The 288,358-nt window shown below is 37.3% G+C and overlaps 3 protein-coding genes across 9 annotated transcripts in view; 1 reads left to right on the top strand and 2 right to left on the bottom strand.

The window, feature by feature from the left end:
• Nucleotides 1-96,505, bottom strand: part of GSTCD (glutathione S-transferase C-terminal domain containing) — a 140,221-nt gene extending 43,716 nt beyond the window's left edge. Inside the window, exons 1-6 of one of the 4 annotated variants that reach the window (XM_047718138.1) lie at nt 96,360-96,505; nt 86,366-86,803; nt 85,090-85,557; nt 76,843-77,094; nt 72,792-72,885; nt 48,826-48,930 (exon numbers count right to left, since the gene is read on the bottom strand). In XM_047718138.1, coding sequence (XP_047574094.1) covers nt 48,826-48,930; nt 72,792-72,885; nt 76,843-77,094; nt 85,090-85,557; nt 86,366-86,782 — 1,336 coding nt within the window. In that variant the 5' untranslated portion in view covers nt 86,783-86,803; nt 96,360-96,505. Of the gene's footprint in view, nt 1-48,825; nt 48,931-72,791; nt 72,886-76,842; nt 77,095-85,089; nt 85,558-86,365; nt 86,804-96,284 lie in introns of all 4 variants that reach the window. The other 3 variants (XM_047718139.1, XM_047718140.1, XM_047718141.1) reach the window with 3 other exon arrangements.
• Nucleotides 96,506-96,540: 35 nt separating this feature from the next.
• INTS12 (integrator complex subunit 12) lies at nt 96,541-119,719 on the top strand. Of its 2 annotated transcripts, none has more exons than XM_047718146.1 (7): nt 96,541-96,661; nt 102,384-102,548; nt 106,563-106,715; nt 108,456-108,643; nt 110,109-110,268; nt 115,017-115,163; nt 119,036-119,719. In XM_047718146.1, exons 2-7 carry the CDS (start codon nt 102,393-102,395, stop codon nt 119,618-119,620), a joined length of 1,389 nt encoding a protein of 462 aa, XP_047574102.1. In that variant the 5' UTR covers nt 96,541-96,661; nt 102,384-102,392; the 3' UTR covers nt 119,621-119,719. The 2 variants fall into 2 exon arrangements, with proteins under 2 accessions (XP_047574102.1, XP_047574104.1); XM_047718148.1 differs by having other exon boundaries at nt 96,620-96,727.
• Nucleotides 119,720-123,087: 3,368 nt separating this feature from the next.
• On the bottom strand, nt 123,088-264,768 carry ARHGEF38 (Rho guanine nucleotide exchange factor 38). Of its 3 annotated transcripts, XR_007125185.1 has the most exons (15): nt 264,273-264,768; nt 228,540-228,724; nt 196,662-196,785; nt 177,830-177,977; nt 165,068-165,085; nt 156,823-157,022; nt 153,944-154,077; nt 148,747-148,851; nt 146,638-146,760; nt 142,216-142,527; nt 138,788-138,931; nt 137,786-137,984; nt 137,377-137,636; nt 125,703-126,182; nt 123,088-123,856 (listed from the first exon to the last, which is right to left on the bottom strand). XR_007125185.1 is itself a non-coding variant. In XM_047718136.1 (14 exons), exons 1-14 carry the CDS (start codon nt 264,466-264,468, stop codon nt 125,997-125,999), a joined length of 2,334 nt encoding a protein of 777 aa, XP_047574092.1. In that variant the 5' UTR covers nt 264,469-264,768; the 3' UTR covers nt 125,176-125,996. The 3 variants fall into 3 exon arrangements, 2 of the variants coding, with proteins under 2 accessions (XP_047574092.1, XP_047574093.1); XM_047718136.1 differs by lacking the exon at nt 123,088-123,856 and having other exon boundaries at nt 125,176-126,182; XM_047718137.1 differs by lacking the exons at nt 123,088-123,856; nt 148,747-148,851 and having other exon boundaries at nt 125,176-126,182.
• Nucleotides 264,769-288,358: the final 23,590 nt, after the last annotated feature.

Below are 288,358 nucleotides of genomic sequence, written 5' to 3'. Positions count from 1 at the left end.
TCTCTGTCAAATAAATAAAAAAAATCTTAAAGAAACAATAAATAAAAATAAACATTTCTAGATACCCAATTAAATATACAATATAAACATCTAAATATCCTCCCTAGTGAATAGCTCTAAAATCTACCCTCCGATGTTCAAGATACAGACATGGTAGCATAAGGGCATTTATGAGGAACACCTACATATCTGTGTACACACAACACAGCCATGGCAATTTCCTTACTCTTTAACACAGGATGCATATCTTGGTCACTTCCTAGAACTGCTAAAATCAGATTTGAAGTCTTATATATTTTCCCCCATTATTTAAATATCACTTCTAGGATATGCAGAAAACCAAACATACAGAACAAAAAACACCAGAAGATGGTGGTTGGTCCAAACATTTCCATCAATTTCCATTAGTTTACCCTAATCTTATAATGTGTGATTAGTTTTTACTTCTAAATTAATAAAAGAAGCCAGAACTTTTTCCTTCCATAAACTAATAGAAAACAGATAGACTTCCTAGAGAACTATGTAGAATTTAAAATAAACACTGTTGTATACACTGATGGGCTTTAAAATTCATAAATGAATGATCTAGTAAAAGACTTGGTACTCTCACTTATAATAAAAAAACAATCATAGCTAACATATGAAAATTTTAGTTGTCCTTTAAAGAATCATAGCCAAACACTGAGGAAAAACATACTGCAATTAGTAATTACAAATAACAAGACTATAAATAACCCATTAATTCATATAATTCACAAAAGCACAATTTCTTTGCTAAGGTATAGTTTGGAACATTGTATTCAATATTTCAAGAAGGAAAAGGAGCAGTTATAAACTAAACTTTTCACTAAAAGTAGGGGAAAACCCATTATCTTTCTATTAATAATAGAAAAGTAAAAGGAATTCCAACAACCAATTAAGAAACATTTATTAGGTACCTATATGTGCTAAGGATTGCTCTAAGGATTGCCCTAAGCAGTCCCTGCTGCCACCGGAAACACATTCCAGTAGGGGGTAGACAGATGCTACACACAAAGCAAATAAACATATACTACATCAGGGGCTTAAGAAGAAATGTAAACGGAGGTGGGGGGCAAAGAGTAAGGAAGAGACTTATTTTAGATGGAAAAATCTCAAAGGACTTCCCTGATAAGGTGATATTTGGGATCTGAATGAAGCATATGGATTATCTGGGGAAGAGTTTTCCAGACAAGGGGCATAACAAATAAGAGACTGGCAGGGGAGAGCAAAGAAGTAGCCAAGGGCCAGGGTAGGCAAGGCCTTAAAATCTATGTAAGAACTTTGGGTTTATTTTGCATTAGATGGATTTTGTGACATTATTTGACTTTTAAAAAGGACTTCTACAGGCAAGTAAGGGTAGAAGCAGGGAGTCTGACTAGGATACAACTGCAAAAATAGTTAAGGCCAGACACGACAGTTGTTCAGACTAAGGAAAGAGCAATGGATATGGAGAGAAATGATTAGGTTAGGTATATATTTGAATAACAGAGCTGACAGAGTTTGTTAATGAATTGGATATAGAAGGTAAAAGAAGGAGAAGAGTCAAAATGATTCCAGAATTTTGAGCCTGAGCAGCTAGAAGAATCACTACCACATATTGAGTTGTATGAAGAGTTGTATGAGAGGTATGAAGACAAAATCCTGAGGTTCCCCCCCCCATGTCTAGAGGTTTAGAAGCTAAAAAAGAACCAGAAAAGATTGATAAGGAGTCCTTCTATTGGTTCCTCAGAGGCCACCTAAGGAAAGTATTTCTAGGAGAAGGGAATGATTAATTTTGTCCAATGCAGTTGATATTTTATGGAAAATAAGGACTGAGACTTTTCCTTTAGATCTAGTAAATGAAAAGTCCTTGGTGACCTTGACAATAGCAGTTTTGTTGGCGTGGTGGGGCAGAACACTGATCTTTGTGGATTCAAAAGAGGACAGTGTATAAAGCATAATGGAAATTGAAAATCACAATTTTGTGATAATTGATTGGGGTAAGAATCACCAAATTGCTAAAACCACTGGTGAAAAACTATTAGGGAATAAGACAGCTTGAAGAGGCTTCCCAGTATCTTTATAATGGAGAAATCTGACAGAAACCATCTTGACCAAGTAATAGAATTACTAAATAACGTGTCAAACTGATAGGTGCTTGCTGTTGTGGTGCATTTGGAGGGACATAACATCAACTTTGTAGAATGCTTGCCAAAAAATGTTTAGGAGCTATTTTATTGTAGATTTGCCAATGGTTTAGCCTCCATCCGAAAGAGGAAATAGATAAATGCAAATTGGGGATATTCTGCAATATAATTGGCTTAGGTTCTTAAAAAAGAAAAAAGTCAATGTTATAAAAAACAAAAATAATTTTAAAGGCCAGTGTACTAGATTAAAGAAGACTAAAGAGGGGTGCCTGGGTGGCTCAGTCATTAAGCGTCTGCCTTCGGCTCAGGTCATGATCCCAGGGTCTGGGATTTAGCCCTGTCGGGCTCCCTGCTCAGTGGAGAGTCCGCTTCTCCCTCTCTCACTCTCCCTGCTTGTGTTCCCTCTCTGTCTGTCTCTCTCAAATAAATAAATCAAGTCTTTAAAAAATAAAGAAAGAAAGAGGACTAAAGATATATGACAACTGAAAGCAACGTATAAGCCTTGATTAGATATTAAAGAAAGTAAGAGCATTACTGAACAATTGCGAGTATTTGAATATGGTCAGTAAGTTTGCTAATAGTATTATATTAATGTTAAATTTCCTGTGTGTAGGGGTACCTGGGTGGCTCAGTTGTTAAGCATCTGACTTCAGCTCAGTTATGTTCCCAGGGTCCTGGGCTGGAGTGCCACATCAAGCTCCCAGCTCAGTGAGGAGTCTGCTTATCCCTCTCCCTCTGCCTCTCCACCACCACCTCCCCACATCCCCACTCATGCTCTCTCTCTAATAAATAAATAAAATCTTTAAAAAAAATTTCCCATGTGTGATTACTGGATTGAGATTATATAGGAGGGCGCCCTGTTCTTAGGAGCTATATGAGAAAATATTTGGGGGTGAAATGTCACAATGTATACAAGGAATTCTCAAATGATTCAGGAAAAATGAATATATTAAAGAGATAAAGTAAGACAAAATAGCACAAAATAGCCTTCATTTAAAAATATGAAGGCTAGGGGCACCTGGGTGGCTCAGTGGGTTAAGCCGCTGCCTTCGGCTCAGGTCATGATCTCAGGGTCCTGGGATCGAGTCCCACATCGGGCTCTCTGCTCAGCAAGAAGCCTGCTTCCCTCTCTCTCTCTCTGCCTTCCTCTCCGTCTACTTGTGATCTCTCTCTGTCAAATAAATAAATAAAATCTTAAAAAAAAAATATGAAGGCTATATGGGTATTCAGTCCTGGGTATCTTTGTGCAGCTTTTAAAAAAACAGGTTAGCAATTTTTTAACAGAAGACTGGGAAGGGAGCGGAGGAAGAGAGGATGAAACCACAGCCGGTCAGAAGGGTGGTAGCTGTAGGGCTAAGGAGGGTATGAGAGGATGTAAACAGCTGGAAGGTAATTCAGCATTTCTGATATCTGGTGAGCATGATCCAGGAGAATGAATGAACAAACAAACTATTGAGGGTGTAAGACGAGGAGATACAGTGCACAGGGCAAGGCTCAGGCAGAAAGGAGAATCCCGCAGGAGGACCTGCCGTGGATGGCTTCAAAGTTGGTATGTTGGTACAGTCGCTGGGCGCAGCATGTAGAAACTCTTCTGGTGGCTTTTATTTCTAACTTGTGAATTAAGAGGAAAGGCGAAGAAGTACTGCAAGTTTGGAGAGAGAAGATGGTACAAAATAGTGATATATACCAAGTGTAATTGGAAAATCTTATATAAGGATTATATATAAGGACCCAGTTCCTTCAACAAAGACCTGTGTGATTATAAAGACAGAAGAAACCTTAGAACGCATCATCTAATCCAGTCATTTTATAGGCAAGGAAATGGAGACTTGGAGAAAAACATAATGGAGAGATAGCGAACACAGTTAACTGGCCAAAGAAAACAATCGCACTAAGCATATTAAAGCACTTACAGGAGTCCTCTTACATGGCAGTACCATGCTAAGAACCTTCCATCTGTTAACTCCTATATTGAAAACTACTTATATAGAACTGTATAAAAAGGCATATATTTTAACTTCTGTATTCCATGTGAAACAAAGAGGTTCAAAATGTTTAAGGACGACCCCCCAGAGTGACACAGCTATCTTCACGAACAGACGGAATTTCCATTTGTGCTGCAGTTATCACCATCCTGTTTTACGGGATTCTCCAGTTCTTCTCTCTTACCCTACTCTGCACGGACTCTGTACCTCCTTGTACCTAGTAAGTTTTCAAATGGGTTTATTGACTCAAATGCTTCAGTAACCTGAAGCCTGTTAAGAGCCCTAAGAGCGGTCAGGGAATAGTGCTGATCATCAGATACTCAGAGCAAGGGGGGCGGTGAAGAACCCAGCCACATACAGCAGAAACAGAGAAAATGAATAGTATTTGAAATCAATCTAAAGTTTCTTCGTTGATTAAATACACAGATGAAGCAAACCGGACTCAATGCTGACTGGTATTAAGAGAATTTCTAACAAATGCAATGGGAAAATTTCCGAGAAAACAATGTTTCATACATACATGAACAATAAGGGGTTCCATACTGAGGGACAAGGAAGACGAGGCAGAGGAAGGGGGTTTGAATTAACTTAGTAATTTATGAATTCTCACGTAACAAGGGGGAGCTTAAAGAGTAAAACTTCCATTGCAGTGCCAGTCTTTTAATCCCTTCCTGACCTATTTTTATTCAGCACTGAAAAGGGTACATTGTTTGATTTGGGTATTAGCTTTTAAGGAGATTAGTTTCCAGGAAAAGCAAAGCATTTTGCATATAAAGAGGGACCCTCATAACACAAGGCATCATAGTGTGCTCTGTTCCCAAACCAAAACAAAATTAAAAAGAAAAAACAAAACAAAATTCAATATTCATTCCCTCCCAAAATTATACAGGAAATTAAAAATCATTTTGTGTAAAAAAATATTTCTCAATGAAAAATGTTTTTTCAAAATACATGTATGTGCCTTCTAAAATTTTAACCAGAGGGAAGTTGAATCCTTTAATTATAAGCAAGGGGTGAAAATTAATAGGTTTTTCTTCTTAATCATGGATGTCAATCTGCATTAGACTATTAATTATGAATTGTAATACAATGAAAATATAAACACCATGGGGAAATACAAAAAGCTTCCTAAATCTTCATATAATTTAATTTTATCTTGTGTACTTCTGGCTTGATCTTAACCCTTCAGACAAGTCTGTCCATATACTCCAAGTGGGCACAGATTATTTTTTTCTCAGCCCTAATTTTTGATACCCCTTCCTTAACTCATATTTTGTAATATTCCTCTTAACTATGTTGAAATGAAATTCAAAAATAGCTTACATAATGTAAATAAAAATAATCATTTAGTTATAATATTAAGAAGTAAAATACACTGTTTTATAATAGAAAAGTATTGAACCATGTAGACATTCAGTCATGATTACTAGAGGACTAAAATGCCCCCAAGAACTTCTAAAATACCTTCTGGCCTTAACATTAAATATTATGACATGTAAATTCTCTGAATGAGGTGACATTCTCTCTAGAATTTAATTCAGTGTTTTGTTACTGGAATTGTGCTCTGAATTAAGCCAAAGCAACTATAAATATGAGAAGACAGAAGACAACATAGTTTAGGGGATATGACTTTTATTTTAAAAATTCCCTTAAAAACTGCTGTATGTACACTAGTACCCAACATTCCAATATAAAAAAGTTTCTTTAAGTAAATAAACAAATACTGTTTTTTAAATAAGCTCCCTGATATACCATCTGCCTATTCTTGTGGGTTTTTTTTTGTTTTTGTTTTTGTTTGTAACAGTAACAATAATGAATCATCTATCTGATATCTTTGGAAATAGTTCTCATAACTAAAAATTTCCAGATAATTAAAATATAACCTTAGGAATAAAAATTTGTTGTTAATAAACTTTTTGTACATACGAATGTATATTACACATACACAAATTATAAATAATAACACTGATGATAAAATGAATACTGTGATATCTAGTACCCAGCTTAAGAAATAGGACATTACCGGGGTGCCTGGGTGGCTCAGTTGGTTAAGTGTCTGCCTTCACCTCAGGTCATGACCCCAGGGTCCAAGGATTTAGCCTCTCACAGGCTCCCTGCTCAGTGGGGAGCCTGCTTCTCCCTCTCCCTTTCCCTCTGCCTTTTCCCCCACCCAGCTTGTGCTCTTTCTCTCTGTCAAATAAATAAATAAAATCTTAAAAAAAAAAAAAAGAAATAGGACATTACTTACATTTTGAGTCCTATGTATATGTCTCTACCCAACTGTACCTCCCTTTAATTTTCACTGCCCTGAGACAACCACTATCTTGAATTTGTGGTTACCATTAAATTGGTTTTCTTTTTAGTTTTGCCACATAAAAATAAACCCCTAATACTATATTATTTAGTTTTAAATATTTCTAAACTTAGAAATAAATGAAATTAAGGTAAGTGATAATTTCAATGAGTGAAGTTATATACCTTTTTTTTTTTTTAAAGATTTTATTTATTTATTTGACAGAGAGAAATCACAAGTAAGCAGAGAGGCAGGCAGCGAGAGAGGAGGAAGCAGGCTCCCTGCTGAGCAGAAAGCCCGATGTGGGGCTCGAACCCAGGACCTGGGATCATGACCTGAGCCGAAGGCAGCGGCTTAACCCACTGAGCCACCCAGGCGCCCCTATATTATATACCTTTTTTGCACATTGCATTTTCACTATAACATTCATTCATGTAGATACATGAATCTGTATTTTCACTATTCTAAGTATTCCATTGTAGAGCCATAACTTATCTATTTTCCTGTTGATAGTCATTTGGAATGTTTCCTTTTTTTTTTTTTCAATTATAAACAACTAAAAACATTTCTATGATTTTGAAATTTCTTAAGATGCTACATATTTGTTAGTCTATTTCTGTAAACTTGAATACAATTTGATCTTTCCTTAATGAACCCCAGACATATTTATGAATTGCAGTTATATACACTATAGCATTGTAATGTCCTCAGAGGTTATAGATGTATATTCTAGTTTTTACTAGAATTAGTAAATTTAGTTTGCTTTTCATGGTTCTTTCTCACTCTCTAGTTAGTGCCAAGAAACTTCTCACTGCTACAATGTTTATTCTAACATTCTCTATTTTCAATTTCCTCCCTATAGACCTGGAGCCCAGCCAATGAAATTCAAATATAATGCCAACAAAAAGAAAAAACAGATTATGACTGAAAGACCAAATGCGAGCTCTTCTAGGGGAAATGTGCCCTACCATGAGATAAAATGGTATTATGGGAGGAATAAAGGTTTTGGTATTTCAAGTATGGCTTACGCATTTATTAGCTGTCTGACCTTGTCAAGTTATCAAATCTTTCTGAGTGTTTGCTTTCTCATCTGTAAAATGTACCTATCAATCCTATCTAATAGGACTATTATGAGAAATAAATAGCACCATAGCAGAGTCCCAGGGAAGCCCTGGGCCTTCAGTAAATGTAGGCTGCTTCTCCTTCACATCAGAGGGTATGTTGAACTACCTCAAGAGACCAGGGACTGTTTGGCTTACCTCCTGGTTCATAGATGCATTCTCTATGGTTCCAGATAAATGACCATAATGGAGGTATTATGATTGCTTCAAAAATCACAGCAGGTACCTCATTATAAATGTTAAGAAGCAGAATTTCTACTGCAGAAAAACTGGACTACAACAAAAAAAAAAGCTTCTCAAAGGAAAACAAGAAGGGCAAAGAAAAAGAGTTACAGAGATAAGAGAAATGAAATGCGGTGAAGAAATAATAAGAAGTCAGCTTATGGATAACCAATGCTCCTATAGAGGAAATCAGAATAGATGGAATGAAAATTTTATTCAATGAAATATTTTCTTGAGGGAAAGAAACTTCCCTAGACAAAAAATAGACATGAATTATATCTGGAAAAAGACTTACCTGCTACGGCAAGATTAATGAAAAGACATTGCTTTCTCTGAGGAAAAAATAAAACTTAAGTCGACAGAATATAATCAGAAGAAATACCTTTAAGTATTAAAGCATACAGGCAAGGTAACTGGTTATCTACTTATAGAGAAAAGACAGGCTGGCCTCAGATTTCTTGACAATATTACATGCCACATAACGGAACAATATTTAAAGAGTTTTGACAAAAGACAGTTGTGGCTTAAGAAATCTTTACACAGTGGGGCACCTGGGTGGCTCAGTGGGTTAAAGCCTCTGCCTTCGTCTCAGGTCATGATCCCGGTGTCCTGGGATTGAGCCCCACATGGGGCTCTCTTCTCGGCGGGGAGCCTGCTTCCTCCTCTCTCTCTGCCTCTCTGCCTACTTGTGATCTCTGTCTGTCAAGTAAATAAATAAAAAATCTTAAAAAAAAAAAAAAGAAATCTTTACGTAGCTACATTTATCTATGAAAGCAACAGAACCATCTTCTCTAATGTGCAAGTGTTTAAAGAGAATGCTCATCCTCTGGGGGAAATAAAGAAACAAAGCAAACAATATCATTATATGCCAGGTACTAGTTAAATAGTTTTTATAGACTATATGGTTTTTATTTCATCTTCATAATATTACCTTTACTTTACACTGAAGATAATCATATCCCTCATGATTCTTGTTTTACAATTGGGGATATCCTTCCTTATCCCCATTTTTACAGTAGAGGAAATAGTATACTCAGAAAAGATTATTAACTTGCCCCAAGTCACATAATTAATAAGTACAAAAAAGAGGGACCAGAAATCATGTCTGTCAGACTCCATAAATTTGACCTCATAGTATCTTTTTTTTTTTTTTAAGATTTTATTTATTTATTTGGCAGGCAGAGATCACAAGTAGGCAGAGAAGCAGGCAGAGGGGGGGTGGGAAGCAGGCTCCCTGTTGAGCAGAGAGCCCGATGTGGGCTCAATGCCAGGACTCTGGGATCATGACCTGAGCTGAAGGCATAGGCTTTAACCCACTGAGCCACCCAGGTGCTCCTGGCCTCATAGCATCTATGCAATGCCTCTTGAAAGAAAAAAATTTAAAAAGAGGAAGATAGAAAAGTAAACACAAATTATTACAAGAAAGTAACAGGTGGTTTTTTTGTGGTCTTGGTAATAATAGCCTTTCTGGATCAGATATCAGAAGCTTACTTCTAATTTTATTTACTTTAAATTTTTGTTCTTGACATAATTACCCATTGTTCTCTTTGTTAAAAAAATCAGAATATTGCAGGTTCACTATAGCACAAAGATAAATCAAGTAATATATGGATGAACTTCATACAGAAATCCTTTTACCCATAATAGATAACTATTTACATCTTTAATTCAATTTTATATAAAATTAGATCAGAATTTGAAATTGTCATTTTAGGTCATTTTATTACATTAAATAAATTTCCAAGATGAAAAAAACACTTTTTATCCCGTAATCCCCAAATCCTAACAGAATTCATTTAACAAGGTTTACACTCATTCATCTTGACATCCCAAGACTTAGAACAGAATGAAAACATGAAATACAATCAATCGCCATTATTCACAGATTCTTTATTTGTGAATTTGTTTACTCACTGAAATTTATCTGTAACCTCAAAATCAATACTTGAGGTGTTTTTGTAGTCACTTACGGACATGCACAGAGCAGCATTTGCGTGGCCGAAGACACATGTTCTCAGCTGAGATTGAACAAGGCAACACCCTGCCTTCTTGTTTCAGGTCTCATACGGTAAATAAGTGTCCTTTTCATAGTCTAGTTAGTGCCAAATTTTTTCACTGTTGGATTTTGTTTTTTGTTTTGGTTTTTGTTTTGTTTTGTTTTGTTTTTTGGTGATTTTGCTGTTTAAAACAGCCCCCCAAGCATAGTGCTACTAAGTTCAAGAAGATTGTAATGTGCCTTACAGAGAAAACGTGTCATATAAGCTTTGTTCAGTGACACAGTATAGTACTCTTGGCTGGGAATTCAATGTTGGTGAATCAACAATGTATATTAAGTAAGGTGTCTTTAAACAGAAACACATAGAAAGTTATACATGGATTTGTTGATGAAAATGTGGCCAGATTACTTCCTTAGAAGCAATGGTTCAGTATTTTCTACTTCAATGTTCCCAATGATTTCATAGAACATAACTACCATGGAACAATGGAATTGATCATGTTTATTGGGCAACTATTATACATCAATAGCAACTGACATCATTTTTTAATATTCCCTTCCACACTTTGCCTCTATGTAGAATAATTTAAAATATTTTAGCATTTTGTGCCATGTGAATTTATAAAATCATTGATATTTCTCACTTTTTCTTCATGTCCATACTTGGAAAAAATTCAGATTAATGATTCTTAGAGCCTGGAAAAGTCCCCCAAGAAATCACAGTGACATCTGGCAAAACAGCCTAAGTGGTATTTGTAAATTTTTATATAAGTTCAAAAAAATTGATTGTATAACTTTTTATCAAACCAATTTCAATAGTTTATATCTTACTTATAATTTAAATGTATTCCATGAGTTTTCATTTTATTTCTACCATGGGCCAGGTGCTATGCTATATCTTGGAGGTCGTAAAGATGAATATTATACAATCATTATCCTTAGGGATCTCAAAGTGTAGGGAAGGCAGCATATAGGAATAGATAGGTAAACAGATCATTACAAAACACTGTAAAGAGTCCTAAAACATAGCAACACAATGAGTGCTGTGAAGCCTACCTGAGAAGTACCCTCCTCTGTGTGTGTATTGTGGGTGGGGCTACGAGGGATGAGAGAAAAGGCTGGAAATCTTGGACTTAAACCTGATGTGATAGTAGACAGAAAAGTGGTAGAAGGCATAGCAAAAAGATGAAGAATTTGAGAAATATTTAGAAAGCAAAAGGGTTAAATAAGAATGAGGAAGAAGGAAGAACTGAAGAGGACTTCCACATTGCTAACTTGGGAAATTAGGGAGATGTTAACACTGTAATCTCCATTAAGATAAAAGGGAAACACTGGGTGATGGGCATTAAGGAGGACACATGATGCAATGAGCACTTTATATAAGACTGATGAATCACTGACTTCTACCTCTGAAATCAACAATGTTTTATTATGCTAATTAATTGAATTTAAATTTTAAAAAGGATAAAATAAATAAATACTAACATAAAAAGAAGAAAAAGAGAGAAAAGAACAGATGGCACAAATAGAACACAACCAGCAGGACGGTATTTTACATCTATCAATGAGTTCCATTAAATTCAAAAGGTCTAAACATCAAAATCAAAAGACAAGATTTTTTAATTGGATAAAAAAGCAAGACCCAACTGTCTGCTATCTACCAGAAATTCCACTTTAAATATAAAACCATAATCATTTTATATATTTATATTTCTATATATGCTTATGTATTACATATGTATATAAGCATGATATGTATGCATATATATACATATATAAGCATAAGCATATATAATCAAATATACTTTGAACAAACCATTATGCCAAATCAAATAAAAATAAGAAAAATAAAAGATATTATTTTTACCTCCAAAAAGAAAGTATCAAAAGGAAACAGTTTTGAGAGGGACAGAACACAGGAATGGAACTGGCCATATGGGGATAGGGAAGGATGAGTTCAGCTTTGGGCATGTCCCACTTTTGGTATAATGGGACCTCTAGCTAGAGAGACCAAAACACTCTTGAAAATACAGTTCAGGAACTTAGGGGAGACAAGAATTTGGGAGTTACCAGCACATATGTGGTGACTGAAGCCATGTAAGTAAGATGAAGTGACCCAAGGAGAATGTTGGATTTAGAAGAGAAGAGTAGAAGATAGACGTTAGGGAATCTCAATGTATTTTTTAAAGATTTATTTATTTATTTGTGAGAAAGAGAGAAAGAGAGTGTCAGCACATACACATGGTGGGGAGGGATAGAGGGAGAGAGAATCCCAAGGAGACTCCCTGCTGAGCAGAGCCTAACTTGGGGCTAAATCCCATAACCTATGAGCCAAAATCAGGAGTCAGACACTTAACTGACAGCCACCCAGGCGCCCCAGGGAATATCAATATTTAAAGAGCAGGGAGAAGAAGAGAAGTCAGCAAAGGAAACTAAGGTAAAGCCACAAACAGGAGGGAATGCTAATAGAGATGTAAGAGCCAGTGCTGGGACTACTTCCCAGGAGGGGCTGAACAATCTGATAACCTTAGCTTAAGTTTTTAAGGACGGAAACGAGGTCAGTGAATTTGACAGAGGGAAGGTCATCCTAGACAGGTGACTCCAGACAGCTTAGTTTCAGTAAAGTGATGCAGACAGCAGGCACACTGCAGAGGGTTAACAGTAAAGGAGACATGAGGAAATAGAGACCCAGGGTAGACCTCACTGTCAAACAGCTAAGCTTTGAAGTGAAAGGGGAGATTCGGAGAGAAGAGGTTTGTTGGTAAGACACCTAGGAAATGATAGGGATGCATCATGAGCTTACTTGATAGGATTAGCTTGGGACAGAAGACACTGTTTTTGAGCTAGGATGACAAGAAGGTGAGGAAGTTCCCGTTTTCCTTTTTTTTTTTTTCCCTAAGATTGTATTTGAGAGACAGAGAGAGAGAAAGAGAGAGCATGAGTGGGGGGAGGGGCAGACAGAGAGGGAGAAGTGTAGGGAGCCCAGTGTAGGGGGGGGCAGGGGGGACGACTTTGATCCCAGGACTCCCAAAATTAGGACCTGAGCCTAAGGCAGACACTTAACACTTAACCACCTGACTGAGCCACCCAGGCACCCTGGGAGTTCTCGTTTATTCAACACGTTAATCTCATGCTCTGCACTCTTAGCAAACTTTCTTTATAATCTCATTCCTTTCTAAAGTACAGTATGTTAATACAATTATCCTCAGGTGCTATTACCCCAATTATTTATTTATATACTCCAAAGTGGGGGAAAGTTAGGAAAGTAAGAAAAAAAGTCCAAATAGTGGGAAAGCACGTGACAGTTAGTCTTTTTTCTTTCTCTTTTTCTTTATTTCCTTTTTTCTTTTTAAAACATTTTATTTATTTGACAGAGAGAGAGAGAGAACACAAGCAGGGGGAGGAGCAGGCAGAGGGAGAGGGAGAGGCAGGTTCCTCTGCAGAACAAGGAGCCCAATGTGCGGCTGGATCCCAGGGTTCTATGATCATGACCTGAGCTGAAGGCAGTTCCTCAGCCAACTGAGCCACCCAGGCAGCCCTCTTTTTTCTTTTTTTAAAGATTTTATTTATTTATTTGAGAGAGAGAGAGAGTGAGAGTGCCTGAAAGGGAGAAGTAGGCTCCCCACTGAGCAGAGCCTGATTCAGGACTCCATCCCAGAACCCTGGGATCATGACCTGAACTTAAGGCAGACGCTTAACCAATGGAGCCACCCAGGCACCGAGGAATTACATTCTCTAACAAACTTGGAATGAGTACCAAACTCCTGACAGATGTGTTGTTGTTGCCTGTCAACCTCTACTGACAAACTAGGCCTCCTTTGCTCAATTTCAAATACACATACACACACACACACACACACACAATCTTACCACCCCCTTCTCTTCCTCCTAACCCCAATCGATCTTTTTGAAGAGCTGTACACTTTCTTGCCTAGAAAGGAATGGAGTCAGCCCAGTGGGCTGTAGGAACTTCTTGGAAGCCAAGCCTCCACCAGGATGGCTGGCAAGAGCTCAACTTACACAGAAGGGAACATAAGCCATATAAATATAGCCCCCAAATCCAAACTAAATGTATATTCAACCCAACCTTCTCTCAGCCAGTTCCAAAAAATATCCATACACAAATAATTTTTTAAAAGTTGGCAAATATTTTTTAAAAAATGTTTAAGCAGTGTGTAGGCCAAGCAATACAAGTGTGCTGTTGTGTGTCCTAAGGGCCACCAGTTTGTGGCCTTTACACAAGCAAAATGTGATCAAACTATCAAAATTAGAAAAAGGGAAGACCAAACAAAATAAGAAACCATGAGGAACAAAAGAAAAAGATAGAAAGCCTAAGTAAGATCAAACATGGTAAATGTTTTATTTGGCTACTATAAGATATGAATGCTCCAAATCAATAATCATAAAAGAGACAACTCAACTAAAATAAATTGATAGGGGAAAAAATAGGAATGAAGCGGTAAGTAACAATATCCCAGGTAAAAAGCTAGCAAGAAGTTGCAACACTAATGTCTAATAAAAGAACTCAGCACCGAAACAATCAACCAGCACACTCATGAAGGGCAGATTCCACCAGGATGCAGTAGTTGTGAGTTTTTAATGCATGGAATAACGAAGTATCAAAATGTATCAAATAATTTATAAAGAAAGAAGACTATGACAAGCTATTATCAAAGTGGAAACTATAATACACATTTGACAATTCAATCAACAAAATGTAAGGGGACTGAGTGTTTAAACAATGAACAAGGGGAACTACTTATAGATTGTTATTATGTTCGTGTACCTATACAGTCAATTAGCTAGAGCCCAGGCGCTAACAGCTCCCTCACTAATGTCTGCGGGCAGGTTTTCTGCCCAGCCACAATCAGGGTGTCAGGCCTAATGATTCCAGATGTTTCAAAAGAATCTTAAGATATTTTATTTATATAACATATACATGCACACAAACTCTGTGTCTAACATAGAGTGAATACACATTTTTAAATGAATATTTTACAAAAGTGGTCATGCACTGGATTAGAAATTCTGATCAAAATGCAATAAAAACTGTCATAAAGCCAACAAAACAAACAAATAAGCACTAAGCACCTAGAAATTTAAAATAATCCATAAGTAACTCTAGAATAAAAATATTACTCAAAACTGAACCACATCCAATTAAGAAGTGAATAACGTTGGGGCGCCTGGGTGGCTCAGTGTCCTGGGATCAGGCCCAGGGTCCTGGGATGGAGCTCTGCATTGGCTCTCTGCTCAGCGGGGACCCTGCTTCCCTCTCTCTCTCTCTCTCTCTCTCTGCCTGCCTCTCTGCCTACTTGTGATCTCTGTCTGTCAAATAAATAAATAAAATCTTAAAAAAAAAAAAAAGAATAACGGTGAGAACACTATATATCAAAACTTACGAATACAGCCAAAGCAGGTCTCAGAAAGAAGTCTAGAGCCTTTATTTGAACTAAATTTCGTGAAAAATAAGAAGCATGGAAAAATAAATGACTTGGGCGTTTGATCTAAGAAATCAAGTAAAAAACAACCACAATATATAAGGAAGAAATTAATAAGACAAAAGGAGAAAAAAGTTTAAAAAAGGGGGGGAAAAGAAGTAACCATTGTGAAATAAAAAGAAAAATCCAATTCAAATTTTCTGAAAATGTGAAATATTCCCATAAAACATTTCCACAGATGAATATACTTTGCTGATGAGGCCATATTTAACAATAGAGTATATTCTATAGATCACAGAGTTGTTAAACATTTGGACAATTAGGGAAAAAAACATACTAAAGATAGTAAAATGAGTATTTTTTTATAGGCTCTGTTTTTTAGAGTAGTTTTAGGTTCACAGCAAAACTGAGCAGAAACTACACAGTTCCCATATACCCTCTGCCCCTCTGCACACGTGACCTCCTCAACTATCAACATCCCACCAGAGGGCACATTTGTTGCAACTAATGAGCCAACATCGACACATCATTATCATCCAAAGTCCCTAGTTTACATTAGGGTTAATCTCAGTGCTGTACAATCTATGGGTTTTGGCAAATGTATAATGACATGGATCCACCCTTGTAGGGACACAAACACTAATTTTATACCCTCTAAAAGTCCTCTGTGTTCCACCTATTCATTCCCTCCCCCCGTTCCCACCTCTTAGCAAACACAGATCTCTTTATTAACTCTACAGTTTTGCCTTTTCAAGAGTGACACAATTTTTAATGTCTTATTTCGAGAACATGAAGAAGAAAACACTGTTTTATAGATTAATAAGGATTAAAATACCTTCTGAGATGCTAATTTTCTGTATATTTCTCAACTCCCCTGAGTCCAAACAAACATATCTTTTTTTTTGGACATAGAGGGGAAAGCAGCTCATCTCTTTTCATACCAAATTAACCCACACACACAGTTTTACAGGAACGTAACATATGTTCTTGAATTTTTTCATAGTAGAGCTAATCCTATTAAAACCCAAAATATTGCCAGTACGTGTTTCCAGGATTCAAGCTTTACAACATTATAATTTAACGGGCACACCCTGCTTAGTGAGCCCTTAATCTAACTTCAAAAAGAGCACAGCATAGTTCTGTCAGGGTGGGCTTCATGCTACTCACATAATTTATACAGATAAGAAATATCCAGAAACCCATTAATCCCTTTTACTGGCTTGTGGAAAAGAGGCAGATTCTGGCTGGGCTATTGGGATGGGGAGGCTGAGATTGATAGAGTGCTGAGATTGAAGATAGAAGATGTGCATTGCAAAGTGTCACCTCTAGGCATGTAAAAATAGAGATATAGTATCAGGAAGAGTAAATGTGAAATAGAAGTTGAATTTAAAGTCAAGGCAAAATTTATTGGCAACTCAATTCAAATCAATAACATCAAAATAGTGCACATGTTAGAATGACTGTTATTTTTTCCCTTCCGTCCTCCTCTCCCTCCTTTACTTTTCCCCTCTAGTATTTATTAAGCTCCTAACCAATAAGACAGACACGGTCCCAGATCAAAGTGCTTACAATCTTGGAGAGGGTAAAGCACTGACAAGTAAACATATAATTCAAATGTATAGTACTTAGAACTATGGTAACAAAATTACCGAGAAAAAAGGGAGCTTCTAGGACAATCAAACCCTAGCATAGGGTGAAGGGGAAGAATGTTTCAGGCACTGGGAGCTGAAAACAGCTTATTATAAAGAAGCGAGAGTGTTGGGGAATGGTGAGAGAGTTAGACAGGGAAGATACACAGAAGCCAGGAAGGAAATAGGTCTTTATCTAAAGGCAATGGAAAGGTATTGAAGAATCTTAAAGTGGAAGAAAGATCTATATTTGTGTTTTTAAGAAGCATTCTAGATGCAAAGTAGAGAAGGGTCTACAGGCAGAGAAACCTGTTTTCAGCCTGTTGCAATAATCCATATGAAACACAATGGTGGCCTTTAACAAGGTAGTGACAGGGGACCTGGGGTGTGAAAGGATATGAAAGGTAGAATTCAAAAACCAACAAAACCATAGATTTAGTGATGAATTGGCTAGGAACAAAATGAAATGAGGGGAAGGGGAAAATCAAGGCTAACATTCTCTAGTATTCATCATATGCTAAGGGTTGTGTTCTATGTACATTATCTCAAGTAAACCTCACAGCAATCTGAGGTAGCTGGGATTGTCTCATTTTTCATAGGTTCATATCTTGTCCAGGATCAAACATCTTAAGAGCTGAGACAAAACTGAACCTGGGTTTGACAGGTTCCCAAGCTTGTGCCCTGATCACTAGGATTCTGGTATGGCTCAGGATGAAGAATGATTTATAGAGTCGGGGGTCACAGATGAGCGGTTTCAGCAGAGGATCAGTGAGAAATTCCATGTGGCAACTGGATATATTAGTTCAGAGTTCAAAGATCTAGTTGAAAATGTAGATTTGAGAGATTCATGAATTGAAGCTATGAAGTGAAAAGAGAGAGAGAGGGTGCCTGGGTGGCTCAGTGGGTTAAGCCGCTGCCTTCGGCTCAGGTCATGATCTCAGGGTCCTGGGATCGAGTCCCACATCGGGTTCTCTGCTCCGCAGAGATCCTGCTTCCCTCTCTCTCTCTCTCTGCCTGCCTCTCCATCTACTTGTGATCTCTCTCTGTCAAATAAATAAATAAAATCTTTAAAAAAAAAAAAAGAGAGAGAGAGAGAGAGAGAAAGAGAGAAAGCAGGATTAGAAGCAAAGGGGGCTGAGGACAGCACCCTGTAGGGAAGGGGCCAGTAAGAGACATCTAGAAGGAACTACCAAGAAGCAATAGAACCATCAGGAAAATGTGGCCCCACCAGAGCAAAAGGATACCACCATTTTAATGAGTCATTATGTTTTTGAAACGTCAGGTATAATAATTACTTCTTTTGGTTTTGGTGAGAACAATTTTGGTGCAAATTCTAATTTTCAGGTGAAAAGTCTATTACAGAGAAAGGAAAGAAAAAACGTGTATACAGTATCCTTAGATATAAGTAGTTATATTTTGGCTTATTTATGTATAACCCAATTCTCATGGGACTTGTTTTAATGTTACAGGTTATTTCAGAGTGGGGCTGATATATAAACTTGAGGTGTGGCCAACTATGCAGTATACAGAATTCTTTTCTGAAGGTTTAGCAATAGTTTATTTAGTTTAGTTTAGAATAGTTTATTTAGTTTATTTAGAAATTGTAATCAAGAGAAAACAATCTATGTCTTTAAAACTGTAAGTGGGGTGGGGAAGGGAGCTGTAGCCATCATGTGTCTGAGCCAACTGAGAATCAAAAAGACAAATAATTTTGTCTTTAATTTTTCCTACTACAATTCCTACTTCTTTTGAAACTTCTTTGGCAGTGATCACGACTTAAATATTTTTAGTGGCTCAGCAGGGTTCTTCTTAAAACTACAAATAAGTAATGCTCTAAAGATGAGATGGGTAGCTGTCTTCAACATAAAAAGGAGAGTAGCTGCCTTTGTGGATAATTTACCTCCTTACCCAGAGCTTACCAAGGAAAATCTCAAATGTGGATCACTGAATTGTGAATCACACCACTGGTTTCAGTGAGACCTCTGGGTAAGCAAGCCATTTGAATCATGTCATATATTCAAGAGGGGTTTCTGTCATGTGAGAATATGGGAATGAAAACTTTCTAACTGTAGATTAGACTAAGAAGTGAACACATCTAAGCACAAGACTTGGTGCATAAAATGGAGACCAATTCCACTGATTCTGCTGCCTTCCTCTTCTTCCTCTTCCTCTTCTTCTTCTTTTTGTTTTTTTTTATTTTTGTTCTTCCCGCTGTGTTGCTTTTGCTAATGAACATACCCACTTTATTTTTTTTTTTTAAGATTTTATTTATTTATTTGACAGAGAGAGAGAGATCACAAGTAGGCAGAGAGGCAGGCGGGGGGGGGGGGGGGGGAAGCAGGCTCCCTGCTGAGCAGAGAGCCCAATGTGGGGCTAGATCCCAGGACCCTGAGATCATGACCTGAGCTGAAGGTAGAGGCTTTAACTCACTGGGCCACCCAGGCACCCCTGAACATACCCACTTTAAGCAAATATATTTTTTATGAATTGGGTGTCAGAGTTAGTCCGGATAAAATATATTTAAGGGCTCTAAGAAACCAATGGACAATTATCCCTTAAGGCCCAAAGCATAATCAGGACTTCTGAGAATGTCTGTTACTATATTCATGAACAAAAGATACTTTTCAAAGTCTGAGAGATTGCAAAGGATTTAAGAATTAAATACAGAAGATGCCAATTAATAAACTTTACGTGCAAAAAATCTGGCCATGTATTTCATCTGTATGACTGCATCATATGCAAATAAAAAGACTGAAAAGAGTGAAACACAAATGATACCAGTCATTGGCTTTGTATACTATGTCTCTTTTCAAAAGCTTTCTGGTATATTATTATGTCACTTTCATAATTTTAAAATAAAACCTGAAATACACTTTATTTTATTTTATTTTATTTTTTAGAAAAGGATATATTTCCTTTAGAAAGAATGCAAAATATCAGCTAGGCTTAATTTTTGAGTTGACCAAAGAAGACCTTGGGTAATATCTTCCATAGTATTTTTTTACCATGTGTTTACAGTTTTCCTGCATATGAAATTAGCCCCTTCATGAGAATTTTCTCCCTTGAAAATAGTTATATTTGGTTCTGGTCAGTGATACCTTGTACAATTTAATTCCCTTTCACCATGCATTCCCATCTCTTCTTGCTTTTCTCTCTGCACGTTAACTGTAATTTTGTCTATTCTTTATTTTATTCTATTTTATCGATATTAAACTTGAAGATTAAAAGATTACACATAGAGATAGTTTTTGAAAATTTACTTAATAGATAGGAGGATATTTGCATACAGAGTTGATAGGATTTTGATTCTGCTCCCTACCAAGAATTACAGGGCTGATAAAGGAAAACTAGACATTTTCCACAACAGAATGCTGTAGAAAATCTGAGGCAAGATTCTTTAACTCTGAAACCATCCAGTGGCATAATTAACTTTGCAACTGATAATCACCAACAACCATGATCAATATTTTGCTGGGAGAAAATGGCTAACGTTGTTTCTCTCTTGATTTTTTAAAAAATTTAATATGGGAATTTAAAAAAAATATGCAAAAGTAGAGAGAATAGTATAATGAAATTCTATGTTACTTATCATCCAGATTCAATAAATAGCATTATTTTGCAAATCTTGTTCCATCTATCCCATATCTGAATATTTCCCCTGAAGTAATCTTAAAGAAAACCCCAAACAGTCCTATTATTTCACCTCTAAATATTTCAGTATGTATTTCTAACAGATAAAGGCTTTCTTTTTTCTAACATAATCATGATATCACACCCAACAAAATTAGTAATAATTTCTTAATATCACCTAATACTCAGTTTGTGTACAAATTCCTCAGCTATCTCAAAAACATCCTTTTGTAATAGATTTACTTGAGTCAAGACTGAAACGAGTTCTTTATACTGATTGTCAATATATCTCTTATATCTTTTGTTCTTTAACAGTTACCCCTTCTCTTAATCCACTTTTTTCTCACACGAGTGGCTAACTTTTACTACTCATTTTCCTTACAGATATTTTTGACATATTTTAAGTCAAGGTGAATTATTTACTTTTCCAGTAACTCAGTGGTTACTCTTCCAAGCAGTTCAGTAATCACTTGGCATCCAACTGATTTATCATTTGAGAAGAAATCAAGGCAACATTTCAAACCAAGTATTATTATATTCTCTAACCTTTTATTTGTTTTCTAGAGGATGACAATGGAGGTACCATTCAGAAATTTTCTTAAAAGACAGTGGGATTAAGAAGAAGGGCTCTGAATTCCCAAGTATAAAAAGATACATAAAGGGGAACTGCCACATTTCAACCTCTCTCCATCTTTTATTGCCCTATTTCGCCAAGCTACCAGGTGGCTAAAAAAATAATGCTCAAGGACCCAGGCGAAAAAAGCATTCAGAATCTATTTGCTCATTGAACACATTTTGATCAGAGATAGCACTCAGTCAAGAAGCTTAGAGAATGTAAGCAGCCCTTACTAAAGTCATGCTAAAATTACAGCAGCCTGGTGTCAGTGCATACTAAATATACTAGTGAGAACCCGATTATTATAGTTGTTGCAGATTAGGGATTTTCCCCCCAGTTAATGGGTAGTGACTGATTAGGGGAGGCTTGACAGATGATTCTAAAGCCTCACATACGGTGAGAATTTAATACATATCAGTCAGCAATGCTCTTCAGCTGTTACGAAAAAATATTCATCAGAAGCTTGGCTATTTTAACAAATTCTAATTTAGATTTCTACATATCAAGATTACAGATTTTATGACACCATTGATCTCAATACTAAAAAGCTTTATGCCATGAAAACTGTAGGCTTTTCTTATTCACAAAAACAAGCTTTTTTAGTTTCAGAATGAGTGTTTTGCCTTTGCACATTAAACTGGCTGCTGGACCGAGCATCATTAAAGATAGAATAATGTAGAGGACATTTAAGGAGATGATTTCTAAGTTTCCTTCCAACGGTAAAAGTTCATAAGTCTAAAAATAGAGCTATTTTATGTAGATCATTTTACAAGAGATTTACAAGGGATCTCATATGTCATCTGACCCATTTTCAACTCGAGGAAATCCTGCTTGACATGGTAATAATACCTTTTAATTAAGACTATAGTTTTGATACTAAAATCAACTCATGCTAGGCTGCTCTTGTACAGTTTACAAGGTATTATTCCCAACTATTATTACCTATAGTCCTATGAGAATAGCATTAGCCAGTCCATTTTATAGATATGAAACTGAGGCTCTGTGAGATAATGTGGCTAGCTTGAATTACAAAGTAAGTGGAAAAGAATGTTATTTCTCAAATGCTTCTAAAAGCATATTTTATGTCATTTATACAACACAGTGGAAACTTTAAAAAAATATTAAGATAATCCCGTGAAGGTAGGAAAACTGCCCTCAATTTTTACAAATGAGAAAAATTATGCAAGTTTACAGTCATGCCCAAGGTTATGCCACTAACAAGCAGCAGAGCTGAGCTGGGACATGGGTTTTCTGTCTTCTACAACACTTCTTCTACCACACCAGTGTGCATCTGTCTGAGAATTGTAATTTTGGAAGTTCTTTTTTCCCTAGAAAAATATATTTATAATTTGACTCTGGAAAGGAGTTAAAATTATTTCACTTGTCCTGACTCAATGCAGTTGAATCTTTCAAATACTACATATTTATGAGTCATATTTTATCCTTAGGAAGTTAAGGTATACATTAACTTTAAGTTAATATGGATAATTTAATATAATTATTAAGATATATAATAATGTAATTAATTAATATTAATATAATTATTAAAATAGATACTAATATAACCCATAAAGATACTTCAACAATTAAACTGTTAGAAGGGAAAGAAATGAAACTATAAATAACTTAAAGTGCTTTAAGTACAAAGCTAAATATTGGACATTTTATTAAAACCTGAAAATTGAATAGAGGCAAAAAATGTCTTGAATAGCTCTTGGTGTTACAGAGTGCTAAGAATTATAAGCTATCTAATTCTTATGATTTGTAAGCAGTTTCAATCTATCTTAATCCTCACCCCCAAAGCAAGGTCCTGTGTAGAACCAAGAGGTGCTGAACAATCTAGGATGAAATATCCATAAAGAGTTAGAGAAGAGAAGACCCAAGAGAAGATGAAGTATGAGACACTCCTCAGCCACTGGGGGGGGGGGGGGGAGCTCAGAGTGTCTTTGTTGCACTTACTGACTCTACTCTAGTATTTTAAAATATGTCCTGATTCCAACTTCTCAAGTATTTACTTTGATTGATTCCTCCAGGTGGATGCTTCTGACCCTGATCTGCTAACAATTCTGATGCTGAACTGCTTCCTATACCGCATGACTTCATCAAAGAGATTGAGCCTCTTCCCTGAACATCTGGGCTTTCAATTTATGGCATTAAAAACATATAATAAACCATTTAAGATTACAGTTCCCCAGGAAGCTATAGCAAACTCACAGGGGTGCTGTATCATATTTTAAATTTCGGAAGAAAACACAGCTGTATGAATATCTATGGATACCACACAGACTACTAGATAAGATAGTTCATAGGTTTCAACAGTAAATCCTGCCACATTCATTTCATTGGTCTAGGGGTCCTATAAAAAAAAATGTATAGACACACTAAGGTTAAAAGTTTTCAAGGCTCTGACATCTACAGCCTCTGCTGTACGTGTTTGGGATAGTTACTTATTCATTCGACAAATAAATATTAACTACTATGTTTCAGGAACTTGAAAGTTCTAGAAGTCCAGTAGTATGCGAGAAAGAAAAAGTACCTCTTCTCATGGTGTGTATATTCTCGTGCGGAGAGAGGAAAGATAGTACACAATTTAAAAAATAGTTTGGTCAAGAAAAATTACCCAGGATACCTGACAATGACAGTTGTAGGGGCAGGAGCCATGTTAGACAGGGTGGTCTGGGAATGGCCTTCGGAAAAAGTAAGTTAACTTTTGCACAGAGACATTTCAATGACAAGGAGCCATTCAACAGCATTTTTTTTTTCCAAATAGTTCTACATCTTAACATTACTTGTTCCTTTTTTTCTTAGCACACTTCATAGTCTGTATCAGAGAAATGGCTCTCTTCTAGTTTTGTCATGGACTGTTTTTTTAGGCCATGAGAAAGACCACCTCACTTTACCCAAATGAGAAAATGGAACCTGAGTAGAGACATAACAAATCATTCTTGGCTGGGTGCATACTAGGGAGCCACGCTTTTGTTTTATAGTGATAAAACAATAAGAATGACTGGATATTGATTCTTAGAATTTCTTTTAAAACTAACCAGTGCTGGGGGTGCCTGGGTGGCTCAGTGGATTAAAGCCTCTGCCTTCGGCTGGGGTCATGATCCCAGGGTCCTGGGATCGAGCCCCGCATCGGGCTCTCTGCTCGGCAGGGAACCTGCTTCCTCCTCTCTCTCTCTCTGCCTGCCTCTGTCTACTTGTGATCTCGTCTGTCAAATAAATAAATAAAATCTTAAAAAAAAACAAAAACAAAAACAAAAAAAACTAACCAGTGCTAACCACTGCTCTAAGTACATAAAATTAAGAAGGCAGTGATAATTCGTGTTGCTTATTTCCTTGTACATTCTTTTTCCAAACCACCATTTGGGTGTGTCTTCTCTTGTTCTCCAGCCCCTACCACTCTAGAACATTTATTCCCCAGTATGTGATGGCAACAGCACTAGTGGGTCCAAGTACAGTGTTACTGATGTCTTTCACATTTTAAAATCATATTAACACCTCTACTTTGCATCGACATATTTTATTTGTACCATAATGTAATTTATGGAAGGACTTTTGCAGCACACTAATGTTCATATCTATCATTTTCTTTTGAAATGTAAGTGTATTACAGACACACCCAACTAAGAAATCCAAGTATGGTGTTTTGAAGGTTTAGTTGGGAGAGCTCTAAGTTCTCCCTTACAAATCTGCTTCTATATTTGGCACAGATTTCTACTAAGTAGGAAAGCAAAATCACTAATGATAGTATGCTATGCCTTCCCTCTCTTCATCTTTCCTTTATTATACATAATCTCATGGGTTAGAGGGAATTAAAAGCAGTTTCTCCTCTCAAAGAGAAAGGGTTATCATGTCATCAATTCCTTTTTCATGTCTAAAACACAAAAGCACAGTGTGCTGAGAAATGAGGTATCAGAGAGCTGACCCTGCTTTGCCACTAATAAATGTATGTATGACTTTGGGTCCTTCATCTCTCTGTCTCTGGGCTGGGCAGCTTCCAAGATGGTGCTCAATGATCCCTCCTTCCTGGTAGTCACACCTTTGTGTAATCTCCTCTCATGGACTGTGGGCTGAAACTAAGGACTCACTTTCAGTGCAATGAATGCATCGAATGCAATGCAGTGAAGGTGATGGGATATTATTTCAAAGTTTAAGTTATGAAGAGACTGATTTCCTTCTTTATCTTGCTTTCTTTCTGGCTCAGTCTGAGGGAAACCAGCTGCCATGCTGTGAGTTGCTCAATGAAGAGGCCTATGGGAACTAATGCTTCCAGCCCAGAGCCAGTGAGGGCTGAAGACCCTCATTCTAACAGTTCTTGAGAAATGAATCTTGCCAAAAGACATGCAAATGGGCTTGGAAGAGAAACCTCTCCAAACGGAGCTTGAGGTGAGACCACAGCCTAGCTGACACAGTAACTGCAGGCCTGTGAGAGGCTCTGAGCCAGAGGACCCAACTAAGCTTTGCCAGGATTCCTGAACCACAGAAACTGAGATAATATATGTTAGTTGTTTTAAGCCAGTTAAGTTTGGGGGGGTACAGCAATAAATAACTAGTGGTACAATCTATTTTCTTCTCTGTTAAAAAAAGTTTAGATTAAATGATGTTTTGAGTTCCTTTCTAGAACCTCTAAGTTTCAAAGAGAATATTAATGTTGGTAGTAAATGCATAAAAAGAAAAATCACACAGACATACAAACTCCAATTTCATGTTCTTATGGTAAAATTCACGGTCCAAGAATTCATAGTAGTTTTGAAGTAAGATTCAATATTTGTTCATTTGCCCCTTGGTATGCTATGGCCCCAAGTCTGCTTTATTAGCAATACTGCAATTAAGAAGAAAAACTGGAAAAACATTTTCCTTATAAAGTATGTATTGTTAGCGGGGAAGGCTAATTAAATATTCCAAAATTCACATTTGTCCACTTCAGAAATCTGACATATTTGGGAATACAACAGGTTTGGTAGCCTTTGCATTAAAAAAAAAAAAAAATCAGTCATTACATAAGCAATGTATTTATTTTATTATAAATGTCAACAAGTACAAAATGCTAAGTCAACAAGATACATTTTATTCAAATTATGTATAGTCTGTTATGTGCCTGGATTTATTTTACTCAAAAGCACTTTCTAAAAATAGTATTTGCAGGTAGACTGTGGTAAACTAAAGATGTATATGATGTGTATTTTAAACCTTGGGGGAAATTATTAACATTTTTTTTAAAGATTTCATTTATTTAGTTTGAGAGCGAGCACAGAGAGAGGGAGAGAGCACACATGAGTGAGGGGGGCAAGGGACAGAGGGAGAAGGAGAAGCAGACTCCTAGCTGATTAGGGAGCCCTGACATGGGGCTTGATCCTGATCCCAGGGGCTCAATCCCAGGATGGCAGGATCATGACCTGAGCCGAGGTAGATGCTTAACTGACTAAGCCACTCAGGAGCCCCACTATTAACATTTTTTAAAAGGTACGATATAGGGGCGCCTGGGTGGCTCAGTGGGTTAAGCCTCTGCCTTCGGCTCAGGTCATGATCTCAGGGTCCTGGGATCGAGTCCCGCATCGGGCTCTCTGCTCGGCAGGGAGCCTGCTTCCCTCTCCCTCTCTCTCTGCCTGCCTCTCTGTCTACTTGTGATCTCTCTCTGTCAAATAAATAAATAAATAAAATCTTAGAAAAAAAAAGGTACGATATAACCATCAAGTCAATAGTGGAGATAAAAATGGAATCATAAAAAAAAAATACTCAGAATATCGAAAAACAGGTAGAGAAAAAAAGGGGGGGGAGATCAGATTGGACAGATAGAAAATAACTAGCAAAGTGATAGATTTAAATCTAACTCTGTTTCTAGTCAACTTTAAGGTACTAATGAAAATAGTACAATACTTCTTTAATTAGCAGAATAGAAGTGAAAAGGGGTTTTAGCCCTTTCTTTACCACTTGTTAACGTTGTGACTTTGGGAAAGTCAGTTTAATCATCTCTAAAATGGGGAAGTTGAAATCAACTTTGGCAACTTCCACTTATGGTATTCTATGGAATCTGATGAAAATGTAGGAACTGTTACTCCTAAATACCTAAAAATATGAAATAAATGGTGGCACAACTGTAATCCAATAGGTTATGCTTATAAAAATTCATAAAGCCACAGGGAATTAATTTATGACAAATAAATAATTCAGGAGGAAAAAGAAATAAAAGTGCATATACAGTTTCATCAGTAATACTGAGTAAAGAAACCTAGAAATTAGTAACAATACAACTCTGCCTTAAAAAACAAAAATAAATAAACACTGTCAAGAAATTCAGAAGTTTTACAATTATAGTGAGACCAGAGATTTTTTTTTTTTTTTTTTTTTTTTTTGCTGTGGTGACCTTTTTATTTTTTTTTTTTTCAGAGATGAATATTTATCCTCCTTGATTTTGCCAATGTTTTAGCCAATAGATGCATGTGAAAATTATGATGTCCTAATGAAAAAGAGACTGTTCTAAATGTTAGTTTTTAATATGTAATAATAGTACCAAAAAAGGATACTTTCCATAGTATCAATAGTCCTGAAAATGTGCTTGCAAGCAAAACTGAAGTCTCAGTCCAGCTCCCAAATATTTCTATTTTTTAGATGCTTCTTACTCATTCATGTTTCTTTCAATGTCTTTTAAGAGAAAATCTATTTTTTTTTTAAGATTTTATTTATTTATTTGACAGAGAACACAAGTAGGCAGAGAGGCAGGCAGAGAGAGAGAGGAGGAAGCAGGCTCCCCGCTGAGCAGAGAGCCCGATGCGGGGCTCCATCCCAGGACCCTGAAATCATGACCTGAGCCGAAGGCAGTGGCTTTAACCCACTGAGCCACCCAGGTGCCCCTTTTAAGAGAAAATCTTAAGAGAATTCCCAGATTGGGAGGGTATCTGAAGAAAAGTTTCCCAGTTCCCCCAAGAGACAATGCTCTTCCTCCCTGCCTGACACACACATCCCTTCAATCTACTTTGTGAGCCCAGAGCGTGTTCTCACAAAGTGATGATCCTCAGGCCTGCTCCGTCAGAATCACCTGAGGTCACTGTCAGGTAACATGTACAGCCAATCTCTGGCCTACTGATTCTTAATGTCGAGGGATGGGTCCTGAAAACAAGTACTTCAACAAGCTTCCTCGGTAAGCTTCACCATAACAGAAGACCACAAAGAAGTGCTCAGAGCAGGCCCCTGCACCAGCGGCACTGGTCCTTGGAAATTGGTCAGATGACACTTTCAGGTCCCATCCTAGGCCTACTGAACTAGAAACTCCGACGTTGGGGTCCAGAAATTGGTGCCTTAACAAACATCCTTGTTGAATCTGGTGCACGCAAAATTATAAGAACCACTGCTCTAGGGGCGCCTGGGTGGCTCAGTGGGTTAAGCCGCTGCCTTCGGCTCAGGTCATGATCCCAGAGTCCTGGGATCGAGTCCCGCATTGGGCTCTCTGCTCAGCAGAGAGCCTGCTTCCTCCTCTCTCTCTCTGCCTGCCTCTCTGCCTACTTGTAATCTCTGCCTGTCAAATAAATAAATAAAATCTTAAAAAAAAAAAAAGAACCACTGCTCTAAGGTCATACTCTCCAAACCTTCCTGAACACTTAATCCCTTACCAGTAAAAAAATATTTTGAGCAAGTTTCCAGTTGTCTATATATATGAGTAACATATTATTGTAATCCATATATCACATATCACACACACATGAACATTCACTGTATAAGTTTTCATATGGATACATGTTTTCTTTTTTTTTTTTTAAGATTTTATTTATTTATTTGACAGAGAGAGATCACAAGTAGGCAGAGAGGCAGGCAGAGAGAGAGGAAGGGAAGCAGGCTTCCTGCTGAGCAGCGAGCCTGATGCGGGACTCGATCCCAGGACTCTGGGATCATGACCTGAGCCGAAGGCTGCGGCTTAACCCACTGAGCCACCCAGGCACCCTGGATACATGTTTTCATTTCCCTTGGGCATATATGTAAGAGTGGAATTGCTAGGTCATAGGATCGTGTTTACCCTTTCAAGGAACCATCAAATTGCTTACCAGAGTAGCTGCACCATTTACATTCCCAATAGCAGTGTAGGAGGACACCAGTTTCTCTACGAACAGTTGACCCTTGAACAACATGAGTTTGAACTGCACGGACGCACTTATATGTAGATTTCTTTTTAATAAATGTAGCAGTATGGGGGCACCTGGGTGGCTCAGTGGGTTCAAGCCTCTGCCTTCGGCTCAGGTCATGGTCTCAGGGTCCTGGGATCGAGCCCCGCATCGGGTTCTCTCTGCTCAGAAGGGAGCCTGCTTCCCCCTCTCTCTCTGCCTGCCTCTCTACTTGTGATCTCTCTCTGTCAAATAAATAAATAAAATCTTAAAAAAAAATGTAGCAGTATGATAAATATATTATTCTTCAAAGTAACTTGCCTGTACTCTTCAAAAATGTCTCTTCAAAAAAATATCACGGTCATAAATGACAAAGAAAATCCCAGTAATCATTCCAGATTAAAGAAAACTAAAGAGACATGAAAACTAAATACCATATGATCCTGAACTTCATTCCTGAATCAGATAAAAAAAAAAATATAAAAGACATTATTGGAAAAACTGATGAAATTTTAATACAGGTTATGGAGATAGTAGTATAGTATCAATGTAAAAATTCCTGATTTTGATCACTATATTGTAGTTATATAAAAGAATATAACGGCTAAAGAAACAAAACATCTACAATGAGTCTTTAACTTGTTCAAGAAAAACAGCATATATATATATATATATATATATATATATATATATATATATACATACATACACACACACATATAGATACAGAGAGGGAGAGAAAGAGAGAGGGAAAGTAAACCTGAATAAGAAAGCAAATGAGGCAAAATGTAAACCTTGGTGAATTTGAGTTTCTGTGCTAGTTTTGCAATTTTCCATTAAGTCTGACTTATACTAAAGTAAGAAAGGTTTTAAAGCATACATATACACAACAAAACCCACTGAATTTTATCAAGAACATACCAGGAAATTTAGTCTCGAAAATGTATACATCATCTTGCTAAAGCAATAGGAAACTATTTTTTCAGTAAAACCAGAAGATTCTTTGCAACAAAGTTAAAAAAAAAAAGAAACAAAAAAACTAACACTGTCCCTAACATATTCATTTCTGAAAGTTGTTTGTTCTAAAGGGTAAAAAGAAAAGTTCAATTTCCTGAAGATGTAATCTAGTATTATCCACACCAGGTGCAATATCCAATCTTATCCAAATAAATCAGTCCAAACTTATGTCTCTACCAGCCAGAAAGGTCAAAATTCGAACAAACTGTCCATCTCAAACAGAAGGAAAGAATGCGAAAAGTGCTCTGTACAAATAAGGTGAATTTATGTTCTGGCATGGTTGCTATTAATGACAAGATGACTTTGACATTAAAAAAAAACAAAAACTACTTGAGGTATACCAAATTGGTAGGACCCTTTTTTTATAGGTAAGATACACACAAACACACAGTAATTCTTTCCATATAATTTGAAATGAGAAATCTGAAATAAATTCTTTGTATATTTATTAAAACAAAAGATCAGAGGTGATTATTAAGAATTCTGAAGCAACCATAATTCCCATGTATTAAGAAGCCACAAGTGCCTTTTTTGTCTGTTTCCTTTTTCTTTCTTTCCCTTTCCCTGCTCCTTATATTCTCCTCTTCCTTTCTTTTTCTTTCAACTACTCTGCTTGTGTGTCGCTGGGGGCAAGCGGAGTTAGAGAGCTTGCTGACCTTGTACAAGGCCCCTACAAGAAGTGGCGCATGTATTCTGACAGGGCATTTAAATGAAGCAAAAACATCTTTCAAAGCACCTCACTGGAAAACAATTCCTGCTGGGAAGCATATCCTGGCTTCAGAATGTGAACTGCCCACCCACCACCCCACTGAGATGCTGTACACCTTTCTCTAAGGCAATCCCTGGCAGCTGTATGAAAGGCTTCTTTTTGACTTAGAGCTGCTTCTCCTACAGCTGTATTATCTTTGTCAAAGCAAAACATAAATAGTTTCAGAAGCTAAGAGTCAGGGTTACAAATGACCAACAAAATTGGAAAATTTAATTTCATTTTTCAATATGTTACCAAATATGTTCATGTTTTAATTTTTCCTTCCCTCACCTATAGAAATAATCTTCACCTTTCCCTGCTTGCCTGTTCAACTTCTCTTCTGCTGCAGAATATTCCCTAAGAATGCAAATCAATCCACAGAGCCATTTTTGTTTCAAGAGAAAGAAAAATTAAATTTCAGAAGTTCAAAGAAAAACAAAATCTCATGATAAAATAAAATACCAGGTACTGCTAACATTTCTTTTCTATTCTCAGTGTCTCAACAGAAATATCACAGTACTGGGTGAGAGAAGAAAGTAAAGCCACGCACTGGGCAAGATAGTCTACCTATTACTTTTCTTAATGATGGGAGGTAAATAAATATAATTCTCTCAGCTGAGAAATCTAAGGCTTGGAGAGATTTGCATGGGATTGTACAGCTAAAAGATGGTTTTATATTCAGGCCTGCTTAAAACCTAAGTTTGTATTTGCATGCCTCTGTCCTGCCTCCCTCGAATTTTTCTACTAATACTACAGGAACATAAGAATATCTTGACTTTTCAAACAAACCATAAGGAAAATAATTCTAGAAATAAAAATTTCTGAAATAAATTTTAACAATATAATATATACCATACTTTCAGACTCTGTGCCAAATTTATCTATGTATAATTTGACTAATTGACCAATTCCATGTCAGTAAAAATTACAAATTAATCCTTCGCAAACTGTTCAGACTTGTGTTAACTGAATCACTAACAAACTAATTTGTAAAAGCTTTGAAAAGAGGGTTGGAGGTAGTAACAGTACATTATCTCCTTTGATCTTTGTTGGTCTCTCATAATGCTATGCTTTCTCATAATGACCTACTCAAATATTTCATCCATTTGTCTCCGTCCAATCAGCTTTTATAAGGCTCAGACTTCCTGTTACCAGCTGGGGAACAGAACCTAGTAAAATTTCCTAGAAGCTTGATCCTAGCAATCTGGTTGCCAGCCAGATACAGTAGCACATATGTTAACTTAGCCAGGAAAAATTTTCCAGAGCATCATGAAGTGAGGCCTTAGGGAAACCAGTGAGCCAATGAACACAGCAACTGAATATTGTAAGACAGCCTGGAAAGCTCAGATCAAATTCCCATTGGGGCTCATCAATTTCACACTTCATCATCTAAAGCAGGTTGCTGTTAATAAGCCATGGGCCACCAGTGTGGTGAGGACACCATCTTTGAAGCACCCCTGAGTCTATCCATCATGGGAAATGGCAGAAACACATTTTGTGCTGCTCTTGTTAAGCGAGGTTGATTATTCATTATTATTAACATGTATTTGTTGGCAAGGAACAATATGAAACATGTAATTAGATGCAACATCTGTGCAGCAGGTTTTGTATTCAGGCAGTACTTTTTTTCCTCTGCAGAAGAGAAAATAAGTGAAAAAGAAAGATCAGGTTTAAAGTCAGAGTATTATGTATTTATCTATACAATGAGTACCACTGATTTAAAATTAATTCGGGCCCAACAGAAAACAACTTCCATTCAATGTCTGAAAAGCTAACCAATACTAAATTCATATTAATAGAAAACGCCTCAATTCTTTTTCTTTTTCAGTGGTCCCAGACTTTGGTGGCAAAATTTGGCAAAAGTAAACCTCTCAAACCAATTACCTACTTCAAGCTCTTTGTTTATACCCACCAAATACAAAGAAAAAAAGTGCTATAATACCCTGTTTCATATCAAACCCATGTCATCATTTACTGGCACAAATACTAAATTTCTTACTAAAGAGTCTCTTTCTGTATTTATCTTCATTTAACAATAAATATACTGGTAAACTGCAATGATTTGACAGAGAACACTGCAGAGAAAATGCTTTCTTCACTATTTTACCGATAGGTTGAAAAGTGAAAAACATAAGATAAAAATAAAATATTTTAGAAATAGAAATTGGCAAATATTCTAAAGAATTATAATAGTGTCTCTTTTCCAAACTAATACTCATCTGTTAAGATTTTAGTCTTATGTCCTTAGAGACTTTATGTCCTCTTGACATAATGCCCTGAGAATAATATCACTTCTGTAATATTCCTGCTCAAAGTACATTGCCTGAATCTAATCATTAAAAAACATCAGACAAATCCAAATTGAGGGACATTCTTCAAAGTAACTGGCCTATGTTCTTAAAAATTGTCAAGGTCAAGAAAGACAAAGACTGAGGAGAAATAGAGAGATATAACAACTAAATGCAGTCCATAATATGGGATTTTTCTCTTGCTACCAAGGTCATTATTGGGACAAATGGCAAAATCTGACTAAGGCCTCTAGTATTGTATCAATGTTAACTTCATAATTTTGAAAATTATTTTTCTGTTATTTAAGAAAATGTGTTTTTTCTTGTTTTTAGGAAACACATGCTTAACATATTTAGGGGTAATGGACATCATGTCTGCAACAATCTCAAACAGTCTAGAGAAAATGAGAGAGGGAAGAGGAAGCGGGTGGGCAGGAGGAAATAAAGTAAATATGGTAACATGTTAACATTGGGTTAAAGGGTATGCGGAATTTCTTAGCACTATTTTTACAAGTTTTCTAAGTCTGGAAAGTATACCAAAATAAAAAGGTTAAAGAGAATATCACACACACACAAATCTTAGTTATGTTGCTATAGAAAATACTATTATTCAAGACTTGTATTTAATTTAAAAAAGTGACTATGGACTTCATATAATACATATCCTTTGATTGTTTTACATATCAAGCAATTGCAGCTGTTGTAAGATGTCACTTGAATAGTTTTCTCTCGAATTTAGCTAAACCAATGAGAAACAATGGCATGATAATCCCTAACAGCTGATAATTTGAAAACCATTTGCAAAGTACTGTCTCACTAATTCAAACAAACAGGAAGAATAATACGTAGCTGAAATAAACAGTATTTTTAAATAAATGCTATCTTGTTACTTTCTACCAGGTATTGCAAACATTAAAAAAATGTTGCCATACAGAGGTCCTTTCAAGCTGACACAGAAGAATTTATCTCACAGGCGGGTGCACGTGCATGCGTGCACACATGAGTTTTTCTCATTATTTAACGAGTAGTATGTATATGAGATGTTACAACTAATGTTTATAGTATTCTTACTATGTCAGTACTTTAAATAAAAGAAAAATGAAAACAAAAACTCCTGTGAAGTAGGTTCTATTATTAATGTTTAGCTAAGACCTTCTTTCTCTCTGAAATTGCAGGCTATTTTCTTGGTTTCAAATGCCCCTCCCTGCTCATTTCTACCTTTCAAAATCATACCTCAGATGTGAAAATTCAAATGCCAACTAGAACCAAGTCTTCCTCAATCCCATGATCAGAATTAATCATGCCCTCTTTTGAGTTTCTATAATCCTTTATTCAACATCTATTATATTTTTTCTAAAAATATGTATTAACTTACCTCATGAGTAGTAAGTTATTTGCAAAAAGTTACATGTTAGAAGGAGAGATTATTAATAAAATTTTAATTATATAATAAAACAATGTTATTAAGAATGCATGAATTTACTGGACACTAATTAATGTGCCAAGCAAGGTACTAAATAATTCATAAACATTACCTCATTTAAGTCTTAAGGTCACCCTCTAAAGAAGTCATCATTAAAATCCTCCTTTTGCAGATAAGGAAACTAAACTGTAGCAAAAACAGGTAACTTTGTCTAAGTAGTCATAACTGGTAAATGGTAGTGTGTGGTCCACCTGACTCTAAAGCCTAGGCTTTTAAACTACTTCCTACCTTCAAGAGTGACAGTCTAATGGAGGAGAATATATGCACTTAAATTATAGTACAAGGTGGAAAAGTAATTTGCCATACAAAGTGAAGGAGAGAGTTGAGTAAAAATTTTTAGGTAACAGCTGAGTACTGAAAGATAAACAGATATGTGAGAAGGGAAGGAAAGCCACTGCAAACTGGCAGTGATAGAGAAGTGTTGGGAATTCTGGGAATGAACATGAGAAATAAAAACTAGTTCTGCTTGGAAGACCCACATTCTGCACATTCTGCAGGGAAATTAACATTAGAAGACACATGGACCTGTATTAGCTAAGAAGGTGAAATACAAAATTATAGGATTTGAATTTTCCCACCAGTGTGAGATGCATAAATCTGGAATCAATTCAGCATCCCTAGTTCTAAGAATGTACCAAACCTTCTTTGCTTAACAAGTATTTAGTAGGCTTTTAATAAGTGATCATCCACAATAACCCCAATGCATGAAGAAAGCTACCAATATTTAGTATTTCCCATTCTAGAAGAAGTTAGATTCGATCACTTATGCATCATGAAGATTAATCTGGGAACAATTTTAGAGTGGGCTGGAGGAAAGTAGAGAATGGAAATCAGAAAGCAGTTATAAAAGCAATATCCTAAATCATACTATAGTATATCAGAGATAGATGGCCCCACAAAGATCCAACAAAATTTCTTTATCCTAGAGATGAAGAAACTGAAACAAGATAAATAAAATTAGAATCTTTAAAATTAGCAGTGGCAGATGGTTAATTATTTTTTTAAGATTTTATTTATTTATTTGACAGAGAGAGATCACAAGTAGGCAGAGAGGCAGGCAGAGAGAGAGGGGGAAGCAGACTCCCTGCTGAGCAGAGAGCCCGATGTGGGGCTCGATCCCAGGACCCTGGGATCATGACTTGAGCCGAAAGCAGGGGCTTTAACCCACTGAGCCACCCAGGCGCCCCCAGATGTTTTTTTTTTTTAAATTTTTTATTTTTTCAGCGTAACAGTATTCATTATTTTTGCACCACACCCAGTGCTCCATGCAATCCATGCCCTCTCCAATACCCACCACCTGGATCCCCCAACCTCCCACCTCCCCGCCCCTTCAAAACCCTCAGATTGTTTTTCAGAGTCCATAGTCTCTCATGGTTCACCTCCCCTTCCAATTTCCCTCAACTCCCTTCTCCTCTCCATCTCCCTTTGTCCTCCGTGCTATTTGTTATGCTCCACAAATAAGTGAAACCATATGATAATTGACTTTCTCTGCTTGACTTATTTCACTCAGCATAATCTCTTCCAGATGGTTAATTTTTGTCAAGCAAAATTAACCTCAAGGTACTAGGTACAGAAATGCTAAAATAGGATATATTCAGCATAAAGTCTGTGTACAAGAAAAATATAAGAAATAGCACAGAGAAATAACATATATATGCACCAAACATTTTTTTTTTAATTTTATTTATTTGACAGAGAGAGATCACAAGTAGGCAGAGAGGCGGGGGGGGGGGGGGCGGGCAGGGGGGAAGAAGGCTCCCTGCTGAGCAGAGAGCCCAATGCAGGGCCTCGATCCCAGGACCCTGGGGTCATGACCTGAGCTGAAGGCAGAGGCTTTAACCCACTGAGCCACCCAGGCGCCCTCATGCACCAAATTTTTAAGACCTGCCTGAGCTTCATATTCTACTCAATTTGCTACTCTGAGGTTAAGTTAAAAGCACTTCTTATAAGTTTTTCCCTTCTGGAGATCTCTACTCTGCACTGTGAAGATACAGATGATGGCTATAAACAAACAAAATCTGTTTTCTGATTGTAAAAGTTACATATACAGATCAATGAAAGAAAATCTGAAAACCAACCCATCAAACAGACAAACAAACAAACAATGAAGGAATCAACTATAAAATTCACCAAAGATGGCGATTATTAAAAATGTGGCATGAAGAACTGATAACAATTCTGGGGGTTCTAGGAAGATAAAGCATCAGCCACAAAGGCACAGTGACAAAAAATCATATGGGACCTTCAAGGATCTGAAATTTAAAATACAATCTGGAGAAGACAAGGAGATGGTGGAAGACAAGGCTGCAACAGATCACAAACTGCACCTTCCAGTTGTGGATTTGTAAAATGTGGTCAGGAAGGGCTTGTTAAGTTCACTCATACATTCCCGGCTGTTTCCTTCAATCATCAAAGGACCATTAGTTCACAGAGTCTACCCTCTCTGTGGACCTGGACCTATGATAGCTCTCTGTCCTCATGGCAGGGAGTGACAATTGGCTATGTATAGTGGTATTTTAAAAAATAATTCCTTATTTCTTAAACTAAATAGGAAAGATTGATACTGAACTGTGTTTAATATTTAAACAAACTGGTTTTTAATTAGTTGGTGTAAGTCATCTCCAAATGTACTTAGTATATGTAAAATAACTTCCTCATTTTAAACTAAAACATTTTAGAAAATATGTGTATACTTATCCTTTGTGCTTTTTGCTCTATACTTGTTTTATGGAATAGATTATACGAGGACAATATAAATCCTTAATTTTCTCAACAGGAGGATAAGTCATAAATAGTGCTTTCTGACAGCCAATAGTAGGAAATAAATCTTAACCATGTTAACATTTAGATAAAAATCAGCACATCCTTAGCCAGCCACATTATATATCTTATAAGGTCTAATTAAATAATTATTGTGAATTTAAAGTATTTAAAGTGTGGTGTCTAATGCTTTCAAAGGGAAGAAATTAAAACATGTACAAAGAGATCAATTAAGCCTCTTATTGTTGTAAGCTCTGAGTATAAGAAAAATGTTTGTTTTTTTTTTTTTTAAATCTCTGAAGGTATTTTCCCATGTTAACGAATGTATGAAGAATAAAAGTAGGGGTGATAATCTCTAAGATCCTTTCTAAATCTAAAAGAAAACTTGAATACCTACAGAATGTGAAGAACTAACTTTCAAAACCACAATAAATCAAGAGCCAATACTACGTATAAAAATATATATAGATTTAAGCATATAAAAACTATCATGCTATTTCCTGTCAAAACACTTGTTTTCATTTTTTAATAAATGTTTTAAAATTAAGAGAAAAAGGTAAAGAATTATAAAGTGCTCTCATGAAAAAGAAAAGGAAAACTTTGATCATTTTCTCTGAGTTCAGTAATGTGTTCAAGTGTTTATAGAACAGAAGACCACACTTTAAACAATTAACTGCTTGGTATTTGAAAGAGGGACCACTCCCCAATCCCCAGTCCTAAGGATAAAGACAAGACACAAAGGATGCTCTAACTGTGAACTGCAGTGGGAACGAGTCAGGCTGGATGCTTTAGGAAAGAGTCTTTAAAGGACCTTCCAGAATGTTTTATTCGAGTCCACCACCTAGACTACGCAACACAGGGATGGAAACAAGGCTTGTGGCTTTTGTTTTGTTTTGTTTTCTTCATGTTAAATTGTTTTCTGGCTTCTTCACTCCTAGTCTAAGAATGCTTGTTGGAAGAATATGCAAGAATAAGCTCATCTAGTTAATAAACATGTGAAAAGTATATTCAACATCCTAATGATCGAAGAGCCAACAACTGAAACCCAGTGCCACTAATCACCAACTAAATTGGGCAACAAGATTTTTTAATGACACTATTCCAGTGTAGACAAGTCACTAAAATCGGTTCTCTTGTATATTGATGCTAATCCATTGGAACAATGCTGTAGAAAAGCAAACTGGTAATAAATAAGAAGACCCATAAATCTGTTCATGCTTTTGGCACACAAATCTGTCTTCTGCGTATATAACTTTTAAAATAATAGTTAAAACAATATGGAAGGAAGGGCACATGCATGAGCATAGTCACTGCAGAGTAATTTACAGTAGCAAAATATCAAATGTTCAACAAGAAAAAACAGTTAAATAAATCATGGCACATTTATTCAATGAGAACATGAGAAAGGTAGGTGGTATTCTGAACACCTAAAATTCAATCTATGAATCTGTAGGCATGAATGTGATTTACAACAGTGAATTGTTACATGGGCATCAGGAATAAAATGAAATCAATCAAATACAACTAAACAGATGAGTCTTAGTATCTGTGCCAATCATTTGCTTATTTTGCCTGAGATCAATTCCCACTCTCTTGGCTCTGATCTGTATGGCAGGGAACTAAATTTTGTTACTTCCTCTCTGGCTTCAAGCAATTTTAACCTATGAATGGCATTTGCCGAAGACTGGATGGTATGAAGAAGAGAGAAGCTAAATATTTCTCTTCTCCCTTCTCTTCTTTTTGGTAGTATCTCTAGCAACAGCTGAGTCTCTGGGGCTTTAACTCACCCAGACAATCCTTCTCTCCATGGTTCCAGTTTTTGCCAGGTGACCCCAGCTCCTGGATTCCAGTAACACAGCCTCTTCCCAGCAACTTCCTGCTGTTGCTGTTTTCTGGGACAAGTCACCACCCCATTGTTTGGCTTCTAGAGCTTTTACCACTGTGCAACTAACACCTTGAGTTAAATTACTCCTGTATAAAATACTTGGAATGGTTTCTATTTTCTGAAAAGACCTTGAATAAAACAGTATCTCCAATTAATGGAAAAGGGATACAGATTGTAGATGACATGAGTATATCAAGATTATTTGTTAAATGGCTTGTGTCACTGTGCATTTATATCTGATCCTTAACAGACTCTGGCTTACAAGGGGGCCAACATAACCAATGTAGCAAGCTTCTGGATCTCTTATTTGATGTGTTTCAAGTTTTGGAAGAAACTGGGTTACCCTCTAAATGAAAGGTTGTACTTTCTAATGAATTCTTGTAGCTACCCAGGACTTGGGAGTGATCAACAACTGCACAGCCAAACTCTCTTTTAAAAACATACTATGTAGTTACATGCTAAGTAAGTTATCAGGAATGCACATGCAACAACATGCCACTATTTGAGAGAATACCAGTCACACAAGAGTTTTTACTTCTTAAATAGTTTTTCAAATTGTTCACAGCAACCCATTAAGTCAATTTAGTGGGCCTGAACAATTGAGTGGGTCATGACCACTATTTTAAAAAAATATAAATGAGAGAACAGAATATAAAGATGGAAAAGAATAGAAAGTAGCAGGGTGCACTGGTTATAAGAGGGTGAGATTTGTAATAAACTCTTGTTTTTGGTCATACAGTACACGTATATATGTAATTGCATGTGAATTGGTTTGTGCTCGGCAATCTTTTTTTTTTTTTTTTTAAGATTTTATTTATTTATTTGAGAGAGAGCAAGTGAGAGGGAGTGGTAGAGAGAGTCTGAAGCAGATTCCCCACTGAGCACAGAGCCCAAGGTGGGGCTCAGGGTCACAACCGTGAGATCATGATCTGAGCTGAAACCAAGTGTTGGACATTTAACCAACTGAGCCACCCCGGTGCCCTCCAGGCAATCTATTTCTATATGTGGGTTAAGTTTAAAAATTTTTGAAAGTTACCACAATAGTATACCCCCCCTTCCCTAAATCTAAAAGATATGAAGTGATTACAAAACACCTCACAATTTCAATGAGCTAAGTTAAAGAAGAATATGTTAAAATTAAGAAGTATGACTAGAAGAACCTAGCAGTTCACCCATCCTACTGATGCTACATGTTTTGAATTGTGTCCTCTCATAATTCATATGCTGAAGGCTTAACCCCCATGTGACTGTACTTGGAGATAGAGCCTTTAAGTAGTAATTAAGTTTCAATACAATCATGAAGTGGGGCTCTAATCTGATGGGACCGGTGTCCATATCAGAAGAGGAAGAGACACAAAACACAAAACAGAGGAAGGGCTATGTGACAATACAGTGAGGAGGCTTCCGGAAGGGAAGCCTCACCAGTAACCAACCCTTCTGGCACCTTGATCTTGGACTTCTAGCCTCCAGAAATGTGAGAATATAAATGTTATTAAAGCCACCCAGTCTGTGGTATTTTGTTCTGGCAGCTTAAGGATACTTATAACACTAATTATAAACACGTCTTTCTCTTAACCTGTTATAACTACTCATAAATGAACTTATTATTACACAGTTTAAAATAAGAATTATCAACTGGAGAGATGTTTTACAGTATAAATTAGCAGTTGCACAAGATTACATTTAGCACATCTGAGCTGGATACACAACAGCAGCATAAGTCTTTTAAATATATGAAAAATTTGGGGCACTTGGGTGGCACAAGGGGTTGGGATCAAGCCCCGCATCTAGCTCTCTGCTCACAGGGAGCTTGCTGCCCCCTCTCTATCTCTGCTTGCCTCTCTGCCTGCTTGTGATCTCTCTCTGTCAGATAAATAAATAAAATCTTAAAAAAAAAGATATGAAATTTTTTTTCCTTTCTGAAACATCAATAGCATGTTTTTCTATAAAACTTGAGGTACTTTTTCATTGCTACTAAACACATATATAAGTAAGTACTTTATAAATATAGTAAATACATTGACTGATTGAGATTATATGTATAATTTAAAGTCACATTATTATATTCTTGTTGGGAGTTCCTGTCCTAGTTTTGTTTTCATTATAACCCACCCCTTTTAATTGTTATCACTTCTAAAGAAAAAGTTTTTTAAGTGATGGGATACTAAGGAGTACAAGTAAAAAAGAAAGTAGCCAAACATAAATAAAAGCTGTAAATAAGTGAAGGCTTCGTTTTTTGGCCAATAATGATTCTAAAAAGTCTTTATCAGTGACCCCTGGAAGTGAGAGGGTCACACCTAGCTCTGAGGAAAAATCAGATTATTACTAAACAAATATTTTTGATTCAATACAAAAACCTTTGAATGGTTGAAAATGGGTGAAACGTGGTTAGAAAACTCAGAAAAGGGAGCCTGGGTGGCTCAGTGGGTTGAGCTGCTGCCTTCGGCTCAGGTCATGATCTCAGGGTCCTGGGATCGAGTCCCGCATCGGGCTCTCTGCTCAGCAGGGAGCTGCTTCCCTCTCTCTCTCTCTCTCTCTGCTCTCTGTCTACTTGTGATCTCTCTCTGTCAAATAAATAAATAAATAAATAAAATCTTTAAAAAAAAAAAGAAAACTCAGAAAAGTGCAACTTCTGTTCTAAACTTTAATGCTATGTGTAATTCTCTGGTACATCTCAGATGTGTCCTTCCTGTTTCTAATAATACCAAAATAACTGTGTTATGTTTATAATAGTGCCTTTGGTAAAGCATGAGAAAATGCATGTTACAGGAGAACACTGAAAAATGGTATGCAGTCTCTTACTCACAAGCACAGAGCAGCAGCAGAAAGTACCTGATTAAGACAGTCTCACTCCAAATGCCATGCTTCAAATCACAATCTGGCTTCAAATCCTAGCTCTGCATTTTACTAGCTGCGATGCCTTTGCAAATAGTCTAATTTCTTCTGTATATTGGGCATAAGAATACATCATTGAGTTGTTATGTGGTTTATATGAGATAATATTAAGGTAGTGTCTTGCACACAGAGTATTTTATAAGTGTTTTTAAAAAGACATATATAGGGGCGCCTGGGTGGCTCAGTGGGTTAAAGCCTCTGCCTTCGGCTCAGGTCATGATCTCAGGGTCCTGGGATCGAGCCCCGCATCGGGCTCTCTGCTCAGCGGGGAGCGTGCTTCCCCCTCTCTCTGCATGCCTCTCTGCCTACTTGTGATCTCTGTCAAATAAATAAATAAAATCTTTAAAAAAATAAAAAAGACATATATAAATGCTGAGAAGAAAAATGTTCAACTCAAATTCTTAAATATAATTACATCCTTTTCCTTGTTTTACTTCATCTTTATAGGGATGTCTTTTATGGTGACTAACAATGAAGGGCTTCATATAAAACAGATTTTTAGGAGGAATCTTAGTATCCTCTGTCCTCTTAAATTCTGATCTGTTTATGTGAAGTTTGCAAGTTCTTCTACAATAAAAGAAGAAATTGTAACAGGCTTGAAAAGGTACCCACATATTGAACTTGGTCCCTATGTTTATCTTGTTCATTATGCAACACAGGAATTGACACAATACTCAGCAAATAGTTATTCTTAAACTCGCCTAACTTTATTTTTTTTTAATGAAAGAGATTGTATTTCTCTGGGATGAATTAAGTCTCTTCTTAACTAAAAACAGATCAACTGACTAATGGATCTTACAAAATGTAAAATTTCTTTTTACTTAGAAAAATGCAGGAAAGAGTGAAATGAAAGTATTCCTCAATAGATATTACCCTCAAAAATAAAGATATCCAGGTAAATTCAAATAATCTCATCTAAAATAAAGGTGTGAACCAATTTAAAACCGAGAATCAATTTTTAAAAGCTTATGTGGGTCTGTAAGTAAAAAAAAGCAGAAAGTTCATCAATAGAAACCGGTCACTGTAAATGGCAACCTGGAGCTCCGAAATGTCAGTTTCACACTGCACTAAGCATATCCTACCAAACATGACCACACCGATGTCTGGGAAAATATCAACACCTGCTACTACATTTCTTGAAGTAATAGGTCAGACATATTAGCCAGGTCAGGTCCAAAACTGCATCCACTTGGACCTACCCAGTCAGGAATCATTTTCCATCCGCTTCAGTGTTGATCACTTTATATCAGATGTGTTAAGTGCCCTAGAAAAAGCAGCTAACTCCAAATAAACTATAGTTTGGCACAGTGTAAGTCAATGCTAAGAATATCCTTAAAATGCAGGTGGGGAGAACCTAATTGAATTAGAACACATTTATCAGGGATCTCAGCTTGATGGCCGAAATACAGAACCTATTGCTACGAGCTGCCACTCATATGCCCCTTTCAGTCAGCTGCCCACCCTAGTGCTGACAGTATCAATCTGAATCATTTATTAGGTGATAAAAATTATTCAGGGGAGGACTATTTTCCATATGAGAAGTTCCTTTGGGAAAACACCTGAAATCTGGCCTCAGGGACTGAAGGCAAAGACATTTCCAATCTGACAACAAAGCAAAAGAAAGTGTTGCTGTCTTACTCAGAAACTCTGGGGAATTTTCTCCCTCAGGGAGAGTGGGGCTAGGGGTACCCAGCACTACCCAGTCCCTCCCTGACATGAGTAAATGAAGTCTGTCAGTAATGTGCAAATAAAGAGCAATTCCAGAAATAGAATTTTCAAATTCCACCAGGTATAACTGAGGTTGATAAAGCACACAGACATAAAAGGTGACTTAGATTTAGGTCACACAAAGGGCTAATGAACCCTCGACAAGAGTAGCAGGTGGAATTTTCTCCATGTGCTTTTCGTCATTTTTTTCCATGGTCTATGCCCACATTGCTATATTCCAGAAGCGAATGGCAAAATAAACCAGCTAGCAGTAAACTGTACCAAAATGCCAGGTTTTTGTTATATTCTGAACAAAACGATGGCCAAGAAAAAGTCCATAAAAAAGGCTGCAGCCCTTTGGTGAAAAATAACAAGCAGAGTCAAATAAAAGTCTGCAGAATCAGAAGTCAGACAAACACTGATTTATATTCAATAAACACAGCACACTTACTATAGTCTTCTCTCAAGGAAAGGTGATCTATTCTGCTATTTTAATAGAGAAACACTTGCTGGTTTCTGTTACTCATATTCTAGAGGGGCTCTTAGGGTCAGAAAATTAATAGATTGTATCAGTACCAATGTCTTTATTCTCTCCAGAAAGTTCATTTTTTTAGGAAAGAACATATAAATGTATAAAGGTATATATAAAATTGTTAGTTGTCATCTGTCCTTATGAAGAGTTCTGAAACAATGGAAAATGTTTTTGAAATCAAAAGAAAACCATATTCTAACACCTCCACCCCCTGCCACACTCACAAAAACCCTTACAAAACTCGGTCTTTGTTAATAGAAAAACAAAAAAGCACAGATTATGACATTAAAGGTTCTCAATGCATTGATCCCACCTTACCAATTAATCCATAGCTGGCATTACTTCATACAACTAGTTATCTGACATTCACTTGAAATCCCTTTTCCACACTTAGCCTCCTAGTCTTGTTAATACTGTTCGCTCTGACTAAAATCCTTTACATTCTTCTTTCTTTTAATCTAAAGTTTACTGTTTCAAGGCCAAATTCAAGATCTGCTTGACCTGCTTGAAATCTATTCCAACCAAAAAATCAATATTCTTCCTTTCTAGTCTTTTACAATACCTACTGCTTCAGTCTTTCCAATTCAGTAATCCTTTAACCACCACAGAAATTATGTTTCTAAAATGTAATATAGTTGGCAAAACCTAGCTGGTAAGATCAAAGTCTCATAGAAAATAAGGGATTAAGAAAAAAAATGCTTTTAAATGTGATTTCCTTAAAAAGAAAGTTTCTAGAAGGCTTTTTTTATAGAACAATATAGATTTATTTATTGGCGTTATCTTCTCTTATGGGCTTCCAAATAGGAAACCCTGCTGCTGAAGCAGATTCTCCATTTGATGATAGGAGGCTATTATCTTTTGAGGCAGCCCTCACTGACTTAGAATTCACTGTAATTTTGTACCTGAATTCTCCTTTGTTTCTTTTTTCTTCTTTTATTTATTTTCATTTTTATTTTTTTCAAATGTAACAAAATGCTTGTGCTATCTTAACTGACTAAGTTACTAGGTTGCATAACACAGTCTGCTGAACCAGTCTCCTTCATACTGTGAAGGCAGAGAACACATAGGTTTCCTGTCTCAGCACTGGTCCCCAGGCCGAGTGAGATGGCCTACTGAGGAGGATGTACAAAAACTATCATGCTCTGTCAGCTGGGGACACAACTGTAAGACTGAGTTATCGTAAAACACTGGTTTTGATGAATTAATTTCATTTCACTAACCATTCCATTAAAAAAAATGATAAATAGTGAAAAAAAAAACCATTCCATTTCTGTAGAGTCCAGATAAATGTTTGCAGACATCGTTGTCAGTTTCAGTAACGTTTTAAAAAATCAGATCTTAGAATTTTTATTTATCATTTTCTTCCTCTGAGGACACTCAGATTCAGTACTATATTTTCAACTCCAACAGGCTCTCATACTATTTCCTCCCCCACAATTCATTATTTCACTCAAGTATTCCTTACATCTCTGTCTTCTTTGCGCTGCTTAGTCAGCTAGGCATTAAGAGTTACAAACAGGAATACCTGCCCTGTGACCTCAAGGAGCTCAGTCTAGTTGAGGGAGACAGCAGCTGGCAACGGACTCTCCTCCTTTACTCAAACTAAAAACAACTGCTATAGATTAACCCTCCTGGAGGAAGAGACAACCGGCCCCTCCAACTTCACCTTTCAAGTGGGGTTCACTTGAATTACCACCACCACCTTCAGGTTGTCTTCCAGGGGTGTAATTCTCTCTCAATAAACAAACATACAAAACTAAAACTTACTTGGGTTACCATTAGCACAAGGGAGACAGGTTGGCATTAAAAAAAAACTCTTTTGCTAGAGACACCTGGGTGGCTCAGTCAGTTACGCCTCTGCCTTCAGCTCAGGTCATGATCCTAGGGTCCTGGGATCCAGTTCCACATCCGGCTCCTGGCTCTGCAGGAAGCCTGCTTCTCTCTCTGCCGCTGTCTGCCACTCTGCCTTCTTGTGCTCTTTCTCTCTCTCTCTCTGACAAATAAATAAATAAATAAATAAAATCTTTTAAAAAAGAAAAAAGAGGGGCACCTCGGTGGCTCAGTGGGTTAAGCCTCTGATTTCTTTTTTTTTTTTTAAAGATTTTATTTATTTATTTGACAGAGAGAAATCACAAGTAAGCAGAGAGGCAGGCAGAGAGAGAGGAGGAAGCAGGCTCCCTGCTGAGCAGAAAGCCCGATGTGGGGCTCGAACCCAGGACCTGGGATCATGACCTGAGCCGAAGGCAGCGGCTTAACCCACTGAGCCACCCAGGCGCCCCAAGCCTCTGATTTCAATTCAGATCATGATCTCGGGGTCCTGGGATCGAGCCCCACGTCAGGCTCACGGCTCAGCAGAGAGCCCTGCTTTCCCCCTCCCCCTCTTGCCTCTCCGCCTACTTGTGATCTCTGTCAGTAAATAAATAAATAAAATCTTAGAAAAAAAAAAAGACTGCTATATAAAGTAGAACAAATTAAGAAATTAATAAAATAACTTGCAATGTAAAAAAATGTTAGATTTCTGGTCTCACATTGCTAGGTGACTTCTAGAGCTCACAGGTTCTAAGCTATTGTCTAGCCTGAGACTGTCCCACTCATAAGAACCTACAGGAACTGCCCACTTCTACTGCAGCATTCTGTATACAAAATGGAACTAAAACACAAAACCTGTGGCATTTCTCAGCTTTAAGAAAAACACCTTGCTAATTAAAATTAAAAAGGCAAACAATACCTTTAGAGAAATATCTTTTGTAAGTCAAGATAGGATTAATATACTTATTTTATTTATTGAAGAACTCATTCAGGTTGACAAGAAAATTGACAACAGGTATTAAGCAAAATAAATGCATATATGCAACTTCATTATGCTAAAATAACACAAAATGAAACAAGTTATCCCTATCAGCCTGTAAAAATTATGAAAAAGAAATTGATGAACTAATGCCAGTGAAGGTGGGAATGAGCCAGGGACTCCCGAACATTGCTTATGGTTAACATAAACTAGTTAAAACCCTTTTGAAATCTATTAACAAGACATACCATAAGCAACAAAAATGTTCAAAACCTTTGATTCTATCAGCTCACTTCTGGTAAATGATTCAAATAACAGGAAAAGCAAAGTGTAGGATGTTTTCGTTGTAGTGCTATCTGTAGTGGGATAGTTGATAGCAACTTAATATTCAACTGCAGATAATCAAGCAAAATATATTCAGTGTACTTAGTGAACTATTATGGAATCATTAAAAATTAGCAGTTATCTTAGTGGATGGTTGTATCATGCTTCAAATTTTTAAAATTCATTTTCTAACAGCAAACACAAAATAGCTGAATTCTTTAACATATTTTGACGATAAGTGAAAAGTTTTATCACACTGCCTGATAAAAGGAAACTATGAACAGAAACGTTGAAAGAGGGTACCTGGGTGGCTTAGGTGGTTAAGGGCCTACCTTGGGCTCAGGAGATTATCCCAGGGTCCTTGGATCAAGATTCCTGTTGGGCTGCTTGCTCACCAGCAGGTCTGCTTCTTCTGCCTCTGCCTCTGCATCTGACCATCCCACCCTGCTCATTCTCTCTCTCTTAAATAAATAACATCTTTTTAAAAAAAAATTAAAAATAATAAATAGAAAGAAATGTTGAAAGATTCAGTAAAAGTATTATAAAGCTAGAATATTCTTTCACTAATTTTTAAAAAATATTTTATTTATTTATTTGACAAAGAGATAGAAAGAACAAGTAGGCAGAGCAGCAGGCAGAGGGAGAGGGAGAAGCAGGCTTCCAGCCGAGCAGGGAAGGACGATGCAGGGCTCAATCCCAGGAGTCTGGGATTGTGACCTGAGCCAAAGGCAGGTTCTCTACCAACTGAGCCACCCAGGTACTCCATAGAATATTCTTTCACTAATTACAGTTTGTTTCCTAATAAGAGAAAATGTTGCATTTATATTTAAATAGTCTTTTTTTTTTTTTTTATTAGAACCTTTTTTTTCTATAGGCACTGAAACCTAACAAGGCCCTCTCACTAGCACAAAATCAAGGAAATGTATTTCTTTGTGAAGTAGGTTGGGTACATGCAGTATTTATAATTAAATATTATAATCACAGATGCATGCAGCAGAAAAGCTCAGTTGATATTAACCATTTATATCATTATAACCAAGGAGTATAACCATTTATACTCCTTGATACAGATATAAAAGACCTACATTTATGTAAGGTACGTAAATGTAACTTTTTGGTTTAAGAGTTTACTCATAATTGCTAAGCACTCAAGCTCTGTGAGGAAGGAGAAAGAGACCCGGAATGCAAGCAGACCATTTGCCTGAGACATGTACAAAACTTACTGTTCATGAGCAAGATCTTTAATTTCAGAATGAGCACTGCAATCAAGCATTCCCAGAATGTGAGCAGAGCTTGAAGACATGCTCCATAATCTCTAACCCTTACACCTGGTGTGACACAAGTGCATTCGACAAGTGGGAAATAACTTGGTATAATAGGACCAGATGGTGTTAAAAGACTAGTGAAAAGAATAAGGTAAGAAAACAGCTAAAAAGGGCACTGGGGTGGCTCAGTGGGTTAAGCCTCTGCTTTCAGCTGAGGTCATGATCTCAGGGTCCTAGGATCAAGTCCCACATCGGGCTCTCTGCTCCGCAGGGAGCCTGTTTCCTCCTCTCTCTCTCTCTGCTTGCCTCTCTGTCCACTTGTGATCTCTCTCTGTCAAATAAATAAAATCTTTAAAAAAAAAAAAAAGGAAAACAGCTAAAATTGTTAAAAGTAACCATATTCCAACAATGAAGAGTAAATTCATCTTGGGAATGAAAATTCTTAATATTTTAAGAGATTTATTCCTTCTAATTTTAATCAAATGAGTTCCAATTTTAAGCCTCTTAAGCAAAGACTCCAATATCAGAGAGTTATTATAATTCCTCTTTTTACCCTACCCTCACAACTGTAGGATTTAAGACAAATCACATTAAACAACAATTTTCTATAAAATGTTTGGCCCTTGAAAGTAATTTTCAGAAAAAAAAGTAATTTTCAGGAAATTACAATATGGACTAAAATAAGTTTTGTGGGAAGAAATAGAACGCTTCTTCTAGGGGGGAGGAGTCAAGATGGCGGAGAAGTAGCAGGCTGAGACTACTTCAGGTAGCAGGAGATCAGCTAGATAGTTATCTAAAGATTGCAAACACCTACAAATCAAACGGGAGATCGAAGAGAACAACAACAATTCTAGAAACAGAAAACCAACCACTTTCTGAAAGGTAGGACTGGCGGAGAAGTGAATCCAAAGCGACGGGAAGATAGACCTCGGCGGGGGGGGGGGGGGGGGGGGGGGCGCTCCCGGCAAGCGACCGAGCATCGGAGCACAAAATCAGGACTTTTAAAAGTCTGTTCCGCTGAGGGACATCGCTCCAGAGGCTTAACCGGGGTGAAGCCTACGAGGGGTCAGCGTGGCCTCAGGTCCCGCAGGGTCACAGAAGGATCAGGGGTGTCTGAGCGTCGCAGAGCTTGCAGGTATTAGAACAGGGAAGCCGGCTACAGAGACAGAACTGAGGAGTGAGCTCGCAGCTCGGGTTTACCTTGAAACGGTCGCAGGCTCAGTCACCTTGGAACGTGGCCGGAGGCCAGGGTGACGGGAGTAATTGGGCGCTGTTCTCTGAGGGCGCACTGAGGAGTGGGGCCCCGGGCTCTCGGCTCCTCTGGGTCGGAGACCAGGAGGCCGCCATTTTCATTCCTGTCCTCCAGAACTCTAGGAAAGCGCTAAGGGAACAAAAGCTCCCAAAAGTAAACGCGAGCGGAATACTCAGCCCGGCCCCTGGTAAGGGCGGTGCAATTCCGCCTGGGGCTAAGACACTTGAGAATCACTACAACAGGCCCCTCCCCCAGAAGATCAACAAGAAATCCAGCCAGGACCAAGTTCACCTACCAAGGAGTGCAGTTTCAATACCAAGGAGAGCAGCAGAATTCCAGAGGAGGAGAAAGCAAAGCACGGAGCTCATGGCTTTCTCCCCATGATTCTTTAGCCTTGCAGTTAATTTAATTTTTTTTTTCTTTTTCAATTTTTTTTCTTCTTCTGCTAAGTTTTTTAAACTTTTACCCTTCTCTTTTTTAACGTTTTTTAACTAGTTTATCTAATATATATATATTTTTTCCTTTGTATATTTTTTCTTTATTCGTTTTCTTCTTTTAATTGTTTCTTCTTCTTTTTTTTTTATCTTTCTGAACCTCTTTTTATCCCCTTTCTCCCCCCTCATGATGTGGAATCTCTTATTTGGTTAAAGCATATTTTCCTGGGGTTGTTGCCACCCTTTTAGTATTTTACTTGCTCCTCCATATACTCTTATCTGGACAAAATGACAAGGCGGAAAAATTCACCACAAAAAAAAGAACAAGAGGCAGTACTGAAGGCTAGGGACCTAATCAATACAGACATTGGTAATATGTCAGATCTAGAGTTCAGAATGACGATTCTCAAGGTTCTAGCCGGGCTCGAAAAAGGCGTGGAAGATATTAGAGAAACTCTCTCGGGAGATATAAAAGTCCTTTCTGGAGAAATAAAAGAACTAAAGTCTAACCAAGTTGAAATCAAAAAAGCTATTAATGAGGTGCAATCAAAAATGGAGGCTCTCACTGCTAGGATAAATGAGGCAGAAGAAAGAATTAGCGATACAGAAGACCAAATGACAGAGAATAAAGAAGCTGAGCAAAAGAGGGACAAACAACTACTGGACCACGACGGGAAAATCTGAGAGATAAGTGACACCATAAGATGAAACAACATTAGAATAATTGGGATTCCAGAAGAAGAAGAAAGAGAGAGGGGAGCAGAAGGTATATTGGAGAGAATTATTGGAAAGAATTTCCCCAATATGGCAAAGGGAACAAGCATCAAAATCCAGGAGGTGCAGAGAACCCCCCTCAAAATCAATAAGAATAGGTCCACACCCCGTCACCTAATAGTAAAATTTACAAGTCTTAGCGACAAAGAGAAAATCCTAAAAGCAGCCTGGGAAAAGAAGTCTGTAACATACAATGGTAAAAATATTAGATCAGCAGCAGATTTATCCACAGAGACCTGGCAGGCCAGAAAGAGCTGGCATGATATATTCGGAGCACTAAACGAGAAAAACATGCAGCCAAGAATACTATATCCAGCTAGGCTATCATTGAAAATAGAAGGAGAGATTAAAAGCTTCCAGGACAAACAAAAACTGAAAGAATTTGCAAACACCAAACCAGCTCTACAGGAAATATTGAAAGGGGTCCTCAAAGCAAAGAGAGACCCAAAAGTAGTAGATCAGAAAGGAACAGAGACAATATACAGTAACAGTAACCCTACAGGCAATACAATGGCACTAAATTCATATCTCTCAATAGTTACCCTGAATGTTTATGGGCTAAATGCCCCAATCAAAAGACACAGGGTATCAGAGTGGATAAAAAAACAAAACCCATCTATATGTTGCCTACAAGAAACTCATTTTAGACCCGAAGACACCTCCAGATTTAAAGTGACGGGGTGGAAAAGAATTTACCATGCTAATGGACATCAGAAGAAAGCAGGAGTGGCAATCCTTATATCAGATCAATTAGATTTTAAGCCAAAGACTACAATAAGAGATGGGGAAGGACACTATATCATACTCAAAGGATTTGTCCAACAAGAAGATCTAACAATTTTAAATATCTATGCCCCTAATGTGGGAGCAGCCAACTATATAAACCAATTAATAACAAAATGAAAGAAACACATCAACAATAATACTATAATAGTAGGGGACTTTAACACTCCCCTCACTGAAATGGACAGATCATCCAAGCAAAAGATCAACAAGGAAATAAAGGCCTTAAATGACACACTGGACCAGATGGACATCACAGATATATTCAGAACATTTCATCCCAAAGAAACAGAATACACATTCTTCTCTACTGCACATGGAACATTCTCCAGAATAGATCACATCCTCGGTCCTAAATCAGGTCTCAACTGGTATCAAATGACTGGGATTATTCCTTGCACATTTTCAGACCACAATGCTCTGAAGCTAGAACTCAATCACAATAGGAAATTGGGAAAGAACCCAAATACATGGAGACTAAACAGCATCCTTCTAAAGAATGAATGGGTCAACCAGGAAATTAAAGAAGAATTGAAAAAATTTATGGAAACAAATGATAATGAAAACACAACGGTTCAAAATCTGTTGGACACAACAAAGGCAGTCCTGAGAGGCAAATATATAGCAGTACAAGCCTTTCTTAAGAAACAAGAAAGGTCTCAGGTACACAACCTAACCCTACACCTAAAGGAGCTGGAGAAAGAACAAGAAAGAAACCCTAAACCCAGCAGGAGAAGAGAAATCATAAAGATCAGAGCAGAAATCAATGAAATAGAAACCAAAAAAACAATAGAACAAATCAACGAAACTAGGAGCTGGTTCTTTGAAAGAATTAATAAGATCGATAAACCCCTGGCCAGACTTATCAAAAAGAAAAGAGAAAGGACCCAAATAAATAAAATCATGAATGAAAGAGGAGAAATCACAACGAACATCAAAGAAATACAGACAATTATAAGAACATACTATGAGCAACTCTATGCCAACAAATTTGACAATCTGGAAGAAATGGATGCATTCCTAGAGACATATAAACTACCACAACTGAACCAGGAAGAAATAGAAAACCTGAACAGACCCATAACCAGTAATGAGATTGAAACAGTCATCAAAAATCTCCAAACAAACAAAAGCCCAGGGCCAGACGGCTTCCCGGGGGAATTCTACCAAACATTTAAAGGAGAACTAATTCCTATTCTCCTGAAACTGTTCCAAAAAATAGAAATGGAAGGAAAACTTCCAAACTCATTTTATGAGGCCAGCATCACCTTGATCCCAAAACCAGACAAGGATCCCATCAAAAAAGAGAACTACAGACCAATATCCTTGATGAACACAGATGCAAAAATTCTCGCCAAAATACTAGCGAATAGAATCCAACAGTACATTAAAAGGATTATTCACCACGACCAAGTGGGATTTATTCCAGGGCTGCAAGTTTGGTTCAACATCCGCAAATTAATCAATGTGATACAACACATTAATAAAAGAAAGAACAAGAACCATATGATACTCTCAATAGATGCTGAAAAAGCATTTGACAAAGTACAGCATCCCTTCCTGATCAAAACTCTTCAAAGTGTAGGGATAGACGGCACATACCTCAATATTATCAAAGCCATCTATGAAAAACCCACCGCAAATATCATTCTCAATGGAGAAAAACTGAAAGCTTTTCCGCTAAGGTCAGGAACACGGCAGGGATGTCCGTTATCACCACTGCTATTCGACATAGTACTAGAAGTCCTAGCCTCAGCAATCAGACAACAAAAGGAAATTAAAGGCATCCAAATTGGCAAAGAAGAAGTCAAACTATCACTCTTCGCAGATGATATGATACTATATGTGGAAAACCCAAAAGACTCCACTCCAAAACTGCTTGAACTTGTACAGGAATTCAGTAAAGTGTCAGGATATAAAATCAATGCACAGAAATCAGTTGAATTTCTCTACACCAACAACAAGACAGAAGAAAGAGAAATTAAGGAGTCAATCCCATTTACAATTGCACCCAATACTATAAGATACCTAGGAATAAACTTAACCAAAGAGGCTAAGAATCTATACTCAGAAAACTATAAAGTACTCATGAAAGAAATTGAGGAAGACACAAAGAAATGGAAAAATGTTCCATGCTCCAGGATTGGAAGAATAAATATTGTGAAAATGTCTATGCTACCTAAACCAATCTACACATTTAATGCAATTCCTATCAAAGTACCATCCATTTTTTTCAAAGAAATGGAACAAATAATCCTAAAATTTATATGGAACCAGAAAAGACCTCGAATAGCCAAAGGAATATTGAAAAAGAAAGCCAAAGTCGGTGGCATCACAATTCCGGACTTCAAGCTCTATTACAAAGCTGTCGTCATCAAGACAGCATGGTACTGGCACAAAAACAGACACATAGATCAATGGAACAGAATAGAGAGCCCAGAAATGGACCCTCAACTCTATGGTCAACTCATCTTCGATAAAGCAGGAAAGAATGTCCAATGGAAAAAAAGACAGCCTCTTCAATAAATGGTGTTGGGAAAATTGGACAGCCACATGCAGAAAAATGAAATTGGACCATTTCCTTACACCACACACGAAAATAGACTCAAAATGGATGAAGGACCTCAATGTGAGAAAGGATTCCATCAAAATCCTTGAGGAGAACACAGGCAGCAACCTCTTCAACCTAAGCTGCAGCAACTTCCTCCTAGGAACATCGGCAAAGGCTAGGGAAGCAAGGGCAAAAATGAACTATTGGGATTTCATCAAGATCAAAAGATTTTGCACAGCAAAGGAAACAGTGAACAAAACCAAAAGACAACTGACAGAATGGGAGAAGATATTTGCAAATGACATATCAGATAAAGGGCTAGTGTCCAAAATCTATAAAGAACCTAACTCACTCAACACCCAAAGAACAAATAATCCAATCAAGAAATGGGCAGAAGACATGAACAGACATTTTTGCAAAGAAGACATCCAGATGGCCAACAGACACATGAAAAAGTGCTCCATATCACTCGGCATCAGGGAAATACAAATCAAAACCACAATGAGGTATCACCTCACACCAGTCAGAATGGCTAAAATTAACAAATCAGGAAATGACAATGCTGGCGAGGATGCGGAGAAAGGGGAACCCTCCTACACTAGTTGGTGGGAATGCAAGCTGGTGCAACCACTCTGGAAAACAGCATGGAGGTTCCTCAAAATGTTGAAAATAGAACTACCCTATGACCCAGCAATTGCACTGCTGGGTATTTACCCTAAAGATACAAACATAGTGATCCGAAGGGGCACATGCACCCGAATGTTTATAGCAGCAATGTCTACAATAGCCAAACTATGGAAAGAACCTAGATGTCCATCAACAGATGAATGGATAAAGAAGAAGTGGTATATATACACAATGGAATACTATGCAGCCATCAAAAGAAATGAAATCTTGCCATTTGCGACGACGTGGATGGAACTAGAGGGTATCATGCTTAGCGAAATAAGTCAATTGGAGAAAGACAACTATCATATGATCTCCCTGATATGAGGGAGAGGAGATGCAACATAGGGGGTTAAGGGGGTAGGAGAAGAATAAATGAAACGAGATGGGATTGGGAGGGAGACAAACCATAAGTGACTCTTTTTTTTTTTTTTTTAAAGATTTTATTTATTTATTTATTTGACAGATAGATCACAAGTTGGCAGAGAGGCAGGCAGAGAGAGAGAGAGGAGGAAGCAGGCTCCCTGCTGGGCAGAGAGCCTGATGCGGGGCTCGATCTCAGGACCCTGAGAGCATGACCTGAGCCGAAGGCAATGGCTCAATCCACTGAGCCACCGAGGCACCCCCCATAAGTGACTCTTAATCTCACAAAAGAAAGTGAGGGTTGATGGGGGGAGGGGGTTGGGGGGTGGAGTTATGGACCTTGGGGAGGGTATGTGCTATGGTGAGTGCTGTGAAGTGTGTTAACCTGGCGATTCACAGACCTGTACCCCTGGGGATAAAAATATATGTTTATAAAAAATAAAAAATAAATAAAGTAAAAATAAATGATAACAACTAAAAAAAAAAAAGAACGCTTCTTCTAGTATGGGCATACCCCCCCCAATGTTAATAAATTTCAAATCTTAGTAATTTTGCTATGATACAATACAAACTAGTACAACTTCACACATTCTCTAAGAGGTGAATGCAGCATAATCACAAAGCAATGTGGATGTAGGGCTGGAGTTGTGTTCTTAGCTGACTGACAATGTGTCATGATTGTGATTGTGTGTCACACAATATATGTTGCTTAATCCCTCCCTGAAGCTGAAATGTTTTCATTCTAGATGATCTCTAGTGTCTCTCAAGTGAATCTTGTAATCACTCTGCCAGATACCTTAGGTTTGCCCTTCCCAATTCAACCAGATCTTTGCCCTGGAGGTTGACCTGAGTGGGCTACATCAACAGACTCCCTTGACCTCTTGACATCTGGATGGGTTTGGTCAGTAGAAGCCATCCAGATCAGATGGATGGTAATGATAAAGGAGAAAAAGAGCAGGCTATTTCCCTCGGGCTCTCACCACTACAGTTATCTGAGGCTGCTTCGGTCTCTTGCCTGAAGGTTATTGCCCCTCTCTAAGCAGCTTGCTGTATGGGAACTCTTCTCCTCTGCTTCCTCTCCAGGCCTAGAGGTGGAAAGAGCTCTGTGGCTTCTAACCCAGGGTTTCTGCACTTTCTCTTTATGGTCTAGGATACCCTACATATAACACGGTAATTCATCTCTCTACATATAAATTCTCCCTAAATGATCCCAATTTGAATGTGCCATCTTTGCCTATTGGGAATCTGACTCATACAACAGCTTTTTAAAAAGTATGATCAAGGTGGGCACCTGGGTGGCTCACTTGGTTTAGCATCTGACTCTTGATTTCGGTCGCCTCAGATCACCACCTCAGGGTCATGAGATCAAGCTCATGTCAGGCTCCAAGCCCAGCCTTACAATTCTGTCTCCTTCTGCTCCTCCCCCACTCATTCTCTCTTAAAAAAAGAAAAAAGAAAACAGCCAAAAAAAAAAAAAAAAGGCATGATCAAGGGTGTTAACCAGAATCTAATAACTAATGAAAAGTAGCTGTGTAAATTTGAACATTACTTTTAATGAGTTTTGAGGTCACTTTAAACTAATCAAGAGCACTTATTTTATAAACAAAGAAAATAATTTAAAACATCTTTCTGTTTAGATCATAGTCCGATTAATCCAACAATTACCCAATTTTACAGTAAACCATCTAGATTAGATGAAAGCAATTTCTAGAAAACAATTTTCTAAGTCATTTTCTTTAATACAGCCTTTGGCAGCTTGGTTTTCTTTTCTTTCCCTGTTTTGCTGAAAGAAATTAAGTGTGAATATGTCCCCAAGGGGATGGAAGTATTTAGTCAATAACATTGTTTAAAAAAAGAAGACAACAACTTGGCTCTATCTAATCTTTCCCCCTCAAAAAACCCCACAAATAGTTTCTCATGTCTAGTTTGCTAAATGCGCATATTGCCACAGAAATAGTTTTCTCACTGCAGTAGACAAGTCAGAGTAAAACCATCATATAAAATAATTTGTTTTTAAGATAAGGAGTGGTGCCTGCATGGCACCGTCAGTTAAGCATCTGATTCTTGGTTTCAGAGCAGGTCGTGATCTCAAGGTCCTGAGACCCAGCCCTGTCAGTCTCTGCGCTCAGTGAGGAGTCTGCTTGAGTTTCTCTTTCCCTCTGCTCTCTCTGTCTCAAATAAATAAACAAATCTTAAAAAAAAAAAGAGAGAGAGAAGTTGTCCTGGGAAGTGACTTTACCCTAGTTTTATAAAATAGTGATATGTAATCATATATAAAAATTCCTACATAGTTTTTTTTTTTTTAAAGATTTTATTTATTCATTTGACAGACAGATATCACAAGCAGGCAGAGAGGCAGGCAGAGAGAGAGGAAGGGAAGCAGGCTCCCTGCTGAGCAGAGATCAGATGTGGGGCTCGATCCCAGGACCCTGAGATCATGACCTGAGCCGAAGGCAAAGGCTTTAACCCACTGAGCCACCCAGGTGCCCTCCTACATAGTTTTTGCTTTAGGAAGCATAAAAGTTTGCACTTACATGTATAGAATACAGCCAAATTGCTAACATAGTCAGTCACTGGTTTCCCATATAAAATCTAATAATTTGCCACAAATAAGTATATAAAATTCACATCTAGGAACATTACACTATTGATTACTAATACTACATACTGATGCCATTTAAATAATGGTAGTTTTCTATTTACAACCACACTTTTGTCCTTTAGTTAAGGATAATTTTTTAAAATTCTTCTGATGATTCAATCTTGAATAATTAAATTATTGCAAAGCCTGTGAGCTATTGTGATCGCATAGTTATTAGGGAAATCGCCTTGCTTCAGGTATCTCTCCAATGTGTTAGGCCTAATTAAATAAAAATAATGAATGAGTTTGAATGCTGAGAGGAGTTGGTTCAAAGTGCAGAAAAAAATAGTTCATTATGTTGTCGAGCTGATTTTAATCATAAATGTCTGGGGCTAGCACAGAGAATGCCAATTAAAGCTGAAAGGAAGAATACTAATTATTTCCATCAGCAGAAAAATAAGGACCCACATCATTAGTTTTCCCTCTCTCATATGAGATTGTAAACACTTTTTAAAACATAATTTTTTTAAAATTTTTATTTATTTATTTCACAGAGAAAGAGAGAGATCACAAGTAGTCAGAGAGGCAGGCAGAGAGAGAGGGGGAAGCAGGCTCCCTGCTGTACAGAGAGCCCGATATGGGGCTCGATCCCAGGACCCTGAGATCATGACCTGAGCTGAAGGCAGAGGCTTAACCCACTGAGCCACCCAGGCGCCCCTAAAACATAATTCTTGAAAGAAGCAATATTAAGAATTTTTAAGCTTAAAAACTAACTTATTTAGTGTGAAATATTCAAATGAAAACTGGAAAGGCAATCGAGGAGCGAAGTTTTATGTGGAAATACCTTTCTGCAAATGTACATAGTAGTATTAATACAGAGCTAATTTTGCATTAATTATAAACAGAAGTTGTCAGTGCTTTCAGAGTAGTAATATATAGTTTACATATGACTGCAAATAACTCTTCAAGTATTTTGTGTTACTTATTCATTTGTTTTCTTTAGAAATGATGTAAAACACTGAAACAAAATATTTGTCGTATTTGTTTTACGGCAAAGATTCTTCCCTATTCCTCATTGCTTTTGGATGATACCAACAATATAGTTTTGCCCCACTTAAGATGAGTACTTATTGAAAATCCACCCATTAATAACTAATGCAAAATTTCTGCAAAACTGCATCCAAATCTGCCTTGTTCTAAAATACCAAAGCCTGTCATTATAGTATCCATTATCAGTGATCATTGGAAAAACTCTAAAAAGCTGAAGGAAATTCTTAGGAAAAGTCTTCTCTTGAAGTGGGTACATATCTCCAGCCTAAGAGAAGTCAGTTGCTGTTGTAAACACAGCAGGGCTAGGACAGTGTTCCAGATCTATTAACCAGAAAGCTCTTCCTGAATTATGGGGGTTCTTCTCTAACTACATTTCAACCATAAACTGAAGAGATTAGAACCCTTGCTGGGTACTGGTTTCCAGAAATAAGTATTTCATTTTTCACATAAATCCTATTTCAACCTTTTAAAGTAATTCAATCTCTGAAATATACTAATTCATAACTATTCACTCAAATAGATAATTTGAGGTTTCTGATTAGTGAATTTATAATATTCCTAAAACAAGCCACAATAACTTTCGAACTTTTCTAGTGCTATTATAAATGACTTAGTGGAGTCAGGAATGGACACAAATCTTGATTGTTCAATAAATTCTCAATTTGTTCATTTGTATACAGACAAAAAAGTTTTGAAGTGATTTTTATATTCTATATACGACCTAATCAAGTTAAATTCAGATAAATTTATTTCATCACACAGATACTTCATGTCAAATACTTTTATTTTATTTTATTTTATTTTAAAAAGCAACACTCTTAAAAGATTCTATGTAGTCGACCCTGGATAAACTGGCCATTAAAACCTTTCTTGGTAATCAGTCATCATGGGGTCTGCTTGCAAAGCACTTAAAAACATGATCTATAAATAGGGTTCTTGGAGCCTAACTCTAGAGAATAGAACAAAGCATAACATAATACTGGGAAGAATTACAGCAAATTTAATTCCAAGCAAAAAAAAAAAAAAAACTTTTTAACTTTTTTTTCTTTAATCACATGTCACAGTTAAGTATACGGTGGGGGAAAAAGGGCATTATATTTTCCTAAGAAGACAATCTGGTTTCATGGCTTAAAAACATAAAAAGAAAAAAAGAGATTAAAACAAAAACAAATACAAAAAAACAAAACCAAAAACACCCAACCCAGTGAGTTGGATACTTTGTGGATTGAAGTTACCAAGGCTATGAACATATTTTTATCACTGTTACCCTAGCTAAAGGATCGCTACCTCTATAGTAGGTACTGGCCCTGTACTTATTTTTGTTGAGGATGTAAAAGTCATAAAACTTGAATTTAATCCTGCTACTCTTTTTCAGACCTTGTTTATACAAAGTGGTTCCAGACGATTTAGTTGGTAGTACAATGTTATACAACTGCGTTGTTTCCACACGTGACTGAACTGATCTAAAGTCAAAATAAACTTACTCACTCAACCATTTTGACAGTCAAAACAAACTACTCAGTCCCATTTTTCAGTACTTTGAAATGAAAATGTATAATTGAGAGTGGACACTACTAAACTTTCAGTAAAAGAACTTTCTCTACTTCTCATGAAGGTGACATTCATATCACTATAACATGTGTGACAAGAAGACATCCTCAAGGAACCGTGAAGTTTCTGCTGGCAGGGCAGGAGTCCTAGTGCAAACTCAGCCAGGATTAATATGTGAGCTATTCCTAGACCGTACTCATCACTGTTTTGAAGCAATATTGATATAAAGAAATTCATATTATGCTATGTCATTTTGGCTTTCTCCGTTTTCCTGGGAGCGTGAGAATAACAACCTGCGAAATGGACTGTCCAAGTAAAAGTCAATGTTTAGCTGTGTATATTAGCATCGCATTGCTATTCATTATAAAGGAAATACATCCCGATGTCTTTGTAGTTTGAGCCTTTTATCAAACTAAAATTTGATTTATAAATGATCTCCAGAGGTTGTCTGATATTTTTGAAAAAAGATGAGCTGAGAAATATTTCACTATTCTTTACTTCTTGACCTTTTCCAGTATTTTTACTTAAGTTGTATTTTTAACTTTTTATTTTAAAATTATAGACTCACAGGAAGTTGCAAAATAGTGCAGAGCTCTGTGACCATTTCACTCAGCTTCCCCAAAGGTGAGATCTTACAAAACCGTAGTATATCAAAAGTAGAAAATTATTGCTATTACAATACTGTTAACTACAGACCTCGCTCAGTTTTCACTTGCATTCGTGTGTGTACAGTCTGATGAAATTTGATTCAATGTATACATTGATATAACCACCTTATCATAAGGGAACTCCTTTTAGAGGTAGCAGCACTGTGCCATGCCAATCCCTGTTCCCTACCAACCACTGATCTGTTCATCTCCCCAAGTTTATCATGTTGAGAACATTAAATAAGAGCCTTGGAGACCAGCTTTTTCATTAGTCATAATGTCCTTGAGATTCATCCAGGTTGTTACAGGTACTGATAGTCCCTTCCCTTCTATTGCTGAGTAATATTCTATTGCACAGACTCATTGGAATTTGTTTAAAAATCATCCACACACTGAAGAACACTTGGGCTGTTTCCAGTTTGGGGCTATTAAGAATAAAGTTGCTATGAATATTCATAGGTAGGTTTTGTATGAATACAAATTTTCATTTCTTTGGGATAGATGCCCAACAGTGTAATTGCGGAGTTTTGCGGTAAATGTATGTGCAGTTTTGTAAGAAAGTGCCAAACTATTTTCCAGAGGAGTTGTACCATTTTACATTCTTCCCAGCAATGCTTGGGCGATTGTTTCTCTACTCCCTCCTCAACATATGGTGCTGTTATTTTTATTTTAGCCATTCTGATAGGTGTATAATGATAGCTCAAGTGCGTTATGTGCCAACTACACATTCTCTTAATAAAATGTCTATTCATCTCTTTTGCCTATTTTCTAATTTTCTAAAAAAAGAACTTTTTGTTTTTTATTGTCAAGTTTTGAGAGTTCTTTATGTATTCCAGATCCAAGTTCTATGTCAGATTTGTTTTTTGTTTTTTTAAAGATTTTATTTATTTATTTGACAGATAGAGAGAGAGTACAAGCAGGGGGAGCAGCGGGGAGAGGGAGAAGCAGGCTCCCACAGAGCGGAGAGCCCAATGCAGGGCCCGATCCCAGGACCCTGGGATCATGACCCAAGCTGAAGGTAGACACAGAACCAACTGAGCCACCCAGGCGCCACTCATATTTGTTTATATTTGTAATTTGAAAATATTTTCTTCTAGTCTTTGGCTTGTTTTATTATGCTTTTAACAGTCTGGCAGAGCAAATATTTTTAATTTTAATGAAGTCCGATTTATCAGAAAATTTTTTAATGGATCATGCTGTTGGTGTCATGTGTAAGAGCTCTTTTTCTATCCCCAGTCCCAAAGCTCTAAAAAAAAGTCTCTAACATTTTCCTTGAAAGTTTTATAGTTTAAAATTTTAAATTTGAATCCATGATCCATTTTGAGTTGACTTTGTACCAGTTGTGCAATTTAGATATTCTTTTTCTTTGCCTATGGATGTCCAACTGATCTAGCAACATTTATTGAAAACTATCCTCCCTCCATTGAGTTGCTTTTATGTCTTTTTGTAAGTTCTCCATTTTTTTTCTATTAATCTACATGCATATATCTCTAATTACTATAGCCATACAGAAAGTCTTAACATCAAGTAGAGTGGTATTCTCTACTATTTTTCAAATTCTCTTTTCCATATAAAATTTAGAATAAGTTTGTCTACATCTACAAAGGAATCTTGTTGGGATTTCAATAAAAATTATGTTAAATCTGTAGATAAATTTGAGGAGAATTTGATTAAGTTATTTTAAGTGCTACTTCATGTGAAATTTTAAAAGGTTTAATTTTTTAAAGGTTTGAATAAAAAAGGCTTAAATAAATAAAACTCAATGTATTATTACTATATAATTAAAATAAAATTGTGTATTATATGTGGTTTTTTAACTTTTAACATTTCCATGAAGAAACTTTAAGCCATTTTAAATCTCACATGAAGAAAGTAACATTGAAAAATAAAGATAACTTTCTACTAATTTTCTATTGCTTTTTTTTTTTTAAAGTAGGCTCCATGGCCAGCATGGAGCCCACTGTGGAGCTTGAATCATGACCCTGAGATCAAGACCTGAACTGAGATCAAGAGTTGGATGCTTAACCAACTGAGCCACTCAGGTGCCCCTAGTTCTCTATTTCATGTTGTCTTCCTCTCCATAATGACATAGTACAGTTCCTTTTTTTCATTTAAAAAATTCATGTTTACTCATTAAGACCTATACAAAAATATTTCTACCATCAGTACTACCTCTCATGATTACCAAGTATATTTACTATTCCATAAGAGATTAACATTTTTATATAAGAAATGTTTAATGCTATTAATAATTTGAAGAATTTGCCTCCTATCTTATCCACCTCTCCCACTCTAATTACTTCTGCTCCTACTCTAGCTAACTTCTATAATGGGGGCAACTGTATGGCTCAGTTGGTTAAGCATCAAACTTGGTTTCCGCTGAGGTCATGATCTCAGGGTTGTGAGATCAAGCACTGCATGGAGCTCTATTCTCAGTGAGGAGTCTGGCTCAGTCTCTCCCTCTGCCTCTCCCCCCCCATAATAAATAAATATAAAAAAAAAAAAAAGAAAAGGAGATGAATTCAACACATGGTTTGCTCTATACCATTCATATTCATACAATGTAACTTATAATACATATGTGATTTATATCTCTATCTCAATCTCTACACCAGTATATTAGTGTTTGGTACTCATTCAAAAAAGTTCTACTAAGCAAATTACAAACTTGTTCTTTGCAATCTTGTTATATTTTGAACTACTTAATATAAATTCTGTTTATATTTATATATACTATCTTTTAGAGGTTTTTAGTTTCAGATTAAATTGCAGTTTAAATAAAAGCCATTATTACTTTTGGTAAAGTACCAAAATGCGTTTTGAGAACCTTACCCTTGAAAGAAGAGAAAATAGTTATAAATTTGTATGGTTCTGAATCAAATATGGTCAGGTTTTGGATTTCACAGCTAAATATAACTTAGGAAAATGAAAAACATTTATGTTGGGAAACTTTTTTTCCCAGAAGAAGAAAAAAACTCAAACCTTTGATCTCATTCTCTTGGTGCGCTTTTAGTATTTTAAATGCCAAAAAGTTCAAAATGTGATAGACTTATAATCTAAAACTGTTCAATATAAACAAAAAATGTTCAGAGAAATATATTCTTATATTGTCTTCCTGGAGAGTAATTTTTTTTTTTGTCAGAAAAAAATATTCCAATTATGTCTTATCTAGTATGGTGAAGTGGAAAACAGGAAAATCTAAGATTAATATTTCAGAAAAAAATTTCTTAAGACAGTTATTTCTGTGTACCTTTTAAGATACTTCTACTTTCACTTAGATTTGCTACTATGATTTAGTACACTTGACTTAAAGTAGAAGGTTCCATAGTTACCAAATTGTTCAGAGGTCTGACAAGCTCTTGTATTTGAACATAATACATGCAAAAAGCAGTATCATAATTTTTTAATTTGTGAAGAAAAATTTTAGAAAGCTTAACCTTGTCATTCATCTTATTTTGGTGGCAAACACTGAAATCAAAGCAGCCAATGCATGTACTGAATCAGTTCCCTATGGTAATTACTTCACAGAGTGAGCCCCAAGGCAACAGAAGCAGCAATAGTAGGATGCGTCTTAGAAAGGCAAATTCTAAAGCCCCATCTGAGATCTGAATGAGAAACTGTGGGTTAGGGCCCAGGAACCTGTTTTAATAAGCTTTCCAAATGATGTTGATGGATGTCCTAGTTTGAAAAGCAATGGCTTAAGGACAATGAAGTTTCTTTATATACCTTGCCCAGAGGCCCCAAAACAAGCTTTTACGTTTAAATTCCCCGAAGGAGGGCATTACTTATGCCGTGTGTGAGACAATGCTTCGTTATGATAAACTTTGTGCTTCCCTGGCCATCTGGCAAAAACAGCAATAAATAATGCTATTTACCATGTCCCCTGGGGTTCTTAAGAATGTAGTTAAGAATCATTGATGGGGCAAAGGTTGTTTAGTCCTTCCTTTCTCTACCTTGGCTCCAACCCTCTCCAAAGACCCTGACTTTCCTAGCTTACCCAAATCACTTCCACTGGAAGAATAAAGGAAAGGTGATCCTGTTGGCCTATAGAAGCATACAACAAAAGGCAGGTGATGATAGCACAGACTGCATTGAGGCCAATTTTTACTAGTTATATCACATATCACTATCTCATTTTATATTTTTTTCTTAATGTCAAGGATCAATTCATTCATTTTCAACCCCAAATATTTTACAAAAATTAAGTGGGGGGAAAACTGGATATTTATATAAAATTGGATAGCATCATAAAATTTAAAATCATAGTCCTCTATATTTATATATATATACACTTATATTTACATTATATAATTATAAAATATTATCATCGGGTTTATTATATATTATTAAATTATGTTGTGTATTATTATGCATATATTACATATATAAGTATATAAATATATATTAAACATATAAATATATTACCATATAATACTATATATACTATGCACTATATATGCTATATAATATAATACATGTATGCTATATATACTATGTCTATATGCTATATATAAATATAATTACATAATAAATATGTATATAATATAAAATATATAAATATATAAAATATTTAAATATACTCATAATATATATTATATATATGAATGTTAATAGAACTATCTTGGTAATAAGACAGATCCACTAGGATTGAAAAATTATATATTCTCTTAGAACCATAAATTAATCAATGATTTATATAAAAGGAGCTGGAATATACCAGTTTATAATTCATAAATGTCTATCCCAAGCAAATAAAATCTACAGGGTTTAAAGCCCTCTAGAAAGATGAGATCTTACGATATCCTTCTAGTAACACTTTGCCATTAGTTTTTTTCTTTTATCTCAAACTAAGTATATAATCTAAACTGAGTGGTGGGGGATAGGAAGGTGAATGAGTGGTAATGTTGAGGGTTTTTATGCACTACCTCCACATTAGTCTCCCTTGGGGATGATGCTCTCATGCAGCTCAACAGCAAAACCAAGGTCTTGGGTATATCTAATTGGTCCATATTTCTAAGACAGTGTAATTTTGAATATAAGAATGAAACAGACTATAACAGAAACAACTATCTTCTTGTTGCCTTATCTTTATAAGGTCATACTTCTGAGGCTCCTCCCCTCTTATGATTGATATGGTTACTCTAGGCTACAAGCAATTCCTAATATAGGAACCTCACCTAAAAACTACCAGAGAATAAAGATGGCTACAGGGAAATATTACATGGAGTGACTTACGGCAGCCCTATTCTAAATCTTGTATCATTCTCTCTTTCATGCTCAGAGGGCAAAAAGTCAGAAGGCAAGAACAGAAGTGTCCCTGGACTTAACAAAAGGACTCGTCAGACTCACAAGTATCTATCCTAGTTCATTAAAGTAGAAAATCACACAGTTATTTGAGGTCAAAAGTAATAATTAATAGTATAATATATATAAATATAATATATAAAATAGTATATTTTATATATATATAATACAGTAGGAGACTGTTGTTTGAAGATTTCTATCAGGGGACATGATTAATACTAACCTAAACCTTTCTTTCCTTTCTTTTGTTAATATGTGTGTGTGTGTCTATGTGTGTATCATGTATATTATATAATATATATAATGTGGTAGGAGACTAGACTGTTGGTTGAAGATTTTCTATCAGGGCATATGATTAATACTAACTTAAACCTTTCATTCTTTACTTTTGTATAATTCATCTTCTACAGAACCATTTAATCACAACTATCTGTATAAGAACTTTGACTATATACATTCAAAAATGAAAATAAACAATCTGGAATTCAACTTAGTAAGTATATTCTTCACAGAGATATGGATATAACAATTCTCCAATAACTGTTTAGTTATGGTTGGACAGACCAAATTAGCAAATAAATAGATATTGGGAGCTATCATTTTTACTGTTGAGAAAGGTTGATATAGACATTGAATTTGGAAAAACTAAGAAGAATTTTACAGATTTGGATTGGAATTAGAGATATCAGTATAATCTCAATAATTTTTTTAAAGAACATTGGTTTGTATTTATTTATTTTTTAAAGATTGTATTTATTTATTTGAGAGAGAGAGCATAGAGGGGGAGGGAGAAGCAGACCCTCCTGAGCAGACAGTCCACTGCAGGGCTTGATCCCAGGGCCCTGGGATCATGATCTGAGATGAAGAGAAATGCTTATCTGACTGAACACCCAGGCACACATCTCACCATTTTTTAATACAGATAGATAACACAGATATACAAACAGAACAGTAGGCAGCGGTGTGTGTGTGTATGCACATCTATTTCCTCATAGATCTATATATACGTGCATCTTACTGCTGAGAGGACCTAGAAGCAATAACACTCCATTAGCAATTAGCAAACCTCATGCCCAAATTTTAGTTTCTAAATGCTGTTCTCTACTAAAGGGAACCAGAACTCCTTGGAGACACAGCTGACTCTAGGACTGAGGCAGGGAAATGACAAAATTAACCTGTGATATTTTGTTTCTCTAAAATTTAAGGAAATGGTCATAGAAAGATAAGGCTAGTTCCAAAGGATCAGGAGCCAGCTTGAAGAGACTCACAACCTGGGACAACCTGAGTACTGAAATAAATAACAACAGTGATGGATTATAACTTACTTAATAAAATAATTCCTGAATCAATACTGATACATAGATGATAGATGGGAAAAACGTTCCTACAGTAGCGTGGCAACTAATACATATAGAAGAATGATAGAGCTGAAAAATCCCCATTCTATAACTAACACAGGCAAGAAGTATCAAATGAATGTAAACTAGTTAGTGACATTTTAAAAACAAGACATTATGTAGTCTCAAATATCTCCCCACAAAATACTTATTAATTCAGTAGAGCAAAACACTAACATTACAGTAGAAACACTTGGCAGATACCACCTTAACCAAATGATTAAAGTTAACATCACTGGGCCCAAACTGGTGGAAGGTGCCATCTCTTATGACTCACTGAGAAGGCAACAACTTCATCTCGGTGGTGTTTCTGCCAAAATGCATAACTTGAATCTAAGCATGAGGAAACTAGACAAATAGAAACTGAGAAATGTTCTTGTCAGGGCCTATTTAGCCAGAGCGATTCCATCTCGATTAAACAGTGATTTTGTTGTTTATGCAGTAAAACTTAAACTGACCCTGCCCCTCCACCCCCAGAGGAACTTACTTAGAAGCAAGTCTGGGAAACCAGTAAAATATGGTCGGCCAGTCCCTGATAACAGAGCCCAAATACAAGGACGGGTCAGGTCAGGGGGAGATAACAGAGCCCAAATGCAAGGATGAGTCAGGCCAGGTGAAGACATCCAATTTCAATCTCCCTATCTCCCTAAAGAATGTGGGCCCCGCCTTTTGGGCGCCAATTCTGACCAAGGTGATAGGCTAGTTCAAATAGCTACTATAGGGTGAATTATAATTCGATTGGCCACCTGTGTGTGACCTAGCATGACTATGCAACTTTCTCTGTGTGTTACAATCTCATTGGCCACCTGTGTGTGGCCAGGCTCAACCACATGGCCTTTGCTCTATAAAAGTTAGTCTGTGAGGCTGGGAGGGGTCACTCTCTCTGTAAGAGGCAGCCCCGACCAGTCAGCTTGATCCTTGAGGCTTGGGGCGAAATAAAGTTTTGCTTGACCTTCGCTTTGTATCAGTCTTGCTCCTTTGATCACAGACCCTAACAGTTCTACAAAAATCTGGCCTGAAATCTTCCAAACAGTCCATCTTGAAAGACAAAGGCTAAGAAATCAATTCACATGAAAGGAGACTAAAGTGACATGACAATTAAATGAACTACAATCAACTGGACTGTGGATTAGATAATAGTACATACTGAATTACATAGCCTGTTTTGATAATTGTACTATGGCTGTGAGAAAAGGACTAAGGAAATGTCTTTGTCCATAAAGCAGACAGTTTAGTTCTTGGAGGTAAAGTAGCGTAAAGAGGCATAATGTTTGCAACTTATTCCCAAACAGTCCATAAACTAGAATAACAGTAGTAGTAGTAGTAGTAGTAATGACAATAGTAATAATGATTATGTTAGTTAAATCTATATGAGACAAAAGAATTCAAAGGTGCCTGGTTTAACTAGAAATTTGAGAAGTTAACTAAAAGGATCTATAGTCTCATTTTGAATGAATTCTTTTTAAAGGTTTTATTTATTTATTTGAGAGAGAGAGAATGAGAGAAAAAAAAGAGAGAGCATGAGAGGGAAGAGGGGCAGAGGGAGAACCAGACTCCCTGCTGAGCAGGGAGTCCAATGCAGGACTCGATCCTGGGACTCTAGGATCATGACCTGAGCCAAAGGCAGTTGCCCCTCAATTCAAATTCAATTCAAATTGAGCTGATCCTTAGAAGATGAGTATAAATTCAACAGGATGGGAAGTAGAACGAATAACATTTAAGGCTGGAGGAAAATAAAAGTGAGGAATAGAAATAATAGATATAGGTCACATGAAGGAACCTGAAAAGTTCAGGGAATAGTATGTAGGATGTGGGGAGAGAAATGGGTAATAACAGAGGTTGGGAGATTAGACAAGCTTAAGAAATAAGCGTCCATCATGAGGATCAATATAGCCTTTGTTAGTAAAGAGAATGATTTGTATTATATGTACCATAATCTTGATGTAACTCAATGGATTCCACATAAGGAGTCAGCCTTTGTGACATCCAAATGAACCTAGTACTAATAAAATCGTATTACAATCCTCTCTCTTCTAAAATTACCAGAACACAAATCATGAAAACACTTTCACAGTGACCTCCACACCTGTATGTATAATAATTGCATTTCATAGCTATCCTTTTACCGTGCAATATTGAAATTGCCAGAACTGAAAACAACATCTACAAGCAAAAATTCTGCCTTAGTTTAACACAGACTATATATAAACCTTTTTTTAAGAACAGAGAATGAAACGTAAATAAATCATGTAGCTCTGCTGTTATAGCTCCTTGTTTGTCATAATATTTATGAAAACTAGGTGATCCAATTAAAGGGATATAATGAATAATATATTCCATGAACTCTGTTAGATATGCAGTTCTAACCAGTAAAACGACCAGTCATGAATGCTTAATGTTAGATCTCTGAGTTGGTAGCAGATGTAATTGATTACTCAATTAATAACTGAAAATATTATTTTGGCTTCATAGTAAATTAATAATGAGTAAAGCAAAACATGTGGCTCTTACAAATCTCTGTATTCATTTCTAGTAAATATAAATATTAATGAAAATCTGATTTTCATTTACTATAGTTTTAACCTGTCTAAAATCTACCATAACCAGAGTCTTGCAAGGACAATAAAAACAAACATTTAAAATTTTCAAAATGTCAGAAAATATTTAAAATTAAAACATTAACAAATTCATTAGTGACTATGTTTCATATATTTAACAAAGACCAAAAAATGAATTTAATTGTTATAAAACATCTTTGAGGCAGAGTTCTTAATTGTCTGATAAAAATCTTACTCCATTCTGGAAAAATCCTAAATTATTTGCTTGATTGACAGACTTAATTGATGAGTGAGACAGAGATAATACTTAGGAAGCATCACAGAGGAGAAGAACACCAAAAAGGCAGGCAAACAATTTCAAAGAGCATTTGGAAATCAAAAGTTTAATTTGGCATGGTATAAAACCAAAGAATAAGCAAACAATTAAAGAAGTGGAACATTGAGTAATAAAAATGCTCTCCACCTAAAAACACTTAAAATGCTATATAAAACTCAACAGTCATCTTTTGCCTACCTAAATGGATTTCCAAGAGTAAGGAAAATCCATATGGCCTTAATAAGGGGGAAAAGAACTAAAAAGTCGTGTAATAATCTTGAACTGACACCAGCTGCCAGGAGGGTATTTTGCTAATAGGGATCTGAGCTTTAATGGCAAGACAAAGAAGAGAGGCTAGTCCTGGATCCCTATCATTGTGGAGTGCTGGAACTATTATCACTACATGAAAGTAGAAACCTTGAAAAGCTATATTCCCCATGAAAAGATGCATTAAAAAAAAAAAAGTCATACTCAATAGCAAAGGGAGATGATATAACTTTTCTGTTTAAACCTCAGCTCCAGATGAAAAGGTTAAAGGAATCTCAAGTTGAAAATATAATGCTAACAGGTCTTAAATTCTAGTACCTTGAGATGCCTAGCATAAGCAAATATAAATCCTTACTAAAGAAATTTATTCCTAACTCATGTCCCACAAGATTCCCACAGATTTAATTAGCCCTTAAATGAATTCAAAATATATAATTACTAAATAAGACACCAAGAATGAAGTCAACAGAAAAAACAAAGAGCAAAATTATATCTCTGTGGACATCAGCTATTATATAACAGATACAGAATATAAAAAAACTATGCTTAAAAAATTACGAAAAGAGGAAATTATAACATGAGCAAGGAAAAAGTCATTATTAAAACAAACAACCCAAATAAAATTTCTAGCAATAAAAAACATAATTATTTAACTAAAAACCTAATTATAAAAATACCTTTTTCAATCAATACTTTAAACAGGGGAAAACGATTATGTACTGCTTATTAAAGGATCAAGGAATTTTTGTTAATTTTTATTAGGTGTGATAATGACATGGCAATTATTTAGAATGGCCGTATTTCTTAGATGTACGTACTAGAGTATGGCATGTTGTCTGGAATTTCCTTCAAAATACTTTGAAAGAAATAAAAAGGAATAGATTACACAATTATAGGAAAATGTGAGAAATGTTGAATCTGAGCAATGTGTATATGTGAACTTTTTATAATAAAAATGTAAGGAAAACTTCACAGGAAATTAAAGAAACAAACATGCAAAAGGGAAAAATAAGAGAAAGAGAGAGAGACAAATCAAGAAAAACATTCTTAAGTATAGAGAACTGATGGTTACCAGAGGGAAGGAGAGTTGGGGGATGGGTTAAATAGGTGATGGGGATTAAGGAGTACACTTGTAGTGATGAGCACAGGGTGATGTATGGAATTGTTGAATCACTAAAATGTACACCTGAAACTAACATAGTACTATATGTTAACCAGCTGGAATTAAAACAAAAACTTAAAAAAAGAGAGAGAGAAATAATTAGGGGGGGAAAGAAAACTCAGTGGATAGTACAATCAGAATATTAGATAAAGCCAAAGAGAGAATTACAGAATTGGAAGATGGATCTGAAGAGGGTATTGGGACTAAGATTAAAACTTGAAGGAAGGAAAAACAAAAACAAAAAACCACACAACAACAAAAAACTCACCTTCCTTAGGGCTCACTGCTGCAGGAAGACTATTCCAATCAAGGGTCCAAGTAGGGCAAGGGTGGGGGGAAAACATCACTTCAATGCCTTTTTCCTAGAAATAGGAAATAGGAAATAGACTCTTTAAAATTAATGAATTAGTAAAATCCTATTATGTTTTAAGGCCAAATTTCTCTTTTATATAGTGGCAAGAAGGAAATAAATATTAACAATCATTAGATGTTCCTCAAAATATTAAGTTACATAAGAAATACAATGTGTTTTTAGATAGAACAATTACTTTCCTGTTTTTTTTATACCAAGGTAACAAAAAATGCTATTTTTAAATTATTGCCTAAAACTACATGTAAATAAATATACCTACTCTTCAAAATAAATTGGGTGTCAAAAAGAAAAGTCAACCTGAAGATAAAAATTTTATCAAAAAATTCCACACAGGGATAATAAGAAACTGATTCCATATATCCATCAAGATCTGTCTTTACATATATGAAATACTTACAGTCTAGGAGTTACATTTATAGGATGAAAAGCCCCATTTCAACATAACACCCCAAAACATCATTCATACTAGAGAGGCTTGTAATGCCTCTAAAAATGGATTCCTCTGTTCTAACCAAATGGTTCCCAACATTTTAAGAAATGAGGACCACTTTTCAATATATAAAAAAAATCTCAAGCTCCTTCCCTATGTCAAAAGTTGTATATTTATTTAACTGCAGACATACTGCATTTATGTAACTGTAGACAGTGTGTGGCATACATACAGATTCCCAGACCCCTTGTAATCACATTCTGGGTACATAGCCCACAGATAGGTATCCATAGTTCAGGTTTTTTATCTTTAGAAATATCCTATCTGAAAGAAAAATCTCTAAGAATCAATCACTAATTTGAATCAATAAGTTCATGAGATTACTTTAAAAATTATGAAAAGGAAGTAGTATAAAGTTTTTTGTTGAGGTAGAGATATCTTTATGTCTAGAGGTCTAGAGCACTTACTTGCTTCCAGAAAAATACACATCTCTCTGACATCATCTACTGCTATTCTATTCTATTCCCCCTTATTCTAGCCTAGCCATACTAAACTTGCTCTCCCTCATTTCACCAAATTTAATCATACCTTAGGGTCTTTTCAAAAATACTATATATCACTCACACACCATTACATTTAAAGCATACAATTCAAAAGTTTTTATATTCACAGCTGTGCCACAATGAACGCTAATTTGAAAATATTTTCATCATCTCAAAAAGAAGTCCCATATCCATTAGTAAATATACTCTCTATTTCCCCCCCTCAGCTCCTTGCCCTAGGTAACTACTAATCTACCCTCTGTCTCTATAGATTTGCTCAGGTTTTATTCACTCACTGGACCCTCTGCCTAGAACACTTCCTCCAAATCTTCAGTTTATTTAGGTCATTTGCTCAATGTCTTCACCTAGTCAGATAAGCCTCCCTCCCACCCACATAACCTCCACCCCTTTCCCCATATTACTTTTTGTTGCACTTATCATTACCTAATGTGTTAACACATTCATGTTTTTTATTTACCTCCCCCACCAGAATATAAGGCCCATGAAGGTAGTCCAATTTGTTCTTCAGATATCCCACATTCAAAATAATGACTAAACATACATTTTTTGGACTAAATAAATAAATCTAAAACCTTTGGAGAATAAGGGAAATTTTAGGGGCAAGTGTATGCCAAAGTAAACAAAAGGGAGAAAAAAAGTGAGATGTGAATGCTCCTAATACTTCACTATTTGATACTTCCACTTGGCACCAATTTCATTTGTCCTTATGTAATTGGCACAAAATACTGTGACTGCACAAAAATTAATAGTTACTGTTACCTTCACATAATTTATTATTTTGATATAATACTTACTAATTTTCCAAACAAATGTCAACAATTCACTAATAAGTAGCAAAAATAATGTCCTACTAAAAAGAAACATTTATTGTATCTAATATGTACTTTCAAGTTAGAATTAAATGAAATTAGAAATTTTAACTTATTTTCAGATTTGAGCCTTTTAAAAAAATTGTTAATGTAATATCCCATTTTTTATATAATCATGAGATTTGAAATCAGAAAAGGATCGTACAAAATATCTACTATACTCTCCTAATTTATAAATTGAGAAATGAAGACCCTTTGGTTAAACAACATACTGAAGGTCACAATGTTTGCTTAGCTACAAAGCTGGGAATAGAATCCAAGTCTCCTGGACCCTAGTAGTGTTCGTATGGGCTGCTCCCAAGCAAATGCCCGAGAGTGGCTGAGATACCATGGCAGGCCTATTCCTGAGAAACACGGAACTCTCTGACAGATGACTTAGCCTCAAGGATTCCCCACTGGCTTGCCAAAACTTTCTTAGACCTGCAATGATGTCTAAAGCTTTTCTAACCCTATCATCCTTCCTTCCCTGTCTCATGCACAGAGGTCAAACCTGCATCATAGACTGAAGGCTCTCGCAGCTGCCTCTGTCTCCCTCCCGACTTTACCTCACAGATTTCCCTCAGTAGACCTCTTGCATATCCAACCCCATCTTGGGTCTGTTTGAGGGACCTGAACTAACACATCCCCTGTAATTAAAAATTCAGGACATTTTATTTTTTATGTTATTACAAGACAGGTTATTTTTATAATTGTTAACTTTTCCTGAATTCAAATGTTATTGATTTCTCATTGTATATAAATATTTTATTTATTTTTTTAAATATTTTATTTATTTATTTGACAGACAGAGATCATAAGTAGGCACAGAGGCAGGCAGAGAGAGAGAGGAAGGGAAGCAGGCTCCCTGCTGAGCAGAGAGTCCGACATGGGGCTCGATCCCAGGACCCTGGGATCATGACCTGAGCCGAAGGCAGAGGCTTTAACCCACTGAGCCACCCAGGCACCCCAGTATTTTTAATATGTATAAAATACAAATGTTTTTCCTAATTTCATTTTATTGCTAGAAAAACATAGGTAGAAAATTTTGAATCACTAATTTTCTTTCAAGACTGTGTAAGTATGAATTAAAAGCAGATTTTTAGTTGAAATTTTGAAAATTAGTATTTTAATGCAAAGCAAATTATTCTATTGATTATTATTTATTTAGAAAAATTCAAGAGGTGAAACTGAGATCCCTACACAGTATAGTCATCTGATCAAGATTTGGACATGCCTTGGTACCTTCTTCTAAAATCAACTATAAAATCCTATTTCATTGTTTCATCACTAGACTAACAAAGCTTAAATGATGAGATAAGGGGATGATATCACTACAAAAATCTTGTGCTTTTCTAATTCACCAAACTTCCTGTTAACCACAGAACTCAAATGCTTCCTAACTCAAGTAGGGAAATATAATGAATATTTTTCCAGTATGACTCAGATGAATAGCTCAAATTACTTCCTGATTTTTCCTCCATTTAAATAAATCTTTAAGTATTTGAAGTTAAAGGCAAAACATTTTTGTGAATTGTTTAGAATCGTAGAGAAAATAAAGCCTATTGGGAAAATTTCTATAATTAGTATTATCAGAAACAAATCTTGCTGCAAAGAGAGAAAAAAAATCCTATGTGTTACATAAAAAGGCATTAAAATAAGAAAGTAAAAACAAAATTCAAAGAACTAAAAATCTTAAATTTAGACAAAACCTTGGAAAGTAAATTGAGATATTCATTTTCATAATCTTTAACTTCAAATCATCATCTCAAAACTTAAAAACTGAGACCAAAACCTTGCAACAAAAAAATCAGGTTAGAACAATTTGACCAAATGTGATATGACCTTAGCCAATGTCTTGAATATTAAGAAAAAAAAAAGTTTTGACTCCAAAGACATATACTAATAAAAATCTTCAATTTACTATACCTCATTTATATACAAAAGACATAGAAATATTAATTAGGTAAGAGTGATATAAAAGAGTTACAAATAAAATTTAAAACAAAAATAATGTGCATAAATGATTACAAGTTGCAGTAGAATGCTCTACAACATTATCACATGAAATTTTTCAAAGAAAATTTTCAGAAAAACATTTTAAGTACCATTAACTTGGTCATAGTGGGCCTTGGTCCTCCTATAAATGAAGCATCATTTTGCTCCTCTGCACCTGCGACCTCACTTAAGTTTGAATCTTGTTCGTTTGAGGTGGTCAGCAACTCTGGTAAACGGAGAAATTGGATTCCACACTGAGAAGCTGCTGTTTTTACTCTTGGCACTTCCTGAATCCTCTGGTACCAAGCAGCCAACAGTGGAAATTCTATCAGTTTTTCAGAAACTTTCTTGCAGATAATTACCTAGGCAGGCAAAGAACAAAACATACTATTACATACTGTCTTTTATAATAGCCATCGAGGTACCTTTACATACCATAAAATTCACACATTTTTATTGTACGGTTCAAACAGTGAGTTTTAGCAGATTCATACGGTTATGTAACTACCACCACAATCCAGTATTAGAACACTTATATCACACCAAAAGCTTCCATTGTGACCAGCTGCAGTCAATCTCTGCTTCCCCAGTTAGTTGCAAGCAACCACTGATTTGGTTTCCATGTGATTTGCCTTCTCTAGTATTTCATATAAATGGAATCATCAAATTTGTCTTTTTTCACTCAGCATTAAGTTTCTGAGGTTCATCATGTAGTTGCATTTATCAGTAGTTTGTTTCCTTTTTTTTTTTTTAAGATTTTATTTATTTGACAGAAATCACCAGTAGGCAGAGAGGCAGGCAGAGAGAGAAGTGGGGGGAAGCAGGCTCCCCGCGGAGCAGAGAGCCGGATGTGGGGCTTGATCCTGGGACCCTGAGATCATGACCTGAGCCGAAGGCAGAGGCTTAACGCTCTGAGCCACCCGGGCGCCCCAGTAGTTTGTTTCTTTTCATTATAAGTAGTAGTTATTGCATGGAATAATATATTTTGCTTATCCATTTAGTAGTTGATGGACATTTGCATTGTTTTCAGTTTTTGATCATTATAAATGATATTGCTGTATGAACTCATGCATCAGTGTTTGTGCGTGAATGTTTTTCATTTCTTAGGAGTAGATACTAGGAGCCAAGTTGCTAGGCTGCATGGAAATGGTGTGTTTCGGTTTTAAAGAAACTGCCTAACTCCTCTCTCTGATGGTTGTACCATTTTATATCCCCACTAGAAAATGTCCCAGTTTCTCCAAATCTTGCCAATGACTGATATTGTCAGTCTTTTTTATTCGAACTATTCTACTGGATGTGTGGTAGTATCTCACTATGATTTTGATTTGTATTTCCCTGTGACTAATGATGTTTAGCATCATGTACTGATTTGCCATTCAAATATCTTCTTTAGTGAAATGTTTCCTATACTTTTAGTATTCATTTCACAATATATAAATTGGGCAACTCAACAAGAAAACAAACAGCCAATTAAAAAGATGGGCAAAAGATCTGAAAAGACACCTCAGAATTATGTAGTTGGCAGTTATATATATGACAACAAAGATACATAGTTGGCAAATAAATGTATGAGAAAACGTTCGTCACCTTATATCATTAAAGAATTGCAAGTTACAACAAGGAGACACCATTATACACCTAACAGAAGGGTGAAAATGCAAAACCCTGACAACAGCAAAAGCTGGCAAGGATGTGGAGCAACGGGAACTCTCATTCACTGCTCGTCCCACTAAACGCATAGCCCAAAGAGTCAACCCTAATATAAACTATGGTTTGGGTTATAGTAATGTGTTAATGGAAGTTTATGAGTTGTAATAAATGTACCAGTCTGGTGCAGGGTGTTGATGGTAGAGGAAACTGTATAGGTGGGGACAGGAGGTATCTGGGAACTCTCTGTACTTTCTGTTCAACTTTACTATAAATCTAGAATTATTGTAAACAAGTCTATCTTTTAAAGAAATTTTTAAAATCAAAATATACCATTTAAATAAGACTGACAAGGGACTAATGTCTTAGCAATAATCAAGGCCCAAAAGGTATTTGTGAATTATTTGAAGAATAATAAATATTACATATGCACAAACTAAGAATGTACTCACATACTGACTATACTACAAGCCCCCCAATATATATAAGTATATAAAATATTTTATATTATATATAATTTTATTTTTTACTTATATATTATTTATTATTATCTTATTATATATTTTATATATATTTATATATTTACATATATATCTAAAATGGAAAAGAATAATATTTAGAGGAAAAAGGGCAAAAATATGAATAGATTATTCTAAGATAATAGAAATAACATGACTATATATCCTATAATTGAAAATCATTTTTGAAAATTTTATACCTTGCATTCCAGTTTCTATCATCTTTCATTGTTAGTATATTTTTATGCCCCTCTAAAAATTCTTCCTTAGTCAACTTCGTTCAAATCTAGAAACCCCTTCATCAATAACTCATGGGCAGAGCACCTGGGTGGTTCAGTGGGTTAAGCCTCTGCCTTCAGCTCAGGTCATGATCTCAGGGTCCTGGGTGAGAACCCCACATTGGGCTCTCTGCTTGGTGGGGAGCCTGCTTCCCCCTCTCTCTCTGCCTGCCTCTCTGCCTACTTGTAATCTCTGTCTGTCAAATAAATAAATAAAATCTTAAAAAAAAAACTCATGGGCAAGAACACATTCCACTGTCCCTGACCCTCATTATATTTCAAAGTTCTCAACGCACTGAATATAGAGAGTAAATGGGTCAATGGAGAGTAAATGGACACTGCTTAGTCAAAAACCTCAAATACTTAATATGTACTTATTTATGAACATGAGTTTAAGTGGTGAATGTGGAAAGAATTAAATTAGTTGAAGGGTTGATTTCCTCAAAGTATGTTATGTGGTATTTTTAAATGATTATAATTTGATATCTATATAGAGTCTACAGTCACTGGTATATTTTGAGGAATCTCAGTGGAAGTTATATACTCACTAGGGAAATGTGGGAATAAGAGAAATGGAGAGGCTGTACTCTTATTTTAATAGTGATCTGAAATTCTTTTTTTTTTTTCCCTTTTGTGAAGCCTTCTTCCCTGAATGTATGAAATCTAACACAGAATCAAATCAGTATTACCTAAAAGTAATGTAAGAAACACTCTCAGAACCATATTTTTAAAATAGGCTTGAGTAAGGAGGAGATTTCACTGAAGTAAAATAGTAAAAAGATAAAAGATACAAGTATAGTATTTAGAAGTGAAAAGATAACTAGAGTCAGTTAGAGGGAATTTTTTATAACACAGCACTTAAAGGAAGGCTTTTTATTCAAATTAGAAAATGTGAAGCCATTACTTCTGATTTAAATTATCTTTTTGTTTTCTCTTGGCCAGATACTTTCTCCCTACCATCACCACCAAACTTAAATTTCTTTAAAAATTAGAATGTTCTTGCCTCTTTTTGAGGCACTGAATGTTGTTTCCATAGAGACAGTAATAATGTCGCCAACAAATTATGACTGGTGATTATGAACAAATAGATAAATAAAAAGGTCAAATCAAGAAAATCTTGACAAATATATCTAATAATAATCAGTACCAAAGCAGAAGCCAGAAAAGACAGAAAATTAATGAAAAATAAACATGCACATATATTTTAGTCTATTTTAACTGGCCTTTAAATAAGCACAAGTACTTGTAAGAGCAAGGTTTATGTCTAACTGTTTTTGCATAAAGCAAGCACTTAAAACACCACCTTACAAATAATATTCTGTCAAGTGAACAAACGATCAAGGAACTATTTATTGGTCTTCAAAGAATAATCTCAATTAGTGTTTTTCAAACAACGGTTTATGAACTGTGAGAAAGTTGTGAAATTAACATAGTTTCAAAAATGGCATAAAATGGAAAAATATCAGAGTATGCAGCATGTAGTAAGGTGGGTTGCTTTATAATACGTTTAATGTATACAAGATATTTGTGTAAGTATGCTCAATCACCTGTAAGATGCATTATTTACTGTGAGTTAAAGTAAAAGAGTTTGAAATATACTGTCTATATGGTACTCTGGGAATCAGTTTATAATTCTCACCAAAATTCATTAGTTCATCCTCCCCCCCTCCCCTCCTTCCTTCTTTACTGAGACAGAGAGAGAATCTTAAGCAGTCTCCGTGCCCAGCATGAACCCAAGGCAGGGCTTGATCTTATGACCCTGACATTGTGACCTGAGCTGAAATCACAAGTCTGATGCTTAAAGGACTGGGCCACCCAGGCATCCCCTTGCCAAAATTCTTAATTGCCTGGAAATAGCTTATGTGATAAGGGAACTGAGCTTAAGTCATGATAAATTAATCAAATAAGAAATATTCTAATTTCTTCACCTTTCTTGTCCTCCTCTTGGTAGTGCTTTAGTCTTATTTGTTAAATGCATATGGCATCTTTCCTTCTACTGGAAAACAAGTTCTGATTGAGTAACAATAATTCATGTTTAAGAGAAATCAGGGAGTTTACACCGCATGACAGGTCATCCCATTTAATCAACATGCCAGGCTGCTCCGCTAATATCTAGACAGCTCAGGAGGTACTGAACCACATTCATTAAACTCAAGAAGATAAATTTAAGGAAGTGGCTAATGAAAAATGGGTGAGATGCAAATTATATTTGCTCCTAAGAAATGATTTTTTAAAAAGTTACCTGCCTGATAAGATCAAAATCATTATAAATATCACAGTTACTTATAGACAAGAATATAAGATTATTTATTCTTAAACAATGATAAAAAACTGCTGCTACCAAGAGCATAAAATGAAACCCTAATGGTTTTGTAGTTAATGGAATAAGGGTCAGCAAAACTTGCCTGGAGAGAAGCAAGATGTTACATTTATCCAAAATATCTCCTCCTCTGCATCACCTTCTAATCATTTATTATATAAAATGTTTTGTATTTACTTTATGTCACTTCCTTAGTCATGTTTACTCTTTTGAAAATAGGTCATAAGTAACAGATGTTAAGGTGAGCAGTGTAAGCAGTCAACTGGATGGAAATATAATCCCAATTTTTCATTTTTTACTTATAGATTAGAACTGGCTGGTTAAAACTGAAAACTCTTGAGGACCTAATGCATAGGAGAGGATATGGAATATACAAATTAATGACTAAGTAAGTGGCATCCATAGTTTGTGCCAGGCAATAGTGAGATTCCCATTTTATTCCTAATTTTACGACAACAGGGAAAGTGAAAGAGACATTTAACATAGGTACTTTTGCTTAAAAATCAATTTCTACAATAACTTTACTTAAGCAATAAATGTGTCATACTTTTTAAAAACGCAATTCGAAGCATTAGAAGTTAACATGTAAAAAGTTAAATCCTGAGTTCAAATTACAAAAATATTTTATAAAATGGCAAATTTTGTCTTAAGGGAGTAGAATAATTTTTTAAATAGTCTTATCAAAGTATACTTGCTTACTAGTAGCAACTTAAAAATAACTATACAATTTTCTGGTATCAGGGAACGTCAGGATTGTGCCTGAGTACAGCTATTCATTGCTGTTTCTCCCATATGCTTGCTATAGTAACTACTAGAAGATGCTTGCAAATGACTTAAAAAATGGAAATCATAAAGAGTTGTGCGTTTTAATCTATTCTTTTTAAAGTCTGTTCCTGAAACTTCCCAGAGTGGGTTTTATCAGACGCCTTCCATGGGTGCTATTGGGTTAACCACTAAAAAGGAAGAAAAGCATGAAGCAAGTTTAGACACAGTAACTTGGCTATTCTATCTACTATTGCTTTTATATCTTTGGCTTTCTTCTGTTTAGCACAACTGTATATTTTCTCTAACTCTTCTAATTTTGACTTCTGGTATTCCAAACCTTGACTTTGCAAAATTGACTGTCCTTTTATATTGTTGGCCTTATTCCTGTAGCCAAATATCCTTGCTCTAGGTTTGGCTCTATGTTTCTGATCCCAACCTAGTAGGAACCTGAATTTCCTTCCTGATCATGAACTTGATCCTAAGTGTGACCATTTGGATCACCACTCCATCACCTCAATATGTGTTAATTAATGCAAGCATAAATGCTCTGCATCATAGCCACTACCTGAACTCAAACAATGGCTTCATAACCAAGATGACTTAAAGGAGCAAAATAAACATAACAGAAACAATATCAACAATATCTTACTTTGGCAAAGAAAGATTAATTCCTGAAAGAAAATATGCAGATCCAAGAAAAATACAAACAAAGGAAAATACTGTGAGAATTAGTTTACCATAAATGTCAAAGAGGAAAAAATAATCATAGAATACATGTAATGATAAAGGCTGAGTATACAAGTTTTCCCCTATTTTAAACTAAGAACAAGGTTTTTCAGTGAGTATTAGGTAAATTTATGTAGTAGCAGTTAGTAGATGCCCCACCTGATTGAAGAGAAAAAAAAAATCCCTCCCAATTAAAAATACTTCAGCCTCAAGTGATCCTAATTAGGTGAATACTATTTAAATTAAGCTAAAATCAAATGCAAACTACCTGGAAATGGATGTTTGGATAATCATCTAAAATCAACTACATAGATTCATGTGAAGTTAAACAAATAGCCCAGCACTTTGTTTTGGAAGGTGCCTGACAAAACCCATTGAATTTACATTGGTAAATCCAATTTTATATTTGTTTTGTTGCTTTTGCAAGGAGATACTCATCTTCTCTAACAGTTTTACTTTCTTTGCACCACTTGCTATTATGTAAATATATATTATTTACTTGTTCATTTCTATCCCCCCCCCACTAGAATATTAACTCCATGAGGGTTGGGACCTTATTTGTTTTGTTAATCACTCTATTTCCAGTGCCTACAAGAGTACCTGCTATATACAGTAGACTTTCAACAACTTTCTCAAATGAATCAATTAGTGGATGTGCCACTTTGATTCAATTATTACAAAATTAAAAACAAACACAGTTATCCAAGAAGACCAGAAGCCATGAACTCAACAGAATTTCATAATACGTATCAAATAACTGCTGTAATGACTGAAGTTGGTAATAAAGGGGAAAGTCAGGAGTAAGAGAATTTAGAATCACTGGACTAGGAAAAAAAAAAAAAAGTTGATGTCTTCTCCCCATCCAGCTCTGTGGGTTCTCTACATACAACATTTAAAATACTAATCAAGGGCACCTGGGTGGCTCAGTGGATTAAGCCACTGCCTTCGGCTCAGGTCATGATCTCAGGGTCCTGGGATCGAGTCCCGCATCGGGCTCTCTGCTCAGCAGGGTTCCTGCTTCCCTCTCTCTCTCTCTGCCTGCCTCTCCGTCTACTTGTGATCTCTCTCTGTCAAATAAATAAATAAAATCTTTAAAAAAAATAATAAAATAAAATACTAATCAACATCTAAACAATTCCCAAATCTTTTTCACATCCTTTAATTCTGAAGTTATTTTAGTTCCTAATCTTATTTTGTCTCTATTTTGGAAAAAAAAAAAGAAATCCTCTTTAAGAAAATGCCAATTGATTAATACCACCTAACTTATTAGTGAGCCACCAGCTTCCAAGTAGATTTTCATTAGAAATCATTTTTCATTTTGTCAGTAGAGATACCTGAAGTGTTAGTGATACATGAGAATGAAATCTGATATCTGATGCCTTTTTAGGAGAAAGGGTGAAACGCTTCAAAGCAAGAAAAATGGAGCTCTTGAAAACCAACTGGAAAGCTGCAGAGAGCTATAGCTTCCCACATTCACTCTAGTATTATTTTTATCTTGTTCTTTTTTCCTCCACAGAGAGGAAAAATACACACACATACAAACACACACTCACAGGAAGAAAGAAAACGTTCCATTTATATTCTCCCACAACACTGACTAGCATAGCCAGCTACAGAATGTAATCTTATAAGGAACAGAGATGCACAGACATGATGATAAAATATTTCTGATTTAATAATACCTAACATAATGTAATTAGTATTTTAAGTGTCTACTTAATTATAAAATACAGCTGGCAAGAATTTTTTAGTGTTTTAATACTAGAGCCTCTAATACTTGAAGGTAATTGCAAGAGTAATTTGAAATTAATAATCATAACTGCCAAAATTTTAGCATTTCAAAATTAAAAGTTATAATAATGACTAAGATTAAGAACTTACTGCCAAACACTGTTCATACTTCACACAAAATGTCATTTCTTCATCACAGTGATCCAATGGGATAGATACTATGATCTCTTTTTTACAGATAGGAAAATCAAGATAGGAAATCATTACTTGCCCAGGAGCATAATGATAGTAAGAAGTGGAATAGGGATGCAAACGTAGGCAATTTCACAGACTGAAACTTCTAGTAACGTATCTGTTCCTGATAAACCTTACCAAAAAATGATGGATACAAGGCAAGAGTACGATATCTGCCAAAGTGAAGTAGAGGCCCTCCGCAAACACATGCTCCAGAGGTGGGAGGTCAGAGGCTTTTGCTTTTCTGATGTGAGGAGGCTCCCTGTTGGTGGCAGCTGGTTCTTCCTGTACTGTGAGCTTTGAGAATGCAACTTTCAGTTCCAGGTTCTCAGATGTAGAGTCCAAATCTTGAGATGTTTCTTGTCTATGCACCTTGCCCAATCCTTTTTCCTTAGCAAGGGAAGGCCCGACCCCAGCAGCCTTCTGTTGCTTCAGCTTCTGCCTACGGAGTTTGTCATCATTATGCACTCTAACAGGCTCGCTAAGCTTCTTCTCTAACTGTAGTATTTCTGCAGGGATAGATGGGTGCTGGTCAGAAGATTCTCTAAGAAAATTCTCAATAGCTAAAGGGATGGTGAGTTCGCATAGCCTGGTCCACTGACTAACCTGAAAAACAAAATAACAGAAGAAATTGAGTCTTTACTTTCAACATAGCTTGAAGAAAACTTTCTACCGGGAAATAAGACTGGTTTTGACGACTGAAGCCACGCCATGCCGGGGCTAGGTTTTTATGCTCTATCAAGGGACATATTACAGTGCTTTAAACATAACACTAAACAACGGTTTAGCAATCCTATACCTGGAATACATGCTATCCTCTTGTATCCTCTTACTGAATAAATCCTTCCTTCCCAAAGCCTTTGAAGTACAGGCACCCCTAAAAATATACGGTTTCAAAGCACTGCTACTTGAGCTCCTATTCATGTGTAAAATCTCCTTTTAAAGTCCTCACTTAAGGGATGCCTGGGTGGCTCAGTGGGTTAATGGTCTGCCTTCACCTCAGGTCATGATCTCAGGGTCCTGGGATCAAGCCCCACATTTAGGCTCCTTGCTCAGCGGGGAGCCTGCTTCTCCCTCTCCCTGCAGCTCCCCCTGCTTGTTCTCTCTCCCTCTCTTACAAATAATTAAAATCTTTTAAAAAAAGTTCTCAATTAAAACAAAAGATAAAAAAAAGAAGAAGTCATTCTCTAAAAATAGTGTCTCCAAACCTCACAAAATAAATCTTGAATTCTTATTTTTCGACGCTATACCTGAAGTACTGGCATACATGAGGGACTACTTTATTTCATTGCTTACTAGAGATTTTTTAAGTAAGCAGGATTTAATTCCTCTCCCACAGAAGGTTAAAATAGATGTTCAAATAAATGTGTTATCCCTTTATGGCTTTAAGTAAGAGAAGAGCCATCATACTTACTTCAGCACAGGCTTTCAAGCAAGTCTTCTTAAAACCCAAAAGTTCCAAAATTTCCTTCTTGGAGGGGTCAGCTTCGTATGATCTCTGGATTATGTGTCTCAGTACAACAGCAAGTCCTGCTCTACAGAAATTTTCTGGTTTTTCTACTATTGCAGGTAAACAGCAATTCTGGACTATTGGAGGAAGCTCTTGCCTTGAAATAATTTGTACTTCAACATCCTGGAGCACTACATTTTTTAATGAAATATCTGTACTTTCTCCAGTGGAGACTAAGCAAACTTTAAAGATTTTGCAGTCACAGTATGATAATAGAAACAAAGTTACAGATGTATGAAGAGGACAAATGCATCCTTCTATTTGGTGAGAAAAGTCCAAGTATAGGTATTCTTCTGTAAGACTTTTCTTAATGCCTTTCATTTTCTTCTTTCATTGGGTTACCTGCAGCATAAATTGAAGTGGTTATAGACTTAGAATATAGTAACTTAGAAGCTGAAATGAAAGATGAATATTCAAAAACTTTTTCTAGAAATCAGTGAAGATTTGTGATAGATATGATTCTGCAAGAATTTGTTCCTGGACTGAATAAATAGCTTCCAAAAGAAAGATTTCCACCTGGTGCAATTAACTAGTCTTGGGGTGATTTTTACCCAGCTCCTTTAAAATAAGCATACTTCGGGGCACCTGGGTGACTCAGTGGTTAAAGCCTCTGCCTTCAGCTCGGGTCATGATCTCAGGGTCCTGGGATTGAGCCCCGCATTGGTCTCCCTGGTTGGCAAGGAGCCTGCTTCCCCACCACCCCCGCTCTCTGCCTGCCTCTCTGCCTACTTTTGATCTTTGTCTGTCAAATAAATAAATAAAATCTTTAAAAAAAATAAATAAAATAAGCATACTTTAGATGCTTAGCAATAGAACCCTCTCAGTCAAGTACTTTGAGGTCTTGCTACAGGTAAGAACAAGAGATGAATAAAATGGGAAATAAATAACCAAAAATACTAGGAGTTGTCTGGAGAAGCTTTGGCCATGCTGGTCCTCCCACACTGCTTCTCTTTTATGACTCTATAACACAATAACCGTGGGGAGAGGATATATTCATTCCCTCGTGAGAAATGAATTCTCCTAAGGTGAGTGGGTTTTGATATGATGAGCTATTGCATGCTAAATCACAACAGAAAAATATCTGAAGTTCCCCATAACTTAACCGAGATCTCTCCAAGTTAACATATCCAGAATCACTCACCCCCACACTCCAAACCTGCCTCCTCATGTATCCTCCCCACCTCAGTGAACGGAGCCTCGTCTTCTAGCTGCTCAGGCCAAAAATCTCAAGTTATTCTTAGTTACTCTTTCCTTTCACATCTCCATAACCAATCCATTAAAAACTTATTTTGTCTCTTCAATATATATCCAAAATGCTTATTTCACACCATCTTCATTGCTCCCACTGTGATCTAAGCTGCCATTGCCTATCTCTGAATTACAGCAATTATCTTCTGCTTGCTGTCCTATCTCCCACTCTGGTCTATTCTCAACATAGTATTCAAAGTGATCCTGTTAAAAACGGAGTAAGATCATGTCACTACTCAAATATCTTCCCCTTCTATTCAGAGAAAAGACAAAACTCCTACAGTGGCCTAAAGATCTCCTTGGTCTCATCACTCACAGCTCCAGCCAAAGAGGCTTGCTATTCCTCTAAAATACTAGGTACAGGGGCACCTGGGTGGCTCAGTTGTTAAGCGTCGGTCTTCAGCTCAGGTCATGATCTCAGCGTCCTGGGATCCAGTCCCACAACGGGCTCCCTGTTCAGCGGGAAGCCTGCCTCTCCCTATCCCACTCCCCCTGCTTGTGTTCCCTCTCTCAATGTGTCTCTCTCTGTCAAATAAATAAAATCCTTAAAAAAAATTAAAATAAAATACTTGGTACATTCCAACCACAGAGCTTTTGCAGTTGTTTCCAGTGCCTGGAACACACCCTCACCTCTTTCAGGTATTTATTTAAATAACAACTTCTTGCTGAGATGATCCTGGGCTACTGTATTTAAATTGAAAACCCCACCTCTACCCACCCTGAAAACACTATTCTAGGCTTTTCTTCGCACTTACCATTGTGGTAACACACAAATAGAATGTTCTATGAGAATAGTTTACTACAATGCCTAAAACATAGCCCGATATATATATATATATTATATATATATATATATAATATATATATAACATGTATATAAACATGGCCTGAGACATATATATATATAATTAAGAATTATTTGTTGAATGAATGCATGAATACGCACAAGTTATTTTAAAGATGCAAACATATACAATCTTGAGGTGAAACTGATGGGTGTTTTCAACTCCTATTCCTTAAGAATTTTGTTAACTATTATAGCTGTTTGATTTCTACATATCCTGGGTCTAAAATTCCCCATATTCTAATCCATGAATCGCAATTCCAAAGTTAACACTAGATGGCACTCTTTAAAAGCATTCACCATGGAAACCTGTGCTAGGAAGATTAAAAAAGTATACCTGCAACTTTCTTTTAAGTGTATTTGAAATATTAGTGTACTCTGAAATTTAGGAAACCATCAACATATTAAATTTCCTTTATATTCTAAATTCCTCAGTTTTTTTTTTTTTAATCAAAAGCAAAAGTCAGTTAAGAATGACTTGGTCCTCAGCTTTTTTGTTAAAAAGCTAGTAATTCATCATAAAAGGATATAGTTAGTAAAATATGAACTTCTTGATAATGCAAGTAATCACTACTGTTTTATATTTCTTTTATTAAAACATAACAGAGCTGCATGGTTTATTACTTCTTTAAAAGGTTATCTAGAGAAAAATTATTTCATGTGATTTAAAAGCAACAACTTTTTAACCCATGAAAACCATTTTCTTCCTAGTTTATCTTCTTTTTAATTTTTATTTTTTTTGCCCCTATAGTTTACTTTAAAACAAAATATTAAATGGTGCTTATTAAAGCTCACAGGCAAAAAAAAAAATTTTTTTCCAGGAAATTAATAATTTCTTTGAGGAGTTTGCTCCTGTAAATCTATTGCTGATAATTTACTGATCTTCTTAACTCCTTCTGCTGATAGTGGGATATGATACAGAAGATCCCTAAATCCTTCAAGAAGCAGATTTGAAAGAAAAACATGACTGATTTCCTCATTTGCCCAGCAGTCTAGGAAATAGTGATTATGAGACTAATCCTGCTAATTCTTTAAAAAAACAAAACAAAAACAAAAACAAAAATGAAAATAATGCCATTCTATTTTACAGCTTATGATTTAGGATGCACAGACATATTATAAAAATTAGAGTATATGTGTATTTGCCACTTTTCAAGGCATATAAGAACCTTGAGAATAGACTTTTACGTATTCTATAAACTTTTGTCACTATGCGTACTTAATAAATGCTAAATGTCAACAAAATAGAATAGCAATAACCTGCCCATGGAGATACCTAAAAATTAATGAGATGCCGGAGAGAAAATGCAAAGTACTGTTGATTCTTAACATAATTTATTTTTCCAATATAGATGTTGGTATTTGTTGTTGTTGTTGTTGTTGTTGTTGTTGTTTTTTCCCCTGGGAGATTAAAAATGTTACTTAATGATCTTGGAGTTAAAAAAAATGACTCTCCCTGGGCCATTTCTTCCCATTAAATACTAATGTAATTTCTAAAATAAATATTGAATATTAGCAAACCTGTACAAATCTGAAATATGTTTTTGACTTGTACTATGTAATTTTTCAAGAGAGTAGAACATAGTTTTTGCTTTAAGTTTGCAAACATCATAGGCAAAAGAAACCCCTCTTCTTTTTTTATCCTCCATTTCTACCTAGAGTCCTTACATCATTATTCTTCTGTCATGAACTTTACAAAGGTAGGTACTGATATCATATCCTGGGTCTCCAGGGTTTCTGGGGCACCTCCTGTTACTGCATATTACATTCCTGCCACACACAGAAGTAGGGTCATCTGCTCAGCTTTGACAGGTGCCACACTGCAACTACTCCTGAAATAGAGCGAGAAAGCAGCATATAAACTACAAATGTAGGAGCTGAACAGAGCTGATGGAATATACATCTCTTCCCTGGACACACCAGTTTGTTTGGAAATGTTGCAGAGGGAGTATAGAGATAAGAAAGAAAATATTCAAAACTGGTTTCATTACTTGTGAATCTTCAAAGACATATATATGTATTTTATGTAGGCTCCACACTGGGCTAGAACTCATGACCCTGAGATCAAGATCTGAGCTAAAAAATTGGACACTTAACCAAATGAGTCATGCAGGTGCCCTTTCTAAGGTATTTTTAAATATAACTGAAGCAGTCATGGGCTTAACATTTTAGGCATTTACACCTTTTATTTTTGTATTCTTATCCTAATTAATATTTCCTGGTATTGATAAATTGAAATATTTCACAGATAAAAGAGTGAGTTTCATAGGGTTTTTAAAATCGAAACCCATTTTACTACTTCACTTCATGCATATGTATATAGAAAGAGAGACAAAGAAAAAACATAATAAAGATACTGAAAATAAGCATCCTTGGGGGCGACTGGGTGGCACAGTCGCCTAAGCAACCAACACTTGGTTTCAGCTCAGGTCAAGATCTCAGGGTTGTGAAATCTAGCTTTGTGTCTGTTCCACACTCAGTGAGGAATCTGCTTCAGTTTCTCTCCATCTCCCTCTGCCCTTTTCCCATTCATATGCATGCATTCACTCGCTCTCCCTTAAATAAATGAATCTTTAAAAAAAAAAAAAGGAAAGAAAGAAAGAAAGAAAAAGAAAAAGAAGCATATTTGTTTAGAAGCTGAAAAAACTTTTGACAATTTTGTGCTCAAAATTCAAGTCTGGATCTAGGGCAACTAAATATTACATAATAGGCAAATAGCTAAGTTATATATTAACTAGTAAACACCAAAAAGTGCACCACCGCAACAAAATATTTTTTATCAAATAAGAAATTATCACTGTGCCTGGGATTTAACAGGAGCTTAGTAAATGTTAAATGAACAAAGACTACAATTCTAATAATATCACATTCACTTTATTATCCACCAACTATGTGCAAAGCACACACAACTTTTATACATTACTTCTAATCCTCACAATCCTTACAAGTACATTTTAATTCCGTTACACGGATAAAGACTGTCCATCAACACAAAAGCATTAATAGAAACTGTAAAGGGATCTTATCTGGAAGCATTTAGGAATAGCTATTTTTCTAATATAAATACCACTACTTTATAAACTTAAAATTCCAGAAAGTGAAGCATATTGCAATTTTATTACAGCAACAATTTCACAAAAGTGAAACATCAGAAATTACATTATTCTAAGCAATTGTGCTGGTCTCAGTAATCCTTGATAAAAACCTCTGTTCTGAAAGCAATTATCTGACAATGAAAGTTTTTGGTAGATCCTTCCTGATTCCCTTTATTGGATCCTCCACAGACCTCTCAGCAATCTGTGGCTCAGTGCTTTGCCTTGTTCTCAACCACACTCACTCCTTTGATTACTGGTATTCAATTTTTTCATCATGCCACACAGTAAGACTTTTATAATGCAATTCATTATACTGAATAAAAAGGATCACAAATAAAACAGAAACAAAAGAATCACAAAGAAATATCCTACTACATGGTATATAGCTGGTAATTTTTATTCTGTGCTTTTCTTCCTTCCCTTCCTCCTCCCTTTCTCCTTTTTTTAATGCTGGTTAGGGGGCGCCTGGGTGGCTCAGTTGGTTTAAGGGTCTGATTCTTGAATCTGGCTTAGGTCAAGATCTCATGAGTCATGAGATCCATGAGATCGAGCCCCGCCTTGGGATCCCACTCAGTGGGGAGTCTCCTTGAGATTCCCTCTCTCCCTCTCCCTCCTCCCCCTGTGGGGCTGGCCTTCCCACCATAGGCATGCTCTAAAGCACTTTATCTATCTAAAATAAATAAATAAATGCTGGTTAGTACTTACTAAATTGATTTCATGACCCATTAATGGGCCACAACTAACAAAATAACAGTACTATGCTAGGTGATCTCCAATTCTACAAGTTTAACTATCATCTAGGACTCCTATTTTTATCTCAATCACATCCTTTCCCTTGAACTTCATATTCCTATAATGCTACTTGACATCTTCCCTCGGACATTTTTCTAAACCTGTTCCCCCTCCCTTAGTAGTCCCCTTATTGATAAAATGACAACATCATTCACCCACATGAATGGGGTCAGGCCCTTAATTCTGAAGTCTCACTCATTTTTTTTCTCTCATAAGCTACTCTTTCTACCTTTGAAATATATGTTAAATACAACTTCTTAGCACATCTACCACTATCAACCCAAGTCATATAAACTCTGTTTATAGAGACTACTACAAACATCTATTAACAATTTTCCTCCACTCTCCAATAATCAGGGTGATCCTTTTAACATATTTGTCAGTTCACACCCCCTGCTCACAACCATCCAATGGCTCCCCAAAACAGTTTTAAAAAAATCCAAATTTCCTATTATGGCCTATGGCTGCCATGACCCTACCTATCCTTTTCTGACCTGATAGCCTACTTCTGCTCCCTTATGCTCATTCCTCTCCAGCTAGTTCTCCCTGTTCTTGGAAGAAGCCAATAATGTTCCCAGTTGAGAATTTTTTCTACTTGCTGTTCCTTATACCTAGCTTGCTCCTTCATTTCATTGAGGTCTCTGAATAACTCAAAGCAGCCTTCCCTGACAACCTGAACGGAAAAAGCACTTCCATCACCTCCTAGTCTTTTATCTGTTTTTTTTTTTTTTTCTTTATAGGTCTTACTACCCAACCTTTTATCTCCAGTGCTTATGAGGACTCAAATTTTAGTTCAAGTGAATGAATGTACATAAATGAATATCAGTAATCGTAATGACAATACTATGGAGAACTTAATTCTTGGTACATCAGCCTCATTCTTCTTGACACTATTCTTCAATCTATTTTAAGAACCAACTACTTATAAATTGAAACGAAGAGGATCACCGTTGTGAGTGGAATTGGAAAAAATATAACTTGAATCTATCTAACTTGTAAAGGAAGTATAGTTTTTGTACATACAGAAACTGAGCCAAGAGAAGTAGGAATCTAACTAGATTTTATACTTACCTAGCAAGTAGAATATTTATACACCAAGAAAAATAAAGTAATGGATAAGAGCCTAGACTCTGGAGCTGACTAGGTTTAAATCCTGGTTCTGATATTTAATAGCAGTATAGAACTTTCCTGTACCTTAGCTTCATTTATAAAATGGGGACAATCAAATTTACCATAGTGTGCTGTGAGAACCTAACAATGCTTATCACATTAGTAAGCCTGTAAATATTATTATTCATTTGTAATTTATCTCAAAATTCCTTATCTATTAACACTATTAAACAAACTTCGACTGGGAAGTCACAAATTATGCTTTATATTTCCGAACTTTTTAGGAAAGATAAGGGATCCATGTCAAATTGAAAAGCTCCTCGCCCCCACCAAGTACTAAAAAAAACTGGTTTGTTACTGTGACAGGAAGTCACAAAATGATAGAATATGTGATATCCTAAGTCTACTTGCATATTAACTGCTTATTTTGTACAAAATAAATAGTTCAACAGTTTACAGGTTATGAATCACATTTTTTTCTGAAAGATTAAAATTTAAACTCATTTAAATTCCTTACCATATCCAATGTTCAACATTATGAATATTGGAACTTGGATTGTTTTATACATTTCACTAAATAACACAATTGGTTGCAAATCTCACCCTATTTTCTTACTATCTATATTTTATACATGTAAAAGCTTGCCTTACAGTTAGATAGCAGCTAATTACCTTAGATATTAAAGGTTAAAAAGGAAAGAAAAAAAGTTGAGCTGCTTCAGTGCCCATCATATTATGTAATGTGGGGATGCATATAGTTAAGTCCTAGAGAACAAAGTTCAATAATTAAAATTAGCTGTTTTCTTATCTGGGCAAAAAATGGGTTTAAAAGCGAAAAAGCTTACTGTAACTTTAGCCATTAGGGAAGTGTGTCATCTCTCTGGTAAATGAGGAAATTATCTGCTACCACAGAATCATAATGCTTGCAGCTAAGCCTGACCTCATAATTAAGAGGGATCACAGCATAAAATGCTAACATGTTAGAAATGTTAGCAAGTGTGAAATAAAATTACTGAATTCCCATAGCAAACAATACCTAGGCTTGTTATGATCTAAATCGTTTAAATCCTTGTATTCTAATTACTAATCCTCACAGAAATCAGTGGGCTACTTTTAATACTTTAAGATTAAAAACAACTTCTATTAAGGAACTGTATATATTACAGGTGTTTTAGTTGACTGGCCTACAGAATGTTGTTTCAAGGCCTGCTTGATTGTTGCTATTAGAAAGGCTAATTGGATACTCAGTATTCTTATTTCAAATCACAGGTGATACCAAAGCTATAAAATAAACACAGGTTGGTGGTGGTGTTTTTAAACTTGATGGACCCAGTATTAAGTAAGTTTAAGTTTGAGCTCTGCTTAAAGCAGGCAAACATATAAAGGTAAAAAAATAGTAATAATGAAATAGAAAAGCTGATATAAACAATTCTCAAATCTCACTATCTCATTACAGACTCGTTTTTAAAATTAGACCTCGGGGCACCTAGGTGGCTCAGTGGCTTAAGCCTCTGCCTTCCACTGAGGTCATGATCTCAGAGTCCTGGAGTGGAGCCCCAAATAGGGCTCTCTGCTCAGCGGGGAGCCTGGTCCTCCTCTCTCTCTGCCTGCCTCTCTGCCTACTTGTGATCTCTGTCTGTCAAATAAATAAATAAAAATTTGAAAAAAATAAAATAAAATTAGACCTCTTAAAATAATGTCTTCAAGTGTAACTCAACCATAATTTCACATAGCAAGTATGCATGCCCTAAGGCAATCCGCTTAGGTGTATACTCCCCACCAGGCAGTTAAAAAAAAAAAAAAAAAACTCACATAGCTTAAAGTTTGATTTATTAAATATGACAACAAATCATTCAGTTGTATTTATAACAAAAATTTATTTTCACAATATTTAAATGACCATGTTTACAATTGCCACACCACTAATCCTTGCCAGCTTTTTCATTTTCTCCAATACTTTTGCTGTAAACTTGGGAAAAGCAGTACTCTATTAAATCAATAATTTAACACAAGATATATTATCAAATGCTGGCATTTCCGTGATAGTCAAGAATTTAGGACAAGAAATGGGATCTCGGGCTTAAGGATAAAGGGGGGAAAAAAAACAAGCCACCTAATCCCAAAGCAGGTAGAGCTGGGACGGGAAGTACGGGTGTCAGTAAATGTTTCTGAAGCCAAAGCAATTTTCACGCAAGTTAAACTCAAACTTTTCTACACAGAAGTTTAAAACCGACCTGAAACACTGCTTCGATAGTGTAACAGAAACGAGTGGCCCCAAACAAAGCAATTCCTTTGGAGCAACTGTTAATGTGAATACAAGTGCTTTCTCCAACCAGGAAAGCATGGAATGAAAAACTAAGTGCCAAAGAAAAAAAGTTAAAGCGTGCCAAAAGGTCTTAAAACTACACTTAGCAGCGAACGGTAAACGACCCCACAGACTCCTGCAAAGAGAAGCTGCTCCACTCCCCCATAAGCAGAGGAAGCCACGGGGACTGGCCGGGGGAAACCTGAGAAAGGGCCCGGAGCCCTCCACCAGTTCTCTCAGAAGCTGTGACTGTCTGAAGAGACTGAGGGGCCCCCAAACCGGAGAACGGTCGGGCCACTAATTCCAGGCCCTTGCCCTTCCCGCCCCGCTCCTCCCCATCCCGCAGCGTCAGCCAGTCTCCTCCGGACGCAAAGAGTACTCAGGGGGGTCGGGGGACTGCGGAGCCGGCAGCCTGAGCGCCCTCTTTACCTGGTCGCAGAGGCGCGGCCAGGCAGGGAGGGTGCATGAGCGTGTCAGCGATACAAGCCGCCTGCGCCTACCCACCCCGCTCGAGCCAGGTTTCCGAGGCAGCTTCTGCGAGTCTTCGCCCACCGACCTCTGGCTGCCAGAAAGGCCGGGAAAGAAACAACAGGCACGGTATCTTGGAAACAGCGGCGTCGGCCGTCATTCATAATCCGGCGGACCGGAAACTGGAGGTTACGTCACTTCCTACCGTGGCACAGCCAAAAAAGTTCCCCTCTTCACGCTGCTGCAGGAACCTTTGTTTCCCCTTCCTCGGAGAGGGCTAGTTCCGGGAGTGGTTCGGAAGGGGCCTCCGGGAACGGACGGAGCTGCGGGGCGGAGCGGTGAGTTGTGACGAGCTAGCCGGCTCCCAGCCGCCTCTGGGAGGCTCGAGACCTCCGCGAGGCGAGGTGGGAGAGTAGTTGCGTGGGGTCTTAGTTTCCTCGCTCCTCCTGGGAAAACCCCGTAATTTGCGGGGGGTCGCGCGCCCCAGGCTGACCGCTCTCTCCCTTCAGCGAGGGTTGTGCTTCCTCCTACGGTGTTTCGGGCTAGGGCTCGTCCGCTGAGGCACGGCCCCAGGGACTAGGCTCCTGGAAGTCTGTCTCAGACCCTTCTCGGAAGGTTTTGGCGACTTCTCTATGCAGCTCCCTCTTTCCGCCTCTTACCTTCTCTCGGGGTCCCTCCTTAAAGACCTTACCCCGTGCTAGGCCTTCGGTGTCATGTTTTGATCAAAGGATTGGAATTCCTTTTCTGAGCGTCTGCTAGCTTCTCTGTCACTTGGTTGATTGGAATCATAGTCTTCGGCTTGCCCTGCGTTTCCAGACGAGTCCCTAAGATTTCAGTGTAACCCAGGGCCAAGAATTCAGGAGAGGATGGAAATGCGCAGCATCTTTGAAAGGATTTTTGTTAGAAGGGGTCGCAAGAGCTTCCAAAGACATAGAGGGCAAAGCTTTCTAGAGCCGTTATGAGATGGCAACCCTAACAGCGCATTCAGTGTGAATAGGTTCAGTTTCCTTGGTCTTGTGTGTGCACATGCAGATGATCAACTTTGGACTTTTTCTAAGATTGGCATGTAGGGTGAGAAATGGGATCTAGGGCAAAGCATTATGAATATCCAGTTTCGGTTGGAGACATCCCAGATGCCCCAGAAAGTGATGCTTAAAAAAAAAAAAAACACAAAAAAAACTAGTTCATTCATTCAGTATTTTTGAGAGCCTAAATTTTAAACAGTAGATTTATAACTAAATAAAACAAGTTCTTGCCCTCATGGAGTTACAGTCGAGTGGGGTTAATTTAAGCCAAGTAAAGGATTGGGAAGAGAGTATTGCAGATAGGAACATTGTACAGGTCTCTAGTATTGGAAGACGCGGTTTTTGTTTATATTGCTTTTCCTGTTGCTTTTTCCATGTTTGAGGTGGGGGGGCAGGAGATGTAGGGAAGTTGGGTTTGACTTTTGTTCTTATTGCTCTTTGCAAAGGGACTTTGTAAGTGGTTAGAATTATGTAGAAGGAGGAAAAAAATCATTATACTTTACTTTGAACCCTAATAATTCTGTAGCCATTATTTTATGGTACTTTGCATGGTAGCAGAGTAATAGTCAAAAAGATAAATACAGACTCCCTCTCCTCCTCAAAGTACTCAGAGTTTTATAGGGAATGTGACACTTTTAGGGGGGGAAAAAGTATGGTTCAAGGTAGAAAGTCCTAGTACCACAAGAAAGCACTATATGAGATATCCTAGGAGGGAGAGATTATTAGTAGTATTTGGGGTGGAGAAGGACACACCATTGGTGAATAGAATCTTCATGAGAAATAATATTTGAACATAGAATTTGGACTTCTAAAAATGGGTAAAAAGCCTCCCAGAGAGGGGCGCCTGAGTGGCTCAGTGGATTAAGCCTCTGCCTTCGGCTCAGGTCATGATCTCAGTGTCCTGGGATCAAGCCCCGCATCAGGCTCTTTGGTCAGCGGGGGGCCTGCTTCTCTCTCTCTCTGCCAACTTGTGATCTCTCTCTCTGTCAGGTGAATAGGTAAAATCTTTAAAAAAAAAAAAAAAAAAAAAAAAAAAGCCTCCCAGAGAGAAAAATAAGTAGAAGTGTCAAAGCTAGCTAATGGCTCTGCTGTAAGGAAAATCTGTATATGAAGAATTAAAATTTTTGTGCCAGTTAAGGAGTCTTTTTAAATGGCAGGTGAAGAAATTTGGCTTTATTTCGAAGACAGTAGAAAGTTTTTTTGAGCAAGAAAATGAAAAAAAGAAAGAAATGTGTTTTGGGAATATTAATATGACAACAGTGTTGAAGTCAAGGAGAATAACTAGATTATTGTTATAATACAAAATTATAAAGACATGAATTTGAGTAGTAGCAGTGGAAGTGAAAAATGGAACAAATGTGACAAATGTTACAGAGTCAGAATCCATAGGGAAAGCCTGCTGATTGTTTGGTAATAAGGAATAAGAGCCGCTTCCCTGACGGGAAGATGTAGGCCCCAGACTGGATCAGTGGAGAGTGTCATTCATTGAAAAGGGACCCCGATCTCTCTTTATCTATACACATAAACACACCTAGAACTTTGTTTTTTGGAATCCTCCATTTGATCATGGATTTGAGAATACACAGGGAAGGATTGTATAAAAGTAACATAATTTGGTGTAATTCCAGGAAAATATTTTTGGAAGTAATAGAGGAGGCAAATTGATAAATTAGTTGCTGACCTCTTTAAGGACATAAATAGATGAAAAATAAATTTTATTATGTTTGCATTTGCCAGTAAGAAAGGAGAATAGAAACCAGACAAGACAATAGAAAAGTGGTAAAGAAAAGTAAGATAGAAAACTAAAATAAAAGGATAAAATAATAACTATGAGTGTTTTATGTTAGGCATCTACTGTCTTCTCTTCAATGAGGGAAAAAAGTTGGAGCAAGGAGGTGCCAATATGGAGAAAGCAGAGGGACCAAGGAATTGGAGGCTTCTATAAATTCAAAGTGCAGGTGGAATTGAAGGAAAGAAATGGGGCAAAAACTAAACAGAAAACCCAAAAGGAAGGTTGACCTGGTACCCTGAAGACATTTCTGGGTCAAAACAGTGGAATAGGTAGAATAATGGGATATTATAATCAAAAAGTAGAATAGTTATGGCTAGTTTCAATCTTCAGTGGCTGAAGATGAAGCTCTTTAGGTTGAAGATTTAAGTAAAAGTGCAGGAAGCTGGAGATCATCGATATAGATGCAATTTTAGCATCGCCGAAGATGAAGGTGCGGAGGAGGAGAAAGATGAATGTGGTTCCTTACTTTAGCAACCTTGAAGGTGCAGGTGTGGATTTCAAGAGAAGATGCTGATGAGTGGTGGTCATAGAATTTTTTCCCAAAAGCAGCAATATGGAATTAGATCTCCATAGACCTCTTTGCTCTATGAATAGGAAGTGAAAGGAACACCACTAGGAAATGGTGGTAAAAAGGTGTTGTCATGGGGGAAATAGAAAAGGTAAAGCTATACAAGGAGTGCTTAAGAAAACAAGTAGAAAACATAGGGGAATATATTGGTAATGAGTGGGGGCTAGAAGACAATGGGCAACTAGCAATGAAGTTAGTGTGGAAAGAGAAGGGCTGAGCTGAAAGAAAGTACTGGAAGGTTTTTCAAGGGAAAGGTAATTTGTACTTTAAAGTAGCCTTGATGTATGCATAATAAAGAAAGGTAAACTAGAAGTTGCTAGATAGCATAAAGCAGTGGCCTCCAAATTTGTCTCATTATTCATGAGTGTAAAATTGAGCATACTTCCATATACATTATCAATTATATGCATACACTGCTATCATTCTGTATATTAATAGCTATTTTTTAAAGATTTTTTTAAATTTATTATTTATTCAGTTGACAGACAGAGATCATAGTAAGCAGAGAGGCAGGCAGAGACAGAGAGAGGGAAGCAGACTCTCCGCTGAGCAGAGAGCCCGATGCGGGGCTCGATCCCAGGACCCTGAGATCATGACCTGAGCTGAAGGCAGAGGCTTTAACCCACTGAGCCACCCAGGCACCCTAATAGCTATTTTTTAATAAAAAAAGAAATTCTTACATTTTTCCCCCTATATTCTGCTATGAAGACCACCGGGCTAGAGGGACATGTTAGTAATTTAGGGTGTGGGTACAAAGCCTGTTCAGTTTTATAATTACAGGATAGTATAAGAACTGACTCCCAAGGTTCCAGTTGGAATGTTGGTATTGATAACATGACTTCCCTGGTCTTATAATCTAGGTGTTGACTCTTGTCACCTAATCTGTAATGCAGACTTTTTATTGGTGATTATGGAATTACATAACAGTAAATAATTTGCTTCTGATTTTCAGCGTAGAAATTTCAAGTAATGGTTTTTCTAGTATATTAAAAGGATTCTTTTCAGTATTAACCCTTTGGTCAGTCTCATAAGAACAGATGGTTTTGGATAAGTAAACACTCTGCTGTTTAGCTGTAGAAAGTTATATCAATAAAACAATATGCCGTATTCCCCTTGAGCAGTCAGGACAATTCAATATTGTGGACATTTCAGTGAGGAACTGTTTTCTCCTGAGAACATGTATAGTGACCAGCCTATACCATAAGTAAATTTGACCTTTCTGTACCTTATCATCTATATAAATGATGTATGGAATAATACCATCTTAAAAAGTGACAGAGGTTGCTTCTCAATTTTCATTAAATTACTAATACAGCTGTTGAGGTAGGTTATTTTCCTATTAGTACTGGCTTTTGGATTCATGAGTGATTCAGATATTTTAGTAGAGTGCAGAATTTGACAATAATTCTGAGGCTGTCAGATAAGTATCTAATATTTTCTTGAAAACTTAAAAAAAATGACCTAAGGGTGTGTGTGTGTGTGTGTGTGTGTATTTCCTGTCAAAGTTGGAGAAGGATTGGGGAGAAGTAGATGGGTAAGGAACAAACAAAATTCATTTCAGTCTGAACTTTCATATGCCAAGATTCAACCTACAGCAAGTTTTAATGATTTTATAAACCCCTGAAAATGAGAGATTACTGTGGAATTGCTGACAGATCCTTAACTCTAACAGTGCAAGTGTGTTGCATTATTACAATATTAACCTCAAGGGTAGAAGACTTCAACTTCAAGCCCTACAATATTGATCAAAGGATTGAACACAAAGTATACACTTTTATTTTAATAATACCTTGCCTGGAGAAGAATTTGAAAAAGTGACACAAGAAGTAGAACCACATGATAGGATTGGTATTAGCTGAAAACAAAACTTTTTAATGTTTGGAATTTCATAAGCCTTTGATGTACATCTTCACTATATTTTAAGCTCCTAATGACACAGAGCATTCTCATAGGCCCTTTGGGAGATTTTAATATAGATAGATCTATCTATCTATATATATATATATATATATTTTGTAGTAACTATGGCACCATTCCTTAGAGACCTTGCTTTTTAAAAATAAGTTAATGCATGAGATACCACAATCTGTGATTCAGTAAGATTATCATTAGTATGTTTTCTGAGGCATTCAAGATTGGAGCTGAGGACTAAGGAGATAAAAAGAAAATATAATTGAGGTAAAAGCTGCAGCATCAAAAGCTGCAACACCTTTATAGCTCATCACTTAATGCTTCCTCTAAACATCGCCCTCCTGTGACATATACCCCCCAAATCTTTTTTTTTTTTTTGGCACTGGAAATAAGGCTGGAGAGAAGAATTTTGACATATAGTAAACCTGAGCTAAACACATCAAATTCTTGTACACTGAACTCTTAGTGTACATTTTAAAACAGAGTTAGGAAGGGGCTCTGTGGCAGGGAGGAGCTTATCTGGATTTAAAATTTAGCTGTGGATATAGATACATACAAAACTGATATGTTCTTGCTTCAGGTGAAAAGAATTTGGTAAGTATAACAAAGAAATTTACTTTTTTTGTAATAACCTTTTAGACATTTCAGATTTTGTATCATGGGCACAATATTACCTATTATAAACAAAAGAATTAAATAAATAAACTTTAACATAGATAACTGTTCATTGTCTCTAAGTTAACACCCCCTTCTTTTTTCTTCAGGTGTTTGCAATGGCAGCTACTGTGAACTTGGAACTTGATCCCATTTTTTTGAAAGCACTAGGCTTCTTACATTCAAAGAGTAAGGATTCTGCAGAAAAGCTAAAGGCACTACTTGATGAATCTTTGGCTCGGGGCATTGATTCAAGTTACCGTCCATCTCAGAAGGTACCTGTGTGAATTAAAAGCTTGGGGGATGGAGTTTTGTAAGGCCGGTAGTAGAACAGTGTTAATATTTAGACCATCTCAAAATAGTCTCCCTGCCATAATAATCTTTCCTTGAGGCTTGAAGAAATTATATTTTTTAGTGTTCTTTTCTTCCATCATGCTTTCAAAGAACTGTTATATTACATAGAAAAGTTAGCTGGATGGGAGGGATATTCTACTTTATTTGTAGAGAAACCCACTTATATATGATTTAATTTCTAATTATTTATGAGCAAAATATTTTTTAAGCTTCTGTGTGAAACCATAACTCGTAATTATTCTCTAATTTTTATGGGCCAAAAACCATGAAGTAAAAGGACAGATTTTGCAGTGAAGTGGATTGAATATGGGTAGAATAATTTAAGGGAAAAGGTGTGAATGAACTATGAGAACTGTGTGGCTCCAACTTTGATAATAATAAAGCAGCCAAGCGACTTTATGTGAAAAGAATATATATTTTGGAACCAAACCTACTTTAAATCCCAGCTTGCCTCTTATTAATTGTGTGGTAATAGATATTATATCCTGAACATTTATTGTGTTTAAGGTACTTTTCTACATGATATATGTGTATAATTAATTTTAATTGTGATAATGGTCCTTTGAAAGAGGTATTATTTATTTTCACTTAAAAATAAGGAAACTGCTGGGCCCTAGGTGGCTCAGTTGATTAAGCGTCTGACTTTGGCTCAGGTCATGATCTGAGAGTTCTGGGATCAAGCCCAGCACAGGGTTCCCCAGGCTCAGCTGGGAGTCTGCTTGTCCCTCTGCCCCTCCCCCTGCTCATTCTCTCTCTCTCAATAAATAAATAAAATCTTAAAAAAAAAAAAAATAAGGAAACTGAGGTGCATAGTAACTTCATTTCAGTCGGCCTCTATTTCTTTATTAGTAAAAGTAAAATTAGTATAATAAAAATTACCTTGCAAAACTGTGATAATTAACCAAAAATAAAGTATGTAAGTTACTTGGCATAGTATCTACCTGGTACATAGTAGGCTTTTCATGAGTGGCAACTCTTACTATATTCTGTAATGGCTGATAACATTCTTTCAAACCTTTCTAAATCTCTAGAGCCCTGAAACTCCAAGTCACCCAGGTCTTTGAACCTAGACACCAAACTAAAGGAAGATAGAACTATATCACTCACTCAGTGTAATCCACACTCTCAAATTCAAGTCAGGCCCAAATGCCAGACTCAGCAGCCAAGTCCCAGATCCAGTGCTTAAGTAAACAGTGGTATTTTGCCCCTCATCTTCTTTCAATACAAACTCTCATATTCTCAAGCCTTTTTACTGTGTTTTGAATAGTAGGGGCAGTGTGTCCTTGTTTCTTCTACCATCCTCATTCTGGTAGGTTCAGTGAGTTCAACCTGACCAAATTATGCAACTCTACAGAATGCACTATTAAGTTTATTCTGCTCTGACTATTGATATTATCCCAATAGGAAAAACCTGTTATTACTGAAGAAGCAGTACTGTATTTTGAGATTTTAAAACAGAGGGAAGTTCATCTATTAAGTACATGAAAAATTTATTTCAATTAAAAAGCCTCCTGCCCTTAGATTTCTAACTGGAGTTACTTCTATTGATCAACCTAGAGAATATACTCTGTTAGGTGTATAAAAAGTATGGATTCACTTAATTATAGCCTTTAGCTGTTCATTTCCATCTCTAGAATAAATCACCTGGAGGCAGTGGTATACTTATAAACATTAACAACTGGCTCTCTAAATGTAGTATCAACATAAAAATTGGTTGATATTTCATTTACCTCATTAAAGAAGTCAAATGTGAAATAATGAACTTAGGGGCGCATGGGTGACTCAGTTAAGCGTTGATCGAGATCAGCTCTTGATCTCAGCTCAGGTCTTGATCTCAGGGTCATGAGTTCAAGCCTTGTATTGGGCTTCATGCTGGGCATGTAGTCTGCTTATTTAAAAAAATAAAAAAGGGAAGAGAAGAAAAAGAAATAATGAACTTAGAACTTAACTCATTCTTCAATGACTTGTAACTCTAGTTGACTTAGATAATAGTTTTCAAATGCTGCAAGATTATGTCTTTTAGTTTTTTATGTTAGAGAAGTAGTACACTTCTAAGTTTAATCTCCATTACCAACATTTTTTCCATCACTTTCCCAAGGCTATACCAGTGGTCACCAGACTTTCTGTAAAGTATCAAATAGTTAATGTTTTAGGTTTTTGGGGCCACATTGTCTGTCACAATGATCTAATTCTGCCATGATAGCATGAAAGCGCTGCAGGTTATACATAAATGAGAGAGTATTGCTGTGTTCTAATGTAACTTTATAAAAAAACAGGCAATAGGCCAGATTTGGCCTCTAGAACTAGACGGTGGCACAATAAATCAAGTGTAGCTACCAATAAGTCTAAAGCCCTTTTCTTTATCCCTTCCCCATTTCTTCCTCCTCAGAGGTTACCACTGTTCTGAAGCTAATGTATATCATTCTTGCTTGTATTTTTATACATTTATGTATTATCACAAAAAAGTAGACTGCACTCAGATGTTCTAGTTTATTTAGAATGGAAGGAAATGCTCTTCTTTTTTGCAGGGTGATTCCAAGGAGGTATCATATACATAAATTTTTTATACTGTTAGCAATAGATAGCAAGTGTAAATATCAGCAAAGTGGTAATATAAGACAAGGAGGAAAAGATGAGCCAGAGACTAAAATATTTGCAAATCAAGTATCTGATAAGGGACTTGTATCCAGAATCTGTGAAGAACTTTCTAGACTCAGTAATAAAATGAACAACTCCATTTTTTAAAAAGGGCAAAAAATTTTAAGGAACACTTTACCAAAGAAGATATATATATGGCAGATAAGCATTTGAAAAACTGTTCAACAGTGTTAGACATTAGGAAAATGGAAATTGAATCAACAGTGATATAACACTATATACCTATTACAATGTCTAAAATTTAAAAGATTAACCATACCAATGTCTATGAGGATGTGAAGGAGCTGGGACTCTCATACACTCCTTGTGGAAATGTAAAATGGTATACTACTTTGGAAAATGTTTTGGTAGTTTCTTAAAAAGTTGAACATACACATGCCATATGTGATCCAGCCATTTTATTCCTAGACATTAGTTCTAGAGAAATGAAAGTAAATGTCCACACAAAGAGTTGTGCAGGAAGTGTCATAACAGCTTTATTTGGAATAGCCTCAAACTCTAAATAAATATCTATTAATAGATAAATGAATAAACAATGGTATATCCATTCAATAGAATATTATTCAGCAGTATAAGGAATGAACTGTTGATATACTCAGCCTGAGTCAATTTCAAAATAAATAGACTGAGTGAAAGAAGGTAGAAAAAGAGTACCTACCATATGATTTTGTTCATATAAATTTCTAGGAAATGTAAACTAACTAATAGTTATAGAAAGCAGGTCAGTTGTTGCCTGATGATGGTGGGGGACATAGTTTCTCTAGGATGTATACCTCTAAGATAATTATAGTGGGCCACAGGGAAACTATGGGGGATGATGGATATGTTCTTCATATTGATTATAGTGATGGTTTCATGTGAAAATTACCAGTTTTACACTTTAATAGATACAGTTTTGTTTTTGTTTTTGTTTTTGTTTTTTTAAAGATTTTATTTATTTATTTGACAGACAGAGATCACAAGTAGGCAGAGAGGAAGGCAGAGAGAGAGGAGGAAGCAGGCTCTCCGCTGAGCAGAGAGCCCGATGTGGGACTCGATCCCAGGACCCTGGGATCATGACCTGAGCTGAAGGCAGAGGCTTTAACCCGCTGAGCCACCCAGGCGCCCTATAGATACAGTTTTTATATCAATTGTTTCTCAATAAATCTTTTTAAAGAAATGGATTTTACATTGGTCAAATATACCTTAATTTTTAACTAAAATTTGTTTATACTTATGATCTACTTTTTACAGTTTGTTAGAACATTTAATTAGTATCTTTTTATTTTATCTTTTAGGATGTGGAGCCACCCAAAATTTCAAGCACAAAAACTATTTCTGTTAAGCAAGAGCCCAAAACATCTTCCAGTCTTCCTTCTGGCAATAGTAATGGCAAGGCCCTCACAACTGAAAAAGTAAAGAAGGAAGCTGAAAAGAGACCAGCTGATAAAGTAAGAATTAATTTAATCGACCTTTAAAAAGAATAAATCAGTTGCGCTTATAGGCAGGAACAATGTTTCTTTCTGTGCTCACTTTTACATAATAGTAGGTAAAGTACATAATTTCTCAGTAAACATATTTTGATAATTATAGATGCTGATGTTGGTTTTTTTAAAAGTGGGTAGAATTTACATTTTTTAACCATTTACTGAAGTCATTATCAATACATATTTGAACCCTAGGGGATGTACTAATTTCAAGTATAAACTTTAATCCATAACTTAAATATTCTAGATGGAACAGTTGTTGAGAAGAAAAAACAGGAGAGAATAAAGATGTAAGTGACTAAACATGAAATTTGTTTTAGGTTGGTATGTACCTTAACAGACCTACAGATAATTCTTGGATTGCCTATTTTGAATGATTTTTGCACATAGTTAATTATTTAGATTTTAGCACTTAGTAAAAAATACAATTAAAAAGCCTTTAGTAATTCCTGCCCTCAAGGTGGAGTATTTTAGTCTCATATGTTTTCATACTTTCTCTAAATATTGGCTATTCTTAAAATATATAGTATTTTCTGTACTTTTAAGTTTCTATAAATGGTATCACACTGTACATGTATATCTTTTGGCAACATACTTTTTCATCTCTCAAGAAATGTGCTTTTGAAATTCACCTGTGTTGATAACAAAGAGGGAACATTGCTTTCAACACCATATAATAGTTACTCAGTAAATAAGTCAGTTTATCCATTCCCCTACTGGTGAGCAATTAGCTTATTTCTTCTTTTTTCTATTACAATGGAGCTTTAGCAAGCAGCTTCAAAGGTAAATTTGTGCACATGATGATAGTTTCTATAGGAGGATAGTTTCTATAGATGTAATAGGATAGGTACATCTTCAATCTTACTATACATTGGCAAATTACTATCCAAAGTGCATATACTGAATTTGTACTCTCGCCAATAAAGTATAAGAATTGAAAATCCTCCATGTCTTATCAGACTTTTTAATTGTTGCCAATTTGACAGGTATGTCTATAACACATATCTTAAAGAGAGGAGCCAGAATTTGCTTTGAAGCAAATATGGCAGTGTCTGGATGACTGGGAAATGGTTTGTTACTTACTTATTTTCAATATATTTCAAATATCAGTAGTATAAGATTTTATTTATTAAAGAGAAAGAGAAAAAAAACCCAAGTGCATGGGAGGGGCTGAGGCGTGAGGGAGAGGCAGAATCCCCACTGAGCAGGGGATGAGCATGTCGACTTGATCCCAGAAGCCGGGATCATGACCTGAGCCAAAGGTAGATGCTAAACCAACTAAGCCACCCAGGCACCCTAAATAACAGTGGTTTATAATTTAAAATATTTAAGATAAAAAGTAGCCTTAAAAATTGCCTTTTTATTGCTGTGGCTTCTCATTTCACAGCATCTGATTGGGAAACAAAAGGCCATATAAGTAAGTGCATTGAATCAGAATTCTTTAATGGATAAAAGAATACAAGGACAGATACAGATACATGCAAAAATGTTCTGATTTTTTTTATTTCTACCTTGCTGTTTTCTTGTAATGTATTGATTATGAATTTATTATAAATCTACCGATCTTTAGTGTTTATAACTGTCCCTAAAATGACAAAATATCTGTCAGGTGGACTTGGTCTTTGCAAGTGTCCATCGTATCCATCTCTCCATGATTTAAGGTTTATTCTGACATGTTACTTTCTGATTGTCTGCTTTTTATAGATGAAATCAGACATCGCAGAAGGAGTTGATATTCCAAAGAAACCTAGATTGGAGAAACCAGAGACACGGTCCTCTCCCATTACCGTCCAAACTAGCAAGGATTTAGCCATGACTGACCTTTCCAGTTTTGAGGAGACTAGTGCTGATGATTTTGCCATGGAGATGGGATTGGCCTGTGTTGTTTGTAGGTAAGTTGTACCTTTCTGTGGAAAGATTCTTTTGTCCTTGTAAAGAGAGCAAACAAAAGGAAAAAAAAAAAACAACAGACCAATTTTGGGGTGTTTATATTTTGTTTTCATAATTTGGAAGTGGGTAGGAGATAAGTAGACTATTCTCTATGAGATACCCATATAACAATTTAACATTTTGAAAATTGTCAAGTATTTTATCTTCCTCACTGTGGCATCTTTAATCTGTTATGCCATAGTAACGTTTTCTGGGTTCTAGAGGAAAACTATTATTGCGTTATTCTTCAGTGAAGAAGAACCTGTTCAGATTAATTTGTTTCTTTTTAAGAAGTCTGTGTTGCTTTTTTTTCCCTTTGAAATGTTGATAGTACTTATAAAGTAGAATGTTACACATAATTTTCTAAACACCCTTACATCTTTTCCTACAAATAATGGAGAAGAAATCAAAGGATTGTGTAGGTTATTCTGAGTGTTATTTTGAAATGTGGATACATAATTATAAAACATGGATGATTTTGCCTATTAGAAGATGCATTATAAAAATAAAAGAAAACTGAATTTTATACTGCTTGATGCAAGGGGCTAAATTTTTAATTGTTTATAACTTGTACTGCCTAGTGCAAAAGAAAAGATTACCATCTTTGTTGCTGTTTTCTTAATGGAAATGTTAGATTCTGGTGCGTTAGGACTGATAAAGTAACTATAAGCTTTTGTGAACTTAACAGAGAATGAATTAATGTACTTCTGAATAGGATCATTTGTTACAGCTTCACTGTTTTCACATATATTTATTTTAGCCTTTAGCTACCATGAAGTTTATAATTTTTAAATAAGAAATAATGGTAAAGTAATAATGGAGAGAGAACTAGTAGGATAGTCTAAGGAGACGTAGGATAGTCTAAGGCTGTGGTGATTGCTTTTTGAATTTATATTTTCTTGATATACAATTTGCTACATTCTATTCAGTTGATAACACATGTATTTATTGAACACCCTTATCTGGACAGTAATATGCTAAACATTGTAGATAATTAGGTCCTGTTTCCACCTTCATGCATAAGTCAATTTAAATGTACAGGCAACTTATTTTAATGAACTTCTATATTAATGAAGAAGACAATAACATGTAGGTAATGCATATAAAGGAATTTAATAGAAGTATAGAGAAAATTTTATGAGACTCTTGGAACTAAGGGAGCCAGAGTCTCCCTTCTTGGGAGAAAGAAAAAAATTATGAGAAATGGCTAGGAGAATATAGCCAAATTCAGTTACTAGGGTACCTTACATTCATTTGTGTTTGAGCGTGGAATGCTCGTGCAGGCTGCATGCTTGAGTTTGTTATTTTGCTGTTTGGTTGTTTGAGGTTTTTCCCTCTTTTATATATCACACTTACCAAAACAACCCTAAAGTGGCTTTAAATTGTTGCATTCAAATAAGTGCAGTGTTTAATGGTATTTTTCCTTAGGCAAATGACGGTGGCATCCGGTAATCAATTAGTAGAATGTCAGGAGTGCCATAATCTCTACCACCAAGATTGCCATAAGCCCCAGGTGACAGACAAGGAAGTGAATGACCCTCGTCTGGTGTGGTATTGTGCTCGATGTACCAGGCAAATGAAAAGAATGGTAGGAATCTTTTTTTTTCTCTATTTTTAAACAGTCTCTATCATTTTTTTTGTTGTTGTTGATAGGTGCTTTTCAAAATAAAATTTGAATATTTAAGTTATTGAAAAAATACATATACTGATTATTTAATATTTGTATTTATAATGTACATGTATGATTTATGTATCTATGCCTAAAAAAAGGACCATATTATATCCATTTTTCTCTGTTGAGCTTTTAGCTTATTCTAATATAGATAAACAGGATTAGAGACCCACAAAACATGAACATTCCTGAAATACAGTATGTCTGTATTTACAAACATTTAGAAATACTATAAAATACTGTGGGAAATGGTGAGATACAAAGCCCTAGTCTTTGGTGAGTCTGGTAAGGACATACTGAAAATGTCCATTCTTGGGTGGGCGTAAACCATTAAACTCACAAACTATGTACAGAAGCATTATTTGCATATGCATGTCTGTCTTTCCATCTGTGTTTCTCAGTTCATCAGTCTGTCCTTCTCATTGTCTTCAAGTGACCATTAATCTCATTTTCCTAATGTACTTTCTTTATATACTTGGCTTGCTAATATAACTGCCTTTAACATCATACTGAAATGTGTTTTCACTTGTTATATTGGATAGTTTTGTAATTTCTATTTATTTAAAAGGCAGATAAATAAACTTTATCATTTTCCTTTGAAGAAATCAAGAAATTGTGATTTACTTTAGTGACTTACCTGCTTCTCCTGTCCTTCCTCCCCTGCCTTAGATAAAAGAATTTTCACATCTGTTAACCAAATAAATTTCTACATAGACTTTTCTGGCCAAATAATATCTTTTTAAAGGCAGAGGTACATAGTTAAAAGTAAAAATTCAAGGTACCTATTTTACTTCTCAATCAGTTAAATCAGAAATAGGAAATGTTTTTATTACTTTGAAAATTAGTGAAATTTCAGTAGTATGTATATTTTCAGTTTGTAACAGGAAATTTCTGTGATAAGATATAATTTTTTCTGCTTAGTTTGATTTTTATTTAGTTTATTACTTAAACTAGTCTTCCAGGACTTCAATCAAATGATTATGGGTGAGCAGTATAGTACATTCCAGGGCATTAATAGAAGTAGTCACTAAGAATTGATAATAATAAAAATAAGTAATTTGTGACCACAGTCTTTCTTTAGTATATCTTCAAAGATTTTTTTATTGTTATTTTATTGTAAGTCTCAATAAAGTAAGCACTGTTCTCTTCAAAATGTTTTCTCCTCCCTTTTTTGTGACAGTGTATACCAAATCTGTTTGTAGGTCTAGTCCTCTTTCAGGAATGAACTTTGGCAGCTGGCCAGATATCTTAAAGTAACTTTAAGTTCAATATCTTTAAAATTAAAATTTTCTTCTCCACTCAGTTTTTTGCCCAGTTGTCTGAACTAGAAAACATTATCTTTGATGCCTCTCTTAATTCTATATTACTTTGTTGACCAAATTTGCTAGTTGTGCCTCTTCTTCATTTCTTAAATCTGTTCATTTTGCCCTTACTACCCTGTCCCACTAATTGTCTATTGCTTTAGCCCCTTAAGAATTCTCCTTGTTTCTGGGGTGCCTGGGTGGTTCAGTTGTTTAAACATCCAACTCTTGACTTTAGCTCAAGTCTTGATTTCAGGATTGTGAATTTAAGCCCCATGTTGGGCTCCAAAACTATTACCAAAAAAAAAAAGTTGTCTCCTTGCTTCCTTTCAGTATGCCTTACTCACTTCAATAAAAACAATTAGAATTGTTCTTTTCAATTTTTTCTCTAATGTTATCTGCCTAAATATGCCCAGTGGCTCTCCATTACTTATATAATGAGGTTATACTCATTACGGTGAATATATGGACCTTCTCTATATACACCCATACACTCTGGCCATGTTAGGCTAGGTGTATCATTTCCTGAATATGTGATGAACTTTTCTGTTCCCCTATGTCCTGCTTCTCAGCTTTCCTTCATCTGCGGTATCTTTTCTTCATCTGCTTTACAAATTAAATGTATAATTCATTTATCAGTAAGACCATGTCTCATTGATTGGCATAGCACTAGAGCAGAGCTCAGAACTGGACATGTCCTACTTTCTGTTGTTTTCTGTAATGTAATGTGGAGGAAATGTGGATTAGTACCAAAAATAGTCAATAAGTTCAGTTTATATGTCTAAGAATCAAAGTACTGAATGGAGAGCCATGATTAATGTTAAAACATGAGTAGAATTCGCCCAGACTAGATTCAGAGAAATACCAAAAGGCAAGATCTGAAGTGAGCCTAAAGATCAGGATCCAATAAACACAAAGTTTAATGGAATTTGGAAATAGTATGGGTACTACTACAGTTGCTTTCAGTGTATATGCATTGGTTATTGCTCCAAGGTATCTCAGAGATATTATAAATAGCATCTTATATCCCCATTCTCCCCACACTAATTTGTCCAAGTAGGGCAGATTCTACAGTACACATATTATATATTATTATAGGAAGACCTAGTTAAGAATGTGGTGATAGGGTGTGGCAGGCTCCAGGATCATTCTTCAGTTCTATAATGTTCTCTTTACCAGGTAATGGGTTTTGCCCCAGCCCTAAGTCAGAGATTCCTATAACTTATTGCAGTGGTTTTCAATCTAAGGTAATAACATACCTACTCAGCAGCATTTAGAAATATGTGGTATTTTTTGATCGCTGTCATACTGGCAATTACTGCCCTGAGTGGGAGATTTCATACATTCTTCAATGTGTGAAGCACTCACCCAGTGAAAAATTATATACCTTTGTTGGGCAGCACCAAGTCAGGGTTAATATCCTAGTTCCCAAAACTAGTATTACCAGCAAAAGACCAAGGGCCCTTGGTATTTCTCACTCAACTCGTAAGATGGCTAGGTGATATAGAAGCAGCAAAACATCCAAATGTGATCTTCTAGGCAAAGGCCCTTTCTTGGCTTTGTTGTAAGGAATCTACTAATGCCATGTAAGTTAAACCAGTCTTCAGAGTCTAATCTCTGAAATAGATGTGGGTTGAAGGAAGTGTAAGATTGAAAGCCATGGTTATGGAACCATATATTTCTGATTTACTATGAGGGCTGCATTCTCATAACCTGGTTTTGCAATAGAGAATAAGATGGTCCTCCTTCCCTGCTGGTAAGAGATATTTTACCAAGGGTAGTCTTCTAGCAGCCTTAATCATATTCTTGATCTGAATGTCTCTTTATAACTAATGTTTGGAAGTAGGTATACTTTCATACAGAAAACATGTAATATAAAAAATGTGTTGAATTGAAACGTAAGGACCAACCTTATATAGTACAGCAAACCATAGCACAAGAAGTGTATACAAGAAAGTCCAGACAAAAAGACTGCATTGAAATTTCCAGAAATGGGAACAGATTATTAATAAATTTCCTGATAAAGTCCTGCATGGTCTTACTAAGACTGTCAGACAGTGGACTGTCTGGGAGCATCTTTCCCCACCCAGTATGCATGGATTCTTCCAGATTCAGTTTTCTTATCCTATATAAATGAGGATGAATAAATAAAAACTATTACTGTCCATACTCACATGTGCCAGACACCGTGTTAGACATTTAGGTAGTCATAATTCATCCTCATAACCCACCTTAGAAACAGGTCGTCTTATCCTCATTTTGCAGGTGAAGAAAATGATGATTTTAGAGATTTCCATATTTTATCTGTGGTAACATAGCTAAGGAAGAAGCTGAGCTGGGTTTTAATCCTATTTCTGTTTGACTCTAAAAACTGTGCTTTCAAACACAGCACTGTACTGTTTATATAATTATGATTATTTACCTGGAAAACACTAATAATCTGAAAAATGAATAGAGTTCAGAAGAGAATGCAAAGTTATAAAATAAAAAACTCAATTATTGGTCAAAATAAAACTGAAAATGCTTATAAAGGAATAGTGGATACAAATTCCTCTTTAATAACATAGAAAATTGTATTTGTGGACTTTCTCAAAGAGTTTAGCATGCCTGCTTCTTCAGTGTGAAAAAAACCTCAAGAAGATACATAATTTTCATCAACAGTTTTTTAGCCACATTCGGTATTTGAGATCATATAATTGATCTGAACTACCTTTAAACTCACCCTCAGTTACTTAGAGATTTGTACTTGAACATCAAGGAAAAAACTCTTAAGTCTTTAACTAGCCATAATAAATAAACGGACTCATTACAAGTGAAGCTAACTGGTTACAAGTAATTTGTGATTTTCCTTTTTTTTTTTTTTAAGATTTTTATTTATTTATTTGACAGAGAGAGAGAGATCACAAGTAGGCAGAGAGGCAGGCAGAGAGAGAGAGGAGGAAGCAGGCTCCCCACCGAGCAGAGAGCCCGATGCGGGGCTCGATCCCAGGACCCTGAGATCATGACCTGAGCCGAAGGCAGAGGCTTTAACCCACTGAGCCACCCAGGCGCCCCTGATTTTCCTTTTTTTAAAGAAATAGTTTGGTTTGTCTTATTAAAATGGTATTATCAAACTAATCTGCATGATTTCTAAAGCTTAATATCTTTACTGTTTAGAAATGAATAAAATCTGTAAAACCATTCATAGAATGATGATAAAAATAATTTGTTCAAGAATCTATATTTTTAGTGTTACACAATATTTTTTAAATGTTTAACTGTATTTCAATTCAATGAAGAGTCCTGTGACAGATTTTTTTATTGTCTTTTTTTATGCATTCCTTTAAGATTTTGTGTCTAATTTAATTCTCTGATTTTTTACAGGCTCAAAAAACTCAGAAACCACCACAGAAACCAGCCCCCACAGTTGTTTCTGTAGCTCCAGCTATCAAAGATCCACTGGTTAAGAAACCAGAAACTAAACTCAAACAAGAGACAACTTTTCTAGCATTTAAGAGAACAGAGGTCAAGGTACAGTACATTCCATTTTTATCTAAGCTTGGATTTTAATTTAGTTGACTCAAAAATACTTCCTTGAAAAAAATATTGATGAGTAACATTATATACTAAGTGGCAATATGTTGAAAAAGACTGCATTACTATTACTATTAGGTAGAAAGGGAACATTTATATAATTATTTAATATCTAACTCTGTTTCTCTTTTTATCACCATTAGGAAAGATCTATAAGCATTCCAAAGTGGTATTCTTTACCATTTCTATGTAGTCAGGCATTTATCTCCAATCAGGAATTTTGTTTAAATTCTAAATACTTCTGCCCGCAGTTACAGCAGTTTTGCTCCTCACATTACTTGTGCAGAGTGACCTTGTAGCATTTTTTTTTCTCCCTGCTTATTGGCTATTGAAGAAGTTTTCTTCTTTTGTCTTATTTTTTTCCATCATTATCATGAACTTTCAAGGTACCTACTCCTTATACAAAGGGACCAGATTATCTAGTGAAAGTGTCACCTTTCTCATTCTTAGGTTTGCATCCTTGAAATCACACTACATTATTATTAATATTTGGCATTTTGATATTGTGGAATAAAATATTTTTCTAACCTTATTTTATAACAAAAACAATATTTTTACTGAGTTATACATTCCAGTTTTAAGCAGAGTACTAAACATGGTAGAAAAATATTAGACCCAAATTCTCAAAGGTTGATCCCAGAAAATTCCAGATATTACACTGTCCTAGTGACTCTAAGTAGCTAAGTTCAAGAACCTTGGTGTGATGATTAAGAATATGAATGTAAAGGAGTGCCTGGGTGGCCCAGTTAGTTAAGGATCTTACTTTTGGTTTTGATTCAGGTCCTGATCTCAGGGCCATGGGAATGAGTTCTGCATCAGGCTCCATGCTCAGTGGGGGTGTGGATCTGTATTCCTGCTCTCCCCCTCCTTCTGCACCTCCCCTGTGCTCTCTCTCTCAAATAAATAAGTCTTTTTTTTTAAAAAGTTAATGAATGTAAAGTACTCTGAGAAAGATCCTAATAATTTTATTCACAGATCATTTTTTAAACTTAATTTGCCAGGGAAGAGTTAATATCCAAAGGATATCCATATTTGCCATGTCAAAACTTAGTGAGTTGGAATAGAGTGAAGAATAATTTATTGAAAGTAATTAGAGTTGCTGTATTTTATACTTAAATCACTTTTAAGTAGATTTTTATACCAACTTGTTACTACTAAAGGTTAATTTTAAGAAATCCAACATGTAACCATTGTATGGAAAATAAGTTAAGGCTTTGGCTGTCATGTTTATTCTGATTAAGAGGCTTTGATGTTTTTATGATGAAAGTTGAATACATTTCTACTATGAAAAATATTTGTTTCCTTTTACATATTAAAAAGCAGATGGCTTTCTAGCTAGGATAATGGGCAAGAAAATATTAATAGTTAAAAATTTAAGAAGTAGGGTGCCTGGGAGGTCAGTTGGTTAAGCATCTGCCTTCAGCTCAGGTCATGATCTCAGGGTCCTGGGATTGAGCCCCGCATATGGCTCTCTGCTTAGCAGGGAGCCTGCTCCCCTACTCTCTCTGCCTGTCTTTCTGCCTACTTGTGATCTCTCTCTCTCTCTCTCTCTCTGTCAAATAAATAAATAAAATTTTTTTAAAAATTTGAGAACTAGCTGAGAAACTTATTATCTATACTAAAATACTGAGAGATTACTTGGTCTCCATTGTTTGTGTTATTTTACTTTTTCGTGTCCTAATAGTATTATAAGCCATATGTCATTTTGTTGAAAAGCAATACCAGTAATAGGAAGCCATTAAACTAAAATGCTATACACACAGAACTGTTTGTACTTCTTAAGTCTTGGTCTTTTTAATTACTTCAGATGGGTTTTTGTTTATGAAGTTTGTTGAAAGATCATTTAGCCATAAGGCAGACAGTTTTATGTTTAATAGAAAAGGGAAAAAATTACATCTTTCATAACTAAAACAAGTTGACTGCACTTCTGTCCTTTTGCTTCCTTTAACTTTTTCTCATTACCTATGTGCATTCCTCCAGGAATGTATAATTTATCTGTGGTTTATCTTCTCTGGATATCCTTAGATATCCAGATACAGTAAGTAACCTTAGAGAGTTACTAAATGATGTTACTATTAAAAAAATTCTGTTTTTCAGAGTATGTGAACAAAAATTTGGACCTTTCCTCTTATGAAATAAGTATCTCAGCACTCTATTCTGATTACTTTTCACACTGGTTAAAAATGTTTACACACAGGGGCACCTGGGTGGCTCAGTTGGTAAAGTTGTAGACTCTTGATTTCAGCTCCGGTCAATCTGATATCAGGGTCCTGAGATCAAGCCCTGCCTTGGGCTCCACACTTAGCAGGGAGTCTGCTTGAAGTTTCTCCCTCTTTCTCTGCCCCTCCCCCTTTCTCTCTCTCTCTCAAATAAATAAATAGGGGCACCTGGGTGGTTAGTTGGTTGAGCGTCTGCCTTCAGCTCAGGTCATGATCTCGGTCCTGGCACAAGCCAAGCCCCACATCGGGCTCTCTGCTGAGTGGCGAGTCTGCTTCTTCCTCTTCATTTCCTTTTGTGATCACTCTCACTCTCGCTCTCTCAAATAAATAAATGCAATATTTTAAAAATAAATAAAATAAATAAATTTTTAAAATGTTTACATGTAGACAGTATTGAAGGCTACTTTGTAAGAACTAACAACTCTCCCAGAGTTCAGGTCTGAAGTATAACTGTATGTGTTTTAGGCATGGTAATTACCATATTTTTAAGTAAACTACTATTTGTAAGACTTAATCTTTTACCTATAGGTAAATTTAACACTTTCATGAATCTTAAGAATATAAAGGTAGAAAGAGTGCTGGTAGGAAGTTCAGTTTATAATTAATTGTAACAAAACACAATTTTACCTAATGTGAAGGTAAAAAAAAAATTGTTCTCATGTGAATAAGGGCAATATTTATTTGTACAATGACGTTGGTGTCACTGTTAGCTTTTGACTGGCCAAAGAAGTTAGAGAAACTAAGGTGTTACATCTTTAAGAAATTCATCTGGGAGTGAGTCAGGCCTACTTAAAATGTCACTGTGCAACTTTTGAGGCAACTGATAAAATCTTTTATACAAAGCAGGGATCTCTTGGGTGATAGCTTCATGGAAACCGTGAATAAATTATGAAAAAAAAAGTTATGAAACCTTTTTAATATATCACCAGAGCTGTACAATTCCAAATAGTTAACATTGCACATTTGTATATATTTTGCAGTTCAGGAGCTATTCGCTCAAAATTAGGGTTAGAACATGTTTTTTTAAAAAAATGGACTCAGGATCTGACACATTGATTCACTCAATAAATAATAATCAAATGAATCTGTTTATCTCAGACATCTTCTAAATGTCCTGGGTTTAAGCATTTTTGTCCAATAAGAGTGGATTCTATTTTGAAATGACCCACAAGCCATTTGGAGCAAGGTATAAACAATTAGGTACTTCACTGAACTAGATAATACCTTTTTTGGGTGAAAAACAAGTTAAAGTATTAAATCTGATTTTCTAAGAGTGCTTGTAACTGAATCTAAAAGCAATTCCCAAAATCAAATTTCATACATTTCTTTTTTGGAATCATTAGAACAAGAATATGACATCTCAGAATTTCTGCTTTGGAAATAGTAGCATCAGTTAGCTATGGATAAGTGTTATTGTTTGTGTTTTTTCAGATTAGTTTCATAAGAACTTAATTTTGGTGGTATGATTTAAATTTCCCAAGTCATTACTTTTGTATAAAAAAATCCAACAATTCAACTTGTTATATATTTAAGATATTATATTGTTAATTACATTTAGCTCTAAAACAATGCTTATCTTATTTTTTTTAGACATCCACGGCTATTTCAGGAAATTCTTCTAATACCAGCGTTTCCTCTTCGGTAACTAGTGGACTAACTGGATGGGCAGCTTTTGGAGCTAAAACTTCCTCTGCTGGTCCATCAACAGCAAAACTGAATTCAACAACCCAAAATAATAGTGGGAAACCTGCTACCTCATCAACTAACCAGAAGCCTGTGGGTTTAACTGGTCTGGCGACATCATCTAAAGGTGGAATAGGTTCCAAAATAGGTTCCAATAACAGCACTGCACCCACTGTACCACTGAAACCACCTCCACCTCTAACTTTGGGCAAAACTGGCCTTAGTCGTTCCATTAGTTGTGACAATGTTAGCAAAGTGGGTCTTCCTAGTCCAAGTAGTTTAGTTCCAGGAAGCACCAGCCAACTCAGTGGGAATGGAAATAGTGGGACATCAGGGCCTAGTGGAAGTACCACTAGCAAAACCACTTCAGAATCAAGCAGCTCTCCCTCAGCATCCCTTAAAGGTCCAACTTCACAAGAATCACAGCTCAATGCCATGAAGCGATTACAGATGGTCAAGAAGAAAGCTGCCCAGAAGAAACTCAAGAAGTAATGTGGCCAAGTAGGTTTTTATATCACATTACCCAAAAATCTTATTATTAGGACATAAACTGTAATATACTATAATTTAATAAAAATCTTCACAATGAAATTTCTATTATTTCTTACCTTCAAATACTAAATGTTTTTAAGCAAAATTTGGAAATCTATTTTAAGTCTGTTTAACATTATTTTAACAGTTTCCTTAGCATGTGAAAACAATGATTAAAATGATTAATTCTTGATGAGAACTTCTGGAATCCCAAGAGACTGGTAGCATACATGAATTTTTTAAAAAAGAAATAGTTCATCTTCTAGCAAAGCCCCAAGAATTAATCCTGCTGAATAAGGTGCCTTACAAGGTGGCAGGAATGACCCAATATAAACTTTCCTACTTTCCCCCCAATATTCCAGATATTCCATGTTAGTCCCCGGCCTCATTTCAATTGATTCTCCCTCTCCCCCACAAATATTTTATCTCCCCATTTTCAAAATGAATTTTATATAATTGACTTCTCATATTTCTGTATTATATCTTTACTTTTATTTTTATCACTTCGTATCAGTTATTTAGGGATCTCTCTTCCAATAGATTATGAACTCCCATAACGCAGTACTTTTCTCCCATTGCCTGCTTTTTCTTATATTGCCAGTCTAATATATGCACATTATATGTACCAATAAATGTTGAATTTTGATTTATCCTGGTTATCTATATTCCTGAGAATTCTTGAACAAACTACCCCTTCCAAGAATTTTTGTGGGTGGATAATTTCTGAGTTGTTTACATACTGATACCTTCTGCTATATCATGGAAAGAAAAAAGGGGCTGCTTTATTTTTACTGCCCAAAAGTGTTACAGTTTTAATTTTAGTTAACTTTGTATAAAAGAAGCTCCAGTATCATGATTAAATCTTGAAATTGTTCTGAGTATGTGTGTGTGCATTGTTAAATTACAAAATGTGAGGGGTCTGAGTCATAGCCTTATTTGTAAATTAACAAATTAGCCTACCGTTTTTACATACAGTTTCTGACAGAAGATATGTAGCTTTTTGGACCAGAGAAACAATTTAGTACTCACAAGCAAAATGCAACAGCCATTTTGTACTTCATGAATACCTCACTTCATCCAGAAACTAGAAGTCCAAAAAATTCTTATATTCATTGGATTATGGGCAGCAGCCTTATTCCTTCAACTTTGATGTGTGCTACTGAATCTTTATAAATCTCTAATCTCAAACCCTTTCCCTTATCCCTAAATTTTTCTAACGTCTTCTAAAATACATTGGTAAAAGATTTCTGTGAAGATAAAGCTTTTTAAATAAACTTGCTCTTTTTCTAAGGAAAGAGTATTGTAAACTACCCTTAAACAATGATACTAAATTATTCATAGTAAAATAGAATGCAGGATCGAGATAATCCCATTACTTGCATGTGGGGGTAAACATCTATTTACATGTTTAAAATCTGCCTACAGATGTTTCTGTTTTGAGAAACAAAGATTTCTGTTGATTAAACATCATTTGGCATGAACATCAAATCCTCTTTAGGGTCAAAAGACCAAAACAACCCATAAAATCATCATTATTTGTTTATAGTTCAGGACCAGTTTGGACTAAACTGGACAAAATTATCTGATACAAACTCAGCTCAAGAACTAACAATTCGTGTGACCTCAGAACCTATGAGAAATTAAAGCAGTAATGCAATGCATGTCGGCCCTTGAGGTGGAAAATTTCATCCTATCACAGAACATATGTGCTGGATAGAGTTGGGAAGAGAAGTAACTTTTAATTTCTACAGTACTTCAGAGAGGATGTTAGAAGACTTTTTAGGAAGTTATCTTTCATTGAGTATGGCTGTTTGTGGAGATTATATGTGTGCATAAGTATATATTTGGAATCCATACATGTGAAAGTATGCATCTAGTAATGTATATAATTCAGTTTGGTATTTTATACAGGTACTTCTGTATTAGACTTTATCTTCAGGTACATCTTAAACCTCGATTTTTCCATAATTATAATAAGCGAACTACAAAGCTTTTTTAACTGAACATGTGATGAAAGTAGTATTAATAGTATTTATCACTTAATTTATTTTGTTATGCATAGTTTTTTTTCCTCACTAGAATTTAAGTTGTATGAGGGCAGGGATTTTGTTTGATTTGCACACCACTGAATTACCACTGTAGCTCTCAATAAATGTTTTATTATGCCAGTGAAAGAATAGATAATTAGGTGAGCCAAGATAGGCTTTTAGGATTGTAAGCTCATATCCTACATTAGTAGAAATTTGGTCAATATCATCTTTTGTATATTGTGCTTTCTGTTGGATTTTAGTGACTTAAAAAAAACACTAAAGGAACATTGGCTTAAAGTCAGAAGACCTGCTTTTGAATTCCAGTCTCTCCATGTATGAGCTGTGTGATCTTTGGTTTCCTCCTCTATAAAACATAGACGATAATTAATGAGATAAAATGGAAGGCATCTGATACTCCAGGATTAAGTTTCTGATTCTGATGCTTAACAAGGATGTGGTAGTATTGTTTATTATTAGCTGAGGTAAATTATATGTGATGATCATAGGTTAAATGGAAAATGCATCATTTTATAAAAATTTGTATTAATGCAATAATTACAAAATTATATAAGCAATTAGAAAAAGGCATAAATACATTTATATACCATAGTATTGTTTTCTTTTAAAGAAAAGCTTTGCTAAGAATACACCCCTTAGATTTTTGAACAGGAACATCTCATTCCAGTATATGCTAAAGTGTGACTTGTTTTTCTAAAAACCTGAAGCAAATCTTGCCTATATTGAGAGCGTAATATCGGGCAAGCAGTAGCTGGCCTACAGAGACTCAATTGGAATTGGAGTAGTCCTGGAATGAAGATGCATTATGTTGAATAATTTTGTAAATTGCAGATAATTTAATGGCTGGTTTTTATATATATATATTATGTAGTGTGGGTAGGAAGAGGGTGCTAACAGAAAGAGTTAGACTTTAAAAATAGTAACATTCTACAAATTGAAGTATTTCTCCAGAGAATGTAAAGTCTAGTGTCCTTCCAATCAATGAAATTTAATTACTTCTTCACCAACTGTAATTAAATTTATATGTCTAATTTGGCTTGAATGTTGTGAGGGCTAGATGTATTCAGTATTGAATACATTGAGTACCTTAAGAAGCCAGTTATGACAATTAGGATCTCAATAAAGTAGTTTTCTTGCTATCTTCAAATATAAATATTTCATCTCTATTCACATGGCTCTGAGAAGCTTTTGCAATAGACCAAAAAAATCAAAGAAGCTTATGGGGAAAGTGAAGAGTTTTCAATTTCATGTTTCAGTAATAAAAACACTAATTTTTGTGAATCATTTGAACTGTTCATCACAAATAGTGACAGGCACTTAATAACCATCTCTAAAAGTCCAAATTTTATTTTAGGTAAAATATGGACTATATCAGCACTTAGAGTATTTCATGCAATGCTGCATTTATATGATTAACAATGCACATTATATCTCTTCTGCACAGCTCAGTCTTCATAGAATTATTTTATACTAATGAATACTAAATGAAAATATTGTTCTCAAATACAAAGAATGTTCATATAGTAGCTTTGTGACTTTTTCACATGATTTAAGAACCCATGGTAATTTTGCATTACTGAATTTTTTATAATTTCCAAACAATACTATGTATAATATTAGATTAGAGCATCTGTATTTAAAAATAAATACTAAATGAAATGTGTACATACACTTGTTTATTTGTTTTACCAAAAAAAAAGCCACAAAAATTTCTCCTTCTTGGCAAAAATACCCATTTCAGAGAATTCTATGCTGTACAATAACATTTAAATTTTAAAATATAAAGAAAGAACTTTTTCTTAATGCCTTAATTATAATGATGTCACCAATAAGTTTTATCTTTGTAAACTTCTTAAGGAGTTACATACATCATAATTATCTTTGAATTATATTTCCCCTGGGAAATACAACGAAATAACCCCAACCTCAAAATTACAATTACTTGATTTTAAACAATATACTAAGAAAATGAAGGTATTGCAAAATGTTAAAAAAATAAAAGTCTAAGTGGCATATGAAAAATGTAGGTGTATTTTTAAAATAGCAACAACATAGTTTAATAGTAATATAAGAGTGAGGGTACAGTAGGTGGTTCATTACAACACTTGCTCAGCAGCCAACTGTACCTGTGACTTCAGTGGTGTGGCTTCTACAAAGGTCAGACAAGAAGCATCAATCCTAGGACCACACAAGTAGACAAAGCTTCTCATATACATCATCACGTATTTCAACCAGAAAAGTAGATATGTACTACCTCAACAATTTTTCATTTTGAGGGGAGCATTAAGGTCATGGCTAATTTAAATATATATATTTGATATATACTATTATAGATATATATAAAACTATTTTATACATATATACAGTAATATATACCAAATATATATTAAATACATATTTAATATACATTAAGTATGTGTATAATTTCCCCACTAGCTTGTTTGTTGGGCATATTCATAGTTACCACAAGTAGCAAGTTTGGATTTTCTTTTGCTTTACCCTAGACAAACTGGAATTTACTTACATTTCATCATTGGGTACAAAGCACTATTTAAAAGACATAAGAAGTCCCCATATATCCAAAAAAGAGAATCCTCTTTTGGTTTCCAAACTCAAAACAAGAAAATGTTAGGTAAAAGAAACTTAGTATTAGAACCTCATAAAATCATCTTTAGATTAAGTATTTCTGGAACAATATTATAAAATCAAATTTTTTGTCATGTAGATGTCTTATAAATTTCTGGGGTTGTATATGTCATATACATACATTAAACAGCCATCTGAAAAGCAGCACTCTTCAGTTTGTTATTTGTATTCCTCAGTAATAACATGTAATTATACATCACAGAGATGAGATCTCTCAAAGTAACAAATCTTACAATCTCTGTCATCTTAGCATATTCTGTGTGAGCAATGTAAGTCCACCTTATCTTGGTATAAAGGAAACCATTAAGTCAAATTTAATCTTTTTACTGTTCTAACAAAGCATCTACAGGTCAATAAAATGTCTTGACAAAATATGCCTGTCATCTTAGGGGGCAGTTTTGAGGTATTCCCAAATTGAAGTCAGTGTCCCAGGACATTGTGTTTCAGCAAATGTTATCCTTAATGCCTGCCATATCTAAGTACAAATCAACAACTAAAAATATTCACATCTTGGCTCAGAACATGGAACACACATTCCCCATTCATTATCCAAATGATTGAGTGATCCAAAAATATTTCCATTCAAGTAACATGTAACAATCATGCAGGATCATTTTAAAGCAATTATACTTTAAAAAAATGTTTAAAAAAATAAAAATAATAAACCTAGATACTTCATTTTCTCTAGATTAACATCATGGAAGTTCTTGTAGCCCTTGATTTTGAAAAACTTCTCAGTACTTAAATATGGACCTGAGACAAATATAATGGTCCTTATCAATGTCCATTATTTGTATCATTAGGTTCTTTGCTGATAGCAAATTGTTTAAGAGTATGCACCCCAGAACTAGACCTAGGTTTGAGTCTAGCCCCACCACTTACTAGCAGTGTGACTTGGGCTAAATTACTTCACCTCTCTGGGCCACAGTTTCATCATAATGTTGTGAGTATCTAATAAGTTACCACATATAAAGCGTTTAGAAAAATTTCTGGCATGTAGCATACATTCAGTAAATGTTAGAGATTATGTGACTTGGTTTTGTTTTCATTCAAAACTTGTATTAAAGAGATGTTCCACATCAAAGACTTCTAGTTGGCTGTTAATTCCTATACTTATGTGTATTTAGTATACTTCCTGGTTTATGTGTATATGTGTGTAATCTATATGATATACATATTATGTATAAACCATATAGTGAATATGATTATAGGTGTATGAGTATATATGTGCACACATATACAAAAGAGAGAATAAGAATAAAAAAATTTTTGAGGCAAAATACACAATACAATAAATTGAAAGAAATCTTATCCTTAGGTCCAACCTTTCATGTTGATAAAACATTTACCTTTTCAAAGATCTCCACTTTTAAGTAGTTGCTACTTGGAGCTTGAGAGGTCTGTTTCTTGAGCTTGAGCTATTTGTTCTGCTGTTTGTGTTTGTTAAGTGTTTCCCTCAATATGTATTCTTCAACATACATTTTGAAATAATCTTGTTAGGAAGCACAGTCTTCCTTAAAACTTGATACAGGATCAGTTCATGTAGTTTGGTGGTTTCTTAACTTCTAGACCAACATTCGTAATGTAAGTTTTATGAGGTAGTCCATAACTTCCCAGAAAACAAAAGTCAGAGGCTTCTTTTCTTAAGCATAAGTCATCTTCCCAAGGTAGTTAGCTGGCACATATCCTTTCCGCCCCTGAGCTTCAGCTAACCACCACTCTTTATTGCCACTTAAGTCACAAAATCTAAGGATGTGTACTCTTTGATATTCCTGAAGGCTAAGTTCATGGTCACTTCGTGCTTGAAAGGCATGAACTGCATAGAAAATCTAGACAAAAAAACAAATGACATTATTGGAAGCAGGACCTAAATATTTAGACAAACATAATAAAGATATCTAAGCTTTTAGAAAGAATGCTAAGTTTTTATTTTTTCAAAGTCACCTTCCCCAGTTCCTTCTGTTAGATTTATTTTGTTTGCTAAAACATGACCCAGATGAGAATACAGTTCAATAGGCATTCTTTTTTTTTTTTTAAGATTTTATTTATTTATTTGACAGAGAGAGATCACAAGTAGACGGAGAGGCAGGCAGAGAGAGAGAGAGAGGGAAGCAGGCTCCCTGCTGAGCAGAGAGCCCGATGCGGGCCTCGATCCCAGGACCCTGAGATCATGACCTGAGCAGAAGGCAGCGGCTGAAGGCAGCGGCTTAACCCACTGAGCCACCCAGGTGCCCCTTCAATAGGCATTCTTATTGTTCTGTGGGGAGGAGTCTAAACTGCCTAAACTGTCTAAACTGCCCATGCTTGAAGGCAATCTGACAGTTTCTATTAAAAGATTGATTGGGGGCATCTGGGTGGCTCAGTGGGCTAAAGCCTCTGCCTTTGGCTCGGGTCATGATCCTAGGGTCCTATGATCGAGCCCCACATCGGGCTCTCTGCTCATTAGGGAGCCTGCTTCCTCCTCTCTCTCTCTGCCTGCCTCTCTGCCTCCTTGTGATCTCTGTCAAATAGATACAATCTTGAAAAAAAAATAAAAGATTGATTGACTGATTGATTGATTGATTTTTATGTAGGCTCTATACCCACCGTGGTACTTGAACTCATGACCCTGAGAGCAAAAGTTGCATGCTCTACTGACTGACCTAGTCAGATGCCCCTAAAAGACTTTAAAATGTCAGTTTGTTTGTTTGTTTGTTTGTTTTTTCAGTAATAGCTCTTGAAGAATCTCTCCTACAGGGGCTCAGTGGGTGGCTCAGTCAGTTAGGTGTCTGCCTTCGGCTTAGGTCATGATCCCAGGACCCTGGGATGGAGCCCCAAGTCAGGCTCCCTGCTCAGTGGGGAACCTACTTCTCCCTTTCCCCCTTGCTTGTGCTCTCTCTCACTCTCTCCCTGTCATATAAATAAAATCCTTTAAAAAAAAATCTCTCTTACAGAAATAGAAACATTGGCAGAGATTTTCATATAATAATATTATTGCAATATCCATTCACAAGGTGAAAAGTGAGAGGGAAATAGTAACACTAAGTGTTCAGTAAGAGAATAGTTAAATCTATTCTAGACCTTTACACTAAGGAAATTCTTAGTCATTAAAAATGCTATTTTCTGAAACTAATAGTATGGGCAAATGTTTATGATGAAATGGTAAGCCAAAAAAAAAAAAAAAAAAGGTTATCAAATCAGATATACAGTGTAAGTCTGATAGTGTTAATTTCTTTGGTAGAATTAGAGATGATTTTCATTTTTACTTATTTTTTAACCTATTTTATAATGACAATGCATTAAATTTATTATCTTTAAATTATTTAAGAGGCCTGGAAGAAATTAATAAAACATGCTTCAGTCAAAAGAATTTTTCTTTAATCTCAAAAGAATACTTCAGATACTTATTAGATGCATAAGAAACCCCTAAGTGTTTATAGTCCCTCTTCCACTAAAATTGTAAGATTGATAACAGAACTGTTTAGTTATATCATAAAATTAAGCAACTAACAATATTTTATTCATTATTCATTTAATCAAAATTTATTAAGTACCTGTCAAGTGCCAGATATTATCAAAGAACTTACAGCCCAGCCAGGGAGAAAATGTGCTCCCAAAAATGTACACACACACACACACACACAACAAAAAACACACCACTCACATAAGTGATATATGTGAGCTGGTTTTTGAAAGAGGTAACCTTGTATAAGTGACAAAATTGATAAACAAGGTGGATATGTCATATTCTAAGATACATAGAATGAAATAATATATGAGAAGGGCAAGCAGATTAATTTTCTCAGAATTGAGGGTCAATGTTAAAAGGAAATGGTAACAAATAGGATGACTTCATTGAGCAGGAAGAGACTGGTGGGGGGGCACCATATACTTAGCTTAAGTTGTTCTGTAGATGTTGAACTGTTATTTAACTTTAGGTAAAATTTTGATATCATTGATTTTATATCACCTCAACAACTCTAGCATGAGCTCCACCTCAAAGACAGGAGCATTTATGGGGTGCCTGGTTGACTTAGTCAGTAGAGCACGTGACTCTTGATCTTAAGGTCATGAGTTCAAGCCCCAGGTCAGGTGTCAAGCTTACCTTAAAAAAAAGGAACATTTAAATTTTTCTCCACTGACCACATGATGGTACACAGTAGAAATTCAGATATATGTTAATTCAACTTAAAAGTTAGGCCAAAAGTCTTGGCTATTATACAAGAACATAAAAGAGATAATGTTGCATCATACAAGATACACACAAGACAGATTGTTGGGCATGGATTATTTTGTAATATAAAAATTAAAAAAGAGAGACTCCTGGGTGGCTCAGTTGGTTATGCATCTGCCTTCGGCTCAGGTCATGATCTCAGGGACCTGGGATCAAGTCCTGCATTGGGCTCCCTGCTCAGCAGGGAGTCTGCTTAAGGATTTTCTCTCTCTCCCTCTGCCCCTTTCCCCTACTCATGTTCACTCTCTCTCTCAAATAAATAAATAAAATCTTTAAAAAAATTTTTTTTAAATAAAAAGCAAGAAAACAGGAAGATGTTATAAATTCTTAAGTGGGGGTAGCGGCAACAATAACCATCTTTTCTATGCTCGTGACAGTTTACATGTCCAATGTGTTTTATCCTCAACAACCCTGTGAGTTGTGACTTAGAAAAGTAATATGCATTAGTAATATACTTTGTGCTGCTATGACTGTATCTTCTAACTCCAAATTCTGTGCTTGGTTCATTTCTCATACTACTTTAGGAAGCAAACTCTTATTCTAAAAAGGATGTGCAGAGTATATTCTTGTGGAAAGGGACTGAGGTCTCTGATATGTTGCTGCTGATCTTTTTGTTGTTGATTAGAAAATGAAGACATTGCTTAGATTCACAAGAGCAGAATGGAGCATCTGGTGGGCAAAAGCTTTCAAGAATACAATGCGCCATAATACAGTTTCTGATTATTTGTAAGAGCCCATGTTAGCAATTGCTAGCCAACTTTTACAATTATAATACACAACATATATGCATTGCCAATGCAGCTATATATTGTTTAGCAGGTTGAATTACCTACTAATATAAGATTTTTAAATATTTGTGGTGGTCTTTCACTTTGGCAATGTTCTCTCAAAGGGAATATAAAATCTTCCACTTAAATCTATTTCGTATGAGGAGTGCCTGGGTGGCTCAGTTAGTTAAGCATCTGACTCTTGATTGAGGCACAGGTCATGATCTCAGCATCATGGGCTTGAGCTCCGTGGCTGGCTCCATGAGGTTCTCTCTCTCCCACTGCCCCTCCCCCGACTCATGCTTTCTCTCTCATTCTGCACCCCCCCATCAAATAAATAAATACGTCTTTTAAAAAAATCTATTTTGGGGTGCCTGGGTGGCTCAGCTGGTTGAGCGACTGCCTTCGACTCAGGTCATGAACCCGGACTTCCAGGATTGAGTCCTGCATTGGGCTCCCAGCTCCTTGGGGAGTCTGCTTCTCCCTCTGACCTTCTCCTCTCTCATGCTCTCTCTCACTCATTCTCTCTCAAATGAATAAAATCTTAAAAATAAATAAATAAAAAATCTATTCTGTATGAAATTACAGTGGAGCATATATTTTAAATACTCATGAAATTGTAAATTTGAAGTACACAACCATATACTTTAAATACTGTAAGTGATCATGGCCCAAAATAAATTCAGGATGAGCATATTTCAGTTTTATATGTTTATGCCTCCTATTTAACACAAGATAGATAGAATGGAACCAAGTCTACTTTGAAAGGACAGCAGTTGATAACGTTGGACCATAAGTTAGAAGTTTTCAGCCTATTATACATAGAAGCTGAAGAATTTCTCCTTTTTTGGAATACTTTAATTGTTCTAGGCTGTATCTTTCTAACCTTTAATATTAATGTTTTGCTCCAGATACATTAATTGTTATTAACTTAAGCCATAAACATCTGATCCTTCTCCCTTTTCCCTCAGCAATTACTCAAATAGATTTTATTGGTTGCTTCTTTGCACTTTGGCTCATTTTATGTACAAGAGCTATGAATACAACCCAGTTCTCTATGACATTACCTTTTTTAAAATAACACTCTATTGTATTATTGACTCCTACTAAATTTATTACCCACTGTTTGTTCTTTTTTTTTTTTTTAAGATTTTATTTATTTATTTGTCAGAGAGAGAGAGGAAGAGAGAGCGAGCACAGGCAGACAGAATGGCAGGCAGAGGCAGAGGGAGAAGCAGGCTCCCTGCCGAGCAAGGAGCCCGATGTGGGACTCGATCCCAGGACGCTGGGATCATGACCTGAGCCGAAGGCAGCTGCTTAACCAACTGAGCCACCCAGGCGTCCCTGTTTGCTCTTTTTTTTAAAGATTTTTATTTATTTATTTGACAGAGATCACAAGTAGGCAGAGAGGCAGGCTGAGAGAGAGAGAGGGAAGCAGGCTCTCTGCTGAGCAGACAGCCCGAGGCGGGGCTCAATCCCAGGACCCTGAGATCATGACCCGAGCCGAAGGCAGAGGCTTTAACCCACTGAGCCACCCAGGTGCCCCTTACCTACTGTTTATGACCACCAGATCCCTGCCTGCAGCAGCATTGCCAGTTCAGTAACCCCTTGATCTATATTTGTGCACTTAGTTATTCCTCCCTTGGGAGCCATTTTAGCTGTCTTTACTGAATCTCATTTTACCAATTTCATCTCAGTTTTTCAACTAACAAGAAAAATAATACTATATTTTAATCTTCCAAAACTAAAAATTTAGCTATAAAACCATATTACATCATATGGAGTTCAGAAAGCCAAGATAGTTATATTGCATGAAAAATGTTCTTTCTTCTCTTCATCCCTCCAGGAGCAAGCTTTCACATTCTTCAGTGATCAGTTATGTATTGTTATTATGCACATAATTTTTTTTGTCCATTTTTTATTTTTTTATTTTTATTTTTTTATTTTATTTTTATTTTAATTTTACTTTTTATAAATATATAATATATTTTTATCCCCAGGGGTACAGGTCTGTTATGCACATAATTTTTAATAAAGAAATGATTTTAAATAAAGGTAATAAGAAATCACCCAACTGTATTAATACCTATATTTCTTCCCTTCTTTCCCTTGTCCTTCTCTTCTTCCTTTTTTTTCTTCTAACTACCTACCTAAAGTGACAATAAACACGAAATTATAGTATACATAATTTTTGCAACCTGCTTTTTACTTTAAAATATATTTGACAACCTTTTCAAGTCAATAAACAGCTCTCTAAAGCATCATTTTAATGACTACTTAAATATATTATATTACATCCTGCTGGTTTTTGAAGCACTTTCTAAACAATGACATATTAGACATGTAGCATTATCATCAAATGTAGCTGAAACATGTAAAGGTGAAGGACCAGACAGTGAATTAGTGCCAAAACAACCTTTCAGAAGTTCAAAATTCAAAAATTATGGGGCATCTCCGTGGCTCAGCGGGTTAAAGCCTCTGGCTTCGGCTCAGGTCAAGATCCCAGGATCCTGGGATGGAGCCCCATATTGGGCTCTCTGCTCAGCAGGGAGCCTACTTCCCCACCCCCCACCCCCGCCTGCCTCTCTGCCTTCTTGTGATCTCTGTCAAATAAATAAATAAAATCTTAAAAAAAATAAATGAATAAAATTCAAAAATTATGTCCTCAGTACTATTTATGTGGGGAGTGGATGGGAAGGAAACAGCACTGATTCTCAGACATTGAACTTCCCTCTAACATTGGGTTGACCCATTGTTAAACCTGAGAAGTACGGAAGACCTCATCCCATTAGTCCTATACCTTGCTTACCAGGCAAGACATCTTAGATACTGTGATAGGCATAGCCCTAAGATGGGCATTGCCTGTTGATCATGTCCTACATAGTAAGGTCCCTAATACACTGACCTTGAATCAGACAAAGATGGTGCTAAATGTGCCTGACTTAAGCAGGTGAGCCCTTTGAGAGAGGGTTCAGGCCATTTCTGAAGGGAGAAATTTAAAACCAGAGAGATGCTCATGTGTTGGCCTTGAAGAAACAGATAGCCATGTTGTGACCTGCCTACAGACCTAGACACATGGCAGGGGTCAGAGTGCAGCCTGCCATTAGTGAAAGTGGTCCCTGGCTCATTGCCAGGAAGAAAACAGAGGCCTCAGTCCTACCAGAACAAGGAACTGTGTTTTACCAACAATCACAGGCTTGGAAGAGAACTCAAGAGTTTCAGGGAGGAACACAGGCCAGTAAGCATCTGGACTGTAGCAATGTGACACGCCAAGCCAAGCACCCAGCTAAGCTGTGCCTGGACTTCTGACCCCAGAAATGGTGAGATAGTACATTTATGTTGTTTTCAGCCACTTAGTTTGAGAGGATTTGTTATGCGGCAGTGAAAACTAATACAAATCAGGTCATTATTCTTTGGTGGACAAAAGGGGAGAATACATTAGAAAGGAAGGCATATTGGTTTGTTTTTGTTATATTTTTTGATAGATCACAAAGTCATGAGTAAAGAAATTAAAGATTAAGTCCTTTAGTATAAATCAGTACCGCCAGGTTGCAAATATCCATTACCTCCTCCCCATTATTCTCCAAGGGCTCTGGATCATCATTTAGGGAGATTCTAAAACATCCAGAGAAAGTCCATGCTTTCTGCATGAAATGTGAATGGAGGAATCTGAATGGATTGGTTCTTAGGCACCAAATAGTAGAACGACCATACTTCCCAATTATACATGTCACAGTTATCCAGTAAACACTCCCTTTCATTAACAAAAGTGCCCCGTTATAGATAATACGTTACATTTTCACCTGACCCATAAGATGTCTGATCCACTAGAACCATTATAGAAAATGCGGGAGGCTCTTAATCCAACAATTTTTTTCCTTGAGTGGGTGGGAGAATGGATAAGCAAGTTAAGTCTCTAGAGCAGTGGTTTTTAACCTATTTAAATAGAATTTCCCTTTGAAAATCTTTGGAAAGCTATGTACTTCTTTTACCATAGTTATGCACATAATCACATAATGCACAAAATGTCCGACATATTTGAAGGGATTTATAAATCCTTCCAAAGTCCATTCATAGATCCCTTTATTCTTGGAGTCCACATTAAAAATTCAGCTTGAGTATAAAAATCACAGAGCCGCTAGTCTGAAGTCAGTCTGAACTTGCCTATTTATGTCTGATTTTTAGGACCCCAGCGGTGCCTCCTGAATATCAGGTATAGGCCAAAGCTAGCCATCTACCTCTCCTTGTCAGGGTCCACTAAAACCATCAGTAAAAGTAGATTACAGCCTACAACACCAATGGCAATATGTTACTTCAGTTCTGGAAGAAAGAAGAAAAAATATTACTGCCACAGTAAGAAAGGATAGGGAAGAAATGGTGACACAAAGTGTTATCCACTTAAACCAATACAGGTCTGAGTTGATGTTCCTGATGATAAAAATAAAATCAAGAACAAAAGTCTAAACAGCCACACAGAAAATTGCTTTGTAGTGTGCCTCAAATATGCATATTACAATATACACTGTATTCTCACTGTTCACAAAAAAGATATAATTTATTCCCACTTTTCAATCACCTTATAGGGACTTCTATAATGTGTTCATTGCTCAGTTAGATTGTCACACCATGAGTATGGGGGTTAACCATTTTCTTCTCCACACCTTGTAGGAGTCAACAGAATGAAACATCAGCCTTCTGGTAAGGATTAGGAAGATCACACAAGGTTTTCCTCCTATTTCCAAGGGTTGAACAGTAGTTGCATAATTGGAAAAGCCTGAAAACCACTAGCCCAGGTACCTCTGTTGACTGGAATTAAAACATTAAGGGAAATATTCCTATGTGGTCTTCTCACTCCTACTGGGGTTTCTAACAGATGCATTGTCTTCAACTCAATAAATTTACTGGGACAGACTTTGTTCATACACAAGAGAAGCCTGCAATATGGACTCAATTATTTTAACACAGAGGAAAGTATTCAGGGATCCCATGTGGCCACTGATCCAAGCTGCATTTTCTAATCCAGTTTTGTTAGGAATAGCGCTTATATGTCCATCCCTGACACTAACGTCTATTTTGAATTGGTTCCAAACTCAAAGGAAAAGAACAGATAGTGCTCTATGAAGAGACACTCTCAATATACTTTGTTTTGAGCAAAGGAAAATTATCTCATTTTTTTCCCTTTCTTGGTAAAGGAAACTTCTAATGGACCTAATTTGCATGAAACATATTGATAGGATTACTCAAAGAGAATTACTACACAGTAGTAGCTATTAGGAAATAGACTACAAATCCCATGCCAAAAGAGCCTTAGTGAGACACTTACTCCAAAAGTCTCTGTATAGTAGTAACTAGAGCTCCACATCAAGCCAGCTTCAGGGTGCCTTGACAAACTTGGTCCTCCAATTTCTGTCCTTCTAGGTTATAGGGATAAGTCAAAGTCTACTCGGATATTTAATCCCAGCTACAGATTTTACTGATAACATTTCAGTAATCTATTGGTATTATAATATTATTTTGTTTTCTAGAAACTTGGAATAAACTAAGAAAGTGAACCAGTAGTAGAAAAAACAGTGCTTTGAAACTTCAAGACAGAAGAGTGATAGAAACATACAGTAATGTCCAGATGAGTTTAGAATCAGTCACGACTGGAAGAAATTATTTACACATTATATCTGATAGAGACCTTGCATACAAAGTATACAAAGAACTCTTCACAACTGGGTAATAAGAAGGAGAGCAACCCAATTTGTAAAATGGTCAAATATTTGAATACACATTTCCCCAGAGAAAATGCAGGAATGGCTGATAAGTACATGAAAGATACTCAACAGCATTAGTCAAATGCAAATTAAAACCACAATGAGCTACCAGGCCCACCCGTTAGAGTGACTATCATAATAACAAAAAAGGCAAGAAGGTGAGGATGTGAAGAAACTACCGCTCACAACCCCACACTTGGCTGGTGGGTATACAAAACGTGCAGCCCCTTTGAAAAACAGTGTGGCAGTTTCTTTAAAAAGTTAAATATAAATTCACCGTTTCAACAAGCAATTCTACTTTTAGGTAGCTACTCAAAAGAAATGAAATCCTCACAAAGACTTGTTGATACCCAAAATGTCTGTCAACTGGTGAATGGATAAACGAAATATGCTATACCCATAGAATGCAATACTATTGGGTGATTGGGTGATAAGAAGCAACAAAGTACATACATATACCACAACATGGACGACTCTCAGAAACATTCTGCTAAATGAGAGAAGCCGGCTGCAAGACTCCATGTAGTATCCGAATCCATTAATACAAAATACACCAAAAGTCAAATATATGGAGAAAGAAAGTAAATTCGTAATTTCCTGGGGCTGGGGCAGGCAGGTGAAGGGAGTGCTCTAAAATTGGACTGGGGCGATAGTTGCACAGCTCTGTAAATATACTAAGAGCCATTGAATTATACACTTAAAATGGATGAATTTTATGGCATGTAAATAAGTCCTTCATAAAGATTTTTTAAAAATTCATAATGAATTGGACAATAATCAATGTGTCATTATAAAAGAGAATAAATGGGTGAACTATTTCTGAGGGGAGTATGGCAGTATCTGTCAAGACTTTAGATATATATACCCTTTGACCCTCCAATATTATTAGGCATTTGTCCTATGTATATACTCATATAAGTGCACAAAAATAGATGAACAAGGATCTTGCCTGAAATAATTTGAAATCTTAACCCCCCCCCCCCACAAATATTCTGAATGTCTTTTATTAGGGTAATAGTGACATGAACTAAGATCTATCCACAAAATAAATTGTTATTCAGAATTTTTTAAGGACTAAGGTAGATATTTAGGCGCTATTGTGTCTAAGATACATTGTTAAGTAGGGGAAAAAAAGCAAACAAATTATGTAACATATACATATTTCCACTGGAATAAATATATGTGTTTGTACCTGCACAGAGACTGTCTGAAAAGATAAACCCTAATATGTCCGTGAAGGGTAGGGTTAGGTGAGAAGGGAATAAAGAACTTCACTTTTAATTTATGTGTGTCTTTTTTTTTTTTAAAGATTTTATTTATTTATTTGACAGAGAGAGACCACAAGTAGGCAGAGAGAGGGAAGCAGGCTCCCCGCTGAGCAGAAAGCCCGACTCAGGACTCCATCCCAGGACCCTGAGATTATGACTCAAGGGGAAAGCAGCGGCCTAACCCACTGAGCCACCCAGGCGCCCTAACTTATGTATATCTTTACACCATTTTAACTTCTCACAAATAACATGTATTACTCTTAGAAAAAACAAATTTAAATTAATAAAGAAAAAGCCACTAACAGAAAAAGCAAGTTAAAAAAGAGAAGCAGTTAGTTGGTCACCACTTGAAAGATTAACAGTTAAGCACACTAAAGCTTTCTGAGGTAATAAAAAGGAAGCCTACATTATAGTTAACTTTTTTTGTGAAAGAGTGATCCTCTTAGTCTCTGCTTTGGTGAACACGGGAAAGGTAGCTCTTAATGATTTTAGTATATAGTATATGGAATTATACGAGAGATCAAAAATGGCTGATTATATAGATAGCTTAATGAAGATACCACTCTTAGAGGAATCATGGACAATTTTCCACCTGCTCCTTATGGTGGCAGTCTGCTCAGTATTGAACTGTTTTTCTCTGATGTAGGAGTATAAAAAGACCGTCTTTGCTCCACTCTGAGTACATGACAGCAGGGTAGTAATGGTAACAATTACTACTTACTGAGTGTCTACTGTGAGTTGGCTACTTTACATGTACACATTTTCCCTATTCCTTGCATCAAGCCTGCAACATAGCAATTATGGTCCTCTTTCCCTCATTTGGTGAGACAGGCTCAGAGAATGCAATTCCTTGCAAGAAGGGGCACAGAGAATAAGTGTTCAGAGAGCGAGGTCTCCTTGCTGTCAAAGCTGACATTCTTCCATCAAGCCTTACAGTAACATAGAACGCTGTTAGAGAGAACACCTTTCATGATTTGAAGAGCCAAGCAGGGTCACTTCAAGGTACACATTCTTACCTGATCATCTACCTCTTGAGAATTGTCAATGTCCGTGCTGTTTGTTTCAAACTTTCCACATGTACCGCTAAGAGATGAGCTGCTATCACATATGCTACTTTCCGGGGTGCCAGTGACACTGTCACTAGCTGGCCGCGAGGACACAAAGAGGCTGATGTTATCAAAATCATCATCACCAAACCTGTTCTCAGTGTCCACCTTCTGTACTTTCGCTGGATTGTAGGGTTTTAAGAAGGAGGAATATACATATCCTTTTATAACTGGATAAGAATTAAAAGAAAGAAGAAACAAGGTCATTTGTATGGACCCTCACCAAACATTGGGGTTTAGACAAGCCCAGAGAGGCTCCTGGGAAAATCTCAATTTGAAAAAAGATGGTAGTTCTGCACGTTTTAGGCCAAAAACTTACTTCCTGTATCAACAAGCCACCTGCTTGTACTTCCCAGCGGATCCTTCTGTTCCACCACAGCCACCAACTCCCCTTCCAGAAGATTGATGTCATATTCTTGGGTAGCGTTACACTTGCGTTTCGCTTGGTAGAGTTCTTCTTTACCATATGTGGATAGTAGTTTGGAGCGGTGAATGTCAGTTTGACGGGGCACTTCTGGCTGGGAGAAGGAAGGAGAAATTTGGAAATAGATAGATGTTAGAATTCTCACTGAGCTGCAAAGCTTCCTTCTTTGGAGATTTTTTTAAATGTGGAAGCCATACATTGATTTGGGATGATTTCATTGTTGAAGCGTTGATGGAGTTATTATTGTGAAGCAACTGTTCCAGTTATGCAGTGAAAAATTCTCCAGTTAGCACATGAGGGCAGTGTTGCAGAGAAAAAAGAAAATTCAACTGATTGTAAGAAGGCAGAGGTTCTAATCCCTCTTGGATGGAATAATTTTTAATTTTGGCCATCCTGTAGACAATCCCTTGTATATTAAGCACTTGATAAATAATATTTAATTAAGTTGCACATTTGCATGTCTTTTTCTGGGAAAAAATATCGGTAAATTAGTCAGAAGGCAAGAGGTCTAGACCCCTCCCAGGTCTGCCTCCAGTGATTTTGAAAAAGCCACTTCATCTCTGGAGCTGAGGATTCCTTATCTAGAAAAAGGAAAGAGTGGAACTACTGCAATTTTGCTCTATAAAATTCTCTTCATTCATTCAACAGATATTTATATCTGTTGTCAGGCACCATTTTAACAGCTTGGAATATATCACGTACAGAACAGATAAAAAAATCTATGACCTTACAGAACTCATAATACAGAAAGTAGAAATAAACAAGAAATCCTACGTATAATAGGTTGGTAAATTACAGGTTATTAAAATGAGATAAGTGATTTGGAAAATAATATAACATGATTTGAACAAGGAAAAGAGGTGAGAGAGTCCTTGTCACGAATACTATCTAACTCACCAGAATTTGCACAGACTTCTTCTTTTCAAAACTAAGTTTCCTCTCAATAAAAGTAGCACCATTGTCCTTCACAAAATTAAGATTTTGAACCTCTTCTAGTACTCGATTCTGAATTTCAGAGATTCTTGAGTCCAACAGTGGTACCTATAGGGAGAAATGGTAGGGCATTGCTCTCAAACTATTCAACCATATTAGGTATTAAATTTAGTAGAGTTGTGACAAACAGAGAAAGTGTAAGATAGCACCACCAAAAAAGAAATAATAATAATAAGGCAATGTTAGAACTTTTGGATAAAAATGGTCTGATTTCCTGTCTCCAGAAACCTCACTAAAATGATAGGGATAATTGTTTTTAAAGACTCAAGCCTAGGGGTGCTTGGGTGGCTCCATCAGTTAAGTGTCTACCTTCGGCTCAGGTCATGGTCTCTGGATCGTGGGATTGAGCTCCACATCAGACTCCCTGCTCACTGGGGGAGTCTGCTTCACCCTCTCCCTCTGCCTGACTCCCATCCCCCACCCCCAGCTTGTGCTCTCTCTCTCTTTCAAAAAAATAAATCTTTAAATAAAATAATAAAAGTACAGACCTAAATAAAAGAATAGAAGAGAAATAAAAAGCAAAGGAATTCTGGAAGAAGGGCTTAGGAATCAATGGCAGTAGGGTCCTCCAAAGTGGTAGGAATGGATAGGGGGAAGGAGAAAGAAACTAAAACAGAAAGCATTGGTGAAGAGGCTGTGGTGGTTTTTAAAAAAATCAGCAAATTCTTTGACATGTCTCTCATCAAGAGGGGGAGTCCATGTCCTCTCTCCTCAAAAGTGATTGGGTTTTTAGAATTGTCTCCTTGAATAGACTATGGAAATGAACAGAAGTGATGCTATCTGACTTTAAAGATTAGGCTAAAAGAGACTACTCGGTTTCTGCTGGTTTCTCTTGGGACACTCACTCTGACAGACTTTAGTGGTCATGGAGGAAGTCCAGTTGCACTGGGGGCCCCATATCAAAAAACCATGTTGAAAGGTCAGGTTGGGGGAGGTCTATGGAGCCCCAGCTGTCCTGGTCCCCAACTATTTGAGTCTTCTATCATCATCACATCTCCCACCCCAAACATGGGCTTGTGGAAGTCTTTGAGATGACTCTAGCCCCAGCTATTATGAGACTGCAACGTCACAGAGACACTGAGAATGACTGCCCCGAGCCCAGGGAACCTTCAGAACCACAGCAGTAATAAATGACCATTGGTTGCTACATGTTACCATGTTTGATATAATTTGTTATGCAGTTGTAGACAATTGGAATCATCCAAATGGCCATCACTAGGAATAGAATAGATTGATACGTAAAACCCTAAGTACTGTATGATTCCATTTTGGGGAGATACAAACCAGGCATAACAGTCTGTGGTAACACAGATCAGAAAACTTGTTACCTTTGAGGGGCGGGAGGCAAAAAATGGTCATGAGTGGCTGTTATGGAGCACTGAAAAGGGCTAATATCTAGATCTGGATGGTGGTTACACAGATGTATTTATTTGCAAATACACACTGAGATGTACACTTTAGACTGATGCACTTTACTGTATGTAAGCTATACTTCAGTTTAAAAAGTTTAAGGTAGGAGGATGATCAAAGAACTGCAAACCAAAACCATAATGAGATATCACTTCACACCCACTGGGATGGCTATAAAACAGAAGACAGAGAGATGTAAGGAAATGGAAACTCAGTCAACACTGTTGAGAATGTAGAATAGTACAGTCGCTTGGGAAAAGTCGGGCAGTTCTTGAAAGGTACACAGTTAGCATATGATCCAGCAATTCTACTCCTAGAATTGTACCCAAGAGAAATGAAAACAAACCTCCACCAAGACCTTGAATGTTTCTAGCTGCAGTATTCATAGTAGCCAAAAAGTAGAAATTTAACCCAGATGTCCATCCACTGATGACAGATAAATAAAATGTGGCATATCTATACAATGAAATATTATTTGGAAATAAAAAGAATGAAGTTCTGAAACACACTACAACATGGACAAACCTTGAAAACATTACGCTAAGTGAAAGAAGCACATCACAAAGAGCCACATATTATATAACTCTATTTATATGAAATGTCCAGAATAGGCAAATCTGCAAAGATAGAAAGTAGATTGGGGTTTCTTAGGGCTGGGGGTTTGGGGAAAATGTGGATTCACTGCTAATGGTACTGGGTTTCTTTTGAGGGTGATAAAATGTTCTAAAATTGATTGTGGTGATGGTTACACAACTCTTGTAAAAATACTAAAAACCACAGAATTGTGTACTTTAAATGGGTGGAATATATGGTATGTGAATTATATCTCAAAAGTTGTTATCCCAAAAACAAGGGGCTGGTTATACCCTATTGTAGAGCAACACAGTAGACTAGCATAAAGCTATCAAAGGGATGAGAAAGCTGTCTGTGCTGACACGGTGCACCCTGAGGAGATTAAAAGGCAAATTGCAGGATGGTGCCATAATATCCTGGTTTTCTCCAGGAAAAATAGATACATATTTTCATTTACTTCTAACGGCATGAAGAAACCCTAAACGGCTAAACTAGTAACAATGGCGGTGATGGTAGGAGATGGGTGGTTAGGGAACAGGAGTCTGTGTGAGACTGCTTATATGTTTTTATGTAGTTTTGCCTTTTGAACCAGGTAAATGTAGCACCTGCTTTTTCAACTTAATTTAATTCAAAGGATAAGTTAAAAGTTAATTAAATGCACAGTAAAAAATAAAGTCAGGACAATTAATTTTCCTCCAAATGTTGTCCATTAAATATCTAACCAGCTGAAAAAGAACTAATTGAAACAAAGGGCAAAGAAACCACACTGATTCTTTTAAGTTGATAGTAGCTTGTAAATATCATTCTTCTTCTTCAGGAAAATAGTCATAAAATCATATCTTAACGGAAAGCTAAATTACACGCAAACGCACACACACCCCCTAGACTTTTTTCCATAGAGGAAAACAAAAGAAAACAAAAAAAAAAAGACTGGCTTGACAGTTTTCCTGCTTCTGTCTTTACACTGAGATGACCTTCTTTTTGGATCCATGTCTTAAGTAGTCATGGTTAGCATTAAAGAACCGTTGAATAGGAAGAGAATACAAAATACAAATTGATAAGCTTCAGCAAAGCATCATGCAGTTTGGAGCTAAAAGGTGTTTGGCTTTTGAAAAGAAACCTCCAAGAAGAACTAAGGTGTGGAAATCACAATAAACATGAACTAGGAAAGTTTCCTGAGGAGAAAAGAGAAAGAAATTGAAAGACTGTGTGACTAGCTTCAGTTCAGTGCCCGCCACGTGTGCACATGCACCGCACATGTGCACACTGTGATCAAGGCCGTTTCACAGGGCTATGGTTTCTCGCAGATCCTGCTGGCCTCGCTAGGCAGGTGCTGGTGCGGAGCTTACCGGCGCCACTGTGGAGTAAACCTGCTGAGCCTCGAGGGTCAGGTCTCTGAGGAGAGCCATGAAACTGCACAGACAGTTCCACAGAATCTTTCGAGCAGCCTGGTTGAACACCTGGAGCTCCTCGACGAGCTGGGCATTGAGGGCCTCGTACTCCTTTTTGGCCAAGTCTGTCTCATCTCCAGCTACCCGTGGTAGGGAGCTGTTGCAGTCCAGCAGTTTGTCATAGCGTTTCTGGATGAGCTTCTGCGGCCCCGTGAATAAGGACAGCAGGGCCGACAGTGGCATCAGGACGAGCCTCTGTAAATGGGCTGCCTGCCGAGAGAAAAGCAATCCTGTGACAGAGTAAGGAGCAACCAGTACAGGTCCTGTGCTATCGCCAGTAGGCTTACTTCCTCCCTGCAGGAGCTCAGAGGACCATGGGAAATTCTGTAGCCAAATGAAGAGACCTTGTGATCTGACATGCATGGGTGGCTCAGATGGTTAAGCATATGCCTTCTGTTCAGGTCATGATCTCTCTGGGTCCTGGGATCAAGCCCCATACTAGGCTCCCTGCTTAGCAGGAAGTCTGTTTCTCCCTCACCCTCTCCCCTCTGCTCCTGTTCTCACTCTCAAATGAATAAATAAAATCTTAAAAACAAGAGAGAATGTGATTTTTTTTTTGTCTAGCTAAATCTGCTCAAAAGACTTAAAACAATGACTCTAGAGTCTAACACTGAATGTAAAAGCAAGAAGAGGAATACAAAAGCTAAAGCCTACACACCCAAAATGCATTCCATCTTTCTCTCTACAGGCATTGGGTTTTGTCATTGGGGTCATCTTCAGCACTTTGCTCTTCCCCTTCTTTCTAATCCCAGAGTCAAGTGGAGTTATTTTAGTCCATGTGTTGGAAGGCAAACTCTGGTCTCTGACCACTAAGACTGTGCAAATGACTCACCATATTATTCCCTTCCTTTGCTGACAATGAAGGTAGTCTCAGAAAAGACTGTATCCTAGTCCTCCCACATCTGCCCAAATACCCGGCTACCCTGATGGCTCATTTTGGGTAGTGGAACTTCATATCCTATACAGATAAGTACCTCCTTAATTAGGTGTTTTGCTCCTGTGATAGAAATGACAACAGAAGGCACCTGGGTGGCTCAGGCAGTTAAGCATCTGCCTTCAGTTCAGGTTGTGATCCTGGGGTCCTGGGATCTAGCTCCACATCAGGCTCTCTGCTCAGTCGGGAGTCTGTTTCTCTCTCTGCTTCTGCCCCATCCCCTGGTCGTGTGCTCCCTCTCCTCTGCGCTCTTTCTTTCTCAAATAAATAGTCTTTTTTTTTTTTTAAGATTTTTATTTATTTGACAGAGAGAGTCACAGCAAGAGAAGGAGAAGGAGCACAAGCAGGGTGAGTGGGAGAGGGAGAAGCAGGCTTCCCGCTGAGCAGGAGACCAATGTGGGGCTTGATCCCAGGACCCTGGAATCATGACCTGAGCCCAAGGCAGACGCTTAATGCCTGAGCCACCCAGGCACCCCAAATAAATAGTCTTAAAAAAAAAAAAAGAGGAATGACAACAGAGTTACTGCTTTCTCTTTAAACACATTGAAGGACTAAGCTGATGCTGGTTCTGTTTCTTAAATTGTTCCATTTTTAGGTTTGAAATATTGAAAATAAACTTCATATTAACCTCCAACCCCATGCCAGCACCTGAACATCCTAGATTTACTTTCTTCCATTTCTCTTTCCTCCCCCTCTATTCCGAAGCACCCTGGTATCTTACGTTTGCTGACTGCCGACTTTATGCTTTGTCATATATGCGTGGGTTACATGATTATATTACAGCAATTTAGAAGCAAGTTTTTCTTTTGTACCCTGAAAGATGTCCTAAGGAATCAGCATCTGAACAGCAGCTTTTATTAATTAAACAACCTGTGATAACTTTGTCTGAACTGACAGGAAATCCACAAGAGAGAGGAAGCCAATCTCTGACTGGTGCTAGCAATAGACTACACAGATTAAATTTGATGTCTAGCTTATAAAATAATCAAAATATAGTTTCAGACTGTTTAATGACTCCTTTGACTAAGCAAAGAATCTGTTTACTGTTCTGATAAATTATTATATTATAACTTGGCTGGATTCTACAGGTAATTATAATATTACAACATAATTACTATATACATAATTACTATATATATACATATAATACATATGTGTGTGTATATATATATGTATGTACATACATATATATATATATATATATCCTGTGACCATAGACTTAAACCAATTCCAATTCACCTGGGTATAGGAATTATGATTGGAACAAATAAGAATCAGATTTTCTTTTAATATTTTTTCCTGTTCAAAACATGTAAGCAAGTATTTTTCAAGGTAGATAAATATTTTTCAAGGTTAGATAAAAACACTGCTCTGCCTTTAGATAGATTTTTGAATTCTTATTAACATTTGATTTTTTAAAAGATTTTATTTATTTATTTGTCAGAGATCACAAGTAGGCAGAGAGGCAGGCAGAGAGGGAGAGGGGGAAGCAGGCTTCCCACTGAGCAGAGAGCCCGAAGTGGGGCTCGATCCCAGGACTTTGGGATCATGACCTGAGCTGAAGGCAGAGGCCTTAACCCACCAAGCCAGTCAGATGCCCCAACATTTGATTTTTAAAAAGGAGTTTCATATACTTTATTCGTAAGTAAAAAAAAAAAAAAAATCACTCTTATATTGATCATTCTGATAATTATTTTAATTTAGCTTAATTTATCATCTTGTGGTTTCATGCAAGAAGGGGAAGAACACCACTCTTCTCCCACCAAATTCTGGACATGCTTGCTGAGGGGAAGCTGTATACCATGCTGTTATATGGTGCTCAATAAATACTTACCGACTTAATATATTGGGATTAAGCTAAAGAGCAAACTCTTAAGGACTTTTCTAAAATGGGCAGTCTGTAATTAAGCCCAGAAAATGTATAAAGAACTAGCCACATTGTTTCCATTTAACATACTTTGTAAAAAGTCTCTCTCTCTCTTGCTCTCTCACTCTCATTTATCTAATTGATCATCTTAGTTCAGATGTAATCCTGACTTGCCATTCCCTGGTACCACAAAATAAGATGCTTCTGAATGTTTTCTACTAGGGGGTGGGGTTGGATGACTTCCTAGGATTTGGGGAAATATGTGGGGCTATTTACTGGATGTCACAACTTGAGACTGGGGAGACATTACTGAGATTTAGATCCTGGTATGCCAGGAATGCTAAACACCCTCTAACACAGGGGCCTCTCAAGGAAGAACTGTCTGACCCAAAATGCCAATAATGTCAACACAAAACTGCCACTTTCAAGGATCTTCAAGATGATGAAGGATTCTATTATAGCTTCTATATAACATAGTACTATGATATCATAATTCCTATGGAACAAAAGATACTAAATTAAAATTAGTACTACTCAAACTAATTTACCAGCCAAGTATTTCTAGGTTCAAGAATATTTTAAGGATTCCCAAGCTATGTTTTATAATTCTGTATATTTTATACAACTCCTAGAAAACGAATATTTTACCACAGAACAGAAGACTTATGACTCATAGGTAAAGACCGGTTCTCGATAAAGAAGGCTTTACTGTCCAGTATATACTGTGTTAATAAAAGTCATGTCTTCAGAGAATATCTTCACTCTTCCTGTAAGGACTCTGGACTTTTCCAGAGACTCTTTTAGGAAAATCACAGCTTGCCAACTTAATAAATCTATCATCTATCACATGCAAACTTAAACTAAATGTTGATTTTATTTTTTATTTTTTTTTAAAGATTTTATTTATTTATTTGAGAGAGAGACAGAACAAGAGAGAGAAAGAGAGGGCACGAGGGAGGCGAGGGTCAGAGGGAGAAGCAGGTTTCCCACTGATCAAGAAGCCCAATGTGGGGCTCGATCCCAGGTCTCTGGGACCAAGACCTAGGCTGAAGGCAGATGCTCAACTGACTGAGCCACCCAGGCACCCCCAAAATGTTGTTTCTAATAGCTACTCAGGGGTGCCTGGTCATGATCTGCCTTCAGCTCAGGTCATGATCCTGGGGTTGTGGGACCAAGTCCCTTTTTGGGGTCCCTGCTTCTCCCTCTGCCTGCCACTCCCCCTGCTTGGGCTCTCCCTCTCTGTCAAATAAATAAATAAAACCATAAAAAATAAATAAAATAAGTCTAGAATCAGTCTAGAATCCTCTTAAATTTTGATTGTAGTGAAAAAATCTTCACTAATTCACTTTAAAATAGTTAATAATGAAAAAAAAAAAAACTGCTCCTGTTCAAATCTGCTGATTTTGACATTCGTATTTGCTTTAGTATATGTTTTATTTCTAACTCCAGAAAAACAAATAAAAAGCAGCTTTCCTTTTAACCCTGCTTTCTAACTTATCTATGAATATAAATAACTTACAAAGTCACTGCAGGGATTTGGGACATTACTGGGGGTCTCCGAATGGCTCCTGTCCTCCTTATCTTTGTTGCATGAGATCTCCTGGAGCGCCATCACACTCTGCAGGGCTAAGGGCATGGCATCCTAAAACCCAAGAACAAAGTCACAAAATGGGCAAAGTTCTGAAGTTCCATACCATTAAATGTATCCCACGTGTGTAATTCATCACCATAACCTTCCATTACCATGGAGAGATTAATACCAAAAAGAAAAAAAGAAAGGAAAAACACATCATGAGTACTCTATACAATGAGTTTACTTGTGACAATCTATTTTCTTACTTTCCCCCTGTCACTTTCTCCTACTACTCTGTATGACACCTTTTTTATCAAGTGGACTCCACCTTAAGATCCCTCATTGACCATTCTTCAGTATTCAATTCTTACTGAATCCCTAATTTTATGGTTCAGTCATTTAGCATCTGCCTTTGGCTCAGGTCATGGTCCCAGGGTCCTGGGATCAAGCCCCATGTCACACTGCTCAGCAGCACTCAGCACTCAGCAGGAAGCCTGCTTCTCCCCTGTCACTCCCCCTGCTTGTGTTCCCTCTCTCTTTCTCTCTCTCTCTGTCAAATAAAATAAATAATTTTTTTAAAAAAAGAAATCACTCCTTTTTGATTTATGTCTTCAGTTTTCCTTAGTGAATTTATTGCTCTTTTTAAAAGAAGATGCTCATGTTTTTGTTGAATGGGTTAGTGGAAATAGAAGACTTTCCTGTCGATGTTCCCATATGCATTCACTTCATGAAATGTATATGAAGGACAGGGTTCTCACTGCTGTCTGGCTGTTATAACTAAGTTTTGGTTTTCTTTTCACAGAAAGCAGAGCTTTAGGAAGTGGTTAGCAAACGTAATTATAAAATCTTTGCATCAGTTAATAAATGAGAAAGGAATGTAACTTGGTTATATAACATGGAACTTTTTCTCAAAATCATCATGCCTGTTAACCTAATCCTCTGTTGGTATGATAATTTACCTAAGCATGTAAACATCTGCTTCCAAAAATAGATATCCAAGATAAAAACTGGAAAATGAGAAGGGGGGCATTTGTTAACGGAGTTACATGGAATTCTACTCATTGTCTATGTCTCCCAGTCATGCCCATTATCAAGATGTTGCTGAGGACACTATGTCTTCTTTAAGAGATCCATTCTCTCTCTACTGAATATAGTTATACTGCACTTCTATCAGTTTGGTTATGTCTAGTGAGTCTCAACAAGGGCAGGAAAACTTGCTGGGGGATTGGAAATCCAGTGGGGGTGCTTTTTTCTTCTACTGTGGTTGTGCGGGAATATTTGCATATTGTAGTTCTTATTATTTTTTTGGAATTTATTTTCCTTTACATTGATTTTCTTTTATGTAGACCTACCTACCTAAGGTTGAACTACCTGTGAATTTCATTCAGAACTCTAAAAGGGTCATTACGAAACATCGGTTACAAAATAAATAGAGGTGATCCGTTCATCTAGGGTGTGTAATCGTATGTCCTTCTATAAGTTGGCTTCTCAGAGACTTAGAGCTAAATTTGAGGTCCACACGTGGGTTTCTGCAGTTTTTATACAGCCTTTATGTTATGCTCTTTTGGCTCTTTAGTTCTCCTCCAATTTCATCTTGTGTCCCCCTTTGATTTTCTCTTTCCTTTCAGTCCCACTTTTAAATTTGCAAATATGTGTTTTAGGTACTAGAAAGGGATATACAAGTATAATCCAACAAAGAAAGAAAATTTCTGCCAAATCAGTTTTGCACTAATGAACTCACCCCAGTTAAAAGGAATGTGTGCTGATGGTCCAGCACCACGGGTCAATCATGTGAGCTAAGGCCCCACAACATGGCCACTTCAACTGTGAGCAGGACAGGGCAGATAAGCGAACGAAGAACGGAACCTGCATCTCTATCTTGGCTTCCCTCACTGGCAGTTTGCAGCCTCCCAAATCTGTTACGGTATCAGTGAATTTTATCGTATAAATTCGATCACAAAAAGGCATAAACATGTACATTTACTCTTCGGAACAACCGTGGACACCAATACCTTCTCATAGAAACACTGGAAACGGTTGTTGTGTCTTACCTACCTGGATGTGTTGATGACAGAGTGCAATGTTCTTCACACAGTGCCTCACTGTCTTTTCTAAAGACCTGAACAGCTTTTCTTCTCTATTGAAGGTATTGTCTTTCACCTATAATGCAGATGAAATTATTTATTTTTATAAATCAAACAAATCTGGTGTTTTTTTTAAAGATTTTATTTATTTATTTGACAGAGAGAGAGAGAGATCACAAGTAGGCAGAGAAGCAGGCAGAGAGAGAGGGGAAAGCAGGCTCCCCACTGAGCAGAGAGCCCAATGCAGGGCTCCATCCCAGGACTTCTGGGATTATGACCTGAGCTGAAGGCAGAGGCTTTAACCCACTGAGCCACCCAGGCGCCCCACAAATCTGGTGTTTTAAAGAAATGTCACAGGCTGTATGAGCCCAGCACATGACAAAGAGACTCCTTGTTGAGATGAAAACCTTCCGTGTAGTGCTGACTGCCTTGGCACAGTACGTGCTGTGCACAAGCGCGCCGTACAACTTCAGTTAGTGTAGCGAAGCCCCCCGCTGCCAGTTAATCATGGAGCTTCGTCTGCGTGATGGTAGCTGGGGGAGGGAAGACTTTTCTCTGCAGTTTATAATGGCATATATGACATATGTACTCTGAAATTATGCCCCTTTTGAGGGTTCCTAAAATAATTAATATAATAAAAAAACAAAATTAAAATAAGATAAATATTTCATCTCTTGAATGGAACTGTTTTGTTGTTATGACTCATCCCAATTAATTTAGAAAGGATATTTAGCTTCTTGGCTAAAGAAATGCGGTAATTCTTTACCAACTCAAATTTGAAAAGTTGAATGTGATCTTGGCCAAAAGAGCCCCTCTGTGGGGAAAACTCAGCAGAGTTAACATAATAGTCACATGTGTTCAGTTATTTTTAGATATTTTATCTTATTTTATTGATAAGACCATAAGTATTATTATTATTAATGGTAAGAAGTATTTCTTGGCTATCACAATATTGACAAAGAACAGAACCAGCTTCATGCTGGCAAAATCTGTGTGAACATGCAAATGATTTGTGGTACATGGTGGGTACTCTTCAATTTGGTACTGGGTAGTAACCATAGCTGTTCTCTGTTCATAGGTTCGATAATTTAAGATCGTGGACCTTGGTGGGGTCCGGGGGAGATGGTTGACCTTAGAGCCGAGTGCACAGAGAATGGTGCTATTTTATCTTATTTTTAAGCCCCTTAATATTTTCTATCTAAAAAGCTTTTGGTTAAATAGGTAGCATAGTCCCTTGTAATTCACACAATATTCAAGACTGTCTTAGGACCTCTATCCTCTAATCTAGTTTGATGTATGGAATAATATGCTGGGGCAGATTATTTTAAATGCGGGTTTCAAGGACCCATCACCAGCTATTTTATTTTGTGTATCTTGGCAGGGATCCAGATGATTCTAAAATAAGACATTCAAGGATCACAGTATGAGAAATATTGTCCAGTTCTACGTTCATACAGCCAAGCCCTTCTCATGCTGCTTTATTTTGCTGGAATACTCTGCTGTCCCTTTCTCTACCTTGCAAAATTCTGTTTCATTTTTTTAAGGACTCAACTGTCACCCCTTCTGTAAAACCTCCCTTGAATCCCTATTCTTTTCACTATAGAAAATTAATTGCTCCCCCATGTGCTCTTCACAACACCAGTTAATTATTTAAGTGATTCTCTCCACTGATAAATGGCAAGCATTGGAGATTAAGCACTTTTTGTCTTAATATTAATAATAGCTAACATATATTAAACACTATGTTCCAGGCACTGTGCTAAAACCTGCTTTCCATCTTCTCATTTTGATTCTTACAAAGCTCTATGGCATAGGTGCCGCAATGAATCCCATTTCAGAGATAAAGAAACAGAAGCTTGGGAGCTGTAGCAAAAATAGTGGATGTTCCCCTGACATCCTTTTACTGGCAGGATTTGCACCTCTAGTTTAAGTTGGACATGTGGCTGTCCTGCTAGAGACTACCCTTTCCAGCCTCCCCTGCAGCTGGTTCTGCCCTCATAACTGGTTTGGGTAAATAGATGTTAGCTAAAGGGTATATTTCACTTCTGAATTTTGGCCTTACAACCTTGCCTTTGGGACAAGACTGAAGACACAGCAGTGACCCAACTTCAGTCAAGCAGATGGAGACAGCATGTTTGGGGGACAGCGCAGCACAAAATTGGAGACAGCTGGGATCCTAAAGAATTTTGTGCAGCAGAGCCCATCTGGACTCACATCTTAGGACTATTACAAGAAAGAGATATAAATGACTTCCCAGCTTACACTACTTTGTTTTGGAATCTCCTTGTGAAAGGAGCTTGGCCTTTAACCTAAATAATACAGGACATTAAAGAAATTTATCCATGTTAATAGGTAGAACCAGGATTCAAACCCAAGGAGTCTGAATTCAGAATTTCTTTGTATACCAGATCTCTAACACAGTGTCTGGTATAGTGAGTCCAATACATGTGTGATGAATTGAATAGCATCTTCCTCTTGGGTAATAGTTTTATACCTTAACTCCACCAAATATTTCACTTGAGGTGCTGACAAGTGCAAAATTGACTGATTTGAGATTTATCTCTTCTGCAGTTCAGCCTATGCAGCTGATTTTCTGATTAACAGTGAAATGCTTCATTGCTGACAGGACATCTTCTCAAAAGATTAAGGGGAAAATCTAATTAATATCCCTTCAGGCCACTTTACCTACAACTCACTTTTAGTTCACAATTGGAAAGTATCAGAAGCTGATGATAAATATGTTAAAGAATGTAACAGCTTCTACAAAACCTGCTCAGAATTCAGACCTGCCTATTGTTCCTCAATAGAACTGTCTTAAGTCAGAAGTAACAACCTAAAGAGTAGGGGAGAATTGTGTGCATGACATTTACACATACCTATGAAGGCTACAGTCTCTTCTACAATTGAATTCCCAACCCAATTTTAGTACTGTTGCTTTTAGCTCAAATGACTTGATTTTCCTCTCTCTGATCTATGACCATAAACCCTAATGTCCCAAACTTCTCACATTATGGTTTAGCACTGGGAGAGGGGCCTAGAGTTATTTCTTGCATGCAATGGACCCAATGAGCCCCTAGAAGAACATAAAGGATGATACATACCACAGAATCCAAGAACGTCCATATTGGATATGGAGTAGTAAAGTAGGTACAGCCACAGGAGAAAACAGAAACAAGGCTTGGAAGGAGTTGATTATAGTGGACAAGTCCTAAAGAGGAGGACACTGCATGCTATAGGGCCACAGGGCAATCACCAGGTTTTGGTCAGGTGGCAGAAAGGAGCAGGGGGAAAGTCAAGGCCAGAGCCTCTATTGTGTTTTTTTGTTGGCAACCCTATAGAAATACCTGGATCAGGATAAACAGTTCAGGATTGGCCAGTTTGAGTAATTCCCATGGGCTTTGGGCTTTCGTGGTGGTCTCCACTTGCCTGGTAGCTGGCCCTAGGATGACTTAAGGCAGAGGAACCCCCTTTCGTGTGTGAGAGATAGATGAGAAAGTGTTTGGGGCTACAGACTCAGGATTGCTTGGTTCGCCTATGAAAGAAGTGATCCCAGCTGAGCTCTTTGGATTCTCTAAGAATGGATTAGCCCTGGGAGGAGCATCTCTCAGTGCCAGCCGCTTTTTCAAGATGTCAAAACAGCATAAAATACAGAAAGTAAAAGACCTGACTAATATACCATGCATAAAGGAGTTTATATCTAAGTGAGAAGTAAGAAGTCTGGATGTTAAAAGCTAGTAAACAGTAATACACTGTTCAGTGATATGAAATGCTGCTGCTGATGGTGATGGTGATGGTGATGAAGGTGATGATGATAGCCAATAGGTACTGAGTGCTTACCCATGGTGTTAGGCACTTTCTACATATGCATCACCTCATTTTACCAGCCCTCCGTGTGGAAGGTCTAGTATAACCTTGATGACTCCCTTGGATTTAAGCTATGTACCCAAAGGCAAATATTAATTAAGTGGCAGAAGTGAATTCTAATCCAGATCTGGATGACTTCAAAGATTCTGTCCTTACTTTCTGCCTTGCGCTGACTCTGGCAAATGTCCACAGGGCCAAGAATGAGAAACACTCCTTGTCAAGCATTCAGAAAAGGAAGAGGCCACCACTATCTTAGGGTTAGAAAGCTGCAAAGGCTCAATGGAGAAAAGGAAAAAGACCATGGTAGATAAAGAGTGAAATAGATAGGACAACCAGTGCTGAACTACCTACCATACAGTTGCCTCTAGTTCAAATTGAAACCTTAGAGATGTTAACATAGTAAGGGATAAAATCAGGAAAATGAAAAGAAAAAAAAGTACTATATGGTATCTTAAGAACTATCCTGCTTGATTTCAATTAGAAGCCCACTGAAATCCATCTTCAGGCCATGAACTTTCTATCTTGTGATTCTCAAAGTGTGTTCCTTTGGTCACTTACTTCAAGGTCATTTAGCTTCAAAACACCTGGAGTTTTGTAAAAATACAGACCGCTAGGTTGCACCCTTGAACCAGGAGAAGCCCTGGGAATCTTTTGGCAAGCTCCTCAGGTAGTTGTTCCACACATTAAAGTTTAAGAGCCTTCGTTAATCCATCCATTATTTATTGGGGGTTGAGATGAAAGGGGTTCAAACCAGGCTAAACAGGTGATGCAGAACAATTATCCAGTAACATAATGTACATAGGCAGTGGGAGAGAGGAAGAGAATAATGGTAGGAAAAAAATCACACCAAGGTAAGCACCTAATCCCCCCCCCCTTTTTTATAGATGAAATAAAGTTAAGATGAACATTAAGGGAACCTGAAAGGAAAGAGAGGTTTTTTTTTAAATTAAAAAAAAAAAAAAAAAACAGAGGTAAGATAGGGATGAAAGGAGGACATTGCCTTGGATGAGATTATGTGCTGGTTGATTGTGAGAGTCAGGACTTCTGGGGTGTCCCATGTTGACCCCTGTCCTCATGTCCTTTTCTCTCCTTTGCTTCCTCAGTGGAAGCACCACAGCTAAAAAAGTGTCAAAACCACCCGCATTGGATTTCCCCCCCAAAAGGGAGAAAGGATCAACATCAGACAATGACCTTGATTCTCACTGTTCTAGAAACAGCTCTGATAACAACCAACAGAACCCTCACAAAAATATCAGCACTCATATGCTCTAGGAAGATGTAAATGGCTAAAGAAGAAAAATTACCTGTGGCTCTCCTCTAGTCAGAATCTTTAGGTGATTTGTCACTCTTTTTGATTTCTTGCTAATTGAATGAATGTTTAGTTTAGACAATTTATCTTTAAGTGATTCATCCTCATCATTCCTCTTGTATTTTAGAACTGCAATGGAAGAATGCAATCACATATTTGAACACATACAACATAGAAAGTTGCATCCAAAGAATTCAAGATCCATATTTAAGACAGAAATCTATGTGATTTTTGACCCTCTGATGCAGATACAATATGCTCTGGTCCCACTGCCCAGGCATAAGTTCAGCTGCCCAACCCACTGACCAGAAACTCAGATGTCTAAGGGCTTGAGCACCTCAAAGCTCAAGGTCCATTTACCTTCCACATTAAAGAAATCTCTGACACAGGAGAAAAACTTTCTCCCTTCTCAGATAATACATTTGTTATCTTTAGTCTCTAGAATGAAGCATCAAGACCTAGCTAAAGAAACTGTACCCAGCATAAGGAGACCTCAGACTCTAGAGGGACTCCACTAGCTGAGACATTTGGGGTAAGTTGCGTCACCTCTCAGAGCTTTACTTTTTTATCTTCAAGATTGTTTTTATGTTAGAAATATTATGTTATGTTATATAATATTATAATATTATGTTAGAAATATTTCTAACATTCAGTTTTGGTAAGGGTACTGGGAGATGGGCACTCTTACACACTGTTGGTGAGGATTCAACCAACACAGTTTTTGTGGAGAACAATTGGTCAGAATCTTCTAAATGTATCTTCTGTGACCAGGAAGTCTGTGCAGAGAATATGCTTTCCATAATTAAGCACACAAAGTTTTGGTTGCTACAGTATTTTTTTTTCCAATAGCACAATACTGGGAACAATCAGAAAGTTTATCCATAGAGGAAGAGTTAACTGAAGTAGAACGCACTCAGAAATAGAATAGCAGGGAACCATTAAAAAGAAGGCCAATATTAACTGGAAGAATGTTCATGACATGTCATTGAGTTTAAAAAACAGGCCCAGCACACCACAGTGCCATATATGTTCAAGAAAGATGGAAAGAAGGAGAAGAGAAAGAAGAAAGAAAATAGAAAAAAAAAAAAAGATATAAAAAGTCTGAAGAAAACTTTGACATGTCAGCTGTGCAAACTGCAATCATGGGAATGGAATATCTTTCCACTTTAAAACACTCTGAACGAGTTTAAGCAGACAGAAAAGTAAAAAGAACAATATAACAATTTTCTTTCAGCCTTGTCATATCCTAACATTTCACCTTGCTTATCTTCATAAAAATGATCAGCTGAAGTTTCTCTGATCTTCATCTTTGATCCCTTAAAGGGAATTATGATCCTAAAGAATGGGGTTGACTGTACCTGTATCTATTTTTATACATGGGTTTGTATAGTACATAGTATTATTTTGAACATTTTTGATGTTTATAAAAATGGCACCATATTGAATATATATATTCTTCTGTCACTTGTCATTTACTTTTTAGAAAACTCAACATTGTGTTTTTCAGATTTATTCAACTGATGCATGCATTTTAATTTTTATGTTCTCATGGTATCATAGTGTCCAATATATGGTTTGCCCATTAACTGGATAAATATGTAAGCTATTTTCCTCTTGCTTTTATGAACAATACTAGTTACTAGTATACCTATCTATGAGCATAGGGGAAAGGGTTTCTCAAATATCCGGATATTGATTTTCTGAATCTCGGGTGTGGACATCTTTAACTTTACTAGATATTGTCAAGTTATTCTCTATAATGGTGATTCCCACTACATTGTTGCCTGCAGCACTTAACATTATCCCTTAAAAATCTTTTTGCCAATCTGATAGGATGGGAATGGTATATCATTGTGATTTTAATTTGCATTTCTCTCATTACAAAAGAAGCTTAACCTTTTTTGCATTAGAATGGTCTTATTATTGATTTAGTATAAGTAATTATATATTCTAGATAGTAATCCTTTGCCTGTGGACTATCTTGTAATTTATTATGGTGTCTCTTCCTCTACAACTTTTTTATTCTAGGCCCTTCTTTATAATTTTAATTTATTAACACAAATACAGATTATTTTTTCAATAAAAATTTAGAAAACAAAAACAACAAAAATAAATGAAATTGTTGGAGCAGTTAGCTGCAATGTCCTACCATTGTTTTAATGTTAGAAGATTTAATGTTAGAAGTACAAAGCCAAGAACTTATGGACACAAATCACACTGACAGAGGACCCACACACACAGTCTATCCCAATGCGTTACTACATTGCAGATGATAGAAACCGTGCAATTGTGCCTCCTGTTTTGAAATCTACATTCCACTCCAGACATGAATTTTACATCTCAGCTAACAAATACCTCACAATAATTCCATAATTCGAGAAAGAAATACACTTGCTCCCTTCAATGGAACAATTATGGCTACAAAATCTCTATTCTTTATGTGTTAGAACCAGATGAGCTTGATGTATTAGCTGGGCCTGTTTCACCACTGATGTGGCTGGAGCTTCTCACTACTCCAGCTTTCTGGCCATGCCATGTCTCCTTCTTCCCACACGTATCACCAGTGACAGGAAGACTACATGCTATGATATCATCAGCCCACAGTATGTCACCAGGCAAGCAATGGTCAATGGAGGTTGAGTAAAGGGCGGCTTGATTTTTTAAAATATTGTCTTTTTTTTTTTTTTGGTGCCTCATGACCTCGAGTCCAGCTGGCCAGGCAAAACTCCACTCTGCTCCTTAGCCTCTAAGTCTAGATATAGAATGATCATGATCACAGCAACTGCTATAACTACTTAGATATTCTGATTCTCAGAAGTATAGGCAGAACACTCCAATCACAGAAAACACTCAATTCATTATGTTTCTACTTACCTAAATCTTTCCGTCTTTTAAGTTCATTGATGTTCACATTAATGTCTTTCACTGCAGTGAAGGCATCTCCCAGAGCCCTGAAGTCTGGGTGGGAGGGAGGGGTGGAGCTTCGGAGTTCACACAGCAAGAGGGGGTATTTCATTACACGCTGGATTGGTTTGATCATCAAAGAGCCCATGTCCAGTAAGTTTGGTTTGCCTCTACAATAGAGATAAATAATATCAGTTTCCCAGACATTTGTCTTATCATTTTTGTGATTTTTATGAGTAATCCTGAAACTGTTTTTCTCCTTTATTTTTCCTCTATTTGGCTGTATACAAATTCTAAAAATAGAGCAAGAGAAATGGGTGACAGAGAGAAGCCAGGCTAAAAGACCCTACTACTAAGCAGAAACCTACAAGAAAGCACATGAGCGTTATCTGCCTGCCAAGAAGGACTCAAAGCAGGATTTCCATCCATGTTCCGTTTATACTTTTTTAAATAACAAGATTGATAATAATAGTGGGAAATAATTTCAGAATGCATTTTTCCATGACAACCAAGAAAAATGCATTGTCTTGATGGTATTTTTGTGATTATTAGTGAAGAAAAGAAATTCATTATTTACAAAGATGACTTGCCAAGTATAGTCAAAAGAAAGCATTGTTGGGGCGCCTGGGTGGCTCAGTGGGTTAAAGCCTCTGCCTTCGGCTCAGGTCATGGTCCCGGAGTCCTGGGATCGAGCCCTGCGTCGGGTTCTCTGCTCCACGGGGAGCCTGCTTCCTCCCCTCTCTCTCTCTGCCTGCCTCTCTGCCTACTCGTGATCTCTCTCTCTCTCTCAACTAAATAAAATCTTAAAAAAAAAAAAAAAAAGAAAACATTGTTTCCTTTCTTCTACCAAATTGAATAGTTGAATTCATGATGTTTCAGAGGTTCTACCACAGTCTCCAAAAGAGATTTATAATAACTGCAACAATGTAAATTCTGTAAATCAATTATTAATACCACCACTATCACTAATCATTGCTATCACACGACTTTCCACGATTTTCCATGTGGAATTCTTCTTAGCCAATAGATCTTCAAATGGCCACATAAAAGTGAGCACTTATGCCTGACTCTTCCTTTAGGAGCTTCTGAGATGAGAATAGAACTATCCCAACTAGCCAAGCAGTTCACAGGAAGTGAAAAACCTAGAAGTCATTGTCCAACCCACTGTTCAATCATTTTTTAATGAGAAGTCAGTGGTTTCTAAAAGCCTTTTTATGCAAAGAGGCAAATAAGGAGACACAATAAATGAACATGGGTAGAACTTGTGCTTTGAATACCTTCTGGTGGACAGATACAGTCAGTTGTTTTCCTTTAGGTCTTTTGTTTGTTTGGCTTTGGCTTTGGTTTTGGGGTTTTGTTTTTGTTTTTGTTTCTGTTTTAGTAGATAAGAATGTAGATGGTTTTCAAATCATAGTAGGTGAATTTTTTATTCTTCAATTATTATTTCTAAATATTAATATAGAAGGACAACTTACCACATCATTGGAATGGTGAAATGGATCTAAAAATCTTTGGACAAGATCAAAGATAAAAGTTTATCATCAGAAAAGGTCTGAAAACACCTCAGAGACCATCTAATTGAACTCTTCATATGATAAATGAGAAACTAACAAACTTTGATGATCATGTATATGTGCACACATACATGTACACACACACACATGCACACAAGCCAACCACCCTTTATTATATCTCCCCATTTTTATTTTTATGGTAGCACTTTCAACTCTCTGGAATCATTTTGTTTCCCTATTTACCAATTTATGCTCAATTTGTCTGTCATCACTATGTGTCTGGCATGACATATAGTATTTTCTCAATGAATATTTGGAGATTGAAATGATAGACTTTGGATTTTCTGTAATGCGCTTTTATTTTACATTGAATTTTTTTCCAAAAACATTGCACAATGATCCTGAATAATAGAGGAGTTTTATCACATGCTGAGAAAATAATGACACTATAATAAAAAAAGATGGAAACAAACAAAAGTCAACATTTTTTTAAGGAAAATCAAAGTAAATATTAAAGATCTGCAAGGGAATAAAGAGCTGTTTTAATATGATTTATCTTGTACTTTCTATCCATTTACACAAATCTCTTAAGGAAGGGAGGAAGGGATATAAGGAGACAGGATGGCAAGGAGGGAATGAAGAAGATAGGGAGAGAGAGATGTTTTGGTTTCCAGGAGTACTGAGTGAAGCGGATGGGAAAAAATGTAAATCTATTATGAATGCTAAAAAAAGTAACACAATATATTTTTTAACTGATGGTGTATCAAAAGCAGAACACTTGAATATGAAATATAGCATTTTCTTACATAACTCAAGCAGAGAGTCTTCAGCAATACAACAGTTTAGACAGTTAAGTAGAAATAATTCCCCTAAATAAAAACAAGTCTGGAATATAGAAGGTATTAACTTGACCAGAAAAAATCATATTATCTGTATGAATATAATCAGAATTTCTTCTACATGCTTCCTTTGACTATCATCAAATATTAGTTTATTTAATCTAAAAATTACTGAAAATGCCATCAATTATAAATATAATCAAACAGCTCAAAGAAAACTCAATTTTAATGATAGTTTATTAGCATGGTCTATTGTTATATGCATATTTCAAATTTTTAATTACAAAAAATATCCCCAGATGTATTAAAGGACATGCTTGTGTCTCTGAACTGCCTCTTTTCTTCCTTATCAAGATCTTTCAAAAAACCAGCCTCAACCCTTTAGTTGTGTCCACATCTTATCATTAATTCTTTTTCCATTACTCTTTTACATCAAACTTCTAGTCTCTCCCTTTTCTCTTTCAAATGATAATAATAACAATTATAAATGAAACTGTTTAAAAGTGTCAGAAATGCAAATATTTCAAAAGGCTTTCTCAAAAATGAGAAATCTCCCAGATACTTTTGTCTTCAGACATGTACTTTGGACAGCCCAAGTGATATTCTGATATCTGCATCACACAGACAAGCAATATGGTAGAAAAGATAGAGGATGTCTTTTAAGATAATGACACTCCAGGCATTCACCCCATCTAATCCCTTCCAGTAAGATTAAGTTCTGATAACTTCGAGAGGCAAATGAGTCCTATGGGTGTTATAACCCAGCTTAGCCAAGGACCCATTATCATATGTATCCCCAAAAGAAAGTAACAATTTCCCATATACACTAGGCTAAAAACTAAGGTAGTCATTAATTTGTAATTCTGTTTCATCTTCTTCTGTCTTATCACAAATACTTTGACAAGTATTTAGTACCATAAGTAGCTGCACTAATCTCATTGTGAATTACTAGGACTTTACAAAGTCAAGTAAACACAGCTGGCTTTGTTTTAACAGCAGCCAGTTTTGCTATAGAGAGCTTCCCATCCAATACAAGAGAACAGTCTCACAATGAAAATAAAAATGACATTTAAACAATGTAAAAACTGTGGTGGAGGACAAAGAATCAGATATACAACATGGAGGTCCACCAATATATCTTAATTAGAGGGAGAAAACAGAGGAAGGAAAAATAACCATTTAAGTATTGATCAGATTACTTTGAATTTCCTCTGTTTTATGACAATAAGTATCCTAAATTTAATATTAATTTTAGAGTAGCCACAAACCATGTATACTGTTATTGAGTTTATTTTCAATTCACTCTCCTTTAAAAACACCTTGAGTCAATTTTAGAAAAAACAGTATATTCTTATACACACAAATAAACAAATAGGATTTGACACAAATAAAAAATTGTGAAAATAAATACAGAGCCATTAACAAACTTTAGGAGATGTAAAGAACATGAATGAATGGTAATTGATTTATTACTGGAGAGATTCGAACCAGAGAGAACCAGTAATATGGAGAGGCAATAATTTAATCATTCCCTAAAGATTCATTAATTAGACCCTAAGAACCTGTGGAAGTAGAGAGAGAGGGAGTGGGGATTAGAATAAGAAGAACTGGTTGGAAACCTGTTTAAGAAATGGCCTAATTTCTAGGATGCTCTACATATAAGAAGATCATTTGGAGAACTAAGAAAGAGCTCTTGGAAATTGAAAGAATAATAGGAGAAATATGGGGCGCCTGGGTGGCTAAGTGGGTCAAAGCCTCTGCTTTCGGCTCAGGTCATGATCCCAGGGTCCTGGGATGGAGCCCCACAGTGGGTTCTCTGCTCAGTGGGGAAACTGCTTCCCCCTCTCTCTCTCTGCCTGCCTCTCTGCCTACTTGTGATCTCTGTCAAATAAATAAATAAAATCTTAAAAAAAAAAGAGAATAATAGGAAAAATAAAATCTCACAAGTGTTGGAGAAAATGTTCAGGAACTTTCCAGAAAGAAGACCAAAAATACAAAGGGATATAAGATGGAAGGAAAATGTGAAAAAATTAGATTGGTCTGAAAGATCCAATATTGAAATAAGTGGAGTCCCAGAAAGTGGGAACAGACCACATATGGGGAGGAAATCATCAGAAAAATAACTCAGGAGCAGGACATGAGTTAGCATGTTGAAAAAACTCACTGAGTAGTTAGCACAATGGACGAATTGGATTCACACCTGGGAATTTAGGGAACGTCCGACTACAGGAGACAAAGAGAAGACCCTATAATCCTTTAGAGAAACACGTGAACAAATGGGCACAACACATGGTGAAGAATGAGAACAAGCTTCAGCTTTCTTATAGCAACACTGAAAGCTAGACATAAGGAAAAATTGCCTTTAAATTCTGAAGATGAGAGATTTTTAATTTAGAATTCTATACATGATCAAACTATAAATCACCCTGAAGGTAAACTAAAGAATTTTTGGATATAAAATTTCTTAAAACTTTACTTCCTGTCCATTCCCAGTGAATACAGGAAAGTACTGAAGTACTAGAAACAGGAAAGAGGTAAAGAGATGCTCCAGGATGACAAAATCTCCTTAAAAACAGCTGTGCCCAGTTATCCAGTCCAAACTCAACAGGTCAGAAAGGCTCTGGGAAAGACATTTTTAGGGAGAAGAAATTGAAAGCATCCATAATGCATCTAGCTGTCTCAGGAGATGACTGGTCCTGAGTGTGGCGTTAATGAGGAGAACAAAGAAAACTGGGAAAATGAAAATAAATTAAACAAACAATAAATAAATAGATAAAATAGTTCACTCCCATAAAAACAATTAATCAGTTTATTCCAAGGTTTAGTTCTAAAAAGAAATTTACTCAGATATACTAAATGTAAGAAATCAAACACTGACTCCAATCCAAATGTCACCATGTGGCAGTAAGTATCAAAAGGCCTTTGATCTAGCAATTCCACTTTTAGAAACTCATTCTAAGAAAGTCAAATTATTGTACAAAGATCATTTATAAGAATAAACACATAACATCAATCTTTATAGGACAGAAAGACATCATTCAAATATCTATAAGGGTTTGGTAAACCAAATTATGGTATATACATCAGATAAAATATGCAGTCATAAAGCAATGTGGATTCGTTTACTGACATAGAAATGTGTCCATGATATACTGATGAATGAGGTAGTAACTTGACATACAGGAAATATATAGCAGTCCTGTGTTAGCCAATACGCACGCGTGTGCGCGCGTGTGTGTGTGTGTGTGTGTGTGTGTGTGTGTGTAGAAAAAAATTGCAGTGAAGTGAGGGATTCATGAAATGTTACAATAGTTAACTCTGGAATGTGACTACCGATTGTCTTCACGGTCTTCATTTTGGTTTTCTATATTTCACAGTGTTTCTTTAATAATTTAAAAATTATAAAGCTTAAGAAGGCAGAAATAACATTTTGGGATCAATAAAATTTCTGACTCCAAAGGTAGGAGTATCTGGTCAAGACAGAGAATACATATAAAAAAGTATAAAAGCATCAAGATGAAACACAGCATCTCTGGAGAGAGTTAAATTTAGAATAGTTGAGTTTTTCTTGCTTTAGAACATGGGACTTGTATCAAATGCTTTTCGGGGGACTTTTTGGTGCAGGATTCTATGATTCTTGTCCCTTTGGTACTGTCTTTGATGTTTACATAAGATTATAATTCAAAATAAACATTTTAGAAGTTAGAAACATCTTTGTCTTTTTCTGTATTTTTTAAAAATGTAGATTGTAAAAATAAAATAATAATAATAATAAAAAGGAACCCACACCCAATTTTTCCGTTCCCATAAGTAAGGAATTTTTTTTCAAGGCATTTAAAACGCCACATTTCCTAAATGCACTTCCGGCTGCACTATTCCTGGCCTTAGCTGCTAAGGAGCCAAACAATTACAAATCACTTGACACTGCGTTTTATCCTTTCATGTAGCAGCATGTGCGCCTCGTGACCAGAGCGAGAGAAGCTGGAAGGAAAATAACGCACGGCGAGTGTGGCTTTGATGTGCATCCAGCCCCACGCTGTGATCGTTCGTCCTCTTTTCCAGTTCTTGATGTGTAGAATAGATTAGAGGGGGCATCCAAAGCCTGCTAACTTCCACGCAGCGGGATTGTCCTAAAGCTAGTGCCATTTTTTAAGCAAGTATCTCGATACAATGTACTGTTTGTTGTAGGAGCTGTGTATGCTAACTGTATTAAAAGAATCTCTCACTCTGCTCTGAATCTCTCTCTCTCTCTGGTCTTTTGGTTATAAAGACTTAAGCTTTAGGAAAAGAAGCCCGAGGAGAATTTGTAGCATAAGAAGTTCTTTGGTAATTCACATAGTTCTTCTGTGTGAATCTCGCGTCCTCGGCACAATGCCATGGGCACAGGCTTTTTAATGAGACAGCCGTCTCCCCACCCCATCCAACCCTACCAGCTATCACAGAAGAGAAACCAGGAAGACCCCAGCGTGTGAAAGGACAAAGGCCCTCTTCCATTATGCAGGTTTTCAGATTCCGTGGTCTCAGAATCGGGAACTCATTAAACAAAACAATTTACATCTGTACGCACTATAGGAGATTATATATATATATATATATATATATATATATATATATATACACACACACACACATACTTTTTTTTTTTTTTTCTTTTGAGAGAAAAGACTATAAAGTGAAAGAACTGGGTGCCTGTTTGGTGCCTGTGCCTCGCTGGTATGTCAAAAACTAACTTCTCTAGCCCCTGTCTGATGGATGCCTGGTTCTGCACCTCGCTTCTGGAATTCTGTCCTTCCTCATGGTTGCTATGCAACAAAGCATGAATGACAGGTATTTACAGCTTAAGTTAATATACTTTTTATTTTGTGGGTTTTTTATTTCCTCATGTACAGTTTTGGGAGTTTAGAATACAGAAGCACACACACACATAAAGACATGTAAACAAGCAAACACACAGGCTGGGAACTCAGGTTGATTATTGTTTAGATTACTGCTGACCTTGCTAAACCAAATATGAGCATTTTTTCAAGTCTGGTAAATTTGAGTTTATATTTAAGCCAATACCATCTTTTCAGTATTAGACTAGACATGCTTTCCCTTCTATAAAAATGGATGTCTTCCAAAGTGTATGTCTATGTGTGCTATTTTTATAATTTCTATATTGTCTTAGCAACAAGTTATTTTGTTTTATATTTTATATATTTTAAACATATTATATATGACTGTTTGATTTTTTCTCTTTAAATCATGAGTCCAAATTAGAAAAAACTCAATATTTGTCATAATGCATGAAGAATCTTTTCTTTTGTACATTAATCTACAGAAATTTCAAAAACATTGTGGTATTAATCTGAGATTTTTTTTTTTCTGTCTAATGTCATTCTTAAGAAGGTGTGTTTTTGGACACATTACGATTGCAAAGCATATGTATGTTGAGCAGTTCCTAAAGCATTCCTGGCATCAGCAAACTTGTGATTTAAATAACTTGTAACCCAGGAGTCTTGTAAAACATTTTGTAAAATACATGAGATAATTTAATATGTACAGTCACCTCAGATAAATTGGAAATAATGTATTAAAAGCAATAAACATAATTGTAAAAAACAAAAAATTCTCAATTTTGAAAATGCTGAACAGGTTTTTCCCCCATGACCTTTTTAAAATTTTTTTTATTTAAATTCAATTTAACTAATATATGGTGTATTACTAATTTCAGAGGTAGAGCTCAGTGATTCGTCAGTTTCATTTAACACCCAATGTTCATTAATTCAAGTGACTTCCTTAATGCCCTTCACCCAGTTACCCATCCCCCACCCTCTCATTATTGTTACATTTGATTTCTATTATTAAAACAAAAATACTTACTCTTGCATGTATATTTTCCTGAAAGAAAGGAGGAGAGAAGCAAATTAATGTAAATCTGCATATTTGAAGTAAAATGCAAACATAAAACCTTCAAGTTTTTACTACATAAAATAAAATGATAAGTTATTTTCCATGAATGTTTTATAGAATTGGTCTCATTATTTTATAATCATATCTCTAAAACTTTATCTGTAGCATGTTTACACCATCTTTGTTTCACACTCAATATAGGGTTAAAAACTATGGATTCAGATTACAGAACTGTTGATTTTGATTATGTGAAAATGGACTTAAACACCAGTTTTTGTTTACTTCATGAAAAAGAGAGTCTGTTAAACATAGTACAAGACTGGGGGAGGAGCAAGATGGCGGAAGAGTAGGAGACCTAAATATCATAGGGTCCCAGGAGTTCAGCTAGATAGTTATCAAACCATTCTGAATAAACTCAATAGGAGATTGAAGAAAAGAAGAGCAGCAATTCTAGGAAAAGAAAAGTGACCACTTTCTGGAAGGTAGGACGTGTAGAGAAGTGTATCCCAGGTGACATACAGGAAAATAGACCATGGCGGGAGGGACTGGCTCCTGGCAAGTAGTTGAGCAGCCGAGCACAAAACTGGAACTTTTAGAAGTCTTCTCCACTGAGGGACATCACTCCAGAGGCTAGGTAGGGGTGGGGGGTGAAGCCCTCATGGGGACAGTGTGGTCTCAGGACCCACAGGGTCACAGAATGACCAGGGGTGCCTGAGTGTGGCAGAGCTCCCAGGTACTGGAGCGGGGAAGCCAGCTGCAAAGAGGGAGCTGAGGAGGGGCTCTGAGCTCAGGATTACCTTAAACCATGATCTGAGGCACAGCAGGGCCACTGCTCTTCAAGCAGTGTCCCCATAAATGGCAGATATGGGGAGACCCCCTCCTTCCTCCTCCAGGAGGAATGGTGGTGTAGGAGCACATTGCAGGAATCTGTTGGGTTTGGAGACTGCAAATGGGTTCGTGTGCCAGAGATAGAAATGCTCGGTCACAAGCCAGGTGAGCACAGAGTATGGCTGGAGACCAGGGAAATGGGAGGGATTGACTGCTTTTCTCTGATGACACACTGAGGAGTGGGGACCTGATTTCTCATCTCCTCCAGGGCCAGAGATTGGGAAGCCGCAGTTTTCATTCCCATCCTCCACACCTGTAGGGAAAGCATTCAGGGAACAAAAGCTCCCGAAAGCAAACCCGGAGCAGATTACTTAGCCTGGCCCCTAGCAAGGGCAGTGCAATTCCACCTCAGGCAAAGACATCTGTGAATCACTGCCATGGGCCCCTCCCCCAGAAGATCAACAAGAACATTCAGCCAAGACCAAGTTCACCAATGAGAACTGCAAAACTTCAGAACTACAGGAATATAGCACATAGAATTCATGATGTTTTTCCCAGGACTCTTTAGTCTTTCAAAGTTAAGTTGTTTAAATTTTATTTTTTCTTATTTTATTTTTAAATTTCTCTTCTTTCCTATTTTAATGTTTTAAACTATTTTATCTCATCAATAACTTTTAAAAGTCTTTTAAAAGTTTCATTGTTATATTCATATTCTATCCCTTCATTGTATTTAACCTTATTTTTTGTATACACATAGGTTTTTTTTTCTTTAAAATTTGGGATACAGTTTCTTCTAACAGATCAAAATATACTCTAAATCTAGCACTGGCTTTGTTCTAGTCTCCAGCCTGATCACATTCCTTCCTCTTTCTTTTTTTCAACCAACTTATTAATTCCTTTTTAGAATCATTTAATTTTCATCTTTACAGTCATATTCTATCCTTCCACTGTGTTTACTCTTATTTTTGTATATACATGAGTTTTTCTTTCTTTAAAATTTTGGGAGACAGTTTCTTCTAACAGACCAAAATATACCCCAAATCAAGTGTGTAAATAAATTTTAGGCCCAAAGACACCTCCAGAGTTAAAGTGAGGGGGTAGAAAACAATTTACCATGCTAATGGACATCAAAAGAAAGCTGGGGTGGCAATCCTTATATTAGATAAATTCGATTTGAAGCCAAAGACTATAATAAGAGATGAGGAAGGACACTATATCATACTTAAAGGGTCTGTCCAACAAGAAGTTCTAACTATTTTAAATATCTATGCCCCTAACATGGGTGCAGCCAACAATAATACAATAATAGTAGGGAACTTTAACACCCCCCTCACTGAAATGGACAGATCATCCAAGCAAAAGATCAACAGGAAATAAAGGCCTTAAATGACACACTGGATCAGATGGACATCACAGATATATTCAGAACATTCCATGACAAAGCAACAGAATACACATTCTTCTCTAGTGCACATGGAACATTCTCCAGAATAGATCACATCCTGGGTCACATCAGGTCTCGGACTGTATCAAAAGATTGGGATCATTCCCTGTATATTTTCAGACCACAATGTTTTGAAACTATAAATCAACCTCAGGAGGAAAGTTGGAAAGAACTTAAAAACATGGAGGCTAAGGAGCATCCTAATAAAGAAAGAATGGGTCAACCAAGAAATTAAAGAAGAATTGAAAAAATTCCTGGAAACAAATGAAAATGTAAACACAACTGTTCAAAATCTGTGGGACACAGCAAAGACAGTCCTGAGAGGAAAGTATATAACCATACAAGCCTTTCTCAAGAAACAAGAAAGGTCTCAAGTACACAACCTAACCCTACACCCAAAGGAGGTAGAGAAAGAACAGCAAAGAAAGCCTAAACCCAGCAAGAGAAAAATAATAAAGATCAGAGCAGAAATCAATGAAACAGAAACCAAAAGAAAAGTAGAACAGATCAACAAAACTAGGAGCTGGTTCCTTGAAAGAATTAATAAGAATGATAAATCCCTGACCAGACTTATCAAAAAGAAAAGAGAAAGGGCCCAAATTAATTAAATCATGAATGAAAGAGGAGAGATCATAACCAACACCAAAGAAACATAAATAATTATAAGAACATATTATGAGCAACTATACTCCAGCAAATTTGACAATCTGGAAGAAATGGATGCATTCCTAGACACATATAAACTACCAAAACTGAACCAGAAAGAAATAGAAAAACTGAACAGATCCATAACCAGTAAGGAGATTGAAGCAGTCATCAAAAATCTCCCAACAAACAAGAGCCCAGGGTCAGTTGGCTTCCCAGGGGAATTCTACCAAACATTTAAAGAAGAATTAATACCTATTCTCCTGAAACAATTCCAAAAAATAGAAATGGAAGGAAAACTTCCAAACTCATTTTATGAAGCCAGCATTACCTTGATCTGAAAACAGACAAAGACCCCATCAAAAAGGAGAATTACAGACCAATATCTTTGATGAACATGGTTGCAAAAATTCTCACCAAAATACTAGCCAATAGGATCCAACAGTACATTAGAAGGATTATTCACCACAACCAAGTGGGATTTATTCCTGCGCTACAAGGTGGATTCAACATCTGCAAATCAATCAATGTGATACAATACATTAATAAAAGAAAGAACAAGAACCATACAATACTCTCAATAGATGCTAAAAAAGCATTTGACAAAGTACAGCATTCTTTCTTGATCAAAACTCTTCACAGTGTAGGGATAGAGGGTACATTCCTCAATATCATCAAAGCCATCTATGAAAAACCCACAGCGAATATCATTCTCAATGGGGAAAAACTGAGAGCTTTCCCCTTAAGGTCAGGAACATGGCAAGGATGTCCACTATCACCACTATTATTCCACATAGTACTAGATCCTAGCCTTGGCAATCAGACAACAAAAAAAATTTAAGGCATCTGAATCACTGAAGAAGAAGTCAAACTCTCACTCTTTGCAGATGATATGATACTTTATGTGGAAAACCCAAAAGATTCCACTCTAAAATTGCTAAAACTTGTATGGGAATTCAGTAAAGTGTCAGGATATAAAATCAATGCACATAAATCAGTTGTATTTCTATACACCAAGAGCAAGACAGAAGAAAGAGAAATTCAGGAGTTGATTCCATTTACAATGCACCCAATCCATAAGATATCTAGGAATAAACCTAACCAAAGATGCAAAGAATCTACTCAGAAAACTATAGGGTACTCATGAATGAAATGGAGGAAGACACAAAGAAATGGAAAAGCATTCCATGCTCATGGCTTGGAAGAACAAATATTGTGAAAATGCCTATGCTACCTAAAGCAATCTACACATTTAATGCAATCCCTATCACAATACCATCAATTTTTCCCAAAGAAATGGAAAAATAATCCTAAAATTTATATGGAACCAGAAAAGACCTCGAATAGCCAGAAGAATGTTGAAAAAGAAAACCAATGTTGGTGGCATCACAATTCCAGATTTCAAGGTCTATTATAAAGCTGTAATCAAAGTAAATTGGGGGAAGTCAGAGGGGGAGACAAACCATGGGAGACTATGGACTCTGAGAAACAAACTGAGGGTTTTGGAGGGGAAGTGGGTGGGTGGATGGGTGAGCCTGGTGGTGGGTATTAAGGAGGGCATGTATTGCATGGAGCACTGGGTGTGATGCATAAACAATGAATCTTGGAACACTGAAAAAATAAAATTAAGTTTAAAAAAAAAGAAAACAAAGCTGTAATCATCAAGACAGTATGGTACAGGTACAAAAACAGACACATAGATCAATGGAACAGAATAGAGAGCCCAGAAATAGACCCTCAACTCTCTGGTCAACTAATCTTTGACAAAGCGGGAAAGAATGCCCAATGGAAAAAAGACAGTCTCTTCAACAAATGGTGTTGGGAAAATTGGACAGTCACATGCAGAAGGATGAAATTGAAGTATTTCATTATACCACACACAAAAATAGACCCAAAATGGATGAAAGACCTCAATGTGAGACAGGAATCCATCAAAATCCTTGAGGAGAACACAAGCAGCAACCTCTTTGACATCAGCTGCAGCAACTTCTTCCTAGGACCATCACCAAAGGAAAGGGAAGCAAGGGTAAAAATGAACTATTGGGACTTCATCAAGATCAAAAGCTTTTGCACAGCAAAGGAAAGAGTCAATAAAACCAAAAGACAACGGACAGAATGGGAGAAGATATTCGCAAATGACATATCAGATAAAAGGCTAGTATCCAAAATCTATAAAGAACTTAGGCAAAACTCAACACCAAAAGAACAAATATCCAATCAAGGAAATGGGCAGAAGACACAAAAAGACATTTCTGCAAAGAAGACATCCAGATGGCAAACAGATACATGAAAAAGTGCTTAGTATCACTTGGCATCAGGGAAATACAAATCAAAACCATAATGAGATACCACCTCATAGCAGTCAAAATGGCTAAAATTAACAAGTCAGGAGTGACAGATGTTGGCAAGGATGTGGGGAAAGGGAACCCTCCTACACTGTTGGTGGGAATGCAAGCTGGTGCAGCCACTCTGGAAAACAGCATGGAGTTTCCTCAAAAGTTGAAAATAGAGCTACCCTAAATCTAGCAATTGCACTACTGGGTATTTACCCTAAAGATACAAATGTAGTGATCTGAAGGGGCACGTGCACCTGAATGTTTATAGCAGCAATGTCCATAATAGCCAAACTATGGAAAGAACCTAGATGTCCATCAACAGATAAAAAAGATGTAGTGTGTGTGTGTATATATATATATGTATGTGTACATGTACGTGTGTATAGAATGGAATACTATGCAGCCATCAAAAACCGAAATCTTGCCATTTGCAATGATATGGATGCAACTACATGATGTGGATGGAACTAGAGGCTATTATGCTAAATGAATAAGTCAATCAGAGAAAGACAAATACCGTATGATCTCTCTGATATGAGGAATTTGAGAGACAAGGTGGGGTTCGTGGAGGGTAGAGAGGGAAAAAAATGAAACAAGATGGGACCAGGGAGAGAGACAAACCATAAGTGACCCTTAATCTCAGGAAACAAACTGAGGGTCCCCAGGGGGGGGGGGGGGGGATGGGGTGCCTGGTTATGGACATTGGGGAGGGTATGTGCTATGGTGAGTACTGTGAATTGTGTAAGACTGATGATTTACAGACCTGTATAACTGAAGCAAATAAAGAATATATGTTAATAAAAAATAATTAATGAATTAATTAAAAATAAATTTAAAAAAAGAAAGAAAAACATAGTACAAGACTACAAGGTAAAGTATAAATCAGTCTCAGGAAATGGCCATCAAGTGCTACAGAATATTTCTGTACACAGTGTTAATGCAGGTTATAAACAATTCACCAGTTCAATAAGATTATTCCCACAAAAGCTTTCACTAACCATGGCTGGGTTTCTTGGCTTCCATCTTACTCAAGTACAATGAATGTCCTTCCAAGGCAACATGATCTATCTCTTCTTTGATTTCTTCTCTACTTCATTCCCCATTGTTCACAAACTCCCCCAAACTATGGCAACCATGTAGGTCTCCTTGCTCTTATAAAAGTCTGAAGGCAGGCTCCTGCCTTTCAGGTCTTAGCACTTGTTCCTCTGTCTGGTTGCTATTCTCTTGGGTATCAATATGGTGCATTCCTTCCCTCCTTCAGGTCTTTGCTCAAAGGTTTCTTCCCAATAAAACCTTCCTGGACCAATTTTTTTAGAAATTGTGCCTTGCTTCCTACACTACTTTTTATCCTTATTCCCTGCTTTATTTCTCTCTATAACACTGTCACTTTTTATATACTATATACTTATTTCATTTATTATCTATCACTCTGCTCCCCATCTGAATGAGGGCAAGGATATATGCTTGCTCTGTTCTCTGCTGTAGCCTCAGTACCTGAAAAATGACTGGCATTTGGTAAGAGTATTTGCATTTGGCCAAACTTATGAGTCAAATTAAGCAATTAAGAGTAAAAAAAGTTGGAATTATTCAAGTTAAATTTTAGGCATAAAGGAGATAGGAGTTTTTCTCTAAAAGCTTCATATGGGGGCATCTGGGTGGCTCAGTTGACTAAGCATGTCCCATATGCTCAGGTCATGATCCCAGGGTCCTGGGATCGAGCCCCATTTCAGGCTCTCTGTTCAGTGGGGAGTTGTCTTCTCCCTCTGCCCTTCCCTCCATTCTCTCTTCTGCTCTCTCTCTCTCTCTATCTCTCAAAAACATAAAATAAAATAAAAATAAATAAAATAAAATAAGATAAATGCTTCATATGGCTATAAAGAGATGAAGTTATAATGTGTATTAATAACTTGATTACTTTGACTTCTGGTTCCTGGTCTTTTAGAATACAATGAATATTTTCAATATAAAAAATATTATCATCCTATCTCATAATAGTAGATGTGTTTTCATTTTCAATGATTGAGAAGAAAATCCATGATAAATACCTATGTTGAATTCCATAAATTTTAATGGACTTAAAAAGTTTGAGGGACGCCTGGGTGGCTCAGTGGGTTAAGCCACTGCCTTCGGCTCAGGTCATGATTCCAGGGTCCTAGGATCGAGTCCCGCATTGGGCTCCTTGTCCAGCAGGGAGCCTGCGTCTCTCTCTGCCTCTGCCTGCCACGCTGCCTGCTTGTGCTCTCTCTCTGACAAATAAATAAATAAAATCTTAAAAAAAAAAAGTTTGAAAAAATCCCAGTGCTCTATATATGTAGAAAACAATGGTATATACGTATGGAAAACAAGTACTCCTTCACTCTTCAGATACCTTATGTGAATGGATTCCTAGATACCTCAAAATAACTAGGTTCTGCTGACTCTAAGACCTCCTTGTTGGAATCAAGCAAAGAATTCTAATTTTTTAAAAATCGGTGACTACTATCATTTCAGGCAATTATTCACGTCTGTTTGAAGAACACTTCTATGAAAAGGATTGTGCCACCACTATCCCCGAACCAGTATTTCCTTCCACTCATAACATTTAAGCTCACATTTTTGCCTCAATTTCTGTCTCCCACTGAGGAATTTCATTTTCCCAGTATGCTCTATAGATCATAGATCAGAAAATTGTGGGAGAAGTTGAAAACAAATATAAATGCATTTTTCTATGGAAGCAAACAAGTAAACAGCGTGATCATTTTGCAGCCAAAACACAAAATTTGAAGTTGAAAGAAAAGATTGTTTTTTTAACTCCTAAAGAAGACATAGACTTTTTTTCTCTATTTATTTATTTTAACCAAATAAAACAAATACTGTGACATAAATTAGCATAGTGTTTAATGTTAGTCTAGCATTTTACAAAAAGGAACATCAGACGTTTTCCAACAGGGAAAGCCTGTTGGAGTAATGGCATAGTACTATTACATTATAATGTCTCCTATTTGCTCATCATTTTTTTAAAGTATCCCTTTTAGGCTGAAACTTCCCAGAAGTGAGCCCCAGCCAAGGACAATTCAGGAAGAAGAAAGGTAAATTGTGTCCATTTACCCTTTTATGGGGAAAGCAACCATATAACCACAACCACACCTCTCACCTTCATGGGCTCATTATAATTTGACTTATAAGAAACACATTTCTATGTGGCTATTTCTTAATGATTATAGTTTTGTTCAAATACGGTGCCACATAACAAGGAATTGAAAAAAATTCCAGAAATGATTTTAATTTTTATTTGGAACATTCCATTAGAATAACATCAAGAAATATAAAATGTGAACAAATTGAACTCTATTCCTTTAGGTTCTGTGTTGTGTGAGCTTTCACCTTCCTTCTGAACAGAGAAGCTATAGTAGTCAAAGGAACAAACAGTGAAAGCACCCAGATGACTAGAAGTTAGTTTTCCTCCTGGGGATGGTGGCTTTGGTTAGGAAGAAGAAAAATGTATATAAATTTATAACAATGAAACATAAAGCTAGAAACGTCTCTTCCAACTACAAAAAAAAAAAAAAAGAAAAGAAAGAAAGAAACACAACAAACAAAACAAAACTTGGAAAAGCCCCTTTGTTCTTTAATTATTACAAAATAAACAGATCTCTAGGGTCTCTGAAAGACAGCGGGGATTTGGTGGTATTTATACCTAGAAAAACAGAAAACGGAGGTAGCAGACAAGCTATTCTAATTATAGTTATACTTGCATTTATAGCTATCCTATTTTTCATTTTCCTAACAGATCAGAAGCCTTAAATAACCCCAAAGAGGCTAAGTAGCTAGAGCTTTAGTAAATGACTTCCATAAATTTAGAGACTATATTAATAGCATTTTCATGCAATCTTAGGGGTCACTAATGAGAATCTGTAAATGCTCTTTGTTGAATAAACAAAAACTTGCAGATTTCCAGTTTGCAGGCTACAGATGCAGATGTGATATTGTGCTTCTAGAGAGTTTTAGTCTTTTCTTTCTTAAGGTTTCCAAACCCTGAAACTACTCCTTAGATCTATCTACAGGCATGAAGAAGGTCTACTTGCTTCAGGGAAAGCTGCCAGTTAAGTCCTGATTTCTTTTTCTGAAGTAGTTCTTTACCTAAGTATGTATCCAAATCACCTGAGGGTATTTGTTAGTATGTAGCTAATATGTAGCTTCTTGGACTGGATCCTAGCAGTCCTTTTCTCCCCCTTTTTTTCTTTTTTCCTTTTTTGCTGGGAGCGGGGAGTGTCTGGAGCAGAGCATAGGAATCTGCACTTTTAATACACATCCCTATGGATCTGACACAGGGGAAATCATACACCAAGAAACGCTGTCCTAATGTTTCAAAGGGATTCAAAATTATTTTCTAGATACAAATATTATTTTTTCTTTTGAAAGATAATGGGCTTCAAAGAATAGCCATAGGTTATGAACTCAAGTCTGTTACAGAACCAGGAAATCTCTCTTCCCTCCTTTCGGAAATTAGTCTTGAACTTCACCATGACAGCTTCTAGTGTGTTATTTAAATTAACCCTGGTATTGTTATTAAACTTTCCAGATGGTTCTGTTTATCTACCCAAGTAGAAGGTGTGTTCCTAGGAGGCGAAAACTATGCATACATATATAAATATATTTTTTAAACATTATCTAGCACGCCTAATAAATATTTATTAGGCCCTCAATAAACATTTTAATTTTAATTCAAATGCAACCTAAGTCGCTTTAAAAATCTGCTTTAACTTCTGAGACCTGAAGCCACCTCTCTCATGAATACTGCTTCAAACCCTGTTGTTTCATTATCCCCTTGCACAGTAGAAAATGGAGGCCACACCTAATATTCATTAGAAATTGGCAACTGTGCACTTAGGCTCTGTTATTTAGCCACAAGGAAAAGGCAGAGCCACAGTAATAGCTTTGACTGATTACTTGGCAAGGGAAGCCAAGCCCTTGGGGTGCTCCAGACTCTCTTTGGCCTATAAACCTGTTTAAAAACCTGTTTCTCAGAATTTAAGGCTTAGCTCAATTGGGGTCAGTATTATAGTAATGTCAATAATTCTGCTCTCAGCTTTCAGGCAGACCAGTACAATTCATCATCAACTTCATTTTCATGGAAAGGCAACTTTTGGGAAAATAGCTCTAACTTAAGCTATTTTATTTTGATTTTTCTTTCCCTTAAGAAATAGTTGTGCAAATATTACTTAGCTTGGATTTCGTGCTCTCTAAACCTTAGCACCTTCCAGTGCTTGAAATTATTCCCTAAAATTGGAATAGTGCTGAATACACAAGATTTGGGACATCCACCAAGGCAATAACTCAAGGCTTTCAGAAAAAGATCAAATAAGTCATTGGGTCTGAAAGTCATTTTCAGTAACTGAGACATCATGGTGTTTCAGAATCACCTCTGCCTTTAGCTGTTTTTAGGGGGTTGGTACTAGGCAACACTGCCAAGAGGAATACTCTGGCAGGGTCTATTTCTTTCTCTTAGAAGTCAAAAGCCTTAATAAAAATAAAGCAGTGTTCACTCCCACTGAACAGATAGCTCCATTTTTGGTCAACTGTTAGGAGCATGTGCCAAAGTAAATTAATTACATCTGCTTCTGGTAGGGAACTTCATTCCCGAGGTTGTAGTTGGGGTGATGGCCAAAGGTGCTACTTGTGCACTTGTTGTGAGGTTTCTCTCTTTTAATTCTAGAAATTGAAGAAGGAGAATGGCTCAGGATACACATTTCTTGGATCAGATCTTGCCACTAGACTAAGGTAGGAAATATTCATCCATACCCCGGATAACATCATTTTTTCTCCATAGGAAAACAATTATCTGTATATTTAGATGTTGCTCCTAATACAGGAATTTATTAAGGTGGATACAGCTTTAAACTTTAAAGTTTCTCTGAACTGATTTCTAACACTGAACTAAGCTGCTAATAGTGGAGAAATAATGAGCTGAAGCTACTTTTCACCTACCATCTTTAAGAGTTACCTGGGCATGTTAAGTTCCTTGTGGGCAGTATCTAATTCTTATTTATTTTTGTATGTGCAGTGCCCAGGATGATGCTTGGTGTAGCTGAGGCACTAAATAGATGCTTGTGATTTCATAACTTAAATATTTCCATGATACCAAAAATGGGTAAGGAACTGCAACAACTTAATGACCAATAGAAAGTGATAAAGTGATAAAGTTAATTTTTAAAAATTCTATGGGTCCTGTTTAAATCCACTTTCAGTCTTGATGCTAGCTTGGAAAGACATTTTCCAGAGTTCAGGAGTCCCCGTGTCTGTGGGGGTTTTAGTTATCGCAGTTAGCCATGATCCAGAAACAGATGGTCCTCCTTCTGAATTGTCAACATGTATAGGAAAAAGCTTTATATATACAGGGTTTGGTAGTCTCCACGTTCCAGACATCCTCTTGCAGGTTTTGGTACATATCTCCTGTGGCTAAGGTGGGGGGAGGAGGAGATACTGCAGTCTCACTTAGTCTCCTGATTTCACTTTAATTCAGCTACCACTCTCTTGGGCCACTTTAGGACCCCAATTTTTGTCTCCCTACAATAGAGTCTAGAAGGCAGGAATGTGCTAGACACTCAGACTGGTTGGCATGCTTTGATTTAGATATCACAGCTCCCTCTGGTTTAATCTTTGACGATGAATAATCCTTAGAAATGAAAGACTATAGTGGAACCACTAGGTAAGAAATGAAGTAGGGCAGAAATTTTGGCTTTAAGCTGCATGTGGTAGAACACGATATACACAGTAAGATGCCAATTTCTTTTAAAAGAATCAACCCAAACCCACGTCCAAATTAATGCATATAAATAAAATCAGGAAAAAAAAATGCCAGCTGTGGTTATTAATACATGGTCAAGCAAAGAGTTAATACATGGAGTAGCAAGGGTTTTTTTTATCTTATTTGTGCTTCCTTATATTTTTCAGATTTTTGCAGTGAATAGTTTCTTCCAGATTAAAAAAAGATATATATTATGTGGTACCAAGACTTTAGGGATGAGGAAGGAAGTCATGATTAATTCTTCTGAAATTAACTAACAGGGTCTGACCTGTCCTCACCAATCTCCCCTCGTTCCCCACAGTGAATCTAGGGGAAGGGGAGAGCCATGCAGAGAGCCATTAGACCTTCACTAACTTTATTTTTCTACATGTTCCAATGCTGTCTCATGTGGGGGCAGGCAGGTAACAACAGCTTTAAGAAGGGCTTTTTCTTCCACATTTCATTTTTTGATATTGCATTTTTCTCTCTCTACAGAGCCCCGAATCATCCCTGATGTTATTTTTAGTCATGCTCAGAGGGGGGCAGGAAAAAGTCAATCAGGGTTTCTGGCATGTCAGCTTTTCATAAAGGGAACACAAAGTAGAGCTCCCAGCAAGCTTCATCAAATGTAGGATTTATGTGGGAACTTTCATCTACATCCAGTTAAAATGTTCCCTGCTAGGCATGGAAATCATCGTTTGAAAAAGCCTTACTTTAAGGACTGGATACAGTGGCTCAAATGTTGCTTCAGCTCTTCTTCCTTTTCATAGGATTCCAGTATGCTGTGTGCCTCATCATGGTGGTAGCAGTAGATTTTATAAATCTCTTCCAATGGTCCTTTAATCTGCAAGAATACTTCTCCTGATAAATGCAAGACAAAGGCAAAATGACGTCAAGTCAAACCAAATGGACACTCTACATATTTATTCTTGGGCAATGTGATCAGTATTAGCAAGTTGGATACGTTCCATTTTATCCCCAGGTTTCTCAGAAGGGGTAGACAACATCCCTTCCCTTCCCTTCCCTTCCCTTCCCTTCCCTTCCCTTCCCTTCCCTTCCTTTCTCTCTCTTCCCCTCCCACTCCCTCCCCTCCCCTCCAGTCCCCTCTGTTCCTTTCTCCTCCCCTTTTCTTTCTCTTTCCTTTTCCTTCCCCCCTTCCTTCCCTCCTTCCTTCCTTCTTTCTGTCTTTTCTCCCTCATTCTTCCCTTCCTTCCTTTCTTTTATAAAATGAAGGATAAAGAACTTAATGGAGACAGGCAGCAAAAGAAAGCTGGTTTTCTCAGAGGTGATTTATGCACCTGGCTGGTATGCAGGATCCTGGTTAAAAGCAATACCTTAGAATCAGCCTGTATGGGTTTGGATCAGGCTGTGCTATAGACTTGGACAGGTTATGATTTGGACAGGTTATTTTTACTCTCTGAATCTGTTTCCTCACCTATAACAGGGGACAATAATAGATTCAATTTCAGGAGGTCATTACAAAAATGAAAGGGGTAGTGTGTGTATAGTACATACACAGTAAATGCTCAAAATGGAGCAGTTATTGTTAATTTGTTAGAGGTATGGAAAGTGAAATCTCAGGGTCTAGGTAAATTACTTTTTGCTATTTATTGCACAAACTTTTTCTGAGATTCTCTGAAAGGCAAGCAATGGAGTTTAGGGAAATAAAATATTTCCTTATATGTTATAATAGAAAGAATTGGCCATTATTTCTGTTAAAACTCAGTTGGATAGGGCCCCTGGATGGTGCACTTGGTTAGGTGTCTGATTCTTGGTTTCAGTGCAGATCGTGATCTCAGGGTCGTGGGATTGAGCCCTGTGTGGGACTCTGTGCTCGGTGCTGGGTCTGCTTGAGATACTCTCTCCCTCTCTCTCTGCCCCTTTCCTCCCCCAACTCTCTCTGTCTCTCTCTCTCTAAAATAAATAAATAGATCTTAAAAAAAAAAAACACCTCAGTTAGATAATACTATAAACCAGAGTTATGACTGTATCTTCTTAAAGCAACTTGGGCTAATTGTATCCAGGCATTTAAGGAATCCTTCTTGATATTATAATAAAATTGCATCTGTAACTAATGACTCAAGGAGATATTGAACAATAGCTGGATTTAATCACCCACTCCATCACTCGAAAATGTATATTAAGCATCCACTACACACCCTAGCACTATGTTAAGATGATTTGGGAGACAGAGAAAAAATATGTGATGGGGTCTGCTCTCAAAGACACTGCATATTTGGGATTGACAATGATTTTGGACTGAACTGATTGGGAGTTACACGGACATACCAACCTGCACCTCTTATAGTAACAGTCTGTCATTCTTCCTACAGAAATAGAATGTCCTCTGTACTTTCAGTGTGCTTTACCCATATTTACCACTTAATTCCCTACACATATGAGGAGATAAGAGGCTATTTATCCCTATTAAATAAGGAAGGACAAATCTGAATTTGAAACAAATAAATGATTTTTCCCATAGTTCTGTCCAGTGGAGGCTAAGCCAGGATTAGAGGCTGTATTCCCCTCAATTTTACTTAGGTGTTGTTAGCTCTCCACACGTCAGAGCTTTGCTGGACAGACCCGTACAAACTGAAGCAGAATTAGAAATCACTGTCGTCTAGGATTTGGGGGCAACTGAGTAGATTCTCATCACTCCTGAGGATGAATTTGAGAATCAAATGGAATGTAGATGTAAAATACTTGTAACAAACTATCTGCTCAATAATCATCACTTGTCTCTTAACATTACCCTTCCCTCTCTATAATTAAAACACTAGTACTTCTAAAGTATCACTTTCTGTTCTAATCTATATCCAACCTGTAAGAGACTTTTCTTCCCTTCCCATTATATGGGATATTTCTGTGATCCTAGTAGACTACATGTGTGTGTGTATGTGTGCATGTGTGTGTGTCTTGTTTGTTTTTTTAATAGTGCTTTTCTTTGAACTTGTAAGGAAACAGTGTCTGTGAGCATCTTTGGAACTGAAGGGATGAGGGATTTTTGTTTTGTTCCTGGGATTTTAGTGAACTGATCTTTCTACCAGTGTAATTCTTGCAGATCTGGTCTTCAAGACAGGAACACAATAAGGAACAGAGAAGTTACAAGAAGAGGAAATAAAATAAGATAGTAACTAAATTTAAAGATGGCAGGAGATGAGGCGAGCCTCCCAGGAACAGAGCCAGGGGGCAAATGAGAGTGAGGGCTAGGGGAGGGTATCACCACTGGAAGTGGGAGCAAGTGGCAGGCCTAGAGGAAGCTCAGCAGCAAGTTAAGAAGAGAGATCTGGGGGCGCCTGGGTGGTCAGTGGGTTAAGCCGCTGCCTTCGGCTCAGGTCATGATCCCAGGTCCTGGGTTCAGGCCCCACATCGGGCTTTCTGCTCAGCAGGGAGCCTGCTTCCTCCTCTCTCTCTGCCTGCCTCTCTGCCTACTTGTGATTTCTCTCTGTCAAATAAATAAATAAATTCTTTAAAAAAAAAAAAAAAAAGAAGAGAGATCTGGAGACAAACAGCCCAACCCAGGATGGGATTGTAAATATATGTGTTTCACTACAAAGCAGTTTAGAGTGGAGACAAAGAAAGGAAGAGGTAAGGATGACCTCATAAATCTGCAGTTGGATCAAGTCAGAAAGTCAAAAAACAAGGGACAAAGACATTTTGAAACCATTAATTGTAAATTCACACACACACACACACACACACACACACACACACACATTTTAACAGAAATGGCATAGTTTGGAAGAATTTATAGTTCTCTCCTTAACAGCAGAGTCAAAATTTTTACTCTTTTCCAAGTAAAATTCTTCTGGGGTTCTAATAACAATTACTGAAGTTAAAAGATATTTAAGCACTCTAATTGAAAGTCATTTATTCACCCAAAGGCCAAGTACAACACCGGCAGGCAGAATATTTGATTCCCCTTCCAGCCCTGCCAATGTATTCTGTTTCATAATAATGCAGATAAAGCGATGTATCTCACAGCAAAAAAGTGATTCTGTTTCCACGGTAACATAACTCTGGGCTGCGTTTCCTTAGTGGTGAAGGACAACTGCTCTGTCTAATGGATGTGGGTTTGAAGGGATGATTAGGAATGAAGGAAGGACTGAGCCAAGACCAGTGAAGGTAATTTCACTTTTGACTGCCTGTCACAAAAGCACCAGAACACTGTAAAATAAATATAACTATCGTGTGCTTTAAAAAAAAAAATTCTACAATTCAAGAATTTCTGCATTGGCTTTCCCCCAAAATAATCACCATGCAGAGGACGGGAAAAATGTCCTTTTTCCCTCTTAATTATCTCCTCGACAAACTCCCCAAAATATTGAACATGTTTTTATGTCCTGGTATCGTTACTCAGGTGTTGCAAATTGTTCCCTTCTCTAGTCTAAATCTATTCATGTTTCTCTTCTTGGACCACCTCTTCTTTATGTCTAGACCCTCATGTCCATTGCCAAGATGTGCCATACCAAACAATATGGCCTCTCTATTATTCTGACACCGCTTAAAAATGAATTTCCCCTGCGGGGCAGTAACCCAGGGTATGAACAGTGATATTCAAGAGATCTTTGTGTCCTAGACTTTGTTTAGGAAAATGGCATAAAATGGAATGAAGCAGTTACTTCATCATTGTTTCACAACAATTTAATGAGGGACTATTACTTACCAAGCACATTGGTAGGTACTGCAGATACAAAGAAACAACACTTCCCTCAGGAAGTTATGAAGGCCAGTGAGAGTAAACTATTTATTTACCAGTACGGTAAGGACTTTGTATAAAACACGGAGGGTCAAGGGCGCCTGGATGGCTCAGTGGGTTAAAGCCTCTGCCTTCTGCTCAGGTCATGATCCCAGGCTCCTGTGATGGAGCCCCGCATCAGGCTCTCTGCTCAGCAGGAATACTGCTTCCTCCTCCTTCTCTGCCTACTTGTGATCTCTGTCTGTCAAATAAATAAATAAAATCTTTAAAAAAAAAAAAAACAAAAACAAAACCATGGAGGGTCATTTGTTCTGCTCTTGCATACTTGTTAGCAATTTCTATAACAGCCTGCCCTTGATACAGGGGCTCTGAGTGAACACAAGCACGGAGACACACTGAGGGAGTGGTCTAGTATGGCTGGACAGTGCCATGTCTGTGGTAAAGTTCCAGAAGAGGCTGTATTTGTAAGCAAGAGTCAAATCATGAAGGACTTTGCATGTCATTAAGGAGCTGGGACTTTAGCCTGCAGGTAATGGAGAAGCACGGATGACTGATTTTAAGGAGCAGACTAACATGATTAGATTGTATTCTAGAAGATTACAGTGGTAATTAATCATATGAAAGATGGAATTTGAGGGAGGAGTTAGTGAGACTAGAAGAGAGAATCCAATTAAAAAGCTTCTGTGTAATACAAGAAATAAATAATGAGGGCTTACAAGGAAGTTCTAGCACTTAAGAGAGAGTGCGCTAAAATCAATGGCCTGTTTTCAAATCCTGGTTTTACCATTCACTCCTCTGACATTTGAGAGAGTTACTTGACTTCTCTGTTCTTTAATTTCTTGATCTGTAAGATGGAACAACAATAATAGTAGGGCTGTTTGAAGATTAAGTGAATTAAAATGTGTAACACATCAGTAGCTGGCCGGTGCAAATGCCTAATGGATGTTAGCTATAAACCGTGGAAGAAAAATCAGGGAGGATAGAGAATAGGGCAAGAAAACGGACATCAATATATGTGAGATGAAGAGAATTCCAATTATATCCCTGGATTCTGGTTCAGTAAGAATGTAGATATACAATGATAAGATACAGAGAGTTTTTGTAGAAAGATGATGAGTTTAATTTTAGATGTACTGAGTTGAGTCACCCAAAATATATTTAAGTGGAGATATCTTTTATGGAATTGGATATGTGAGTCTGGGATTCAGGAAAAAAAGTTCTGGAAAATAGGTGTAGGTATGTAAAACTGAGGACACAGAAGCCATGACTTTGATAAGATCATGCAGGAAAGTCTACAGAGTGATAAGAGGGTTTGAGGACCAGGTGCTGGGGAACACTAACACTGAGGGGAGTCTAGAGGGAAAAGAGTCTGCACAGAGCTTGAGAAGACAGTCAGAGAAAAGGGAGGAAAACTACGTTTGGTGTTAGCCAAGCCAAAGGCAAAATAGTGAGAAATATGGCAAATAAGTCTGTGGATAACAGAGCTTGCCATTGTCCCCCAGTATCAGCATTCCCCTTGAAGCAATACCATTTTTACCTGCAGCAAAATAAATACTTCATTTCCTAGCCTCCCTTGCAATAGGGGTGGCCATGTAACTAAAGTCGCAGAAAATTGTCCTGTGACAATATGCGGGAACTTTAAGAGGCAGATAGCTCCTCATTTACCCCTTCTTCTCCATATTTTCCTTTGTTCTTCTGGACATTACCTTGTCCATGAAGACAAAGCTAAGTGTGAGCTGGAAGAAGCTTGAATCGCAGAGGACTTTACAGAGCAGAGCTGCCATATAGACCTAAAATACATGCCTTTAGACCATTACACAAGAGAGAAATGGACATCTCTTATTTAGGCCAGTCACGTTTTGTTTTGTTTGCTGTTTCTCCTGGATGAACTTAATTCTAATCAACACACTGTTTCTTCTCCTTCCATAAAAAGATGTTTTGGGAGAAATCATAACAGTTGAAGTGACCCTCTTCACTCCCTGTAAAATCTAACTCAAAAATCAGATGAAAATGTTACTTAAATTGTTACTGATTAAGAGTGTTAAGGACTGGATGTTTATTTCCCTTTAAAATCTGTATGTTGAAGCCCTAACCTCCAGTGTGATGTTATTTGGAGGTGGGACTTTTGGGAGATAATTGGGTTTAGATTAGATCATGAGTGTGGAGCTGCCATGATGGGTTAGTGTCCTGTGTCAACAGGAAGAGACATCAGAGCTTTCTCTGTCCACCATGAACAAGGCAATGGATTAGTCAGCCAAATGCCAGATCATGGATACGTTTCCTTCCTTCCTTTCCTAGGGCCCTTCTGTTCTCCAGGACGGGGTAGAGCAAGGATGGGAAGCGAGAAGAAAGAGATGGGGGGAAGAGTAAACGCTGTTTACAGAAATCACTACTATTGACCTTTAGTCTCATTTAGTTCCTGCCTAACCTGGGAAAAAACCTGACAATAGAGGATACCCTAGCGACCCTGGTTAGGGTTACAGAATTCCTACCAAACACAGGAGCCAGGTGGTGCATGCAACCATGGGAGAAACACAAGTAAACCCCCGAGTATCAATTTCGTGAAGACATTTGGAAAAAAAACCCTTTTCACAGAAAAGAGTAGAATGGAAAATTTTCATGAGCTCTTAAGAGAAAATGAGACTTCAAAGTTGTTTCATATCTGTGGCAGTGGCTTGGGGTAATAACTCTACGTTCCCTGGGGCTCCTATTTTTCTTCTGGTATCAGGAATATTTCAGTAAAAAATTCTCAGAAGCTCTAGAGGAAGATAAGTTCAGAAAAAATGGATTCGACGATGAGATCAGTGGTCATGGAGGAAGAGTTAGGGTCTCCGTCTGACTATTTCCACCATTAGTGATGGCATTTGGGGCCAATCAGTCTCTTGCAGTGAAGTGGTTGGATTGGATGTTCTTTAAGTGTTGCTCCAGTGCTCACATTCTAGAATACCACTGTTTATTTTGGTGATAACTCATGGTCTCTTCCCTAGCCTTTTTGACTTCCTGGATATTTAACTCTAGGTGGGCATTTTTTCGACCAAGTGGCACATTAGAAAAACACTAGCTCTTTGAGAGTTGAAAGCTAAATGTTCTGGGCCTGGATTAGGAAGAGGTACAATAACTTTTCCCTCCTCAAGGTGGGTAGCACCGATGACCCTGTTCTTAGACCAACCAACCCATAATTCTTGATTTCTCTCATCTTAGTATATACCTCTCTCAAGGGTGTGAGCCTCGGCTACAGCTAGTGGCTCTAGACCACCGGCCAGCCTCTAAGTTAATGTAGGACCAACCACAGGCAGATGTGGTGACAACCACAGCAACCATGATCACCGCGATCCTTCTGTGTGACAGCTAGTAGGGTCCCGGACACAATTCACTATCTCCAACATTCATTCCATTCATTCAGTGCTGCTGAGGACAATGTCCTAAGTGCTGGCGAAGCATCAGTAGTGAAACAGATAAGAATTCCTCTCCTCCTGGAGCTTATGTTCTGGGAGTGTTCTTCAAGTCTTGTTCTCTTGGAGGACTTGCTCTTCCCATTTGAAATTTGAAATTCCCAATTTGAAATTCCCATTTCAATTCCCATTGAACAGATGAATGTGGCATCCATTCCTAGCTGCTTATCCATTCTTCTTTGTTCCAAACTAATAAACATTAGACCTGCAACTCACCCACTTAAAAATACTGACCTTTCTCCAATCTCTGGTAGTCGGGGGTGCCCAAGGATGGGTGCAACTGTGTATTTGTGTGTGAATGTGTTTGTGTGTGAGATGCAGTAATGTGTGTGTGAAATGAAATCATGAGACACAGGTTGAAGGCACTGGAAAGGGCTTCTATTCTTCCCAAATGAAAAAAAAAAAAAAAAGGCCTCAGGAGAAGGTGGTTTGCTTTACTGCCTGAAGGAAGACATGATTGACAGTGGAGCAGCCATTGTGAGACCAGGAGGCCACACACCACACGTCACCACTGTACATTAAGTACTAGGAAGGAAAAGGCTGTGAGGAGCCAACCCCAGCTGCCCCAGTTCTGAGCTACTGAATTATGGAATTCTTGTTCTGTGAGGAAAAAAGCCCTTTTTTGGTTAATTGCTCTTTTTTTTTTTTTTAGATTTTATTTGACAGAGATCACAAGTAGGCAGAGAGGCAAGCAGAGAGAGAGAGAGAGGAGGAAGCAGGTTCCCTGCTGAGCAGAGAGCCCAATGTGGGGCTCGATCCCAGTACCCTGGATCATGACCTGAGCAGAAAAGAAGAGGCTTTAACCCACTGAGCCACCCAGGCACCCCGGTTAATTGCTCTTGGTGAGGTTTCGTCCTAGGTGAGCAAGTACAGTTCTCACTGATCTGAGTGACTCGGCATTGGCTGCAGAACTCATGGTGACAGCCGGAATGAAAGCCCAGATTTGTCTCCCACCAAAGGCCATGTTCTCTCTGGGCTACTGTGCACCCTTAGGGTTTGCAAGTTTTGCACCCCTACAAATGCACTTCTCACTTTCACTCCCTGGCTATGGGGAAAGTGTTCAGGGTCTCATGGAACTCTTAATATTTGTAGGATTTAGGACTTCATTTCTATGTGTATTCTGTACAATACCTGATTTTTCATGGCTCCATTCAGGTCTGCCTGCACAGCTAAGTGCTGACTTCTGTGAGCCGGCCCCACAGCACAGCATCCTGGAGCTTCCCATTCTCCTCAGAGAGCAGAACTGTAGAACTTGTTACTAAGCCACCCTGGCTTTATTTTTACTACAAGAAATAAGTCCTTGTACCCTGAGACCTCACTTGACTGCACTCGGGAGACTGGAAGCCCAACCCACATTGTATCCCGTTGTTCCCTGCCTCCGGCTGATTTGTCTTCTCCTGTATGGATTTGGGTATACTTGACCCCCACCCCCCAAGAAAACTTTTTTTTCAGCTTCTCTGAAGCTGATAGCTTTTCTATTACTGTTAACATTTCGAATAAAATGCCCTGACCTTCCAGCTGCTGCATCTGAGTCTTGCCCCTACTGACCTCACACATTCCAGGACGCAGGTCTGGGGTAGCCCAACCTGTCCCCACTGGCCAGAATTAGCTAGGTTGAACCTATATGTGTCCTGAGTACAATACACACACACACAGAGATGCACACATGCACACTCTTTAGAAAAATTATTCAGGTGAGCTATTTGGCGGCATCTTCCACGTGGCAACAGGACATGAATTATCAGTGACTAAAGCCCTTCTTACAAAATCACTGCTAAAGGCACAGATTCCTGCTTCAGGGACATACAAGAGACACTGCTTTAGGAGAACAAAGTACTGCCATAGAACAACAGTGCATCACCACTACACCTTCAAAGAACAGAAAGCTCTAAATTGTCTTTCCATCGAAGGATAAACTCGCCCTCAGGAAAAGGCAAACGAGAAATTGCAGTTCTTTTACCACAAGCTTCTTTCAGCTCTGGTTCTCAGTACCGTGCGCAGGAGCTAAGCACCTAAGGTAGATCCAAACCTAGTCATAACTCCATCTTTTTTCCTTTTCTTTCTTTCTTTCTTTCTTTCTTTCTTTCTTTCTTTCTTTCTTTCCTTTTTTCTTTCTTTCTTTCTTTCTTTTTTGAATGCTTTGAAACATTACAGCGTTGTTGCAAATGTAGATAAGAGATTACAAGCTCCCTTTGGGGTATCCAGCTATGTGACAGACCACCTCAAAACTTAGTACCTTAAAACAACTGTTTTGATTTTCTCTCACAATTCTATGAGTTGGCTGGAATCAGCCATGTGGTTCTTCTACTCCCTTTGATGCCTGCTGGGGCTGCAGTCAGCCCAGGGCTGAACAGACGGAATGGTCCAAGATGGCTCATTCACAAAGCTGGTGCCTTGGCAGGGACAGCAGGAAGGCTGGCCTCAGCTGGGATGCTGGGACAGCTGGGCCATTTTCTTACATAGTCTCAGGTCTAACCTCTTTCCATCTGACTGCTCCATGTGATATTTCCAGCAGGGTAGCTGGACTTCTTAAATGCAAGTTCCTCAAATCGCTAAGGTAGAAACTTCTAGGCTTATAAAGGCTGAGGCCCCCAGGCTCTGACACAGCATCACTTCCACTGCATTGTAGGAGTCAGTGAGTCTCAGGGCCAGTCCAGAGTAAATATGGCACTAGACTGCACAGCAGGGTGAATACCAGGGGGCGTGGTCTGTTGAGGGCCATCTTTGGAAAGTGTCTGCTGCATTGTTGTTCATTGCTGTTCACGCTATCGAATGTGGAAATGATACTTGATATGTTCAGTCATGCTTTATAGAAGAAAATACATTGGCTTATGAAGTCTATGAATCACCAAAATGCATAGATATTGGGAGCATCTAGGAGCTACACACATTCAGTGAATCTGATTGTTTGAAAAACACGATCAAGAACTTTAGGGAAAAGAAAATCACATTTCGTTCTGTGGTTACATTCATAAGAAGTCAAGCTTTGTAAATAGATGGGTAAATTAAATATTCTCAGGCTAATAAATTAGTAATTCCATGTATTGGATATTTATTAAGAATAGGCACTGAGCCATCGTTATTGTTATGGGGTTTTACTTAATCTTCCCAAATACTCCATAGGGTGAGTATTATTAACTCAAATTTCCACATGAGAAACTGAAGTTCAGTGAGATTTTGTAACTTGCCTGAGATGAAACCTCTAGTTATTGGATGAGCCAGGATGTAAACCAATGTCGAAATGATATCAAAGCCCTCGTGTTCTTAAACCCTACACCAGCATTTTTTCTGTTTTGTCTTTGCTCACTCTTTTCTTAAATTGTTACAGAGTAATCTTCAGTTTAAGTGGGAACAAGAGCCACCTCTCATATTCCCATTTTCTAAAGATTTAGAGCCCATTTCCTATTTGACAGGCTGCTGCAGTCAAGATTTTAAAATCCAGTTTCTATCTTGGCATGATAGTCCAGACAGTTCCCCAGAGCTCTCATATCTACAAACATATGCCTCTGTGCTTAAACTTGAACCTCATCCAAACCCCAAGGTTATTATTGAGTAAAATCCTCCTCCTGGTTTATCTAGGTATCTGGAAAGTTTCCCTCTGGCACTAGAGCTGTGAATCACAACCTCTCATTCGTGCCATCTAAGGACAGAGAAATGGGACACCTGTGCTTTTCATTTTGTGGTAACATGATTTAGGAAATGTCCCACCAAAATCAGGTTATCCAGTGAAATGGAAGAGCTTTGGTGAAAGATTTAGTGATAGAAATTGCTGGGGGCGGAGGTAAGCGTAGAAATTGCCAGTGAACTTTGCACTGATATGGCTACCGTGTTTGGGTCATGGAGGTCTCCTTGGCACTATGCTCCAGCCACATCAGATTGCACTCCTTTATGAGAATTTCCTGTACTCTGCTGCCTCTACGCCATTTGTCATTCAGAAAGTCACTTGCTTTGGGGTGCCTGGGTGATACAGTCGGTTAAGTGCCTGTTTCTGTTCAGGTCATGATCTCAGGGTCATGAGATCGAGCCCTGTGAGATACATCGCCTGATGTTGAGCTCCCTGCTCAGCGCAGAGTCAGCTTGAGAATCTCTCTCCTTCTCTGTCCGCCCCTCCCACCCATTCTCTCTTTCTAAAATAAATTAAAAAATCTTTTTAAAAAAAGTCATTTGCTTCAATCTCCACCTTTCTAAATCCGTCAAGTCCAAGCTCAAAGTCCATTTTCTAAATCAAGTTTTTCATCATCTAAATAAAATAAATCTCTCTCTGTGAATCTGTATTAGCTATTGCTGGAGAAAAAAAAAAATCACCCCAAAACTTAAAGGCTTAAAACAATACTGTTTGTTCATAATTCTCTGGATTGACCATTTGAACAAGGTTCAGCTGGGATGGCTTGTCTCCAGGTGTTGCTGGCAAGCTTTATTCATGTGTTTGCAATCTATAACCAGAGGCCACCTGGCTGAGGAGACCATACTCCCATGCTCAAGGCCTTGACCATGTTGTTTGAAGTAATTGGGTAGTTTGAGCCTTCTCTCTTCTGAGCAGAGAGTGGATGTCACAAGACTGTTGTAGAACATCATTTTGCCACATTTTATTGGTCAAACCAAGCCACAAGGCTAGCCCATATGTCATGCATGGAAATTAAAATATGACTCCAACTGTTTTCATTTCCTTATCTATTTTTCTATCATCTCCCGCAAAGTTGCAACTCATGATTGGTAAATGCAAAAACTGTGAACACATTCGAATGACTTTTCTCTATAAACCATAATATTTTTATTTTGAAGTAATTGTATACTTAACAGAAAATTGCAAAACTAGTGCTGGTAGTTTCCAGATAGCCTTCAAACAGCTTAACATCTTGTATAACCACTACAATGGTCAGAAAAGGAAATGAAGTGTACTTTTGTACTATTAACTAAACACTATATTTGAATTTCAACACTACATTCTTTTACTGTTCTAGAATCTATCCAGGCTTCCATTCACATTTTTTTGGTCACATTTTTTGTTACACATTTTGACCATACACATTTTTTTGTTACTTCCACAGTCTTAAAACACTGAGATTCCTCAGTCTTGTCTTATCTTTAATGACCTTGATATTTTGGAAGAGTATCAACCCATTATTTTGTCAAGTGTCCCTCATTTGAGTTTGTTCATGTCTAATTTTTTCTCATGATTCGACATGATCACATGCATTTTGGGCAAAAGTACTACAGAGATGGTACTGTGTCCTCCTCACTTGTATCACGGGTTTATGATGGGAATGTGTGTTATTCCTTGGTACTATTGACCTTGTTCATTTGGTTAAGGTGGTCTCTGTCTGGTTTCTCACTAAAAATTTACTGTTGGGGCGCCTGGGTGGCTCAGTGGGTTAAAGCCTCTGCCTTCGGCTCAGGTCATGATCCCAGGGTCCTGGGATCGAGCCCCGCATTGGACTCTCTGCTCAGTGGGGAGCCTGCTTCCACCTCTCTCTCTCTGCCTGCCTCTCAGCCTACTTGTGATCTCTGTCTGTCAAATAAATAAATAAAATCTTAAAAAAAAATTTACTGTTTTTGCTTTTAATAGTCAGGAGATACTTTGAAACTATGAATTCTCCTCAAAACGTTATTCCACGAAATCAAACACTGAACGTGGTTTTGGCTGCAACAATTATAACTTCAGTGTTTGTTTAATGGTGATTTTCTATTCTCCTCTTCCTTCTATATTTATTCATTGAAATGTACTATCAGGAAGATTTTCCTTTCTCATTTATATCACTATGAACTCTATTTTATCTCAGGGTAGCATTATGTATGTTGCTGCTCAAATATGTAAGCCATAATATTTTTAATTAGGAAAAACTCTTCTATAAGCATAGAGGCACTTGACACACTCAAAAAAATTTTGCTAAACGAAAAATATTAAAATTCTGATTGTAGATCTCTCTATATTGAAATACGTAGATATTTGAGCTGAAATATTTTCACAAGTACTAGCTTCTAGCCTCCATTTGAATTCTTATTTTTACAAAATAAACTCATCAATAAATTGTTTTTATTTATGATTTTTGAATATTTTTCCAAATATAGATATTGTAAAATCTGGTACAGAATATTATTTTATTCTATTTAATAGGAACTCCATCAAAACTTCTTTCTATAAGTCAAGTTTTCCAAAATGTTATTATAGAATTTTAAAATTAAATCTCTTTACCATATAAACCCATTTTTTTAAAGCTAACTCCCGGTTTTAGTAGTGATAAATTTCAGTGTCTTCCTATTTGCAATTTCTTTTTCAGTAATTACAATTGTAAAGATTAAAAAGCTGAAGTAGGGGGCACCTGGGTGGCTCAGTGGGTTAAAACCTCTGCCTTTGGCTCAGGTCATGGTCCCAGCGTCCTGGGATCGAGCCCCACATCGGGCTCTGTGCTCTGCAGGGAGCCTGCTTCCACCTCTCTCTCTATCTGTCTGCCTCTCTGCCTACTTGTGATCTCTGTCTGTCAAATAAATAAATAAAATCTTAAAAAAAAAAAAAAGCTGAAGTAGTTCTTTTTCCTCTTTCTTTGTTGAATACTTTAACTAAAGACTTCTCATTAATTTTGAGTAAAATGTCAATTTCTTAAAGTTGATTACTGACCAGCGACAAAGAAAATATTACCATCATGCATAAGACTGTTTTTTAAATTAATATCAACTTTATCCTCCAGATATTGTATTTAGTTTACTCTAACTTTGTATGTATAAAGCTGTGTGAATTTTGACTACAGTTACCATTTCAACTAATAGAATATCACAGCTTTAGTACATAATCACCACAATCTCAATTTCTGTTCCATAGATTTATTGTCTTTATTTTTATATATTTTTTAAAGATTTTATTTATTTATTTGACAGACAGATAGAGAGCACAAGTAGGCAGAGTGGCAGGCAAAGGGAGAGGGAGAAGCAGGCTCCCTGCTGAGCAGGGAGCCCCATGTGGGATTTGATCCCACAACCCTGGGATCATGACCCAAGCTGAAGGCAGACGCTGAACTGACTGAGCCACCCAGAAGCCACCCAGAAGTAAGAAGATTTCTTACTTTAATAAAAATACTAGTTTACTGAGATGTTGTGCTCCCCCAAAATATGTATTCATATTTTCATTCGCATTCACAAGCTTAATTTTTAAAGTAAGAATAGCATTCACAATTCACAAAATTCACCTTGGAAACAATACACTTCCAAAAATTGTCTTCTGTTCTGTGAATTGGTTAAACTTTTTTTTTTAAAGATTTATTCATTTATTTATTTATTTTAGAGAGAGAGAGAAAGTGAGGGGAGGGGCAGAGGGAGAGAGAGAGAGGAACTTTAGCCGGTTCCACACTGAGCATGGAGCCTGATGCAGGTTGGATCCCAAGACCCTGAGATGATGACCTGAGCTGAAACCAAGAGTCAGATGTTAAATCAACTCTGCCATCCAGTTGCCCCTGGTTAAATATTTTTTTATCATTATAGGAATTAATTGATTTTTAAATTTAATTTACCTGCTCACACTGCTTAAAACTGTCATAATTTGACTATTTGTAAACTCTTCTGCCATTGGTATCAACTCATTAATAACCATTGCTTTACATTTCTCATGGGCCCAAGGAAACTCAGAATTTAAAGTGAGAACAATCAGCTTAGGATAACTGTCCTTTGACCTAATGAAGCCATGCTGCATGAAGTGCTCAATGTCACCCACTTCTGCTGCTCCAAGTGTGAAACCACGTGCTCTTGGGCTTAACATCGTAGGTAAGATTTCTACAAGTGGGAAGAAGTTTGGGAAGAAGGTCCCAAGGGAAGGGAACAGCCCGAACAGAAGCTCGTCCGCAAATGCCAAATGCCAAGGTTTGAAAACAATGGGCACAGTCTTTATAAAGCAACGACTAACTTCTGATGTAGATATTGCTGCTGCTTCAGCAGATTTCTGTCTTTTGATTTTCTTACGGTCAGTGATAGTATTAAGAACCCCATGGTGGATAGCGAGTGTTCTGTGTGTTAAATGCTCATCATCAACTTCCTTCAACAACAGAAAATCAACACTTAATTTTTATTAAACATGCATAGATGAACCCCTTGCTTCTGAAAGGGCTTATTGCAAAACATAACCAGATCATTAAGTAAGCATAACCAGTTAGCATAACCAGATCATTAAAAAGTTATGGATTTATATCATAAGATAAATTACCAAACTATTGTAGCAACGGAATCTAGATACTCTGTAGCAGGACTGCAAAGCTTCTACCTCTCCCAGGAATTTCGCTTACATCTAATCTTTAATTCCCTATAGGTCCTACTAAAACCCACTGACTAGTATCCTGGAGGTTTTGTGCCTCTCACAGGTCTTGGCATGGGCCACCCATCATGGGCCCTGACATAGTCACTGCTATCTCCAGTGGACAGCAGAATCTGTAGCCTCAGACACATCTCCCAGCACTGCCAGAACAGGAAGCAGTTAGTTGAGCTTCACGTCCAAATGTCATCTTCTTATCAGCCAGTGCAGTGCGTGCCATACTTCAAAAGGTTGGGAAAGGAGGGATGGGCTGTCTTTCAGAGTTTACCATGTGTTACAGGGAGAACTCTGTCACATATACCTGCCTCTTATATTCTATTAGGAGAGACCAGTTAGAAATGGAGTACAATGTAGAGGTCTCACCGAATCTCTTGTAGTACAATGATTAGTCATGATCCTCCTTAAAAAGGAGACATTCCAGGACAAATGCTAAACTGGACTGAATGCTAGAACAATAGGCTAAAACCAGGATGTTCTAGGTAAATTAGGATACTTGCCTCCTTAAAGCTGGAATTGTCTTTGACTTTAGCACAGGTAACCAATCCCTAAATCTTGTTTATGCTTCATTCGACATTTCTCTTGAATCTGACCCCCCTTTTTTATTCTCATTGTATCCTCCATAGCCTAGATGCTTGCTACCACACACCTGCACATTATTTATAACAACATATTTACTAGTCTAGGACTCATTTTTTCCTTCATTCCATTCTCTTCCTACTTACCATCATTTTCTTTCTCCAGAAACTTGTATGTCTCATCACACCCTTGCTGAAAAATCTTTCAATTTTTCCTCAGTACCTGCAGAGTAAATTCCAAATTTGATTCCAAGTATAGTCTGTCTCTATTCTGAACTTGCAGATTAATTTCTTTTTCTTTCTAAAGACTTATTTAGAGAGAGAGAGTGCGCTCATTTGTGCAAATAGGAGGAGGGGTAGAGGGAGAGAATCTTCAAGCAGACTCCCCACTGAGCACGGAGCCAGTGGGACTTGATCTCACCATCCATGAGATCATGAACTGAGTTGAAACCAAGAGCCAGAGGCTTAACCAACTGAGCCATCCAGGTGCCCCTAAGATTCATTTCTGATTCACTTTTGCTTCAGATTCATCCTTCACTCTTGCTTGGCTTGATCTCTCGCCATTTCCTAAACATGCTTGGCATTTGGCATTTGCTGTCCATGCTTTTGTTTATGCTGTTGCTGCTGCTTAGTCTTCCAGACCTGGATCCCACTTGTTGAAATCTGGACTGTAACTCCAAGCCCAAGTAACACCTTCAAGGATCCTTCTGTGATTCCCCAGCTAGAAATAGTCTTCTTATCCTCTGAAGTTCTGCAGTAGTGTAGAAAATAGTTTGATGGTGTATTACCCAAATAACTTCAACTCAAGGAGCTTTTCAGTGGCAAACTTTTGGAGGACAGAGATGATCTCTTTCATCTTTTCATACCCAACAATGCTTTATATATACTGCTACTTAATAACTATTCATTGAGTGAATTAATAAATGAATGGCCAATCAATCCACACTAAAGTAATAATGAACAGAGTCCTTCCTTCAGAAAATACATTTACAGCTTATTAGAAAATATGTTAGCTCAGGTTGCCATAACAAAATACCATAGATTGGGGGGAGGAAGGCTTTAAACAACAGACATTTCTCACAGTTCTGGAGGCTCAGAAATCCAAGATTAAGGTGCCAGCTGCTTCAGTTCCTAGTGAGGACCTCCTTCCTGGCTTACAGATAGCTACCCTCTTGTTATGTCCTCACATGGTGAAGAGGGAGAGAGGGAGCTCTGGTCTCTTTTTCTTTCCTTTGCTAAGCCCATTATGGGGACCCTCTCCTTGCCTCATGACTTCATCTAAACCAAAATTACCTCCCAAAAGCCTCATCCCCAAATACCATTACACTGAGGGTGAGGGCTTCAACATATGAATTTTTGGGGAACACAAACATTCAGTACAGAATAGGGACATTCAGTCATAAGTAATGGTTAAATTTAAACCTGTCTGTGGGAGAATCTTTTTGAGTGAGCTGACCTTTGGGTCTATAAAACACTACAAAAGGGTGATTCACCTTTGCATAGTATCAACCTTGCTTATTAAACTTTGGGTCTCCCATAAATACTAAACAAGATGAATTTCATTTTTAAAACTCTGATTTTCTTTAACAAATAAAACCACAATGAGTAAAGACATAAGGTGTGAGTGTGTTTGTGTCTATATAAGTCTGAAAGAAAGGATCCACATCAAACTGATAACAGTGGTTACTTATCAGGAAGATGGTGGCATTGAAGAGGTATATTACTCTTGTACTCCTGATTTGTTTTTAATATTTTTGTAGGGAACATACACTGTATGCTATATCTGAAATAGGAAAATAACCAAAAATTTTAAAGATGTCTTAGCCTCTGTGGCACTATGTATATGATATCTCCGATGTGGTAACTGCCTTCAAAAAGTTTACAATATGGTATTCCCTTTGCAACTTCCAAGACATGGAGGGGATAAAAATTTGGCTCAATGCTTCTTCAATGATATCTTTGTATTTTTTCCAAAATCTCACCAGAGTAAGAAATTAATCCTGTGATTGAGAGTAAAAATATATTTAGAAAGCAAGTAATATAGAGGAAAAAGGAAAAGCATGGGAAAAGTAGAACTTGCGTGTTTTAGAAATTATAAAAACCCTTCACACAAAAAATTTTTCAATCCCAAAGCCAATGGATTCATACACTTGAGATCTGAAAAAACACTGACTAAAATCGGTAAAGCTATGAAAGTATTTAAATATTTAATTCTTTAAGGATCGAGTAAGTGTTAGCCATAAAACAAAATGAGAGAACATCTGGAAGGCAAGGAGGTTGAAAGATTGAAAATTAAAAAGCAAATTGTATGCTTTAGTGCTACTGTGGGACTTCAGCAAATGGATAGAAACCCATTTGAAGACAAATACAGAGTTTGTGTAATTACAATGAGCCTGAAGATGGGTTTAGCATTTATACATCTCCTGGGAAGCTTGGTGAGTCAGAAGCATAAAACCAAAGCAAAGGGAGGTTATTAAAATATTATTTCCTGTTGTATTGTAGAACTCGAGAAGAGAGTAAACATACCGATTACTTGCATGGCCGGTTCCACGTCTGTTGTGGCCTCTTCCAACAATGACAGCAGTTTGGCTGATATCTGATGCACTGATTCGATGTTGCTAAACAAGCTATCCACGTCCAGCTGATCAATCTGAAGAAACACAAATAGTGAGCACCAGCTGATGGAGAGAGACGCACTGTATTTAGGATGTTTTCTCCTACTAAACAGTAAGCATTTTAAATGCCAAACCGTGCTGCTTCCATCGACCGTTCCTGTAAACATTCTTATTTGGGATTTCTAGAGTAAATGTGCAGTTTTTCATGCAAAGAAAGTGGGGAGGGGTGCTGCATCTGTTCCCTCCGCCTTTTTCTTTATTTTGACCAAGTTTTAATGACCCAAATATACATATACATATTCCTATAAAACCAGAGTAGGAAGAAGATTTAAGCCACCTATTCAGTACTTTTATTAACTGCCATCTATGAGGGTATGTACTAGTGTGTATGAATTTAGAATACTTTAACGCTTATACAGCAGAAGTCAGACCTTACTCTAGGCAAGTAACTATTTTCAAAGCTGTTTTAAAACCACAGATGTTCTAAAAGTGATGACAAGTAGATATGCTGAGTTGCTTCCTGCTTTTTTCTTAAAAGAAATGTGAATGGAAATTTCACCAAACATGTTCTACTAATTAAAGATTCATCATATTTTGTAACTTCATGTGCGCCCTCAAAAACCAGTATAATCATTCCTGGATCTTAGAGCTGGTGCTTATGATATTTTATTTATTCATCCATCTCTCCCTCATTAACTATTTCCTGAGGTCCTTCTATGTATCAAGAATTGTAAGAGAAACCCAACTCTGTCTTAGGCATTGGATGATTAGTAGAGGGATGACCAACCACCCTAAACTATCTAAATAGAATTTGATGAGATATGTGCCCCGATTTTGTGGATCTTACTCTAAATTTTTCTCTTGAGTTTAAGTCTAATCTCCTTTCATAATCAAATAGTATCTAGTTGGCTTATGAACAGATTGGTACAGACTCCACTGGGCTACCACAGGGTATAGGAGTAGGTGACTTTCTCCATGGTTTACTGAAGGTGGGGTCATAGGTGGATAATCATGTCATCAATACTCAAGTCATGGAAGAGCTTCACAGGTGGAAAGCAGAATTGCCTGTTCCAAACCAGGTCAGTATTTTAGGGGTGAGAGGGACAGGGGGTTCAACTAAGGATCAAAAAAGGAGGCCAAGAAATGAAGGGGAATTGGGAACAAGGAATATAGGGGAAGAGGCAGATGTGGAGGAATTCTGGAGATGAAAGTGAACACTGTAGTTTCATCTTCATACTCTCAGCAGCTGTGTCTTTGGGTGAGCTAAGTCTGTGGTGAGCGAAGGGGAGGGGAAGAAGCAGGCAGGTTGCTCATCCTTTTTTCCCATCCTTTTTTGATTTTGACTCAGCTGTTGTGTCCCATACCAGACAGAGATATTATTCTGATAAGGCTATTCTGTTATTAAACAAGAAGCATTGTTTCACATTCCACCTTTTTAAAAATTTGGTGACTATGTCAATTATTTCTTATGCAATATGATCTAGATATCCACATTCCTTCCAAGAATCATGGGAAATTCCTCACCTTCCTATCATCAGTCTTGTCCTAAAGAAAACTTCCATCCCAGCCTTATTTGTAATCAAATTCCACATGGTTCTATGTAATGGATTTATTTCAATACTTTAAGTATTATTTAATTTTATATTTAAAATTTTAAATTTAAAGAAGATTTTATGTCTTCTAAAATAACCTGTATCTCTGTACTGTATCATTACATTGCAATCATTATTAGCTCTTAAGGTATCTAAGTATCTCATGAAATGTTCCTTTAAGTAGTTATTCTAATTGGATAGGGCACATATGACTCTTTTGCCTGAAATCTATAGCTACTCAAGACCTCCAGTTTCTATTTTACAAAATGTATTTAATATTATACAGAATATCTAAAGGGCAGATAATAGTTACATGACTCTTTTTGTTAAATGATAATTTTAAATAGCTAAAGATGTCATATATTTCCTGGTACCACTGACTTAACACATTATTTATTCTAAGGAATGGCTTTATGCATTGAGTATTAATTAAATAGCAATGGGATAAATTTGCATAGTGCAAAATATGTTTTCCAAAAATTGTATATGAATCAGATAGGAGAGGAACAGAGGGATAGTCTTTTTTTTTAAAAAAATAAGATTTTATTTATCTATTTGAGAGAAAGAACATGGGGGGGGGGGGAAGAGGGAGGAAGAGAACCAGTCTGCCTGCTCAACAGGGAGTACCATGCAGGGCTTGATCCCAGGACCCTGTGATCTGAGCCAAAGGCAGAGGCGTAACCTACTGAGCCACCCAGGTGCTCAGTGAGAGAGAGTCTTAAGAAGACTCCATGCTGAGCATGGAGCCTGACATGGGACTTGATCTCATGACCTGGAGATCACAACCTGAGCAGAAACCAAGAGTTGGACACTCAACTGACTGAGCCATCCAGGTGGCTCCAGATTAGTTCATTTTAGATGTGCTAGTTGAATTTTTCTTAAAATCATATTTTGAAATGAATCCTTCTAACATAAAAATTTCATCCCCAGTTTGCTTGCTTTATATGATAAAAGATCAGATGTAATTGATATAGTGTACCTTGTTGTTATTTAATTTTGTTATGAAAACTTTATTCTGAAAAGTTTAAATACTTTGTATTTATTATTTCACATGTCATTACAGCTTCTCTGTAAGATATGAATGAGTTTGAAGATAGGAAAATTCATGTGAAGAGAGGTGCCATGCTCAAAATTGGGAAGTCAGGACAGAGTTGGGACTAGAAATTGACCCTTTAATCCTATACTTTAGACCATGACTAGCAAATACTTACAGAATATTTTGTCATCTCTAGATTTTTTGGCTTGCTCCTGAGTTTTTCACTAAGGTGTCACTTCTACAATTCCTTTCTCAAGGTCAGAATCCTGCATATCTGTCTAACTTAGATTTTAAATTCATTTTTCAAAGATTTAATTCTATATTCTATCTATAATCTTAGCTCAATGTGGCAAACACTAAGTAATAAGAATATAGCATTTAATTTCATTTCTTTTTAAAGAACAGAAAGGATTAAAACATCAATTGGCCTGTATCACCATGGGCCTATGGGGGATTCTGTGAATCATAAAATAAATTCACATTCAGTCACTGCTTTGCCAGGAACAAACAAATGTCTGATCTAAATAGGCTTTTAAAACCAGTAGATGACTTTATAATTATTGATATAAATTCAAGGAAGCATTTATATTTATTTATTAATCATTCACTAGAAATAGACAATGCTCTAAAAGCTTAAGCTGAGTTACATTTTAAATGGATTAAAATTTTATTTTTTGGAAAAAAAGATTTATTCTAAGTATACATTATCCGAAACAAAGTCAATGTATAATAATTCAAACTTACAAAACAGAAAAATTAAAGGTTAGTGTTTCTGGTGGCAACTTAATACTTTGTTTTACAAACATATTCATCACAAGATATACTTCAAATGGCAAGTTCTCATTATACTTTATTAATGTTGAATTTATTAGTTGTGTGCATGCAAAAATCCCCAGGTATAAATATCTAAGTAAAGGAAAACAGACTTATAGCATTACATCAATTCAGAGACTAAAATCACGGGGTAGAATTACTTTGTACCCCGCAAGCAACTTAAACCCACTGTGTTCAAAACATTCCTTGCATTTTCCTGTATTTATTTCCTGGCCTGAGCTCTTGTGCTCACAAATGCTTTGCCCTCATGAAACCTTGCAACATTCTACCTGTCTGAAATGAAGATGGTAGTGACAGTGTTTGTCCAATAGTTTTGACCATCTCTCTGTCCTTTCTGTTGCTCTTTTGGGGGAAGCCACAGCTCCCCAACTCTACCTAATTTGGTGGAATTGTCAGTCATGATGCTCTGCTCCCTTCCCTGTTCCCTACAGGGTGGGCATATGACCTAGCTGGCCAATAGGCATTGGCTCAGGATGGGCAGGTTCCCAAGCAGAACCAATGAGAATCTTCCTTGATTTTTAATGAATGGTTCTTGGGAAGTAGAAGGGCCTGGTTTATAATGCCTTAAGTGTGTAAGTTTCTGTCTTTATCAGTTATCTTTGTGGAGAGTTTGACTGTGATCAAGTTGATAGAGAGGGAAGGCTAAGCCTGGATCTCTCTTGCCTAAAGCAAGACATCCTTATTACAGAAGCTAATAAATTGCCTTTTTATTTAAGCTAGTTTGAATTTTGTTACCTGTAACCAATAGGGAACTAATACACTTTTCTTTATTTCTAGCCCCAAATCTCACTTCCTCTTAAGAAAAGGTTCCTGCTCTCTTGATTAAAATTAACCTCTTCCTCTCCTTTGCTACCATGACTCTTGCTTTGTATGACTCAATGCTGATATTGAAACCCATATATACCCATATATACCAGAGATATTTATTAATTTATCTGTCTCTATGTCAGAACTGTGAACTCCTCCAGGACATTTGTCTTTGTGAGTTATTTGAATACCCCACTGTATCTAATATACTACTTGGCCCATATCTAGTTACCCAATGGAATTTTGACCATTTAAATGGAATCTAATCACTATAATTCAAATGATATATTTACTCTGTGGAAGCCATCAATAAATGTTCCTCGTAATCACTCTGTTGGGCTCTGAAAAACAAGTACAGTGTAAAAGATCAAAAGTGGTATGAAGAAAAAAAATAAAAATCACCTAATTTCCTTGTTAAAAATATCACATTAAGTGGATATTTTATAACTTTCTACTTAATTTTTATCTACAAACTGTTGTACTCAGTTTGGCTATTAGCATACCTGGAAAATTTGCTGACAGAGGGCAAATTTCCTGTTAGTTTACACTTGGGAAATTCCTGTTTATTGTTTTCTGTTTAATGAGCCCTGGGACACTCAGCCTAAAACCCAGTCACAGAAAGAAAAACTAAACTGTCTGAGGTGTCAGCAGATTTCCAATCGTGGACACCTTTAAAAGTGAACATTGAAAAGAAGTCTAGGGGGCGCTTGGGTGGCTCAATGGGTTAATGCCTCTGTCTTTGGCTCAGGTCACGATTTCAGGGTCCTGGGATCAAGCCCCATGTCAGGCTCTCTGCTCAGCAGGGAGCCTGCTTCCCTTCCTCTCTCTCTGCCTGCCTCTCTGCCTGCTTGTGATCTCTGTCTGTCAAATAAATAAATAAAATTTAAAAAAAAGAAAAGAAAAGAAGTCTAGGAACAAACTCTTTAAAAAAACCAAACATGGGGCTCCTGGGTGGCTCAGTGGGTTAAGCCGCTGCGCTCTGCTCAGGTCATGATCTCAGGGTCCTGGGATCGAGCCCCACATCAGGCTCTCTGCTCAGCGGGGAGCCTGCTTCCCTCTCACTCTCTCTGCCTGCCTCTCTGCCTACTTGTGATCTCTGTCAAATAAATAAATAAAATCTTTAAAAAAAAAGTCTATCCTGTCTGATATAAGTATTGCTATCCTTGCTTTAAAAAAAAAAAAAAAAACCCAAACACTATTATCATAAAAGTAGTTCATGTTCATTGTAGAAAATTAAAGATGGGCAGATAAGTAAATGAAAGACTACACAAACAGCTAGAATCCTACCACATAGCAATAACCACGGATATTCTGAGGTATGTCCTGTCAAGTTGTTTTTCTCTGAGTGTGTACATCTGTACAAAAGACTTATACACTTCAAATTATGTTTTAAAATTCGCCTTTCTTAAGGGTGCCTGCGTGGCTCAATAAGTTAAGCATCTGGCTCAGGTCATGATGCCAGGGTCCTGGAATTGAGCCCGGGTTGGGCTTCCTGCTCAGTGGGGAGTCTGCTTCTTCCTCTCTTTGCCCTTCCCCTTGCTCATGCTCTCTCTTGCTCTCTCTTTCAACCAAATAAAAATAAAATCTTAGGGCACCTGGGTGGCTCAGTGGGTTAAAGCCTCTGCCTTAGTCTCAGGTCATGATCCCAGGGTGCTGGAATCAAGCCCTGCATCGGGCTCTCTGCTCAGCAGGGAGCCTGCTTCCCCCTCTCTCTCTGCCTGCGTCTCTGCCTACTTGTGATCTCTGTCTGTCAAATAAATAAATAAAATCTTTAAAAAAAATTAAAAAATAAAGTCTTTAAAAATAAATTAAATAAAATAAAATTTGCCTTTTTAAACTTAGTGTAACAGGAACATCTTTTTATGCCATTGATCTTCCTCAATTGCACCATTTTTAATGTCGACATTATGTAGAAATACTTTAGTCTATTTAACCAGTCACCAAATCTTTGAAATCTAAATAGAAATGTCATTTTCACTATTATAAGCAGCTCTCCTGGCTAAAATCTGGTTTACACACATGATTATTTCCATATGATAAATTTCATAAGTATAACTATGGAGCTAAAGTTATGAATATTTCTTAAGGATTTTAGCAAGTCTTGACAAATTTTAGCAGCAACTACAAACATTGTTTTTCTTCTAATAACTGCGGATTAAAAGACCTCAATTAGATATTATTGTCCTGACCTCAATTTAGAAATATATTTTTCGGCTTCTAATTTGATGATCAAAATCACACAGCTTTAAAGTTATACACACACACAATTGTAGAAGAGCAATGACAATAAATAACATAGATTTTGCAGATCATAGTGATTTCCATCAATCAAATTTTCCTCTGGAAACTGTTTCTGGAAAAGACTTCAGTGTTTCTATTTGATGTGGTCGTGCAGTAAATCTAGGTTCAACATAGGGTCCAATATTGGGCCCTTAATTAGAAATCATACTGAGGAAATCATAATGAGGAAAGCAACTTGAACATTGTCTGGTTCAGTCTTACAGAACGCTGGTCCTATCCACCCCTTCTAGAAGGCATTTCCACACACAGCATTATGGGGAAACCTAGGTATGTTCTCTAGATTAGTTTGCCCCATTATTAATCTTGGAGCCTAAAGGCCAATGATATTAAGACTGTAACTGTAAAGAGTATGAGGAGAAAGGAAGAAACTTGAAAAGGTATAGAAATCTATAAGAAGTGGAAACCCAATGGGGACATTCTGAGAGGAAAGAACCAGGTCTTGTTTTATTTTTTTAGTGAGGCAATTGAGAAGGAAAAGCTTGTGAGACAGAAATTGCAGCAAGTAGAAAAGAGGATGTTGGCAGAAGGCCCTGGCAACCACAGGGCTAGGATAATTATCTAATTACTAGGACATTTACTCAGACAGTTGGCTTCTGGATTACAAAGCTTTTCAGAATAAACTAGCCATTATTTCATCAGGTTTCTCAAAACTGCTGATTTGTGTGTGTAAGATTTCCTGCTGTGAAGCTAGATTCTAAACTGGCTAATTGAGTCAAACTACAAATTGAATCAATATCACAGCTAGATAGCAAGTCTTTTAACTAATCTTGCAGCTAAATGCCCAACTTGCCCGATAACTATCTGGAAACATTCCAGGCCAGAAGACAGAATGTGGACAGACCTCTTTCGGGCTATCAATCCCTTTGCAAAAGTAAGGTTGGGATTCTGAGACAGGCATCTCACTCAGCTTGTGAAAGAGGAAAAGCAGAGCCCACAGAGGTTAGCCAGGCCAGAGACTGTGGTCCCATTTAAAAAAATTTCTGAGACCTCTGAGAGAGGAAGAGGATTGAGAAGTTCCTTCCAAACTTTGTTTTGACTACTAATAGAAAAGTCAACTTCTACTGATATCCTTGGATAAAAGCAAATAGTTGATCAAGGGTCCCTGGCTTTGTTTCTCTTACCTGCCTTGACATAGGGACCGGCAGGAAAGAAGTTACTTGGGGTTAGCAGTGGTCTTCACATTTGCTCTTCTTTCCTACTTAGAGTAGGAAATGCCCAGATGACAAAAAGTACTGCTAGGAATAGCCCTTCTGAGCTAAAGAGCCAGTAAATCTTATGACCCTTTAGAAATTCTAAAAGAAAGCATGGGATAAACACTTAAGTTAAATTGTCAAAATACAGAGGGCAGGTGTTTGGACACTCCATGTAGTAACTGAACCACTAAATTCCAGATTCCAAATCTCAGGGTCATGACTAGTTCACTCTAGTGTCACCTGGACCTCAGATATCAATAGTTTCACCCCACTATCTCTAGAATTCTTTGAGCCTTTCTTTTTTTCTTTTTTCTTTTTTTTTTCTTTCTTTTTTTTTTTTTTTTTTTTTTTTGGTGACTCCATATCAGGTCCTACTTTGTGCCTCTGAAAAAGCTTCTAAACTCATCTTTTTTCCTGGTTGCCCAAATCAGCTTGCTTGATACTTTTGGTCTTTCATGAGCGTAAGTTTAATAAGGTTTATAACACAATGATGAACTCTCCTCCTTTAAAACATTCAGTTCGTCCAAGTTGCCTACAGAAAAGACCCCAAATTCCTCAGCCTGACAGTTTTGTATGGCTAAGACCTACCTTGTCTTATTCCAGTTATTTTTATTTTATAAGAACCAACTGCTCCAATCAAAAGGAATGGCTTGTCCTCACACTTGCCACATGCTACCTCACTTACAACTGATGACCTACAAATTTTGGGCTCCTGTACTGCTCTCCTGACCATACATTTGCCTAACTGGTATTTATTTGATATATATTCTATCTCTTCACCAGGACTTCCTAGACCATTCACACAGCCTGAAGTCGTTCATAAACAATCAATAAGCAATTATTGCTGCTCACATCCCAGACACTGTATTAAGTCTTGGGGATACAGCTGTGAGCAAAGAGACAAAAATCCATGCCTCACAAAGGACACAAGTAAATGAGATAAATAAGTAAAATATATGGTATATAAATAGGGTTAAATGATATAGGGATAAAATCAAGCAGAGATTTGGGAGAAGTTGCAGCACTGGGAATGCCTCACCCAAATCCCCTTGGTCCTAAATGTTCCTATATACACTGAAGAGCTTCCTGCTGCTACTCTTTCTCTATCTAAAAGGCTTTCTCTGACCACAGATTCCTACTCTGTCTACATAAAAGGAAGTCCAGTGTGTCAGGAATGAACACTGTCAGGAGCATCCCTCAAACAATGTCTAACAGGAATTGGTGGATCAAAAACCTTCACATGTCACAGCTCTGAGGTGTGCTCTATACAGTGCCCTAGAGCCCCCCATGGGATGTGAGCTCCAGTGGGTTTCAGAAGCAATCTCTTCCTGAATATATCTATATTGTGTTCTTTTTCTTCTCTGTTTCACGTCCTTAGTCTTTTACTGCTGTTCCAGGGGATCATCTCTCAAATCAATGACTTGCTCTAAAATGCTTTTTATCTGGATCGGCTTCTGAAGGAATCCAGTGTAAGACGGAGGTGGTCAAGGAATGTTTTACTGAGTGAAGGTGTGACGAAGGTGAAGGAGCCAGCCATGAGGTTTTCTAGGGGAAGGACTTTCAAGGCAAAGAAAACAGCAAGAGCAAAGGGCTTGAAACAATAGTGTTCCTGGCTTGTTCACTGAACACAGAGATGGCCAGAATGTAGGAATAGACAGGGTTAGAGGGAATGAGCTTACACAGGACCTTGTTGGACATTGTAAGAATATTGGGTTTAATCAGAATGAGATGAGAAGCCATTGGAAGGTTTTGAGTCGAAAAGGGAAATGATCTGACTGATATTTTTAGAAGAATTACATTGGCTGCTTGATTGAGACAAGGATGGAAAAAAGAGAGATGGGTCTTGAGGCAGGTGTAATAGTCTAGGTAGTTATTGGCGGGTTCTTCAACCAGAGTGGATGTAATGGAGGAGGTGAAAAGTGGTCTAATTCTGCATAAATTTTGGAGGCAGAGCTGATAGAATTTGCTGGTAGTTCCAAAATAGAGTTTAAGAGAAAGAAAAGTCAAGGATGACACCAGGGATTTTTGCCCAAGCTGCCATCCATTAAGGTGAGAGTGACTACAGAGAGAACAAATTTTAAAAGGAAATTTGGGAGCTCAGCTTTGGACTCATGTTAAATTGGAGATGCCTTTTGGACAATCACATAGAAATTTGACTGGGGAGTTGGATATAAACAGAGCAAGCTTTCAGGGAAAATGTCTAGGCTGGAGATAAACATTTGTCAACCATTAGCATGGTAGAGGATTGAAAGGCATGAAACCAGATTAGATCCTCAACAGAGTGAATGTAAACAAAAGAAAGAAGAGGGCCACAGGCTGAGACTTGATCTACTTTGGTGTTTAGTAAAGTTGGAATAGTATGGGGAAACCAGGTGCATATGGAGTCTTGGAATACAGGAAAAGGAAATGGTTCTATCAAATGCTGTTAAGAGGTCAGGAAAGTGAGTGCCTCCATCTGGTAATGTCTAAAGCAATTGTTTGCTGCATAACTAATTAGCATAACTAATCAGGAACACCTTCTGTTGTGATCATTTCTTGAAATACATCTTTGATTGTTATTTGGCTTCTTATGTGTTTATAAGTTATTTTCTTGACCAGGCTGTAAACTCTTCTAGGGCAGGACTATGACATAAATTTCCTTGATTCCCATGCAGAACTCAGAGGAGGGCATTGTATGCAATAGACACTTGACAAACACTTAAACTTTTAATTTGCATATTCAACTAAAATACCACATTCTTCATGAAATATGGCCTAGTTAATCTGTCTGAAAGTGATCTGTCCCTTCTGTGAACTCCAATAACACTCATTGTCTGCACTTATCAATTATTGCTTTGCATTACACATTATCATTTCATAGCTGTGAGTCTTGTCATCTCTAACTAGGGACCCTTAGTCTTTGATGGCAAGGATGAGTTTCACATGTCTTTATGTATTCCAAGTGGTCTAAGATTAATTAGTTAATTAATTAACTCATGTAATCATCAACCTTGTCTGTATTCAAAGTGTCTTAAATAAGTGCTTATTAATAAATATAATTTTCCCCAATATGTATTTTCTTTCTGGCCCAGCACTATTTAGTCTTTGGAGTCCAAGATCTATGGCCCTGCACTGATTTGCACAGCCATATTGATCTATGCCTGATTAAAGCTGCCCCATCAACTCTGGCATTTCATTCGAGAGGCTTATAACATCATGATAATAATTACAGCCACTAAAATTTTGTTGCTTATTTTCACAAGTAAAAGCAAATTAGAATAATGGTTTATGCAACTCAGTTCTGAGAATTGAGGTGGTGAGCACAAGATCATGTTCCCCAGGCTAAAGGATGACTTTCCTAGATATTAAAACGGATCTGTGTACCACATCTCTCTCTCCCTCTCTTTTTCTCTCCCTTTTTTAATTCTGGACATACCAACCCCTGCACTGAACTGGAAAATGCATTCATTTATCTCCTCACTTGGCCCAGCAGGTTTTGATTTGGAATATAGATTATAAAAATTAGAGAAAACTGAAATTGCCACAAAATGGAGCTTATGAGGTGCTTATAAATGTAACAACACAGAGGAGAGCTTCCATCATAAAGCTATAATACAAGGATTAAAAAGAAATCCCTCATTTTTGAGCTGAGGTTTTCTGAACCAGCAAAGATAAGAGATTTCCTACCCATGAAAAGAATTTTCACATACTAGAATATTGATATATCAGTTCCACACCAACTAAATCTGAATCCAATCTGACAGCAAACTATATGCCTTCCAAGATGACAAAACAGAAAAGTCCTTTCCAAGGAAAATGGGGAAGTGCATGGTGATGACTCTGTCAGTAACTTGAGAAAGAGGTCAGTTACATATTATATATTAATGCAGTCACTTTGTGGTTGCCAGCACCATTTACTTGCATGATTTTTATTTTTAAATTTAACATTGCATAATTATAATCTTCTCCAGAACTTACTTAAGAATTGCTCTTATTTAAAAAAAAATTTTTTTTAAAGTAAGTTCTACAACTAATGTGGGACTTAAACTCACAACCCTGAAACCAAGAGTTGCACGCTCTACGTACTGAGCCTGCCAGGTGCCCCAAGAACTGCCCTTACTAGTAAATGTTTTAAGAAGTAAATAAATAGTGATCGATACTTTTTTTTTTTACTTTTCTAATATGACTTTAACTATCTGACCTTATAATGGTGAAACAATGGTCTAGATTATGTAATAAATGTTACAGTTTTGCAAAGTGGGTGAAAATTAAGTCTCTGATTAAAAAAACATAAAGGTGTGGTTATATAGATCATGGGATTCTTCATTGTGATGTGATCTTAGTAACAATGAAAATCAGTATTTTTAATTTATTGAAGAATATGTGTATTGATATTTAAAGTAGACTTCCAGTAAGAGTATAGTATTTTATTATTTTTAAATTTTTTTAAAGGTTTTACTTATTCATTTGACAGGGAGAGAGAGTGTGCAAGCAGGGGGAGCAATAGAGGAAGAGAGAGAAGCAGGCTCTCTGCTGAGGAGGGAGTCTGATGCAGGACTTGATCATGACCTGAGCCTCCCAGGTGCCCCAAGAGTATAATATTTTAAAATAAGCACATTAGCTCAGAAATGTCAGCAAGAAGAAGAATTAGAAGTTCAAACATATTTCTTTGAGTCATTGGTCCCAGCATCTCAATTATAGTTAATGTGAGTTGCTTTGATTTTCTGATTCTTATTTAATATAATGAACAGAATTCCTATTTATGCTCTGCTTTCTGACTTTCTGAGCAGCTTTTGTTTTCATATTATCAGCCTAGCTTTGATCTCTGCACTCTGAAGTCTGTGAAGTTCTGTGACTGAGGAGTTTGGCATCAGGAACTGCTGAACTATATGGGAGAAGAGACCAGATTGAGTAGGACATGGAAGTGAGAAAGGGATTTACTTGGCTTTTCCCTACATTTGTTTTGCAATCTAGAAGGACTTCTGGTATTCCAAGCATAGAAGGAGAAAGAGACAAGACACGCAGGAAGTTATTATTATTTTTTGAATGTTTTATTTATTTATTTTAGAGGGAAAGAGCACACATGTGTGAGCAGGAGGCAGGGCAGTGGGTAAGGGGTAGAGGGGGAGGGAGAGGGAGACTCTCCAGAGGATTCTGTGTTGAGTGTGGAGCCTGACATAAGGCTCAATCTCATGATCCTGAGATCAGGACCTGAGCTGAAACCAAGAGTCAAATGCTCAACTAACTGAGCCACCCAGGTGTCCTGATACACAGGAAATTATTATATGCTATAGAGTTCCTCTAAACAACCTAATGTGTGTTCTTACACTAAAAATACAGTCTCTATCTTTCTGAAACCACAATAAAAAGAGGATTTATTGAAAAGTTTGACAAAAATCAAAGCAAGAGAGGAAAAGATTTTGTTCTTACATATATAATATTACACATTTATTTAAAAGCATCATGTGGGGGCACCTAGGTGGCTCAGTGGGTTAAGCCTCTGCCTTTGGCTCAGGTCATGATCTCAGGATCCTGTGATCAAGCCCCGCATTGGGCTCTCTGTTCAGTGAGGAGCCTGCTTCCCCACCTCTCTCTCTCTGCCTGCCTCTCTGCCTACTTGTGATCTGTCTGTCAAATAAATAAATAAAATCTTAAAAAAAAAAACCATCATGTGATTAAAGAGAGAAAGAAAGGAGAGGAAGAAAATAAGGGCATTATATTTTTAAACGTTTATTTTTTAAATATAATTGTAGATTCATATGCATTAAAAAAATCATTTTTTTATTTTTGTGTGTATACACAGAAGGTCCTGTGTCCCCTCTGCCCAGTTTCCCCAGTTGTAATATCTTGTAAAAGTATAGTACATGTGCACTGGATTTTGATGTGATATGATAGAATATACTATGAATGGAATATGGTGACTATTTGTATAAATGAGACATGTCTATGAGAAATCAACATCTTGATTCCACTTAGTTCAGGGCAATTTTTATCGAGGAAACAGAGTTTTAGAAAGTAAGTTTAAAATAAATTTAAAATAATTTAAGTTTAAAATAAATTTAAGAAATGTATGGTCAGTGTGCCAAGGTGAAATACTTTTGAGGCCCAGAATATAATCCGAAAATTTTGCAAGTTAACAGAGACATGAATAGTAGCTGGGTAATTATATGAGGCCAGAATTAATCTGAAACCAAAACAGACAATGATATTATAGAAAAAGAAAACTGTGGACCAGTATCTCTCATGAATATAGATACCAAAATCCTTCACAAAATATTAGCAAATTGAATCCAACAATGTATATGAAGAATTATACATCATGATTGAATGGGATTTATTTCAGATATACAAGACTGATTCAACATTCAAAAATCAATTAATGTTATCCATCACCACTCAACAATTAAAAAAGAAAAATTACATGGTCATATCAGTAGATATAGAAAATCATCTGACAAAACCCAATACCCATTTATGATAATAACTCTCAATAACTAGGAACAGAGAAGAATTTCCTCAACTTGATAAAAAAGTTCTAGATAATGCAATATGACAAAAAATTAAATAAATAAAAGGTACACAGATTGGACAGGAAGAAATAAAACTGTCTTTGCTCACAGGTGACATGATTGTCTATATAGAAAATCCAAAAGAACCGACAAAAAAAAAAAACCCTCCTGCAAATTAAAAATGATTACAAAAAGTTTGCAGAACATAGGGTTAATATACAAAAGTCCATGGTTTTTTGTATACTAGCAATGAACAAGTAGAATTTGAAATTAAAAACACAATACCATTTGCAATAGCACTCCAAAAATTGAAACACTTAGCTATAAATCTATCAAAGTATGTACAGGACACATATGAGGGAACAAAATTGGAAGACTGATACTACCTGACTTCAAGACTTACTATTAAACTTCAGTTAATCGAGACAGTGTAGTGTTGGCAAAAGGAAAGGCAAATAGGAGAGAGAGAGGCAAGATGGCGGAGGAGTAGCAGACTGAAATGACATTAGGTTGCAAGAGTTGAGCTAGATAGTTATCAAACCATTCCAAACACCTACAAACTCAACAGGATATAGAAGAGAAGAGCAGCAATTCTAGGAACAGAAAATCAACCACTTTCTGAAAGGTAGGACATGTAGAGAAGTGAATCCAAAGCAACAGGAAGATAGACTATGGGGGGAGGAACCGGCTCCCAGCAAGTGGTGGAGCAGTGGAGCACAAAATCAGAACTTTTAGAAGCTGCTCCACTGAGGGATATTGCTCCAGAGGCTAAGCCAGGGGTGGAGCCCTCTCGGGGACAGCGTGGTCTCAGTTCCTATGGGGTCACCGAAGGATCCAAGGTTTCTGAGTGTAGCAGAGCTCGCAGGTATCAGAGCAGGGAAGCCAACTACAGAGACAGAGCCGAGGAGTGAGGTCTCAACTCGAGGTTACCTTAAACCATGATCTGCGGCACAGTCAGGCCACTTGTCTTTGAGCAGGGACCCCATAAGTGGCAGATCCAGGGAGACTCACCTTTCTCCTCTGGAGGCAGGAATCTACTGGGTTTGGAGACTCCAAATGGGGCTCTGCGCCAGAGACAGAAATGCTCAGTCAAAGGCCAGAGAGCAGCCAGAGACCAGGGAGAGAGGAGTGATTGCTTATCTCTGAGGGCACACTGAGGATTGGGGGCCTGAGCTCTCGGCTCCTCTGGCCTGGAGATTGGGAGGCCACCATTTTCATTGCCATCCTCCAGAGCTCTAAGGAAAGCGTTCAGGGAACAAAAACTCCCAAAAGTGAACTGAGCAGATTTCTTAGCCTGGCCCCTGGCAAGAGCTGCACAATTCTGCCTCCAGCAAAGACATTTGAGAATCACTACAACAGGCTCCTCCCTCAGAAGATCAACAAGAACATCCAGCAAGACCAAGCTCACTGAATATTAGTGGAATATCAGAGCTAGGGGAAAGCAATGCATGGAATTCATGGTTTTCTCCCCATGATCCTTTAGTCTTGCAAAGTTAAATTAAATTTTTTCAATTTTATTTTTTTCTTATTCTAATTTTTTTAACTTTTCCTCGTTCCTCTTTTAACATTTTTTAACTAGTTTATCTCAACTAAAAAAAAAAAATCTTTTTAAACCTTCATTATTATAATTACACTTTATCCTTCATTGTATTTAACCTTATTTTTGTATACATATAGGGTACTTTTGTTTGTTTTTTTGTTTTTTGGATACAATTTCTTCTAATAGTTCAAAATATACCCTAAATCTAGCACAGGGCTTTGTTCTAGTCTCTGGCCTGAGCACATTCTCTCTTCTTTTTTTTTTCCTTCTTTCTTTTTCCAACCAACTTATCTTATCAATTCCTTTTTAAAAATTTTTTAAAATTTTCATCTTTAGAGTCATATTCCATCCCTTCATCGTGTTTACCCTTATTTTTGTATATATATCTTTTTCTTTTTTTAAAATATTGGGAGGCAGTTTCTTCTAAGAAACCAAAATACACCCAAAATCAAGTACGTGGCTCTGTTCTATTCACCAGTGAAATACATACATATATATATATATATATATATATATATATATATATATACATATATATTTTTTTAATTTTTTAAAATTTCTTTTTACTCCTGTTCTTCTCCCCCTGGTTTGGGTTCTCTTCTGACATGGTTGGTATACATTTTTCTGGGGTGTTTGTATTTTATTCTCTCATTCATATATTCTTATCTGGATAAAATGACAAGGCGGAAAAACTCACCACAAAAAAAAGAACAAGAGGCAGTACCAATGGCTAGGGACCTAATCAATACAGACATATGTCAGATCTAGAGTTCAGAATGATGATTCTCAAGGTGCTAGTTGGGCTCAAAAATGGCATGGAAGATATTAGAAATACTTTGTCTGGAGAAATAAAATCCATTTCTGGAGAAATAAAAGAACTAAAATTTAACCAAGCTGAAATCAGAAAAGGTATTAATGAGGTGCAGTCAAGAATGGAGGCTCTTACTGCTAGGATAAATGAGGCAGAAGAGAGAATTAGTGATATAGAAGACCAAATGACAGGGAATAAAGAAGCTGAGCAAAAGAGAGACAAAAACTACTGGACCACAAGGGGAGAATTCGAGAGATAAATGATACCATAAGATGAAACAATAATAGAATAATTGGGATTCCAGAAGAAGAAGAATGAGAGCAGGACAGAAGGCATATTGGAGCAAATTATAATAGAGAGTTTCCCTAATATGGCAAAGGGAACAAGCATCAAAATCCAGGAGGCACAGAAAACCCCCCTCAAAATCAATAAAAATAAGTCCACTCCACACCCTGTCATCTAATAGTGAAACTTACTAGTGACACATGGGGCGAGAGGCTGGTGACCCCCTGTGACAAAGAGAAAATCCTGAAAGTAGCTCGGGTCAAGAGCTACAGTAGAAATATTAGATTGAAATATTATTAATTAATTATTAATTAATAATATTAATTATTATTAATATTATTAATCAGTAATATTAATTAATACAGTAGAAATATTAGATTTCTACAGTAGAAATATTAGATTGGCAGCAGACTTATCCACAGAGACCTGGCAGGCCAGAAAGAACTGGCATGATATATTCAGAGCACTAAATGAGGAAAATATGCAGCCAAAAATACTATATCCAGATAGGCTATCATTGAAAATAGAAGGAGGGATAAAAAGATTCCAGGACAAACAAAAATTAAAAGAATTTGCGAACACCAAACCAGCCCTACAGGAAATTTTGAAAGGGGTTGTCTAAGTAAAAAGAGAGCCTAAAAGTAAAAGAACAGAAAGGAACAGAGACAATACACAGTACTAGTCACCTTGCAGACAATACAATGGCACTAAATTCATATCTTTCAAAGTTACCCTGAATGTAAATGGGCTAAACGCCCCAATCAAAAGACACAGGTTATCAGAATGGATTAAAAAAACAAGACCCATAGATATATTGTCTGCAAGAAAGTCATTTTAGATCCAAAGACACCTCCAGATTTAAAGTGAGGGGGTAGAAAACAATTTACCATGCTAATGGGCATCAAAAGAAAGCTGGGGTGGCAATCCTTATATTAGATAAATTTGATTTGAAGCCAAAGACTATAATAAGAGATGAGGAAGGACACTATATCATACTTAAATGGTCTGTCCAACAAGAAGCTCTAACTATTTTAAATATCTATGCCCCTAACATGGGAGCAGCCAATTATATAAACCAATTAATAACAAAATCAAAGAAACACATCAACAATAATACAATAATAAGAGGGGACTTTAACACCCCCCTCATTGAAATGGACAGATCATCCAAGCAAAGATCAACAAGGAAATAAAAGCCTTAAATGACACACTGGACCAGATGGACATCACAGATATATTCAGAACATTCCATCCCAAAGCAAAAGAATACACATTCTTCTCTAGTGCACATGGCACATTCTCCAGAATAGATCACATCCTGGATCACAAATCAGGCCTCAGCCTGTATCAAAAGATTGGGGTAATCCCCTGTATATTTTCAGATCACAATGCTTTGAAACTATAACTCAACCTCAGGAGGAAAGTTGGAAAGAACCCAAATACAAGGAGACTAAAGAGTATCCTTCTAAAGAATGAATGGGTAAACCAGAAAATTAAAGAAGAATTGAAAAAATTCCTGGAAACAAATGAAAATGAAAACACAACTGCTCAAAATCTGTGGGACACAGCAAAGACAGTCCTGAGAGGAAAGTATATAGTAATACAAGCCTTTCTCAAGAAACAGGAAAGGGCTCAAATACACACCCTAACCCTACACCAAAGGAGCTGGAGAAAAAACAGCAAAGAAAGCCTAAACCCAGCAAGAGAAAAAGAATAAAGATCAGAGCAGAAATCAATGAAACAGAGACAAACAAACAAACAAAAAAAAAACAATAGAACAAATCAACAAAACTAGGAGTGGTTCTTTGAAGGAATTAATGAGATTGATAAACCCCTGGCCAGACTTACCAAAAAGAAAAGAGAAAGGACCCAAATTAATAAAGTCATGAATGAAAGAGGAGAGATCATAACCAACACCAAAGAAATACAAACAATTACAAAAACATATTATGAGCAACTGTATGCCAGCAAATTTGTAAGAATGGATGCATTCCTAGGGACATATAAACTACCAGAACTGAACCAGGAAGAAATAGAAAACCTGAACAGATCCATAACCAGTAAGGACATTGAAGTAGTCATCAAAAATCTCCCAACAAACAAGAGCCCAGGGCCAGATGGCTTCCCAGGGGAATTCTACCAAACTTTTAAAGAAGAATTAATACCTATTCTCCTGAAAGTGTTTAAAAACTTAGAAATGGAAGGAAAACTTCCAAACTCATTTTATGAAGCCAGCATTACCTTGATCCCAAAACCAGACAAAGACCCCACCAAAAAAGAGAATTGCAGACCAATATCCTTGATGAACATGGATGCAAAAATTCTCACCAAAATACTAGCCAATAGGATCCAATAGTACATTAAAAGGATATTCACCACAACCAGTGGGATTTATTCCTGGGCTGCAAGGTTGGTCCAACATCCACAAATAAATCAATGTGATACAATACATTAATAAAAGAAAGAACAAGAACCATATGATACTCTCAATAGATGCTAAAAAAGCATTTGACAAAATACAGAATCCTTTCTTGATCAAAACTGTTCACAGTGTTGGGATAGAGAGCACATACCTCAATATCATCAAAGCCATCTATGAAAACCCCACAGCAAATATCATTCTCAATGGGGAAAAACTCAGAGCTTTTCTGCTAAGGTCAGGAACATAGTAGGGATGTCCACTATCACCACTGCTATTCAGCATAGTACTAGAAGTCCTAGCCTCAACAATCAGACAACAAAAAGAAATTAAAGGCATCTGAATTGGCAAAGAAGAAGTGAAACTCCCACTCTTTGCAGATAATATGATACTTTATGTGGAAAACCCAAAAGACTCCACTCCAAAACTACTAGAACTTATACAGGAATTCAGAAAAGTGTCAGGATATAAAATCAATGCACATAAGTCATTTGCATTTCTATACACCAACACCAAGACAGAAGAAGGAGAAATTAAAGAGTCAACCCCATTTACAACTGCACGCAAAACCATAAGATACCTAGGAATAAACCATGCCAAAAAAGCAAAGAACCCGTACTCAGAAAACTATAAAGTACTCATGGAAGAAATGGAGGAAGACACAAAGAAATGGAAAAGCATTCCATGCTCATGGCTTGGAAGAACAAATATTATGAAAATGTCTATGCTACCTAAAGCAATCTACACATTTAATGCAACCCCTATCAAAATACCATCAATTTTTTCCAAAGAAATGGAAAAATAATCCTAAAATGTATACGGAACCAGAAAAGACCTCGAATAGCCAGAAGAATGTTGAAAAAGAAAACCAAAGTTGGTGGCATCACAATTTCAGACTTCAAGGTCTATTACAAAGCTGTAATCAAAGTAAATTGGGGGAAAATGGAAGGGGAGACAAACCATGGGAGACTGTGGACTCTGAGAAACAAACTGAGGGTTTTGGAAGGGAGGGGTAGGGGGATGTGTTAGCCTGGTGGTAGGTATTAAGGAGGGCACATAGCATGGAGCACTGGGTGTGATGCATAAACAATGAATCTTGGAACACTGAAAAAATAAAATTAAGTTTAAAAAAAAAGAAAACAAAGCTGTAATCATCAAGACAGTATGGTACGGGCACAAAAACAGACACATAGATCAATGGAACAGAATAAAGAGCCCAGAAAAGGACCCTCAACTCCATGGTCAACTAATTTTTGACAAAACAGGAAAGAATGTCCAATGGAAAAAAGACAGTCTCTTCAACAAATGGGGTTGGGAAAATTGGACAGTCACATGCAGAAGGATGAAATTGAAGTATTTCCTTACACCACACACAAAAATAGACTCCAAATGGATGAAAGACCTCAATGTGAGACAGGAATCCATCAAAATCCTTAAGGAGAACACAGGCAGCAACCTCTTCAACCTCAGCTGCAGCAACTTCTTCCTAGAAACATTGCCAAAGGCAAGGGAAGCAAGGGCAAAAATGAGCTATTGGGACTTCAAGATCAAAAGCTTTTGCACAGCAAAGAAAAGAGTCAACAAAACCAAAAGACAGCCGACAAAATGGAAGAAGATATTTGCAAGTGACATATCAGATAAAAGGCTGGTATCCAAAATCTATAAAGAACTTATCAAACTCAACACCCAAAGAACAAATAATCCAATCAAGAAATGGGCAGAGGACATGAACAGACATTTCTGCAAAGAAGACATCCAGATGGTCACCAGACACATGAAAAAATGCTCAACATCACTTGGCATCAGGGAAATACAAATCAAAACCACAACGAGATACCACCTCACAGCAGTCAGAATGGCTAAAATTAACAAGTCAGGAAATGACAGGTGTTGGCAAGGACACAGAGAAAAGGGAACCCTCCTACACTGTTGGTGGGAATGCAAGCTGGTGCAGCCACTCTGGAAAACAGCACGGAGTTTCCTCAAAAGTTGAAAATAGAGCTACCCTACAACCCAGCAATCTCACTACTGGGTATTTACCCTAAAGATAGAAACGTAGTGATGCAAAGGGGCACATGCACCTGAATGTTTATAGCAAAAATTCCACAATAGCCAAAGTATGGAAAGAACCTAGATGCCCATCAACTAGAGAAAGAAGAAGTGGTGTATAAATACAGAATGGAATACTATGCAGCCATCAAAAGAAATGAAATCTTGCCATTTGTGACGATGTGGATGGAAGTAGAGGGTATTATGCTGAGTGAAATAAGTCAATCAGATAAAGAAAATTATCCTATAATCTCCCTGATTCAGAATTTTAGAGGCAGAGTGTGGGGTTTGGAGGATAGGGAAGGAAAAAATGAAACAAGATGGGATTGGGAGGGAGACAAACCATAAGAGACTCTTAATCTCACAAAACAAACTGAGGTTTGCTGGGGTATGGAGAGGGTGGTTGAGTTATGGACATTGGGGAGGGTATGTGCTATGGTGAGTGCTGTGAAGTGTGTAAACTTGACGATTCACAGACCTGTACCCCTGGAACAAATAATACATTATATTATTATACATTACATTATATGTTAATAAAAACAAAAAAAGAAAAGGCAAATAGATCAATGGAACAGAATAGACACCTCAGAAATACACCCACATTAATGTAGTCAACTGATATTCTCTAATAAATGATGCTGGAACAACTGGACATCTACATCTAAAAAAAAAAATGAATCTAAATGCAGACCTTATGCCCTTCACCAAAACTAACTCAGAATGGGTCACAAACCTAAATGTAAAATGAAATACTATAAAAACACCTAGAAGATAAAATAAGAGAAAACTTAGATGGCTTTGGGTATGGTGATGACTTTTTAGACATGTCACCAAAGTCATAAATTCATGAAAGAAAGGGTTGATTAGTTGGACTTTATTAAGTTTAAATACTTCTGTTCTGTGAAGGACAATGTCAAGAGATCAAGCAGACAGGCCCCAGAGGGGGAGAGATCATTTGCAAAAGGCACCTCTGATAAAGGATTGTTGTTCAAATTATACAAAGAACCCTCAAAACTCAACAGTAAGAAAAGAAACAACCTGATTAAAAAATGGCCAAAGACTCTAATGGATACGATAACTCAAAACACACAGAGATAGCAAATAAGCAAATGAAATGATGTTCCACATCACAAGTCATCAGAAAAATGCAAATTCAAACAACCATTATATATATCACTACATATGTATCCGAATGGCCCAAATCCAGAACATTCACAAAGCCAAATGCTGCAGAGGATGTGAAGCAACAGGAGCCCTTATAATTGCTGGTAGGAATGCAGAATGACACAGTCATTTTGAAAGATAGTTTGGTAGGTTTTTATATTATATTATATATTATATTATATATATATAATATAATATATATTATATTATATACTAAATATATTCTTACCATATAATGCAGACATTATGCCTTGGTTTTTACCCTAATGAACTGAAAACTTGTCAAACAAAAGCAAACACATGGGTGCTTATAGCAACCTTATTCATAATTACCTAAGCTTGGAAGCAATGAAAATGTCCTTCAGTAGGTGAATGGATAAATTAAACCATGGTATATCTGGAAGAGTAGTATTTAGCCCTAAAAATAAATGAGCTGTTAACCCATGAAAAGATGTGAAGGAAACTAAAAAGAATATTACTAAGTTCAAGAAGCCCGTCTGAAAAGGCTACAGAAATACTTCATGATCTGTAAAGTGCAATAAAGCAAAGCACAATAAAACAAGGTATGCCTGTACATACTGCATGATTTCAACTCTATGACATTCTGAAAAAGGCACAAGTCAGTAAAAAGATCAGTGACTGCCATTGGATGGGGTTGGGATGGACAAACAGGTAAAGCACAGAGGAGTTTTAGAGCAGTGAACATACTGTCCATGACACCATAATGATGGATATATATCATTATGTATCTGTCAAAACCCACAGACAATACCAAGAGTGAACAGTAAACTATGAGATGTGGGTGATCATAATGTATCTGTAGAGGTTCATCAGCTGTAGCAAATGGGACACCTTGGTGGGGGATGTTAATAATAGGGGAAGTTGTGCATATGTGGGGCCAGGGATTATATGGGAAGTCTCTGTACCTTCTATCTCAACTTTGTTGTGAACATCAAACTGCTCTAAAAAATTAGGTCTTAACAAAAAAGAGTAGCTGGGTAATAGAAAAAAAAAGAAAGAAGGAAAAATTTGTATGATTGCCTACTAAGCAAAAATGAATAATTATTACTTCTGGCAACAGTTAAAGTCATTTAGTGAAGGTGACAGCTAGAGAAGACAATTTGACAAAAGTCCTTCTAGGACACTTAAAAATTTATGACCAAATAGATTTGTTCACCTACGGTTTCTTCTGTTCGGCATGCAGCCAAAGTTTTAGTAAATTGCTTTGAGAAGCTCTAATTATCATCTACCTACAAAAGCTAAGTATATTTTAATACTTACTAAATATTTCTGTAGTTGTTTATTTTCTCTCTTGTTTCAGTAAACTGACTATAACTCATAACCGTAATTCTGTCCTTTGTTCAGTGAGAGTAGCAAAATTTCATTATGTTGTTTGAATTCTTCTTGTGGGGAAGTGGGAAGTTTGAATTTCCCTTGTTGGGACTGGGCTGGGGGGGAGGGTGTTGAGGACATTCAGACAGAACTGAGCATAATGTCCCAGAGTGCATCCAAGGAGTAAAACTAAAACTGAGATACAAGCAAGCTGTCTAGGCACAGCATCCATGTAGTGTGTAACTCATGGGAGCACTGGTCACACGGTGAGGCAGCCAGAGGCTAGATACTACCGAGGTGGAACCCAGTTTTGAGCTGTCAAGCCAGACATGTCTTGTTCAACTGGAGACCTGGAAACAGAGGGCAGGAGATGGAAGACTAGGTGATTTCCAGAACAGGTGCTGAAGCTACAATCCCCTTTATATAGAACAACAATGGGTTCCCTCTGGTAAAGAGGGCGCCATTAAAAACAGCAAACTCCAAAAGGATATAAAAATCATGTACATTACTACATTAAAATGTCATGACTAGCTTCAATGTGTAGAACATAAATTGGGCCATGGCCATCTTCTTGGTTGTATATGGATTTTCATGGTATTACAATATTCGAACAGTGTTTTCATTATTATAATGCTTTTACATCTTCTCCTCCCAGTTTCTTTTCTGAGATGCTTTCATCATCTACATTGTGCTCTGGGGGCTTGGTAAGCCCTCCTCTTACATAAGCTTCTGTAATAGGGCTGACTCCATAGTTGAAACTACAGCAAATTCCCTCCGGTGAGAGGCAGAGCAGAGAGCTGAATGCCCTGGGTTCTGCGTTCCCTTCTCTTCCCCTTTGAAGAAAAAAGGGCAAGTTAGAAATTTGTCCTAATTTCCTGTCTTTTGTGATTCCCTGTTTTATGAGTTGTCACCCCCTCTTTGGACCCCAAGAAAGAGGTAAGGTAGTGTGTTAGTACAGTGCGCTAGGTTGCGTATGTCATCCAGAACAATAGCTGGACATAGTGTTGTCCCTGCTGTCATGACCCTGAACACCCCACTGTTAACCTGGGCATGCGTGATAACACTGGCAGCGCCACTTTCCAACTGGGGGCTCTTCGCCCAGAGAAGGCATTGATATTGTTTTCCTCAAATGTGGGTCTCCCAATAAATAAAACAGTTTCCATTTAAATTGATATTTGTTATCTGTGGTTAAAAATAAAACATGTGAACATATTTTTCAAGGAGAAGAGATTCCATAATGGCATATAGGGTATGATTCCAATTTCACAATTAGTCAGGAAACAAAAATATTTACAGTACTTACTTCTAAGTGATAGAGCTATGGGTGACTATTTTCTTCTATATATTCTAATAAAATTTTTTTTAAAAATTACTGCTATAAAAATATTACTGCTATATAGGGTACACAAATTTTTTTTTAAAGATTTTATTTATTTATTTCACAGAGAGAGATCACAAGTAGGCAGAGAGGCAGGCAGAGAGAGAGATAGAGGAGGAAGCAGGTTCTCCGCTGAGCAGAGAGCCCGATGCGGGACTCGATCCCAGGACCCTGAGATCATGACCTGAGCCAAAGGCAGAGGCTTAACTCACTGAGCCACCCAGGCGCCCAGGGTACACAAATTTTAACAGAAAATTCCAGCTGAACTCTTATCAACACGAAGTCATAAGATACTTTTGCTCTTTTTTCTGAAAACACAAAATTTCATAATTCACACAATTGGCTAATGTTAGCAAAATCCAAATTTAATAAATAGAATACCATATAAATAAAAATCTGCTAAATGTACATATAAACATATACACTTATAAATGCAATACCCTTGGAAGGGTAGAAAGAAGCTAGTAATGGTCTTTAGAGAAGGAAATTGAGTAACTAGACATTACTGTGTCTTTGAGATTTTTGGTACTTTTGTGTTATGTAAATTTTTTTAAAATTAAAGATATAATTAAAAAACAAAGAAAAATAAAAACACATGTTTAGATTCCTCCAACTACTCTTTTCAGTCAATTTTTGGTCCCTTCCTTACACATAAAGCTCTTTTCCATTGTTAGATTAGTTTGCTCTGGCTTTGATTTATTTTGACTTACTGCCAAAAATGTACGATCTCTCCTATTGCCGTGTTTGGATAATAAATAACTAGAACCTGTTTTCCCACTAAATGTTTCAACACTGAATGTTGTTGATAATTTTTCCTTCTTTGCAAAACCTCTCACAATGCTGCTATTAAAGAAGATGTAACTGCTGAGTTTGACCCTGATTTCAGGGAGGTGAAATTTTGTTTATAGAAAAGCCTTGAAGTTACAATTAAGATATATAACCATGATTGTCACAGAACAGTTGCCAACTCAAGGGCCAGGTCTAGACACTCAGGAGTACCCTGACTCATTCGTGCAAGCTCACTGGGATAACCTAGTGCTTTTCTCAGTTTTCAACTTCCTCCTTTCAATTTTAACTTCCATATACTACCTTGTTTCTTCTGAGACTAAAAAGGCATGAATCAGATGTGTCAAGAGAAGGCATGAGGCAGTGCAACAGAGCAAAGATAATCTTTTCAGCAAAGGAGGCAAAGATGGTTTCTCAACAAGAGAAAAAACATGGACTAGATGACATCCCAAAGTCTCTTCCAGAGTAGCTTGCACATGTACAATATTTACTTTTGTTGCCTCAGGTTTAGGTAAGTATGGTTTGCAGATTGTTCTCATGGTTATATAAACACTGTATGTGTTAATTTATAAATTTTGACACTAACTGATGACAGGTGGCTTGTGTGCAAAGACCATGGTATTTAAACATTTAGAAGAGAAATAAGGACATGAAGGAAATAATGAACATTGAAAAGGTGGTAAGGTTAATAAACTCGTGGCATAAATTAACTACCTCAGCACTAATAAATGTTTCATCTGAATTCCTGAGCATCTATTTAGTTAGTCAAGGTTTAAAGTATTAAAAAGTGGGGGAAAGGTTGATGGGGCAGGAGAACTGAGAAACTTTTGAATAACTACTATTTTAATGTGAGTGGAGGGGACCAAGTAGACCACTAGAATGAAATCAAATTCCACAAGGAGGCAGACAGAGAGCACTGAAAGATCTAAGCAAAGAGAAGTGCCAGTTGTGGAAAATCAACAAAGTTATAAACCATCTGAATAGAATAACAAGGGAAACAGGAGTTAGAAGTGAGAAAACAGTAATTCAAAGTATTGAGAGTAAAAGTTAAATATGCCAGCTAAACTATATATCATCATGAGGGAAATATTTTATTTTACACAGTCTGAAACACTAATTCTGAAAATTGTTCTTAAGAGTTACACAGTAGGGGAGCCTGAGTGGCTCAGTGGGTTAAAGCCTCTGCCTTTGGTTCGGGTCATGATCCCAGGGTCCTGGGATCGAGCCCCACGTCCGGCTCTCTGCTCAGCGGGGAGCCTGCTTCTCGCTCTCTCTCTGCCTGCCTCTCTGCCTGCTTGTGGTCTCTGCCTGTCAAATAAATAAATTAAAAAAAAAAAAAAGAGTTACACAGTAAGCAAAAATAAGAAAAACAAAGCAAAAACACAATGATCAGGGTGCATATATGAGATTATAGCTCAACAATGGCATGTATAATGGTGGGGACAGTTTAACTCACCAGTGTGGTAAACAGTTTAAAATTGAGAACATTTGCATACTGAATAAACGTCTTATTCCATTTGATTAAAAAAAAAAAAGGTGCTCTTTAGAAAGCAGGCATGATGTGGGGGAGGGGCAGAGGGCGAGAGAGAATCTTAAGCAGGCTCCATGCACGGAACAAACACGAGGCTTCATCTCATGACCTGAGATCATGACCCAAGCTGGAATCAAAAGTCAGGTGCTAGGGCACCTGGGTGGCTCAGTGGGTTAAAGCCTCTGCCTTCGGCTCAGGTCATGATCCCAGGATCCTGGAATCGAGCCCCACATTGGGCTCTCTGCTCCTCGGGAAGCCTGCTTCCTCCTCTCTCTCTGCCTGCCTCTCTGCCTACTTGTGATCTCTGTCTGTCAAATAAATAAATAAAATCTTTAAAAAAAAAAAGTCAGGTGCTTAACTGAGTAAGGCATCCAGGTGCCCCATATTGTCTTTTTTAATATTGATCATTAACTCATCACAAATAGGCTTTTGATAAATTGTGCTTATTTTGAAATGTCTTAGTCACATATGGTTTTATACATATTATGTATTTCACATACAACTTAAAAAGGGAAAGAGAATACAGACAATTCTTTTAAATGCAGAGTTTTTTTTAAAGATTTTGTTTATTTATTTGACAGAACGAGAGACAGCAAGAGAGAGAACACGAGGGGGACTGGGAGTGGGAAAGGGAGAAGCAGACTTCCCGCCGAGCAGGGAGCCCAACATGGGGTGGGGCTCTCGATCCCAGGACCCTGAGATCATGACCTGAGCCACCTAGGCTCCCCTAGATAATTCTTTCAGAGTCAAGAGAGAGTTTTTGCTTTTTTAAGATAGCAGGTAATGGTGATGGATTGATCCAATAGGGAGGGTAAAATCAATATACAGGAGGAAGAAAGGACACTGGCAGAAGTGAAATCCTTGAGGAAGCCTGAGGGGATAGAGTCCATGGCATTAGTAGAGAAGTTGTCCTTAATTAGAAGCAAACAACTAGCCCCCTGACATGGGTAGAGATGCAGGTAAGTTGATAGGTGTGGTGTTGAGAGAGTGCATCTTCTTATTGTGTCTATTTTCCCAATGAAATGATGAGAAAGGACTTTAGCCCTTGTGGCATCCAAAAATTGTCAGGGAAAGGGAACCAGTGGGAGTGGGCTAGAACACAGGACGTGAAGGTTAGAGAATGGTAAGCCTGAAATTTTGAATTTGAGGGGGGTGAAGAATCAGAACGACAGCTCCAGGGAATGATGCCTGGAGTGAGGGGCTCAGATGGTGTGGTTGAAGGAAAGATCTCAGGATAAGAGCAAGTCAAGGAACAGGTGGAGAGGCCTGGCGATTGTGTGGGCCATTTGCCTACTTAGAGAAATCACCTGACATTGATGTCGGACCTGGAGAGAGGGAGAAGGTATGGAAAGTTGGACAAAGGTCTCACTTTTTCAGAGAATAGGAGTGACTAGTAAAACCTCACCATAAAGGCGGGTAGGTTGTTGTTGAGTCTGGAGTTTGATGTTATGTGCACTTAAAATTAATATTTTCATAAGTATGTAAACAAACATTTTATTAATAACCATAAATATCTGTCCAGAACAGAGACTACATCAGACACAACTAGTTTTATTAAATTATATTTATATTTTTTATGAAATTAAATGAAATTAATATTAAATGAAAAACACTATTAAATGTTTTTATTAAATGAAAAACACCAAAAATATTTTATTAAATGAAAAACACCAAATTAAATGAATTATTAAATTAAAAACACCAAAAATATTTTTATATATTTAGCAATAAAACCAGCGAGCAACTTTCTATCATGATCATTAATGTTATTCCTAACCTTAAAGGATAAATAAGAAATCTCCAGACTCGGAAAGTGACCAGTTACCTTCCAACTTGAGAACTGTGAGAGGATTAACTAAGAATACCAAGGAAGCCTTTGAAACAAGACTTGATCAATAGTAAGTACCTATTGAAAGTCATGAGAAAGTAAAACCCAGTGTGACCTCATATGAAGGAAAAATTCCAAGTCTGCTTTGGCACTTTTCTTTATATATTATCTTAAACCAAAACCAAATCCAACTTTTATAATTAAGGTCACCTTGATCTATACTGGTTTTCCCTAACTTGTAGGGCCAGATATTTTTTCTAGTATTTCTTAGAAGAGACTTGTGTTAAGTACATAAACTCTGCTTCTGGATGTTGTTAAGTCCTGGGGGAAGGATGTAATAATTGAAGTTGTGACAACTAGCTAACAATATTTTTATAATCATGTAGTATGTATTAAGATGCCAAACTCAGAATCCATAAAGTTAAATATATTTGATCACTTAAACATGGCAAAATCAAATGAATAAACCTTAAACAGGGTTAACTTTTTAACTTTAAACAAGGTTATTTAAAAAATTTAAATTTAAATTCAATTTAGTTAATATATAGTGTATTATTAATTTCAGTGGTAAGTTAAGTGATTTGTCACTTGCATATAACACCCAGTGCTCATTACATCATGTGCTCTCATTAATACCCATCACCCAGTTGCCCCATTCTCCTACGCCCCTCCCCTTCAGCAATCCTTAGTTTGTTCCTTATAGTTAAGAATCTCTTATGGTTTGCCTCCCTCTGTGTTTTTATCTTATTAGAAGGCAAAAGAAAAACTGAGAAAATTACTTGTAACATGTGGGATGAAAAAGAATATCCCTAATATATAAAGAGGTTTTGTAAAACAATAAGAAAAAGACAAACCTATTTTTTTTAAAAAGGGCAAGAGATGTGAATATGAATAGGGATTGAAGAGAAAATAAATGGCTAATGAATATATAAAAAGGTATTTTGACTTCTCAAACACTGTTAATGAGAATGAAAGTTAGAACGGTATTGACTTTTTGGTTGTCAGCTGGTAAATTTCTATCAAAATCCCTAATATGTATACACTTTGATCAGCAATTCCACTTCTAGGAATTTATTCTAAGGAGATGAGGTGACAAAACCCAAATCATAAAAGAGTGTCTCAGCATCAGTAACAGTAGAAAAACATTTGTAGGTGTCCGTAGTCACGAAAAGAAACATCCAACAGATTGCTGAATGAAACGAATATGTTATAAAATAACCTGTGTAGTTTTGGTTACATTTATGTAAAAATATATGTTCAGTATATATGTGGGTGTGTGTGCGTGGGTGTGTGTATGTGTATGTAAATGTCTCAACTGATGTTTGCAAAGATGTTTCCCAACCATGTGAATGGTGATGATCTTTAAGCAGGGGGATTCTGATCATCTTTACTTCCAAGTTTGTGCTTTTGTATATTGTTTCAATTGGGTATGAGGACCGTTTACCACCCTCGTGATTAGGTTATCCCTCCTCAGGGTTGTTGCTCTTATTCTCCCCTCAGCCTGGAAAACCTTTTAGCCCTTTCAGTTCTTGGCTGTCATGTCCCCCATTGGAAGGATTTGCATTTATTACTGTATTTGAAATAGAAACCTTACCCCTCTGAGCCCATGCTTCATCCCTTGTCTCCACTTTGGTTTTCTCCATTATACTTGCCACCATCTAATATGTTTTAATTTATATTTGTTTATTAACTTATTAGTTATCACCTGACTCTTCCTCTCTCCCACTAGAAAGTAAACCCCATAAGGGCAGGACTCTGTTTTGTACTAAGCTGTAACCCCGGAGCTGAGAACAGTGCCAGTTACAATATCAGGTACTTAATACATGCAGATATATGTGAGTCAAATATTCTTGTACTCTTGTACTCTAATTCCTTACAAGAAATTCTCCAAAAAGGCCTTGATTAAAAAGGAGGAGAATGATTAACTTATGAACACTTCAAGTATTACTTACATTCAGGTTAATTTCTATGTTGAATTTTACTCAGCTGAAGTTTAATTGAGCTCTCAATGTAGGGGGGGAAACACATTTTTTTCCTTCCAAATCCTTGATCATCTTTGAATCAAATTAAGTGCCTTGTTCTTAAACTGCTGAAAACCTGTTGCTCACAATAGGTAAGAATCCAGGAAAGAACACATAGAAATTTCAAAGTGGCAGAAACTGTGAACTTCCTTCTCCCCATATTTTGGAATACAGTTTTCTTGGCCAGATGGAGGGACTCTGGGTGTCCCTCTGCTGACACAAGAAATATGAATCTGATGCTACTTTCCACCACCCCAAGCCCAGGCCTCGAGGAAAAGGGCCCACCCCTCCACCCTCTCTGTAGCAGATACTACACTTGGATGATCTGATTTCATGGTGCTGGTGATATTTAGGATATGGCGGGGGGGGGGGGGACCCTCCAAGTTGCATTTACCTGTTTATTTCTCAAGGGCTGAACCACTTCCCTGATGCACAACTCGAGATCATTGAGGTAGTCTTTTTCCGTCTGTATCAGCTCCTTAATGATTTTCGAACGCTTTGCCATCATTCTCTCCACCTGGTGCTCCTCCTGAGTTAGGGTCTCAGTGGTGGAAGCCCCGGCCTGGGGAGTCATCTTTTCTGTTAAATAAAAACATGTATGTACAAGTGAGACATTCTGCTGAGGTTTCTTCCTTCATCATTACAAACACTGTTGGATTGCCTTTAGCAAGGAAAAAGGCACAAAGCGTCTTCAGAGTATGTTCTTAGGAAGAAATGTGTAGTAGTTTGCCCTAAGGTTGGAATCCTATGAAACTATGAGCAACAAGGGACGAGAGAGTATATACTTCTGACTAGTCAGCTGAATGACACTTGACTGTCATGGCTTGTCTTTAAAATATCCCTTTATTACTATATTAAGCTATAAACCTTGTCTTCAGGATGGAGATAAAAAATGTATTAAAATCAGTTCAGAACTTCTTCTGGATACATTTGCTTTTGAATCAAGGGATCAAGGGGTGATTTTTAATTAGTAAGTGGAATGCCTTCCCATTTTGCCCCTTTTATTAAAAATAATTGTCCCTCTTCATTCATATGTGGAATATAAGAAACAGTACAGAGAGTCATTGGAGAAGGGAGGGAAAACTGAAAGGGAAGTAGAGGGAGAAAAACCACGAGAGACTGTTAACTCTAGGAAACAAACGGAGGGTTGCTGGAAGGGAGATGGGTGGAGGGGTGGGGTAGCCGGGTGATGGGCATTAAGGAGGGCACGTGATGTAATGAGCACTGGGTATTGCACACAACTGATGAATCATTGAACACTACATCTGAAACTAATGATGTACTGTATGTTGGTTAATTAATTTAAGTTAAAAAAATTGCCCTTCATTCTTAGTAATATGCAAACCTCAATGACATGGAATGAGGAGTGAGGAAGTGGTAGATTGAATACATGTCAACTAGGATTTTTCATGGCCCATTTTCAATATCAGGCATATCTTGTTATTTCAAAATTCTTGAACTGCCAAATGGAAAATTTCAATTAAAAAATTCACTGTGCAGGGGCGCCTGGGTGGCTCAGTGGGTTAAAGCCTCTGCTTTCAGCTCAGGTCATGATCCCAGGGTCCTGGGATCGAGCCCTGCATTGGGCTGTCCGCTCAGCGGGGAGCCTGCTTCCTTCTTTCTCTCTGCCTGCCTCTTTGCCTACTTGTGATCTCTGGCTGTCAAATAAATAAATAAAATTAAAAAAAAAATTCACTGTGCAGAGGAGATATTGAGATAAATGGGAAGGCTCACATAGAGCCAGGGTTATAATATGAGAAAGCTAAATGTCTTCAAGAATGAGCTTCCCACAGCAATGAAAAATTCTGGAAGCCCCAAACGAGGTCACAGATGAAGTCAGAGCAGTGATAGATAGTAGGGCAGTGCGCGTGTATGTGTAAATGAATTTTCTTCGAGCTTGAAGTCATCACAAATTTCATGTTCATCTTAATGTCTCCCATTGCAAAAGTAATTTTATTTCCTTTAAAACTAAAGTGATTCTTTTTTAAAGATTTTATTTATTTATTTGACAGATAGAGATCACAAATAGGCAGAGAGGCAGGCAGAGAGAGAGAGAGGAGGAAGCAGGCTCCCCGCTGAGGAGAGACCCTGATTCGTGGCTCGATCCCAGCACTCCAGGATCACTACCTGAACTGAAGGCAGAGGCTTTAACCCACTGAGCCACCCAGGCACCAAAACTAAAGTGATTCTAGTAACTGGTACGTGGGATATTTTCGATGCTGACACCACCTCCTGAGAATGTAGAGCTTTACTAAAGGGCTTATAAAGGTTCTGTATGGAAAGAAAAAAAAAGTACACAGTGTATGGAAATGGAAATAAAGAGAGAATTTTCTCTCAGCTCACTCCAGAAACAAGGCTAAGAGAACTGGAGAATCATTCCAGTAGGGGGTTCGACATAATTGCTCAATGTAAAGAGACTGCTCCTAGAAGAAGTAAGGAACACTCTCTCTCCTTGGCCCATTCATCCCAGGAATTCAGCCAGAGGCTCCATAATCAAACATCTGTGGATGATGGTTGAAGGTATTTCCAACATTAGTTTGACAGGTACCCTAGATGGGTCTTTAAGCGATCCTGACTTGCAAGTGAATACACTTCCAAATCCTCTGCCCAGTAACTACTCTTCCTTTAGCAGAAAAGATGATGGATTTGACAAATGGCATCTGAGAGCCCAGAGTTTTTCAAGGTTTGGGACATTTGGTGCCAAAGAAATAATCTACTTAAGTTCTATAAGAAGAGAAAATCTATGCAAGGAAAGAGAAGGAATGCATGAGGTGGTCTGCAGCTTTCATATCTTGAGTTATGTTATGAGAATTTTTGGATGCTTACTAATATTTTTTGTTGGAAAGTAGAAGAAATCTGCCTCTTAGCATCCCAAATTCAAAAGGAAACGTTACAGTGAGGCATCTTTCCTATGAATTATTTTGGATCTAAAAGAGGAAGGCAGGTCACCGAGGAGGAGAGACGCAGTGAGCAGGTTGTATACACAACTAGACCTTTGTGAGCCTCCTTAACCGGGCAGAGGGGGGAACGATGGGAGTTCCTTTCTCCTGGGACATATGAATTAGCTCATAGAAAGAAACCTCACTAGTAGAGAGCTGGCAAACCAGTTCAGATTGTATCCAGTTATTACCTAATGCCTTGAAAATAAAAGGGACCCTGTTGAAAAACTGTTCTGACTGATACCTACTTTTCCACATTCTAAACTTTTTGTGCCTTATAAAATAATCTGTCAATGATTTGGGGAGCTAGCAAGGAGAAAGGAATCTTCCCTAAGCATTGGCAAAGAAGTATCCCTAAAATCCATTCTCAGGTTCCCTTTACTCCTGAATTCCAGGGCTCAATTACTGTACAAATTCAACCTATTTCACAGATTTTCCAGATACTGCAGTTTATTTTTTTTATTTTTTAAGATTTTATTTATTTATTTGACAGCCAGAGATCACAAGTAGGCAGAAAGGCAGGCAGAGAGAGAGGAGGAAGCAGGGTCCCTGCTGAGCAGAGAGCCCAAAGCGGGGCTCGATCCCAGGACCCTGAGATCATAACCTGAGCCGAAGGCAGAGGCTTGAACCCACTGAGCCACCCAGGCACCCCTCCAGTTACTGCACTTTAAATGTCCAACATCAGATATATCAATTAAAAACTGCTTAGATTTTCTAATGCAGGTCCACAACGTGTTCAGAGCCAAGTTAGGGGAGTCACAGTGATGGAAATCAAGTGTCATTCAAGATATTGATTTTCAGAAACTTCTCCCTTCAGGTATGAATATCTTTTCAGAGAATCTGGAGTTCATATCTTATGAGATACTTTTGTTTCCTCTTTTGACACAAGTTTACTGCAGAAACAAAGGCCTGGCTTGCATCATTTCATGATCTGATCTCTAAACACTTTCCATATTTGCCTTTCTTAAATCAACAAACTCTTCACAATGCACTGTGGGGACAAGTTGTTTTTTTTTTTTTTTATGAGATCCTTCCCTACTTTTAAACTTGCATCTTTTAGTTATGCTATGTTTTATAAAACATTTGTGGGGCGCCTGGGTGGCTCAGTGGGTTAAGCCGCTGCCTTCGGCTCAGGTCATGATCTCAGGGTCCTGGGAACGAGTCCCACATCGGGTTCTCTGCTCAGCGGAGATCCTGCTTCCCTCTCTCTCTCTCTGCCTGCCTCTCCATCTACTTGTGATCTCTCTCTGTCAAATAAATAAATAAAATCTTAAAAAAAAATAAATAAAACATTTGTAACACATGACTATTACCAATGTAGATCACCCAGTGTAGATCAGTCAGCTATAATAACCTTTTCTTTCTAGATAAAGGAACAGAGGAGCTAAGTATTTAGGAAAGAAGGAAAAATAGAGTTCATTCTTTAGACATGAGTATTTTCTAGCAGTTAGCTTAAATTACAAGACTATGTCAAAATTAAAGTGAGACAGGCTCAAAGGCTAGATGGTTTTAATCAAAATATGCCACTGGGGAGGGAGTACCTGAGTGGCTCAGTTGGCTAACCATCTGCCTTTCACTCAGATCATGATCCTGAGGTCCTGGGATCGAGCCCCACATCGGGCTCCATGCTCAGTAGGGAGCCTGCCCCCACCCGACCCCTGCTCACACTCTCTCTCAAATAAATAAATAAAATCTAAAAAAATATACCACTGTGCATGCAATCAGTTTCAGGTAAATGGCATGCTTTTCCTAATCTTCTATTTCTTTCAACTCAGGCTTCATTTTTCCAGCAGTGATCATTAATTTTCACTCTTCTAGCCACAGATTTCATAGGTAACATGTGGAAATTCTTGACAGAAGAAGTTTATGTAAAAGGAGGTGGCTGGGGAAAGTTTGGGGAAAGAATAATCAGACTTAGTATCAGCTCTCCCACTCCTAGCAGCAAGAACATGGTGGATAAATTAGATATCCTCACTGAGAATCAGATTCCTCATCTATAGAATAGGAATGAAAACCATCATCACGTCAACAGGAAGACTGAATTAAATGAGCATCTGTATGTGGAAGCTCCTTGAGATCTTCAAAACAACCTAAGTATTCATTATTTCTATAGACATTAGAATGCAAGGTTTCATTTCTCTACATTCTCAAACTTTTCCACCACCTTGGGCAAACAACTATCCCATTTTATTATAGTTACCAACTTGTCAAGAAAAAGGCATGTTTCTGAAGTACGGGGACAGCCATGTTCAAATGAGAGGAAGTGGAGAAAAAAATAGGGGTGCTGCTCTTGGAGGAAAGTGAACTCAAGGTGGGGTTTGGAATCCTGAGCAGCTTCCCTGGGTTGGGTGTATGTATGGGGAGAAACTTGGTTTTTAAGAAGATGAAAAGGAACCCAAAGGTAAGAACATTGTTGGGGAGGTCTAAAGACAATCTGCAATGATTGTCCAAGTTTTGCTTCATGGAAACATTTTCTGCTTTGTTGTTATTGCTAATAACAACACCCCAATATTGGGGTGGATTTTATTTTTTTATTTTTGGAAAGATTGTATTTATTTATTTGAGAGAGAGAGAGAGAGAGAGAGAGAGAGAGAGAGAGAGTATGAGCAGGGGGAGGGGCAGAGAAAGAGGGAGAGGGAGAAGCCAACTTCCCGCCAAGCAGGGAGCCCAATGCAGGGCTCAATCCCAGGACCCTGGGATCATGACCCAAGCTGAAGGCAGATGCTTAATGGACTGAGCCACCCAGACACCCCTTTGGGATGGATTTTAAAGAGAGGTAATAGGTTTTTTTTTTTTTTTATATGATAAAATAATACGTATTGCAGGGATTAAGTGCCTAGGCTGTGGACTAGATTTTCTGGGTAAACTACACCTCTAATACTTATTAGATCTGTGGCCTTGGACAAGTTATTTAACTCTTTTTGTGTCAACTTCCTGATCTGCAAATTAAGGGTAGTATTAATAAAACCTTATAAAATGATTATAAAGATAAAATGAATTAATGTTTGCTCAATTCAGCAGTGCCTGGCAATATTTAATATAGTAGATATTGTGTATATATTTGCTATAATTATTAAATGTAATCCCTATTTATTATCTGTAATGTAATTTTCACTGTATTATTAGTTGTATTCCTGTTTAGGCTATAAATTTCCCCAAATATTTCCTTGTGATTACAAGCATACATACAGCAGATAGTTTTGCTTTTTCTCAGTTTTTGTTTTGTATTAATGGACTCATATTCATATTCTTTCACAAATTGCTTTTTCAGCTGTGTCAGTATTTAGTGGCTATCTTTTCTTAAGTATTTATATGAACATATATCTTTATTCTTTATAATAGCAGAATACTTGTCAGGCACTGCCATTTGCCTGCCCAACAGGTGATCTCCTGTTGTCTTTCATAAACTGAACACTAAATAAATAAAAATGCTTACTTCTTAGATTCTTTTTCAATCTATGGTCCACTTACGGTCAATGAGATGTAAGCAGAAATCTCTGAGAGGGGCTCTCGGGACTTGGGACAAGGAAAACTTGGTTGGGATACCTTTTCTTTCATCTTGTACACCTCATGGCTGTTGCCTTCTTTTTCCTGTCTGGAATGTGGATGTGAGTCCTGAGGGTGCAGTAGCTAAGCTGGGACCATGGCGTGATCACCATGGGAATTAACACCTTTGCACAATGGATGATGGTGTGGAAAGATAGGAAGAGTCTTCCTCCTCCTAGACATTTTTTCTGAGATACATAAATTTCTAGGTGTTAAGCTCCATTTTTTCTATTGCTTTTAGAAAAGTGCCTTCACATCTGATAGGGATTGTTGTATCTGGAAGTACAAGTGCTGTAAGTAACATAACCTAAAATATGAAACCCGCCTAATAGGGGAGGAAGGATATTAGGAAGACATTTTGCAATCTGGAGTGTGGGTAATCATCACTATTTAACAGCAAAATATTTATTAAATCTGTATCTCTGCATGCCAAGGCATATAATTAGGGGAAATAGTTAAAAAAAAATGCTGGCATGTATTGGTTATTTCGTGCTACTTTCCACACAATTGTACAAATGAGATATGAACTCAAATCACAGCTAGTCAATCTATAAGGAGAGAAAGAAGAAAAAAAAAAAAACCTAAAGAAGATATTCTGCTGGTCGTCTATTATCTAAATAGACTGAGAGTGCCAATTGCATTGAAAATGCCAACTGCTTCCATCTTCAAAGTGAAGCCCAAGAGATTGCTTTAGCAGGTGATGAGACTGGTGCCCAAGAACTTCTTCCACAGAGTTCTTTGCCATTCCAGAGAATGTAAACACACTAGCACATAAATTTGAGGGTGGTACCTGAAAGACTACTAATGGCCATTAGGCTAAGAGCATTCTACTAAATCCTGCCTACTTGAGCCCCCACCATTCATCCGACTCTCTGTTAATCTCCCTGTTGGTCTCTCTGGATCTCTGTTAATCTACTGTTGTACTTCTGCTTGGAGAGATATCTGGGCTTTGGAAAACATCTCTGGATATTAGTGGTCCTGATATAGCTTTCTGCTATTGATATGCTTTCTCCTGGTTTCTATAATCTGGATTCTTGCCCATTGTAGTAGGCAGAATAATGATCCCCCGAGGGAGGTCCACATTCTAATCCTCAGAACCCTTAAATGACAGGTTACCTTTAATGGCAAAGGGGATTTTGCGGATGTGATTAAGTTTAAAGAATCTGAGATGGAGAGATATCTTGCATTATCTGTGTAGACCCAATCCAACCACCTTATTTCTTAAAAGCAGAAGAGCAAAGCAGAAGAGAACACAAGAGAGGTTAAAGTGAAAGGGATTTGACTTACCATTTCTGGTTTTGAAGATGGAGGAGGGGCCTAAGAGCCAAGCTAATAGCCAACAAGGGAGTAGGTACCAACAATCTGAAAGAAGGAGGAATGGGCTTTTGCCCTCAAACCTCTAGAAAGAGTGCAGCTCTACCCTCCTTGGTCTTAGCCTGCGAGACTCTAAGGCACTTTCAACTCAGCCACTGTGGACTTTTGACTGAGAGAAAATGTGAGATAATACATCTGTGTTATTTTAAGCCATTAGATTTGTGATGCTTTGTTACAGCGACAACAAGAAACTAATATCCCCACATATGCTAATCCCTAAAAGAACATGTTCCCCAGGGTTTAGACTGGGGGACATTTTTAAGAACATTGAACTACAAGCTTGTAAGACCCCTTCCACCTTCTAGTGTTCCTTAGCAATTCCTGCCGCACTACCAGTTCAAGACTGCCCAGGCCGCAGCAGCTTTGTAACCCACATATAAGGAGTTCCTCACTCTGGGAGCCTAACTCCTAATACCTGACCAAGGTTGCTTTCAAGAAGGGAGAGTTTACTACTTGCAGCAAGCAATGAGATCGCTGGGGATAGCTTCCAAAGCAGTGTCTCCAGGTACAGCAAGCTTAGCTTGGTTATGTTGAACAATTCTCATCTTGTGGTTACCAAGAAGATCTACAAGTTCCTGTTTTCATCTTGCCATCTCCTGGTTCAGCTTTTTCAGGATGCTCTGCAAGTGTAACTGAACCAACAGGGTTAAGGCAGTAGATTCAAATTTTCCACAGCAGGAAAAGTGGCCGCCAATCTTGCTGACGGCTTAAGCTTCGCTAATGAAACATGGGACTGTCTGTCGGACTTGTTCTTTCAATCTACTTTTTAGCCTTTGTTCAGTTGGTTTTGAGTATGGGCCAGAAAAATCACACTGGGAAGACGGATGTAGGGTTGGACAACATTTTTAATGACATAAACATTAAAAATAAGCCAGTGAAGAGAGGAAATAGATGTATGGAAGAAAGGCAGGCCACGCCTTTCACAGACCACAAAAAGGCAATCCCAGCTTGCCTGAGGGAGATTCAGAGACTTTGGAAAATGCCAGATAACACACTTAAGGATTCATTTAAAATTAAATTTAAAAATGTGTTTAAAAATTAAACTTAAAATTCATTTAAAAATACTCCCGATGAATGGATAAGCCTTCAAAAATGTGTAAGAAATCTTCTGAGAGCAGGAGCAAACTTTAAGCACAGTCCTGGGAGTTCAGTGAGGCTAAAACCACCAAACAACTTGGAGGGATCTACAGATGCTGGTAGACTAGGAAGATGAGAACTTGTATATGGGTGATGAGGAGGCAGGATGTTTGGAACTGGGATCTGGACAAGGTCTCTGAACAGCAAAGGAGCCTGACTAGAGAAACAACATAAAGTCAGAAGAGAAAGGAAGAAGGAAAGGAAAAGAAAGAAAGAAGAAGGTGAACTACTACCTCAGAGAGAGAGACCTCAATAGAAATCATCTGTCTCAGCCATGGTTCTGGGTAGTGATAGAAAAAAAAAAAAGCAGGATGGGTGGGATTCCCCAATAACTTGGGGACACTGGTCTGCTCTCATCTGAATTTGGGGCTTGGATTCACTGAATGTTTAACAATAATTAAGAGCCTATTATGAGCCTCAAAGTGTCCTAGGGGCTGGGATACAGCAGTTTATAAAACATCAAAAAACAGGTTCCTTTCCTCATGGAACTTAAATTCTAGTTATTTAGTACACGAATTTATTTAGTATACCAAAAGCAGTAGTGGTAAGTAAGCAGTATGGGAAAAAGGAAAGCAATGAGGTCTCCTAGGAAGTGCTAAAAGGTGTGCAATTTCATTTTATTTCTTTAAAGATTTTATTTATTTACTTGAGAGAGACAGAGTAAGAGAGCAGGGGTTTTGACGCAGAGGGAGAGGGAGAAGCAGACTCCCCACTGAGCAGGGAGCCAGATGTGGACTTGATCCCAGGGCTCTGAGATCACGACCTAGGCCTAAGGCACACAATTAACCAACCGAGCCACCCAAGCACCCAAAATGTGTGCAATTTTAAACAAGATAGTGGGGAAGGTCTCAAATTAAGCAGGTTTAAAAGATGAGAGACAGTCATGCAGTTATCTTGGGTATGTAGTTTTCAGCAGAGGAACCAGCGAGTGGGGAGTTTTCATGGGAGGATGTGTATGACCTATTCAAGGATCAGGAAGGAGGCCAGTGTGGCTGAAGTGGGATGGACAGGTGGGTTGGGTGGTACAGGGAGAGGCAGGAAGCAAATTGGAGGAGTGGGCAGCTTGGCAGAGACTGTGGTGCTTAGTAAGCATCTTAAACATTTAAACTTCCTAGTGTTGCAGAAAAGATAAAAGTATTGACAAAATTTAGATGCTTTTTAATTAGGCATGCATGTTAAAATTTTAGGGCCATCCATTAAAGTCATGGAAACAGCAGGTGAAACTTCAAAACCCATAGATGCAAAAATGTAATTTGAAGGAAAAAAAAAAAGCAATTCAAAAGAAGAGAAAACAGAAAGAGAGGAACAAATACGAGAGAGTAGAGCCAAAATATGACAATTGTAGTGAGTCAAATGACCAGCATACCCAGCTGGGTTTAAAAAGAACAAGCAGTTCTGTGTTGTTTACAAGGGAGAGAAAATAAACACATGAAAAGTTTGAAAGTTAAAAGTAAAAAAGGTTACAAGCCAATAATAATTAAAAGAGAGACAAAAAAAAGTGAAGCTCTTTTTATATCTGACAAAATGAACTTGAAGGCAAAAGTAAAAGTGAGCACTATATAATGATGAATTATTCTTCCTGACATGAACATTTTAATTTTGTGTGTACTATATAACATGGTTTCAAAAGTGATGCATAAAGTAAAAAAGTTGCAAGAAGAATTTGACAGATCATCTGTAATTATGATGGTTTGGTTTTTTTTTTTTTTAAGATTTTATTTATTTATTTGACAGACAGAGATCACAAGTAGGCAGAGAGGCAGGCAGAGAGAGAGGGGGAAGCAGGCTCCCTGCTGAACAGAAAGCCTGATGCGGGGCTCAATCCCAGGACCCTGGGATCATGACCTGAGCCAAAGGCAGAGGCTTTAACCCACTGAGTCACCCAGGCACCCTGTAATAATGATGTTTTATAAACACATTTCAGTAACAGGCCACTTAGGATAGAAAAAAATATGTGCTCAATAATCAGAGATTTCCCTTTCTTTTTATTTTAAGATTAATTTTGCAAAATTCAAGTTCAATTAATTAACATATAATGTATTATTTGTTTCAGGAGTACACAATTTTTAAGGACATACACAGCTTTTATGAAGATATACCATATTCTAGGTCATAAATTTCAAAGCTCAATATTTAAGAATTATGACTACAACAATGCAATTGAATTAGAAGTAAATACCCAGGAAAAAATTTAAGTCCTATTTGATTCGGAATTAAATTAGAAAGACTCCTGAGTAACTGATGGGCCATAGAAGAAATCATAAAAATAAATAGAAGATATTTATTTCAAAAGATAAGAAAAATATTACATTCATGTGTAATGTAGCTAAAGCCTTGCTTACAGAAAATATGTAGTCTTAAACTCATGTATAAGAAAAGAAGCAAGACTATAAATTAATGATTTAAGAATCTAGAAATTAAAAGGTGAGAAGAATACATAAATCAAAAGAAAATACAAGAAAGAAAATTAAGAACGAAACAATGAATTCGAATAGAACTTCAATCAGGTCTCACTTAATTCCCACAGATATTTTGCAAGGCATATGAGCTCACATGAGAATAAATTCTAAAGCACACAAAGAAACAAGACACCATGAGTCAGATACGGGGGGAAAAATAGCACAGTTATAGACACAAAGTTTAAGATACTGAAGTTATTAGAGATGCATTTTTTTAAAAAGCCTTTTTAATAGGTCTAAAGAAACAAAAAGTGGTTTGAAATTTTAAGCAAGAAATAGGAAACTATAAAAATGACCAAGTAGATTTTTTTAGGATTACTTTTTTAATATTTTATTTACTCATTTGAGAGAAAGAGAGAGACCGAGAGAGAACAAGAAGAGGGAGAGGCAGAGAGAGAGGAAGAAGTAGACTCTCCATTGACCTGGGGGCCCCTGGGGCTCGATCCCAGGACCTGGAGATCATGACCTGAGTCTAAGGCTGACGCTTAACCATCTGAGACACTTAGGCGCCCCAACCAAGTAGATTTTAAAAGAGTAAAATGTAACTTTGAAAAATAAAATTCATAATGAAAGTTTTAAAACTCAGTGGAACAAAAATGTCAATGAAAGGGTAAAATAGTAAATTATACAAAGCAGAATTAATGAATCAGGCAAAATCTGTTATAGAGAATGTAACAGAGAGAGGCGATGCGATGTACAATATAGGGGACACAGCATAGGGGATGCTGAGAATTGAATGAGAACATCTAACAAACGCTTAATTGGAGTTTCATAGAGTATAATAGAGAATGTAAGGGAGAGGCAATAATTGAAGTACTAATTGCTAAGGACTTTTCTGAATTTTCAAAAGACATTAATCCTCAGAATCAGAAATTACAAAGAATTCCAAACAAGATAGAACAAATTAGAAAATTACACCTAGACATAGTGTTTGAAACTTCAATACAATGAGAATGAATAGAAGATCTTAAGAACAGGCAGTAAAAAAGGACACATTTCATAGAAAGGGATAATGAATAGACTTGCGGCTGCTTTCACAACACCAATGGCAGATCCAGAGGGTAGTAGAATAATACCTTCCAAGGGCTAAGAGAAACAAACTGACACCCTAGAACTGTAAGCCTAGAATATGTTTCTCAGAAATGATGGTAAAATAAACATAGTTCAGAAAAACAAGATTTTAGTTTGCCACTAAAATATCCTCGTTAAAAATAATTCCAAAGGCTATACCTTGCTCAGAGAGCAAATGGTCCCAAGTGGAAGCTTGAAATGCGGAAAATAATAGGATGTAAATGAAGAGGGAAACATGCATGATATGGAAGATTATTCTAGGAAGGACACCTGAACTGGCAGAGAGAAATAAACAAATATAAAGTGTAACCCATGAACCTGGCAAAATTTTCTAGTCCTAAAATGTTAAACTTTGATGCTTTTCACATCAAAAGGGAAACACATAAAGAGGAGCATACCTAAACATACTCTGGGGAAATTTCTAATTTCCAAGGATAAAGAGAAACTCTTATAAACTTCTTGGATGAAAACATTAGGAAGAATCTAGGACTTGAATTAAATTTCTTATGTGAAACATTAGATGCTGGAAGACGTTGCAATAATGTGTAAAGAATTCTGAGAGAAAAAGTCTTTGATCTTGGCTCCCTTGTTATTTCTATTTTAGGACAAAAAGGCCATTGATTTCAAGTATAGGGGAATTTGGAATGTAGCCACTGTTGTAATCTCTCTGAAAATGTTATCTCACTAAGAATTCCAGTTAAATAAAAATAGGATCCAAACATCTCAGGAGAGTAGAAGACAAGATACAAAAGAAGCCCTTATAGAGACTTCCTGGCTCCAAACCCCCATGAAAACATTCAGCATATAAAAAAATCCTGCTTGAGAGTTTAGAAATCTCAGTACTTTGAGCTCAGAGGGCTCTAGAAGGAGTAGGGATGGAACAAATATTCACTACTGGGCCTGGAGAAAAAGCAAGGGCTTGGAGGAGCTTAGAGCAAAGACCAGAGACGCCCTGTTCCTCCTGCTGTCCATGACGGTCTGATGTAACTCAAGGGTGGGAGACGAAGGTGATAATTAGAGCTGGTGTTTTATTGAGGCAGAACAAACGCAAGAGTAAAAGGGACCTTCAATAAGTACGAATGTCATGAAACAGGAAAGCACATGCGTACAGAACAGACACATACAAAAGGCCTTCTGAGTATATCCAAAATTTCCCCCCAAATCTAACATTTATTATAGTAATTGAGAAAAAAAAAAAAGGAAAAATGTTTCAATGTCAGAAGCAAGTCATGTTTCAAAATTCACAATGGTTTTGATCTGGGTTTGGAATGCAAGGCAACTCTTAAAAAAAAAAAAAAGAAGACATTCTTTCTTTAAAAGAAAAAAAAAGGCCTTATGGGAGTTTTAAAAATCACATAGAAAAGAAAGCTTATAAAAATGAGGAGTTGAAGTATAAATAGAGTAAATAGCATAACTGAATACATCTTTGTTCCAAATATGATCCTGGTGATGGAATGACCTTCACAGTTAATTATATCCTTGTATCTCACAGGCTGTGGAGCTGTATATCATGTGTGGCTCACATGACTAATGTACTTTAGCTGGGCTTCTTTTCTCATGCATCACATGTACGCCACATCAAATTTCCTGGCAAAAATGTTATTTCAAGGTAATGTGTATAATAAAAATGTTCTCTTGGTGTCACAACAATATTATTTCTCCTCTGACAGTATTGTTAGAATATCTACATTGATTAATACTTACCTGCCAATTCAAATAGGAACATATGTTGTGGATAAAAATAGTCGAGCATACCTTCTCACTCTTACAAAACATAAAGACTAAGTGACTTTACAGTGGAATTAACATAAAACGTCAAAAATATGACTAGAGAAGAAGAGCTGCTCTTAAGACTGTGCTTTTTCTCCTAGTGATTTTAATAATAATGTATTCCTCTTGCAGAAGGATATATTTTTTTTCCTACTTTTCATTGTGGTAAAGTGTACATAACATGAAATTTACCAGGTTAACCGATTTTAAGAGTCCCAATTTGGCGGCATTAAGTCCATTCACATTGTGTGACCATCACCATCATCCATCTCCAGAATTTTCACATTTTCCCCAACTGAAACTGCACACCCATTAAACACCAACTCCCTATTTCCTTCTCCCTCCAGCGTCTGGCAGCCACCATTTTCCTTTTTGTTTCTATGAATTTGGCTACTCTCCATACCTCATGTAAGTGGGTGATTGCCCTTAGTGCAATGTTTTCTTTCTTTCATTCTTTTTTTTTTAATATTTATTTATTTACTTATTTATTTGACAGACAGAGATCATAAGTAGGCAGAGAGGCAGGCAGAGAGAGAGCGGGAAGCAGGCTCCCTGCTGAGCAGAGAGCCCAATGTGGGGCTCGATCCCAGGACCATGGGATCATGACCTGACCTGAAGGCAGAGGCTTAACCCACTAAGCCACCGAGGTGCCCCAGCATAATGTTTTCAAGGTTCATCTGTGTTGTAACACATGTCAGAATTTCCTTCCTTTTTAAGGCTGAATAATGTTCCATCGTATGTATATACCACATTTTGTTTATAGAAGTATATATTCTTCAAAATTATTTTTGCTGTTGAAACATTATACACTATTACTGCAATTATACTGGTTATAATATATTGTGATAGCCTAAAATAGGAGCAACCATTATTAAGTACCTGTTGTGTACCCATTTATTAAAATATACAATACCTCTAATTTTCTTCACAACACTAAAAATGGGACCCTCCCCTCATTTTAAAGATTACTAAATTGAACATGGCAAATGTAGAGTGAAATTCATCCAGTGACTCCCAGAGGATGCAGAGGTGTTGGGATTTGAACCAGATGTGCTTAGCTCTGAAGCCTGGGCTCCCTGTCCTCTACCACCTGACTGCTTATGTTGCAATCAAGGTGCATTGCATGATGTGTGATGGAATGGTGCCGGACTGGCAGACATACAGTTCGGTACCCACCCTGCCATCAAGAGCCTGAGTGACCTTGGCCAAGTCATTTGGCCTCATGAAATTGCTTCATCTGCACAAAGGCAGTAACAACTATAGCAATGGTAATGGTAATGCGGGCTAACATTTTTTTGAGTACTCACTTTATAGTAAATGCTGAGTTTGTCTTGTACTAGCTCTTTAATCCTCACAGAAGGACTACAAGGTAAATTTTTAAATTCCCTTCCTTTTATTTACCCACAAGGAAGCTGAAACACACAGAGGTTAAGGCCCAAGGTCACATCACAGTAAGTAGCTTCAAACCTGGGGCAGTCTGGCTCCTAAACCTGCATTTTAACCACTCACTACTCACTGCTGGGAAGTTGTTAAGAATTGAGATAAAGCACACAAATTGCTTAACTCAGTGTCTGACACACAGAAACCTCTCAAAAAATGCCAGTCATTATTTTTATGACCATGATTTACTTGCCATTTTTCTATATCTGGTTCTGAATGGCTGCACCTGCTTTTCCTCTTTTATTTTTTTTTCTCTCTTGGAAATGTTCCAGGGGTGGGAGGGGAGATTGAGCATCCATCAGGAAATTACCTTCCTTCACCCTGGACCTGCTCTGGGAAAAAGCACAATATGGCAAAGACTTCAACATAGTCAGTTCAGGACCAGGCCAAACATGCACTCTTATTACTTAGGCTGAATTCAAATGAGGTAGGGATATGACACTTGAATGCTGCTTGGTATAATATAAACCCTTGAATTTTAAAAATCTAATTCTTTCCCATTTACCCTGAAGCTAAATCATCAATGCAAATGAGTTTCTGAGAAATTCACTGAAAATGGTGTGCTTCTCAGGAAAGTTGAAAGAACAAGGGGATGACTAAAATAGGATATACGTCCTGCTAAAATATACAAGTTATTAGTTTTAAAATCCTAGATCCTTATTTATTTGGATTGGACTAAGGTTCCTAGCTGATATTATTGATGACTAGCAAAAATCATGGATTTTGATATCTGTAAATATATTAAAATTTCACTTATCTCTTTAAGGAGGAGGTGAGCTAATATTTTCATGCACCCAGGTTAAGGTTGTATTCAAAGCCTTAACACCAGCCCTCACCTGTCCCCCATAACCCCAAGACCAGACTAGGCAGGAACACATATACCATTCAATACTTACTCACTGAGCAACCTGCTAAGTCATTTGACTGTGGAGACCAACACAAGGACCTGACCCTGAATTAATTCATAATTCATTACAACCATAAATGTGTTCACAATTAAACAAGAATTTAAATGATCAGAATTGGAAGGTATTAGCAATTTTATAAACTCTGTACTTTCTAGAACTACATCTTGTATTTAATTTAGTAGCAATTTCTAAAATTACATATCACATATGAACTGGTACGGTGCTTTATGTTGAGTATATAATAGTAAATAAAGTACCAGTCTTTTCGTTTATGAAATGTAATTCTAGAAGTAAAGATAGGTTATTAAAGTCACAGACTAAATCAATACTTCCCGTCTCATCCCTAAAACATACCAAATGACGTCCACGTGCTTCTCCACTTAATGATTAGGTTGTATGTTTTTCAAGAATTAGTTGCGTGCAGCAGCAAACCTGATTTAGTTGTACTTCTTATTGTAATTAGGTTAACTTAATGAAACTTCAATCAATCGATGAAATATGAGAGTAAGAGTATGCATGTTTCCATGAAAACTGTTTTAATGCTTTGAAATGATCTGATAAAGTCACGTTGCCAAATATTGCTGTCTATTAGGAGTTGAAAGCGACAACTGTAAAGGATTTCAGAGAAAACTACTCTAGAAAGATTATGAAAACCAAACTTGCATACACATATGATTATAATAAACTGTGACCTGTACTGAGCATAACACAACGTAGATAGAGTTCAGGCTGGTGGGAGAAGTGACACAAATGAAATCAGAAAGTTTCAGGACTACTCATGAAGAAGGAAAAGTGTCCTGAGCAAAGGGAGTAGTATGTCCAAAGGCTTGGCAGCAAAAGAAGATTTGAAAAAAGCTTAGTGTGACTGAAGGGCAAACATCAGAGAATGTGGTAAGGGGATGGAGTCTAGAAAAATTATCTGGGGACATATCTCAAAGGTCTAATTAAGGAATCTGAAATTTCTAAGGACTCCTAAATCTAAGATCAGATTCTCTTTGCAAGATCACTTTGGCCTCAGAACCAGATTTTAGGGAAGAGGGCAGGGACCAAGGCTGAAGGCAGGGAGGAAGCAAAGTGACCTGGAACCTGTACAGTCTAGTCATGGGGGGAGAGACGGAGGCAGTTACACTTTGTCTGGTTGCCAGAAGGAGAGAGAGGATTGAAGAGATCAAGAGAAATTTAGGAGGTAAACCTGGTGTGCAATCAGTGTATGGGGCAAAGGAGAAGAAAAGTTCAAGCTGACTTTCAGATTTCTGACCGTTAACAGGGTAACGATGGCATTTAAAGAAGAAGGGAACAATGGGGGAAAAGCAGGTATGGGCGACAAGGTGATAGAGCCCATTCAGTTCTATCTCATTATGTAGAAAAGGGAACTAATTTCTAAAGAGGAAAGTCTTTTACCTTAAGTATCAGAGTCATAAACTGAATTCAGATCTTCTGACCATCACCCCTTCCTGGCAAGCCCCCTTTCTCCCCAGACAGTATAAACAGCATCCATAATTCTATCTAGGGTTTTAGTCCAGACAGATCATTACCAACCTCCCAGATATGATTATGGATGTTCTTTCATCCCTCTCTGTACCATATTTCCTGTCTGCCCCCATAAACCCAAAAAACCTTGGCTTAGCATTGCATTGAACCCTACTGACTTAAGTTTCACACAGTAAAATCTTTTGTCAATTTCAATGGAAATCTGACCCACAGGAAGATGAATGGAGCAGGCCTTCTGTGAAATAGGTTGAAAATAATTGCATGTCAGGCAGGTTTTGGAGAGGAGCCAGTGAAGTATTAAGTGAAAACGTGAAAGAGCAGACCCTCCACTGCTCAGAATTTGAAAGCTCAAACACTGGGGCAGGGAAATATTTTATTCTCATTCGAAGGGCATGTGATTTATTTCCACTGACTGCTAATTGCCACAGAAAGGAAAGGAGTGGGTTTCCAAGAGGAATGCAACAAAGCTTACCTGGCTTGAAAAATACTTCGGTGACAGTGGTTTGAATTTACAGACTCAACAGTGAGCAGCATCGCACAGCCAAAACAATTAGAACTAAATAAATGGGGACTTCCTGGAAATGTCTTTCTTCAAAGTCTTAGGCAGGAGAAGATTAGTGAAAGAGGACAAATTTTAAGGCCTGAATAGAAAGGGAACTTCACTTGTAACGTCCTCACTGTATTCAATTTTCCTGTTGCAATTGTTCTACTGTGGAAACTGCAGAGTTTTGGCATGATGAGAAATACTGGTTTTATCCACTTGTTTGGGACTCATTCAATGAGTATTTATGGAGTAGTCATTGTGCCAGGCACTGTTCTAGATCAGTAATTCTCAACCAGCAATTTGGCTTTCCTCCCTCCCACCCCCCCAACCCTCACCCCGAGAGATACTTGTCAATATCTAGAGTCATTTTTGGCTATCATGGTTGGGGGATAGTAGGGGTGTGACTGGCATCTAGTGGGTAGTGGTAAGGGATGCTGCTAATATCCCACAATGCACTGGGCAATGCCTTTCCAACAAAGAATTATCTAGTCCAAAATATTAGTAGTGCCCTTGTTGGGAAATCCTGTTCTAGATGCTGGCAATACAGCAGTGAAAAAAGGGAAAGCCCTCTGCTCTTGTGAAACTTCTATTTTAGTGGTGGAAGAGAAACAATAAACTAATTAATAAAGAAATATCTACCATGCCAGATAATGATATGGCACCATGGAAGAAGATAAAGCAGGTGGTGGATAGTAGTTACTATCGTGTGGTGATAAATCACAGAAGGGCTCATTAATAAGGTGATTTTTGAGCAGAATTCTTGATAGAAGTAAGTCATGGTGTGGGAGTGGGAGAAGCATCATTGTCGTCTCTTAAAAAAAATCAGTTTGCTAATCCTACATGAATTTAGGGTAAACATAAATTTAGGGCAATTTGTGGACAAATTATCAGAGTGTGATTGCTTTTCTCCCCTCTTTTTATCGCCAAAAACTTTATACTGACCTAGATAGAGGAGTACACCATTCTCCATTTTTTTTAAAATAGATTTTAGATAAATGAGAAACAGGGTTGGCTTTCCTGAGGACCAACTGAAACAGACTCTTTTAGTTCAATTTAATTATTATAGGTTATAGGTTCCAAATATCAAACACAACACAGTGAGCCATGTGCAAGTGTATATGTATATACTATACATAAATGTGTAGTGTATGGGTACATAGTATATAGAGTGAGTATATGAACAGGCTCTTATTACACATAATGTAATCTGAGGACAGAAAAATCATCAGGGTTGAACACAAGCATAAATGTGGAGGAAAGTATTTTGAAATAAGTCAAATGGTAGCCTGAGTGTTTTGTTTGATGTAATTATTGTTGTCATTATAAATGTGTACATATTAGAGTAACATATAGCAAAAACGATATAAGGCTTAAGCTTTCCTGATAGGTTTATCCCAATCCAAAATCTTATTTCATTAATGATTCACTGAAAAAAAATTAATTACAGTTATATGTTGATTATACTCTACATCTGAAAAATCAAATACATAAAAAACCTTATTTGCGACTACAATATAATGAAGCTTTGATTTTGTCAGGGAAGTATTGATTTGTTTTTCAAGAATTCCTTCATTAAAAGAAATCTAATTTCCCATCTTAATTTAATATTGCACTCTATGCAGAAATGCTCAGAATAATGAAACAAAAGCACCCTGTGAGATTGTAACTGTAGTATTTTTTAAATGTTTGGTTATGATTTGAATATTTTAAAACTGGTAGCACCATTGTAACGTAACAGCAATCCCAAATGTCTCACTGGTGTGGCATTCGCAAGCAAGTCAAACTCTGGTCAGTACTCAACTATTTTTAAGTACATTATTTCTATTTTTAGATGTATAGACTGGTTAACAAAGAAAAGGAGAGAATCACTTCTTAGAATCTTTCATTTCCCCAGACCAAAAGTAATTTAATTTCCTTATCCGTATCTGCTTTTAAGCATGTAAGATTGCATTCCAAGGAAGAACCTGTAGGTCCTCTATCATGAAGCAGATGTGATTTTTGTATGCCCTTGCTAATGAGAGCAGGACTGTAAGGATGATCCAACAAAACACAATATAGAAAAGAGGATTATGAGGTGAGATAAACATTGGTTAATTTTGTCTGGCTTAAATATCGCCCAGGTTAAATCCATATCCAGGAGCTGTGACCCTGACATAAGTAAAGTGATCAGGACGTGGCTTCCAAGGACTCCATCGCAGGAAAGGCCTCCTGCCCCCATCCAGGATGTCCACTGCGCAACTGCTATGGCACCTACTTACTATTCTGTCTTTATTCATTGACACACTCATTTACTCAACAAATAGGATCGTTAAGTAATGATCAGCCTTTTCCCGGGTCTTGAAGATACAAGTGTTCCTGTCCTCGAGAAGTTTGATCAAGTAAAAGAGACATTGGCGTGTAAATAGTGAATATGAGAAATGTATAGTGAATATGAGAAATGTATAGAGAATGCGATACACACATGTCTTTTATGTGTAATGACTCAGAGGAATTGATTTGAAAAGATAAGCAGGGGTTTATGAAGCAAACAGGGTGAGGGAGAGCATTCCAGGCTGAAGAAACAGCACACAGCAAGGTGTACCAGCACAAAGAAAAACTGTCCACAGAGATGAGCATGAAAAGATGAGGTCAAGTTGTAAGGGAGGCCTTATATCCCTTGTTATAAACTGGGATCTCCACCGTTCATTATTTTTTAGTACATAACAGCAAAGTACCCTGTCCACTGTTTCTAAGTGTACAGCTCAGCTACATTAAGTTTAGCATGCATCTCCAGAATTCTTTCATTTTCCCAATCTGAAACTCTGTACTCACTGAACACTAACCCCCCACTCTCCTGTTCCCCAGCCTCTGGCTACCACCATTCCACTTTCTGCCTCTATGACTCTGACCACTCTAGGTACCTAATGTAAGTGGAATCATGCAATATTTTTTCTTTTGTGCCTGACTTATTTCACTTAGCATCATGTCTTCAAGCTTCATTCATGTTGTAGCATGGTCATAATTTCATCTCCAGTTTTACTTTATTTTATTTCTTTTCAGTGTTCCAAAATTCATTGTTTATGCACCACACCCAGTGCTCCATGCAATATGTGCCTCCCTAATACCCACCTCCATCCTCACTTTTTAAAAAAATTTTATTTGAGAAAGAGAGCTAGAGAGAGAAAGAGAGCGAGAGCGAGCACACAAGTGGGGGGGGTGGGGCAGAGAGAGAGGGAGAAGTAGATTCCCCCCTGAGCAGGGAGCCCTGACACGGGATTTGATCCCAGGACCCTGAGATCATGACCTGAGTCCAAGGCACTTAACTGACTGAGCCACCCAGGCACCCCTCATACTCAGTTGTTTTGATCATGTGTCAAACTGTTTTGAGCATGAATTTCTAATACATGTATAGTATTAAGGTATCATGTACATTACAAAGAATACTCAAAAACAAATATTTTCAAAAGATAAAACTGAAAAATAAACATACTTTTTATTTTTATCATAATGGGTTGTCTTGAAAAACTCCTAGACTATCTGAGCATGGAAGAGCATTGTGGATTGTTATGCCAGAGGAGCAGGATGGTTTGATGTCCCAACCCAGTTTTTCATCAAATGTCCTCATCCTGCTGTTTGCTCTGTTGTCAGTGATGAAGAGTAGCTTTCCAAGATGAAATAATTCAAATAATGAGATTTATATTCTTAGAGTGGACTATTCTAGTGAATCTAGACAGCATATACCTCATCACTGCAGTTGTGTATCTTTCTAACTTCCATCCACATATAATGTTTGGTTGAAAAGCATAAAATAATACAGCCACTGGAATACATTTGTTGGTCACTGTTTACCTCATGATTGTAGATGAATGTACTGGCAGAAATTAAAAGTCTCTTGATGTTTTTGAGTCTTGACCAAAATTTTATCAAAATCAATCAATTCCTTAAAAATAAATCACAAAACAGTTAAAAGTACTAAAAACTATGGTTAGGAGGCACCTGGGTGGCTCAGTGGGTTAAAGCCTCTGCCTTCGGCTCAGGTCATGACCCCAGGGTCCTGGAATCGAGCCCCACAGCGGGCTCTCTGCTCAGCAGGGAGCCTGCTTCCCCCCTCCCTCTGCCTGCCTCTTGCCTACTTGTGATCTCTGTCAAATAAATAAATAAAATCTTTAAGAAAAAACAAAACAAACCTACAGTTAGAACTACACAGTGGTTGAAAAAGCATTTACGTTGGAGCCAAGAAAATCTCAGTGAAACTTCGACTTCACCGTTACTAGCTATGTGACTGTGGGACAGATGGCTAGATCTCTCTTAACCTTAGTGTTATCATCTATAAATACATGACAGTATGTTTTGTTTTGTGCTTTGGGGGCTTTTGTTTTGTTGTATTTTGGACCCTGTTAGGATCCAATATTGTCAGAACATTATCAGGACAATACATTCTTTGCAAGGTTGTTTAGAGCATAAAATGACATAATGCACCTATGTGCCCAGTACATCTGCTCAGGTGGTGTTAGTACCACCTTTTTCACTTAAGGTTTGAGACCTCAAACAAGAAAACTAGTTTTAATGCCTTATTCCCATGTAGTATGACACTTTTTTTTTTAAAGTGTTCCATGACTCATTATTTGCATATAACACCCAGGGCTCATTGCAACACATGCCTTCCTTAATACCCATCACCAGGCCAACCCATCCCCTACCCCTCAGCCCTCTGAAACCCTCAGTTTGCTTCCTGGAGTCCATAGTCTCTCATGGGTTTCCCCCTCCGATTTCCCCTCCTTCATTTTTCCCTTCCTTCTCCTAATGCCCTCGATGCTATTGCTTATGTTCCACAATTAAGTGAAGCTGTATGATAATTACCTTTCTGTGCTTGACTTATTGCACTCAGCATGATCCCCTCCAATTCCGTCCATGTCGATGCAAATGATGGGTATCCATCCTTTCTGATGGCTGAGTAATATTTAATCCCTTTGTCTGGAATGCCCATCACCCCTATGCCCCCAAACAATCCAAACTGGAATTCAAGATTCAGATTTCAATGTCTCTACTTTTGACACTTTAGAGAGGTGATAAAGCTCTTTCTCATCGAATTCTTATATTGCTTTATTGTATCTCTAATATAATAATAACCACTAATATAGTAATAACCACTTAATATGAGATGGATGCTGTGAGGAGATGATCAGTTCCCCCCTTCAGGAGCAAAAGACTTTTTGCCCGAGCTGCAGGGTGAGCCCCCAGCAGACAGGCCCTCTTCAGGAACTGTTTCAGGTAAGACCATCTCCCAGGTCATACCTCCTTCCCAAGGTGCCCCAGCCACTTAAGGAGTGATGTAGGGCCCAGGTCCTTCATACCACTGGCAACAACTCTGAAGGATCATGTTATCTATAGGACTTGCCGTTAGCGTTGGCTAAGGCTTCCGTTGAGACCAGATCAGAGTGCAACCGCTTCTCTCCCAACTCTGAGCCTTTCCCTTCTCCTCCCCAGGTAGGGGGTCACAGGAACATAAGAAGCTCCTGCACCCTACTCCCCATTCCAGAACCTGCAACCCAGACCCTCAACCTGCAGCCACACACTTCAGCCACTTACCACATAGCTATAATTATTGGTTCATTGCCTGTTACTCAATGGATGGGGTTTGCTTCTGATGTATTTCTATATTCTCAGGATCTAGTCAATATGTGGTCCATATGAACACCAAGCAAAATCTTGTTGAATAAATTCATTAAAACTGGGATCTCAGGGCACCTGGGTGGCTCAGTGGGTTAAGCCGCTGCCTTCGGCTCAGGTCATGATCTCAGAGTCCTGGGATCGAGCCCCGCATCGGGCTCTCTGCTCAGCAGGGAGCCTGCTTCCTCCTCTCTCTGCCTGCCTCTCTGCCTGCTTGTGATCTGTCAAATAAATAAAATCTTAAAAAAAAAAAAAAAAACTGGGATCTCATTTCTTTGGCCAAGATATTATTTCTTTTCTTGTTTCATTGGATTTATTTATAGTGTCTCTCCTTTTACAGTAAAAGAATTTAGAGCAACTCACCCAAAAGTTGACAATGAGGCAATGGGGAAATGGGAATGACAGAATCATAAAGATGAATCTATCAATAATAAAGTTCAATATAGGGGCACCTGGGTGGCTCAGTGGGTTAAAACCTCTGCCTTCGGCTCGGGTCATGGTCTCAGAGTCCTGGGATCGAGTCCTGTGTCGGGCTCTCTGCGGGGAGCCTGCTTCCCCCTCTCTCTCTGCCTGCTTGTGATCTCTCTCTCTCTCTCTGTGTCAAATAAATAAATAAAATCTTTTTAAAAAATAAGGTTCAATACAGTTGTAATTATTTTTTAGTATTTTTTAGTCATTGACCTGAGCTTCTATCATATACCAGGCACTGCTTAAGTGTTAAAATAAGACTAAATTTCTATCTCCAAGGAGAATTATATTCAAATGGAGAAGTGGTGAAAATGGGATAGAGTAATTTTAGAGGGCAGTAGGTGGTACAAAGACCCCAGAAGGTCCTGAACACCTGGAAATAGCTGAAGGCAACTGGGAAATACCATATGCAGGAAGGGCTCTCCTTCTTCCCACTTTGTACTTAAAAACAAAGTATACACTTCTTGTGAAAAAGATGGCCTCCCACTATCAGGAAGAGAGCATTCTTATTACCAGAGATGGGGCGTTGACATCAAGATAAGTCTGTACAAACCTCACTAAAAATCACACTTCTATTCCATGAGTTCCTGCCACATATTTCCTGTTTACTTTCCCACAATTCCACACCCCTAGGCCAAGCCCTTTTTCCCTTGTCTTCTCACGTCTCCACAGCTTATCCCTTTTTGTTAAAAGGATAACATTTTTGAGCACCTGGGTGGCTCAGTTGGTTAAGCGTCTGCCTTCAGCTCAGGCCATGATTCCCGGGTTCTGGGATTGAGTCCCACATCAGGCCCCTTGCTCAGCAGGGAGCCTGCCTCTCTCTCTCCCTCTGCCTGCCATTCCCCTTGCTTGTGCTCTCTCTCTTTCACTATCTCTCTCTCTCGCTTTCTGTCAAATAAATTTAAAAAAAAAAAAAAACCTTTTAAAAAAGTGCTATATAACCATGGGTCTAACTGCTTCTTTGGGATTTTCACTTCTTTCTATGATGTCTTCCATGCCATGTAAAAATTTTAACATCAGATAAAATCTATATGCTTCTTTCTGGTTAATCTTTCATTAGTTGACCTCACAGGTCCCAGACACAGAAGCTAAGAGGATAAAGGAAATGTCTTTCCTTCCGTATACCTCTTTGGGTAGGATGGTCTGAGAAGGACTGTCCCAGAAGGAGATTAGAGGCCTCAATAATGAGAATCCAATCCTTGCTAAGATTTGAGGGAAGAAACTTTTAGGCAAAGAAAACAGCTACTCTCAAGGCGAGGCATTCTGTACAAATTGGGCGCTAAGCTCCAGGAAGCTAAATACAGAAAATCGCTTGTTTTTCTCTGGGAGGGAGACATGTTCTAATTCTTAAGAGGTGCCAAAGTTTTTCCTTGACTAAAACTGGATGGCACTGAGAGAAGTAAACAATGTCTTCATCAACTATTTCACAACAAAGATAGAAGCAGAAATCTGTGACAGCTTTTTGTAGCGACACTGAGGGCCTCACATTAAGAAGCATTCAGGAAAGACAATTCTGTGAGGGGCTGCAGTGACTCAGAGTCCTCACATCAGTAGCTTGATGACATGACCTTTAAGTCTTCTTTGAGTCGGAACTGGATGTCAGACAGTCAAGATTACATTCTCTATTGAGGGCCTCAGCACAGGTATCCTAGAGTGTTCCCTTATCCTCTGATTCATTAATCAAGAAAGCAATTGTTCAGAACAACCCAAGACAAAGGCTTTTAATCATAACACTATTCTCCTGCTGCCGTTAAGATTCCCAATTTAGGTTGACTTCATAGAATTCTGTGGAAATATCACCTACCAGATAATGAGCTGCTTGTTCCCAGTATATACTTCCCTTTTCTTTCATTTGCTCATGCACACACCACCACCCCCACTCCCACCCACCCCATCCCCATTGCTGTAGGGTTCTCAGGGTTTGGGTTGTATATTAGTTTTTGAGATGCAAATAAATAAGTGACAGCAAGCATAAAATTAAGGAAAGAGTGTCAAGATAATCAAGGAAGAGGAAAATGGAGATCACCAAGCTCTTACTATAGGGCAGGCTTGCTTAACATTACTTTATAAGTTTGTTTCCTGACAATTAAACAAAACGAGCATTTATCAAACAGCGACACTCTTGCAAGGGAGTGTCACAATAATTCCAAAGAAAGGACATGTATTCCAAAGTGAAAAATGTAATAGGTCGCCGGCTTTGGCATCGTAGCAGAGGAATGTCACCACATTACAAAACATGTACCGCAATCCTCAAATTGCTTTGACTTCTTGTTACTAATAAGCCATCTAGATGATGGGGCGCCTGTGGCTCAGTCGTTAATTGTCTGCCTTAGGTTCAGGTCATGATCCCAGAGTCCTGGGATTGAGCCCCATTTCTCCCTCTGTCTGCCATGCCCCCTTCTTGTGTTCCCTCTTTTGCTATCTCTCTTTCTGTCAAATAAATAAAATCTTTAAAAAACAAACAAACAAACAAACAAAAAACCATCCGGATGAATACCTACAAATTCAATGAATTAGATGCATCCTATATGCAAGTATTGAAAGACCTGAGTTCTGATCCAAGCTTTACTACCTGAAGGAGTTTAGGACATGACACCCCACAATATGCTGCTTTGGTATATTGTTGATTTGGAGCTGAAAGCACTTGACAAACAGCAAGCTCGGGAAGAAGCTTTCTCTACATTCCCTCTACCTGCCTAAAGACAGATCCTCCAAAAGGAACTCAGTTGTCATAATCCTCTCCTCAAGAGTTTTATCAACTGGGGATCACTGACTCTTACCACAGGAGAAAGAACTAGAAGCTGACACCACACCCAGACAAGCTTTGTCACAAACTATTACATCTCTATATGTTCTTCTCAGGACCCTGTCATCTTTCCTAAAATGATGTACTCTCCCCTACATTCCCCATTCCCATCCACACTATGCTGCTATAAAGCTCTCAAATCTCACAATTTGAGGGGATACGCACTCTTTTTTTCCCTGTGACACTGCCCAGCAGGTAATATTTAAAATTAACACACTTGTACACATTTTCTCCTATTGATCTGCCTATTGTCAGTTTATTTCATAGGCCCAGCTATTGAACCCAGGTGGGTAGAAGGAAGTCTTTCCTCCCCTACACACCTATTTTTCCAACTATGAGTCCAGAACTGAAAAGATGCTGGGATTAAATAGTAACGAGTGAAAGTCCCCAGGCCAGCACAGTTACAAGCAGATGACAGTCGCTTCTCTCTGCCTTTCCTTCCCTCTAGCTCTTCAACTAGTATAGAATAAGGGCCCGTCTGAAACATAGTTTACAACCAAATGCCACTCATAAGCAGCCTCCCTTGAGTGTACAAATGGAGGCCAACACATCATGTCTACGTATTTAGCAGGTGTGAGTGAAGCAGGCAAACTGTTGAATAAAATGTGTTATAGCTTCCTATGTTAGTAAATATACCTTCATAATTATCTGGAAGGCCAAGGTCAAATTTAGATTTTTCAGCTCCCTCAGAGTTTCATGCCAAAATCCAGTAAGATGCCCTGGGGCACATTCACCCTTCCCAAGTCCTGAGGCCTGTATCCCTACTCTTCCTCTCTCAGCTCTCTCCCTTCCACAAGGAGCCCGGCAGGCATGGTGTGAATACCCCAGCTCCATCAAGCTCCAGACACACCTTCATGATCAACTGCCCCCACAGGCCCAAGGGTGTGTACATCAGCAACCACAGTCTGCTCCAAGAAAGGTGGGATGGGAAGGGGTCCCAGCAGGCCTGGAGCCAGTATTCAGGCCTGTTGAACAGAAAGTTCCATGGTCCCAAGTACCCAAAACTTGGTTTAAAAATAAAGGGAAGGGTCTCAGTAGTCAGTAGCCTTGGCCCCATGGACTCCTCACCTTCTTGGTGGAAAGGGAGCCCCAGAGAGACACATTAAGGCACAACCTGATGCCAGGTTTTGCCTGGTTCTATGGGTGATATTGCTTAGAAGTTCAGCACTTCTTGCAATAATTTCACCCTTCCCAGGAAATCAATACCCACAAAAGTATTGAAGTTAGCATGGTTATGTCAAGAAAGGTACTTCTACAAAAAGAGGGTTTTTTTTTCCTTTCCTGTATCTACAGAAACAAATACAAATGTTGCTTAAATCTTAGCCATCTTTCCCCAACTCCGTCATTATTTTAAGGTGCAGTTCTATTTTTGCTTCATACATCAGAGTTCCCTCTCTCTCTCTCTCTCCCTCCCACACTTGTCCCTCTCCCTCCTCCTCTCTCCTTCCTTCCTTTCTTCCATTCCTCCCTCCCTCCCTTTTGATTACTCATTTCTTACTTTGATAAACTCACAATTTTTGTGGACAAAAGAATGCAATTAGAAACTGGATTTGCCCATCAAAATCCTTGAGGAAAACACAGGCAGCAACCTCTTTGACCTCAGCCGCAGCAACTTCTTCCTAGGAACATCGCCAAAGGCAAGGGAAGCAAGGGCAAAAATGAACTATTGGGATTTCATCAAGATCAAAAGCTTTTGCACAGCAAAGGAAACAGTTAACAAAACCAAAAGACAACTGACAGAATGGGAGAAGATATTTGCAAACGACATATCAGATAAAGGGCTAGTATCCAAAATCTATAAAGAGCTTAGCAAACTCAAACCCAAAGAACAAATAATCCAATCAAGAATGGGCAGAGGACATGAACAGACATTTCTGCAAAGAAGACATCCAGATGGCCAACAGACACATGAAAAAATGCTCAACACCACTCAGCATCAGGGAAATACAAATCAAAACCACAATGAGATACCACCTCATACCAGTCAGAATGGCTAAAATTAACAAGTCAGGAAATGACAGATGCTGGTGAGGATGCGGAGAAAGGGGAACCCTCCTACACTGTTGGTGGGAATGCAAGCTGGTGCAACCACTCTGGAAAACAGTGTGGAGGTTCCTCAAAAAACTGAAAATAGAGCTACCCTATGACCCAGCGATTGCACTACTGGGTATATATCCTAAAGATACAAACGTGGTGCTCCGAAGGGGTACGTGCACCCGAATGTTTATAGCAGCAATGTCCACAATAGCCAAACTATGGAAAGAACCTAGATGTCCATCAACAGATGAATGGATAAAGAAGATGTGGTATATATATACAACAGAATACTATGCAGCCATCAAAAGAAATGAAATCTTGCCATTTGTGACGACGTGGATGGAACTAGAGGGTATTATGCTTAGCGAAATAAGTCAATCGGAAAAAACTATCATATGATCTCCTTGATATGAGGAAGTGGAGATGCAATTTGGGGGGGCTTGGAGGGTAGGAAAAGAAAAAATGAAAGAAGATGGGATCGGGAGGGAGACAAACCATAAAAGACTCAATCTTAAAAAACAGACTGAGGGGGGTGCCTGGGTGGCTCAGTTGGTTAAGCCTCTGCCTTCCACTCAGGTCATGATTCCAGGGTTCTGGGATGGAGCCCCGCATTGGGCTCCCTGCTTGGCAGAGAGGCTGCTTTTCTGTCTCCCTCTGCCTGCTGCTTACTTGCGCTCTCTATCTCTCTGCCAAATAAATAAATAAAATCTTAAAAAAAAAAAAAACAGACTGAGGGTCGCTGTGGGGAGGGGGGACGGGTGAGGGTGGTGGGGATATGGACATTGGGGAGGGTATGTGCTATGATGAGTGCTGTCAAATGTGTTAAACCTGGCGATTCACAGACCTGTACCCCTGGGGATAAAAATACATTATATGTTTATTAAAAAATTTAAAAATTAAAAAAAAAAGAAACTGGATTTGCTACCTTTAAGAAAGTTATATCTAGTATCCCCTAAGTAGAACACAGGAATAAATTTTCTTATTACAATGTGATTATAATGGAACGGTTCCAACTTCTTGATTCCTGGAATTCACCTTTTACTTAATTAAAATAACTCTTCCCCAAACTGTAAAATACCTTTACTAAAAAAGAAGGAACATAATATATCATGCTTTTTTTTTGGCTTCTATGCATGTGATGAGACAGAAATTGCTTAGATTTATAAGTGTCTTGACTTTGATAAAGATTTACCCTTCAAACTATGAAAAACACCTTATTTACACTGGTGTTTCATTACTGACCCAAGTATTTCCCACTTCACTAAAAGGCATATGGAGGCATGTAAAAAAGGACCTACTTAATACTCAGAGGACAGGAGGAGCACAAAGGGCTGGCAGCACTAGGAGAGAAATGTGCCCAGACAGCTGCACAATTAATTTTCTTCTACCCTTCACTAGACCAGATCACCAAATCTTCCAGTGTTAACTGCCCTCCTGGTCACTTACAGATTGGTCTGTATCCTTAAAAATCCTTACAAATTAAGTGTTTCCATTATCTTACCACATCTAACTTATTATTGAGCCATTTGTCTTCATCCTGCAATATATGTTATTCTGTATTACGTTCATGTGGTAGGTTGGTTCCTTATCATCACCAGAGTAAGAACACTTTAGATTTTAATAAAAACAACCAAGCAAACCCTTCTTAACATGAATGATATAACAGTCTTTGCAAAAAGGAAGGAAGGAAGGAAGGGAGGGAAAAGAAAAGAAAATACCATGAACCTATTAATAATTGGAGATGTGGATTGGACTAGTGTTATTAGCAACAGTAATGACATTTTACCCACCCACTCTCACTCTTTCACCTGATACTTGACAAGTAAAAGTATAACTTGCTTATACTTCTTATGCTTCTTATAGGTTATAACTAACCATGTTTGGTTATGGCCATATAGAATAGTATGGTCATATAGAATAAAAATAACTGGCCCACTTTCTTAGTCTTCTTGTGCTGCTGAAATAAAAATACCATAGAGTGGGTGACTTAAACAACAAACATTTATTTCTCATTGCTCTTCCGAGTGCAGGGCAGATCCCATGTCCAGTAAGGGGCCCCTTCCTAGCTGATACATGGCTGTCTTTTCAGATCCTCACATGGCAGAGATCAGAGAGGGAGGGAGCAAGGTCTCTCATGCTTGTTCTTATAAGGTACTAACCCCATTCAGTGGGGTTTCACTCTCCTGACCTGATTATCTCCCCAAAATCCCACCTCCAAATAACATCATATTGAGGATTAGCCTTTAACATGTAATTCTGGAGGGGACATAAATAGTTATCTAATATCACCCACACTGAGAGGAGACCTATAATACAGGAATGTCAACCATGTAGGGTTTTCAGAAAAGGCCACCGAATGTTAATCAATAAAGTTTTTATAAAAGTTTTAATCATTACAGAAAAATGTCTCAAGTACACATACGCAACTATATTCACGTACTGTAGACAATCTGCATACATACAGACACACTTGTACATAACTTTTAAATGAGGCTTATTTCAAACGTATAGTTCACACATATAATCATACACAAAATCATTTCCCAAGGAAAAGAGTGTTAATAAATCAGCTAGTGAGCTTCTCTGCCTTGGTCATTCTCCCTGACTCCCGGGAAAACTGTAACGAGATGCTGAGCTAGCTGGGAGGCTAGGGTGATGCCGCTCTTGCGATGAATGGAAGAAGAGGAATGAGCTGAAGTAGGGTCTGCTGTGCTGTAAAAGGTAGAGTCGGGAATGAATAGGCTTCCACTAAGTATTTGTTATCTAGGCAATTCTGCACATTTTCATCCCTAATATGTTCATTTCTTTTTTGCTGAAGAGTCATCTTGATTAACGGACACATGCATCCTCACTTTCAAAGATGTGAGGGCGATTAAGTCAGGCTGCGATGCCTTTGCTCACACTGATTCCCTACCTGGACCAGCTCATGTGAGTCATTCATTCCACCTGAAAGAGACTGAGCCCTCGTGGTGTGCAGGGCATGATTCTAAGTGTGGAGATGGACCATTTACCGAGACAGATAGGGTCTCTTTCATGGAATGGGGGATGAGAGATGAGAGAGGAAGTGGGAGTCAGTAACAGGCAATAAACAAGGAAACAAACTACGTAATTTCAGAGATGATAAGTACAATGAAGAAGTGAAAACAGGCTTCTCTCTCCATTCTGCTTTCCTCCCGGGACCCACCTTATCAACTCTTAACAGCAATGTTTTCCAACAACCTCCCCTGCCCAAACCGGAACAGACCATTTCCTCCTTTTACGGACCCACTGAAGCCACCTGTCCTCTCTCATGCCACTTTATTGCATTTGTTCACCAGTCTTATCTTTCCCAATGAGACTTTAAGCCCCTTTAGAGTAAAGGTCACTTTTTTTTTCTTAATGATTTTGTAGTTGTAATCCCTGGCACATATTCTGGTTTTGCTCACCACATAACATACTCAATAAATGCTAATTAACTGAACAAATCTGTTGAAGGAATACAGGAGCCATGAAGAGTAGCCTAGTAAAGGACTATTATTGCAAAATTTGAGACTTAATGACTATGTTGTGATCACAACCTTCTACAGAGATTTTATGATAGTCTCATTAGAACCATGTTCTTTTTAAAAAAAAAAAAGATTTATTTATTTGAGAGAGAGAGAGAGTGCACACACATGCACCTGAGCGGGGGTGGGGGTACAGAGGGAAAGAATCTTTAGCAGACTCCCTATTGAGTGAGGAGCCCAATGTGGGGCTTGATCTCATGACCCTGAGACCATGGCCTGAACCAAAACCAAGAGTTGGAGGCTTAACTGACTGAGCCACCCAAGTGCCCCTAGAACCATGTTCTTTTATTTAGTCTAGTAGCTTCTCTTACCCAGTATGCCATTTTTAAAGAAATTACAATTTAGAATTCACATTACTAAAGCGAAGTCATCCAGAAAGTGAATTGAACAAGTAGACTGTGTAGTATGAGTTAAGAGGTGAGCCCAGGGGCACCAAAGAAAGGTCACAGATTTCCTAGAACCCAGAGAATTTGCTCAAAGAGACAGAGCAGTGAACCATATTACTCAAATAGCAACACAGCACTGAAGGACTCTGGCTAAGTAATCTAAGGCCTCTTTGCAGCATTGAAAAGTATGGTGTGACCTCACAGTTGCTTTGGGCCATCCATTGGAGGGCTCTAACCAGCTCCGATCTTTATTCAATGCCTCCCAGTTCCAAGGTAGGCAGAGGAAAAACTCTTGGCATTGCAATTAAACAAAACAAAACAAAACAAAACAAGCAAACAAAAAACTTCTTAAGGTGATTTAGGATCCACTTGCATGATAATGGATATAAGGCAGACCAGAGTGCAAACCCAACAGAACTGTGCTTCGAATGTTAATGACAAAATGTTTTCTACTGAAGCCAAAGCAGTTACAGAAGAGTCTTACTAAAAGCTCTATTAGGAGTTACACATCAGAGTAGGATTTTATTAAAAGTTACAGTTACTTATCAGGAGCCAACCTATCTTTACAGCTCTCATGTGCTTCTCTCCACTTCCTGATGATTTGTCAACTACACAAACAATTCTAGGAACATGGGTTAACTCCTGAGTCTCTTCTTCTAGCTTCAAAGACAGGATCCATCAAGGCAGAGGGAAACCACAAAACCAATGGAGTACATAAGCAGCAACCTGAGGTCTTCTGCAAAGTAACCAACAAACATCTGCTGTCTTTTGTGGTCACAGATTTTTTTTTTTTTTTAACTACAATTAGGAAGTGAATTGCAAAAAGCATTTTCCATTTTTATTTTGCTAATGGAAAATCTGGACCAAAAAGTTGCTGAATTAGTGAATCTCAGACAGAATAAACATGTTATTAGAGATAAAGCCATGGGCTTTTACTGAATTTATGTGGTCTCTTCATCAAAAGACAGAAAAAGAGTTGAAATAGATCAGTAAATTAGTAAATTTGATTAATAGAACAAAGTCTTATTCTGTCATTATTCTTCCCATTATTCCTAAAATAAAAAAAAAATAATAACTCTTTGTCGAGCACGTGCCATATTTAAGCCAATATGCCAGGCGTTTCACGTAATTATCTGATTTCATTATCCCAGCAACAGTATGTGGTAAGTTTCATTGTTCCACTTTCACAGGTAGGGAAACTGAGGCTCAGAAATTAATTTGCTCAAAATCTTATAGGTTATAAATTAAGATCCAGAATTGCAAGACAAATGTGTATGACTTTAGAATTTAAATTCTTGCCAACATATCCATTGCCTTGAGAAAAATTAATTTCAAATATCGAACAATACCCCCCTCCCCTTTTTTAAAAAGTCCTTTAAGGAGAAGACTTGACTGTATTTTAACCCTGAGCCATCAGGATTTTCTTTTTAAAGCCTTAATTCACAGTAGTTATCTTTAAAGATTTCATTTAAATGCATTTAATTTATTTAATTAATTTGCATAATGAAGTCTGAGCATTTTTTTCTTTTTTCTCTTCCTTTTTTTTTTTTTTTTCCTTTTTGGAAAGAGACCTACTAATTTCAAGTGTGTTCTATTGGTCTTTCTAGCCTCATTATAAAATTGTCCATCCAGAATAAGAGCCCATGGTGGAATTATAAGAGCTCAAACACACAATGCGCTCAGAGCGGGAGTGACAGGTTCAGGGGATCACATAACAGGTGCTGCAGTGGATACTTAAAACATTGCACAATCAACAACAAAATGAAGTTTACTCAAACAAGTGACCTTCAAGAGAAAGGGAGGAAAAGAGAGGGTGGATGGGAAGGGCTAGACACTTGGGGCCTTAACCTAGACGTTTTATAATAACTGTTATATGTCCAACACTCTTATGCCCATCACAAAATAAACTGAAGTTATTTCCTCAAAAGTCATTCAATCTAAGCATGTTAAACATCCCTTACCATATTTGGAAGCCATTCGATTCACTCTAAAGGAATGAACACCTATGTGATCTTCAACAAATCCTATTATACCAATCCAATGACTAACATTCCTCTTTTTCACAGATATGACTGCAGTCTCATGCCCCTATTTAAGATAACCACAATCACAGCTCAGTACAATTACCTAGATAGGCCTCATGGTGTGCCATCCCACACCTGTCTATTGAGAGAAACTACCTATTGTGAGTTTCTAAATCATTTGCTTTCTAGAGCTTCCCAGTTGTTAAATTGCTTGGAGAAGGGAGAAGGAAAGGAGGAGGACAGCAGAAAAAAATATTAATCTCACCAGGAAAAAAAAATATTCAGAATAATTCAGAATTGATTCATTAACTATTGAAGCACATAATAGATTTTTTCCTATAATTTATGAGTGACATTTATTTTCATTTTTCTTATTTTTTTTTTAATTTTCCTATTTACTTTGTTTCCCTCCTTCCAGAGAAGATAATATTTGATTTTTCTCCTTTGCCTTAAGTGATCTCTTTGCCTATGTAAGAGTAGGAGAACGGAGCTGGGAATTCAATAACCTAGGACGATTGATCTGTGTTGGTTACCTTGAAGTTTCTGGTTGTATTCGGTCCTGTCAGACTGGCTCCTCCTCAAGGTACCAGAGTGGTCCCCAGAAACACTGCTGTCAACCACTGTGTCAGTCTTCCTTCTCTCCAGCATATAGAGCCTGGGCCTCAAGAAGGTCAGATTCTTCTTCTTGGTGCCCATGTTCTCTTTCCCAGTGGCTTCTCTGGGCTCCATCTGAGGCAAAGACAAGCTCTGGAGACCTGTAGGCAATGGCTGTTAGTTGCAGTGCCTCGGGGTCAGAGTTGAAGCCACCAGAGTGACGAGTTTAACTGCCCCCTTCTTACTAAACGGCTTTACTCCGGGGCTACCTGGCTGTGACTGCCACCTGTACGGAGTCCCAGAGCTCCACCCCTATGAGGTCATTCTTTTTTATACCTAGAATCCAGCAGGGAAGCTGCCACCTGTTACCTGAGAGACCTGAAGCACAGAGCTAGGCAAAGCAGCGACTGCTTTGTCACATGCTACGGGAGCAAACAAAAATCCCATTGTGTGCCACAGCAGCGAGGCTGGGGGTTGGGGGAAAAGGGAAGAACAAGGTAGGGCAGGGCAGAAGGGCAGCACCTGGGAGTGTAACCTGCGGCTTGTGGGTTTAATGTGTGCCTGTGGGTGTGGACAGATGCACTGGGACACTGCGCTGTGGTTTGCTGGCTGGAGGCACACAGGGGCTTGTGTGGGACTTACAGCTAGAGTCACCCAAGTGTGACCCACAGAGTTAGTGTGGGGTAATTAGAATTCACATTAGCGTCAAAACAGTGGGTACAGAATCATTTTTAAGGATTACCGTGTGCGATCAAAAGTCGTCCTTCCTCCTCAATGAACATTCTGAAATGATTTACTAACAATGTATTTGCCAAACCCAGCTCCACATTCTTGAGGAAACAAGCATTCGTATCTGAGAGGCATCTGGCAGCAGGCACTGGAGGAGGACATGTCCACACAATCCTGGGGTCTTTTGATGTCTCTCTTCCGCACGTGACCCTTGCCTGAAATTCACCGTTTTATGCTCCCAACGCTGTTCTTCTCTGTTCTGCGGCTTGGGGGGGGGGGGGGGGGAAGCATGGTGACATCAGGGTATGATTTCTGTAAGATCTTTTCCTTTTTACCTTTTCACAGATGGAGTGCCAGGAAATGGTAGCTCACCTTGGGAAAAGAAGGGAAGGAAAAAACGTTTGAAACTAAAGAGACATGTGGAAAGTGGAAAGGACAGGGACAGGGATTGGGAGGGAGAAATGCAAATACTGATGGGCCTTTCATTAATTTTTTGAAGTTGTTTTTCCTTGGAGTTACTGAGATTTCTCAAGGGGGAAATTTGTAGAAGCTCTGGGAATGTGCTGGGTGTTTTGTCTGCCCTTGTTAAAGAAAAGAGAGACTCTAAGAAGAAAGTAAATTCTCTTTTATTATAAAGGGACTGCCAAAATTCAGCTTTGCATGGCCCCTTCTGAATCGTGGCTAAGTCTTGTTAGACAAGGTTTATAAATGAGGGAAAAAAAGATAAAAACCGTTTTCCAATTCCCAGATTTGTGTGGGCTGAATAGAATTTGCATAATTACCTTAAAAGATAAATGACAAATCTTCACCCGCTATAGAGACATCTATATATAGCTTGGCATATTGAATAGTTTTTATTTAATATAATTGATAGTCTTTTTTTAACAAGCCCTCTCAAGCACATTTAATAAATACTCTAAAAGGCATACTCTCTACTAAGATGTAAAACGAGCTTTCTTGATTCCTGTTAAAAAGTCTCACTTGTATTCTAATATTATATATACATATATGTATATAATATGTTTGTGTACATTCACCTGGTAACTAACAGATATATGCTATTCAGGTGTAGTATTACTGCAAACATGAACCATCAAAACTATAGGACTTATGGGAAGTATGTGGTTGAGGACACGGAACTCCAAAACTTTGTCAGTGACTCACAAAAACCAGATAGAAAACTATTTAAAAAAAAAGGTCACACAGTTTCACATATGATACATGGTTAGGAAATACATAGATAGTGTAATAAATATGGCACTTAATATTGAAACAGAACTGAAGGATACCTGTGGAAGTGGGCTTTAGAAGGGTTACGGTTTATGGGTCAGGAAAGACGCTACATGCGAAATCAGATGGAAATGGACACCAGCAGAAGCGGTTGAGCATGGCTCACAGCCCAGGCAGCAATCTGAGTGAGGTCACTGGTAATTTTCAGGGGTGTCCATGGATGAATTTTGTGTTTTCCTTTGTGGCTCAGGGCATCTGGGTACAATTTTATGCATTCACCTAATGTTTTAAGGGGTGAAAATCACACATCAGCAAAAGTGAGACCGTGTTATGCCCAAACAGTTCCCCAAGGTATCAGTCTTGTTGGAACCAACTTGTGTTTTCCTCACAAGCATTATAGCAGAACTGACTGTACTAGCTCTATTGTATTTTGGAATTTTGTCAATTGAAATGATATATAATATTGCTACTATGGATTCGGTAGTAAATATATATTTTGTTTTTTTAATAAATTTTCTATGTCAACTTTAAAAATAATACTGCCTTTTAAAAAGTCAACCAATGAAGCAGACAATGTGATTTGCTTTAATTTTCATCCTAGCACATTCTACCCCCGTGGCATGCAGAATTAGGCATGGTCAATCATAATGATAACTTTGTTCCCTATTTTTCCAGGCTCTCTTGCTGCTAGGGTTGGCCATATATTCCCAGGCCTGGCAAATGAGACCTCAGGGGTAGTCTGCTGGAACAGAGGACAGTGTGTTGATTCTGGGGAAGCTTTTGGTTCTCAGAGCCATCACAGCTGGCTTCAACCTTCCCCTTTCGTCTAAACTTGATCTCACAGTGCAGTCGCAACCACCCTGTGTCCATGAGAAAAGACCAAAAGAACTATGAGCTTTGATACCACTGAGCTACTGAACCAACACTAGCAGCCAACTACCTGTAGACTTCTTGCTATGACTGTAACATAACACTCTCTTCCTCAAACATTCTTAGTTGAGTTTTTATTGGGAATACATTTCTAATAGATGCGACAGACATACAGTGTTTGATTGTCTGCGTATAGATTCGTAGTTCTCCCGCTTATCTCTGCATTTTTTTTAGCTAATGTGTTTAGAAGCTCTCACAGAAAACATAATTTAGTTTTTCTGGCAATGAGTGAAGACAGGTTAGAGAGATTCCGAGTGTTTCATCACTGGAACATTTTGCTAGAATGTGAGTGAGACTGGAAGACAAGGACCCTGACTTGTCTGAGTTTTATACTTTAAGGCAGAGGTAAAAAAGTATTTCAGTGCAAGGATTTCATATTATATAAAAGAATAAAATATTGATATTAAGACATTTAAATTAACCTTTAACCAACTGAGCCACCCAGGTATCCCATGATACTTAAATTAATTTTATTGGAAGTAAAGAACAAGTAGTTCCTGGTTCATTATTTTAAAAAGCACTGGGCAGTGAATTCAAGATTCAGTTTTAGTTTTGGCTATGACGTAAATCATCTTGATATTACAAATGTCATAATCTCTCTAGGTTCCAATTTCTTCATCTATAAAATGTAAGGATGAGGTAGCCATTATGCTGTTCACTAAATATTTACAGTTTTCCATTTAGGCACATGGGACTATTGCACTGCCTTGCACTCTTGTAATTTAAATGTGGTCATGGAACTTGCTTTGGCCAAAGAAACTGACTAAAAGTGATATATGTCACTTCTTGGAAAGTGCTAAGAACCAGTGTGTGATTGGCTATAGGTCTCTTGCCCTCATTTATGATGATGGGCAAGAGTCCAGGCAGTGGCTGCTCTATCAGGATGAGTCCTAGGATGAGGATGGCTTAGAGCAGAGCCCCCCAAACATCCCATAATGATTGTGTAGTTTGAGCATGAAAGAATTCTTTGCTGCTTTAAGCCACTGGGATTTCAGGCTTTTTAAATAACTACATCAGCATAACCTAGACTATTCTTATTGCTGTAGGGTGTAGATTAAAGATACACACATCTTGTTCAGGTCCAGCATTATGTGATTTCTGGATTCTAATCCCAGGGCGCTATCAAGTTAGACAAGTCCCAATTCCAAAGCAGAAATAATATCTCTTGAATAATGTCATGAATAAATTGGATTGGAGGAAGGAAAGGAATTTATTATAAGTAAGGAATTCATTGTAGGAGTCCAGGTGAGAAATGCTTGGATTAGGGTAGTGGCGGTTAGAGATGGAGAAAATTTGATGAATTCAGGTACGTTTTATTTTTTTTTTTTTCAGGTACGTTTTAAAAGTTGAACTAATAGAATTTGTATGTGATATAGAATTTGATTGAGGTAGATGAGTAAAAAGAGGAGTGAAGTTAAATTCCAGGTTTTAAGATTAAATAAGTGGGAGGATATTGGTGCTGTGTGCTACAACAGGAAGGAAAAAGACAAGAGAAGAGGTAACTTGGGTAGGGTTGTCAAGAACTCCACTTAAGATGCATTAGCGTTAATGGGGCACCTGGGTGGCTCAGTTGTTAAGCCTCTGTCTTTGGCTCAGGTCATGATCCTGGGGTCCTGGGATCGAGCCCCACATCGGGCTCCTTGCTTGGTGAGAAGGCTGCTTTCCCCTCTCCCACTCTCTCTGCTTGTGTTCCCCCTCTCACTGAGTCTTTCTCTGTCAAACAAATAAAATCTTAAAAAAAAAAAAAAAAAAAAAGATGCATTAGCGTTAAAATGCCTGTGAGATATTCAAAAGAAATGTCAGGTAGCCTGTGAATATATAAATTTGGAGTCACTATTTAGATTTTAGCTTAAAAAAAAACCTTGTCATCAGAATATACATACCATTTTTAAAAAAGATTTTATTTATTTATTTGAGAGACAGAGAGCAGGAATGGGGGCAAGACGCAGAGGGAGAAGCAGACTCCCCGCTGAGCAGGGAATCCGACATGGGGCTCGATCCCCGAGATCACAACACCAGCGGAAGACAGCAGGTTAACTGATGGAGTCACCCAGGTGCCCCTGAACATACACACTATTTAAAGTCAGGGATGGGTGAGACTATTAAGAAGGAAAATATATCCAGAAAAGAGGGACTGAAGTCAAACCCTGAAGAACAGTAAGTCTAGAGGTGAGGCTGGAGGAAAAGCCAGCACAGAAGGCCACGGGGAATAGCCACTGAGGTGGGAGAAACGTGGGAGAATGTGGAATCACAGGACTGGAGGCAGCTTTTTCTAAAATTCAAGAGTGGTCAGATGGCTGAAAAGCAAGACATAATGAAAATGCAAAATAATTCTTTTAATTTGGCACAAAGTTGGTCATTTATGAACTTTTCAAAATGAGTTTCAGTAAAGTGGTAGAGGTAGAGTCCAAACGAAGGGAAATAAGGGGGGGCGCCTGGGTAGCTCAATGGGTTAAAGCCTCTGCCTTCGGCTCAGGTCATGATCCCAGGGTGCTGGGATCAAGCCCCACATTGGGTTATCTGGTCAGAGGGGAGCCTGCTTCCCCCTCTCTCTCTGCCTACTTGTGATCTCTGTCTGTCAAGTAAATAAACAAAATCTTTAAAAAAAAAAAAAAAGAAAGAAAGAAAGAAAGGAAGGAAGGAAGGAAGCTGAATCACATGAGAATGACTTCTTTGTTTTTTTCCTTACATTTTTAGAAAAGATTTATTTATTTATTTAATTGGGGGAGGAGCAGAGGTTGAAAAACTTCTGGCAGACTCCCTGCTGAGCACAGAGCTCTTGGGCTCAATCTCACAACCCTGAGACATGACCTGAGCCAAAACTAAGGTCAGATGCTTAACCGACTGAGTCACCCAGGCGGCTCCAGAAGGACACTTCTGAGAAAGTGTGCTGTGAAGTATTGTACCTGAACAATTACTATATGTAACGATGATACCTTGGCAAAATGGTGATGAAGGTAGACTCATACCCATGTGTGATAGATCCCAAAACAGGTTCAGACAAGTTAAGTGATTTTCCCCAGATCACACAACCTGTTAATGATGGGGTAAGGATAGATTCAGTCTCTCTCATAGCAACGCCCACAGTCTCAGCCCCTCTGCTGTCCCCAAAGTGCCGAGCAAACTCCCTCATAGGCAGCAAGCACACTCAAATGACCTTTCTTTTGTCTGTTCAAGGCATCTAAGAACAATTCCTTATTACTTGTCTTTTGGTGGGGGGGGGGGGGCGCAGGGAATCCGAGTGATCTAAAATTCTATCAACATCTTCAGTGATTTTTCTGTGCAGTCCAGCTCAGAGAATTCCTGCAAGCGTGCTCTTTGTCTCCAGTATCTCTCTACTCCCAACTCATCTTGCCCAGTGTCTCTTGAATTTCGTCTCTAAACCGTAAACCAGATCATGTCATTCTTCAGATTAAAAAGCGTGATGGATTGTTTCCCACCTCATGTCGAGGGAAATCCAAATATTCTGTAGGCCTCAATCAGACCGTCCAGTTTCATTTCCAATTACTTGCTGTTCTGGTTATTGATTGCTGAATAACAAATCACCCCTCCAACTTAGTTGCTTAAAGCAATGATTATCACTGTGGTAGCGAAGGGCAGAAGGGCTTTGGCGAAGCAGTTCTGACTCAGGTCTCTCATGTGGTTGGAGGTCAGTGTTGGCTAAAGCTAAGACAGTGGGCAGGTAAAAGAGTGAAGGATGACCAGGCATTTGTCTCGTTTCATGTACTCTCGCACATGGCCTCTTTGGTTGCTCCATATGAGCCAGTTTGGGCCTCTGTCACAGCATGGCAGCCTCAGGGAAATCAGACAGCTGACATCATGGCTCAGGGCCACGAAGGGGAGTATCTCAAAGGAACCAGAAAGAAACCACAGCCTCTTTGACCAATCTTATGAAGTTACAGAGCATCACTTCCACCAGAGTCTCAAAGCCTACCCAGACTGAAGGGAAAGGAACATCAACCCCACCTTTGCCATGGGAGGAGTATCAAAGTGACATTGTAGGAAGAGCTTACAGAATGGGAGAAATTGTTGTGGCTATCTATGGAAACAGCAATGTGACCCAAATACCCAGTACATACTCCATATTCTCTTCCCTTTTAGGATTGACTTTGTTTAAGCTATTTCTTTTACTTGGAATAGTGCTCCCTATCCTGTAAAATCTTACTCATCCTTCAAGACCCAGCTTAAATGTTCCCTCCTCCAAGACACTTCCCTTCTGTCCCTGAGAACAATCATTCTCACCCATCTCTGAGACCACAGAGCCACATACCTCTATCCTAACAAAAGGAGCCCTGTAGATTCTGTGACTCGTTAGATTATGATATATTCAAGATATTTGCCTTTGAAACCCTCATGGCTAGCAAAACGAAATCAATAAATGGTTGTTGTTGTGGGGCTCAGACATAGCAGGTTAAGGTCTTGTGTAGCCTAATTTATGCGGAGAGGCTGAGTTGCAACTTATGGTATTGTTTTTCCTCTCTCTCTGATTAGTATCTCCTTTCCTGGGAAAGGAGACTATAGATCTGGAAACAAAAGAGAAAATCAGAGATATTACTTCCTCAAAGATGAGATCATTAATGCATGTGTGAGATGACCATAAAGCCAGCTTTGAGAGCTCCCTATTCAACTGCAAATTGTTCATCGTGGTCCTGTTATCTTGTAGCTGTGTTTTTATATTCGTTGCTTTGCTTCCTGAAAGCAACAATTTCTGTTAATGCACTGATCAAGCAGCAGCATAATAATCCTGTCAGCAGACAATGGATGGGAGCTGAGGTTTAGAAGGAGGTAAACCTTCTAATGTTTTTATCCTCTTGATTGAAGTAATTTTAGCAATGACATATGATCATATCTGGGTCTTTGTCTCAGCTGTAATGAATCATCCATTGCAAGATTTTCAAGGTTGTCAGGGGGTGGGGGTGGGGTCTTATCTCGGGAAGGGGAAGAAACTTTGTAAATGCACGGGATAGCCTGACTATGATCAAAACCAGCTACATAAGCGAGCAAAGGGGCCACTAGAATCTTTGAAAACGATCTATTTAATGATGCTAGTATCTAAGTCAGAGCATTGGATTTAATTCCTACTAGTTCATGATCTTCCAGAACTCTTTTAACAGTTATTTCAGCAGAACAGCAACTTGGGTCAAAACAATTGATGCAAGAGATGAACTATTCTAATTTCCCGGAGAGAACCCAGAAGACTTTTTAAATTGCGCCCTCTCTCCAGTTTCTCCCATCTTTATTTCCCAAAATTTGGACCTCATTGGAGTTAACTGGCTTCTAAATAGGAGATAAAGCTATATGCAACTTTCATTTTAGCTGTAAGCAGCCGGCTTCCTATTACTTGTACTGTACTTATGAATAATTCAGAAACATTTATTGAAAAATAAAATCTTAATATTATGGTTGGATATTTAAATTCACACATCATTGTACCATATATTATATGCAAGGCTGTATGCTGCAGATTCCTAATACAGAGCCACTAAATGATCCTAGAGACTCGGTAAAAAGAAATGATTCTTTGTTCTTCTACCTCCGAGGCATTCTTTTCTCATTTCACTTCATTTTCTTTTGTGCCAAAACCATTTTGTCATAAGAGCTCAGTATGTTGGCTGCAAGAAGATGTTTGTGCATTTTTAGTCTGGAGGTAGGAGCACTAGCAGATGCCTAGCAGGAAGGGTGTGTCTTTAATGACTGCCACAGGGACTCATGGGAATCACTTAAGTAAGAGCCATTTTCTGTGGACTGAGTGACTCTGAAAAGCACATTGGCCACTCAACTAATCACAGACATCAGCCTTGTTAATTCTGAGATTTCTCTAACAGATCTTCTGATTTCTCTCTTGGCATTCAGCCTCTCTGATTCAGGTTTTGTTTTTTTTTTTCACCTTTCAAGTGTGAGATTCAGATTGGATTCAGCATTTTGTAGATCTGTGTGACTACTCCTTCAGAGAATATTATTAAATTCAAAATTATAGTATCCATAGCAACCATAACTAGGTCAGTTTGCACTCAGCGTAACAAATAACACAGAGAATCTATATCCTTTTCCAACCATCCTCTGTGCCTGCAAAACTTTGTTAGGCTGCTGAAAGTAAGTGGTTTTGCAGGAAAAGTGCCTGGTAGCACCTGGAAGAGGTATTTTCATATTTATTTGTTATCCATACTTAGAAAACTTCATGCAAATTAGACAATGTACATATGATTTTACTTCACACAAACAACGTGAGTATTGGAATAATGGTTTTTAGTAGTGAAACTTAACTTATTTCTTTTCAAATATTGTGAATAATGCCTAGTAAAAATAAACTCTAAGAATTCTCATAAAAAGAATTGGAGTAACATAAAGAAGCCTCCTTTCTACTTTGGTTATAGCTAATATTTTTCCCCAAAGCAGCTGCTTTCCTATTAAACCAAGAAATATTCATTGTTCCTTCCCACTCCTCAGTTAAATATTTTTATCTAGCAGCATATATAACATGATATGGTTTTTACCAGAGCATTATACACATATGATATATATGTATATAATGTATGTATACACATATATACATACATAATATAATGTATATATACACATATATACATACATAATATAATGTATATACATATATACATATAATTTCACATTTAGAAATTTCACACTTTGGACAGATATATATGTGGATAGTGATTCTGCAGGGGAGCAGAGGGGAATTTTCCCTTTTTTACTTTAAGCTTTTTGTATTGGACATTTTTAAATAATCTACCAGTTACTAAGTTCTTTGTTAGTATGTATAATAGTATAATTATTAGCGTAAAGTTTTGCAGGCAAGGTAAACACAACACCAGTCGCGCTGGGAGGAGGTCGGCACCCTCGGGCTAGGTTCCACGACTCAGGAGAGGGGAGTTGGGAAGTTGCCCTGGGAGGGAGTCGGCTGGGTTTTTTATGGAGCCAAGGCAGGGCATGGGCTCACATCCATATGGTAAGGTATTTGGTGATCGCAAGGTATGGGGTGGGGACTCCTGATACTCCTGTTTCCTGCATAGGTATCGGGTTACCTATGGAGACCTGACCTGGGCAAACATCCTTTTGAGGAGAGAGTCAAGGATTAAGGAAGGGGAGGGAGGGGGCTGAAAGATGGCGGCCCCGACAGTCATTTCTATTGTTCCTCCTGGATTCCCAAAGCCGCCGACCCAACAATTAGTATGTCTATCATATGTCTGTAGTATTAGTTGACTGATTTCTCCTTCAAGTCACCCAGTCAAAATGCTGTCTCCCCAAATCAATAAGTAGAACAACAGCATTAGTTATAACTGCCTGGATGGCTCAGACAGTTGAGCGACCCACTCTTGATTTCAGCTCAGGTCATAATCTCAGTATTTTGAGATGAAGCTCTGTGCTGGGCTCCACGCTCAGCGAGGAATCTGCTTGGGATTGTCTCTTTCCCTCTGCCCCTCCCTGCTCTCTCTCTCTCTCTTTAAAATAATAAATGAATGAAAGAATGAAAGAAAAAAAGAAAGAATGAATGAATGAATAACTACCATCCACAGAGCGTCTGTTATTCACATGACATTTGAAAACTGTAGCTCATGCAATCCTAGGAACAATCTTATGAGACAAATATTATCATTCTTGTTATACAGGTGCAGAACTGATTCTGAAAGAAGTTAAACAACTTCACTCTAGGTCAGCTGGTGGAGAGCAGGAAAGAGATGGTAGCCTGGGTGTCAGGCTCTCAAACCTGTGGTTTTCCCATCAAGCACATTTTCTACATAAATGCGTAGTCCCTGCCTTCTCTATAGCCTCTGAGTGGATGATTCCCAAAGAAAATACTGTCTGATTGTCAGAGACAGTGAAAGTTGAATTAGATTTCCAGCCTTAACCTCTATAGTTCTCATTTTAGAAAATGCAATGCATAAAACTTACATGACTGTGGAAACTCATCCTGTTGGTTAATTGCAAACCCAGAACTAGAACAGAGCCACTGGATGCCTAAACTTTCTCCCCCCTTAATACATCATGTTGTTATAGCAAACACAATCTTCCCCTAATTCACTGTGGCAAGCTCACTCTGTGGGTATTTTTTGTACATACATTCCCCTCCTTCTTTCCTTACGGCAGTGTAAATGTGGATTAGCAGTGACCCAGAGAACCTGGAGAGAAACTAAAGACAAATACATTATTTGACTTTAAAAGTATTATATTTTTCCAATATTAATATAAACGATGTATTTAAAAATGTGCAGACCATTTTGGAGTGGGATTATAAGGATGAAAATTCATAACTGTAAAAAGAAAGGGGGGGTGGCTTGGAATATGAGTAGATTAAGAAAATAGGAGATTTTAGAAGGCAATAATAAGAGAGATTTAGTGAGACCATAAAAGGCAAGAAAGGAGAAACAGCTCAGAGACTCTGATCTGGGAGTGTGTACACCTCAAAAAAGATGTGTGCACAGAAATTCAATAAGCTGACTATTCAACAGGATATTTAATTCAGCCTCAGGCAAACTATTGGATACCTGCTGCTTTACCCTGTTACCAGCAAAATAAGCTTGATTTAAGCAGAAGGAATCTTGCCTTCTCTTAAAAACTGTAAAGGAAACATTTAGTATCTCATTAGGACAAGATGTGTGACTAGATGTGTGTCAGGAGGTAGAGGAGGGCAGTGGGGATGCTCAAGGGCACAGATAGAAAGATGAGTGTAGCAATGTGTGTGATGATTTAGAAAAAGTCACAAAGAAGTCTTGTGTAACTCTGAACCTGTAACAAGGTGAATTAACCAGCATGTATATAAGTACTTTATCAGGATGATACTCATATACAAAATGAGACTCGTTTTGATTTTAGTTTCAAGAAATTTATTTATGATTATAATTTTAATTAAGTTATTTATGATTTTACTTTCAAGAAATTATGTCATTTAAATTACTTATTCCGGGGCTAAATGAGGTTGAAAGGTGAGGTCACCAAGCCAGTCAATGAACATTTATTTAGTGCCTGCTCTTTAGTGTTCACAGTAGGGGTGTTCAGAGGCAAGGAATAAAACAGTTTTTCAGAATTCTGACCTAGTTGGGGGTTGCCAAAATGACCTCAGTGAGCAATGAGATAGTGAAATGCTCTGTATTTCTGCTGACTTCAGTGGCATATGGTGAGTGTTATAGTCTTGGTTGTGTTGGTCCCATTTTTTTAAATAAACACACATTATCTGTCAAGACAAATTGGATCCAGACTATAACAAGACATTACTTTTCATCATTAATCCATAAATTAAGCCTTCTATGGGGATTCCAAAACTATATTTTACTAAAAAGTGCAAATTAGAAGCAATTTATTAATATTATGCCTTATCTGGTCTCCTACCTCATTGCCAAAGTGCCTCTTTTTAGCAGATGATTGAGCGTCCCTCCCCCTCCATGAGCACTAATTTCCCTAAAAGTATAACCAAGTGCTAATTAAAGGACACTTTCCAAATTATTTAAGCCCTACTCCCAGACCTATCCAGTTATAGTCTAAGATGATCTGCAATCCTCATGTTAAATTGTTCCTTTCTAGGTCCACTGACCTACCTCCACAATAGATCTGAAGTTTTCCTAGAAAGTCACTTTCTCTGTAACGTTTTCTACTGGTGGCTTTAATAAAATAATTCGTTACATTTTTCTAGTATTTTCTGCTTAAATTTATATTTTGATTAGAATTTTGGAGTTTCTCAATTGATAAATAAGCCTTTATTGAGTACTGTTTGGGATGAATTTACAACTCTCTGGTCTCATCTATTACTTACCAATTTTTCACAGTTTTATTTTTAGATAATAATTTTTAGATAATAACTAATCTCTGTGTTTTAAGAAGACTTTGTATATCTCCCATATAGCGCTAGATATAAAGGTGTAGTTTAAGCATTGAGGTTAAATGTTCTAAAAGCCACTTCTATTCACAATAAACTGGGATGTCAAAGCCAGTGGATGAATACAGGCACCTGCTCAGCATAAGGTCAGGCTGCACAGAGAAGTCCTGCCTTGAGCAGCCCATGGGAAGGAAAAAGGAAGGAGAAATCACTTGCCCAGCTTCCACTTTCCTTCTGTTTTCCTTTTGTCAAAATTTGCCACATGAGAATTAACTTCTCTTTTATTTCTGGATTTCATGACCTTCATTTGTCCCCCAAAGATACCACAAGTTAGGCTGCATCACACCAAATTTATTCTCCCCAGATCATCTTTGGCCTAGATTACTATTCTTGCTCCCACTCTGGGCCCTTGCAATTTGTTCTTCACATTGTTGCCGGGACAATCTGTCAAGAATGCAAATGCTATAATATCAGTCCTCCACTTAAAGCCAAACCCTATTTGATCTGGCCCCTGCGTATATCTCCAATTTCATCTCATGCCACTTTTCTCCAGATATCTTTCAATCTGATGCCCTTTAGTGGAAATCTATCTTGTTGACTATGTTCAGAACTTGTGCTCCCTGAATTTGAGGATCCAGTGTTTTTCATCATTTTGGAAAGACTCCAACACTATCTGTTCAAATATTGCTTATTCTTCACTCTACTTTCTCATTCTGTAACTCCATTGAGAAACGTGTCTAATTAAGACACTTCAATATATTCTGCATTTAATGTCTATTTCTTAATTTCTGTCTATTCATGCAGCATTCTGCCTAATTTCTTTAACTTTCACTTCCAAATCACAAATTCTCCTTTCAGACACATCTAATTTGCTACTAAACTCATCCATTGAGTTTTGAGTAACTATTTCTTTAATTTAAAACATAAATTTGACCTTTTCAAATCTGCGGGTCTTTCTTTTTAAAATAAGGTCTTGAGGTTCCTGGGTGGCTCAGTTGGTTAAGCATCTGGCTTTGGCTCAGGTCATGGTCCTATGGTCTTGGGATCAAGTCCCACATCAGGCTGCTTGCTCAGCAGGGAGTCTGCTTCTTCCTCTGCCTTCTCCATCTGCTCATGCTCTCTTTCTCACTCACTCTCTCTCTCTCTCTCAAATAAATAAATAACATGTTTAAAAAAGTAAAGTCTTATTCTTTTCTCATGTTGTGAATCCTTCTTTTAAATAGTTGTAATAATTGGGGCACCTGGGTGCTCAGTGGGTTAAAGCCACTGCTTTTGGCTCAGGTCATGATCCCAGCTTCCTGGGATTGAGCCCCGCATTGGGCTCTCTGCTCAGCAGGGAGCCTGCTTCCCTCTCTCTCTCTCTCTCTCTCTGCCTCTCTGCCTACTTGTGATCTCTGTCTGTCAAATAAATAAATAAATCTTTAAAAAAATAAATAGTTGTAATAATTTTTTTAGAAAGTCTTATTTATTTATTTTAGAGAAAAAGAGAGCATGAGTGGGAGGGGCACAGGGAGAGGGAGAGAGAATCTCAAGCAGACTCTGCACCAAGAGGGCACAGAACCCAATGCAGTGCTTGATCTCATGACTCTGAGATCTTAACCTGAGCTAAAACCAAGAGTCAGATACTTAACCAGCTGCACCACCGAGGCATCTCTGTAGTTGTAATAATTTTAAGCTTATTTACTTTTATTCTACTTTTCAGCTTTTTCTACTACTTGACATTCTTATATCTACTCTCACCCTCTTCATTTGTTTCCTTATATGTTTCATAATTTTAGATTCTAAGCTTATTTTTAGTGTTTTTGTTCTGTAGAAAATCTTGGTTGATGGCGTGTGCTATTGCTACTTCTAAGCTCCCCAGAATGTCACAATTTGGGATCACTTTTTCTGTTAATTTTTCACCTCAGAGTCTAGTGAATTTCATACACAGTCTCAAATTCCAACTCCGAGTCCTCAAATTCATGTGAGAGGAGGCCAGTGGTTACAAATTCACAGGAGAAACTTCTTCACTAAGAGCTGTGGCTAAGACATTAATTAATTCATTCAATAAACATTTAGTAAGTTCCTGTTATATGCCAGCATTGTGTTAAGGACTAGGAATATAGCAGCGAATTAAACAGGCAAAGCTCCTGCTCTCATGAACGTTAGATTTTGGTGGAATGTATTTGTGTTGCTGGTGGGGTAATTTTTCTAGTCTCCTGGCAGAAATCTATTTAAAAGTAAACATGTAATCTTATATTTATTATTTCTATGTGTTTGGTGGTATAGAACTACAATATCTGGTCTTCCACATAGCAGGAAATTTATTTCCCCTAACCACTAATATTCTAGCCAAAAGTCTCCTTTCTTTTCCCAAACATACCTAACTCACTTATGCCACAAGTGGAAGTTTATTTCCACTCCCTCACTTTGCTGGCTTCTTCTTGTCTTTTAGGCTGTGCCCAAATGCCATTTCTTCATTGAGACTTTCCTGGACCACCTTTAACACTCTTTATCTCAGTCACTAATTACTCTGTTTTATTTATAACTTTATTGTTATTTGAAATTATTGTATTTCTTTATTTCCTTTCTTGTTTATCAGACCTCTATCCCACTAGAATGTAAGCTCCATGAGATCTGGGATCTTCTCTGCTTTGTTTACAACTGTTACTCTAGGGTAACTCTGTTACCACCTTGATTCAGTCTTAGTGTCACTATTGGTAGAATGACCAAGTATAAGTTTGTAGTTTGGCTTACTTACCAATAACTTGTTTAATAAAATGTGAATGTGAGTGTATGTGTGATAAAATTTGGTGTAGTGGTTCTTAGTATTCTGAGTGTTTTATCCAGATAATAAGTAAACTGAATCTTGACACTAGAATATGTGCATCTGCCTCCAGAAAACCTTTAATGCATGTGTTCAGAGCACCCAAAGTAGAGATAAAGTAGACATACCCAATTTTATACAAGCTGTATTAACTGTTCTTGGCCTGGTGACTAATAAATTTTGTTTGATAAAATGTGTGTGTGTGTTGTGTGAAAGAATTTGGTGTAGGACCTGTTTTCATTATAAAACTCCTCACCTCTAGTTATAAGTAGCTATTGAAACTAGGAGATTGAGCTTAATAGTTTTAGATGATTTAATTGCCCGTAAGTCATATTTTAAAAGTTACTTAAAATATTAGAATAAACAGACAAAATGGGGTACACCCAACTCTACCAGTGAATATGTACAACCCTCATAATAGTTAAAACATTTCCAGAAATATATTCATTATATTAAATCCAAATCAATAACTTTCTTCTTAGTCAATAAATGCTTCTCTTAAATACAATTGCTAGGTTACTCAATCCCATTTCACATTAAAATATAACTTTTGATTTTAGGAATTCCCTTTTATTGCATGATTTATTCCCCAGAGGAGTCACCAAGTTCTCTTTTCCTCCTTTTAACATAGAGGAAAGCACTGTTTTAACTGTAAACAGAATGGAGAAGAAAATGGTTGTCAGGCCAGTAACTTCTCTTCCTCTTTGGCTTGTGACTTGAACGTATGTTCTCCACATATTTGCCCACAGAAGAACAAACCAAGACATAGACTTAAACATGAACTTGAAAGAAAAGAAAATTAAATATTATCTGAAATACCACCTGAGTTGAGTCCTGGGCAAAAGCAGTGATGAATTTCAGGACAATTATGAAAGCTCAAGACAGAGTAGAAAATAATAAAAGTTGGTGGCTCAGCTATCTTATTCATCAAATCTGTGATTTAAAAAAAAAAAAAAGAACAAAACAACAAAACACAACTCCTATCAGTAAAACACAGCTTTGAAAGCTCATACTAGCAGCCTAAAGCTACCATATGTTTGGTTGTGTCTGCTAAGCCTTAGCATATTCCCTTGATTACAGAAAGCTATGCATTGTATGGAAGTGTAGGTGCTAGTAGTAAGAGGTGCATCTATGTTTTCTTGTGGAAACAGCTGTTTGATGGGTTTGTGTTTGTAGAGGAGCTGTATTTAAAACAACAACAACAACAACAACAACAACAAAACAAAACCATGCTAATAGAGCTTTCCCTGATACTTTTTAAAGATTTTGTTCTTTGTTCTTATAAATGATTTATCAGATTTTGTCAGAAACAAAGGGTCAATTCATTTTGTCCCTTCAGTCACCAAAATATCTTGCCATACTTGTCAGGGAAGTTCTAGAAAAGTGCGACTTGGGATCAATCAGACTTGGGACCTTTCCACAATTAGTGACTTGCCCTCTCAGAATGTTGAGCAGAAGGGACACTGAGGCTTCAGTGGAAGAAACAAACCTCCCTTTCTCTTCTTCAAATCCAAAACACCATACTTCCTAGAAAGAGAAGAACCTCTTGAAAATACACAGATACATAACACAATCTTAGAATGCTGTAAATAAACTTGAGAAGGCATGAAAGGGGAGGGTTTAACTACAGGATGATTTTTTGCACCATGTTATCCTACCTTTTGCTTTATGTTTTATGCATGTCTGTACTGTTTAAATTTGTTACAGGGAATATCTATTACATATGTAATAAAAACAAAGATCCAAAGATATAAAAATAAAATCATAAGACAAATAAGAAATTGGGAGAAAACAAATCACACATGTGAAAAAGAAATAAGATCTGTAGTAACATCAATCATGTAAAGAATTCAAGCAAATTGACAAGGACACCAACACCTCAACAATAAAATCTGGGCAAAGGTCATGAACAGATTTCACAGAAAAGGAAATACGGATATGCAAATGGTCATTCTTGTCCCTTTAATTTACCTTCCCAATGGATAGCAGAGTAATTTTTCTAGAACAGGATCATATATGAAAACATTTTTAACTCCATTTTCCTTGAGATTAAGTACTTTCTACCTTTTTAAGAGGAAGGAAATTATACTATCACAAGTTGAGAGAATGTTAATTAGAAAGCAGTGAGAATCAGACACCATTTTCAGAAGACTGGAGTGACTCAAGCCAGATTTCAGGGGCTCAAAGAGAAAATTGTAAGAAAAAAACCACAGGTTCTCAACCAAAGGTAATGAAGGGGTAAGAGCTAGGAGGAGGGGTGGTTATTAACCAATCCATGTGTCTAATAGATACTGACTCTTGGTCTTGTTTAAATTTCTTACCTTTTATTTAGATTGTTTTTATGCTTTTTTGGAGCACTCATCAACGTAATCTACACTTACAGAAGATTTTAAAAATACAGTTAAAAGTGAGGAAATAGAAAAAAAAAAAGTCACCACTTAGGGTTCTACCACTCAGAAACAGTGCTACATAGAGAATTTTCTTTCAGCACCCCAGAATACTTTTAATTTTTTATATGTATGAAATATCATCTTTCTCTAGAGATTTGAGATAATATAAGGCCTCTTCATTTTGTGCTATTTCTGTCCTTTTTCTATTCAAACTGGTGGTATTTGTGCAATGCAATTCTCTTAAATTTTTGTTTTGTTTTGTTTTCCATGAATCTTATGGGGATCTGCCTCATTAGACAAAATCCACACACAAAAATCATTTTGAGATAAGCCCTTCCCTACCTTAGGCTTCTGCTAAGACTGCTTAGGAAAAATAGTATATGCTTCTTAAAAGCCTCTTGCTTGACAGAAATTCTCCCCTTGGAGTTTTCTGAGGTTTTACCAAAGGACTATACAGCCACACCCTCACTTTATCTCATGGTATATCATTACATATCTTTATCATTATATATATTCACTGATATGTATATAGAAAACTATCATACACATATTTTTACATATGTGTATAAGTATTTTACTTGTGTGTATATATAAAATAATTAATGCTTTATATAGCATACTCAGTTTTATATTTTATAAATAATATTTTATAAACAATATTCTGAATTACTGCTTTTACACTATATGTTGTTATTCCTCTAATCATTCCCCAGATGTATAACTTGGGGTAGTTGTTTCCAAGCTTTGTACTTATAAAAAACTGCAGAACTGCTTGGGCATGGTTGTTTTTAAATTTCAGACTTTTTTCTAGGATAGCTCCTTCAATGGAGAATTGAAGGATAGCAATACTTTCATTACTTGTTAAATAGTGCAATGCTACTTCCCAAGGAGGTTGAATTATGTCTTTTTTTTTTTCTTTAAGATTTTTTATTTATTTATTTGACAGAGAGAGAGAGAGATCACAAGTAGACAAAGAGGCAGGCAGAGAGAGAGGAGGAAGCAGGCTCCCTGCTGAGCAGAGAGCCTGATGCGGGGCTCAATTCCAGGACCCTGGGATCATGACCTGAACCAAAGGCAGAGGCTTTAACCCACTGAGCTACCCAGGCGCCCCAGGTTGAATTATGTCTTATGCTTGTTTTCTTTCTTACTTCAGGCTTATTATTTATTCCATCTCTTTTTTTCCCCCTAAATTTCCTACTTTCATCATTTCTCTGGTTGTTTCTTTTTCTGGTTCTTTTTTTTTCTTCTATTGTGATAAAAACAGTTTCTTTGGTTCTTAATGCTCTCTCTGTTGCTCTTTCTAACTAGAAGGTCAGTTACCACTGTTTTTATTCCAATTTCTCCACAAGGAAAACAATAGCATGCCTTGGTCTCTTCCATTTCCTACTGTGGAGAAAACAGAGTATCTACTTTGGGGGAGTTTTTTGGTTCATTTTTTTTTGAAACAAACTAAACAAACTAAAGTTTATTGGCATTGTCAATCTAGGATTAACTGGTTTTGTTTTGTTATTTATGAGGTGAGAGTATTTTCAATTTGCCAAAACAGATGCCCACATATCTTTACCTTGAAAATGTAACATTTTCAAGCTTTTGCCAGTATATGTTATTCCTTTTTTACTGTCCCCATTTTTACACTGCAGCCAAAAGTTTTCTCAACATTTGTTTTGACATCAATTTTCAGCGCATTTCTGACAGCTTTTGCAGAGACCTGGGTTTTAGGTGTAGCTGAGCCCAGCCTGTTACCAATCTATCCACCGTAATGTCATGAGAGCACTAATGTTCTGGCCCAAATCACAAAGATATATTGAATGGTGGGTTCAGGCATCCATGTAGCCAACCTGTTGGAAGGCCAGGGGCTGGGGGGGGGAAACAATAAAAAAAAACTTTCTTTTGTTGAGGTTATGAAAATTGTAAGTTATAAATGCTTCAGTAAAATCTGATAAAATGGCTTGTCTATATATAGACCCTTAATATGTTAAAAATTTCCTAATGTAAAAGCATACCAGATTTAGGCATTGACCATCAATGGTTACCTACCATTGCCCTCCACCCCCCGCCCCCAAAGTTAACAAATCTGGTTCAACTGATAGGAAGTAACAACAAAGAAACATTAAATTATATCAGCAATCAGGAAAATAAAGACGAGTAATTTAACAAAAAATTTTTTAAAAACTCGAGTTGCAGGGAGATCCTAAGGATTTAAAGAGACTTAGAAGGTGTAGTAACTGTTGCAATATTATAACCTTATTGGATTCTGACTCAAAAGAATTGTTTCAAAATTATATGTATGTGAAGTAATTGAAAACTTGAACACTGATTAGATATTTAATGATTTAAACAATTATTGTTAGTTTTGCTGTGATAATAGTATTGAGCTAAAAAAAAGGTAGTCTTTAACTTTTAGAGATACACACTAACATATTTATGTGTAAAGTATATGATGTTAGGCATTTGCTTTAAAATAACATGGGGGAGGGAATGAGTTGGGATATAGATTAAACAAGATTGACCATTAATTATTACTGAAATTCAGTGATGGGAATTTGGGAAATTGCTTGAAGAATTGTGTGAATAAGATTGAAAAGAGTGTCACCATTGGAACTCAGACAGAATTTACATTTTTCTTGAGAGAAAAGTAAAATCACTGAAGTTTGATGGAGAGAAGGAAATCAGGAATTATTGTGCCTGGCTCAACTCTGTTTCAAGAGTGAGGGTAAGATGTATTTTTAGGTCCATGATAATTACTACGAGATGTATTTCATGAAGAAGACTAGACTCTAGAGTGACATATAAAAAACAGCAAAATAAATAAGCAAAGTATTTTGTAACTCTAATTAAAAATTGATTATAAAAATGGTAACTATTCTGTGTTTAATTGTGAAATGACAATGGCACAATAATAAAAAGTTAGGAGGAGCGTTGAGTGGGTAATTGAAGCATATTAAAGTCACCTTTCTCTGAAGGAGAATAGAAATATTTAAAAAGTTTAGAATTTATCAGAAAAAATGTATATTTGAGTTTGTTAGTTAAAAATGCAAGGTAGCAGGGAGAGTCTGGGGAAGGATGGTGTAGTAGGAAGACCCTGAGCTCTCTCTGGCCCACATTTACAGTTACATATCATCCATTTAAGTCAACAAACCAGAGAGCCATCTGGATGGCAGGAAAAACTCTACAATTAAATGCAGAGAAGAAGCTGCATCTGAAAGGTTAGGAAATTCAGAAAGGTGGTGTAGTGGCTGCCTGCAGGAGGGAGGGAGCTGTACTCTCCAAGAGAGCAAAGAAATGGACCCTTGCACCAGAGACCTTGCATAACAAAGACTAATCCCCATGACGTTTGACTTTAAAAACCAGAAGGACTGAATTCCATGAGTTTTTAAGGCCAGTGGGACTTGGAGCTTGGAGCTTTAAAAGCCAGCTGACTCAGCACTGGGTGAGTTGGGAAGGTAAGAAGACATTGATAGCTGGGTCACCACTCTTAACAGAGACCACAGTCTGTGTGGAGAAGCAACATCAATGTTGGGGACAAACTCAAGACAGATCTGTTCATACTGACTTTGAGGCCTGTTGGGGGGCTTCTCTGAAAATGAAGGAGCTGTTGGGCACCACTTCTCTCCCCAGCCCCCCCAGCATAAATAGAGAGCCACCTGAGGGAAGCAACACTGCACAGACACTTGCTATCTAACGAACTAGTAGCATGTCATACTCACAAGTTCTTCTGAGGACTCGCCCACTCTGAGCCAGCTAGCCTTGGTCCTGGGCTCAGGGCAATGTTTGTTAGCATGCATGCCCCTCTGAGCTACCTCTGCACAGCTGCTGGCTGGTACCACACTTAGCTGCATCACCATGCCCAGTCCCATGCCCCAGCTGCCCTAGCACGCCACCCCCAGCATAGGGGAAAACCCAGCATAGGCTAGGGGTCCAGTGCAAATTTTGCTAACACAGCTGCCATGCTCCCAAGTTTCCCAGTGGTCATGCCCCCTCAGAGCTGGCCTGCCTGGGTTCCACTAATACACAGAGACCATGCACAGCCTAGACAACTGCTCTGAGAGGAAAAGTAACTCAGATGTAACATCAGACTGTAAGCAACACACATAGAATAGATACTCTCAAGTGTCAGGTTCTGGTGAACAGGGTCCAGGTCTCTCCAGGATCTCTTCTTCATAATGTAACTACTTTCAAGAGCAGAAGACATAGCTGACACTTTTAAAACATAGAATCAGACACTGAAAGACAGACAAATGAATAGACAGAGAAATTCATCCCTAACATAAGAATAGGTGAAGGTCATGGCCACAGATCTAAATGAAACAGATATAAGTAGCATGATTTTTTAAATTTATTTATTTATTTATTTATTTATTTATTTATGTCAGTCACCATGCAGTACATCATAAGTTTTTGATGCCGTGTTCCATCATTCATTGTTTGCATATAACACCCAGTCCTCCATGCAATACGTGCCCTCCTTAATACCCATCACCAGACTCACCTATTTCCCCACTCTCTCCCTTCTAAAACCTTCTGTTTGTTTCTTGGGGTCCATAGTCTCTCATGGTTTGTTTCCCCCTCCGATTCCCTCCCCTTCATTTTTCCCTTCCTTCTCCTAATGTCCTCCATGCTATTCCTTATGTTACACAAGTAAGTGAAACCATATGACTTATGTTTGACTTATTTCACTCAGCATAATCTCCTCCAGTCTGATGCATGTTGATGCAAAAGCTGGGTATCCATCCTTTTTGATGGCTTAGTAATATTCCATTGTATATATGGGCCATGTTTTCTTTATCTATTTGTCTGTTGAAGGGCATCTTGGCTCTTTCCACAGTTTGGCTATTGTGGATATTGCTGCTATGAACATTGGGGTGCATTTGGCCCTTCTTTTCACTACATCTATCTTTGGGGTAAATACCCAGTAGCACAATTGCTGAGTCATAGTCATTTTTAATTTTTTGAGGAACCTCCACAGTTTTCCAAAGTGGCTGCATCAACTTGCATTCCCACCAACAGTGTAAAAGGGCTCCCCTTTCTCCACAACTTCTCCAACATTTGTTGTTTCTTGCCTTGTCAATTTTGCCATTCTAACTGCTATAAGATGGTATCTCAATGTGGTTTTGATTTGAATTTTCCTGATGGCTAATGATGATGAAAACTTTTTCACATCTGTTAGCCATTTGTATGTCTCTTTTGGAGAAGTGTCTGCTGATGTCTTCTCAAAGAACTCACAAAAAAAAGACATAAATATGGGGCACCTGGGTGGCTCAGTGGGTTAAGCCGCTGCCTTTGGCTCAGGTCATGATCTCAGGGTCCTGGGATCGGGCCCCGCATGGGGCTCTCTGCTCAGTGGGGAGCCTGCTTCTTCCTCTCTCTCTCTCTGCCTGCCTCTCTGCCTACTTGTGATCTCTCTCTGTCAAAAAAAAAAAAAAAAAAGACATAAATATAATAACATATACCTAAAACATATGGAGGACAGAACGAATGGGTTCAAACTTAAACAAACATCAACTTAGCATAGACTGCTATGTGCAGAAGAGGTTACATACAAACCTAATGGTAACCATATATCAAAAATAACAAATAGGTATGTAAATAATGAAAAAGAAATATAATCATACCACTAAAGAAAATCAGCAAAACATGAAAGAGGGAAAGACAAGAAAGAATCAGAGAATATTTTCATAAACAACTATAAAACAAATAATAGAATGGAAATAAATACATATCTATCAATAATTATTTTGAATGTAAATGGACTAATCTCTCTAGTCAAAAGACATCAGGTGACCGGATGGATGAATAAACAAGACCTATCTATCTGCTGCCTACAAGAGACTCATTTTAGGCCTAAAAATACCTATAGGTTTTTTTTTCTATTTTATTTTACTTTATTTCTTTTCAGTGTTCCAGAATTCATTGTTTATGCACCACACCCAGTGCTCTAATACCTGCAATTTGAAAGTGAAGGGATGGGAAACATCTGTCATGCAAATGGATGTTAAAAGAAAGCTGGAGTAGCAATACTTATATTGGACAAAATGGACTTTAAAATGAAGCCTGTAACAAGAGACAAAGAAGGACACTATATAATAATAAAGGGGACAATCCAACAAGAAGATA

This window comes from Lutra lutra, chromosome 2, assembly GCF_902655055.1.
Source record: "Lutra lutra chromosome 2, mLutLut1.2, whole genome shotgun sequence".
Classification (NCBI taxonomy): Eukaryota; Metazoa; Chordata; class Mammalia; order Carnivora; family Mustelidae; genus Lutra; species Lutra lutra.
Note: the sequence above shows the minus strand (reverse complement) of the source record. Positions and strands in the feature narration are given on the sequence as shown.

Coding starts and splice junctions, on each gene's coding strand:
- INTS12 (XM_047718146.1), top strand. CDS start 102,393: ATGGCAGCTACTGTGAACTTGGAACTTGATCCCATTTTTTTGAAAGCA. Junction 102,549..106,562: donor GTTACCGTCCATCTCAGAAG/GTACCTGTGTGA, acceptor TTTATCTTTTAG/GATGTGGAGCCACCCAAAAT. Junction 106,716..108,455: donor AAAAGAGACCAGCTGATAAA/GTAAGAATTAAT, acceptor TGCTTTTTATAG/ATGAAATCAGACATCGCAGA.
- ARHGEF38 (XM_047718136.1), bottom strand. CDS start 264,468: ATGGAGCCCAGAGAAGCCACTGGGAAAGAGAACATGGGCACCAAGAAG. Junction 196,786..228,539: donor AGCCCTTGAGAAATAAACAG/GTAAATGCAACT, acceptor GTGTTTCTTCAG/ATTGATCAGCTGGACGTGGA. Junction 142,528..146,637: donor CAAATCCCTGCAGTGACTTT/GTAAGTTATTTA, acceptor TTCTCTCGGCAG/GCAGCCCATTTACAGAGGCT.